General features: G+C 39.7%; 5 protein-coding genes across 14 annotated transcripts; 2 read left to right on the top strand and 3 right to left on the bottom strand.

The window, feature by feature from the left end:
* Window positions 1-38,441: 38,441 nt before the first annotated feature.
* BATF3 (basic leucine zipper ATF-like transcription factor 3) lies at window positions 38,442-51,279 on the bottom strand. 2 transcript variants are annotated; one of them, XM_037811642.1, is made up of 3 exons: window positions 51,066-51,279; window positions 48,324-48,428; window positions 38,442-38,912 (listed from the first exon to the last, which is right to left on the bottom strand). In XM_037811642.1, exons 1-3 carry the CDS (start codon window positions 51,144-51,146, stop codon window positions 38,727-38,729), a joined length of 372 nt encoding a protein of 123 aa, XP_037667570.1. In that variant the 5' UTR covers window positions 51,147-51,279; the 3' UTR covers window positions 38,442-38,726. The 2 variants fall into 2 exon arrangements, with proteins under 2 accessions (XP_037667570.1, XP_037667577.1); XM_037811649.1 differs by having other exon boundaries at window positions 51,069-51,279.
* Window positions 51,280-72,118: 20,839 nt separating this feature from the next.
* NSL1 (NSL1 component of MIS12 kinetochore complex) lies at window positions 72,119-123,928 on the bottom strand. Of its 2 annotated transcripts, none has more exons than XM_037824280.1 (6): window positions 123,673-123,928; window positions 121,083-121,161; window positions 117,048-117,178; window positions 115,358-115,412; window positions 73,748-73,823; window positions 72,119-73,307 (listed from the first exon to the last, which is right to left on the bottom strand). In XM_037824280.1, the coding sequence occupies exons 1-6, from the start codon at window positions 123,904-123,906 to the stop codon at window positions 73,259-73,261; spliced, it is 624 nt and encodes a 207-aa protein (XP_037680208.1). In that variant the 5' UTR covers window positions 123,907-123,928; the 3' UTR covers window positions 72,119-73,258. The 2 variants fall into 2 exon arrangements, with proteins under 2 accessions (XP_037680208.1, XP_037680204.1); XM_037824276.1 differs by lacking the exons at window positions 72,119-73,307; window positions 73,748-73,823 and adding exons at window positions 91,702-93,213; window positions 94,488-94,555.
* An 80-nt stretch (window positions 123,929-124,008) lies between these two features.
* On the top strand, window positions 124,009-147,738 carry TATDN3 (TatD DNase domain containing 3). Of its 7 annotated transcripts, none has more exons than XM_037824225.1 (11): window positions 124,009-124,118; window positions 125,913-125,945; window positions 127,258-127,356; window positions 127,588-127,661; window positions 130,848-130,932; window positions 136,933-136,995; window positions 137,848-137,957; window positions 138,123-138,178; window positions 140,048-140,160; window positions 144,246-144,323; window positions 146,371-147,738. In XM_037824225.1, exons 1-11 carry the CDS (start codon window positions 124,053-124,055, stop codon window positions 146,512-146,514), a joined length of 921 nt encoding a protein of 306 aa, XP_037680153.1. In that variant the 5' UTR covers window positions 124,009-124,052; the 3' UTR covers window positions 146,515-147,738. The 7 variants fall into 7 exon arrangements, with proteins under 7 accessions (XP_037680153.1, XP_037680143.1, XP_037680170.1 ...); XM_037824215.1 differs by having other exon boundaries at window positions 144,243-144,323; XM_037824242.1 differs by lacking the exon at window positions 127,258-127,356.
* Window positions 147,739-162,661: 14,923 nt separating this feature from the next.
* Window positions 162,662-207,359, bottom strand: SPATA45 (spermatogenesis associated 45). 2 transcript variants are annotated; one of them, XM_037811631.1, is made up of 4 exons: window positions 206,436-206,446; window positions 203,996-204,067; window positions 167,148-167,464; window positions 162,662-162,756 (listed from the first exon to the last, which is right to left on the bottom strand). In XM_037811631.1, the coding sequence occupies exons 3-4, from the start codon at window positions 167,419-167,421 to the stop codon at window positions 162,737-162,739; spliced, it is 294 nt and encodes a 97-aa protein (XP_037667559.1). In that variant the 5' UTR covers window positions 167,422-167,464; window positions 203,996-204,067; window positions 206,436-206,446; the 3' UTR covers window positions 162,662-162,736. The 2 variants fall into 2 exon arrangements, 1 of the variants encoding a protein (XP_037667559.1); XR_005213092.1 differs by lacking the exons at window positions 162,662-162,756; window positions 167,148-167,464; window positions 203,996-204,067 and adding exons at window positions 205,443-205,620; window positions 207,042-207,359 and having other exon boundaries at window positions 206,436-206,524.
* Window positions 207,360-207,690: 331 nt separating this feature from the next.
* FLVCR1 (FLVCR heme transporter 1) lies at window positions 207,691-268,838 on the top strand. The gene is made up of 10 exons (XM_037824202.1): window positions 207,691-208,619; window positions 213,471-213,615; window positions 221,489-221,629; window positions 223,029-223,096; window positions 226,401-226,504; window positions 255,767-255,877; window positions 256,368-256,473; window positions 256,700-256,811; window positions 267,765-267,832; window positions 267,982-268,838. The coding sequence occupies exons 1-10, from the start codon at window positions 207,882-207,884 to the stop codon at window positions 268,051-268,053; spliced, it is 1,665 nt and encodes a 554-aa protein (XP_037680130.1). The 5' UTR covers window positions 207,691-207,881; the 3' UTR covers window positions 268,054-268,838.
* The last annotated feature ends 19,520 nt before the right edge of the window (window positions 268,839-288,358 follow it).

Below are 288,358 nucleotides of genomic sequence, written 5' to 3'. Positions count from 1 at the left end.
AGGCACATGCTAAAGAACATTTCTTAGTACTCTTGCAGTTACTCGGGACTAGGTGGCATTCTGGGCAGTGAAATGTGGGCAGAAGTGATTGTTGCCACTTCCAGGCCCATGAAAACCTCCTGCAGGTGTCCTCCACTCCTCTTTCCCCACCACTATCTGGCTGATTCAGGGCAGCATGGAGCCCTGATGAAGATGGGAGGAGCTTGGGTTCCCGAATGATGATATGGAGCAGAGTGCCCGTCACCCTGCCCTTTGCCATCTGCATGAACTACAACTTGGGTGAAATAAACCTTCACTGTGTTAAGCCACTGAGAGTTGAGCCTATCCTGACTAACAGCATGGCGGAGGCAAGATTGGAAACCTAGTCTGTTAAACCCAAACACCATCCTCTCTCATTAAGCCATATTGCCACTCAGTATAGCAGAAATATAAAAGCTGAACTATGAAGGAGGAGTTAATCCAACATTTCACCTCCCCTCCTTCATGCCTCTCCCTCACCCAAGAACTAGATTCCTAAGGATCTTAAAGAGAAATGGGGTCAACAAAAATATAAAATTAAGCAGCAGCAAATATTTGTTGCCTGCATACCACCTGCTGAGCACCATGGTAGACAAAACTTTTGCTGCTACTGAATGTCTGGAAAAATCTTGTTAGCATTCCTACCCAGAAGGGACCACCCTCTCCACCTTGACCCAAGAGCCACCTTTGCGGGAGGCTTTATCCCGTGGGTCCCTTGTTGTGAATTTGGAAGATATGGCACCCAGCCAGGGTCATCACACAGGCCTGCTGAAGCCAGTATCAATGATTTGTAGCTCATCACTGCATCAGATCATTCCTGCCCCAAGCTAACGAGAAGGGGTAAATACCATATAAAGCCCACACTGTGACCATGCTGTAAGGAAACATACTTAACCAACCATCTTCTCTACCACAGGCTGTCACTATAATAAATATAAGCTAAGATACACCACTAGTTTCAGAGTGGCAGAATCAGCCCAAATAGATGTGTAAAAAGAAGGGGAGGCAAAGGTCATTGGCAATAAAGGGAGAAGGAAGGGATAAAGGATTTTAAAAATTTCTGTTGAATAGGAAATAACTGCAAGTATAATTTGCAGGGGTTAGGAAGAGCTCTTCAGTCCCTTCCAAAACAATTCCACCAAGGCTCCATGCTAGAGAATTAGTCCTTAGTTGATGCTGGCCCTTCCCGTTAAAATGATGATCTCTCTGGAGGAGGTAACCCACAGTGTCTTACTATCAATTACACCTTATTGTGGTGCAGGGCTTGATGGACGCTAATATTTTGTGAATCCCTATCATGTGCCCATTATGGCTCCAGGATTTTTAAATAAATTATTTTATTCAATTTTCATATTTTACAAATGGGAAAACTGAGACCCAGTGAAGTTATGTAAAGGCCCCCGGATACAGTGGCAGAAGTCAGGTTTGAGCTCAGTTTTGTTAGACTCCAAAGTCCCTGCTCATTCCACTGTGCCAGTGTTTGTCAAATGTGGCTGCTCTTCAGAATCACCAAGGACATAGTGAAAGTATAGACTCCTGGGCCTGGTCCAGCATTCTGGTCCCTCTTCAGGGGCAGGGGCCAGCAATTGGGGGTTTTCACACACACCCCAGGTGCCAGTGAAGATAAGCCAAGTTTGGGAAACACTACACTGTGCCATGCACTGGGAAGTAGGTAGAGGGCAAGTTGAGCAAGGCTGCTGAGGGACAAGGGGGAGAAGATAACAGAAAGGGGCTACCTACCTATGGGGTTGCCCAGGGCTGGCCCTGCTCAGAGAAACCCTGTCAACTCCTGGTGCCTGTCCCTCAGGAGTTGAGATCCTGATCATGGGTCAGTGGACTTGCCTTCTCCCATGGCACTACCTGTTGACTCCAGGCCTTGGAAGATAATGAATGAAATCAAGGAAAGGTCTTTCTAGTCAGCTGTTTTCCCTAAATCCCTGCCATGGAGACGGATAACACATATGTGGGACTCGGCCGCAAAGAGTCATCTCCAGATCAATATTTAAAGACACCAGAAATAAAGAAAAGCCCATTAAGGTTCAGAATGTGCTAGTCATTTTCCTGGTTCAGTAAAACTGCCTTGATTTAGCACTCATCAATTCCCAGCCTGTTATCACTTAGAGGCAGCCAGGCTAACGCTGGCTGCCACACCCTCTTGGAATCCAGTTCATGGAGAATATAGCCAAAAGGGGGACCTGGGTGTTGTTTAACCGTAAGGAACTGAAGAGTATATTTTCATACATAAATAGCTACAGGAGCTCGAACTTGGCAACAGTAATAACTGCCACCATTACTGAGAACTTGCTATGCACAGATACACAATTCCTTAACCAGAGGTTAGCCATATAATTTATCATCCAAACTGGGCAATTTTGAAAATGAAAGGTTTGAGGAGGTAGTAATACTTTCAATCATTTTCAGAAAATTTTGGAAAATTCTTTTTCAAATTGTAGCAAGTTCTCTGCTAAGCACTTTTTATATTGTGGCAGAGATGCTAGCTGTCCCATGGTGTATGTTCTCTCCTTTTCACTTGGTAGTAGAATTTTTTCACTTGGGCCCACAGCTGCCTGGAATAAAGACTACATTTTCCAGTAGTCTTTGCAGGTAGGTTTGACCATGTGATTAAGATCTGGTCAATGAGATTTGCTGAATTATAAACAGGTGATCAGGGCTGAAATTTAACCCACATGCACAGGTAGTGATTTACCAGTTGTTTACAGCTGGCTTCCATTCTCATTAATCAATGCCCATGTCATACTGGCCATTAAATATTCTGAGAATCACTTCTGGTGTGAAACTTCTAGGAAGTCTTTAAGGAATGGGGTGTGTTCTCCTAATACTCACCCCATCCTGCTGGATGGAATGTGGACATGATGGACGGACCCTGAGCATCCACTTTGGGCCATGAAAATGAAGGCCGCACCTTGGAGAGGATGAATCAGAAAGTTGGAAGGATCCTGGCTCTTGAAGACTCCCTTGGATGGCCTACTTCTTGACTTTTTATGTGAAAGCATATTACCTTTTCAATTTAAGTCACTGTTCATTGTATTTTCTGACACTCTCAATTGAACCAGTTTTTTAGCACTTGCTGTGATCATGCTGCTTAACAAACAGCCCTGAAATCTCAGATGATGATCACAGTTATTTCTCATTCCAAGGTCTGCAGGTCGACTGGGGCAGCTCCGCTCCTGGCTGTGGGTCTTGTTCAGATCTGCTCATGTGTCTCTTCATTCTGGGACAAGCAGAGAGATGCTCTCCTCCTGAGGGGTGGCAGAAGCTCAGGAGACCAAGTCAGACCACACAGCACATTTAATGCCTCTTCTAAGTGTAATCCTCACATTGTATTGGCCAAAGGAAGTCACAGGACAGCCTGACATCACGGAAAGGGGGGAGTACATTCATAATAAGTATAGGGAAAGTGGTGACCTGCAAAATTTATATGGGCACAACCTAGACCTAAGTGTTGCACGTGCACCAGGGGTTTCTGAGCATCGTGGGCTCATTCCATCATTTCCAGCTGGAGACAGCTACACCCCAACACTGCCTGAAACTCAAATGATGCTGCCCCTGGCCATGGGCACTAGCAAGTGGCTGGCAATTGGACCAGCTAATAGGGAGCTGGGTGTGAGGGAAGAACAGACCTGGCAGATGTTGTAGCAGACCATGTGAACTCTGGCAAATCAATTCCTTGTCTGGGCCTGGGTGTCTTTATTTGTTAAAAGGGGGGTGCCTTTGATGACATTTAAGGAGTCTTCCTGTACTGAGAGCCTGGGCTCCAAAGGCTATAATTCTATGCAAGATGGAGAAACAAGAAGGAAAAGGCCAGGTTGTGGGTGCCTAGAAGGACACCAAGGTGGGGGCTTAGACAGCTAGGGGGATCATGAGCATAAAGTTCAAGTTCTTTAGCCCAAAGGAAATTGTAAAGCCCACTAAGCTCAGCTCCAGCCTGCTTCTCAGCGCCATCAGGACCACAGAACTGTACACAAAAGTTATGTGCTTTAGGGGTCTTGTTTGCACAGAGTACAGTATGGATAAGAGGAGTTGTAGCAGCTCGGCCTCAGCCCTCACCGTTCCCTGCCTCACATTTAAGTCCAAGTAACTCCAAACTACCCTCAGTTCCCCCCCACACACCATGGTGACTTTTGTTGTCCAGGCGCTCACTCATGCAGTCCCCACCCCTTGGAATACCAGTGTCCCCAGATCTTCCTTCCCTCGCCCCAGCTTTCCCTGGCTAATGCCTTCTTGTCCTCTACCCGTCAGCCCAGGGGTTATCCTTCGCCTGGCTTCCTCCTCCAGGTTCCATGCTCCTCTGTGTGGCTCCTGTACAGCTTTACCACTGCTCTCACCACAGTGGATTGTAACTTTCTGCTGGTGAACTTCTAACTCCTATCCTAGACTCTGAGCTTCTTGGGGGCAAGGACTGTACCTTATCCATCTTCTTCTTGTTCTAGAAGGCTCTGCCCTTCAAATCTCCCAGTTTAGCTGGGGAAACATACTCCACCACACCCGGTTGGCTTCCTCCATGACCATTTCAGGTCCTCTGCTCAAGGAGCTGATGAGCAGAGGAGGCCTGGGGCTTGCCTCGATGGGAGGTGAGACACCCTGCAAAATCCTGAGGCCTATACTCACCGGGCCTCCCAAATCTGAGAGCAAACCACTCGGCCTTTGGAGGTGTTGAATTTCAGGCAACGTGATCCTGAGCTGGTTCGTCCCTCTTCCCTCAGCTCCTTTCCTAAAAACACAGAAATTCTGGATGCAGTACTTTTTAAATCCGTGTTTTACATGTAGCTGAGTCACATTTATATGGGAGACAGATTGGAGGAACTCTCAGGGTCAGAAACAAGAAGGTAAACCACAGCAATGAGTGGAAGTTGAAACCAGTGACCCTTTGAAGAAAAGTGTACTAGATGCTGTTTTCCATCTTCTTTTATGTCTAGTATCTTTTCCGGGACCTGACACATGATGAATGTGATTAATATAAATTTGAGGAACAAATGAATGAACAAACTTGGGAGGAAGAAAGTTGGAAGTAAATTTATATGTAGATAGTATAAGCCACTTTTATTTTCCGACCCGCTCTATTTGCCACACACATCACATCTGTAGTCCAGTGAAATCACCAAGGGAAAAAGCACACTGCTTGCTAGGGGTGGGGGGAAAGAAAAGCCCTGTCATAATGATAGTGGGGGAAAGAGTTTAGGGTATGAGGTCTAGCAGGAGCAGGATAGTCCGGGAAGGAATCTTGAGGTCAGGCTTTTGAGGGTGCATTGAGCAAGTGAGTTCTGTGGAGAGATGGACACCTGTGGCCCTACCTGGGCAAGGAGGAGCCTGCCGCCTGGCCAGGGCGGGGGACGGGATTTGAGTGGGAACCTGAGGGCCAGCGGGAGGATTTCAGCTGAAAGAGATGGAGACAGAGGGCTCCAAATGGGAGAACGGGGGTGGGCTCTCCTGCACCCCTTTTGGCACTCCCATCCAGGGCCCTGAATTAGGCCTTGGAGCCCTTAGTCCTGTCCAGGGTGTCCTGAGCTGAATCAGGCCTGGTGATCTAGGCACAAGTGGTCAATCCCCACCCTGGAGGTTCTGGCAAGGGACTCTGTGAAGTTTCTGAGGACTGGTTATTAAATTTGGAGCCTGAAGATCTGAAACAAAATGTGTTTTAAAGACTACTAAAATTAAAATTAAAGTGATCAGACTTCAATACTCAAGTCATGAATTTCATTAAGATAATGTTTCCTTTTAGATGATACAATGACCGCCATTGTTGAGCTTCTTTGCTAATTTTGAGAGTGTACCTAGAGGGAGGATGTAAGGGTTTGAAACGTCTGGACTGTAGTGGCTGTAGGAGAGGATGTTTGCTGTGTCCTAAGATGATGGCGTCGCGGGAGCCTCGTCGGGTACTAATGGAAAGGACGGACTCTTACCCTGCAGCCTCCATCAAACAGGTCACTTAGCCCCAACTGAAATGCAGGCAGTAACCTCAACGGGCCCTGCAGCTTTGCCCTTCCGGAGCCAGGAGCGTTCTGTTCAGGACTGTAGAAAGTGATCGACACTAGGACCTCAGTTCACTCCATTTCACGTCGCAGGCTGACAGGCCCTGGGAGGGGGAACTGTGTGCGCATGTGCGAGCATGTGCGCATGCGCAGCACCAGTGTTGTGGTGTCTGTTTCGACCCATTTTCCCCTCTACCTCTGGCCTGGGTCCCTGGGCTGAGAGGTGGTGGAAATGGCTCTGTGTGGACGTGTGTCTCATTCATTTTAATCGCAGGACAGGGAGACTATCAGAAATTTTGTCTTAGCCCCAGAAACAATAGAACCTGCAAACTCCAAGACCCCTGCTTCTCTCTGCCTGACTAATTCAACCCATCCTGGAATCACTGGAGAAGTAGCCAGGGACCCGGAGGAAACTTGGCTTCCATCAGTGTCCTTCTGGGGGCTGGAGCCAGGAGGCTCTGGCCTGGGCTTGCCTCAGAGAAGACCTGAGGGAGAAGCAGCTGCAGTTAGGGCCCTGAGTCCACACTCCAACCCAGGCTTGCTCCTCAGAGGCAAAGTCCCTTCTAGTGTCTTTTTCGTTTATAAAAAACTCTATTTCTTCTAATTCTTTGAAGTGTGGATAGAGAACCACCCTGCAAACTTGCTATCCCTAAACAGATGTTACTGATGTGATCAAATTAAGCTAACCCAACAGTTAATAAGATTTGCAAAATGATGTGACGCCTATAGTCTTTCCTTCGCTCCATAATGATTAATCATGCTGGTCATAAAGAAGCCCGACTGCTGCCCCTCCCACGTCCTGCTGTTCCCCAGCCAGGGTCTCCACACAGGTCCATCAGCTTCCTGGATATTAGGTGGTTTGATGGTGTGGCAACCGTGGCCTGAGCAAAACAGGCCTGCAGATCTTTGGTGCACAGCAATTTGCCTGACCTAGGCAGCTATATATTTAACCTATTGTCTTTCTAAGCCAGTAAAGAGAAAAAGGGTAAATTGACCTTAAAATGTAACTTCATGGGAAGCAAGCAGGAAGTGAGAGGCTCTTAGTCTCACAAAAAGAGCAAAATGTAATTGTTCAAGTGTTATTCTAGTCCTTCCTGCACCACCCCCCAGGTCAGAATGACCTATTCCTGCATCTATGCTCCCCCCACCCTTAGGAAGGCCTTTGTCTTCAACCTCATAAAAGGCTTTGTGTCTCTTTGCATCACTCGGTCGCCTTCCCTGTGAACAAGATGCCTGCCTGGCCTGAGAGAGCCCTCATGATCTCTCCACGACTTCTCAACCTATAAGTAAGCCCTGAATAAAAGTTCACGTATCAGAAAATGCTCGTTGTCTTCTTTGGCCTTTGGACTGGAATGGCCCTCTTGGGATGCAACAGATGGTTAGTTGTAATGTGTCAACTCAGTTATTTAATCAAACACTAATCTAGGTATTGCTGTGAAGGTCCTTTGTAGCGGGTTGTTAACAACTACAACTGGCTGATTTTAAGTAAAGGAGACAACCCTTGATAATTGGATGAAAACAGGTTTTCCCAGAGAAGAAGAAACTGCCTCAAAACTGCGGCCTCAAACCCTCGATGAGCCTCCAGCCTGCTGGTGGCTGTACACAATTTGGACTTGCCAGCACCCACAATCATGTGAGCCAGTGCCTTAAAAGAAATCCAAACAAACAAACAAAGAAATATTTATTTATTTTATAAATGTAAATAAATATATTGTTTCTCTGGAGAACACTGATGGACACAGATGGATTACTTGGCTTTGTTTTTCCCGTGCAGTTTCCTAGTGGAGTGGAAGTTCCCGTTGTACCAGGTCTTGGTGGGAGTCCCCCTTGGAGACCAACAGGGCCAAGTTCACCTTCTGTCTCCTCCCAGGCATCCAGGGTATAGGCTTGAATCCCAGCATGAGCCAATAGGACTCTTCTGTCAAGATTTCAACCTTGAATGGGCAATGCAAAGCCCAGAGATGCTAGAATTCTTCCCCAGTGAGGAGGGCTTTGTTGCAGCCGTTCCTGCTAAAAGGCATTCTTGGTGCTTCCTGCTTCTTTCCTGCCTTTTTTCTCCAAACTCACACCATACTTCCTCCCAATAATTCCCTTTCTCTTTGCAACAGCCAGACTCAGCCTCTGCTTCTTGCTTCTGAAAGCATTCCTCACGGTTGTGGCAGGCACGGTTGGTGAGCTGCTCCCATCTCTCTTGCTAGCCAAACCCCAACTTTTCATTTGTTCAAACATCTGCCTGGCCCAAGTAGATGGGTCTTGACTGGTCTGTCATATTCCCTTGTCCAGTGACTTGTATATAGGCTAGACCTGTGGCCCAGTTCTGGCCAGAGGGAAGCTGCTAGGAGCTTCTGGGAAAGATTTTCCTCACTGATTGAGCCCCTGCCCCCTTTCCTCCTGCTTAGGAAGCTGACAGATGGGAAGGGAAGGTTGGAGCCACCACTGCCATCCTGCTGCCCTGAAGAAGCAGAGAGAGGAGGAGGATCTCGGGTCCCTAGTGATCTCTCCGAGCCACCGTGCAACCCTGGGAAGAGCATGCTCTGACCTGTGGATTTCCCTGGATAAATAAGCCCCTATCATTTAGTTCTCTTATATCAAGTATTTTGTTATTGGCAGCTGAAAGCATCCAGAAATCCACTGTTTTCCAAAATAATTAACCACACATTGCTGGAGCTGGAAGGCATCTGGAATATCACTTAGCTTTGAATCACTTTGTAATGGAAGAATCAGAAAAGAGGCAGAGGCAGAACCAGAAGAAGGATCCAGTCCTCCCATGGATCCTGCCTCTGGGAGTGTGGGTAAAGGGGCATTTATATGAAGGGGCAGAGTGGGCCTCTGCTGAGCTCAAGTAGCACTGGGACCAGGGCCGCCTAAGACACCAGGGCAGAGCATGAGGAAGGGCAAGGCACGCCCCAGTACTTTCTGTCCCAGCTCCCAGGTGTGCCCATGAGTGCACACACACGCTTGCACCCAGGTGCACACATACCCACATGAATACACAGGCACACACATGCACCCACTCACGCACATGCGCACACACACATTTACACAGATATACACACAAACATGCATGCAGACATATACACACACGTACACACATAGGGGAATGCTTTCAGGAGTGAGAAACAGAGACTGAGTCTTGTAACCATGCACAGACACACACATTCACACACACTCATGCACATGCACACACATGCACACACTCGGGCCGCTGACCTGGTCCACTTCCAGCCTACCTCTGGGTCCCTGGGATGTACCTGCTTCCCCACTGGTCTGGCAGTGGGATCCTCTTACTCTCAAGGATGAATGTGTTCTTTTGTGGTTTCTGGTTAGTCTGTCGTTCCTCTCCCATCTCCCTGCTTGAATCAAAGGAAGTTGCAGTGTGAGAATGAGATTAAGTTTAGCTTTCACACAGGACAGGTGTGCCTAGCAGGGTGGGGCAGTTAAGAAATTGGTAGAAGGTTAAAAAGACAAACTGTAATCCACAGTCAGTCCCCCTGCTTATCCGCCCACTATCCACAGTCAGTCCCCCTGCTTATCCGCCCACTATCTACTATCCTTGCAGGGTGGAGCCTCAGAATAGAGGTTCTCAAAATAGCCTCATAACTTGTTAGCAAACTAGCCCAGACTGGCTGTAAAGAGGCCTGGGCATAACCATTATAGTCAAGGGTGGGGATTTGTTCCAACAGCTCCTAATGTTGTAAATTTGCCTAAGAAACATATTTCAAATGTTTCCAATTTGGGCTGCTGCATGTTTCAAATTTGCCTGGGCTAGTTAGGCTTGTCGAATAGAATGTAACCTCTGGAGCATCCAGCCAATGGAGAAACAGGGGAGGGACTTGAGGTTAGGTGTAGGGAATAAATACTGCTGAATCTATTGTTCTGCTCGCCAACCCCCACATTTGGTTGGGTGCCCCTTCTTGCAAGACCGTGAATAAATTCTTCTCTTCTCCACAATCAGGTGAGCGTTTGTTCCTTTTTAGGAATAGTGCTTGTTTCTCACAGCAGGAGAGGTGAGAAATTTACTTTTGTACTCTGCAAAGCTGTGAAAGACTGAACCAACCCAGCTGGAACACTGTTCATGGACAGCAGGCAGCTGGCAGAGGGGCAGGTGTGCCCGAAAGCCAGCTCCCCCACCCCAAATCACACATCCTGTACATTTCAGTGCCTGAAATTCCACCTTTAGAGAATCGTGTAAATATCCCTGGAAGACATAACTCTGCATAGGCTCCTCACCATAAATGGGATTTACAAACCTTTCGAGAGGGCAGACATCGTGGAGAGGAATCAGAGTGCAGAAAGGAGCAGGTGTGCTGGTGCGTTGAGGGTGGCACCAAGAGACTCTCCTTTTTGACCCTGGACTGGCTTCCAAGTCTGTCCTGCTTACAGAGCATGACAATGGTGGGGACGCACATGGGTGAGGGGCAGGGCAGGGGGGTGGGTGCACAGGTGTGCCAAGGTCACCCTGTGGCGGCTCTGAGCCATCAGAGGGGGGAGTGTATAGTTACTTTGGCAGTGGCTGCTAGGGAGCCACTAGTTCTTTTATATATACATATTTATATATGTGTTTTTATATTAGGTAATGTTCTAGTTTGCTAATGCTGCGGAATGCAAAACACCAGAGATGGATTGGCTTTTATAAAAAGGGGGGTTATTTGGCTACACAGTTACAGTCTTAAGGCCATAAAGTGTCCAAGCTAACACATCAGTAATCGGGTACCTTCACTGGAGGATGGCCAATGGTGTCCAGAAAACCTCTGTTAGCTGGGAAGGCTTGTGGCTGGCATCTGCTCCAAAGTTCCAGTTTCAAAATGGCTTTCTCCCAGGACTTTCCTCTCTAGCAAGCTTGCTCCTCTTCAAAACATCACTCACAGCTGCACTGAGTTCCTTCTCTTTGAGTCAGCTCATTTATATGGCTCCACTGATCAAGGCCCACCCCGAATGGGTGGGGCCATGCCTCCATGGGAGTATCTCATCAGAGTCATCACCCACAGCTGGGTGGGGCACATTCCAAGCAAATCTAATCAGCCCCAAATCATCTGCCCCACAAGACTACATAAAAGATAATGGTGTTTGGGGGACACAATACATTCAAACTGGCACAGGTAAGTTATAGCTTTACAGAAAAATCATGCAGAAAATATATAGTTCCCATATACTGCCTCCTTCCCCATTATTAACAACTTGCATTAGTGTGGTAACTTTCTCACAATTGATGAAAGAATTTTGTTGTAATTATACTATTAACTCTAGCTCATAGATTATATTTGGGTTCACTGTGTTGTTCAGTCATATTTTTTAAAAATGTTTACTCTAATAACCTATATACAGTCTAAAATTCCCCCATTAAGCCACATTGAAATATATAATTCAGTGCTGTTATGTTCGCAACCTTGTACTACCATCACCACCACCATTACCAATACTTTTTCATCACAGCGGACAGAAACTCTGTCCCCATTAAACATTAACTTCCCATCAGCTACTCCCACCCGACCCCTGGTAACCTATATTCTAGTTTCTGACTCTATGAGTTTGTTTATTCTAATTATTTCATATCAGTGTGATCACACAATATTTGTCCTTTTGTGTCTGGCTTATTTCACTCAACATGAGGCCTTCAAGTTTGATCCATGTTTTTGAATTCATCAGAACTTCATTCATATTTACAGCTGAATAATATTCCATTGCATGTATACACCACATTTTTTTTTATCCGTTCATTGGTTGACAGACACCTGGGTTGCTTACATCTGTTGGTAATTGTGAATGGTCCCATTATGAATATGGTTTGAAAATCTGGGTCTCTGCTTTCAGTTCTGTTGGGTATATCCCTAGAAGCAGGATGGCCAGGTCCTACGGTAATTCCACACTTAACTTTCTGAGGAACTGCCAAAGTGTCTTCCACAGCAGCTACACCGCTTTACATTCCCATCAGCATTGAAGGAGTTTCCTTGTTTCTCCACATCCTCTCTAAAACTTCTTTTCTTCGTTTTTAGTAATAGTCATTCTAGTGGGTAGGAGGTGGTATCTCATTTGATTTGGATTTCTCTAGTGGATAATGATGTTGAGCATCTGTTCCTGTGCCTTTTGGCCATTTTTACATCTACTTTGGAGAAATGTCTATTCAAGCCTCTCGCCCATTTTTAAATTGGGCTGTTTGTCTTTTTATTATTGCAAGGAATGTCATTTCTGCAGTACTTCAATACCATTTCTGAAGTATCTCTTCTCTTAAGGAGAGTGACATAATCCAGAAGTCAAGTGTGGTAGCCGCGTGTGTGGTGGGGGCGGCGATTGGATGGGGGGACTGATGTCGGGAGCCCAGGGAAGACCCAGTGAAGGCCTGAACATGGGCACGAGGGGCAGTGAAAAGGTCACGGGAAAGGAACAAAGGAGAACCCAGGGGGCCGGGTCCACAAGGAATGCTGCCTTGTTTAAGGGAACTAAAATTGAGGCGAGGGGAGCTGGTTTGGAGGGAGGAAATACTGAGTCTAACGTACTTATAGGTCAGCCAAGGGAAGACTTATTATTGAGATTACTACTGGCTGACAAGTTTTGAGAGCTTACTCTCTACTGGGCACTATGCAAAACCCTTCAGGAGCATCGTCTCATTTAACCCACACAGCATCCAAATGGGTGGGTATCATTATATCCCCATTTTACAGACAAGGAAATGGAGGCACTGAGAGGTTAAGCACTACCTAAGTTTCTACATCTAGTAAGTGGCAGCAGTGGAATGGGAACCTAGGACCCTGACTCCAAAGCTCGTAGCTCCTGGCACCTGGGAAAGAGGTCAGAAGCCTGGTGCATTCCACAGAAACGACAGGGGAAGTTTTAGGAATGGCTGAGACCCAGAAGGAAATGTGTATAGAGAGGAAGGGGAGAGGAGTACTAATCTTCACTGAGTGCCCTTGACCAACTCACTTGACTGTTACCATCTTCTAGTCAGAGCTCTGAGAGCAATTTCCCTGTTCTGCAGGATTTGCCTGGGGTTTGAATTGATGTTAAGGACCCACTGACAGCTCAAGCTGAGTGTGAAGGAGGGCCCTTCTGCCTTCTACCTTCTAACTCAAGTCCCAAACTTCTTTTTTTTGCATTCAGGACTGCTTTTCTGGTGACAAGTCATGGGGTTGAACTCAGAAGCAAATCCTGGACAGCAGATGCAGAGATGGGGCCCAGGGAGGGGGGCACTTTAGCGGGGGCATGGTTCTTTTCAGTGATTCTTTGGGAGCTTCAGAGATAGTCTGCAGGGTGGAGACATTGAAGGGCCAAGAGAGAGTGGAGGATGGCAGGGAGAGGGCGGGAGATGGCAGAAGACTGAAAAACAGGGAAGGAAGGGCATGGGGCCTGGAGAGCTGAGGCCACAGAGGCATCTGCTGGGATAGATACCAGTTAGTATCGATCTGTTGGTAGATACCAATCCCCACTCCTGCACTTTGTGACTCCCTTTACATTCCTAAAAGAAAAAAAACTCAAGAAAACACTTCAGCGAAAGCCAGATCTAGCATCTCACCTTCCAAGCCATCCCTGGGCCAGTCTCTGTCAGTAGCTCCCATCTCTGAGTATCCCAGGCCCTGCCCTCCATGCGTCCTCCTTCCTCATCTCACATCTCTTCAGGTGCCACCTGCCTCCCAATTAACCTCCCAGACTGCTTCCCATCAGGCCTTCGATGTGATGCCCCGACCCCAGGAGAAAGGCTGTGAGCCTTGGAGGAACCTGGAGGAAAGCTCCCTCCTTCCCTTAGGGCTGTGTGGGGAGAGATGGAGATGGGTGGGAGGGAATCCAGCTCCAGACCTTCCAACTTCAAATCCATCTTCCTCACCCCAGGCCTGTATTCCCAGGGCCCAGCACACTCTGGGCTCCTAACAAGTGTTTGATGAATGAATGAATGAACAAGTGAATGGATCTGGCCCAAATGCGCTAAGAGCAGAAGATGCTGGATGGAGGAGCCTCCTGTCTCCCTGGCTAGCACCACAATGAGTCACAAAGCTGTCCACACCTCCACGGCTTCACTGTGAAAACCGTTAGCAAGCCATTAGCTCCAACTCCAGCCCAGCTGGCATGGAGCAGGTTTTCCAGAACCTGGCTGCAGAGTTCACATACCAGGCACCCACCCATTGGACCGGCAGCCTCGCCTGCCGTTCCCCACTCTCCCAGCTAGATCCTGTCTCAGGCCTTCTGCCCTTGTCCAAGCAGAGCAAGGGTGTGGGGTGGAGACTCCCAGTAGCCACTGACTTTGGCTCACCCACCTATGTACCCCCAGGGATGGGCTTGCCAGAAGGCAGGTGGGAAATGTCAAAAGAAGGAAAGTGGAGTTACTAACTGCTCCTTAGATGACAGAATCCTAACAGACAAGGTGTCATTCAGTCTGCACAGCTCTGGGCATTGGGTCCTCCTCTGCCTATTTTTTCAGTTGAGGAAACTAACATAAAAAAGTTTGAAAGATGTCCAAAAAACCACAAGCTATTGGTAATAGAGACCTGGAGTTTAAATTAGGTTGTTTTACTCTAAAGGCCATGTTAACTATAAAAACAGAAATGGACTTGGGGCCTGGAGGAAGGAGTTGGTGCTCCTGATCTCTCCCCCTCAAGCCAGGGGGTGAAGTGGGGAAGAGACAGAGGGCAGCACTGAGTCGGGGAGGGAGCTCCTTGGTCAAGGGTGGGGGTGGGGGTGGGGGCTCAGTTCTGAGACTCTGCTCAGTCTGGGTCTCTGTAGCCTCTGAGACACCCAGGACAAGGAATCGCCTTCTGAGGCTGGAGGGCCTGGGAGGTCTGGTCCCTAAGGGTAGGCCTCCTGCTTTGCTGGAGTCTCAGGACCCAGAGCAAACAGCCAGAGGTCAGGACACAACCTGTGGTCTGGAAGGACCAAATGTGCCAGGGGTATGAAGAGAGGCAGAGCCAGGAGCCCAGCAAGGGCAGACCATTTGGCAGTTGTCTCCGAATTATTGTGAGCTGGTTAAGAGTGTACCTGGCAGGCAATTCAGTGAAGACCAAAGCCCTTGGAGGGCAGGGCCCAAGGCTGATTTACATCTGCCATCTGCTCTCCCAGCCCCGCAAAAATATGCTCAGGTGTCTGAGAGGCAGCTCGCTGAGATGGAAAGGGCCACAATCAGAGATGAGTCCAAATGAGTCTGTGCTGTGCTTTCATGAGCTCTGTGCCCTTGAGCAAGTCACTTGACCTTTCTTAGAACCCCTTCTTCATTTGTAAAATGGGAATGATCATTATATGCCTCACAGATGTCAAGAACATTGAATGAGATGGCGCATGTAAGTGAAGCATGACCCAACCAAGAGTATGGAAGGAATGGAGAGACCAACTTTAACTAAGATTCATGAATGTGAACCCTTCTCATTACGAGCTAACTATTGAGTTTGCTACTTCTACTTGGTTGGCTAATATTTTCCCATATCTTCCCCATTCTCCCTTTCCTCTCGTATTTTGATGCTGTTTGGAAGTGGACCAGCGTGTTCCAAGAAGCTTCCTCCAGGTACTTGTGGGAGGCAGGAGTAGCTGGCAAAGATGGTGCATTCTCCTGGGCTGATGAAAGGAATAGCTGGATAGTTTTATATGGTTTGCAAGACTGGGTGGACTGTTATCATTTGTGAAAATAGGCAAATGTTTAGCACTAGGACTGTTCTCCAGTTGAGCTGAAGCTAAGAAGACCTCACTACCAGTTTGCAACGTGCCCAGAGCAGCTGCCATCTGCCAAGTACGGGTTTCAGCCACCTTGAGACCTGTTGTGATGGTGGTGACAACACCAACAAGGACGAACTGAGTTCATACTAAGTAAAAGGCATTGTTCCAGCACCTTTGCAATATATTCTCCACCTGGAACCATTATGCCTTTTAACAGATGAGAAAACTGAGGCCTAGAGGCAAAAGCTCAAAAGCAAGGATGCATGGTTCTGGCCTGCCCAGCCCTATCAGTTTATTCCTTCCATTGTGCGACGCTTTGAGAAGCCAGGAAGGTGTGGGCTAGCACAGTTCTCAGAGCCTGGACAAATCTGGCTCTGCCTCAGAACCCGGCACCTATGCCCACTTCCCCTCTTGGCTCCCTGCCCTAGGCGAAGGCCAACTCGAACCCAGCGAGCAGGCAGGCGGGCTTTGGGAAGATCGCCAGGGGAGCCCCAGGTAGACCTACAGCGGCCACGAGATGGCGCTGCGATTCAGGAGACTCCTGCGTGCTGGGGGACACCCTCTCGGACCGAGGACCTGGGACCGCGACCCTTGAAGGACGGGATCCCCGAGGACAGAGCTGCCCCGCCAAGGACTCAAGAGCGCTCTCCCCTCCCCACCGGCACCCCCCGCGCTCCCTCTCCTCGCTCGCCCTGCGGCCCCGCGGAGGTGGAGGCTGCATCGGGGAGCGCTCGCCGGCCGCGGGCGGGAACTCCCCGCCACCCCTGGACTGCGCCCAAGGGAACGTCTTTGCCCCCCTCCCCCTCCCCTTCCGCGTTCCCCTCGGTCCCTCCCCAACCCAGTCAGCCATTCCCAGCCCACTGCTCTCCACGGTATGATTCAGCACGCTCACGACCTGAGGAGTTTAAATGTTGCAAAACTGGACGCCAGAAATGAACTCTTGGCGCTAAGGCATGCTCGCGCTTTAAAAATCCGTCTTCGCCGTGCCCTCCTTGTGTTAAAAATAAACTACACATTATGCTAAGTGGAATAATCCAGACCGGAAAGGACAAATATTGTATGATTCCACTTACATCTGTAATACGCAAAGTCAGAGAGACCGAAAGTAGATTACAGGATACTGCGGGATTGTGGGAATGGAGAGTTATTGCTTCATGGGTACAGTGCTTCTGTTCTGGGCGACGAAAAAGTTTTGGCAATGGACAGTAGTAATGGCAGCATAACATTGCAAATGCAACTAATGCCGCTGAATTGTATACTTAAAATGGTAAAAATAGCAAATTTTATGGTATATATGTTACTACAATTTTAAAAATGAATTTTTAAAAATGATACAAAAGGAGGTAGAGTCCCATTCCTACTTGTCACCTCTTCCTCGCATCAGTTAAAACAATGTGTGTGTGTGTGAAGAGGCATTATTTTTGGGTCAAATCCTGGATCTACCGCTTAAAAACTGTGTGAAACGGAGCAAGTTCTTTAACTTCCTTCGGCCTCACATTTCTCATCTACAAAATGGGAATAATAATAAGAGTACGTCCTTTGGGGGTTGGTGGAAAAATTAAATAACATATAAACCATTTAGAATAATGCCATGGCACATTATATGTGCTCAAGAAATGTTACCGTTATTATTTCTTTTCCTCTATGGAGTAACCTAACATTTAGTGTGTGCGCCAGCCATTTGGCATTTGACGAAGGCAGCCTGGTATTCTTGGCTGACTTCTCATAAAGGATGTCAGGCTGCCCAAGGACTGTGCCTTATATGAATCTATGCTCAGAAGCACCCAGCACAGGCCATCGCCAGGAGTAGAGTTAACTAGAATGAGCCACGATGGCCGCCCCAAACCACAGCCTCTGGCCACAATTCTGCCTCCATCTCATCTCTCAGGTGGTGGGTTCCTACATAGAATGGCTGGTGTAATTGCTGAGCGTCCCCTCTGTTCTCTGCTGGGGGTCAGGGCCTGCCAGCTTTGAGTGGTGAGACCTGTGGCCTTTTGAATCCTCTAGGCCACGGAACCCCTCTGTCTCCCAAAGAGGGTGAGGTCTAAGGATGGATGGGGCTGGCGCCAAAGCAGGTTTTATTTTCACTCGGGCCTGGCTAGACTGTGCTCTGTGTTAAGGCCTCCTTGGGCAAAGGGGAAGAACCTGACCCTAGAACTTTGGTCTGTGTGTGTGTGTAAGTGGTATTTAATTTTTTTGTTGTTGTGGTAAAATTCACATATCCCACATTCACTATGTTAACCATTTAAAAGTGTATAATTCAGTGGTATTAATTATATTCATAATGTAGTGCAATGGTCACTACTACCCAGTTTCAGAACATTTTCATCACCCAAGCAGAAAACCCCATACCCATTAAACAGTAACTCTCCAACTCCCTCATCCCCATCCCCTGGAAACCACCAATCAACTGTCTGTCTCTATAGATTTTCCTATTGTGAACATTTCACATAAAGGGAATCATACAATTTGGGACCCTTTAAAGTGTCTGGTGTCTTTCACTGAGTATATTGTGAGAATTAGATTAAGTTCAGTTTTCACACGGGGCGGGGGGCAGCTCAGGGGAATGGCAGAGGGTTAAGAAGCCAAGCTGTAATCGGTGGCCAGTCCTCCTGTTTATCTGCCCACTGTCCTTGTAAGATGGAGATTCCAGGGTGGAGGTTCCTAAAATAGCCTCATAACTTGTTACCAAACTAGCTTGTGCTTGTTTCTCACAATGTTTTCAAGGTTCATCCAAGTTTCCACATGTATCAGAACTTCATTGCTTTTTTATGGTTGAACAATTCCACTGTAGGAATATACTACATTTCGTTTTATCCATTCATCTGCTGATGGGCTGTTGGATTGTTTGCACCGTTCGGCTATTGTGGAAATTGCTGCTATAGACATGCACGCACATGTATCTGTTTGAGTCCCTGTTGTCAATTCCTTTGGGCATATAACTAGGAATGGGATTGTTGGGTCATGTGGTGACTCCCTGTTTAACTTAACTGAGGGGCAGTGGTCTCTTGTGAGTCAGGATTCTTTCCCTCAACACTAGGGGATGTTCACCCATCCTGTTGCAAGTGTGCAGATGGTTCATGTCCACGGCTGCAGCATTCTATGTTTTGAAAATATACAACTGATGTATCCATTCTTCAGTTGATGGGCATCGGGAGGTTCAGTTTGGGGCTCTCGTGATTAATGCTGCTCAGAACATTCTCCCTTGTCTTTGGTAACACAAATGTACACATTTCTGTTGGGAAAGTAGCTATCGATGGGCATGTGTCAGGTTTGCACACGTTCAGCCACCAGTTTTCCACAGTGCTTATGCCAATTTGCACAACCACATGACATCCCCGCCTTTCTCATGTGGCCAGTCTGGTGAGCCTGCAGTGGTAGCTCTTTGTAGATTTACTCTGCTTTGCCCTGGCGCCCTTTTGGGTGCATTGCAGCCATTCAGACACCCTCTTGTTTAATTCAGTTTTATTGAGATATATTCACATACCATACAATAATCCATGGTGTACAATCAGCTGTTCACAGTACCATCTTATAGTTGTGCACTCATCACCCCAATCTATTTTTGAACATTTTCCTTATACCAGAAAGAATCAGAATCAGAATAAAAAATAAAAATTAATAAAAAGAACACCCAAATCATTCCCCCCATCCCACCCTATTTTTCATTTAGTTTTTGTCCCCATTTATCTACTCATCCATCCATACACTGGATAAAGGGAGTGTGAGCCACAAGGTTTTCACAGTCACGCTGTCACCTCTTGTAAGCTACATTGTTATACAATTATCTTCAAGCGTCAAGGCTACTGGGTTGGAGTTTGATAGTTTCAGGCCTTTACTTCTAGCTATTCCAATATATTAAAACCTAAAAAGTGTTAACCTATATAGTGCGTAAGAATGTCCACTAGAGTGACCTCTCGACTCCATTTGAAATCTCTCAGCCACTGAAGCTTTATTTAGTTTCATTTCGCATCCCCTTTCGGTCAAGAAGATGTTCTCAGTCCCACAGTGCCGGGTCCAGATTCATCCCTGGGAGTCACATCCTGCGTTGCCAGGGAGATTTACACCCCTGGGAGTCGGGTCCCACGTAGGGGGGAGGGCAGCGAGATCACCCGCCAAGGAAGGCACTGTCCTTTGTAAAGAGTTTCACCCATGGTTGTACAGGACCATCTGTGTTTTTCCTAGAGATATGCAGAAACCCTCTGGACAGCTAAATGAACCCTGTTTTGGATACACATGTGGAAATATCCTTTCCTGGTCAGCTTGCCATTTCCCTTTCTTATTGTGGCTTCTTGTGTATAGAAGGGCTGAATTTTAATATAGCCTAATTTAACCTTTTCCTTCATTAGTATTTTTTTTTAGTTTTTATGTTAGTAACATATATACAATTTAAAATTCCCCCTTTTAATTGCATTCAGATTTATAATTCAGCGGTGTTAATTACATTCACAATCTACCACCATCCATTACCAAAATTTTTCCATCACCCCAAACAGAAACTGTGCCCATTAAGCATTAACTGCCCATTCCCTCACCCCAGCCTGGCCCCTGGTAACCTGTATTCTAGTTTCTGACTATGAATTTGCTTATTCTAATTACTTCATATCAGTGAGAACATACAATATTTGTCCTTTTGTGCCTGCCTTATTTCACTCAACATGAGGTCTTCAAAACCAAAACCTTGGTCTTGACCAGATGAAGACAGTGTGGAAAGCTGCTGCCCAGTCCCACAGGTCAACAAGGCAGTTTGTAGATGTCTGGGTTTGGAGTTCTCTGGGGTTTTATGTCTTCCCTGACTTTTCCAGCTCCACGGGTCAGGTTTTTCCTCGACATCTCTCCCTGTGTTGCACTACCCTGGCAAAAGACCTTGCTCACAGCACACGGTCCCTCCATGTGTGCTGGCCGACTGCCTAGCATGTTGGTTTGGGGGTTGTACCAGGTTAGACCTCAAACAGAGCTTTGAAGAAGCTGTGATCTAACTCATGAGATTCTATCAGATGGCCCCGCAAAAGCTGTTCACAGATCACTAGGATCTCATTAAAAAGCTAACCACATATGCAAATGAGAGCATTGGAGGTGGGAGGGTGGTGTGGGTGGAAAGTGCTTCTGGTTCATCTAACAAGGCTTCCTGGTTGGAGTTGGGTAGGGGGGCTGAAGCTGCCACTGAAACGGATGTAGTTTGAAAAACTGAGGGAAGGGTGTGGTTTAGGCTGTAACCCACCCTGTCCTGGGTCAGGTCAACATCTGAGTCATTCCAGAGTTCTACTGCCGGCCACCTGGAAGGTTCTAGTGTGCGCCGTCTCTCAGGAAGCTAGTTGAGTTCCTGGAAAACATCATCCACAGAGAGCAAATCTGCCGTCAGCTCTTTCTTAGAACTCCTGCTTGTCTGCAGCTGGGAATGGAATGGAGGTTGAAATTTTAGCAATAACTAGATATTTGGGTGTGTGTTGCCCTGGCTACTGTATGGTTTCCAGGCAGGGCCCCTTGATGGCATCTACACTCCAGGGAGGACAATTCAAATGAGAAAGGTGACTTGAGCCCAGGGGAAAGGGCCAGACAGGAGATGTCTGAGGGGCTCTTGCACATCCTAAACTCTTGCTCTGCTGACGGGTGGGACTGGCATAGCCGGCCACTCTCCAAAGTCCCTCCAGCCTTCCTCTCTCCTTTGGGACTTTAGAAGGGAAATCTAAGCCATATGTGTCTGATTCATTTACTATGAACTCATCAAGTTGGTGTTTGGCAGGAGTCCTTGGATGTCTCGGAAGAGACTTTGGTTTGGTTTTGTTTGTTTTATCTTTGAAGCAGGAAGTCCGTTTTGGGGTTTTTTGTTTTGTTTTGTTTTGGTTTGGTTTTTTGGATTTTGCCCAGAATAAAGCAAAAAAACTAGATTTGAGGTAGCATCAGAGCATAAACAGAAATTAAGATTGTATCCTTTGTGAATCTTTATTTTTGAATGAGCAACACAAGCAAGTAATAGTTAACATCTAATCCCGTGAGTTAGGCTCTATTTTCATCCCCATTTTACAAAGAGAAAACTAAACCCAGAGATGTTAAGTAACTTGCCCAAGTCCACTTGGCTAGTAAGTGGCAGCCTAATATACATGCACCATGCCCAGGATCCACAGTACTTATAGAGGCTCATGAAAATATTTTCACTTTTTTTAATATCAGAAAAATGAAATTTGAGGCTGAAAGAGAATTTTTAACATATCATAGTAATAAGTTTGTCTTTGTGTCAACACACTGATAAACTACACATTTTAATTTTCTAAATGCATAATGCAGCCATGCTTATATATGGGTGTGATGGGATCAATTCAACAATTTAATATGTTGGAGCATCTGCTGGAAGCAAGTTACCATGTTAAGCACTAGGGAGACTTGGGGAACAGCTTTAGCAGCTACTGGGCACCCACCACCCTGGGGTGGGCCTCCCAGTGTGTCCAAAGTGACTCACACGCTTTATTCCCTGCACTGAGGGAGCCACACACACATCCATGCAGACATGAGTTGGTAGTTGGTAGAGTGACACCGGGTTGGGACTGAGTAGACCACAAGGACTTCATGAAGAAGCTGGGATTTGAGGAGGTGCTTGGAAATTAGGTTGGAGAGAGAAAGCTAAACCTGAGAGGGGGGAGAGGGACATTTTGAGGAATGCCAAATTAGTGGTCTGAGGGGAGACATGGGTGAGGGACATAAAAGACTATGTTCTGATTACAGCACCCCTCCTCCCAGTTAAAACTCAGTTTCAAAACTACTTTTATTTTTTTTAATTCATTTTTATTGAGATATATTTGCATACCATGCAGTCATACAAAGCGTACATTCAATTGTTCACAGTACCATTATATAGTTGTGTGTTCATCACCAAAATTAATTTTTGAACATTTTCATTACCACACACACAAAAATAATAAGAATTAAACTTAAAGTGAAAAAGAACAATTAAAGCAAAAAAGAACACTGTGTGCCTTTTTTTTCTTTTGCCCCCATTTTTCTACTCATTCATCCATACACTGGACAAAGAGGAATGTGGTCCATATGGCTTTCCCAATTACATTTTCAAAACTACTTTTAAATTTTATTCTTTCATATTTCATAGTAAGGACCCACATTTAACTATTCCTTCTGTTTTCATTGCATTGATGGAAATTAAGGTCTAATTGTTACTTAAATTCACAGATGATTAGCTTAAATCATAGAAGGGTGAACAGGACTTTTGTTTTTGTTCATTGTTCTCTCCTGTTAGATATTAGCTAATGTTCATTCTTCAGCAGTTAATGTCCACCAATAATTAGCAAATTGTCTGAAAGGTCAAAAGAAATACCTCACTTCCTTATTTTTTCATCAAAATTATAGACTCAACACTGTAGTGTGGTTTTCATGCAGCAGACTGGTGGTTTACAAACAGGGCTTGGGAAAGATGCCTTGGGAGACAAGAGGAAGGTCAAGGGGTGGGAGCCTGGGATCCTTTTCCCTGCTTTAACAAAAGCAAAACTGTTTATATACATATATATAGGTATTCTATGAAAGAGTTTTGTTTTTTTTTTAAGGGCTCCTCTGAAAAATATGTATTTGAAATCACATCTGTAAAAACTTCAAGAAAGGTTAATAAGAACTCTAGGAACTCATTTCTTTCTTTATTCTCTGCCTATTCCAAGAAAGACCAAAGGTAGCTTACAGAAATACATACAATGCAACATATATATTTGTTTTCTTTTTTTTTTTAAGTAAAGGAGGAAATGGAAAGAGGAAAAAATAGAAGAAAAGTCAGGTGTCTCCAGGGTAAGGTTAGTGCACCAGTGCACCTGTGAGAAGCCGTCCGTGGGGTGGGAAGACGGGCTGCAGCTGGTGGCTACGGCCCACAGAGGGGTCTTGTGGACATGTCCATCCTCCATCTACAGAATGAGGGGATGGCATCCTGGGCAAAGGCCTGGCCTCCCCGTGTGTGCTCCTAGAAAATAAGTAAGAATCCTTTGGGGGAACTGTTTGACCTTGGGCCCTCATGTCCTCCTCCATCCTTGCCACTCTCTGGTGCCCTTTCCTTCCCTAGGAACTCATAGTCCAGGGCAAGCAGCAGGCTCTGCCTGTCCCACCTTGTCGTTCTCTGTCCTCTGACCACATCCCTCCGCCTCACACTGCCCTACGTGCTTCCAGTCACCCTCATCAAAAATTACCCAAGAAGAATGACCAAACCCAGAATTTCATACCCAAGGATTCTTACTAAATACGAATAGCTGACATTTGCATCATATTTTCTGTGTGCCGCCTTCCGTGTAATACCTCCTTTGATTCTCACTCACAGTAACCCTGTGAGGTAGGTAGTCTTGTTATCTCCATGTGACAGAGCATGAAACTGAGGCACAGGGAGGTTAAATAACATGCCCAAGGTCATACAACTGTTAAAGGACGGAGCTGGGATTTGAACCCAGGCAGGTTGGCTCACTGCTCTTAATCAGCCTGCCAGGGGGCCTTTCAGTCTCCCACATGTGACAGCTGCTGGCTGGGGGATGATAAGTTAGCTGTGTTGTTCCTGAGTATAAGTTCCAGGCTCTATTCTCGAGTGGACCACTCAACCCCATTTTGGTCCATCCTGTTGGGTGGCCTTGGGCAGCATCTCTGTCTAGTCATTTCATTGATATTGTAGATCCCTAAGAAAACCCAAGGTCTGAGGGAGTGGGGGAGATCAGCACAGGCCTTCTGCACTGTGGAAAATGCAGCTGGAACGCTCAATATGCAAGTCATCATCACGGTTGTTACATAGTTTCATCTTATGAACAATGATTAATACAATGGATTCCATTCAGAGCAGGCACTCCTCCAGGTATTTTACGTTCATTATCTCATTTAATCCTTGAAGCAGCTAAGCAAGGCAGGTATTATTAGCCTTACTACCCAGACAGGAAACTGAGGTCCAGAGAGGTTAATAACTCCCCAGAGGGCACATTTACCTAGTTCGTCTGCGGCTTTCTCCCAGGCAATAGCATCTCTGCTCTCTCTGCAGTTACCACCCTGTGCCCTTGTGCCCACTAAGCCCATTTGCACAGGAGTTCCTTCATGATGGTCCTCAGGATCTTTCTTTGCTCAGCCTCCTGCCTCAGACAGTCAGTTCCTCAAAAGCCAGGACTGTGTTTGCTGTTTTCTTTATGTCTTCCCCCCTCCAACTCCAAGGGCCCCACTGAAGTTCTTCATAAGGTGGCCCCTCGTTTGATCCACTGGCCTGCTCCAACTTCATGACCTTGGTGCCTTAGCAGCTGGCATCTCTGGTGCAAATGCAGAAGTGAGGAAAGAGGTAGAAATATAGTTCCCTGATCCTTCATCATTTGTCACAGATTCTCATTTGCATACTATACATAAAGCATGTATCTGCCTAAATGCCCCAGAAAAATGCCTACCCATGAGCGTCAAGGACCCAGCCATGTAAATTAGCATGCAAATGATGAGGCAGCTGTGGAGCTGGTTGCCAGAGCCACTCGCCTCCTTAAATACCCAGAGAGAACCCAGAGATTGCAGGAAAACCCCACTCCTCCAACCTCAACCCTGCTCTGATTACTCACACCACAACCACACAACAATATACCCAGCAACTTCCAGACGCAGCCTGTGAATTTCCCTGCCAACCCTCCTGTCCCCAGGCACAGGCTCAGTGCAGAGAGGTGGTGATAAACTGGCTGTTGCCTGTCGGCCTTCTCAGAGAAACACACTTACCCACCTTGGGTCATTTCTGGGTGGGCAGGGGCTGGAGCAGGAAACTGGGACTGGCCCTGGGAAAACACTATTAATTCGAATCCTACACAGATTTTGTGACAACTTAGTGAGTGATTGAGCTGAAGTTTACTTTCATATAACTTATGAGGAAACTCATTTCTAAGCAAATTAATTCAATTATGTGTTCATTTATTCAAGGCACATAAGAAAACCCACTAAATGGGAGCTAGGAATAAAAACTAAAAGTGGTCCATGCTGTCAAGAAAAAAATGGGTATCTTGTAAACACTGCTTTAACCTATGGAAGACAACTGAGCATTTTCAGTCTGTTTTGAGGTCCTCATGTTTAGCAGCAAAACAGACCTGTTGGTGTCAAATCAGGCTTATTTCTTCACTGAAGCACATGCACAGAGCCCTCTTCTTGTTACCCTCCAGCCACTCCATTCCTTCACGATGAATATCCTTGAAAAAAATAAAAACCATGGTGCTTTAAAATATTTAAACAATTTACCTTTTTCAAAAATTTAGACTGCCTTCCCTACCTGAATTATTATGAATTCATGAGCTGACCCAAAAGAATGACTTTTTAAAAATCACTTTAGCCTTGGAATGTATTGAGTCCTTGCATGAACCAGCAGCACCGGCATCACCCAGGAGCTTGTTAGAACCCCAGAATCATGGCCCTACCCCAGATCTCCTGGGTCACGATCTGCAGCTTAACAAGACCCCCAGGTGCTTCCAAAACAGGTTACAATTTGAAAAGTCTTGTCTGGGTATTCAGGGGCAGTGAGCTTCCTTTCAGAGTTTTGCTCTGCTCTCCATGATGCTCTGGGACGAAGGGAAGCAGAGAGGGAACAAGCCAGGGCCTGTGGGGACAGGTCATGTGTGCCCTGACCTTAGTGACTGGCCCCTAGAATGGGAGGAGCAGTGGGCAAGGAATGTGAGAATTAGATTGAGTTTAGCTTTCACACAGGGTGGGGGCAGTTTGGGGGTTGGCAGAGGGTTAAGAAGCCAAACTGTAATCAGTGGCCGGTCCTCCTGTTTATCCGCCCACTATCCTTGCCAGTTGGAGACTCCGGCGTAGCGGTTCCTAAAGTACCTTCATAACCTCTTACCAAACTAGCTCAGACTGGCTCCGCAGTTAATGAACAAAGGAAAGAGGCCTGGGCATAAAAATTATAGTCAGGGATGGAGACTTGTTTCAAACATTCCTTGCTTCAAATGTTTCAAGTTCACAGGAGACTTATTTTGTGGGTTTTTTTTTTTTTTTATCTTCATTTTATTGAGATATATTCACATACCACGCAGTCATACAAAACAAATAGTACATTCAATTGTTCACAGTACCATTACATAGTTGTACATTCATCACCTAAATCAATCCCTGACACCTTCATTAGCACACACACAAGAATATCAAGAATAATAATTAAAGTGAAAAAGAGCAATTGAAGTAAAAAAGAACACTGGGTACCTTTGTCTGTTTGTTTCCTTCCCCTATTTTTCTACACATCCATCCATAAACTAGACAAAGTGGAGTGTGGTCCTTATGGCATTCCCAATCCCACTGTCACCCCTCATAAGCTACATTTTTATACAATTGTCTTCGAGATTCATGGGTTCTGGGTTGTAGTTTGACAGTTTCAGGCATCCACCACCAGCTACCCCAATTCTCCAGAACCTAAAAAGGGTTGTCTAAAGTGTGCGCAAGAGTGCCCACCAGAGTGACCTCTCGGCTCCTCTGGAGACTTATTTTGAATGTTTCAAATTTGCATAGGCTAGTTAGGCCTGTTGAATAGAATGTAACCTCAGAAGTATCCAGCCACTGGAGAAACAGGGGAGGGACTTGCGAGTTAGGCATAGGGAATAAATAGTGCTGGGTCTATTGTTCGGCATGCCAACCACCAGGCTTTGGTTGTGTGCCCGTTCTTGCAAGATCATGAAAAAATTCTTTTCTTCTCCACAATCGGGTGAGCATTTATTCCTTTTTAGAAATAGTGCTTGTTTCTCACAGGAAGAAGCCCAGAAAGCAGGCTTTCCCAGAAGGCAGTAGGTGGTGGTGGTGGGGTCTAAATCCCATGAGGGGCAGCCTCTGTCTCCATGCTGTGGTAGGAAGGGGCAAGAGAAGCCCCTTCAGGAGTAGCACCATGACAGAAAATAAATAGGAGTCTAGATCCATGGGGTCTCTATTTCAGCCCAGCCCAGGAGCTGGGTGGGCTGGTGGCTGAGGGAGGGTGAAAGGCAAGGCACCAGGCTGAGGGCTGGGCCCGGGCCAGTCCAGAGGTCCTGACCTGCCTGTGCCTGATTGGTCCTGCAAATGTGAGAGAATGTCCTGTGCTCCACAGGCGGGCAGGCAGGGGCTGGGCTTCTGAGCCTCCAGCTGACAGGCCAGAGAAGGACAAGGGGGGACTGGGACTGGCACCGACATAAGACAACCCCCACACCATCTGCTGCACAGGAAAACTTGTGCAGGTTTCCCTGAACAAACCCTGAGCCTACAGGAGGCACACACTGCAGCAGCAAGCCCCCACCCCCCACCTCCAACTACAGCTGCATTCCAATATTTTTCTTGTCCTTGGACCTCCAGACTGCAGGGGCACATATGGAGGGAGCCCTTTGAGTTTCCTGTTGAATTCCTCTTTTTTGACTATAAGGGGAGGAGGTAGCCCTCACAAATCCCTTCACAATCTCCTCTCTCTCCATCCTTTTAAATCCTCAAGGTAACTGAAAGGTCTCAGTGGTCATGTAACCAGCTTTAAGCTACCTTTTTAGGGGGTAAGTCTTTGCATGCAGTCTAGTACTTCCTTTGGGGTGTAGCATCTATTGTAACTTGGTAGCTAAGTCAAAATTTCAATGTTATAAAAAAAAAACCCTACTAGAAATAATCAGTGAATTTAGCAAGGTTAAAGGACATTAGGTTGATATATAAAAAACCAATATAACAGCAGCAAGTAATTGGAAAATTAAGATCTTGTAATCCCATTTACAATAGTATCAAAAAACATAAAATACTTAGAAATTAACTTAAGGAAAGATGTGCAAGACCTCTACACTGAACACTACAAAGTATTACTGAGAAAAAGGAAACATTTAAATAAATGAGTAGATATATCACACTCATGGACTGAAGACTCAATATTACCAAGATGTCAGTTCTTCCCAAATTGAGCTATAGATTCAATGCAATCCCATTTGAAAACAACTAGCCTTTTTTTTTTTTGAGAAATTGACAAGCTGATGCTAAATTTATACAGAATATAAAAAAAAAATACAGTAAATCTAAAATAGAATAAGACCAATGCTGTAACAGAGACACGTACAAATTCTACAGCAGCCCAGAGGAAGGAAGACTGGCTCTGATTAGATGACTCAGGGGAAGCTCTTCAAAGGAGGTGACATTTGAACTGGGAGTCATAAGATGACTTAGCAGGGAGAGAAGTCCATGAAGGTTTACTTGGATGTCACTGGTCAAAAGGAACAGATGCTCATTCCATTTAGTTAAATAAGGGGGGGTTGTTACAAGAAAACGTGAAACTGTTCAGGAGATAAAGTCTCCTACAAATCCCTGGTGGGAGCTCACGGACCCTAGGCTTGGAGGACACCTCTGGGTCTAAGACTCCTCTCTCGGCCTCAGCACTCAGAGTCCCTAAATCTTGAATGTTGTCTGTTGTCTGTGCCTGTCCTCTTCTGCCTCCTCCCACCAGCTGCTGTGTTCTCATCATACTCCTCTTCATGAAGCTGGAAGGCTGGTACATACCAGATGGCAAAGAGCCTCGTTTGACCAGGGAGGCTGGTTTTGATCATTTTCTCATTTTAGCTACTGGAGACTTTTAAGCAGGAGAAAGAAATGATCTGATCTGGCTCCTGGACAGGTAATTCTGGTGTTGTGTGGAGACTATGGAGACTAGAGGCTGGCAGATCAGGGAAGAAGATATCCCAGTTAAGAGATAAGGAATGTCAAAACCAATGGTACCCAGTGAACGTGGGGCTTGTGGGTGATGGCAAAATGCATCCCAAACACCCACTACCCATCCCACACCTTGGCCGAAATGTTTATATTCCCTTAGAGGGCAAGGGGCAGGGGAGTTAAGGCATCTGCATTTTGACAAAAGTCTCCATTTGATCCTGGTTGAGAGCTACTGGTCTAAACAAGGTGATACTTGCGGGGATGGAGAAGAGAGAGCAGATGAAAAGGAAGATGTGGAAGGATTTGGACACCACCTGGACTCAGCAGGAGAAGTCCAGTTGAAGCTGTACCTTCTAGCTTGAGAATATGGGTGAACACTGGTTTCATTCTCCAGGATCTCGGAAATGCAAGGCAGAGAAGGTTTACTTGTGGCAATGGGGGTGAGGGAGGTTGGGAGGAGAATGAGGTCCACACGTCCCATAGAGAACTCAGGGATCCTGTCCCTCAAGAGTGCCCAGCAGAGCGGAGATGGCCGGCTCCCACCTGCCCTTCAGTTTTTGCCTCCATGGGTAGGAGCCTGCTGGTGAGGGAGGTGTTCTCTGGGCATTAGTTAGCTGGACAGATGCTGAGTTTTAGGGCTCTGAGCAAGTATAGACCAATCTCCATGGTTTCATTTTTGTTGTGGTTTTGTTTTTCTTTTTAGCTTCTAGCTAACTGCCCCTTGGTCTAGAATGCTGGAACGGCTTTGACCAGCGTGCCAGCTGGGGTTCCAGGGTTGCCCTGAGATGGATCAACTGAAGAGGTTTTAATGAAGAGACAATTTACAGGGATGTGGGCAGGGTTAAGGGAACCAATAAGAGATGTTGAGGCACCCAAGGACTATCAAGCGTGGGAAGCTGTTACCACATCAAGGCCTGAAGGAGCGAGGGGAGGGAACGGTATTGCAGGAACCTGGTGGTAGCTCCAGGAGAAGCAGTAATCACAGAGGGATGTCACTGGAATGTAGTCACTGCCAGAGCCACGGCAAGAGGGAACTGAGGGAGAGACAGGCAAGCAACACTGCAACCTGGCCTCCCTCTCCTTTTAGCCTCCAGTCTCCTCCTGGTGCCTCCCATTAACTGACACCGACTGGAAGCCAGCCATCAGGAGAACCCAGGGAGGGCGTAGGTGGGGGCCAGCCTCCTGGACAGACAGCAAGGCAGAGGACAAACGGATATGTGCACTTAGGGGGGCAAGTAGAGATAAACCAGCACAACTACATGCAGAGCACAGCCGGTGTCAGGCAGTGTCCTGGTAGCTCTGTGGAATGGCTGCGAAACCACAGCACAGGAAGGCAAGATCCTTGGACTCCTGGCAGGCCCGACTTGCTGCTCACCATTGTCTGAGAGGCACTTCTCTGGCACCTTGGGCTGCAAATGAGCCGGTGGGACCACGTGACTCTGAAGACTTCTGGCGTAGGGCCCCACGGCTCAGCTGTAAGTCAGCCTGCTCTCACCAGCACAGCCTGGGCTCGGCGCTGTGCCCCTGCAGGGTGCTCCCACCGCAGCCAGTGGGGAGAGCAGTGGGCTTTGCAAGCGCTGGACAAGGGGCAACACACGGACGTCCCACGACCACCAGCACTGGGGACAAAACCTGGCGCCTCTCTCTTCCAGCAAACACAAGGGACGTGCGGAGTTGATCAGGGGCTTTCTTGAACGTACTTTTCCCTGTGGTGAGGTACATTAAAAAAGAAAGAAAAGTGTATTCATCTCCAGAGAGCCGCTACTTCACAGACCTGAGTTGCTGCATCTCTAAGCCTGGTGCCCCCCGCTCAGTTCCTGATAACTGAAGATGAAACTTGAACAGCAAAAGGGAAGTCTCCCATCTCCTACAGAGTATCAAATCCTGTTTCTAGATGGTTTCAGTTCTTAAAGACACAGGATTCCATATTTTCTCACCCAATAAGCTGGAAGGCCAAGAAACTTCAGTGACCACCAACCACATTTGCACATCCCTGGGGTAAAATGGAAATGAACCACAGAGCCTTTCTGAAATCCGGGTTTGAAGGAGGGTCCAGATATTTCTGAAACATTTGCTATCAGTCTGATCTGGGCGCCAAAGCACCTCTCGTGCTTTTACTTTTCTAGCTTTCTATAGGGGTCAGATGAATCAGGGAAGTGCAAACCATCACTGTATTTTAGAGGATGATGCTTGCATGCTGTCTTCAGGGTCATGTCCTCTTCGGGGTGACCCCCAGGTTGACCTCGGGGAATTGCTTGCTCCTTCGTTGTGGCCTGGAACTGTCCATGGCTGTTGGGAGAACGGACTGAAGGGATACGTGTTGGATCTGGCTGCCTTCAAAGCCTTCAGGTGCTTATCCAGGTTCAAGTTATATATAATTAGTTTTGTGCGCTCTGTCATTTACTGAAGAGGATAGAGGAGGAAGAAAGACAAGGAGAAAGAGAAGGTGTAACAGGTGTTAGCAGCGATCTCCAAGCATGTGTAAATACATAGCAAAGAAAAAAAGGTAATGTGTCTACTGAAATAGAAGAAAGGGAAATGTTTCCACAAAGATTTCATTTAGGTGCAAGAAGTTTGCTCGCTGAAGTCAGACAGCAGAATAGATGAATAAAAGATGCTGTGGTGTCTTTCACATTAGGACCCATTCATTGGTTATTTGCTTATTTAAACAGGCAATAACAACAGAATGGGAGGCCTGACTCGGATACAGTCATGGGAAGTACATGGTCACTGCACGGAACCATGGAAGGCTTCTGGAAACAGTGACTTTTCCCCAGTGACCTAAAGGATGCCTAGGAGTCAGAGGAAAAATGAGGGAAAGAACAGCCAGTATCAGGGATAACACAGCCTGGATAGCAAAGCAGACTTGATAGCCCCAGAGAAACTGCTGCTTCTTGGAGATGTCACTCAGTGTCAGTAAGCTGCTTGGCTTTCTTGGTGGCTGTGTCCACATGGGGAAATGTCTTCCAACAACACTAAGATCATCTGACACTGTTTAAAAATAATTTCCAAAAAAAGGTCAAATCATGACTCTTATTCAGATATAAAATGAACAGGTGTTAAAAATTTTATTCATTAGAGATCATTAATCAATGAGGGAACCAAGCAGTTATAATCAGTTCAAAAGAGAATTCGAAGAACAGACATATTTATAGACTCAGAGTACTGAAATGAATGTGGAAATAGAGTCAAACTGTTTTCTCAGTGAGGGGTGGGGCAGGAAAGTAAATTGGCCAATCTGTGGACCGGACATAATTTGCATGTCTATAAATAAGAATTATTTCGCACTTTTATCAATCAGCTACAACTTACAGAGTTGTAAAATAGCTCAAAGACACCAAGGACTATAATGTGATGACCTGAGGCAAGTCCTCCAGACAATGCCCGGTTCTCCTGTTGAACTTCTCCCTACAGCACCAACCCTTTAAATTTTGTTCTCTAGGACAGAGTCACTAACGATTTGTGTATCCAACTCCTCTATGCACCTATTTGGGCACTAATTCATAAACACATGATAGATTCAACAATCCTAAGCAAATATTAAGGACTTACATAGCAATGATTGTAGAACAAATAAAAACATAACAATATTTACATTTAAATAAATTTGAAGACAATAACTGATGCAGCCTACTGTTAAAAGGCTTTCATTAAGCATTTGGTTGATGCTGCAACAAGATTTAGATTCACTGCTGATTTACGGGAATTCCTAATCTACAGGCATATGGACATAGATGAAGAATTACAGGAACAAAGGAAGTAGATTAGGTCCATGCTATTAAGCGGGGTAAACAATGAGAAACTCACATCACAAATAGAATAACATTAAGTGATTGGGGGTGGGGGTGGGAATGGGGGTGAGGGCTTAATTGTGATGAAGACAGGAGGAAGTAGCCATTCATTAAGTAGGTAATTCAAACAGATTCTTTTTAGTGCTCAAACTAGGTACTGGGTTAAACCACCAGGGATATATAGATGAAGAAAACTAGTTCCCTGCCGTCTAGCCGCTCACAATCGAGGTAGTGGTGTCCCCTGTTCCAATCAGATAGAGAAAATCATTAGATTTCCTCTGCTCAAAAGGAGTCAGGTCTGGAGGTGAAATCTCAGAAGTTGCACATCCTTTTAAGGTGTAAGGGGGTGTCTTTCCCTTGCTGGTTCTGCTCCCACACAATGGGTGTGTAACCACCAACGGTTTGAACAATATTTAACTAGTAAAACGAGTAGCTGTAGCAGTTAAAGAACTGCTGTGAGGTACCTTCATTTGTTCTTTCAATTCTTTAAAGGATGTTGGCCACTACCGCTGTTTCTCAAACTTTCTTTCTCAATTTTGAAAAGTTCTATCTGGTGAATTGAACCTTCTCTGGGTTTGTGACATTTTGGAAGGTACTTTTTCCCTTGCCACTGATCTAGGGGAGAAGTTGAGAAGAAGCACCACAGAAGCTGGGGGTGTTTGGAAAATGGCCCTGCTTTCCAGGTTTCCAGGCAATGGAGAGCCCGCTGTCCAAGAATATGTCATCCTCGAGATTCGGACGCTGCCAGAGGCAAGTTCAGAACAGAACAGGACTTTATACCCTGCAAAAAATGACTGAAAACCTGAACCAACTCAGGAAGAGTTTTGATTAATTGGCTATTAAGGGAAATCAGGGAAGTTCCAAGTACTTCTCTGGCCTTTCAGGATGGTGTTAATAGAATGCAAACACTGGACTCTCCCTTCACTTTCCTTCAGGGCTGTGGTCAGAATTCTGGGCCAGTGGCCTTTGGTCTTATCTGCGACATTTCTGATCTTCTTAAGAACATCTTACCAGAAAAGGTCATGCTAGAACACCCAAAAGAGAAGGAAAGCTGTCTCAAGGGGCAGCATCTGCCTTCAACACAGCCCCACACTTAAGGTGTAAGTTTTTTCAAGCACACCACACCAAGCGCACCAGCAGCTGTCAAACACAGACTTCTGGCGTTTTTGTGTTTGTGTGTGTTATGAGGTATTCCAAAGTAATATCTCTTTTTTATAACCATATAAATTTAGTCCCCTGACGCTACAGGGCTTGAATAGATTTACTTTAACAGTTATGCTAATGGTGACGATATCCTTGGAAGTGGTGGTGACTCTACTGATCTCTTTCATCAAGGTGGTCAATTTCCAAGTGGGCAGTCCAGGAAAGTTCCCTCGATTCCAACCATAAGGCAGTTTCCAGAGATCTGTCCGTGGCCAGTCCTACCGTCACCTCTCAAATAATGTGGCATTATCAGCTGGGCTTCCAATAGCATCCCTTCCTTGGGATTGAACACAACTTCCTTAGGCGCTGGGATGGTTTAGGTTCAGAGCTCAGGGATCTCCATCATGCTCTTCCTTTCCTCCTTCTGCTCCTTTCTTCCTTCTTTCTTATTGCTCCCTGGCTCTCTTAAAACCTTGTTGTGGCACAGTTGACCTTGCCAGGACTTCCTGGGTATCATGGGAAGGAAGAGGCATCAGTGAAAGTTGGGACAGCCCGTTTCTTTTAGCTCTTGCTGGGGTGGGACCCACAGCCCCATGCAGCCCCATGCCAGTAAGTACGCCCTGGTGGTAGAGACCCTGGTGTTGATGGGAAAGAGAGGGGCTTTTGGGTCTCTTGCTTTCCTGTCCGTTAGACTCATCATTCTTACCAAGGTTTGGGGCCAAAATTGGAGACTGATTCGCTGATGGAAACCCCAAGGCTTCAAGGCTGGGCTGGTGCAACACCGGGCGGGATTGCGGACAGGAAGTGGTGTGGTTGTGTGAGTGTGAAGCAGACTGCCTCTGTCTCAAACACTTTCTATGCTGAGGGGGCCTTCCTCAGCCCGCCTCCGTTCTCCCCAGCTGCTCTGAGACTTTTTTTAAAATTCTTTTTATTTTTTAAACTGTTTTATTCACACACCATACAATCCATCCTAAATGTACAGTCAATGGCTCTTGGTATAATCACGTAGTTATGCATTCATCACTTCAGTCAATATGAGAACATTCTCATTTCTTGCTCTGAGACTTTTAACTCAGATGCCTGCCAAGGTCTGGCACCTAACAGCAGTGTGAATATGCCCAAGCAAGTCCAACCCTTAGCAAATTTCTGCTTCCCATGTTTCTCCTGCAATAATAGATTCTAAAGTTTATACAGAATTTTCACTTTTTTTTCAGAGTAGAAGTTGGAGAGCTGAGACAGCTCTGGGAGCTGGTAAGGAGATTCTTAGCAGCCAAGCTCAGTGAATATTTGGTTTGCAAAACTCTCATGGAAAGTCACACCTCCAGTCATCTCGGAGGGGACTCAGCCCCCAGCCCCATGACCCTCCATCCTGGGCTATCCCAGTTTCGGCTCCCTGTCTCCAAATTTACTGCTTTGATATCAAAAGTGAAGGAAGTCCTGACCCTCTCTAAATTCCAGCTCAATCTCAATAAATATAGTTTAGGGAGGAAGCCAGGTCTCCAGGCCCCTGCAGTCAGCAGCTAATTTGAATAAAGTTCTGGATAGCTGATAAAGTAATTAGCATATCAGAGCCAAGTGTCTGGATATGGGAGATATTTAGGAGATACAATTGACAGGACTTGGTGGGTTAGCCTAGGGACTCGGAGGAATCAACTATGATACCCTAGGTTTCTGACAAGGTGGATGGTGGAGCCCATTATTAAACAGGTAAAGACAGAGAGAAGCAGGTGTGAAGGAGAGCTGATGAGCTCTTGAGCTCAGCTTTGAACATGTGAGCTGGCAGCACTTGTGAAACAACCTCTCAGAGACACCTAATGAGCAGCGGGTTATACAGGTCTGCCCGCAGTGGAGAGGGGGCGTGCCAGAGACAGATGTAGGAGTTAGCATGGAGTTAGATGGTAACTGAGACTTCAAGAAGATCCCTTTATCCCAAGAAGCAGTAGGTAAAGAGAGAGGAGGAGAAGGAAGAAATGCAGGAGCCAAGGCCATCTGCTGTTTGGAAGTAAGGAAGATAAAGCCTGAGCTGTGCTAATTAGATTTAGCAACTGGAGCTTTCTGATGACCTCCAAGTGGGCAGTTTCAGTGAGGTGGTGGGAGCAAAAGCTCGATCTTCATGTGGCACAGACTGACCACAATACTCACCAAACCCAGATCCTTCTCCCCCTGGGCACATGGCTAAACTTCATCTCCTGACCTCCCTGGCAGCGGGTGCAACCACGTGACTGACTTCTGGCCAGTGGAATGTGAGCAGAAAATGATACACTGTCACCTGCAGGACTGGCCATAATCCTCACCACCACCCATCTTCCACGGGCTCTCTCCTCCCTAGTCTCCCAGCCAAGGCAGACCTTGGGGACACAGAAGCTCTAAATGGAAAGAGCTTGGTCCCTGAATTGTTTATGTGGAACCCGAGGACTGTATGAAGTCAGGCTGGACAAAACTTAGAGGAATCAGGTCAATGGAACCAGCAGACATGGGTACCTTGGGGTCAGCAGTGGACTGGGGAAGCAGCCAGCAGAACCAGCAGGGGAAGTAGGGGTCAGGGCAGGTCAGCAGATAGGGTAGCTTGGATTTTAGAAACCAGGTCAGCTATAGGGGTCAGCAAGCCAGGAGAACATGGAAGTACTGCAGGATCAGGTTGAGACCCAGGCAGAGAGTAAAGTGCTTTCTGTAGGGATAGGAAGTGCTGGAGTTGAAAGATCTCAGCAGCAACATGCCTGTGTGTACAAGGCACACATTTTCACATGTTTACATTCAGGCCACACAATCCCCTGGGACCCTGGCTCTCCATCTGCCCTTCACAGACTTGCTGCTCACCTGCAGGAGGCAGTCCTGGCCAGCCTTGTGAGGTGCTGACAGAAGGTTTAGCCACATTTGAACACCAGCTGAGCAGGACCCTGCCCCAATCACCTCCTTGTAGTGTGGCTTCAGCTGATTCTATTAGTTCAACAGTGGATCTGGAGGGGATCAGACCAACCTGGGGTCTCATTCTGGTTCTGCCACTCACTCACGGGTGCCATGGAACAAGTCCTGTCCTCTCTCTGAACCCCCTCACCTGTAAAGTGAAGAGATCAGACTGGATGATTTTAAGATCTCTTGCACTAAAGCTGCCCTGAAACAGCTACATTCAGGAAGCTTTGATGTGGTACTCCCAGCAGCCATCAGCCATTATCTAACACCAGCCTCACAAAACCCTTATAAATGCCTCTAATTAAGGGGAAATTTGCAACCTTCAGCCTACACAGGTTAGAGATTGGGCAGACCTCCAATAGGAAGGAGGAGCCTTCCCCAGGAAAGGATGGATTGGGGGAGTAGCCCATAATAATATCTGTATGAAGTCAGCAAGTCCATCACCCCTGCGAGGGGCAACAATCTATTTTTTTCTTTCTCTTCCTTCCTTTCTCTTTCTTCCTTCTTTTTCCTTCCTTCTTTCATTTTGTTTTGTTTTGTTTTCTTTTCTTTTTCCTTTCTTTACCATCTACATTTGCAACAAAGAGCTTTCCTTTCTGTTCTCATTTCTTGTTCCCTTTACCATGGAATGACTCCACCCTCCACAACCCCCTCTGGTTCCAGGGAAGACAGTTGGAGGGGGTGGGAAGTGCTTTCCCAATTTGCTTTCCTCTCTGTGGCCAACTTCAATTTGGCCTGGTCCTGCTTTTCCCAAAAGAATATAGAGTTGGAGCGGTCTTTTGAAAGGAAATTGCTCGTCTCCTTATTTACCCAAATATCTGCTTGTTTAAATAAGGGGGCAGATTTCTCCCACTCAACTGTGATACAAGTTATTATAAAAAGAAGCCTGTCTTCTGATCCTATGCCTACTGATGGCTTGGGAAGGCAAGCGGGGAGTGTACAGTGCAGAAAAACGGCCTGGAGTAGAAAACGTCCTGGTGACAGTCCAGCGTGAATGTGAGAGCTGATGGAGACAGAGCCACACACAGCAGAAGACAAGCACGCTTCCTGCCTAGCACACCCCTCTGTGACCCGGCTGGGCCTGACTTCTCAACGCATAAGAGTAGCAGGGAAGTCCTACTGCCCTTTGCTCCACAGCCCCGAAAGGGGCCTCTCCATCCACCATGGATGTGGCTATTGGGGGAATGAACCGGGACGTGGAAGCAAGACCCACGAGCTACCAAACAACCTGAGGAGACAGAAGCAGACCTCTTTGGGAAGAGAAAGTGCATTGTGTCGCTTAATTCCAAGAACTTGGAGAAAGGACCAAAAAAAAAAAAAAAAACACAAAACTTTATTATCCAAATTCTAGAGGAAACGATTCTACATAACAGCGGAACCTACTAGCTGCCAAAGTGGACGAGAAGTGGCTCCCGAGGGTGCCTTCTTGCCTGGATTCACTGGAGGACTCCACGCCGGGCACCTGCGGGGGCTTCCTGCAGAGCCGCATGTGCGGGGGACCCGCGGGGAGCCGGGCGGCGGCGGCCCCGCAGCAGGTCGCCCTGTACACAGATGCGCAGGGACTGCCCCCGGCCCAGGGGTGGAAAAGAGCAAGGCTCCTCGCTCCGCAGAGGAGGAGGGTCCTTGGGCTTCACCGGGGCAGGCATCCGGCCACCGGGTCCGGCCGAGGCACAGACACGAAGTTCATGGGGCAGAGCAGCAGCGGGCACATCTTCTCGTGCTCCTTCAGTGCCTCACTCAGGTGCCGCAGCTCTTCCGTCAGCTTCCCGATCTCTCTCCGCAGCACCGTGTTTTCCTGCTCCAGGCACTCATATTCCTGGGAAGACGAACAGGCAAAATCGTTTCTGAAACCATAGTCCCTTCCTCTGCCCTCCTGATGGTTCTAACCCCATCCACTTCCCTTCCACAAAAGCTTTATCCTTCACCATTCTGCTCTCCACCATTCATATTTGTTTATTTGCTTAATGTTTCTCTCCTCCCACTGGAATGCAAGGTTCATGTTTATTGAGATATAATTTACATAAAAGATAATGCATCTGTTTTAAGAGTAGAATTCAATGAGTTTTGACAGATGCATACCTCCATGTTGATCAAGTCATGGAATATTTCCCTCGCCCCCAAAAGTTCCCTCCTGCCCCTCTGCAGTCAATCCCCACCCCCCAACTGCTGCTCTGCTTTCTGAAGAGCTATGTCGGGTTCCCTGCTATATCCCCAGCACCTGGAACAGTGACGGGAACATAATAAATGTTCATTGACTACATGAATAAAGTAATAAAACACTCCCTGCCTTGGCTTTGCTCCAGCACTCAACTGTGAACTGTCCACTATATCAGACATTACAAAGGCTTGGAACTGGAGGGGATCACAGAGACCCCTTAGTCTGACTCACACAGTGTAGAAACCTTTCTTACATAATTCTAGCTTGGACATCCAGCCAGCTTGTGTGGGCACTCCCTCCTTCAAAAGAAAGCCCTTGCCACTTCTGAACTGTTCTATTAGAAAGCTCTTTCTAATGATCCAGAATCTCTCCTTCAAACATATCTATTGAGCTTGGTTCTGCCTTATGGAACATGTTGGAAGACAGCCCCTCACCGCTTCCCCTAGGTAATCTCTTTCCTGAGCTCAGCCCTCTCAGGATCTCCAAGTTCTTTGGGTGACAAGACTTCCAGTCCCTCTGTGCTCTGCTGGAGGTCATCCCTGACACACACTCCGATTTGCCAGAATCTTGGAGGAAATGCTACTCCCAAAATGCAGTGCATGATTCTGGGGACAGCCTGACGATGCTGAGGACAGATGTGTGGGCGGTGCTCCTCTGTCCTAGGCCCAAGCCTGCAGCCACTCCTGGCTGGTGCGTTTCCCTGAGCTTGAAGCGCAAGCTTCATCTGCATCTGCTGCTTGGATGACTGATGTTTCAGAGCTCACGGGTAGGGCTTTACATCTGTCTCCACAGAATTTCACCTGGTTAGTTTGGGTATATTCCAGCCTAGCAAAATCCTTTTTTAATCTCAATTGTGTCATCCCATGGATTAGTGATAACCCACAGCTTTAAGCCATCTATGCACTTGATAAGCAGGTCTTCCTTTTCTTCATTCAAGTCATTAATAAATTCTGCAAAACAAGGCCACTCACTGAGCCCCGTGGCATGCCAAGAGAAACCTTCTCTAGGATGACAACCTTATTTAAATCTTGCTGAAATGCTGTTTTCATTCATTTCTAGGTTGTCTCATATGGTTAGGCAGTGTTGCCCAATGTACGCTATGCATTTCCTGGGTACACTACCCAACACTCCTTCTCTCTTATTACTAATCTTTCAGAAATATCACAAAAAGTCAGAAAAGGCCCTGAAGACACACATGCACATATAAATTCTCTACTCCCTCCCTTTGCTAACACTGTTCTCCTCAACTGCCTTCCTTCTTTATTCAAGCCCACCACCTCCAGGAAGGCTTCCCTGATCACAGCACCTAACTGAACCACATCTTTTATTATGTGTTCTATTCAGTCTTTTATCATACTCAGTCTCAAGTTAAAAATGTCTCTCCCTGGAGACCAGAAATGTATAGCACCTAGGTCCTCTGACACCATCTCCTGTACCCCTGCCCAATGGGCCACAGTGGCAGCATCTAAGTGCTCTGTGACTCCTCAGGCCTCATACTGTCTCTTCTTACCTCCTTCCCTCCCCCTCTAGGCACATTCCCCCCTTCCAGAAGGGAGATGCCCAGAGTGGCTGCATGCAGAGGCCATCCGAGCCATTCCTCTGCCTTTTGCTCTTCCCAGGCAGGCACTGACATGGCCTGGAACCCTCTCCAAGACAGCAAGCCTCACACCTTCTCCCCATAGGCTGTCCTGGGTCAGAGTCTGGCTGTCCTCACTAGTGCACTAGCCCGTCTGCCTTCAGACCTCCTCAGAGCCTACCACCCCCAGCCCCTCATGCTCTCCTCTAGCTTCTGACAAGCTCCAGTCCTGGAGTCAGAATTCAGTCTACAAACCCAGCAGCAAAGCCCTCCATGGGCAAGGGGAGAGTCCAGATGGGAGGGGGGATTGAGGCACTGTGGTAAGCCTGAGTGCAGGCTGCGGCTCTGAACACACACGCGCACACGCTCACACGCATTCACACACGCTCACTGTACCCTCCAATTGGAGATGCTCTTCACCTTCAAGGGAAATGGAGAGTAGATTTGAACGACACCAATGAGCTAACATTTCAGTTCGTTTCCAAAGAACAGGAAGTTTTCTTTGGGCAGAATATTTCAAACTGCCTTTCTGTATTTACTGAATTCTGTGGCAAGACGCTCTGAGCTGCTGAGCCTTGTGTGCGGAAAGCATGAGGAGAGCCGCTGCCTGATGCCTTCCTGAGCTACCATCACTCTCCCCACAGCCCAGCTCAAAAAGGCTCCAGAGCCACCATCACAGGCCACCTGCTGTCTCCTCAGGGGCTTTCTCTTCTGGGATTTAAGTTTTACTCATAGATCTACTGAGGGACTTCTATCAAACTGAGGAAACAGAAAAGTAGAGAAGTCAAACTCTTCTTCAGGTAAAACCAGTGCTTCAAAAATAAAAAGAGGAGCTCAGAGGGATTCAGAGAAGGCCATAAAACTACGACTGGGAACAAAGGAGAAAGAATAAAACCCACTTCACATTGAAAAGAAATGACCTGGGCTTAATATAAACTAAAAATATGCAAAAAAAACTAAACCCTTTGTTATTTCCAGAGAGATAATCAGTTTAGCTCAAATCCTGCTGAGATTCAAATCATTTGCCACAGGAGGGTTTGAGGTGACTGTGCTGCCTTCATCGGGTATTTGCCAGGAAACAGTTTCAGAGCAGAGATCTAAAATTTAAGGGAGGTGAAATCACTGCAAATCCTAGCCCTGCCTCAGACATTAAGCTGTGTAGAGCAATGGTTCTCAATCAGGGTAATGTGGGCCTCCCAGGAGACAATAGGCAATGTCTGGAGACAAATTTTGGTTGTCACAACTAGGGGAGCCAGATACTACTGCATGTAGTAGTATCACGTGGACAGAGGTCAGATATGCTGCTAAACATCCCACTGTACCCAAGGCAGCCTCCCACAACCAAGTCATCCAGTCCCAAATTTTAGTAGGCGCTGGCTGAAAAACCCTGGTCTGAGCATGTAGGAGGGCTTGACAGGAGAACAGGAGAGTATCTCAGGGTGTTCAGGGTCCTGGGTGCCCCTTAGGCAGAGGAAAAAATCAGGGACTAGTAAAGAAGCCAAAGGAGGTACCAGGGACCAGAGATGGTACATAAGATGGGAAGGAAAAGAAGGGAAGAGACGGCCATCAGAAAGACACAGAGCCACACGGACCCATTTCACAAGCAAGAAAACTGAAGCTCTGAGAGGTACAATGATTTCTGCAAGGTCACACACACTTGAGACCACATCCCTGATTTCAAGGTCAACTGCAACTCTCATGCAGTGACAGCAATTCCGCTTTCAATTCACAGTGCCCTGGCCCAAATTTCCTGTGCTGGTTACCAGCAGCAAGGGGCTGTAAGAGTTCAGGAAGTCTATTCCCAAGCCTTAAGCTGATAAACTTCCCAGCAGAGAAGTTGTGTCACTAGCAAGGGCTGTATCAATTAGTGTCATAATCAGTTTCTAAACCAAGTGGGTACTGGCATGAAGCACTCTCTTGGAACATGCAATACCTGAAAAAACCATGGCAACACATACCACAACCCTATTGCCCAAGTAACGTATCAGTTTGTGACATTTGGGGCTCTCTAGGATGGCATCGCTACCTTCTTTTTCTGACTCAGAGTTGTTTCTCAGTCTTACACCTCTGGGTGCCCGGTTTGAACTGGTCTGACCCACTTCTGGGCCACTTTTCAGCTTGTCTTGGGGACCCTCACTGTTTACCTTGGTTCCCGGGCAAGGGCTTAACATTCAGAGATGAGTAGGGACTTAAATCCCCATGTGAGGCCTAAGTGCATTGAAGGGATGGTTTGAAAGCCCACAGTGAACAATGGGTGCACAGATGCATGTCGGGAACTGCTTCTCATCACTACAGTCCAACTTTCAGCAACCACTACCCTGGAGGGAAAACTTTTAACACCAAGAGTGACCTCAACCCCTCTCCCCCTCTGGCTTGCTCAAGCTTTTCCCCTGTTCTGCCCTCCAAGGAGTTCCTGCCTCGATGGACCAATCCTGTGGCTTTGGTGATGGAGAACTGGGAGAGGGGAGAGCGGCCATGAAACTCACAGGAGCTGGAGCTGGAGGAGGGTTTTCAGGGAGGTGGAGGTGAGAGAGACACAAGAAGACTTGGGTATGTGAGCAAGGTGGGCAGGAGAGGAAAGAAGGCATGTTAATCAATTGTTGCTCTAAATGTTCCCCTTCACGGTATTCAAGAAAGGCAAGTATAGAACTTGGATTACTTTGAAATATTTAACAAGAAATATTTAAAGTAATATGTTAAATATTACATTATACTCGCCAGGGAGTAGCAGGCAATCATGGGCTGTCGATTTCGATGCCTCTCAATGAGTTTGTCTCATCCCACTTTGAGGAGGTGTCTATCATGCACTGTGTCCAACTCTCACTTTTCCTGTAATAGAGCTGGCTGGCAGCCCCAGGAGACCTGAGCTGTTTTCTGCCATGACCCACAGGGTGCTGGGTGCTCTGACTTAACTCATCAGAGCACTGTAAAATTATTCTTCACTACATTTGTAAACCAGATACTGCCACCCCAATGTAGATTTTTTTCAAAGTTTAAAAAATCATCAATCCCATACACAAAAATGAATTCAAATGGATCAACAACTTAATATAAGAGCTAATACTATAAAACTCTTATAACATAGGGAAATATCTTCAGTTCCTTGTAGTAGGCAATGGATTTTTAGGTTTTATGTGAAAAGCACAAGAAACAAAAGAAAAAATAGATAAAATGCATTTCATCAAAATAAAAACTTTTGCCAGAGGACAGTATCTAGAAAATGAAGACAAACTACAGAATGGGAGAAAACAGTTGGAAACCATACATCTGATAAGAGTTTAATATCCAGAATATATGAAGAAAACCTACAAATCAACAACAAAAGTACTAACATTTCAATAAAATGAGCGAAGAATTTGAATAGACATTTCTCCAAAGAAGATATTCAAATGGCCAATAAGTATATGAAAAGATGCTTGACATCATTAGCCAATAGAAAAATGTAAATTAAAACTACAATGAGATACCTCTTCACACCCATCAGGTTGGCTCTTATTAAAAAAAAACTGAAACTAACAAGTGTTGGTGAGGATGGGGAGAAATAGGACTCTCATACATTGTTGGCAGAATGTAAAATGATGCAGCTGCTGTGAAGGACAGTCTGGTAGTTCCTCAGAGAGTTAAACATAGAATTTCCATATGACCCAGCCATTCCACTCCTACTTATATACCTAAAGGAAGTGAAAGCAGGGACTTGGACAGATATTTGTATACCAGTGTTCATCACAAAAAAGTGGAGTATCCTAAGTGCCCGTCAATAGATGAATGGAGAAACAAAATGTTGTGTATCTGTATAACGGAATATTATTCAGCTATAAAAAGAAGTTAAGTCTATTCTCCCCTCTATGAGGAACATGACTCCCAGGGGTATAAGTCTCCCCAGCTACAAGGGACGGGGCTCCCAGGGATGAGCCTCCCCTGGCATCATGGGATTGAGGATGGCTTCTTGACCAAAAGAGGGAATAGAAATGAAACAAAATAAAGGTTCAGTGGCTAAGAGATTTCAAATAGAGTTTAAAGGTCATTCTGGAGGTTATTCTTAAGCATTACATAAATATTTCTTTTAGTTTTGAGTGTTTTAGAATAGATAGAAGGAAAATACTTGGATCTGTTGAACAGTAATCCAGAAGACTTGATTCTTGATGATAATTGTATAACTACATCGCTTTTATAGTGTGACTGTGTGATAATGAAAACCTGGTGACTGACATTCCGTTTAACCGGTGTATGGGCAGATGAGTAAGAAAATAATGACAAAAATATATAAATAATGGGGGGGAGTGTTAGGGGTATGGGATGGTTTGAGTGTTCTTTGTTATTTCTTTTTTTACTTTTTATATATTTTTTTCTTTGTTTTGAAGTAATGAAAATTTTTGAAAATTGATTGTGGCAGCAGGCATAACTGGCCATGTGATACAGCCTTTGGTCGTCTAGGCAAGAACCCCCTTCTCCACAGTTCTAAGAGCGACTGGCTGTGAGTAAATGTGGGGCCACCCCAAAGTTTCCCAAGCACCTGGGTCACTTGATTTTCAAACCCAACAATGACAGAAACTGAGGGAGACCCAATGCTTCATCCGGGCATCTTTTTTGACGCTGCGGCAAAGATTTATGTTACCTTCTGTGGTAGACAGAATAATGCCCCCCCCCCCCAAAGCTGTTCACATCCTAATCTCCGGAACCTGTGAACATGTTACCTTACATCCCAAAAGGGACTTTGCAGATGTGAGTAAATTAAGACCTTGAGATGGAGATATTATTCTGGATTATCTAGGTGAGCCCAATGTTATTACAAGGGTCCTTGTAAGAGGGAGGCAGGAGAATCAGAGGAAGAGATGTGATGCAGGAAGCGGTGTCAGGGTGATGCTGACTGAGAAAGACCAACCGGCCATTTCAGGCTTTGAAGATGGAAGGACACCAGGGGCCAGAGAATGAGGAAAGCCTCTGGAAGCTGGGGAAAGCAAGCAAACGGTTTCTTCCTTAGAGCCTCTAGAGGGAATGCAGCCCTGCCAACAACTTGATTTTAACCCAGGAAGACCCATTTCAGACTCTTGACCTTCAAAACTATAAGAAGATAAATTTGTGTTGTTTTAAGCCACCAAATTTGTGGCAATTCATTGTAGCAGCAATAGGAAATTAATATAGCTTCCTTAGGAAACTCCATGCTTCCTAAGGACAGGAATGAGATCTTACTCATCTCTTTATGACCCAGTGACAACACCTTGCCCACAGTAGTATTTAATAAATACTTGTGGAATGGATCTACTCAACCTTACTCCATGAAAGATCTTGTTTTAAGACAGTCACTCATAAACATAATCACTTGGGACTTACAACTGAGTGTCCTCCAGTGTTTTTCAATATTAGTGCACGTGGCTACAACAGGAAGCTTCCTGAGAGGAGGGGCCCTGGCTGTCCAGCTGGCACGTGAGGTCTGACTATGGGGTCTGCATGAACGGTGAGCCACAGGTTCTTCTGGGAGTTATTTGGTAACATGAAGCTAGAACTACAATTGCTCTGGGAGCAAGCAGGAAGAAAGAAGGGGCAAAGGGTACTACAGTTCTTCAGCAGGAATTTTGCAGTATAAATAAAGGCCAGGAAGAACCTTCTCCTAACCCTAGTCTGGAGAAAGTGCCCAACCATACCCTGGGAGTCTCTGTGCCACAGAAAGTCAGGGTAGATTTAAGCAGTCAGAAAGGATCAGCCCTTGGAATGACTGTGAAACAATAATTGCCATAACAATTGTCTCCTCTTTCTAGGGCCCAGCCTTCCCACTCCCAGGAGAGACTCTGACATTTATAACTTATGACACACTGAGAATTTTTATCAGTGGGTCAAATTCTGAATATGATCCCTGTTCATTGTTAAAAGAGTTTGCAGAAATTCTCCTCACCCACCCCAATAGCACCTCATCGTCTCCTGTGCAGTCAACCCCCCTTCCCACTTTACCCTCAGGGTTGCTGAGATAATCTCTGGCAAGAAAGCAAGGCAGGAGAGAGCGAAACTAAAATCTTTAATTATTCACACTGACCCAGTGCAAAGAGAAGAGCACAGAATTGTCATCAATCCTTGGATAACTCCTTGGATGCTTTCAAGGCCAATTCCTGATGTGGAACAGTTCCCATGTCCTGGCTGTGGGAGTATATGGGGCTATGCATGGGGTCAAGGAAAAGAGAAGAATGTAGGATAAATCCCAGGTTCCAGAGCTGGGTTATGAGAAAGATGATTCACTCCATTGTCTATAATTTGAAGACAACAGGAAGAGAAATTCCTGAAGTAAATAAACATTCTGTTCTGAACAGGTTGCATCTGAGGAGCCTGCAGCAGACCCATTTGGAGACATCTAAGCAGATACTGGAGATATGCAGTCTAGGGTCCTGGAAAGAGGGCCTGCCTAAAGATATACATCTAAGAGTCACCAGCAGCAGAATAGGTTAAATCTTCCAGGGTAAGAAGAAAAAAGGGCAGAGTCTGAAACCCTGGTCAACATCAACATTTAAGAAAACAGAAAGAGGTAGAACAGCTAACAGAGAGACTGAGGAAAAAGTGGTAAGAGGGATGGGGAACTACAAAAAGTGATATCTTAGAAGCTAAAGAGTGGCAAGTGTTGAGAAGGGGGTGTGGTCAGTGATGCAAAATGTCCCACTGAGGTCAAGGATGAGATCATAAAGAAGAGGCCCTGGATCTGGCAGTGGGGGCACTATGATTGCAGTGGACCAGCTTCTGTAGGTAATGTGTGCATATGTGTGAGTGTATGTGTGTGTGTGTGTGTGTGTGTGTAAGTGTAGGTATGTGTGAGTGTATTGTGAATGTGAGTGTGTGTGAGAGTGAATGTGTGTTTGTGCATGAGTGAGCATGTGAGTGTGCATGAGTGTGAGTGTGCACGAGTGAGCATGTCAGTGTGCATGAGTGTGAGTGCATGAGTGAGCGTGTGAGTGTGAGTGAGTGTGCGTGAGTGTGTGAATGAGTGAGCGTGTGTGTGCACGAGCAAACGTGAGTGTGCACGAGTGAGCGTGTTAGTGTGCACGAGAGCGTGTGAGTGTGCATGAGTGAGTGTGTGTGCATGAGTGAGCATGTGAGTGTGCATGAGTACGAGTGGGGGGACAGAAACTAAATCACAGACAGTGGGGGACTAAACAGGAACCCAGGACATGGAGACAGCATGTGTAAGCTACTCTATGTAAGAAGCAGGGAAGTGCGGGAAGGACAGAAATGGAGCAATAGCTTGAAAGAGAATTAGAATCAAGAGGAGGTTTTGTTTTGTTTTGTTTTATAATAAAAGAAATTGAATGTGAGAAGAACCAGTGGATAGGGAGAAAAGAAGATGCCAATAAGCAAAGACTCAGGACTCACGGCTGAGGGAACACTGGTGCAGCCGCACAGGCCCAGCAGAATTAGATGTGTGTTGCTGAATTGATGGTGACCAGGATGTGATCTATCACCACCACCACCACAGTGCAAGGGCCAAGGCGGCTACTCCCCAACCACAGTCTCACCTCATGGAGTTTGTCAGCCTTTTGAGTCTGCTTCTTCCGACTTCTCTGAGCAGCAACTCGGTTTTTCTCTCTCCTTCGGACCCTCCTGTCATCATCCTCGGGGCTCTAGGGGGGAAACCATTTGGTCAGGGGTGGTGTTGAGGGCCCTCACCTCACCCATCTTGGCCCTCTTTCTCTCCACTCTGCATTGCTCATCGCGTTTCACCATTTTATTTGCAGTAAACAGTAGCACTTGTGGTTACACTGATGGGATAACAATAGCCCCTTATAAGGAGCACTTACCATGTGCCACAACTGTACTTGGCCCTCCAGCTACCCTGAGGAATGTGAGGTGTGACCTTCAGTTAAAAGATGAGGAATAAGAAACTCAAAGAGGTTAAGGAGCTTGTTCCAGGTATCACAGCTAGTAAGTGGCTGAATTGGGAAGTGGAACTCAGGTCTGTTGGACTCCAAACCAATGTTCAAAAACTTCTTCCCTACAGGGTATGTGCCTGGAAGAGTTGTGGTGTCACTGCTTCTCATGTGAGACTGGAAAAGCCCAGAGGGCGTGTGCTTTCTGGAACTTGCTGTGTGCCAGGCCCATCATGATGACACATACTAATTGCAACCACATAACTCTACCAACACACCAAATGATCTCACACCACTGACAATGTGCTCATTTGAACTATGCTTGCTGCCATTTTGTTTCAGAGGTCAGAGTGAATCAGAAAGCAAATTAACGATAAATCCGGAAAACTTTTAACTATATGTGAGATTTAGTCAAATCCAGTCAAATCCTTCAAGAGTAATCATGAAACCAGCAGACAGAAAAATCCACCTACCGTGGTAAAAACACTTCATTTGGTTGTAGAAAACGTGGAGAAATAGAGTAGCATTTGCTTTCCAGAACCCCAAGAAAAGATACCAAGGGGGAAAAAAATACTAACCTTAAAGAGTTTTAAAACCAAGAGGTTACATGGGGTAAAAACACAGGAAAGCCACTCAATTATTAATATTAATGGAAAGTAAAATGTTGATAACACAAAAGAATGGATATTTTCAGTTATTCCAAATAAGGTCTTGTATTCCAAATAAGCAAAGCAAGCATCATTTCCCCAAGTTACTGCAGACAAAGAGGGTTTTGATGTATGCAAGAATATAAGAGAATAAAAGGAGAAGGATAAATAACATACATAACAAATAGGAGTGGCCTGGGGACAATGCTTAAAGGAACAGAGACAAGTTGTGAAAATGTAGTCTTCTAGCAGCAGAGAAGACTTGGTAAACATAATCAGGACACTACAGTGAGACCCTGAAGAAGTGTGAGCAACAAAATAAGGGGGAAAATGTGGTGTAGAAGATAGACTTTAGCTTTGAATCACATCGGTCCTGGTTTTGGCTCTTACTATCAATTTAACCATGGGAAAATGACTTCAATTATCTGCATTTTCATTTCCTTATATGTTATGTGATTCATTCATTCTTTCAGTAAATATTAACTGAGTACCTACCACTTGCCAGGCACTGGGGATACAACCCAAAAAATGGTTGGTAATCTCAAGGAGTTTTCTTTCTTACAGCCTAATATTTGGGGTTGTATTCAACCCTGTTGAGGTTGCTTATTATTTTTTTTTAATTGAAATCCCCCTAGTGCTTATCACCAAATCATGTCTATCCTCCATCATCATAAAAGTCATAGGGCTCTAGGCACTGTGCAATGAAGCAGCCTGCATCCCTACCCTCTGGGAGCTGAGACTCTAAACTGGACTTACACATTATAGGGTCACATCTAACAATCCAGCAGAAATATTTAATCAGGATAGAAAGGGGTGAGTAAAGTGTTGAGATATTCGTATTACTATTAGCCATATCTCATTTAGTCCTTACAAAAAAACCTGAGATGTTGATGTTACCATATTCATTTTACAGATGGGTTTAAGTGCCCAAAGCTCCTCAGTCAGCGTGTGGCGAAGCCGAGACCCAAACTCAGGTCTGCGAGACTCTCTAAGAATCACCCTATGACACTGTGTGCCAGACACCGTGTTGGGGCTGGGGGAGTGTAAAGATGAAAAGACCTAAAGCAGCACGTCCAAAGTTCCCAGATGGCTGTCCCTGTGGGCAGCCTTGTCTCAGACTCCTAAGTGTGCAGTTGTAAATATCGCCAGGGACAGCACAGAGGTCTGACTGAAGGGCGAGGGGTTTTCCTCCAGCGCTGGGGTGGAACCTGTGACCACAGGGGGGCCCCCACCCCGCACCCCTAGGCTGACGCGTCCGGCCCAGCCCGGAATAGATATGGGGAATGGCTGGGCATGAGCGTCCCCCTCGGGCAGAATTTCCCCTCTCCGCACCCTGGCTCCCATCCAGAGCGACCCGGAAGGGCCAAGCGCGCGGGGGGTGGGGTGGCGGCCACCGGCGGCTCCGGGATGGCGCGGCGCCCAGGGCAGCGCGGACCCCACGTGGGGGGAGCGCCGACGGTTCCTGGCCCAGCCAGGCGTGGGCGCCCTAGAGCCTCTCCTTCTCGCGGGGCGCAGGAGTCGGCCACCCCTCCAGGCGCCGCGGGCACTGTGCGCGCTGGGGGAGCCAGGGCAGAGGCGCACGCCCGGTCCCTGGACCACCCTCCCGTCCACCCCCTCCTCCGGCAGCGCCCTCCACGCCCGCACCTCGGCAGTCACCACCTCAGAACCCCAGCGCCCACCTCCTCCCGCCCCTGGGTGCCCCCAGCCCCGCATACCCGCGGGCTTCCCTGGGCCTCTGGCCCACTACCTGCGGCTGCGACTGGTTCCCGGGAGCCGCGACGCTCCCCTGCAGGACGCTGCCGGTGGCCGGGAGCCCTTGCGACATGCCGAGCGCTCCTCTGGCCTGGCCTGCCCGGCCGCGCAGCCTAGCGGAGGAGCGGCCGCCCCGCCCGCGGCGCCCTGCCCGCCGGGCGCTGCCTACCGGGTCGGCCCCGCAGCGGGCATCCTCGCAGCCCCGCACCTGCCGGCGCCCCGCCCCGCCCCTTCGGGCTTCCAGCTCTCCCCGCCGCGCGTCGGGCCCGGTCTCCCCACCCCCAAGCCCTCAGCCCTTCCCGTCCCCAAGGCCGCCCCGCCCCCTCCTCCCACCCCCGCCTCATTTCCTCTTCTCCCCGCCCTCTCGCCGCACCTCGGGGTCCCATATCCCACCTCTGTCGCGGCTTTCCGCTGGGGCCCCTCACTTCGTGGAAGTCACGTGGTGGCTCCGAAACCCGCACGGAACGCGAAGCCCACCCACAAGAGGAGACGCTGGGGTGGCTGGAGTCAGGGAAGCGCAGCTTTTGGGGTCCATCGGCTGCTCTCGGGGAACTCGGGTTGAGAAACACAAGTGGTTGGTGGTTTTTTTCCCCCGTTCCATCAGAGCATCTTTTTGCGCATCTGCCCCGGAGGTCACGGTCTCGGGGGATTTTCTGCGCTGAGATCAGCCATCCAGGCGTCGGAGGTGCTGCCCTCGCCTCTCTCCTTCCGCGACCCCAGGCTTCCCCTCCAGGGAAGTGCAGACCCGGTGGGGAGAGGACGGCCGGCTTTGCCTAGCCCATTGGGCACCCTAAGAGCCATGGCTAGCCGAGGGCCCTTTTGCTCGGAGCATTATTCTCCTTTCAGCCGGCTCCGCTCAGCTTGCGTGAGGGAGTGAAGTGGAGCGGCCCCGAGGATGAATTTCCTGAGTGGGGCGTAGGTGGGGCAGGTTATCCCGGGGAGACGAGTCCGCCACGTTGGACGTCACTATTGACAGGTTCGGGGATCTGGACTAGCCATGCCGAGGTTAAAAGGACTAGATCCAGTTTTTTTCCAAGATCAAAGTGGTAGGTAGTCTGCCTACAGGTCAGAATGCCTGGCTGCTGCCACGCTCATGCCAAAGTGGGGACAGGGTGGAGGCACAGTACTTTCCCCTCCACCTGCCTGCCATTTACAAGACGCGAAGTTGAGATAATATTGTTCATGGTCCCAGCAAAGAGAAAAGGAGCGGTTACCGGTTTGTGGTCAGGACGCTGTGAGCACCACAGAAGAAAGACAACCGCGAACCTGGGTGGGTGGATGGGAACCTGGAGTAGGACGTCAGGAGTGCCTTCTGAGTGTGGTCGCTTAAGCCTTCAGGCTTGTGGGCAGCATGGGGATGGCGGGCGTGCACATCTGACACGTGCACACACACACACACACACACACACACACACACACACACACACACACACCCCATTCAGTGCACTTGGCTCTCCGCCAGGATTTAAGACCCTTCCAAAAACTGAGACGCAGGCGGCTTCCGTGAATTTGGCTGCCTGGCCGAGGGCAGGACAGCGAGTGGAGTTGCCTTGTCTGTGTGAGCGATGCTTTGCCCGAAGAGAAGAACGAGGGGCAGAGGTGCAAGGCAGCAGGAGGGCAGAGGGTGGGCTGCAGCCCCTTTTAGTCACAGTGACACACACCATGCAATCCAGACGATCCAACCCATCTCGGATTTGCTGCCTGGATTTCTCTTCGCCCCTTCCTTTCTTTCCATCCTTCAACATAATCATGGTTCCCTGGGGGTCATTACTTTTGTATCCCACACACATATACACAATGTCCCTGACTAGTATGGTGTTCTATACACAACGGGTGCTCAGCATAGAAAAATAAAGCAGTATGTCAGCTGAGAACCCTCATTCTTGATAACTTAATAGGTGTTTAATAAAGCCTCTGGGTCCTATTAACTTTCAGAAGTGCTTTTGTTCCCCGAAATTGTTTATGAGTAGAAAGGGCAAGGTAAAAACCAGTGGACATTTAGGTGCACTCCCAGCTTCATTCCAGTAATTACCTTTCTGTTCTCACTGAGCCACATCAGATTCTCAGCGCTTTGAAGCTGTCCTTTTCTGTCTCTTCTCACAGAGCCCGGGACTGTGTCCCAGCACGCAAGAACTCTTCATATCGGCGTAGCATCTTCTGCCTTATATTACACAAGGGGTTCTTCAAATATATTTAAAGGAGGTGTCTTTGCTAACTAGTTAGCTTTTAAGGAAAAGACAATTTGACCTACAAATCATACAGCAAAATAAATGGAATAAATAGATATAGAAAAAATTCAGGGCAATAAAGCAGAACTAAATCCTTTTTAAAGCCCTGGAGATAAGACAGGGAGAGGATTTTCTAAGACTCCGCATGATAGGAGAAATCACAATGGAAAGAGCTTAACTGTATAACAATGTTAAAGTGTTCTAGAGACAGAATAACCAGAATTGAAGAACAAATAGATTGGGAAAAGTACTCACAATGAATATGATAAAGGGTTAAAATTTCTCATATCTACAGCCCATAAAAAGGAATAAGAAAAATATTGAGACAGGTCCCGCAAAGGTAAATTGCACTAGTGACTACAACTGGCATTTCCCACCAGAGGAAAATAGATGTAGGAAAAAAACATAATAAAACAAGAAACTTTTTGAAATGCTAAATTAGCAAAATAAAAAGTTATAATAGCAAATGCTGGAGAGAGTTTGGTGAAATTACTCTCATATATCACTGGCATCATTGTAAATCGGTACAAACCTCCTGGAAAGCAATTTCATTGTAACTTCCAAGAACCTTAAAGAGTCATCGCTTTTGACTCATTTTTCTCACTTCTGGAAATCATCCTAGGAAGATATTAAGGAGAAAATACTAAGGAGAAAAATACTATATGCACTAAAAATTCTTAATAACATTTTTAAGAGTGAAAAATTATAAGCAACATAAATGTCCAATTGTAGTTTAATGGCTAAATAATAGCCACTAGGTAGAAAATATATGCATCTTTAAAATTACAAGCATACAGAACATTTGCCACATGGAAGGTTTATCTGATGTGAGGAAAACTGAGAAAAAATCAGGATACAAAAGGCACATATATAGCATGTATGTAAAATATATGCTTATAAGAAAAGATTGGAAGAGAATGCACCAAGGCACTAGTAGCTTTTCTCTCATTAAAAATGAGATTGTAAATAATTATAATAATTATAAATTATAATAATTACAAATGATTAAAAATAATTTTCTTTTACCTGTTTTTAAAGAATTTTTTGAAGTTTTGTTTTATTATGTTAACATTTTAAACATTTTACATTTACAAGTAATAAATATTCCGTTCCCTGATACGAAGCTCATTTGTCACAGCAGATTGCCAACAATTTTCTGATCAAGTGGGATGTTCTGATAACAACCTGTTTTCTTTCTCTTCTGTGATGTTTTCTGGTTCATTTTATCTCCCTTAGGTCAAAAGGAGAAAAAAATGCAAAGATAAATGAGAACAAACATCTCAAATGTCTCATTTTCTTCTTCTGCCTTTTCTTTTTAATTGTTTTATTTTTCCTTGAACTGAGAAGAGAAATTACATTATATTATTTGGCAATTTCCTATCAATACCACAGTGACCCTGGATTATATCTTTGGGGACCAAGGGAAGAGGGACAGGAGGTTTATGGCTCAATGACCAAATCCTCTGGTGATTCACTTCACAAGAAGATAGTTCTTCATAAAAACCTGACTTGCTCAAATACTAGAAAATCCTGTCACTCTTTCACCTTTACTCTTCTCTTTTAGAGGAACTGGTCTTTCAGTAATTGTACTTTCTCAGCTCTTTCCCAGAGGATGCTGTTTTTTATCAGAAGTCAGCTATTGTGTGCCAGGCACTGTTCTAGGCACTGGGATACACATGCAGACACAGATTTGTCCTTTCATGGAGCACACATTCTAGAGGAGGGAGATGGAACAAATGAAACATAGCATGTTGGATGGTGGTGTGTTCTACGGAGAAGTATAAAGCACGGACAAGAAACAGAGAGTAGTGGGAATGGGTTTGCATTCTTAAGTAGGGAGGACAAGCAGGGCTTGAGGAGGTGAGAGGGAGCAGTAGAATATCTTGGGGGGAAAGCTTCCAGGAGGTGCAAACGGCAAATGCAGAAAGCCTACAGGAGTGTGCCTGGCTATTCCAGAAATTGCAGGAGGCTCTCATGGCTGGAGTAGAGTGAGGAAGAGGTGGATGCCAAGAGATGAGGTCACAGAGGAAATCTGGGCCAACCAGGTCAGGTGGAGCTTTCTAGTTTTTGGCATTTCCTGAAAGTGAGATGGGAAAATGTCAGAGGCTTTTGAGCAGAGGAGTGACATGACCTGACTTAAATTTTTGCTGTGACAAGAACAGACTGAAAGGCACAAGGAAGAAGGGGTCAGGATGCAATTGCAATAATCCAGGAGAGCAGGGATGAGGGCTTAGAAGATATTGGAAGCAGTGGTGGCTGAGGCAAATTTGCTTGGGGCCCCTCGCTTGCACAGGTCCCTTTCAAGACAGAAGAGCGTCCTAGCAATGTGTTCATGTGGTCATGTTTTAATAAAGTTTGCAAAAATGGCATATTTTGGCCATAATCGGTTAAGACGTCTCTTTCCACCCCATCTGTGACCTCATATATAGTGGTGTTGAAATAACGGTGGACATTTCAGGGACACTGCACAAGAGGGTTTATTTAGGGATATATTTATATATTGGGATATATGTATTTGGTTTACAGTTGCTTCTGTGTAGCGTTACATTATTGCTAGTTCTGTGGCTTCCAGGAATATTCCTACTGTGCTCACTCTCCCAACAACATGGGTTGTACTGAGACATGAACATGTCCTACACTACCCAGCACCAGTAGTGTGGTGGAGGAAAAACAAGGTTTGAAATGTACAGCCCTAGAAGCTTGTCTGTGACAGTTCTTCAAAGCATCAGACATGTAAAATTGCAAGCAAAGGATTCAGTTCCAGTTTATGTCTAATCAAACCAAGATTCTCTCTTGTTACAAATAAAATCAACAATGCAGTTTATACAATTATAAATGTACCATAGTTTAGTTTAGTTTTTTGTTGTTGTTAAAGGGAAGGACATATTAGATAAAGCTTGACTATGACATTCTAATTGCTATTTGGAAAGATGTTGTGGAACATTTCAATAAAACAAGTTAGAAATTACAGGCTCCTGATCTGTTTGTACATGAAAGGCATGATCCCTTATCATCTCTAAATTTATTTATCTATTAAAAAATTGAGAGGAAAATTATATAAAATTAATAAAATATAAAAAGAGATCAAGATAAGCAATCAAATCAATAGATCTTCTGATATCAATAAGCAAATTGTAACATAAAATTCAGATTATACTAGAAGCTGTAATTCACTAACAGGAAAAGATAAATGTCAAATGCAAATGATGACCAGGCCTTGGATCGTTTGATGATCCAATAATGCAGTAGGGCATATCATGTGAACACATTGGAAAAACATTTACATTTATTGCTGCTGTGAATTGAAATATTGACATTGGTGAGGATAATTCCAAACTCATAATACTCCACAATAAGAACACTGATGACAAATTGGTTAATGACTGTCATCGAATCTAAGAGTATTTCAGATGAATCACTGGAAAAGAAAACACGAACTGCCCTGAAATATTACAACTCATACATGAAAAAACTTGATAGAAGTTTTTCCATATTTGACAACAATTCTAAAAAAATTACACCACATTACAATAATGTGTTGTGAGGCCGAAACAAATTAACTGAACTATGCATATTTTTTAAAATAAAAATTCATCAACTATGCAGAAAGACTTAATTATCTCTAGTCACTCTACGGAAAATTATGAAATCACTGTCTTATGAACAGGCAAACAAAGACTATGCAGTCAAAAAACGTAAGAAAGAGATAATATTTATTATTAAGAAAATTAATAGTAAATATGTTATTTTTCTTGAGTTTCTGATGTTTTTGGTATTTGTCAGCCTTTAAAATTTGTAATCTGTGCTTTTTTTTAGAATGAGAAAATTACTCAATTTTCTATTCATAATACCCTTTTTTTTTAATTAAAAAAAAAGATGGCCTGCAATTACTATTCCCTTCAGTGGAAATAATAAGAGGCAATATTTTGAAAGATTTGCTTTTGGATTAGATATGGGGTTTGTACAAGAAAAAGATAGGAGTCAAGAACAACTCTGCAGGTTGAGACCGAGCACCTGGAAGGATGGAGTTGCCAAGGACTGAAGGGGGAGGAGCAGGACTTCTGTACTGGACATTAGGCATTTGAAATGCGTAGTAGACATCTGAGAGAAGATATTGGGCAGATGTTGGATAATGATGGCTCCAGGAGTCTAGGAAAGAGGCCTGAGCCAGCATATATATTAAGAAGTCACAGACTGGAGATGATACTTAAAGCCAAGGAGTCAACAAAGGAGTGAGTTAGAAAGAAAACAAAGTTTGGAAGATGAGCCCCAGGGCACTAGGCAGGAAGAATCAGAGATAAGGAGGAAGCACAGAGGACACTGGAGGAAAAGCTGGGAGGTGGGAGGAAAAGCTGGGAGGTGGGAGAAAAAGCAGGAGCCCAAGATGCCCTGGAAGCCAGGTGACGAGGGTGTCTCAAAGAGAAGGGGTGAGCAACAGTATCAAACACTCAGGAGATGATGCAAAGTGAGGACTGAGGATAGACCTTGGATATAGCAAAATATAGCTTAGTGGAAACCTCAACAAGAGCAATTTCATTGGAGGTTTGAGAATGGAAATCTGACTAGAGTGGGTTCAAGAAATAAAGGGAGGAGGAAAATTGGAGGGAATAAGATAGACAATCTTTCAGAAGTTTTGCTAGAAAGAGGAGAGAAATGGGATGGTTAAGGAAGAGGGAAATGGGATCGAGCAAGGATTTTTCTGTAAGATGGGTGGAAAAAAAAACAGCATGTTTATCTGTTGGATGGTAAAGATCCAGGAGAGAGGAGGAAATTGCTGATGCAGGAGTGGGGGAGAGTTCTTGGAGTGATGTCCTTGAGCTGGCAGCTCAGCCTGTGCTCGCCCACAGTCACAGAGGAGAAGGCAGAGCCAGTGCTGGCAGGTATGGGCAGGTGAGAGGTCGTGATAGAAATTTGTCTGTCCTGGGAGTCAGAAGGTTTTGTCGATACAAATACCAAATTTAAACCTAGCATCCACCAATAGGAGATGGGTCAAGTAGAATTACACTCCATCCATACTATGGAATCACCACTCTCAGCTGTTAAAAAAAATGAGGACCATACATTCTGATACAGTGTTGTGTGAAAGAAGTTGAGTCCACCCAAGGGGAAAGAATAGCCTCTTCAACAAATGGTGCTGGGAAAACTGGATGTCCACATGGAAAAGAATGAAATTGGATCCCTACCACATACTAGACACAAAAATTAACTCAAAATGGATCAATGACCTAAATAAAAGAGCCCAAACCATAAAACCTTTAGAAGAAAACATAGGGGAACATCTTCAGGACCTTATATTAGACAATGGATTCTTAGATACAACACCAGAATCACAAGCAATAAAAGAAAAAATGGATAAATCAGATGCCATGAAAATTAAAAACTTTTGTGTATCAAATGACATTATAAAATAAAAAGATAATCCACAGACTAAGAGAAAATACCAGGAAGTCATAGAAGTGGTAAGGGCTTAATAGCCACAATATACGAAGTTATTGCTTAATGGGTCCAGAGTTTCTGTTTGGGGTGATGAAAAAACTTTGGTGACAGATAGTGGTGATGGTAGCACAATATTATGACTGTAATTAACATGTTTGAATTGTACACATGAAAGTGGTTATAATGGGAAATTTTGTGATACATATAAAATCACAATTAAAAAAACACTTAAAAAAAAAATAAGCACACATGGCTGGAATATCTCCCAGATACCTCAGACTCGGCATGAACAGCACCAAGTTTATCACCGACCCAAACACACTTCTCTCCATACTCTCTCCCAGGGACCAGTGCTACCAGTCACTCGGCACCCATGCAGAGATCATGGGGCATTGTCCTTGCGTCCCACTCCCAGTCAATCTCTATGGCGAAAGCTCCTACACCAGGGCAGATCCAGGATTTGTGGGGCTGAAGCTGATACCACTTGTGGTGCCCTTTTAAAGACAAATAATTCAAATTTAGATATTAATGTTAAAAAGCCATTGGAGAGAGGCGGGGCAAGATGGCAGACTGGTGAGCTGTATGTTTTAGTTACTCCTCCAGGAAAGTAGGTAAAAAGCCAGGAACTGCGTGGACTGGACACCACAGAGCAATCTGTCTTTGGGCATACTTCATACAACACTCATGAAAACGTGGAACTGCTGAGATCAGCGAAATCTGTAAGTTTTTGCGGCCAGGGGACCCGCGCCCCTCCCTGCCAGGCTCAGTCCCGGGGGAGGAGGGGCTGTCAGCTCCAGGAAGGAGAAGGGAGAATTGCAGTGGCTGCTCTTACCGGAAACTCATTCTACTGATTCAAACTCCAACCATAGATAGACTGAGGCCAGACACCAGAGACTCTGAGAGCAGCCAGCCCAGCAGAGAGGAGACAGGCATAGAAAAAAAACAACACGAAAAACTCCAAAATAAAAGCAGAGGATTTTTGGAGTTCTGGTGAACACAGAAAGGGGAAGGGCGGAGATCAGGCCTTGAGGCGCATATGCAAATCCCGAAGCAAGGCTGATCTCTCTGCCCTGGGCACCTTTCCTTAATGGCCCTGGTTGCTTTGTCTATTAGCATTTCAATAACCCATTAGATCTCTGAGGAGGGCCGTTTTTTTTTTTGTTTTTTTTTAAATCCTTTTTGCTTTTTCTAAAACAATTACTCTAAGAAGCTCAATACACAAAGCTTCAAAGAATTGAAATTTGGGCACGTCAAGTCAAGAGCAGAACTAAGAGAGCTCTGAGACAAAAGGCAATAATCCAGTGGCTGAGAAAATTCACTAAACAACACAACTTCCCAAGAAAAGGGGGGTGTCCGCTCACAGCCACCATCCTGGTGGACAGGAAACACTCCTGCCCATCACCAGCCCCATAGCCCAGAGCTGCCCCAGACAACCCAGTGTGACGGAAGTGCTTCAAATAACAGGCACACACCACAAAACTGGGCGTGGACATTAGCCTTCCCTGCAACCTCAGCTGAATGTCCCAGAGCTGGGAAGGGGGAGCAGTGTGAATTAACAGAGCCCCATTCAGCCATCATTTGAGCAGACTGGGAGCCTCCCAACACAGCCCAGCAGCCCAGAACTGCCCTGGGGGGACGGCACTCACCTGTGACATAGCACAGTCATCCCTCAACAGAGGACCCGGGGTGCACAGCCTGGAAGAGGGGCCCACTTGCAAGTCTCAGGAGCCATACGCCAATACCAAAGACTTGTGGGTCAGTGGCAGAGACAAACTGTGGCAGGACTGAACTGAAGGATTAGACTATTGCAGTAGCTTTAAAACTCTAGGATCATCAGGGAGATTTGATTGTTAGGGCCACCCCCACTCCCCGACTGCCCAGAAACACGCCCCACATACAGGGCAGGCAACACCAACTACACACGCAAGCTTGGGACACCAATTGGGCCCCACAAGACTCACTCCCCCACTCACCAAAAAGGCTAAGCAGGGGAGATCTGGCTTGTGGAGAACAGGTGGCTCGTGGACGCCACCTGCTGGTTAGTTAGAGAAAGTGTACTCCACGAAGCTGTAGATCTGATAAATTAGAGATAAGGACTTCAACTGGTCTACAAACCCTAAAAGAACCCTATCAAGGTCAGCAAATGCCACGAGGCCAAAAACAACAGAAAATTATAAAGCATATGAAAAAACCAGACGATATGGATAACCCAAGCCCAAGCACCCAAATCAAAAGACCAGAAGAGACACACCTAGAGCAGCTACTCAAAGAACTAAAGATGAACAATGAGACCCTAGTACGGGATATGAAGGAAATCAAGAAGACCCTAGAAGAGCATAAAGAAGACATTGCAAGACTAAATAAAAAAATGGATGATCTTATGGAAATTAAACTGTTGACCAAATTAAAAAGATTCTGGACACTCATAGTACAAGACTAGAGGAAGTTGAACAACGAATCAGTGACCTGGAAGATGACAGAATGGAAAATGAAAACATAAAAGAAAGAATGGGGAAAAAAATTGAAAAACTCGAAATGGACCTCAGGGATATGATAGATAATATGAAACGTCCGAATATAAGACTCATTGGTGTCCCAGAAGGGGAAGAAAAGGGTAAAGGTCTAGGAAGAGTATTCAAAGAAATTGTTGGGGAAAACTTCCCAAATCTTCTAAACAACATAAATACACAAATCATAAATGCTCAGCGAACTCCAAATAGAATAAATCCAAAAAAACCCACTCCGAGACATATACTGATCACACTGTCAAACATAGAAGAGAAGGAGCAAGTTCTGAAAGCAGCAAGAGAAAAGCAATTCACCACATACAAAGGAAACAGCATAAGACTAAGTAGTGACTACTCAGCAGCCACCATGGAGGCGAGAAGGCAGTGGCACGATATATTTAAAATTCTGAGTGAGAGGAATTTCCAGCCAAGAATACTTTATCCAGCAAAGCTCTCCTTCAAATTTGAGGGAGAGCTTAAATTTTTCACAGACAAACAAATGCTCAGAGAATTTGCTAACAAGAGACCTGCCCTACTGGAGATACTAAAGGGAGCCCTACAGACAGAGAAACAAAGACAGGACAGAGAGACTTGGAGAAAGGTTCAGTACTAAAGAGATTCGGTATGGGTACAATAAAGGATATTAATAGAGAGAGGGAAAAATATGGCAAACATAATCCAAAGGATAAGATGGCCGATTCAAGAAATGCCTTCACGGTTTTAACGTTGAATGTAAATGGATTAAACTCCCCAATTAAAAGATATAGATTCGCAGAATGGATCAAAAAAAATGAACCATCAATATGTTGCATACAAGAGACTCATCTTAGACACAGGGACACAAAGAAACTGAAAGTGAAAGGATGGAAAAAAATATTTCATGCAAGCTACAGCCAAAAGAAAGCAGGTGTAGCAATATTAATCTCAGATAAAATAGACTTCAAATGCAGGGAGGTTTTGAGAGACAAAGAAGGCCACTACATACTAATAAAAGGGGCAATTCAGCAAGAAGAAATAACAATCATAAATGTCTATGCACCCAATCAAGGTGCCACAAAATACATGAGAGAAACATTGGCAAAACTAAAGGAAGCAATTGATGTTTCCACAATAATTGTGGGAGACTTCAACACATCACTCTCTCCTATAGATAGATCAACCAGACAGAAGACCAATAAGGAAATTGAAAACCTAAACAATCTGATAAATGAATTAGATTTAACAGACATCTACAGGACATTACATCCCAAATCACCAGGATACACATACTTTTCTAGTGCTCACGGAACTTTCTCCAGAATAGATCATATGCTGGGACATAAAACAAGCCTCAATAAATTTAAAAAGATTGAAATTATTCAAAGCACATTCTCTGACCACAATGGAATACAATTAGAAGTCAATAACCATCAGAGACTTAGAAAATTCACAAATACCTGGAGGTTAAACAACACACTCCTAAACAATCAGTGGGTTAAAGAAGAAATAGCAAGAGAAATTGCTAAATATATAGAGACGAATGAAAATGAGAACACAACATACCAAAACCTATGGGATGCAGCAAAAGCAGTGCTAAGGGGGAAATTTATAGCACTAAACACATATATTAAAAAGGAAGAAAGAGCCAAAATCAAAGAACTAATGGATCAACTGAAGAAGCTAGAAAATGAACAGCAAACCAATCCTAAACCAAGTACAAGAAAAGAAATAACAAGGATTAAAGCAGAAATAAATGACATAGAGAACAAAAAAACAATAGAAAGGATAAATATCACCAAAAGTTGGTTCTTTGAGAAGATCAACAAGATTGACAAGCCCCTAGCTAGACTGACAAAATCAAAAAGAGAGAAGACCCATATAAACAAAATAATGAATGAAAAAGGTGACATAACTGCAGATCCTGAAGAAATTAAAAAAATTATAAGAGGATATTATGAACAACTGTATGGCAACAAACTGGATAATGTAGAAGAAATGGACAATTTCCTGGAAACATATGAACAACCTAGACTGACCAGAGAAGAAATAGAAGACCTCAACCAACCCATCACAAGCAAAGAGATCCAATCAGTCATCAAAAATCTTCCCACAAATAAATGCCCAGGGCCAGATGGCTTCACAGGGGAATTCTACCAAACTTTCCAGAAAGAACTGACACCAATCTTACTCAAACTCTTTCAAAACATTGAAAAAAATGGAACACTACCTAACTCATTTTATGAAGCTAACATCAATCTAATACCAAAACCAGGCAAAGATGCTACAAAAAAGGAAAACTACCGGCCAATCTCCCTAATGAATATAGATGCAAAAATCCTCAACAAAATACTTGCAAATCGAATCCAAAGACACATTAAAAAAATCATACACCATGACCAAGTGGGGTTCATTCCAGGCATGCAAGGATGGTTCAACATAAGAAAAACAATCAATGTATTACAACACATTAAAAACTCGAAAGGGAAAAATCAATTGATCATCTCAATAGATGCTGAAAAAGCATTTGACAAAATCCAACATCCGTTTTTGATAAAAACACTTCAAAAGGTAGGAATTGAAGGAAACTTCCTCAACATGATAAAGAGCATATATGAAAAACCCACAGCCAGCATAGTACTCAATGGTGAGAGACTGAAAGCCTTCCCTCTAAGATCAGGAACAAGACAAGGATGCCCGCTGTCGCCACTGTTATTCAACATTGTGCTGGAAGTGCCAGCCAGGGCAATCCGGCAAGACAAAGAAATAAAAGGCATCCAAATTGGAAAAGAAGAAGTAAAACTGTCATTGTTTGCAGATGATATGATCTTATATCTAGAAAACCCGGAGAAATCAACGATACACCTACTAGAGCTAATAAACAAATTTAGCAAAGTAGCGGGATACAAGATTAATGCACATAAGTCAGTAATGTTTCTATATGCTAGAAATGAACAAACTGAAGAGACACTCAAGAAAAAGATACCATTTTCAATAGCAACTAAAAAAATCAAGTACCTAGGAATAAACTTAACCAAAGATGTAAAAGACCTATACAAAGAAAACTACATAACTCTACTAAAAGAAATAGAAGGGGACCTTAAAAGATGGAAAAATATTCCATGTTCATGGATAGGAAGGCTAAATGTCATTAAGATGTCAATTCTACCCAAACTCATCTACAGATTCAATGCAATCCCAATCAAAATTCCAACAACCTACTTTGCAGACTTGGAAAAGCTAGTTATCAAATTTATTTGGAAAGGGAAGATGCCTCGAATTGCTAAAGACACTTTAAAAAAGAAAAACGAAGTGGGAGGACTTACACTCCCTGACTTTGAAGCTTATTATAAAGCCACAGTTGCCAAAACAGCATGGTACTGGCACAAAGATAGACATATAGATCAATGGAATCGAATTGAGAATTCAGAGATAGACCCTCAGATCTATGGCCGACTGATCTTTGATAAGGCCCCCAAAGTCACCGAACTGAGCCATAATGGTCTTTTCAACAAATGGGGCTGGGAGAGTTGGATATCCATATCCAAAAGAATGAAAGAGGACCCCTACCTCACCCCCTACACAAAAATTAACTCAAAATGGACCAAAGACCTCAATATAAAAGAAAGTACCATTAAACTCCTAGAAGATAATGTAGGAAAACCTCTTCAAGACCTTGTATTAGGAGGCCACTTCCTAGACTTTACACCCAAAGCACAAGCAACAAAAGAGAAAATAGATAAATGGGAACTCCTCAAGCTTAGAAGTTTCTGCACCTCAAAGGAATTTCTCAAAAAGGTAAAGAGGCAGCCAACTCAATGGGAAAAAATTTTTGGAAACCATGTATCTGACAAAAGACTGATATCTTGCATATACAAAGAAATCCTACAACTCAATGACAATAGTACAGACAGCCCAATTATAAAATGGGCAAAAGATATGAAAAGACAGTTCTCTGAAGAGGAAATACAAATGGCCAAGAAACACATGAAAAAATGTTCAGCTTCACTAGCTATTAGAGAGATGCAAATTAAGACCACAATGAGATACCATCTAACACCGGTTAGAATGGCTGCCATTAAACAAACAGGAAACTACAAATGCTGGAGGGGATGTGGAGAAATTGGAACTCTTATTCATTGTTGGTGGGACTGTATAATGGTTCAGCCACTCTGGAAGTCAGTCTGGCAGTTCCTTAGAAAACTAGAGATAGAGCTACCATTCGATCCAGCGATTGCACTTCTCGGGATATACCCGGAAGATCGGAAAGCAGTGACACGAACAGATATCTGCACGCCAATGTTCATAGCAGCATTATTCACAATTGCCAAGAGATGGAAACAACCCAAATGTCCATCAACAGATGAGTGGATAAATAAAATGTGGTATATACACACGATGGAATACTACGCGGCAGTAAGAAGGAACGATCTGGTGAAACATATGACAACATGGATGAACCTTGAAGACATAATGCTGAGCGAAATAAGCCAGGCACAAAAAGAGAAATATTATATGCTACCACTAATGTGAACTTTGAAAAATGTAAAACAAATGGTTTATAATGTAGAATGTTGGGGAACTAGCAGTAGAGAGCAATTAAGGAAGGGGGAACAATAATCCAAGAAGAACAGATAAGCTATTTAACGTTCTGGGGATGCCCAGAAATGACTATGGTCTGTTAATTTCTGATGGATGTAGTAGGAACAAGTTCACTGAAATGTTGCTATAGTATGTAACTTTCTTGGGGTAAAGTAGGAACATGTTGGAAGTTAAGCAGTTATCTTAGGTTAGTTGTCTTTTTCTTACTCCCTTGCTATGGTCTCTTTGAAATGTTCTTTTATTGTATGTTTGTTTTCTTTTTAACTTTTTTTTTCATACAGTTGATTTGAAAAAAGAAGGGAAAGTTAAAAAAAAAAAAAAAAAGAAAAAAGACAAACAAGGAAAAAAAAAAAAAAAAAAGATGTAGTGCCCCCTTGAGGAGCCTGTGGAGAATGCAGGGGTATTCGCCTACCCCACCTCCATGGTTGCTAACATGACCACAGACATAGGGGACTGGTGGTTTGATGGGTTGAGCCCTCTACCATAAGTTTTACCCTTGGGAAGACGGTTGCTGCAAAGGAGAGGCTAGGCCTCCCTGTATTTGTGCCTAAGAGTCTCCTCCTGAATGCCTCTTTGTTGCTCAGATGTGGCCCTCTCTCTCTGGCTAAGCCAACTTGAAAGGTGAAATCACTGCCCTCCCCCCTACGTGGGATCAGACACCCAGGGAAGTGAATCTCCCTGGCAACGTGGAATATGACTCCCGGGGAGGAATGTAGACCCGGCATCGTGGGATGGAGAACATCTTCTTGACCAAAAGGGGGATGTGAAAGGAAATGAAATAAGCTTCAGTGGCAGAGAGATTCCAAAACGAGCCGAGAGATCACTCTGGTGGGCACTCTTACGCACACTTTAGACAACCTTTTTTAGGTTCTAAAGAATTGGGGTAGCTGGTGGTGGATACCTGAAACTATTAAACTACAACCCAGAACCCATGAATCTCGAAGACAGTTGTATAAAAATGTAGCTTATGAGGGGTGACAGTGGGATTGGGAATGCCATAAGGACCAAACTCCACTTTGTCTAGTTTATGGATCGATGTGTAGAAAAGTAGGGGAAGCAAACAAACAGACAAAGGTACCTAGTGTTCTTTTTTACTTCAATTGCTCTTTTTCACTCTAATTATTATTCTTGTTATTTTTGTGTGTGTGCTAATGAAGGTGTCAGGGATTGATTTAGGTGATGAATGTACAACTATGTAATGGTACTGTAAACAATCGAAAGTACAATTTGTTTTGTATGACTGCGTGGTATGTGAATATATCTCAATAAAATGATGATTAAAAAAAAAAAGCCATTGGAATGAGAAAATAAGTCTTCAAAAAATACCACAAACATGACAAAAATCCAGAATATTAGCATATTTTTTTTCATTAACTGACAAGCTCCATGATGTTTTTATTTTCTATATTTTTTTGGCTGTATGCTCTTTGACCACTTTCTTGTTTGCTTTGAAAATTGTTTGTGATAGAGAGAATGGAAGGATAATTCAATCTTGTGATTGAAATTTGTTTTTTTATTATTGATAGTTGAGATATATGAATCATGTGATTCTACTGAGAGATAGTCTTGCTGCTTGTGCCCTCAAAATATAGGAAATCTGATCAATTCTATTTCATATGTTTCCCATCAAAAAGCATGGTGTAGTTATAATTATATCAAGTATATTCCTGGTGAGTGAGAACTTCCTTTTTTGACTAGGCTTCCATGAGAACCAACTTCTTGGATTTTACAAAGGCTAATGGTTGGAAGAATCTGCCACCAAGTAGCTTTGACTATAAGTTTCAAACCTCCACTGCCCACATACTTCCGATTTCTGGCCCTGTAGGACACAGCCACATCACAATAAACTCTGTCCCACACGGTCACATCATAACGCCTGGTGAGTTGACACACTGAGGAGCATGTTAGGAATATCCTGCAGCAGTATCCCAGCTAGGGAGCAGAATCCCTAGCAATAACAACCCTACTTCCAAGTTAAACCCAAACTAACAAATACCAACTCCACTCCCCTTTGCTCTATCTCAAGAATGCCCAGGCCACTCAAGTGCCGCCTGGCATGAGAGGAAATATGTCAGAGGGAAAGTCAAAGTGGAAAGAGACTATAGTCTTAACTAATTGTAGTTGAACTACCTTTCTTTTGCAGTTTTCAAAAGCATTTGACCAGGTGAACACAGAGCCGTAAGTCTTCCCAAGAGCCTCGGACAGGGGTCTAAGTGACCTGTGGGAAGTAGCTTCAGAATAAACCCACCTTGGCTTCTCTTCATAATATCCCTGGGCTACCTCCCTCCTTCCATCCCTTCCCTATCCTCCCACTTGCATCCTCTTCACCTGGACGGAATCAACAGCCCTGTAATATGCCTGCCTTCCCCTGTTCTCACGGGCTTCTGTCCACCTAAAATGCAAAATTTCTCATGTGACTCCCTATTTAAAACCTTTCTGTGCTGCTCTCTGTTAGAATGAAGCACAGCAACTCCGCTTGGCCTCCAAGTCTCTTTCACTGCTCCGCCCTTTTCTCCCTCCTCACCCACTTCACTCCCTATGCTCAGGCAGTGGAAAACTGCTTGGGAGCCTCTACAGCATGCCAAGATGTCTCAACTCTGGCTGTGTCTTTCTGTTTCCCTCTTCTTTTCTCTGCACATATCCTCTTCCCACTCCCAATTCAGTCTGTTTGATGAACATCTACTCCTCTTTCAAGAAGCTTAAGGATCTCTCCCTCCAAAAAGGCTTTTGTCAACAAATCAGGTAAAATTAACTACACACCCTTTTTCCTACTAATTTACTTCTTTATAAAGTGAAAATATTTTTGTTTTTAATTACATAAGAAATACATAAACACATCCCATTGTAAAAAAGGATTCAACCATTAGTTTGGTGTGTATTTTTCTATATCTCATCTCAATTAGTGCCCTACTCCTCCTTCACGTTTCCCCCTGCTATTGTATAAATCACACAAGGGCAAAGGCAGTGTCCTCATCTCTGTCCCCAGCCCCAACCCTGTGCCTAGTATAGTAATTACCAGCATTACAAATGAGGACACTGAAGTACAGACGCTAAGGAAATTGCCCAGGGGTTCCGGTTTGCTAATGCTATTTTGCAAAATACCAGAAATGGATTGGCTTTTATAAAGGGGGTTTATTTGGTTACAAAGTTGCAGTCTTAAGGCCATAAAATATCCAAGGTAAGGCATCAACAATAGGGTACCTTCAGTGGAGAAAAGCCATTGGCATTTGGAAAACCTCTGTTAGCTCGGAAGGCATGTGGCTGGCGTCTGCTTGCTCTGGGGTTGCATTTCAAAATGGCGTTCTCCAAAATGAGAGCTTCAGCTTTCAAGGGCCGTCTTCAAAATGTCTCTCTTGGCTGAAGCACTGAGGTCCTTCTGTTTGTGAGTTTTATAGTGCTCCAGTTAACTGATCAAGACCCACCCTGAATGGGTGAGGCCACACCTCCATGGAAATAATCTAATCAAAGGTATTACCCATAGTTGAGTGGTCACGTCTCCATGGAAACAGCCTAATCCAAAGATTCCAACCTAATCAACACTAATACATCAGACCCCACAAGACTGCATTAAAGAACATGGCTTTTTCTGGGGGATATAATATATCCAAACTGGTACACCAGGTTACCCAGTAAAGTGGCAGTTAGGATTCAAACTCAGGCAGAGCATGCACTTAACAAGGGTTTAATTGATAATTAATGGATAGTCATGTTGCAAAAAGTGGCATTTGCACTGATAGGAGAGTTCCCACCCAAAGGAGGTTGAGCTCATGTGATCAAAGTAGATATGAGAATGTATAATGATTTATAAAAGCATCATGGTAGCACACTGCAAACAGTAATAAACTAAATTTTTTTTCTTAACTAGTTGCACAAAGTTAGTTTTTGTGCAACCCGAAATTATGGCATGCCATGGAAATTTTAATAGCCTAGTATCTGAGGAGATTGCTCATGAGTCTCTTTAAAACAATGAATAAGACATTTGTCACTTGTGACTTATTTTAAAAAAGAATTTCACTCACTTCCCGTAGAACCTACCAATACCTACAACTAATTTGTTATTTCCTTGGAAGCATCTCCAACTTCTTTTATTTATTCCTGTTGTGTCTAGCACCAAGCCGGGATTACAACATTGGTTACACATCCGCTGAATGAATAACCTGTAAATTACTTCCACTGGCAATGTGGTTGATTTCGTTAGAATGATGCTCATAGCTTTGGTAATCCCCACTCGAGGTGGGTGCCTGGGGCTATTTAAGGAACTCTCTGGTCTCTCTTGACAATGGTCCTCGCTCTTGGCTTGTTTAATGTAGGAAGAGCCTTAGGCCCAAAATCTTCTTCTCAATAGAAGCTGAGCAAGTTTGTTTTTCCCTCCAATAGGTCTCAGGTACACAAAATTGTTAACCTTTATGCTTGTTTCCTGGTACTTTGTCATCATTGATTCATGAAGGGCCCTCTTTTATTTGTTTATTATTCATTTACTTATTAAAAATATAGCAAACATCTGTAAACCCACCACCTAACCCAAGATTCAGGACAATCACTTTCCTTTACCTCTGTTTCCCCCCCTATTCCACCTCACTTCTCCTGGCTCCATTATCCTAAATTTTGCATTCTCTGGAGATGGATTTGGGTTGTTGCATGTGTCAACAGCTCGTTCCTTTCTATTGCTGAGTAGTATCCCAGGGTATGGATGTACCACACCCTGGTAATGGTAAATTGAACCATTTACTCACTGAAGGACATCTAGGTTGTTCCCAGTTTGGAGCTGTTACTAATACAGCTGCTGTAAACATTTGAATCTTGCTTTCCAATTATTTTATCACTTTGAGGCATCCGTTGAGCCTTCCGAAAGGCAGAGGCAAGACATAGTTCTTCTAAGAACTAGGTGACCTGATTATTTGATATTTGTCTCACTGAAAGCAAGGGGCTGGATCAGCTGGCCTTGGGGGCTTCCTTTCCATTCTGACCTCATGTGCCCCCTTGCGGGGCCTGGCTTAGGATTCTGCAGGTAGTAAATATTTAGTAAGCCTTACCAGCTATGTGACTCAAGAGTGTGGTTCCTAATAATAAGAACCACACACCATAAAGCAGTTCCAGGAATTTTTTGGTTACTCAGTGGTGGCAGCTTAAGCAGGGAAAAAAACTGCAGGCTTCCTGTCCATTTCACAGTCACTGCTCCCCACATGCATCTTGAACAGGACTGGATCACAATGAACAGTGTGAGGAAACCCTAGAGACCCCTCACAATTATGTTCTTCAAGGAGTTGGGGCTTCATAAGGGCTGCTTCTACTCAACTTGGGGCTCATCCAGGTTGTCTTCTTGTTTCTGTGTTTCTTTCCAAGGAAGCCAGTTTTAAACATGGTGGAGTTGAGGCCTGTGCACTGTTGCACTCAGTGCACGTGAACCAGAGAGATACAGATTGTCCTCCCTGTGCCTCGAATGGAACCCCTCTAGAAGTGACTGGGGGGCCAGATGGAGGGGGAGGCCTACACCAGTGGAGTGACAGTGCCAAAGTGACCTCATTCTGGAGTCTCAGACCCATTAAACACCCAGCATTGGCAGAGGCATGCAAAGGACTGCCCGGCTTTTGCTAGAAGTGCCCACACTATCCTATCAAATGCCTTCCCAAACTGGTCCTCCATTCTTCACAGTTAGTCCCCACCCCTTTCATCCATCTTGCTCATTCATCTTGGACTTTTTTTTTTAATGTCATATCACTTGCTTAGAATATCCCCAAGCAACCTCTACCTTTCCCCACCATTCAAGAGATTCTTGAAACCACCTCTTCCAAGAAGTCTTCCCTGACTAACTAGAACAATGAAACTTCCTGGCCTTCCTCCACACTACCTACTCTCTTCGCAGAATTTCCCCTTTGTTTTCACAGAATGTGAATGCTGCAATTTATTTATTAGTTTAATGTGTGTTTTGAATAGACTCTGGGGAAGGACATAGTAATAGGTGATGCCTTCTGAGATGTAGGGTACTGTCTAACTTGATGTGCAATGACCCCAACACATCAAAGCAGCAAACAAGGGCTGCTGCTCTAGGTGTGACTTTGCAGGTGGTTGCCCAGACTTTGCCTTTAGAACCTGAACTTCCACATTCCCAGTTGTGCTGTTTATATGGGCAGCATTGGCCAGATGCTTCAGTGTATTCATTCAACATATGTTCACTGAGCACCTACTATGAGCCATGTCCTGTGCTACACACTGGGGAAGTAGTGACCACTGGAAGTTTTTAAGATATTGTGGTAGACCACCAATTTGGCAGCCCACAACAAACCATGTTTCTTAGCACTCACGTCCTTGTGTAATTCTCCCCTGACTCCCACCCCTCTTGAATCTGGGCTGGCCTGTGACCTGCTTTAATTAACAGAATGTTGCAGAAGTGATGCTTGTGCCAGTTGCAAGCCTAAACCCAGGAAGGAATTTTCTGCTTTTGCCGTTTTGGGAACCCTGAGCTGCCATGTCAAAAGTCCAGCTACTCTGCTGGAGAAACCATGTGGAGGGGCCATTTGGAGAGGGAGAGGCCCCAAGACTACAGGGAAACAGTCCAGTTGAACCTGCCTCCAGCCAAGCCCATTGAATGCAGCCACATGAGTGACCAGAAGCAAGATCAGCAGGAGACCATCCAGCTGTGCCCAGTTCAGATTGCAGGATTGTGAGCAAATAACCATTTGGTTATTGTTACTAAGCCACTATTTCTGGGACGGTTTGTTATACAGCAATTGATAGCCAAAAAAAAAACTATCATTCCTGAAGACAGGAGAGGAATGCAAAGTGACTTCAAGATACTTTGATAGGCCGAAAACTTAGAAACTGAAAAATCAAACAGTCATGGTAGCAATACGGCTTTTAAAAAACCAGCTCTGTTCATCTTCCCTAAAATAAGCTATAAAATTAAAGCAATCCTAAATAATTACCAGCGGGATATTTTTGGTATCTTAGGTAAGCTGCTGCCAGAGTCCATGTGGGGAAATAGATAAGCAAAAGTAGCAAAGAACTTTCTGGAAAAATAATAATAACAGGGAGGGTGGAGAAACAGTCCCAATAGAAAATACACTGTATCAACATACCATAAAGCTTTAAAAATTAAAGCAATATGGTATGGACACATGAACAGAACAGAACAGAAACAGACCCAAACACATTAGATTTGATCAATGAAAAATGTGGCATCTCAAATCAGTGGTGGGAAAAGAATCATTCAATACAATGGTGGTGGTTTCCGTGGCAACGCTCCAGTCCACCTGGTCTCTTTTCAAATGCGATGATGAAGTCTGTGGCCCTCCCTGATGACCTGGCTCACTTCAGCTCTCAGGGGCACCACGTTACCCCTGAGGATGGCTGCGACTCCCCTTTGATGTTCAGACAGAGAGGCTCCTCTGAGGCCCTCAAGAGCAGGGGGCTTCCGCACTCGTCCTGGTGCCCCTCAGTCAGCTCCTCTGTGATCTCCACATGGCGTGGGGAGATCTCCAAATGCCTCTGTGCAACGATAGAGTTAAAGGAGAGTTGAGAGCTAAACACTGGCCCTCCCTGGGCTGAACAACACCACACCACTGATTTCACCCTCCTGTCCTCCCGTGGTGGGTGAGGGGCAAGGGGAGAGAGTGCTTCCAGGCTGTGTCCTCTCAGCCTCCCTAACAGAAGTCTCTGCTTGCTGCTCTCCCTGCAGTCGTTCTCTAGTCTCTGAGGTTACAGCCCAGCGAGGGGAGGGTAGGCTCTGCATTGACCAGCTTCAACCTCTTTGTCTTCCCAGTTCACCCGGGGCAGAAGGGTCAGGGTTCCCACTTCTCCTTTCTCTCCTAGACTTTGCTGACAGCCAGTCCATCAGGCCTGGCTCTGGCTGTGTTAAATAGGGGGCTAACGGAATTCAGAATTCTCTATAAACAAAATATGGTTTTCAAGATTTCCTTGAGACTTACGGCAGTTCCAACACACTTTGTTCCAGGCGGGGCCCATCCTTCCCTTCCCTGGTGAGGTAAGTCTCAGGACTCAGCCCTAGACATGAAAGGTCAGGAGGGGAATCAGGTTTAACTGGGAAAACAAATTCATTTAATGTTTTCAAAACATTGCCCTGTAAGAGACACTATATACATACATTTGGATAATGGACACAATTTCAAGCAGTGTTAGTTTCCTTTAAATAGGTTAATACCATAAATATACCACCAAAGAAAAAGAACAGTGGATTAAATGAATTAAACAGTGGATAAACACTGAAGGCACACAGTTCTATTTTTCCCCAAAAAACATCATGACAAATTGTCTTCAAGTTCCTTTGACACCTTATTAATACATATTTTACCAATTCAGAATTTCTTATAACTGTAAACCTGAACAGGCAGAACTGTTAGCATCCTATGATGAAGAAATGATTTGCTATGATGATTTATATTTCTGAAGCAATAACAGCAAAAGTACATATTTAACCTCTTTAAAGATAATCCATCGTTTTAAACAACTTTGGGTAATTTCTCAGATGCTATTAACCTGGTAATCTTAGCTATTCATTAACTCCTGAGAACTTTAGAAATGTTTGTGGTTCTCATATGTTGCTACATGTCATTGAAAAAATGAACCCATAGGTAGCTTTGGCCTAATGGTGAGGACATCTGAGATCTTGGACAAGAAGGGAGGCTGGAGGCAAGGCTTGGGGTCAGGCAGACTGGCTCTGCGCCTACAGTCTGCAGACCTCTGGGGACCACTGGCAGGTGGCAGGGGGCTCACCCTCTCTCATTAGAGTAGAGATGAGAATAGCCCTACCTTATGGGTTGTTTTGAGGATTAAATGAGACGATGCATGTGACATTCTTAGCATGTTCCTGGCACTTGGTAAGCCCTCGATACATGGTGACTACTAGTAATTTATTACTATTACCTTCAACTAATAAGTTGATCAGATTAAATTTAAACATTATGGCAAAGTATTTGGGGCATCAAGTAGAATCTTATCTGCTTGTTTAAAAATCTGTTGCTCTAGAGACATAAATAGACACTTGCACACTGGTGTTTATGGAGGCAGTATTCATGATTTGCAATGGGTGGAGGTGGCCTAAGGGTACACTGACTGAGGAACAGAATGGTGAACTGTGGTGTGTGCATACAGTGGAATACTGAGCAACTACGAGAAGGACTGAAGCTGAGAGACATGCAACAAGGTGAATGGATCCTGTAGACAGCATGTTGAGTGAAGTACCTCAGAAACCAAGGCAAACACTATAATGCCTCACCAATATGGACTGACTACAATGTGTAAACTCAGAATTGAATCTTAGAGCACAGCCTAACAGGGAAATGATTATTGTAATGGTCCCTCCCTCTTACAGCAGTCAAATCTATTCCTGAATTGTAATGGCTATCTCCAAACTCCGAGATGTTGATCCCTTAATGTATAACCTGATTGGTCTCTGGAACATTGGGTATCTGTGTTACACCTGAAACTCAAGAGCTAGAGCTCAGCAGATATGAATATGTGTATTAATGTATACAGCAACTGTTAAAAAAAAACAAACAAAAAGCTGAAATAGAGCCCAGACTTCAATTAGAGATATGAATAAAGCTGATCTGGTTAAGATTAGAGCAAATCGGGCCAAAGGGTAAAGGTCAAAACTGACTGTACTCAAACTTCAACTTCCATATGAGACCAAGGGAAGAGATGTTTATTTGGTGTAGGGTCCATATTTTCTAAACAATATAACTTCCACAGTCAGTTTGTTCAAACACTACAATTACATGGAACTTTGAATAGGAAGTGAGCTATGGTAGGTCTGTATAGATTAGAATGAAATAGCAACACATCCTAAAGTAATTTGCGTGGAGAATAAAAATATATATTCAGGGCCCCCCTGAAGAGATGTTGGAGAATTCAGAGGTGTTGGACTTCTTCACCTGGATTGTTGCTGATGTTTTCACAAACATTGGGGACTAATGGCTTGATGTGCTGAGCCCTCTGTCTTGGGGCTGGCCCCTATGAAGCTTGTTGCTGCAAAGAGAGGCTTAACCTGCTTATAATTGTGCCTAAGAGTCTCCCCTTGGGTGCCTCTTTGTTGCTCGGATGTGGCCCTCTCTCTCTAACTAAGCCAACTTGGCGGGTGATCTCGCCACCCTCCCCCCTACGTGGGCCCTGACTCCCAGGGGTGTAAATCTCCCTGGCAATGCAGGATAGGACTCCCGGGGATGAATCTGGACCCGACATCGTGGGATTGAGAACATCTTCTTGACCAAAAGGGGGATATGAAATGAAATGAAATAAAGCTTCATTGGCTGAGAGATTTCAAATGGAGTCAAGAGGTCACTCTGGTGGACATTCTTATGCACTATATAGATAACACTTTTTAGGTTTTAATATATTGGAATAGCCAGAAGTAAATACTTGAAACTACCAAACTCCAATCCAGTAGCCTTGACTCTTGAAGATGATTGTATAACAGTGTAGCCTACAAAGGGTAACAGAGTGACTGTGAAAACCCTGTGGATCGTACTCCCTTTATCCAGTGTATGGATGGATGAGTAGAAAAATGGGGATAAAACCTAATATGAAAAATACGGTGGGATGGGGGTGGTGATTTGGGTGTTCTTTTTTTTTATTTTTATTTTTTATTCTTATTCTGATTATTTCTGGTGTAAGGAAAATGTTCAAAAATAGATTGGGGTGATGAATGCACAGCTATTTGATGGTACTGTGAACAGTTGGTTGTACACCATGGATGATTATACGGTATGTCAATATATCTCAATAAAACTGAATTAAAAAAAATCTGCTGCTCTAAAGGATTCTATCACACTCTTTGTTAATGCCTTTCACCTTGTTTTGCTGTAATCTTACAGGTGGGGGTTTTACTTAACTTCTTCCTTTCTTTGGGCTTTTATCCTGAATTACCAAGAGAGGAATAAATTGTGACCTCATGTAGCTTGATCAAATCTGATGTGGTGGTTTTGTCTAAACAATTTTTAAAAATCCAGTAAATTACAGGAATTTCTTTGTGTTCCATCACAGTTTCTGAAACAAAACAACACAATTTCTTGCAAGCAGCTAATTCCACAGAAGTCTCAAAACCCCTGAGTCTCACTCTCATCCTCCCTCTGGGAGCCTGAGAACCCTGCAGAAGTGGGGGTTCCCTCCTGCTCCTGGGCCTGTCCCTCGGTTCCCTCTTTGCTACCCACTGGACTCCTGGCTGCCAATGATGTCTCCCACCTCCCCTGACAGATGGCAGTTTGCTTGTGGGCAGGGGCTGTGCCTTGATTTTTGTGTGTATTTCCACAACACCCCTTAGAACACTATTTGGATTCATTAAATATTTTTGAAATAAAAGAAGTGATTATGAATAGTGATTTTAAAGTATTGTTTGGAGGATGGTTGAGAAAGACTATGGGGTTCTGGGGCTGGGATGTGTGGGAGCCAGAGCAGAGGGGGGCCCACAAGTTGGCCAAGTTTTGTTATTCTGCCAGGGTCTTTCCCTGGTTTCCATGCCCTCACAGGATCAGAGTTGGGCAGATGTGGCATATGGAATAGGACAGAGAGGATTCAGACCTGCACTTATTTTAACAGTTTTTCCCACCAACTCTTTTATCAGGGAATGGAACAATGCAAAATACACAGGTCAGAGTCTCCCCTCTGCTCCTTTTTCCTATCTACTCTTCCAGTGTTACTGCTCAGCAGTAAAAGGGCTCAAAAGAAAAGGAGCCTCAAATATAGGAACAAAGGAAAAAGCAACGGATTCAGCTGTTGCTGCAAAGGGCCAGGATGGGAGATGTACAGGGGTTGTTAGGGGGACGCAGGCAGCAAGGACTTGGGATTGGGGAGGGTAAACTTAGGCTGCTTTGTGGAGGAACTAAGCCTCCAGAAGAGTTTTAAGGGAACAAAAAGAATGAAATGGTAAGGTCTCAGATACATAAGGACTGGTGATATGGTGTATGGAGGGCATTCCTATCAAGGTGACACCAGGGGCAGAGATGGGTGGAGAACCCCCACGCCACCAAGGCAGAAGATGTGGTCCACAGAGCCCCAGGGGAGCAGCAAGGGAGGTCTTAAAATCCGTGAACAGGTAGGAGCCCAAAGGCATTGGAGCTATTCTCTGAATGAGGCCAGTTATGGTGATGATCAGACTGCCTGATCCTTCACAGAGGCCAGAATCAGCAGGGGCAGGTGACAGTGAGGAGTCAGGTGTGTTCTTATCTGGCCATCCAGGTCACCCAGGAGTCAAGGGAATGCGGCTAAAGAAAATAGAGCCAAGAGCAAATACATCTAATAGTGTCAGAGGGCCAATCTGAGAGTAGTGAATGCCATTCTCTGCTCTGATGTCCTCAGGAATATGAGGACTAGACTTGAGTAGTGGGGAGACTCGGGAGCCCCAAATCAGGCTTGTCTCCCAGTGACTTGCCTTCACTCCTTTAATATTTGGGGGGTTGGGGAGTGGTGGGCAATAGTAAGCCCATCCTCTAAGCTCAATTGCTTACATTCAAATAATGAATATGAATGCCACAAGCTGTAGAGAGTCACTAATGCTTAAAATTGTCATCTACAGTGTGATTGTGAAGACCTTGTGGATCACACCCCCTTTATCTAGTGTATGGATGAGTAGAAAAATGGGGATAAAAACTAAAGGACAAATGGGGTGGGATGGGGGGATGATTTGGGTGTTCTTTTTTCACTTTTATTTTTTATTCTTGTTCTGGTTCTTTCTGATGTAAGGAAAATGTTCAGAGATAGACTGTGGTGATGAACGCATAACTATGTTATCATACTGTGGACAGTGGATTGTATACCATGGATGATTGTATGGTGTGTGAATGTATTTCAATAAAACTGAATTTAATAAAAAAAAAATTGTCATCTAGGGGAGCTGACAAGTTAGGAATCTGCAATATAAAATCATTCATTCAAGTAATGCTAGTGGAGGGCCCACAAGTTGTAAGCAATGTCAAGATACAGTGAATTACAGGAGGACTCCTCACCCCTGAGGTTTAAAATGTATGTGATGTTATTTTATATAATAATAAATTAATATAATATAAATATATATAATATTAATTTCCCCAAGTCCTTTCACAGAAAGTCCCCAAGAACCCTTCAATGTTCCTTAGAAAGACATTTTTCCTTTATTTTTAGACAAGGGCTTGATAATAGAGTCTCTTTGCAAAACAAATGGTCAAGGAGGAAAAAAACAAAAACAAAAACAAAGTAACCAAAACTAAAACTCTCAGCCAAAGGCAGAAATTAAAAGTCTTATCTGAAATATACTGAGATAGTGCAATTGAAACTATACTAAAGCCTCAGGGGTATAATTTGTTTCTTAATTCTCAGAAGAAAACTCATATTTACTTATATTTGTGTTACTGTTTTAAAATCATTTTAGGATCACATTTATTTTTTACCAAAGTATTATATGCACACAATTAAAAAGTCAAATTTCCAAGGCCTTTAACAAGAAAAAAAATAGCAGTTCCTTGGTCTACTTCCCCCACCTAACTCATTCCCAGAGTTAACCATTTTCAACTCTCTTAGCTGTTTTTTTCCTATATTTACTGAATAATATCCATAGTGTGTTATCTCTTGATTTAGCTATTTTAGAGATTATCCACTGACTTTCAATTATGGTAGATGACGATTTCTCTTTTTTATGTCCCCATTTCAGGGCTGATCTTCAAATGGGCACACTGTTACAACCATAGCAGTTGGTTAAATACTGAAACACAAACTCCTATACTGGTTGGTAAACAGCCGTGTCCTTAAGCCTCCTCAGTGTCCCCCGACCCCCTGCCACTCTGGCTGTGCCAGCCCCCAGGACACCTTCTACTTCCCCAGATCAAACAGCTAAAGGGGGCTTCCAGGCCCCCAGCCCAGTGCTGTGACCACTGTTCACTACCTACATGGTACTGAATGTTAATTCCCACTCTCCCCAGCCTCCCAATACAACTATCCCAATTTTTTATAGAATTCATCTTCTGGGTTTTCATTACTATGTCTAGATAAATATTCACTGTGGAGACAAGTTACCTATGATTACATTTCTTTTCTTGTACATCTGCTTTTTGTGAATAATTACCTGATTTTTTCAATAATTACCTTGATTGGTTTCTTTGAACCTCTGAATAAATAATACTATAAAATATCTCCTCTATACCACTTTCCAGATAGCTAAAACTGTCACTAGGATTGCCAGTTATATTTTCCCCTCCTGCAAATATCACATTTGGAGTCTGTACCAGTTTGTATATATTATGTCCCCCCCTGAAAAAGCCATGTTCTTTGATGCAGTCTTGTGGGGCAGACATATTAGTGGGGATTAAGTTGGAATGTTTGGATTAGGTTGTTTGCATGGAAATGCGCCCCACCCAACTGTGGGTGATAACTCTGATTAGATAATTTCCATGGAGGTGTGGCCCACCCACTCAACATGAGTCCTGATTAGTTTACTAGAGCACTATATAAGCTCAGACAGAAGGAGAGAGCTTGCTACAACCAAGAGGGACACTTGGAAGAATGCACTGGAACTGAGAGAGGAGCTTCAGTTCACTGAGACCTTTTGAAGATGGCCTTTGAAAGCAGACTTCTACTCCAGAGAAGCTAAGAGGACAAATGCCCCAAGAACAACTAAGAGTGACATTTTTGAGGAGCTGAAGCCTAGAGAGGAACATCCTGGGAGAAAGCCATTTTGAAACCAGAACTTTGGAGCAGACGCCAGCCACATGCCTTCCCAGCTAACAGAGGTTTTCCAGACACCATTGGCCATCCTCCAGTGAAGGTACCCGATTGTTGATGTGTTACCTTGGACACTCTATGGCCTTAAGACTGTCACTGTGTAACCAAATAAACCCCCTTTTATAAAAGCCAATCCATCTCTGGTGTTTTGTATTCTGGCAGCATTAGCAAACTAGAACAGAGTCCTACATCTTATTCCAGCCTAATATGATAGGACTGTTATCCAGAACTGCTACATAGTGTATTGTGGACTTGAGTTTGTGGCTCTCTATCTTGGGGCTTCTATTTCGTAGATCCCATGACTTCTTTCTGTCTTAGTTTACCATTTATCTCTTTGTAGTGGAGCACATCCTCTAGTAGTATCCAAATAGGGCGCTTTAGAGGTAAATTTTTTGAGACTTTGCATATGTGAGAATGGCTTTGTGCTACCACTATGCTTGAATGATAGCTTGGTTGGGTACAAAGTTCTAGGTTGCATATCATTTTTTGCTGAGAAGTTCAAAAATATTGCTCCAAAAATTTCTGGATACTAGGGTTGCTATTTAGTAGCTTGATGCCATTCCAATTCTCCTCCCTTTATTATCTTTTTCTTCCTCTGGAAGCTTTTAAAAACATCTCTTTATTACTGGTGTTCTAACTTTATCAATGATATGCCTTGATGTAGATATTTTGGGTTTTGGGGGTTTTGTCTCTTAAAAATTTCTTGTACTAGATACTCAGTGGGCCTTTTCCATCTGGAGATTTGGTATCCTTCACTTCTGGGGACAATTTAAATATTTCTTTCTCTCTCTTTTTCTTTTTCTTTCTTTTTTTTTTTTTTTTAATAATTGAGATATAACACCCATATAATACAATTCACTCATTTAAAACATGCAATTTAATGGTTCACAGAATTATGCAACCACCACCACTATCAATTTTACAGCATTTCATCACCCTACAAAGAAACTCAGTACCCATTAGCAGTCACTCCCCATTTCCTCCCACCATCACCCCCAGCCCCAGGCAACATGAATCTATTTTCTGTCTCTATAGATTTGCCTATTCTGGACATTTTATACAAATGGAATAATTCAAGTGACTACAGTCTTTTTTGACTGGCTTCTTTCACTTAGCCTAGTGTTTTCAAGGTCCATCCATGTTTTGGCATCTATCAGTAATTCAATCTCTTTTTTTCACCAAGTAATATTCCATTGTATGTATATACCACATTTACTTATCCATTTACCAGTTGATGAACATTTAGGTTGTTTCCACTTCTTGTCAATTTTAAATAATGCCACTACAAACATTCATGTACAAGTTATTATGTGGACATATGTTTTCAATTCTCTTGTGTATACCTAAGAGTGGAATAGCCAGGTCATATGATAATTCTATTATTTCTTTGATAATTTTGACTCTTCTGTTCTTCTGCTGTCTCTTTCTAGAATGAATATCAGTTTGATATTGGACCTTATGGATTTATTCTCTTTTATTTCTTATCTTTTCTCTTCAAACTTGCAATCATAATCTGTTTGGGGGGAAATTTGCCTGCCTAATTGAATATTTTATTTCAACTCTTATTTTTTAATCTCAATAACTCTTATTTGCTAAAAATTCTTCTTTAATAGAATTCTGTTCTTTTTTTTTTAATGTTGTACTATCTTTTCTCATCTCTTCAAAGTCAGTAATTATTCTGGGGTTTTGTTTTGTTTTATTCTGTGTCTTTTGAGCTCCTATTTTCTTTTTGGTTTGTTTGTTTGCTCCTGTTTTTACTCATTAATTTAACCAATATGCATTGTGCCAGGCACTAATCTACGTGGTTGGGATACATCAGAGAATAAAACAAAGATTCTTTCTTGTTCATATGGGAATCACATTCTTTTGGTTTCTGTCTTTGATGCTGGAGGCTTTACTCAAATGTCTGGTGGAGCCTGTTGTTTTAGATTCCTGGCTGCTAAAGCAAATATCATGCAATGGGTTGGCTTAAACAATGGGAATTTATTGGCTCATGGTTTTGAGGCTGAGAGAAGTACAAAATCAAGTCATCATCAAGGTGATGCTTTTTCCCAGTAGACTGTGGCATTCTAGGGCTGACTGCTGTGATGCTTGAGTCCTTGGCTTGTCTGCCAAATGGCAATGCACGTGGCTGCATCTTCCTTCTCTTCCGGGTTCCGCTGACTTCAGCTTCTGGCAGCTCTCCCTGTGTGTTTCTCTCTCTTTGTGTCCTTTCCTACAAGGCCTTCAGTAATAGGATTAAGACACATCCTGATTGAGTTTTGCTACACTTTAACTGAAGTAACCTCATCAAAGGATCCTATTTAAAATGGGTTTGCACCCACAGGAATGGATTAAGTTTAAGAATATGGTTTTCTGGAGTACACAGCTCCAAACCACCACACTTGTTTTGTGGGTTTTGTTTTGTTTTTTTTCGTGAAACTTTTAATTTGTTAAAATTACTGAAATGTAACATTCCAGATATGGGTGGGCTTTTAACAATGGGGATTTATTAACTTACAGACTTACAGTTCTGAGGCCATGAAAATGTCCAAATCAAGGCATCATCAAGACAATACCTGGACTCTGAAGACAGTTGCTGGCGCTCCTCAGCTCCTCTGCCACATGGCAAGGCACATGGTAGGTCTGCTGGTCTCTCCCTTCTCTCCTGAGTTTTGTTGCTTTCAGCTTCTGGCTTATCTATCTGGGGCTTTCTTTCTCAGCTTCTGTGTGTTTCTCTTTTAGCTTCTGTGTGTTCTGTCTGTCTTTTCTCTGGGATTGTTCAGTGTCTCCAGAGAAAGATCCTCCAAAGCATGTGAACCAAACTGCCAGAACTATGGAATGGGGAGTCTCATCATTGCAATACAGAATTTCGCTTTGCCCTTCTGTTTATAGGTCTGAATTTCATTCTTATCCACTAGGACATTTTCATTTCAGTTTGTCCAGCAAATAAACTCCTTTGGTGGAGGCAATCACTAACAGTGGGTGAAGGGGATGGGGCACAGTCCCTTGTTTCCAGGCACTTACCAACAACACATCTTGGCCTTTTGTTGCCATTCTTCAGGTGTCCAGAGATTTTGGAGGCACATTGGATTTCTCTTATCCATTTCTCTATCTGCAGGCATGTAGACTTAATCTGCTTCTGATCTGTTAATTTCTCTTGTCAACCTTCCTCCATGCACTTTCCTTGTTCTAGGTGACAGTTTGGGGCAATATACCTCCTGGTTTCATCAAAAGAGGAGCGTGTTTTTATCTTTCTTGTTCTTGTTATTGTGGAGTTATGTTTTGGAGATATACGGAGGAAAATGGCTCAACTGGAATTTCAATTTCAACTTCAATTTGTTGAAGTTAATGACATCTAACCATCAACTCTATGTACAATTCTTAAGAGCTGACCCTGCCTATCTCTTCAGGGTCACCTCAAGCAATTCACTTTTAGCCATGGCCCACATAGAGCTAGGTGATATTCCCCCAGAACACCTGCTCTGTCACTACTACCTGCTTCAATAAATTCTCTTCACACTGTTGGGCATGTTCTTCCATGATTGTTTGGCCAAAACATTCAAGACCACTCAAATGTCACCTCTTCTACATAGACTTCCATGATTTCTCCCCAAAGTTCCCCATATATACATTCTATTATGGCATTTGTTGCATTTCATTATTATGCTTATCTTCCTTACTATAATATGAGCTTTCTAAAAGCAATATCAGTCATATTAGTCTTTTCATTTCCTTTATCAAACCAAGTAATAATGATAGTAATAACAATAATATAATAGAGTGCTCACTATGTGTCAAGTACTAGTCTAAAGACTTTACATATATGAACTCATTTAATTATCAAATGACCCTATGAAGTAGCTATTATCATCATCTTTATTTTACGTATGAGAAAACGGCAGCACAGAGAGGTTAACTTGCCCAAGGCCACTTTAATAATGGTAGAAGAGAAATCTGAACTCAGATGACTTGCCTCAGAGACCATGCTCCTAACCTTTCTGCCTTTTGAACTGAGTAGGTATCCAATATGTATTTATTGAATGAATGAATAAATGAATAAATGAATGAAGGTGGATAGGAAAAGTTAGGACTTCAATAGAAAGTCAAATAAAAAGTCTCAGAGATAGCTACATTTTATAAGATGATGTCATACTCTTTGCAGCCCAAGTCATAAAGGCCCAGGGAAAGAGATCCAAGATAAGATTTCTGTGGACCACATAACTATCTTATACTTAACTACAGAACTAGAATTATACATCACTCATGCTTACACATATGTTCTGGCAGGAATACCAGAATGGGTATACGTTTTCTTCTAAACCAGGAATTGCGTTATCCCTGCAGTTAATTCTATTTTAAGTAGATCAGAACACAGTCCTGTGATATGAACTTGCGATCAAAAAATAAATGTATTTTATAATTTTGCGTATTGAAAACAGAGAAGTTACTGCATCATTATCATCAAATAATGACACCAGAACCATTTTACCAGGAGTTAAAATACTCCAAGTTCCAAAATAGGAAACTGTGGAGTTATGTTTTGGGGATTGTCTTCAACATAGTTGGCAAAGTTCCTTCAGCAGAGTTAATCCTGAAGAGCCAAATGCCAAATGTTTTTGCAGTTTGTCTCTCCAACACAAACCAGATAACAGCTGCGTTACCACTCACTGGTACCACAAAGTTCAAAAGATGTGTTTGTGGTTTCAATATTGGGCTCGGGTGACCATCCCCAGAGTTCTTTGGTAGTCACAAGTAGTATAAAGAGATGAGTCTTCTGCCATTGCCTTCCTGATAGCACACAGTATAAATAAGACTTGCCTCAACTCACTTTAAAGTTGATGAGCTTATGAAAACCATCCTTTCTCAGTTATTTTCCAATTGTGGACTCTAGTGAGCCATGCTACACCAAACAAACCCCAGAGAGTCTCCAGAGTCTCAGCTGTTGACCTCTGACCTGGTTCCAAACTATTCAGGCCAGCTCTGAGGAGTGAGGATGAAAACTTCAATGAGCACCGTACTTTACAAGGGAGGCATGGTCTAAGCAGTGGTTCTCAAACTTTAGTGTACATCAAAATCTTCTGGAGGATTTGTTAAAACAGGTTGCTGAAGCCCCCCTGAGGGACTGGGGAAAAATGTGGAATTATTAAACTTCCCCACTTGGGGAATTATTGATATTGTCACAAGCATTGGGGACTACCAGTTTAGAAGGCTGAGCCCTTAATCTTGGGACTTGATGCTTGATGCTGCTAAGCCTACTTATAATTGTGCCTAAGAGTCACCCCCAGAAAGCCTCTTTTGTTGCTCAGATGTGGCCCTCTCTCTCTCTCTCTAAGCCAACTCTGCAGGTAAAATCACTGCCTTCCCCCCATACATGGGACATGACTCCCAGGGGTGTAAATCAACCTGGCAACATGGGACATGACTCCTGGGGATAAGCCTGGACCTGGCATCATGAGATTGAGAAAATCTTGACCAAAAGGGGGAAGAGAAATAAAACAAAATAAAGTTTCAGTGATTGAGAGATTTCAAATGGAGTTGAGAGGTCATTCTGGAGATTATTCTTATGCATTATATAGATATCCCTTTGTAGTTTTCAGTGTATTGGAATAGCAAGAAGGAAAGACCTGAAACTGTTGAACTGTAACCCAGTAGCCTTGACTCTTGAAGACAATTGTATAACTATGTAGCTTACATGATGTGACTGTGTGATTGTGAAAACCTTGTGACTCACATTCCCTTTATCCAGTATATGGACAGATGAGTAGAAAAATGGGGACAAAAATCAAATGAATAATGGGGAGGGGGCGGTTTGGAGGAATGGGATGTTTTAGGTGTTCTTTTTTACTTTAATTTTAATTTTAATTTTATTTATTTATTTATTTTTTGGAGTAAAGAATATGTTCAAAAACTGATTATGGTGATGAATGCACAACTATGTGGTACTACTGTGAACAACTGATTGTTGGATGGCTGTATGTATGCGACTGTATTGCAATAAAATTGAATTAAAAAAAAACAAAAAACAAAAAAACACAGATTGCTGGCCCTATTCCCAGAATTTCTGATTCAGTAGTTCTAGAATGGGTTCCAAGACTTAGCATTTTTAACATGTTGCCAAGCAATACTGATGCTGCTGGTTTGGGGACTAAACTACAGAATCACTGTTCTAAGTTTCCAAAGACTAGTTTACTGTTGCTACACAATTTACTTGGTTTCTTATTCCTGCAGCATAACTAATGTCTCAATTCAGAAAGTCTATGGAATATTCTGGGCTTTAGAAAGAGAGAGAATTTTCTGTTAGTCAACATTCATATTCATCCTAAGAATCTATTAATCATTACCTAGTCAAGGATCCAATGAAAGGAATACAAAAATGGAGTAAGATGTGATCCTTGAAGTCAAGTCACTCATAACTTGCTCAGGTAGATAAAAACTTGAAGTGTAAATAACAGGGCAGAATGTGGTAGTGCCATAAAGGACGTTTACAGTACTATGGGGCTTCCTATGAGGTATAATAACACTCAATCAGTAAATATTTATTGAGCAACCCGTATGACTTAGCATTCAGACATATATTAAACCATGTAATTATAGAACCAATAAGAGGGACTTTAAAAGTCACTAGGTTCACTGCTTATAATTATGCCTGAGTCTCCCCATGAGTGCCTCTTTGTTGCTCAGATGTGGCCCTCTCTCTCTAACTAAGCCACCTTGGCAGGTGATCTTGCTGCCCTCCCCCCTACATGGGACCTGACTCCCAGGGGTGTAAATCTCCCTGGTGACGCAGGATATGACTCCCAGGGATGAATTTGGACCTGGCATCGTGGGATTGAGAACATCTTCTTGACGGAAAGGGGGATGTGAAATGAAACAAAATAAAGCTTCAGTGGCTGAGAGATTCCAAATGGAGTCGAGAGGTCACTCTGGTGGACATTCTTATGCACTATATAGATAACAATTTTTAGGTTTTAATATATTGGAATAGCTAGAAGTAAATACCTGAAACTACCAAACTCCAACCCAGTAGCCTTGACTCTTGAAGATGAATGTATAACACTGTAGCTTACAAGGGTGAGAGTGTGATTGTGAAAACCCTGTGGATCGCACTCCCTTTATCCAGTGTATAGATGGATGAGTAGAAAATGGGGACAAAAACGAAATGAAAAATAGTGTGTGGGGGGGATGATTTGGGTGTTCTTTTTTTATTTTTATTTTTTGTTCTGATTCTGATTCTTTGTGGTGTAAAGAAAATGTTCAAAAATAGACTGGGGTGATGAATGCACAACTATAAGATGGTACTGTGAACAGCTGATTGTACACCATGGATGAGTGTATGGTATGTGAATATATCTCAATAAAACTGAATTAAAAAAAAAAAGTTGCTAGGTTCATTCTCTTGACTCCAGGGAGGAAATTTCATAATCAACTGCATTCTAGAAATGCAAATTCTAAGTTTAAGACTCACTACTGTGTTTTTATATGCTTAAAGTTTTATATTCTTTACAATGTCTATTTCAGGTTCCTCTTGCTCATATGTGCTGTTCTTAGGGAAATGAAAACATCCTAACCAACAGGCTCAATTCTTTACCTGGTCATCCGTTAGCTTTTGTTTTGTTTTGTTTTCAGTCTAAAACACAGACACTCAATTTTTGGATTATCAGAATTATTAAGTAAACTTTTATTCATTCAGATTCGAGAGAGTTATGAAGAAGTCCTAATTCATATAGCCACCATAATAAGCACACAGATTAAAGACACTGAGAAGAAAATCTGGATGCCACATTGCTCCAAATACAGCTCCAACAAAAAAATATACTTGGCTGTCTGTTCCTCACTACCGTTTTCTGATTTCTAAGTCTTCCATTTTGAGAAACAGACTAATTCAAACTATGAGTGTTTTCCTGTTGAACATAAAAATGTACTGTTCAACATAAATTGAGTAATAATGTCTCTTCCATATTGCAAAGGCCATAGGGAACTAGATGGTGAGACTTCTGGAGTATTATTTAAGTGCTTACAGAGAGCCTTGTTTGGTGGTTGGGAGCTATGTACCCTAGAAAAACATGTTCTTAAACTTATATCCATTCCTGGGGGTGTGAAGCCCTTGTTAAGCAGGACCTTTTGATGAGGTTACTTCAGTTAAGATGTGGTTCAACTCAGTAAGGATGGGTCTTAATCCTATTACTGGAGACCTTTATGAGCAGAATGAAATTCAGATAGAAAGAAAGCCATAGAGGGAGTAGCCAGAAGCTGAAATTAATGGAACCTGGAAGAGAAGGGAGAAGTCAGAAGAGGCCACCATGTGCACTGTCATGTGATGAAGGAGTTAAGGACCTAGGATCTCTGACAGGCAGCCCCAGAACACCAAAGTCTTTAGGGATAAAGCATTGCCTTGATGATGCCTTGATTTGTTCTTTTCCTAACCTCAAAACCATGGGTCAAATTCCCATTGCGTAAGCCAACTCATTACATGGTATTTTCTTGAGCAGTCAAGGAAACTAAAATACCTTGCAAGAGTAGGAATTTCTTTAGAAATGAACTCTTAAGCAAGGAAAAGTTGATAAGAAATTGTGTCAATCAGGAAGGAAATCTAGCATCAACTTACATTTGGTTTTGTAGTGAGATTCCCTCCTAAAAGATGACCTTCATTGGCAGAACTTATTCATGTAGCACGCTTTCATGTCCCAAATTAAAACCCTCTGTGGGGGTTTGTATTTGTACTTATTTTTTTCCAATTTGGCTTCTACTATGTGGGTCACATTTGATACCACTTGGGCATCAAAGTCTCCATTTGGTTCTCTGGTACAATGCTTAGTCCTGCTGCATCAAAGGCCTACAGTAAAGATAAAATCATGCAATGCTATGGTCATAGGACATAACATTTATTGACTTTAGTAGCTATACATTGCTATCTACCTCTAAAAGAAAAGCACCACTTGTTAAAAAAAATCCGCAAATAAAAACACAGTTGTACTATCAGCTCAAACTTCATTTATTACTAAAATGAGAGGATAAAGGGCATTTTGACAAGTGATTAGTTGTCTTTGAAACACTGTTGGCTTCTACTTAATGTGTGAATTTAAAAAATCATGCTGTGATTACTTCAAGATATAACATTCAGACAAAACTTGAAGGTTAATTATAACTGATCTTCCGTATCAACAGAGGTTCTTGCTGTCTTCATTTGCTTCACCCAATTTTCACAAAGTATAATCAATTTTAGGTTATTTGAATTGTTTTATATTCCATCAAAGTAAATTAGACTGAAGACTGCTCTTCAGTTAAAACGATATAGCACTAACAATCAAAGGTATTAGTAAAAGGGGGGGGGGGGTATGAAAATAAAGACTAAACAGGTGATAAGCAATTCTATTTATATTCAGATTCAAACTCTCCATAGGGTCATATAACATTTACTGAGTTAAGTCCATTGCTTCCCAAGGTGTGGATGGGCCCCAATGGCAGTGTAGGAGATAATTTTAGATGTGATGCAAGGCATGGGATTAAATAACACTCACTCTCATGAGAAAAGTTTTCTTTCAATTTTCTTTTAATCTGATTACATGTGAGGAAAAACCTTTGGTACTAATCTTTAACACCTCTTTAACACTGCAGAACTGTTTAACAGAGAGCAGGTCTCAAACTCAGGAGCCCTTGTAGTCAACAATATCTACCTAAAATTTAATAACATTTCCTTGTTTTAATTGAATTTAATTTTATGATTACTATCTATTTATTGCAAGTGATACTAGTTCCATTTGTGGTAGTGATATAAAATTTTCTCTTAGAATAAACTCAGTAAAAAACTTTGTTTTAAAATTGAGAAGAACAAAGTTGATGGATTCACTTCCTGATTTCAAAACTTACTACAAAATTAGAGTAATCAAGATAGTGTGGTTGGTATTGGCATAAGGAAAGACACAAAGATCAATGGAATAGAATTAAGATGAACCTTGAAAACATCATGCCAAGCAAAAGAAGGCAGCCAAAAAGAACCACATATTGTATGATGTTATTTGTAGGAAATGTCCAGAATAGCAAATCCACAGAGACAGAAAGTAGATTAGAGGTTGCCAGGGTTTGAAGGGAGGGGTCAGTGGGGACTGACTGCTAATGGGTATGGGGCTTCTTTTTGGGATGATGAAAATATTCTGGAATTAGATGGTGGTGACGATTGCACAATCTTATAAAATACTAAAACCACTGGATTGTAGACTTTAAAAGGGTGAATTTTATGATATGTGAATTATATCTCAATTTTTTGAAACTATAAAAAAATTAAATGAATTTAAAGAATCTGGTAAAACTATGAAGGTAAGTTTCTAATGGCTAAAGTTTGGAAACCACAGATTTTCCTTCACCGATTTCAGAAACCAGCAGCTTTGATGGTGTTCCTTCTTCCTGAGGACTGGATTTAATCTTCCTGTGTTTTTTTTAGTTATTGTGTTTTTTTTTGTTGAAGGGAATTTTAAGACCCCATCCAAATCCAGCATTTTTTTTCACTGTAGGGAGGTCAAGATTTGATTTTCTATTTTTTCTTTCTCTGACATTTCTTACAATTATTAGACTTTCTAACTTTTTATTCTCTTAGCTAGCTTGTTCTTGGCTTATGTGGAAATACAATTTCTCCTCTTACAGTGTATACTTGTCCAATTTTTATCACAATTAGTTATGTTTATGTTAGTTTAATAATGCTAATAAATTGTCTTTCCCAATGATATTTCTATTTTAAACCATTAAAACTGTGGAGTGGAACTCTGGACTCTCAGAGGGATTTCAAGTCTCAGCTCTCTGTCCAGGGACTTTAAATTAAAACAACACACCTTTTAAAAATTATAAAAATTTCCAGACAAAAAAGTAGAAAGAATAGATCCACCCAGATTCAACATTATCAAGATTTTTGCCACATTTGTTTAAGTATTCCTTTTCCTTTTTCTTTGCTGAAGTATTTCAGAGCAAATCCTAGACATCATGTCATTAAACTCTACGTATCTCAGAATGCATTTCTCTCTTTTAAAAGAAGGGCATTTTCTTATACAATCACAATGCCATCATCTTATCTAATCTAATAAAGTTAACCACAGTTCTTCTGTTCAGGGCTTTTGAGGTGAAATAAATATTATAGAAATTTAATACTATAAAAAAGCTAGCACTGTGTTAGAATAGCAATATTCTGTAGTTTCAAAACAGTTTTGAAGTGAAATTTAGTATGTGCTGAAATGCAGGGTGCTGACCTAACATCTAACTAAGGCTGAGCTCAAGAATGCCTAAAGACAACTCTTAAAAATACATAATGTCAAGATTTCAGTCTTCATACATTATTTTAATAAAAAACGTTGTTGTGTACAAATATACAACTCTCAAATGTAACATAAAAACACAGAATGCAATAAAATAGACATAAGTTTTCTTCACTGAGACAGATCTGTCAAATGTAGATATTTATGATTATTAAGACATAATGAGCAAGAGAAGTACAGATTTTCCAACCTCATGATTAGTAAATTCCTTTGATAATGGATGAAGGCATTATATCATCAAGAGGAAAAACAATTGGCAAGTTAGATGGTCCCACCCATGTTGCACAATGTAAGTGACACAATAAGAGCTACTAAGAAACTGTAGTTAAATATTAGAGGCATAGCTTTCTTAGACTATTATCAATGATTATATACTTCACATATAAACTTCCTTAAATGTAAAATATTTCAGTATGATTACATGTATATTTATTCCACAATGACAATTTGCCCATGTATTAATCTGACATATATTTTTTGAACTGAAATTATCTATAAAAAAATGATAAATACTGAAAAGAAACTGTAAGTCCCAAGTCAAATTATGTTTAAAAGTTAAAAGGTCTGTGGAAAACAAAAACATGGGCAGGAAATATTGGACATGTCAGTTTTTATTTGTTAAAGTAACTCTCCCACAAACAGTATTATTCTTCTCTAAGTCTTACAAAAGAGAAATAAAAACAAAAAATCCTAAAATTAACCTACAAATCCAAATTAGCTGACCTTAGAGTAACAAAGTCAAGTCCAGTCTTATCATTTGAACATGAATTTGACAAATCAAAATGAACCTAAAAAGACAAAAAACAAACAAACAAAAACAATAAAACAAAAACAGCAGCTGTGCAGAACTGATGATTACTTTTCAGCGGTTAAATAAAGACAACTGTTACATGGCTTGCATTTTTTTTTTTTTTTAATAGAAAGATGTATATCAGGGAAATCTAACAGGACATACCATTTGTGAAATTCCATAAAAGCTGCAAGGCAGTCAAGAGTTGATGGCATTTAAAGCAAATGAATCACTAAAGAATTATTTGTTATTTTAAATGAAGTCCTTTCTAGGCATTAGACAGTAATCTAAATATTGATAGCAACTATTTTTAACTCCCAAGATAAATAAAAGGAGCTTATATATCAAGATTAACTCTCTTTGGCCGCAATGGATACCATTTTCTCTGGGGGCAATCTTTAGTTCTCTTTCCTTTCAATACTATGTCAGTGGTTTTCCTGGCAGCAGTCTCTGTTGGTGTGGTTTCTATTTGTGTTATAAAGTTCTCAGGTTTAACATCTGGTTTCTTGTAACAACTGGAAAAGACTTCTTGGTGGACCCTTTGGAGCTGGATAATAGGCTGCATCTTTAAAACTTGGGAAAATCCGTCTGCTTGTTCAATTAACACAGGCAAGGACTTTAAAAAAAATACTCAAAGTTAATCTCAGGTTAACACACAGAGATGGACACAACACTCTAGAAATTTCACTCTTCAGGTCTAGGCTTTTTCTGAGGCCTAATTTCTTGGGAACATGGATATTCAACTTTACCTTCAAAATACCAGCTTTAGCTGGAGGAACATTAACTGAAAGCTAAGACTAAAGAGTTATTTTCTGTTCCTATAATGCCTGGTTTTAAAATAAAACTTTGGCAGAGCAGGAGGTAATGGAAGTTCAGAACTAAGAGTTTAATGTTTGAAAGACCTTTTATATACCAATTTTTCAATAATGAGTACTTTAGAAATCTTACTCATCAGGAACAGTGATGAATAATTTTTTCCTGAAAAGGGCCAGATAGTAAATATTTTAGGCTATGGGGGCCTGACGATTGTCACAACTTCTCAACTCTGCCACCATACTGTGAAAGCAGCCACAGACATGGTAAATGAATGGATGTGACTGTGTTCCAATAAAGCCTTATTTACAAAAATGGTGACAAGCTGGATTTGGCCTGGCCCACCATAGGTAGCCCACCCCTGATCAAGAATGTGCTGTGAGAGAAGCAAGGCCCCCAGAAGATCATGCAACCAATACAAACCATAAAACAATGTTATAGAGATTTAACATCAGACGATGGGAGATTCTGAAGGAGTTTAAAAATAATTTTCATATAGTAGAAATCAAATGTTTTCCTATTTGGGGTAAAATAAATTGCAAGAATATATACAATTTTATTATAGTAATATAAAGATGCCCAAGTTGGATACATAGTATATATAATATAGTGGTTCTGGTTCTGGAGCCACACTTTGAGGCTCAGCCACTTATCTGAGCAATCTACTTATACTTAGCCTCTCTTTGCCTCAATTTCATCATCTGTAAAAATAGGGAAGTAGCAGTAACTATCTCACAGGGTTATTCCGAAGATAATATGACATAATATATGACACATACTAAGTGCTCAATAACCGTTAGCAGGTATTATTATATGAAGTTGTATGATAGACTGCTAACACCCAGAACCCCCAAATATAGCCAGTCTTTAAAGAAACCAAGCATAATGGCTGGTGCATAGAAGGTGCCTGATAAATGGTGGTTATTTTGAATGTCATTGTCATTTAATAAATTCATTAAAGACCTATTTAAAGACTACTGAGAACTCACATTAGAGTGGTCTAAAACATGACAGCTGACAAAAATACCTAGTCATACATTTTGTTCATTTTATAGTTTTTTAGCACGTAGCTTTTACCTTCATGGCTTCACTGATCTCCTTAGCTATTGTTTCCCCTCTGCATTTCAAATTTTCCATATGAGAGGCTGCAAAGAAACCACCACACAGCATTTTAGACTTTTTTCCCTTAATACCAAATCATAAAAGATAATGCAGGTGAATAATCTGCTAGGATTATTCACTTTAGCTTAATCTTTCTTGGACTGCTTGGTAATCTAGTAAAATAAGTGTCCTATTAAATTTCTCTAGGTATATTAATTATTAAAACAGTAGAGAAAAACTAAAAGTTATAAGCATAAGATGGTAGAAAACAAGAATCCTTTTATGAGTGATACTAAGACTGCACCCCTAAAGGAGAGGCTAATGTCCATTCTATATGTTATCTACCACTGTGTTTAACATCTTCAAACACTATCATCACATTTAAAAAGAAATATTGACTAATATTTAATTTTTTATTGCTCTGAAGCAATAAAAGTAAAATATATTTCATCTTTGAATATGTAATCACATATTGCATAGAGGTCTTATAAAGATGGAATTTCTGAAAAAATAATCTGGAATAGCTTATTAGTATTATTACCTTCTCTTTCCTTACTTCCTTGATGCTTTTCTGATTCCTAATACATTTCATTTTCTCCCAATCTTTGTTATAAATGTTCAGAGTTACTCCATAATAAAACTGTATATATGTATTGGGTATCAGAAAAGCAGCAGCATAGAAAATCAGCAGAAAGCAAAGGTACGGAAAATCTTACTAAAACTCCAGTAAAACTGGAGACAGGAAAAGTAATTTCATTATGGATCATTTACAGACTTGGTTTTAAAAGAGTAATCTTATTAGAAACTTCTAAAGTCTCAAGCAAGTGGCTAGTTAGTTACATTAGGAGGGACACGGCTTTACTGGGCTCAAGAGACTGGCAAATAAGCCAAGCAAATAATTTCTTTTATAGCTACAGTTTTCTTTTCTGACTTTTCCTTAGGTTGCTCATCTCAAAAAAAGGGAGACCACATTTAGAGGAAAAGGAAATGAACAGTAAAGGCAACTTACACAGAGAAAGAGGGCACTGAAAAGAGGAGAGAAAGACAACATGATTGCCTAAGAAAAAGGACTCAGCTTTTTTTTGGTACCAGAGATTTCTTTGGCAATTTGGTGAAGCCTATGGACCAATTTTCAGAATACTTTTTAATGTATTTATTTTTAATTGGGTAAACTTTACATGGAGTAAAATGTATAGATCTGAAATTGAGCATTCAATCACTGATCAAAAATGCATACCAAGACACAGGACATTTCTATCACCCCAGAAAGTTACCTTGTGCCCCTTTCCCAATCTTCCCTACCAAAAGCAACCACTTATCTGATTTTTATCACTATATATTACTTTTACTTTTTCCAGAATTTCAGAATAATTTTTTAAAATAAGTAAAATACACAGGATTACAAAGAACTGAATATATTTGAAAATACAATCATTCAAAAAATATGAGAGATAATGTACGTGCTTCTTTTTTAATGATTTAAATAAGATCTAGTGGCAGGTCTAATAATTAACTTGTATATTAAAATGAAAATGAATATAAATAATGATTCGCGGTATCTGCAATAACTAATGTAGTGAAGCTTTGCTACTAGAAGCCACATTGCAGTTACAGGTACTGCTAATACTACAGTCATAACAGAAGGACACGATAAATTTCAGTTTGGGATTAGTGAAAATAACAATGTAATATTTTTCCTATCCAAGTTCATAGGACCCCTATATTCTAAGGACCCCCAGCTTAGAATAATATGCTAATTTAATTTCTATTCTTTTAAGATTTACAGCAATCACCCTAAAGTAGTTAGGGTTATGGCGATTATTAAATTTTCTCCTGGGTGTAGTAAGTAAATAGCCTGTCTTTTGGTCCTCTCACGGCAATCTGGCTTCCAGTCAGGCCCCCACTTATTCTTTCCTGTTCAAGTTTAGACACCTGTGTGGGAGCCATCCATTCAGTCAACAAGCATTTATTACATATTCCAGGGACTAGGACTAAGCATAGGTATTCAGAGTAAGGAAAAATGGTCTCTGCCCCTCCAGGAGCTTTCAGTTTAGAAGAGAGAAAGACACAGAAACAGGAACAAGTATTTTTTCACAATCAGCTCAAACTTTTCCCACGCGGTCTCACATATCCTCAATCCCTGACACATATTCCTCCCCTGCTTAACCTGAACAGTTCTATTACAATACTCATAAGACTTTACTGAATTAATATATTTAGAATAGTATTTCTCAATGCTTTTGGACCCAATCCCCTCTCTTTAGAATATATTTTATAAATCCCCCTTTACTATTCTAAAATAGTATTCATAGATAATATATCTATACATATAAAAAGAAATACAAAGGATGAAGATATTTATTATAATAAAATATGTATTCTAATATGTAAGTGCTCAGATCCAACTATACAGGAAGACATAATGAAGTACTCAGATGGCCTACTTATAATAAGTAAGTTTGGATTTAAGAAAAGTTAGATTAGAAGCCATTCTATATAGAAAACAAAAGATCAGGGATATGGATAGAACTAGAACAAAAACTAGTGCTATATAAGGAGTAACAGACCAGACTTATTTGAAAATGATAAGAGGAGGCAGGAAATAATCTTAACTGAAGTAGAGATAACATGCCAAGATAAATTATAGGCTATTAAAATAGTGAAAATTAGGAAGTACAATATTTCTGAAAATGAGACAAGCCTTATTAAAAGTGTAGTGTCAAAATAATTCCCTACCTTATAACACAAGAAGGGGTAACATTAAAGTCCAGCAAAAAACATATCTTCTACTTTGAAATTCCACCATAATTGAGACTACATTCAATAAATAATCACTTAAAAAAACAATAGCAATAACTCCAACAAAAGGTGACGGAGGAGCTGGTTGACCAAGATGGCACAGTAAGATGCTCCAGTGTACTCTCCCCCACAACAGAATCTTTGAACAACTAGGAAAACCTGGCTGAGTCATCTTCTTCAAAACTCCAGGAAAAAGTTAAAGGGTTATAGCAATAGGCAAGAAGTGAATCAAGAAAAAGCAGCCTGAAAAATGGTAGGCGAAGCTCGTGGTACCCTTCCTAGCCCCTCCTCCACCCCTCCCTAGTGCAATATGGAGCCAGCCTGCTCTCCCATTGTGGGTCACTGGCCTTGTTCCAAAGGGAGCAAAATAACCCCTATGTGCATACTTGGGATGCCTTATGTCTGCGCCATTTTACCAGGTAGAAGCCTGAAAGATTAAACCAGGAAACTTATCTCAGGCTTGCCCACCCAGAGTCTGTCCTAAAAGCAGAGAAGTAGCTTGCAGACAGATAACTCAGCCTAAGAGATAATCAAGGCAAAGGAGCCTGGGGCAAATAACTACCTGCAATAAGTCATATAACAGAGAAAGAAGGAGGGGGTGAAAGTCTAATTCAAAGGGAGTAGAGGGGTAATTTGAATTCCTGTAACTGGGAATTCCTAAGGCCAGTAGCAAGAACAAGTCTAGGTAAGGGAAGAGATGTCTATTTGGTGTAGGATCTATATTTTCTAAACAGTATAACTCTACAGTTGGTTTGTTCAAACACCACAATTACAAGGAACTTTGAACAGGAAGTGAGATACGGTAGGTTAGTATAGGTTAGAGTGAAATAGTGACACATCCCAAAGTAATTTGGGCAGAGTATAAAAAATATATTTACAGCCTCCCCACCCCACCCCCCCACCCCGAGGAGCTGGGGAAAGGTGCAGAAGTGTTGGACTTCCTCACCTGGACTGGTGTTGATGCTGTCACAAACATTGGGACTGGAGGTTTGATGTGCCAAGCCCTCGATCATGGGACTTGCCCTCATGAGGCTCGTTACTGCAAAGGAGAGGCTAAACTTGCATAAAATTGTGCCTAAGAGTCTCCCCCTGGGTACCTCTTTGTTGCTCAGATGTGGCCCTCTCTCTGTCTAACTGAGCCACCTCGGCAGGTGAACCCACTGCCCTCCCCCTACGTGGAACCCAACTCCCAGGGGTGTAAATCTCCCTGGCAACGCAGGATATGACTTCCGGGGATGAATCTGGACCCGGCATCGTGGGATTGAGAATATCTTCTTGACCAAAAGAGGGATGCAAAATGAGATGAAATAGTTTCAGTGGCTGAGAGATTTCAAATGGAGTTGAGAGTTCACTCTGGTGGACATTCTTATGCACTATATAGATAACACCTCTTAGGTTTTAATGTATTGGAATAGCTAGAAGTAAATACCTGAAACTACCAAACTCCAACCCAGGAGTCTGGACTCCTGAAGACGATTATATAATAATGTAGATTACAAAGGGGTGACAGTGTGATTGTGAAAACCTTGTGGATCACACTCCCTTTATCTAGTGTATGGATGGATGAGTAGAAAAATGGGGATAAAAACTAAATGACAAATAGGGTGGGATGGGGGGGATGGTTTGGGTGTTCTTTTTTTACTTTTATTTTTTATTCTTATTAGGATTCTTTCTGATGTAAAGAAAATGTTCAGAAATAGATTGTGGTGATGAATGCATAACTATATGATCGTACTGGGAACAGTTGATTGTATACCATAGATGATTGTATGGTATGTGAATATATTTCAATAAAACTGAATTAAAAAAAAAATACATCCTAAGATGGGGGTGATGGTAGCACAAAACTGTGAATGTAATTAACACCACTGAATTACATACTTGAAAGTGGTTAAAATGGGAAATGTTATGTTGTATATATTACCACAATGAAATTTAAACATATATATTTATAAATATAAATTTATATATATATATATTTAAAAAAGAACAAGTCTAGGACAAGAAGCAGGCTCAACTCAGGCTCAGATAAGACAGAGAGGACCCTGTACCTCACATTTGCCTTGGGCTGATCTTCTTGATAGGAGGGCTAAGTTCTGAAGGAGACCACCAGTCAAAACAGAGCCAATTGGTAAAGACTGTGAAAGGTACTTTTTGCTTTGGTTTGATTGTTTTTATTAGCTCCCAGCACTCAAGGCAATCTCTCTCATATCATTAGCTGGACACAAACTTAAGGAACAGACAGCTCAGAGATTAAATCCCAGAGTTAACAATTTAAAGTATTAAAATATGCAGTGTGTAACAAAAGTCTAAGACAAACAAAAGGAAATGATGGCCCATCCAAAACAAGATATAAACCCAGAAACCATCAATGAACAAGACTAGACTTTGTATATACCAAATGAAGGCTTAAAAAGAAAAAAAAAGATCCTCAATATGCTCAAGGAGATGGAGGAAAGCACAAAGAAATAATGAAAGGATATCAGTAAAACAATGAATGCACAATATGAGAACCTCAATAAAGAGACAAAAACTTTAAAAAGGAAGTTGAAGAGCACAATAACTGAAATGAAAAATTTCCCAGAGAGTTTCAACAGCAGATTGAAGCTGGTAGATGAAAATAAGTGAGCTCAAAGACAAGATAGTTGCTATGATTCAGGCTAAGGAGAAGAAAAAATAATTTTAAAAAAGTGAACAGAGCCTAAGAGATCTATGGGACACTACCAAGCATACCAATGTATGCATTATGGGAGTCCCAGAAGGAAAAGAGAAAGGAACAGAAGGAATATTCAAAGAAATAATGGCAGAAAACTTTCCAAATTCAATGAAAGACATGAATATGAATATTCAAGGAGTCCAAAAATTCCTAACAATATAAACTTAAAGATAAGCACATCCAGATGCATAACAAGCAAACTGTCAAATGCTAAGGACAAGGAGAGAATTCTGAAAGCTGCAAAAGAAAAGCAACGAGTTATGTACAAGAGAATCCCAATAAGGATTGATTTCTCATCAGAAGCCACAGAGACAAGAAGCAAGTGGAACAAAATATTTAAAGTGGTCAAAGAAACAACTGCCAACAGAGAATTTTATATCCAGTGATACTTTTCTTCAAAACTGAGGGAGAGATTAAGACAGTCCCAGATAAACAAAAGCTGAAAGAGTTCATCACTACTAGACCTGCCCTATAAGCAGTGCTAAAGGGAGTTCTTCAGACTGAAAAAAAAAGGACACTGGATAGTGAATCAATGGCATAAAGAAAAAAAGACCTCTGCTAAAGGTAACCTTATGGGTAATTATAAATGTCAGCACTATTATATTGTATTTTTTTGGTATATAACTGCACTTTTTACTTCCTACAGACTCTAAAATGCAAATTCATTAAAATAATGATAAATCTATGATTTTGAACATACAATGTATTAAGATATAGTTTGTAACAAGTATAAGAAAACGGGGGGGGGACAGGGGGATACAGGAAAAGTGTGTATGTATTCTATTAACATTAAGTTGCTATGAAAACAAATGTGATTGTTATAGATTTAGGATGGTAACTGCGAAGAAAGTACATGAAAAATATATACAGAAATAAATAAGAAAGGACTCAAAAATCAAATTGATATGAAAGTAGGCATTAGAAGAACTGAGGGACAAAAAAGGCATAAAACTTAAAGACTTAATAGCAAAATGGTAGAAGAAAGTCCTGCATTATCAGTAGTAACTTTAAATGTAAATGGATTAAACCCTCTAGTCAAAAGGTGGACATCGGCAGAACGGATTTAAAAAAATAGCATGACCTAACTATATGTTCTTTATAAGAGACTCACCTTAAATTCAAAGACACAAGTAGGTTTTCAAATAAAGGATGGAAAAAATAACCACACAAATAATAACCAAAAGAGAGCTAGGGTAGCTATACTAACATCAGATAAAATAGATTTTAAGTCAAAAACTGTTATGAAGGAAAAAGACAGTTCCTATATACTGCTAATGAGGTCAATTCAACAAAAAGATATAATGATTAGAAATATATATATGCATCTTTTGGCATATATATGAAGCAAAAACTAACAGAACTGAAGGAGAAACAGACTTCAAAAGCCCACTTTCAATAATGAATAGAACTAGAAAGAAGAGCAATAATGAATCTGTGATGATACAGGTCTGACCTATAGGGTTTCCTTTGGTGGAAAGGAACACCGAGCAGAAAGACGTATAAGGAAACCTTTTTGGGTACTCGAAATGTTATACAGGGTGTCTATATAGTGTGGAAGCAAAACAACCTTGTGTTAGCTATATTTTCAAATAATATGCTCACTATATTTTCTCAGCCTTAATATACCTCTTCAGGTAAAACACTTCTTAGTTTAAAGCAATGGGTCCAACAGTTAATCCAAAAAAAAAAAAAGACAATTTTCCCTGTGTTTCCAGATTTCTTTGACACTCTGGATTGTATTTATTGTGTGTATGAAAACATATTGGGTATATTATTTTAAAATGTAACATACTGTTTAAAAATGTGCTTATGTTTCCCAACTTTGCAGTAGATCAAGGTGGTGAGCTGGTAAATTAAGGTGGCAGTTACATGGTGTGCTGGTTTGGATGTATTATGTCCCCCCAAAACGCCATGTTCTTTGATGCAAACTTGTGGGGGCCATGTACTAGTGTTGATTGGGTAGATGAAAATCAGTGAGCTCAAAGACAAGACAGTTGCAATGATTCAGGCTAAGGAGAAGAAAAAATAATTTTAAAAAAGCAAACAGAGCCTAAGAGATCTATGGGACCCTACCAAGCATAACATCCATCGAGACATGACCCCACCCATTCAGGGTGGGTCTGAATTAAATCACTGGAGCATATAAAGGGTTCACAGACAGAAGGCACTGAGAGCAACTGAGAGTGCCATTTTGAAGAAGAGCTGCAGCTAAGAGAGGACAAAACGCCCCAAGGGCAACATTTTGGAGAACGCCATTTTGAAACATAACCTGGGAGCAAGCGGATGCCAGCCACGTGCCTTCCATGCCAACAGAGGTTTTCCGGACACAAACGGCCATCGTTCAGTGAAGGTACCCTGTTGTTGAAGCCTTACCTTGGACACTTTATGGCCTTAAGACTGTAACTTTGTAACCAAATAAACCCCCTCTATAAAAGCCAATCCATTTCCTGCTATTTTGCAAATGCCAACACTGGCAAACCAGAACACACGAGTATGGGTGTGTGTTTAAGTTTGTATAAATTCATTGTGCCGTGTAGTATGTTATCCCTCAATGAGAGCGTGCACACGCACACACACACAAATTTTTTTTTTAACATTTACCCTAGAAAATTATCTTACTTTTATGTATAGGGTAAGGCAATACTATTCTTCTTCACTGTTACTGCATGGTTTACAAAATAATCTATCATCCATGGGATATTTTATTAATAGTACTGACAATTAAATTCACTGATTTGTGGAGCATCTTGCTAGGATTCTTAGAGAGTAATGCTGTCAATGACTAATGCAAAAAATTCCTAAAATACCCCATGCTACTTCAGAAAAATGTCTATAAACTCACTTTGTTGACCAACAACAGCCATTCTTCATCTGTTGCACAAGCAATGACAATGTAAAAAGTGCCAGAAATACTTGCACTCATGCGTAAAATAGTTACGTCCCAGTCTTGGATAATTATAAATAGATTTTCATACATGAATACCTTGTGAGATATTCTAAAGTTGGACTAAACATAGAAGACATTTAGCAACCCTGGCCCCTGACTAGAAAACACCAGCTGTACTCTCCCATTACTGTAATAACCAAAAATGTTCCCAATTTTTCCAAAAGGGCTGCTAGGGGGCAGTACTGCCCCCAGGGAAAACTATGTTGTTTTTATCTATCTTCTTGAAGTTCTCTTAATCTTAGAATCCCTAGTGTTAAATACAGTGCCTGTGACTCCCAGGCATGAGCCTGGCCCTGGCATTGAGGGACTGAGAATGCCTTTTTGACCAAAAGGGGGAGAAGAAAGGTAACAAAATAAGGTTTCAGTGGCTAAGAGATTTCAAATAGAGTCAAGAGACTATCCTGTGGAGAACATCTTCTTGACCAAAAGGGGGATGTGAAAGGAAATGAAATAAGCTTCAGTGACAGAGAGATTTCAAAAGGAGCCAAGAGGTCACTCTGGTGGGCACTCTTACACACAATTTAGACAACCCTTTTTAGGTTCTAAAGAATTGGGGTAGCTGGTGGTAGATACCTGAAACTATCAAACTACAACCCAGAACCCATGAATCTCAAAGACAATTGTATAAAAATGTAGTTTATGAGGGGTGACAATGGGATTGGGAAAGCCATAAGGACCACACTCCCCTTTGTCTAGTTTATGGATGGATGAGTAGAAAAATAGGGGTAGGAAACAAACAAACAAACAGACAAAGGTACCCAGTGTTCTTTTTTACTTTAATTGCTCTTTTTCACTTTAATTATTGTTCTTGTTATTTTTGTGTGTGTGCTAATGAAGGTGTCAAGGATTGATTTAGGTGATGAATGTACAACTATGTAATGGTACTGTGAACAATCGAATGTACGATTTGTTTTGTATGACTGCGTGGTATATGAATATATCTCAATAAAATGAAGATTTAAAAAAAAAAAAAAAAAAAAAAGAGACTATCCTGGAGGTTACTCTTATGAAAGCTCCAGCTAGATATTCCAAATGCCCACAGTATGCCAAGCCCTAATCAACAGTAGTCTCGAAAGTACTAAAGAATACCTAGGCCCCTATCTGAGACTCCATAAAAGTTTTCCTCACTAAGTTTACTTTTCAGAAACAAATCCCCAGAGTGTTCCTATGCAAGATAAGTCCCAAAATTCTCAGGCAACAGCCTCTTCAAGAACGTCAACCAAATGCATCCTTTTCCCTGTAATGCTGATGCCCTTTTCAACATGAACAAGTTAGGGTGGTCACTGTCCAGATATCCCTGAAGATTGAGAAAGTGACCAAATGAGAGATAGGGGTAGCAACTGACAAGATAGGATTTAACAAAGGATTATGAATACTGAATCTTATGTCCTTTTTTTTTTAGTTTCTAGGGTACTTGTTCTAGTTTGCTAATGCTGCTGGAATGCAAAACACCAGAAATGGACTGGCTTTTATAAAGGGGGTTTATTTGGTTACACAGTTACAGTGTTAAGGCCATAAAGTGCCCAAGGTAACAAATCAGCAATCGGGTACCTTCACTGAAGGATGGCCAATGGTGTCCAGAAAACCTCTGTTAGCTGGGAAGGCACGTAGCTGGTGTCTGCTCCAAAGTTCTGGTTTCAAAATGGCTTTCTCCTAGGACATTCCTCTCTAGGCCGCAGTTCCTCAAAAATGTCACTCTTAGTTGCTCCTGGGATATCTGTCCTCTCTTAGCTTCTCTGGAGCAAGAGTCTGCTTTCAATGGCCGTCTTCAAAATGTCTCTCATCTGCAGCTCTTGTGCTTTCTTCAAAGTGTCCCTCTTGGCTGTAGCTCCTCTTCAAAATGTCACTCTCAGCTGCACTGAGTTCTCCCTGCCTGTCAGCTCATTTATATAACTCCACTGATCAAGGCCCACCCTGAATGGGTGGGGCCACACCTCCATGGAAATATCTCATCGGAGTTATCACCTACAGTTGGGTGGGGTGCAATTCCATGCAAACAACCTAATCCAAACATTCCAACTTAATCCCCACTAATATGTCTGCCCCACAAGATTGCATCAAAGAATATGGCTTTTTCTGGGGAACATAATACATTCAAACCAGCACAGTACTAGAATAGCTAGAAGTAAATAACTGACATGGAGGAATTGTAACATATAACATGCTTGGAAATTTGTTCTATAGCTCACAATAAGGAAATAACTGAAATTGTGGAACTGTAAACAAAAACATTCTTTGAAATTTGCTCTCTAACTACTTGTTAAAATGTACTTTGAATGTTATCACTTTTCTGTATATATGTTATAATTCACAATAAAAAAATGTAAAAAAAAATCAACTAGAAAAAAAAATACAGTGTCTGACATGTGAAGTAGCTGCTCAATGATTACGATGGACCAGGAGTATGGCAGAGGGTGCAGTGGAGGCACAAAGGAGGATGAAGTCAATCCAACAGGGGGATTTCAGGGAGAAGAAAAGCTTCACAGGTGTTATAAAAGAGTTGCCTTGAAAGAGGCAACTGTTGTTGCTGGATGGGCTGGGGGTGAATAGGGGTAAGAGATGGATGGCAGAAGATGTGTTCTTCCAAAACAAGAGAATAAAGGAAGAAAGAGGAAAACCAGGAGCCAGGAAATGTGATCCAGCACAAGAGAGAAATAAAGCAAATTCCCGGGATGATGAAAGGAACAGACAGGATGAAAGCTTTGCAGCAGGGCTGGAGAACAAACAATCTAGATTATAATAGGAAGAAAGAAGTCTCCCAGGGTGATATCTCCAAGAAAAGAAATTTTTTAAATGGACTTGATCATTTTCAGTCCATAAAAATGAACGGAACATTTACTACACTGAGAGCAATTTTATAGTTCTGTTGAAGTGTTTGGAAATTAGTAACAGACACGAAGAAAACAAAGCCACCAAAAATAAAGCAATTATCATTCTGAAAGAGATGGGAAGCTGTTTAAGAAAAAAAGTATACTCACACTAATAATCATCTTACTCAAGACTGAAGAACATTTACATATTTATAACAATGTAAATACTAAACACTACTGATTTTTGACAAGAAATCCTATAACATCAATAAAAGACTAGGAGAAAATGTAGAAAAATATAATACTGGGTAATACTTTGTCTTTTTTTCCTATATTCTTCATATTTCTCAAAATGATTTTTTAAGTAACATCATCAATACCTTACTCAGACTGAAGATCATTTATATAGTCATAACAATATAAATATTAAATACTACTGATTTTTTACAAAACTGAAAGTGGGGCTGGTGAGTGTAAATTATTCTTTTGAATAACCTACAAGTTTTGAGAAAGTTGGCTATGAAGGGAAAGAGGAAGGTCAAGAATGAGAAATACAATGGCATATAAACTTTTCCTACATATGTCTCCGACAGTCAATTCCTATAGTTATATGGACTGACAAATATTCCCAATTAATTTTATCTACTACCTATAGCAACCCTATGAGGCAGGCATGTTTCACCAGCCTCCTCTGTTGGACAAGGAAACAGGCTGAGAGAACTAAGAAATACATCTAGAGTTAGAGCTGGAATTAGAACCCACATCTCCTTCAATCCAAAGTACATAGTCTTCTACATTGTATATGTAACTTTCCAATATAACGTTGGTGGGAATTATACAATCCTCATAAGAATACATGTTAACAAATCATCAAAAATTGGTTTAACTCCAAGGTGATGAAAAGCTACAGAAATAAAAATAAATTATGCCTAGTAAAGAACCCAAAATAAAGAAATTTTGGAGTAAAATCTGTTTTAGTATGTTTTAATTATTATTACAGTTTTTTTTTTAAGTTAAGTGAATCAAATTTCTTTCATTTAAAACTCAATAGCTTCAACAATGTTAGGAATAAAACCAAATACAACCTTTAAAAAAAAGACAAAGGGAAGGGAGAAAATATGCAGTTAAAAAGATCACTAAATACATGAATGTGCTGTTTGTGTATGCACCAAAAAACATTTTCTAACACTAGTATCTGCTTAGGAAATTTCAAAATATTTAAACTTTTCACTGCCTCACTCATGATTACTCTAAATGACTTTTTCATATTTTGTAACTAGTAAGAAGATATAGGTACTCCTGATATACATACATCTTACTCAAGAATGTCTCACATGCAGATGGCTGGTCCATGCCATGTAGAAGATGGGGATGGGCTTCCTCTAGAACACTTCTGATGCCAAAGCTTCCTTTCTTTCTATAGTATTTATCACATTGACTATATGATGACTATATATAATGCAAATATATTGCAATATAAATTCATGAAAAAAATGCTTTCAGTTTTGTGAGAGACTATAAACAGGAAATAAACACAAACTAATAATTGTAATAGGTGCTATTAAGGAAATCAATAGGTGTCATGATAAAAAATAGGGAAGATCTCTCTGAGGAGGTAGCATTTAAATAAGAAAGAAAATCTGAGAAAATGCCGATCTTGGAAGCACTGGGAAAAGGCCTGAATGAAAGTGAAGCACTTTTGAAGAGCTGGAAGATGGGCAATGGGGTTAGTGTTGGTGGGAACATCTTAATGGCACAGTTATTTACCCTTATCATGACAAACCATGATGGTTAGGAATCCAGACAATTCTCCAGAAAATCCTATTTAGATACCTTATGGTAGAACTAATGTACACTTGAAACAGTATTTTTTCCTAATATTTTCCATAATAAAAGTATAGTATTTCAGCTACACTGTAGATTAAATAGGTCTTTAAAGATTAGCTTAGGTTTCTTTTCAGGGGGGAAATGCATTTAAAATTCCAAAGCCCAGATTTGTATATGAATTTCTGAAACATAACCATTTGAAGTGGGTGGCTATCTACACATATTCTGGCAGTGACTTAAGAGAGACTGCATCATTAGGAAAAAAGAGGAACTGTCTCTAAGTCCTCTGTTTGTAGGGTCAGCAAAAGAACTGGAAGCATCATTAAATTCTACTGTAGAGAAGCTTAAAATAGCTCCCTGCCACACTACATGCTTAGCAAAAGACAGGAAAGAAAGGGAGTCTCTTCAATTAATTTCAAAGGATGTTTTACAAAAGATGCCAATATAGATGCAATTATTAGTTCTACCGACAGGATTATAGAAGGCTGTAACGGACAAATGAGAACCACATCTAATTGGTAGACAGCTAATCAGTAGCTTGCTGCAAGGATTTTTTTTTTTTTTTAAGCTTGCTCTTAAAAATGTGGAAGTTAGGCATCCTGGAGAACACGGACTTCTGTAGTCACTTGCTTTCTAAAACATAAGGAAATGAAAAAGTGGAAATGAAAGATTGAGTAATCAACCTAGTTTTGCTTTCAGGTCACTGACTAAACTAGGAAACACTAACTCCCAGAAGCCTCCACAAATTCAGAAATCCGGCAAAGAAGCATTACTTGAGCACATCCTTTCTATTTCCAATTTATTTATGAGTATGAACAAGGAAGCAGGTACAATATAGGATGCTTAGTATTTGGTTTGCTACTTTCCAATTTATGGTTCTAATTGTTGGCTTTAGTTATCTCTTTAGACACTAGTACAAGCCAGACATTCTATATCCTATATATCTAGCTGTTTCCTCTGCTTGGAAAGCTCTTTTTCTCAATCTTCACAAGATAAATTCCTTCTTGACATTCACATCTTAGCTTAAATGTCATTTTCTCAGAAAAGTGTTTACTATCATATAAATGCATCACCCTAGAACTCATGTTGTTTAATTTTATATTTCTCTATCATTTTTTTTCTTCTTCCACTAGAATGTAAGCTCCAAAGAGCAACGACCTTGTCTATATTGTTCAGCATTACATCCTCCACATCTAGAACAGTTCTAGCATATAGCATATTCAATAACTATGGCTGCATGTATGGATGAGTAATAGTAACTTGTTAGTATTTATGACATTGACTATATGATGACTATATATAATGCAAATATATTGCAATATAAGTTCATGAAAAAAATGCTTCCAGTTTGTGAAAGACTATAAACAGGAAATAAACACAAACACTAATAATTGTAATAGGTGCTATTAAGGAAATCAATAGGTGTCATGATAAAAAATAGGGAAGATCTCTCTGAGGAGGTAGCATTTAAATAAGAAAGAAAATCTGAGAAAATGCCGATCTTGGAAGCACTGGGAAAAGGCCTGAATGAAAGTGAAGCACTTTTAAAGAGTTGGAAGATGGGCAATGGGGTTAAGTAAGAAGGAAAGTAGTGAAATGAAATTTGGAGAGGTCAATAGAGGCCAGATCACATAAGGGAATGCTCAGAAGTCTGAGGTTCATTAAAAAAAAAAAAAAAAAAAGCCATTGGAAGTTTTTAGGATTTTAAACAGAGAAATGACTAATCTGATTTGAGTTTTTAGAAGCACATCCTAAGACTTCTGGTCAAATTGGTCTTGCAAGTTCACAAAACTTCCCACCTTGGTTCAAAAACATAATTGGATAAATATAGAAAATTAAAGATACAGTTATCCCTTCCACATCGTGACTTTCCCTATCATGGTTTTGATATATCATGAGTAGGCATAAGAAATTGAATGGGAATTTTGGGGGACTTTTGTGGAAGTCCCAGATGATACATGAAGGCTATCAGACAACACAGAAAAAGTTTAGAAACTCAGAAATGCATACTAAAATTAAGCATAGTGATCCTAGCAGTTCGAACAGTGCTCCCAAGAAACAGAGGGAAGTGATGAACCTGAAGGAAAAAGTAGAATTGTTAGATATGCTTTGTTCAGGCAAAATGGCTGCTGCGGTCGGCTGCCATCATGCCGTTAATGAGTCGACCATAAGGCATATTGAGAAAAAAAAGAAGGAAATCCTCAAAGCCATTGCTGGAGCTAAACCAATAACTACAAAGCATTTGCATAAACCACGAGATCCGCATCTCTCTCTCATACAAAGTGCAACATTCTTTTGGATGCAGGATTGTTATAAAAAAGGCATTCTGGTAGACTCTGGCATCATACGAGAAAAGGCTAAGTCCTTACATCATTCCCTAAAGGAAAATAAAAGTGAAGGTTCTACCCCTACAGATTTTCAGGCCAGCAAAGGCTGACTGAAAATATTTTAAAAAGGTTTAGCCTACACAATATGAAAGTACAGTGGTACTGCGGTACTCGGCTGCTTTGAAACTCGTTGAATTTGGTACTCGACACATTTTGATGAGAAAATTTTGTCCTGGTACTCATTGTTTGTTTGCTACTTGGTGTGCAAGCATTGGCTGCCTCATAACTCGCTACCCTTTCCAGCCAAAACAAATGGTCACGCATTAGTAATGCAGTAGCTCTTGCCCTGTGCACATCCCCTTGTGGTCTGATCTTAGCTTCTGTGGTCATTTTGTGTATTTTTGTGCTTTTTTTTCTCATCACAGGTCCTAAGAAAATGAGCAGTGAGAGAGCCGAGCAGCAAAGAAAATTACTTTGCACCACGATCAAGCAAAAAAAAGAAAAAAATAGGCAAACATGAAAGCAGTATTTGCATTATTGATCTTGCTGGGGAATACGGTTATGCCTAGAACAACGGTCTCCACCATCATTAAGAATAAAGAGAGACTTCCGGGAAGACGGTGGAGTAGGTGAGGCAGAACAGGCTTCTCCTCCCAACCAGAAAGGGGCCAGACAACACCAGGGACTACGGGTTCAGGGTATAGTCACCCATAGAGTGACCCCACAGTACATGGAGGGGACGACAAAAAATGGAGGAGTGATAGTGGCTGGAGGGACATGGTGAGTTTGTTCCATCTCCAGGCTGCCCTCCCACCAGGCCAGCAGCAGCAAAACCACTGCTGGGCAAGGGAGTGAGCAGCAGCTCTCCATTCCCGTGCACCTACCCTGACAGTTTGCTGGAGGGTGATCCGCCGTGGTTGGATAGCTGGGAGCTCCCGTGAGGGAACCCGGTGGGCAGCATTTGCTCTCCCCTCCACAGAAGTCTGGGGTGGGGATGCAATGGTGAGAAGCAGGGAAAAGAGAGGTGTCATACCAGCGATAAGGAGCCCCTCTCACACTCCAGAGACTCGCAGGTGCAAGGCAGGCAGAGAACCAGCAGGAAGGGCACATGCTCCATCTGTGGGGTGCCCTTGCTCAGAATCCTGCCTACCTGCTCAGGGCCCACATGACAGCCCCGGGAGAGGCAGCCCCCAGTGCACAAGAGATATGGTGCACTGATTGGTTCCCCACCTGTGTGGACTCTGCACTGCACAGGAAAAGTTTGGGGAAGACCTACTTGAGAGCGCCCCCTGCTGGTAGGTTGGGGAAACTGCACCCCAGCAAGCTATACCTCAACAGTGCCACCTGCTGGTAGGTTAGGGAAACCACACTGCAGCTAGCTATGCCTTAAGAGTGCCACCTGCTGGTAAGATTGGGAAACTGCACCCCAGCAAACCAAGTTATATATAAATGCTCAATTAATTCTGCATTTCCCCAAATAACCTTTTCAAGACAAGCAAATGCCCCAAAGCCAGCAGCAAATTACAAAGCATTTGAAGGATATAGAAGATATGGACAAGTCGAACAAATTAAAGAGCCAGAAGAGACACAAAATTTGGAGCAATTAATCAAAGAAGTATACACAAATATCATTATTACGGCTCAGGATATAAAGGACATGAAGAAGACCCTAGAAGAGCATAAAGAAGAATTTGCAAGACTAAATAAAAAAATAGCAGATCTTGTGGAAATAAAAGATACTGCTGACCAAATTAAGATATTCTTGAGACACATAACACCAGATTTAAAGAAGTAGAGGAATGAATCAGCAACCTTGAAGACAGAGTGATTGAAAGTGAAAGCACAAAAGAACTAATGGTGAAAAAAATTAAAAAAATTTGAAATGGCTCTCAGGGACATGAAACACACAAATATAGGCATCATTGGTGTTCCAGGAGGGGAAGAGAAGAGTAAAGGGCTAGGAAGAATATTTGAAGAAATTGTCGGGAAAAACGTCCCAACTCTTCGAAATGACATAAATATGCAAATCAAAGATGCCCAATTAACTCCAAAAAGAATAAATCCAAATAAACCTACTCCAAGACATGTACTGATTAGATTATCAAATGCTGAAGAGAAGGAGAGACTTCTGAAAACAGCAAGAGAGAAGTGATTAATCACATACAAGGAAAACAACATAAGACTAAGTACTGACTACTCAGTGGGCACCATGGAGGAGAGAAGGCAGTGGTATGACATATTTCAGATTCTGAAAGAGAAGAATTGCCAACCAAGAATTCTTTAACCAGCAATGCTCTCCTTCAAAATTGAAGGAGAGCTTAAAATTTTCACAAACAAACACTGAGAGAATTTGTTAACAAGAGCCCTTCCCTGCAAGAAATACTAAAGGGAGCTCTACCAGCTGAGAAAAAAGAACGGAGAGAAAGGTCTGGTGAAGAGCATAAACATGAAGAGTTATTAGTAAGGGTAACTTAAAGGAAAAAAAAGAGAGGGAAAAAAATAGATCTAACAACTAAAAATGAAAGAATAAGATGGCTGGTTCAAGAACTCCCTTCACAGCAATAACTTTGAATGTGAATGGATTAAACTCTCCAATTAAAAGATACAGACTGATGGAATGGATTAAAGAATATGACCCAGCGATATGCTGTTTACAAGAGACTCATCTTAGACCCTGTGACACAAAGAGACCGAAAGTGAAAGGATGGGAAAAAATATTCCATGCAAACTGCAATCAAAAGAAAGCTGGGGTAGCTATATTAATATCTGACAAAATAGACTTTAAATACAAAATGTCATAAGAGATAAAAAAGGACACTATATTTTAATAAAAGGGATAATTCACCAAGAAGAAATGAAAGGGATTATGTACCCAATCAAGGAGCTCCAAAATACATGAGACAAACACTGGCTAAACTGAAGGGAGCAATAGACAGGTCTACAATAATAGTGAGAGACTTCAATACACCACTCTCTTCTATAGATAGAACAACTAGACAGAGGACCAATAAGGAAATTGAGAACCCAAACAATATGATATATGAATTAGACTTAATAGTCATATAGAGATCATTACATCCCAAAGTACCAGGATATACATGCTTCTCTAGTGCCCATGGAATATTTTCCAAGATAGATCATACGCTGGGGTGCAAAACAAGCCTTAATAAATTTAAAAAGATTGAAATTATTCAAAGCACATTCTCTGACCACAATCGAATACAACTAGAAATCAACAACCACCAAAGAACCAGATCTTTCACAAACATATGGAGGTTACACAACACACTCCTAAACAACCAGTAGGTCAAAGAAGAAATTGCAAGAGAAATTGGTAAATATCTAGAGACAAATGGAAATGAGAACACAACATATCAAAACCTGTGGGATGCAGCGAAGGCAGTGCTGAGAGGGAAATCTATAGCTCTGAATGCATGTATCAAAAAGCAAGACAGAGCTAAAACGAAATACCTGACTGAACTGAAGGGGGTAGAGAATGATCAGCAAAGTAACCCCAAAGCAAGTAGACAAAAAGAAATAACAAAGATTAAAGTAGAAGTAAATGAGGTGGAGAACAAAAAGACAATAGAGAGAATAAATAAAACCAAAAGTTGGTTCTTTGAGAAGAGCAATGAGATTGACAGACCCTTAGCTAGACTGACAAAGTCAAGAAGGGAGAAGACCCAAATAAACAGAAATGAGAAGAGGATAATTACTACAGATCCCAAAGAAATAATAATAATAAAAAAATTATAAGAGGAAAAACTGTATGCCAACAAGATAGACAATTTAGAGGAAACAGACAATTTCCTGGAAACTCGTGAACAACCTAGACTGACTGAAAAAGAAACAGAAGACCTCAACAAACCAATCACAAGCAAAGAAATCCAATCAGTCATCAAAAATATGCCTACAAATAAAAGCCCAGGGCCAGATGGCTTCAAGGGATATTTTACCAAACTTTTCAAAAAGACTTGATACCATTCGTGCTCAAACTCTTTCAAAAAACTGAAGAAAAAGGAACACTACCTAACTCATTTTATGAAGCTAATATCACTCTAATACAAAACCCAGAAAAAGGGACTACAAGAAAAGGAAAACTATAGGTCAATCTCCCTAATGAATATAGATGCAAAAATCCTAAACAAAATACTTGCAAATCAAAACCCAAAGGCACATTAAAAGAATTATACATCATGACCAAGTGGGGTTCATTCCTGGCATGCAACGGTGGTTCAACATAAGAAAATCAATTAATGTAATTCAACACATTAACAAATCAAAAGTGAAAAATCAAATGATCATCTCAATAGATGCTGAAAAAGCATTTGACAGAATTCAACATCCCTTTTTGATAAAAACACTTCAAAAGGTAGGAATTGAAGGAAACTTCCTCAATATGATAAAGGGCATGTATGAAAAATCCACAGCCAGCATAGTACTACTTATAATCAAAAGATTAGTATCCAGAATGTATGTGTGTGCTTGTATGACTATATGTGTCTGACATTTACAAATGAATAAGAAAATTCAAACAACCCAATCAAAAAATGGGCAAAGAACATAAATAGGTGATTCACAGATGAAGAACCTGTAGGATCAAAACTTATAAGAAAAGATGATCGATCTTCAAATACGACCACATACCCATCAGATTGGCAAAAGGAAAGAAAGCCTGACAGTTACAATTGCTGGCAAAATGTGGGGAAACAGGAACTTTCATACCCTGCTGGTGGGAATGTAAACCCATATGACTACTTTGGAGGGGCAGTAAAGTGTAAAAGCAATGAAGCTGAAGAACACACCCAATGAAATTCTGCTTCTAGGAATCTATACTAGAGAACTGTTGCATATTTACAGTATACAAGGAGATAGGTATATGAATGTTCATTTAACAATGCTTATAACAACAAAGAGAAACATCTTAAGCATCCCTCAGTAGAAGAATGGCTAAGTAGTAGTGAATTTACATACCAGAATACTGTACAGGAGCTAAATATATAGAGAGCTGTGTGCATCACAAAACAGACAAACGATTAACGAGGTTCAGGGGAAATAAAGTTGCACAATGATATGATCAGTATGATACAATTTACATACAAAATTTAAAAACAAGAAGGGAAAAGACAGAGGAGTAGGAAGCGCCAAGAATCAGTCCCTCCACTAGAACAACTATTAAACAGGCAGGAACTGTCTGAATCAACTGTTCTGAAACTCCAGAGTCCAGTAGAACATTGTACAGCATCCAGGGAAGAGCAGGAGGAAGAGGCTAGTAAATTACAGTAAGTACCAGGAAATTGCTCTCTCGGAGTAGTAGTTACCAGCACCCATCTCCCACCCTTACAGTAGGCAGCAGTGGGGTCTATAGTAAAAATTACAATCTGATGCTTCATGCTTACCAAAATTGAACAATGACTCACCTGGATCAGGGTCAAATTTTAGGTCCAATGGATGTACAACAGGTTGGTACTGCTTCTAACATAAATTAAACAGATAACAACAACTTAATCACTTAATACCACATGTAAACATTTCTTTCAGCTAATGTAAGCAAATACACTATAGTAGCCTTCTTTGGGAGGAAAAATTAGATCCTGAAATATGTAGAAAAGGGGTGGAAAAGAAGACAAGTTAAACAAAGTCTGAACTCTTACCTATTATACTATTGCCTCCTACTGCATACAATAAGAAATAGCACCATAAAAAATTATAATCCAAAAAAGCAATCAAAAGGCACAGAGGCTGAATTTTGTGTTTTAAAGTACAGAGTGTTTCAAAAGTTCATTTTAAGACAAATGTTTGGAACTCTGAACTCATATTCCCAAAACTCAGTAATAAAAAGTGATTAGGCTACCACGTCAACACACTAAAGACTACATATCCTGTGATATAACAGAATGACAGTAACAGAACTATAAGAAAAGTATCCACACTCAGAGAAGAAGAGGAAACTATTCCTCCTTACTCTTCTCCAAAGTCAACAGGAGCCAAAAGGGTAAACAACAAACAAACAAAAAAAAACCCAAAAAGTAAAAGCTGTCTTTAGTATCCTTACCTACCCTATCCATTCTGCATCATTTTTTAAGCTTCCACAGCAGCACCTCACCAATTTTCTTACTTTAATGCAATACTGATTACCAGATTTTCAGTGGGATAGGGCATGGGGTAGTGAATAGGGAGGGTGATACTAGCAAATAAATATATTGGATGTCTTTTCTGAAGGAACTTTTAAAAAAGGGGAGGAGGTAGAGTAGGGTATCCCTGAGGACATTAGTTATGGCAGTTATGCCAAGGAGGAAAAAATTGAAAAATTCTGATCATGACTGTTTTCTTCTCATAGAATATTAACCAAAACGTTTTAGATAGTGTTAAGCCTGGCCTTTACTACCCTAAAACAATTCATGAAAGGAAGGCAAGTGGATGATTTAAACGTGAAAGTATTTCTTACTTTTTGAGCAATGCCATCCCTGCCCCTCCCCATTTCCAAAGGGAAGATTTAGGCCTAATTTGCTGGTAGACTTCTTGCTTATTCTTTATTTTTATTTATTCCAGCCCTAGTAACTCTGAAAAGATGGGGGTATAGTAAGGATGGTCATTGATATCTACAGTAATTATAAATAAGAAGCAAGCCTGTTGCTTGCTTGTCTGAAACTCAAGCTGAAGGAGCTAATCAGTTCTTCTTGGCTTTGTGATCCAAATGGCCACAATTTTTGGAGCAAAACAAATTACACACAATTTATAAAGCAAATTTCAATCTTATGGACAGACACTCAAATAATGTTCACAATCAAATTAACTAAAGGATTCTCTAAAATATATAAACATATACAAATAATATACCAAACACATATGACAAATAGAAAGAAAAAGGTTAAAAGAGGATTTTTTTTCCCTTTCCTGATCTCAGAATTATAAAGTTCTTGTCAGAATTCCATCTTCAATTTCTATTTTAATATCAACTGTGTTCAAAACCTAGTGTGATTCAGAAGAGGAAAAAAAGTCTTATAAAAATCAAACAGTAGTAATTGAGGCAAGAAAGACAAAGACAAAAAAATGTCATTTATCGCCACATGGACTTTACATTTTAATTTTAAATGTAAATCATCTTACCAGAATTTCTTGTTTTGCCTTTATGGTTTTGATGACACATTCAAGGATCTTTCTGGGATACTGCTTACGTTTCATGGCTACATCTACTATGATTTCATCAAACTGATCTTCAAGTACTTTGATGTCAGAATCTATTTTAAAACAAAAAGTAATGTCTAAATAGACCTTAAAATGGATTGTTTATATTCTATATGGAAATGTGATACAATAAATGAAATTTAGAAGACATATGACCAATCTTATTTTGAAAAGTCATTTTAAAGACTAGCAAATGTCAGTTAGTTACACATACTAAATAGCTAGATCTTCAGCTTAACAGGTCTATATCATATCTGTTCTGCTATGTTAAAGTCTTTGCAAGAAATGCATCAATTTTTTCATTGAGTAGTAACTTTATCAGGGGGAAGTCTGAAACATCATATATATATATTTGAAACCTTCTGAGACATTACTGATATATATCAGAACATATGCATATATCAGATAGAGATTAGTGAGACCCATCAATCAAGTCTGGTTTTTCATTTGTGTAACAAATATTTACTGACTCCAACTATACTACTTTTTTTGAGGGCATTATGAGAAGCACACTTATTTCTTGCTTTGGCTACTCTTTAAATGAGCAGCCCTCTCTAAATGTTACATTATCCATTAAAAAAGTTAACACGCAATCACTAGACTGAAAGAAATAAGGTACTATTTCACACTCAGTTAAAAAAAAATCAACTAGCTAAAGCTTCTATGGGGGAAGGAAAATAGTTTCTAAGCGCCACCTATTGATAAATCTACAAAACTGAAATTTATAAGCAAATCTGAGCAGGAAAGAATTTTTCATTTAACAGATATTTAGTGAGTGATTACTATGTACCAAGCTAAGTGCTAAGAACATAGTGATGAGAAAAACAGATATAGTCCCTGCTCTAGAGTAACTTACATTTTAAATCTTAAATGTGACTGGCCAAACCTCCTGGAATCAAGCCCTTTAAGGGTAGTTACAGGAGCAGAGAGAAACAGGTTGGTTTGACTTGTATATTCATTCATTTTTTAATTCGTTCATTTGTTTATATACTGACTTTATGTGCCAGAAACTTGGAAATCTCAGTGGACAAAAAGCTCTGCCCTTGTAACACTAAGTTATTGCTTCTATGTATTAGATCAGATGCCAAGTCCCAGTAATTCTATCTTCTGAATATCTCTTGAACTTGTCTTTTCCTCTCCTTTTCCACTGTTCTAGTCCAGATCTTTACCATTTTTTTGCTGGACTCTTCTAAAAACCTCCCTAAGGTCTGCCTTCCTTAAATGTCTCCCTTTTCCATTCTATCCTCCCTGCCACACACACACAGTCAGCAGTTAGCTTTTTAAAATACAGACCTTCACTGGTGCCCATTGCCTACAGGATCAAGTGCAAATTCCTTTGCACATCCTATCAGGCTCTTTATGATCTGGGCTCAACTTATCTTTCTGGCCACATCTGCCATTCATTTTCCCATTTCACTTCTGACATTTCCCAACTACATCACTCCTTTGTATCTTTGCACATTCTGTTTTCTTTGCTTCAAATGTCCTTGCTACCTCCTTTCTGCCTAGCGTATTTTCATTTATTAAATGCCTTTGATTTAACAATAACCTATCTGTTAAGTCTTCTCTTTCTTCCCAAAGAACTCTTAGTAATTCATTGTGCATTTCTTTCCATGAATGACAAGCTCCTAAAGGATAAGGATGATGTCCTTTCATCTATTTCCCATCATTTGGCATAGTGCCTTGCATTTAACAGGTGCTCATAAAAAAAGATGAAAGTGCAGTACTCTCAACCATCTCCCTTTACAGTTATGGAGGGGAAAATAGACAAAGGATAACCACACTTCCCCCAGACTGCCAACCTGTTGGAAAATACATTTCTTAATCTATGAATTGATGAATCATGTTGCAAAAGTAGCCTGGGACCAAACAATAAGGCAATTCCAGAGTGACTTCACAGAGTAAGATCAAGACAGTGAAAAACTATGTAGTTTGAAAATACTCCTCAGTGATTCTGACACAATCCCTCTCCCCTACTAACTGGCAATCATGCTTATATTTGGTAAACACAGTGTTATTGTTTTTACTGTTTTAAAATGTAAATGAAAGGAATTTTGGTGACTTTGAAGAGAAAGCTATAATAATCCCAAGGAGTGAACAGTGAAGTCTTCTGGGCAAAACATTATCTTAATATTGAGAAGACAAATTCTAACTAAAGGGGTGGCTTGGTGGGTCTGGCATCAGCTCAAGGGTAACTGGGCAATCTGAAAAGCTGGCAGTGGCATCAAGCTATGTTAGTCAGATCTATGTAACATCACCATTGAGACAGACAAGATATTCTGGCCCTCATGAGAGGGTGGCCCTTCTCCTGGACACTGCTGGATGGATACCGAGGAATTCTGCTTCTCTTTCCACACTGCCCATTCCTTTCTACTTAATTTTTTCCTTCTATGCTGATCATTCTCTACTAAAACTTTGGTTTCTTTAGATTATGTCAGCATCACTAGTTAGAGTACAATCAAGTCTGCTTTAGACTAAGAAAATATTCCTTTTAAGGAGCCTTCTACAAATACTTGGCCTCATTCTTTATGTGGTACTTTTATAGTTTAACTTCACACTTCTAAGGGTACTTCACTATCTAAGGGTCATTTGTAAAAATACAACTTAATGTATAAGGTATTAATCATAGGAATTCTCTGGGTCTGTTTTTTCATCTTGGGATATTTTTATAGTATTTCCCAATAAACTACTGAGGAGGCTATTTTTGAAGATTAATCAGATATATACGGGAGATCAAAGGACCTACTCAGATAATGATTTCAATTGTCTCCTAGATTAGTTTACTTTTTTTCTCCTAGTAAAGGATTTTTTAAAGAAGTGGCACTGAATAGGGGATTAAAAAAAACAGCATTCAAAATAAAATTAGCTACAAAAAATAATTTGAATGTTTAAAATGGCAAATATATATTTTTTACCATAATAAAATTTCTAAATTAAAATAAAAGTAAGTAGAGGCGGGGCAAGATGGAGACATAGGAAGGTGTGGAATTTAGTTAGTCCTCTAGAGCAACTAGTAAATTGCCAGAAAAAACTAGTAAATATTCTGGAACAACTGTTCGGGGGACATCCGTGACTGGACAAACATTGCATACCAGTCTAGAATGGGTGGAATGGCCAAGATCTCAGCATAAGAACTAGAAATCCTCACTCTGCAACCCCAGTGATTATTCCCAGGCAGGGTCTTGGAATTGTCACGGAAACACATCAAGGGTGGCATGTGAAGTACTGGGAAATGCTCCCAGTGTTTTCTTTGGGGAGGATGCAAAGACTTGCCCCTAGGGTAAATATGACACAGTGGTGCTTGTGGCAATAACCAGAGCCATGCTAGACAACCCAGGGCCAATCATGGGCTAGTCAGAAAATTGTTCCCAAGTAAGAAAGTATCCAAACAGGATAAATCTTTAGGATTGGTGACTTTCCTTATACTTCCTCATCACCTAAGATTACTGTACTGTTTTTACAGAAAACAAATGATTATAAAATCTATGGGAAATTTAGTTTTTGAGTGGGAGGCAGAATGTGTTTGTAATAATTTTTCTTGTAAATGCATGTATATGCATACATAAATTTATTATAAATTTTACCAGTATAAAAGATGGGTAGCACAGAATTTATAAATAATAATAATAAAAATGTAGTACTGTACTCTTTCCTATAAATTCCACAGAACCAACTGATTCTCACAGAAGGCTTTTGTTAATTTTTGTTTTTGATGAACCCTCATATTTCTGTAGCCAAACTACACTGCCACAGACGAATCAGTATAGTTCCAACATGCATGTCTATATTTTTCTTTATGTTAATGAGGAAGACAAAAGTAAAACAACAAATGTGATGTCAGAACTTCATTTGTCAATAAATGAATGACTTATTTGCTTAGTTGGAAAAAAAATAAAAGTAAGTAAAATGTTAAAACACTAAAAAATTAACAACAGAAGGGAAAATTAAATCACATACCCATAAATCCATTATCTGAAGCTTCCTGCCATGCTTGCCCATTAATGCTGATATTCTCATGCATAGCTGATTCAAAAGTCTGCAATTCACAATAGTCAAATCACTAAAAATAACCTTAAAAACTGAATTCAACCATTTTGGCAAAATAACAACTTCACACTTGTGACAGAGAATATAAAGAAAAGTAGCAGACCAGTCTATTAGAATATTTATTATTTTCAATGAAGTGAGATTCTATTTCAGTCATTGATTCTCCCTGCATTTTGTCTCTGGGAGTCATTATGCAACTCATAAGAATATTTCATGCAAAATTTAAGAATTTTCTTGTAAACAATAACAAAAAAATGTACTTCTTAAATGAAAGGAGGGGGAAAAAAGCTAACAAATTTGGACTCAGGTAAACCTCAGTTGAACCTATATATGCTGTTGAATTAGTGTCATATTAACAAGAGGGAAAATATGCATGCTTAAAGTTAAGTGAAATTAATTTCCACTTTATAAAGGACTATATTTTTTAGAGATGAACACTGGAGTACATAGGGATGAAATGGCATGCTTTTTGGAATTTGCTTTAAAATACTTCAGTAACAACCAAAAAAGGAAGGGATAGGTAAAGCTCTGATAACTGTTGAGTTTGGTGATGGATATATGGTGCCCACTGTATTAATCTATTTTTTTTGTAAGGCTGAAAATGCTCATGGCACATTTTTTAAAAAGACTAAAGGTATTTGGCAACACTATTAAAATTTCAATTTAAAAAAAATTTAATTCCTTATTACTCAATAATTTCACTTCTTGCAATGTATCCTAAAGGGCTATTCTCATAAAAATACCAACATAGGCAAGAACTAAGAATGTTCATTTCAGCATTATTTGAAATAAAAAAAAAACTGAGGGAAAAAATCTAAATTAAAAATTAAGAGAACAGTTAAATAAACTACAATATAATATATCCATACCATGCAGCATTAAAAAGAATAAAGACTATTTCTCCATAATACTGACAAGTTAACAGTCGAAGACATATTTGGTGAAAAATAGCTGGTTGCTAACAAAACATCATCATGATAACATAAGTGTTTTTTAAAAAAAAGGATATTTAAAGCCATTAAAAACGTATTAAAAGGATATAAAAGATTATTCCCCTCAGTACTCCCCAAAACAAGTTATCTCCAAGAAGAAATAGGAAGGGGAAAGGGGAATTAAAAAATGACTTTGGCTTTGTGCTTTTGTTTGAATTTTTTACAAGGAGGATGCACAGTGTACCATTTATATAAATTTTAAAAAAGCATAAATCAAATAATGACAATTATCATGAGTTAAAGTACATGTTCCACATTTCTAAATATTTTATAAAGTAAAATCTTTATGTATGGACTTCCAAGGATTATCTGAAAATACAAATATTCATACAAATAATATTCATTGTACAATACTATTTTTTAGACTATATGCTACTATATTATGCAGTTTTTAGATAAAGAAATACATCAACATAATTAAATCTCTTTTATCTGCTCTCTTAGAGCACCAGTGAATTTCCTTGGTAGTCTTAAGTTTTCAAACTTTTATCTTCTAATTTACTTCATTGCCCCATTAAGTAGGGTTTGAATTCATGATGTTAGACCCAGTTTCTTTTTCTGTAAGGTAATTAAATGTTTTAAGTACTTTAGTGTCTCTTGGAAGGGGCGATTTCTAGATCATTATGGGACAAGTCTTTTTCCTTTAAAACTACTAAAATTGTCTGATGTGTGTCTCTACTCTTGCCTTGCCTATAAGGGGGGAATAAATATAAGAGCTACTCTAAACAAAACTGGTAGCAGAATCACAACCCAGAGAGTGTTTCTCCATTCTTCTTCCATTAACCTTTATTTTTAACTGTTTGCAGGGTGACAGTTCACACTCAAAAGTGTGCTTCCTTACGAAAGGCCCCAATCTCGCAATATGTTCTTTTCCCCAAAAAAACTATCTTCTTCAGGCTTTGCAAAACTGCGGGGGGAATGGGTACAAGGGTGTGGTCTTAGATAGTGATCCTTATAACTAACACAGCTGTCTTATCTATTTTACTCTGACAGGGAAAATGTTTTTGCTCTCTTTACAAAATATTCTAGGACAGGCAAAAGGAAAAACCAAGAGCTAGCCGGGTGACTGACTGACTTCCAGGACTACCCTTTCCTGGAAAATTCTTCATACAGTGTACGTTTGGGCTGTCCAATAGGATAGCCAGTAGCTACTCCTAATTGAGAACATGGTGCTATAAATGTAAGACACCGGATTTTAAAAACCAGGTCAAGAATGTAAAATATCTCAATTTTTATATTATTACATGTTGAAATAATATTCTGGATATATTCGATTAAATAAAACATGTTAAAATTAATCTCTCTACTTGACACCACTAGTTGAAGTAATTAATCACACTCAGCTGACATTAGCCGATTTCTTCCTCCCTCGCGTTTCTCAGACTGCCTCTACAGCACCCTGGAGCGCTGGCGAGGCCTTAATGCGGCGCGGGGTCTTTCGAATCTCTGACACCCGGGTGATGGGGCAAGGGGCAGGATAAGAAAAGAGGTGGTAACTGGGTCCGTACCCACTGCGCATCTCGCAGCGCAGGTTCCCGAATCTCCTCTGGTAACGCGTCCCCGAGCCCTTGCACGAAGCGGCCGCACAGCTCTAGCATTTCCGTCACAGCCCGTTTAGAGGTGCAGCGCACCCTGAAGTCCTCTCCGGGCACACCTGGGACCGAAACCAGGTCTTCCCTACCAGTCACTAACTCCTCGGTCAGCGGAGGGACGATGACCACCGGTTCAGAATCCCCCGCCATTTTCCCAGTTTGAACTATAGGCGGGGAGTCCGGGAGCGGAAGAGCGAATTCCCATTGGTGTAGAAAGCATAAGTCCGGCCGGAAACAAGCGCAGGTAGCGACTGCGTTCCGGCTCTGGAAACGCCGCAAGGGGTTCCGCGGCCACTATGGGAGCGGTGGGCGCGGGGCTGGTGGACTGCCACTGCCATGTCTCCGACCCGGACTTTGACCACGTATGTGAGGGCGTAGCTTGGGGTAACAGGGAGGCCCTGTCCTTTCCCCTCTGATGAATTTTGCTCTCCTTCTTTAGGACAAAGCCCCAAATCCTCCTCAGGCCCCGTGCGATCTGCTCCTGATTCCCTATTTAACCTTAGCTCTTCCGATTTTTTTTTTTGTTTCTGTAGAGCGGTAAATTCTTTAACCTCAGAAGGCTTTTGATTGCCGTTCCCAGTTCCAGGTATTCTCCAACACCCTACTTTTCTGTGGCCTGTTTTCCCCATCGGCTTCTCAGCTCCTGGTTAAGAGGCCACTTTCCCTGGAAAGCCATCCGCGAAACACCGGCTGGCTCCCCACACACCGCGGGCCTCCGCCTCGTGCCCAGTTCTAATGGGAGAGAGGAGCAAACAAAAAGAGCATAATACACATAGAATCAGAATTACGAAGTGTTTTACCCGCTACTTTGGAAAATAGAGGAGGAAGGCGCGGTCTATTTTGGTGAGCAAGTCTCTTAGGAGGTAGGTGTAGCTCAAGTTGAGGCTGGAAACACAAGGAGCCGCCAAGCCAAGGGGTTGGTAGTATGATGGTGAGGAGAACAGGCAGGTTGCACATCCCAGACAGGATAGAATTTGGCACTTTCGAGCTACCAAAAGGCTGGAGCCTGATGAAGTAGAAAGGTGGAGTGGGGCATGAAACAAAACTGGAGAGGTTTGCAGGGTATAAGAGTGGTAAGTAAGGAGTTTGGTTTTCACCAGAAGCACCGTGCCATATCCATTAAAGGGTTTTTGTTTTTTGTTTGTTTGTTTAAAGGAGAGTGACACGATCTGATTTCTGTTTAAGGCCGTTTTTTTCTGCTGAGTGGCAAATGGTTGGAGGAGAGCAAGTGCAGAAGCTACAAGACCAGTTAGGAGGCGTTTGCAGAATATAGACAGATTATGGTAGTTGTTACGATGATGGTAACAGAGGAGTTTGAGAGAAGCAGATTTAGTCAAGATATATTTTATATATAGAATTAATAGTTTCTGCGATGGTAAAGGAAAAATCAAGAATAGCTCCGACTTTTTTGTTTGTAGCTGCAGAGAAGATGATGGTGCTGTTAATTGTTGAGATAAGGGAGAACTGAAGCTGAGGGGAGGCAGCCAGAAGAAATAGGTTTGTGGGGAGAAATAAGGAGTTATGTTTAAAACATGTTGGGCAGCCTGACACACATCCAAAAGGAGATATCATATAGTCATTTTAAAATGTGAATCCTGAGTTTAGGAAAGAATTATAGGCCAGAAAAAAAAATTTTTAGGGTGGCTTATGAGCATAATGATGATAATGTAAACCCGTGGAAATGGATGAGATCACTTTAGGTGAGTACAGAGAGGAGCAGAGAGTTCTGAAGTCAGACAGAAGAGGGAGAGCCAGACAAGGAGACTAGAAAGGAGCTGCCAGTGAGAGAGTGGTGTTTGCAAAAGGGGAGTGATGTTGCAAGAATCCAAGAGTGGAAAATACCTTAAGAATGAAAGATTGGGCAAGTAAGGGGTTCCAAACACTGCTTAGAGATGGAGTAAGAGGAGGACAGGAAAGTGTCCTTTATATTTAACAATAGCAGGTTCTGTTTCAGTGGAGTGAAAACAGACGCCTAATTTTACTGAGATAAAGAGTAAACTGGAGATGGGTCAGTGTAGGCTTTCCACTTTTGGATACTGACTATTCCTTATTATTACTGTCACTCTTTATGGTGCCTCAACTGCGTCAATAAATACAGCCAAAGAGTAGTTAACTTATTCATCTAAAATAATTGTGATTACTTATACTTATTTTAGGATCTGGATGATGTGTTGGAGAGAGCCAAGAAGGTAAGTCAGTATCTATAATTAGTTCTGTTTTTTTGTTTTGTTTTACTAATTTCAAGTGAAATTTAGATATATTATGTTGATGATTCTTCAGTGGTTAATAATAAGTAGCGCTTATTGAATATTTACTATGTACTAGGTCATCTATGTGTTTTATCTCATTAAATGTTTTAAAACAACCCTCTGAGGAAGTTACTATTTTATAGCCACCCATCCCCCATTATAGATGAAGAAACCAAGGCCTGAGATTAATCACTAGTCCAAAGACATACCACTAGTAAAGAGATAGAGACTAGATAGTATGAATATAAAATCTGTGCTCTCAGCCACTGTGTTTCCCAGCAATATGGAACAGATTGTTCCATCTGTCAGTTCTTAAAGTCACATCGTTCTGGAGATCTTGGATAAATTACAAATTTTCTGTAATTTTTTGATTTGTTTGAAGAAAAAAATATATAAATTTTGGAAATGGTTATGAAATTCACTGTAACTAGCATTCTGTGGTTTCCCCAGAAAGTGATAGAAATAGAAGTGGTTGCCCGTACATTTTTTTTTTATCTTCATTTTATTGAGATATATTCACATACCACGCAGTCATACAAAACAAATCGTACTTTCGATTGTTTACAGTACCATTACATAGTTGTACATTCATCACCTAAATCAATCCCTGACACCTTCATTAGCACACACACAAAAATAACAAGAATAATAATTAGAGTGAAAAAGAACAATTGAACTAAAAAAGAACACTGGGTACCTTTGTCTGTTTGTTTCCTTACCCTATTTTTCTACTCATCCATCCATAAACTAGACAAAGTGGAGTGTGGTCCTTATGGCTTTCCCAATCCCATTGTCACCCCTCATAAGCTACATTTTTATACAACTGTCTTCGAGGTTCATGGGTTCTGGGTTGTAGTTTGATAGTTTCAGGTATCCACCACCAGCTACCCCAATTCTTTGGAACCTAAAAAGGGTTGTCTAAAGTGTGCATAAGAGTGCCCACCAGAGTGACCTCTCGGCTCCTTTTGGAATCTCTCTGCCACTGAAGCTTATTTCATTTCCTTTCACATCGCCCTTTTGGTCAAGAAGATGTTCTCCGTCCCACAATGCCGGGTCTACATTCCTCCCCGGGAGTCATATTCCACGTTGCCAGGGAGATTCACTCCCCTGGGTGTCTGATCCCATGTAGGGGGGAGGGCAGTGATTTCACCTTTCAAGTTGGCTTAGCCAGAGAGAGAGGGCTACATCTGAGCAACAAAGATGCCCGTACATTTTTACATACAACCAGCTTTCCCTGTGATATTTTCCTTAGGAACAAGGGCTTTGGATTTACAGAGGCCTAAAGACCTTGGGCAAGTTATTTGATCCCATCCAAAACTCTGTCTCCTTATCTATAAAGTGGATTATAGCAGTGAGTACTTGATAGAATTGTCGTGTAGATTAAAAGGGGTAATGTTTATATTCACTGGACATAGTGCCTAAAGTACTAACTACCAAATACTCAGTGGTAGCCGATATTATTATATTGCTGGAGCATGGGTGAGCAAGAATAACTAAAATTAACAGAACTTTTTAAATTTAATTTAATTATATTGGATATCTGTGTTGACTGGGACTCTAACTATTCTATTTTTTGTTTTAGGCCAATGTTATGGCCCTTGTAGCAGTTGCAGAACATTCAGGAGAATTTGAAAAGATTATGCAACTTTCAGAAAGGTGCTATTTCTAATAAAGATTTTAAAGAGTTGCTTAAAAGGAGTGGTTATAAGGTCATATTTATATTATTAAAGAATATCTGGGGTTTTTTTTCTTTTTTACTTTTTATTTTGAAATACTTTCAAACATACAAGACAGTTGCAAAAATAATACAAACCCCATACAGAGAACTCCATCATAACCCCCACCAGATACCCGGATCTACCAGTTTTAATATTTTGCCACATTTGCCATATCATTTTATCTATCTGTCCATCTATCAGTCCGTCTACATCTGTCTAGCTATTTATTTATCAATCCATTTTCTGAACACTTAAGTGTAGGTTGTATGCCTCATGCTCCTTGAACACTTGATACTGCCATGTGCATTTCCTAATAACAAAGATATTCACTTATGACTATCTTATGAGTATCTTACCCAGTTAGTTCAAGCAATTTAACATTGATATAAAGCTTACTGTCTATATTCCAGTTTTTCCATATGTCCCAATAATGTCTTTTTGAGCCTTTTCTCTTCCTTGTTAGATCCCATCCAGGATCATTTATTGCATTTAATTGTCCTTGTCTCCTTAATGCTCTTTCTTTTCATTTTTTATTGTGGGAACATACATGCAACATAAACTTTCCCATTTGAATCACTCCAAGCACACCATTCAGCAGGATTAATCACATTCACAATGTTGCAGTACCCTCACCACCTTCCATTACTAAACTTTTCCATCTCCCCAAACGAATCCCTACACCTGTTTTTGTTTGTTTGTTTTGTTTGTTTTTTTCCTATACCCATTTTGCATTAACTCTTATTCCCATTGCTGCCCACCCCTGGCAAACATGTACTCTACTTTCTGTCTCTATGAGCTTGCATATTCTCCATTATTTTCTTTGTAGTTACCATGGGGCTTAAATTTAGCATCCTAAGTCTATTACAGTTACATTTGCTTTAATACCAACTTAACTTCAATAGTATACACAAACTATTTTCTTATACCCCCCTTATGTAGTTCTTGTCACAAATTATGTGTTTATACATTATAAGTCCAAAACCAATAATTTCTTATTACATTATATGCATTTGCCTTTTTGATCCAGTAGGAAGTAAAAAGTGGAGTTACACTGTACAAACAATAGTACTAGCATTTAGATTTACCCCATTATTATCCTTACCAGAGATCCTTATTTCTTCATGTCACTTCAATCTATTATCTATTGTCCTTTCCTTTCAACCTGCCAAACTCCCTTTAGCATCTCTTATAGGACCTATCCAGTGGTGACAAACTACCTCAGCTTTTGTTTATCTTGGAATGTCTTAATCTCCCCCCCCCCCCCATTTTTTAAAGATGTTTTTGCCGGATATAGAATTCTTGGGTGGCAATTTTTTGCTTTCTGCACTTTAAATATGTCAACCCATTGTCTTCTTGCCTGCATATTTTCCAATGAGAAATAGGAACTTAACTGTATTAAGGCTCCCTTATATGTGACCTGTTACTTCTCTCAGCTTTCAGAATTTTCTCTTTGTTTTGGCATTCAACAGTTTGATTAAAGTGTCTCAGTGTGGGTCTATTTGGGTTTATCCTATTTGAATTTCATCGAACTTCTTGGATATATATTCAATATATATTTTTTGTTAAATTTAGGAAGTTTCAGCCATTATTTCTTTGAATATTTTCTCTGCCCCTTTCTTTTCCTTCTGGGACTCCCTTAATCTGTATGTTGGTACCCTTGATGATATCCCACAAGTTCCTCAGGCTTGTTTTTCTTCATCCTTCTTTCTGCTCCTCAGACTGGCTGATTTCAATTGTCCTATCTACAAATTCACTGTTTCTTTCTTCTGCCAGCTCTAATCTGCTTTTGAACCCTTCTAGGAATTTAAAATTTCCGAAAATATAGTCTTTGGCTTTGTTTGATTCCTTTTTTTAATTTTTATTTCTATATTAATAATTCTCTTTGTCTTCAAGCACAAAATCTGTCATTTTTCCCGATTTCCTTTGGTTCTTTGTCTATGTTTTTCTTTAGTTCTTTGAGCATATTTAGGACCTTTTAAAAAAAGTCTTTGGACTATCCCGCATTTGGTTCTTGTCATTGGTGGTTTCTAATGTTTTAGTCTTTTCCTTTGCATGGGCCTTCACTTCCTGCTTATTTGTATATTTTGTAATCTTTTTTTGAAACCTGGACATTTTGATATTTTAATGTATTATTTCTGAAATTTAGATTCTGAGGTGTCTATCCCTTAAGCTTGTATCCAGCCAGCATTGTGACACAGTTTTCTTGAATGCCAGCAGCTAACAAAAAAATTAAAAAAGCAGAGGAAGGGAAAAAAGAAAACACTTTTCCTAGTTTTTGTAGATTGACCTATGTGAGTGCTTTCCTTCAGGTCTTGTCCATACAATGTTTAGAGAATAGCTCCAGGCCAGGGCATACAGCCCTCCCTGGTCTTTTCTGCACATGTATCTTGCCTTGGAAATGTGTATGTAGCCCTAGGAATTCCCCCATTTATACAGATACAAATGTCCCTTCTTCCCTAAGAAACAATTCCCTCACAATCCTGGCACTGCATTGTGTGTCTTGCAGCCAGCAATCTCTTGTCCTAGGAAGCCGCTACCTTGTCTCCTCTACTACAGCATTCTCTAGGAGAGTTCTGTGAACCGCTTTTCCTGGCAGGGCAAGTTCTGGGATGACGAGCCTGCAACAGGTATCCTGGTTCAGTCCCTTGGGCTGCCACCAGTCAGACTGTATCCGACATACACGCTTCCAGTATGTCCATAAGGGTCTTTCTGCTCCCTCTGGAATTGGGACCAGGGACCCATGTGTGGGCCAGCTCCATGCCAAGCTAGTGAGGATAGGGGATGGGCCACCCAGGGCCTCACAAGAGCCTACCACTTTTAAGTAGCTTTTTTCTAGATTCAGCACTTGCTCTGTTTCTTCAAACTTTTAACTGTTTTCTGGAGCATTGAGAAAGATGTTTCTGCCAGTTCTTGCTGGTTGTTCAAATCTTCTGTGGGGGGGAAGAGCCCTAAAGCTTCTCACTCTGCCATCTTGAATGGAGTGGGGCCTAAAGGTCATCTGTTTTTTAAAAAGAATGAGAAGAAAAAGCACATTAACATAGTCCTAAAAAGTATTTTCTACTTGTTCTTCAGAATTGTAGTCTACTAATCTACTATTCCTGCTCAATTTCTTCCACATTTGTAGGTACAATGGGTTTATCTTGCCATGCTTGGGTGTTCATCCAGTTCAGGGACTCTCACCAGAAGACCAAAGAAGTGTCACATTAAAGGTAACAGACTTATGTAAGAAGAATCATATAAAATGGTAATACCTTTTGACTCCATAATTCTTCTTTTTCTAATTTTTTCCTAAGTAAATAATCCAAAAGTCAAAAAACACTACCTTCTTTCATAAAGATGTTTATTGCAGTATTATTGAGAGGAAAAGTGGAAACAGTGTAGAGATTAAGAAATAAAATAATCATTAGTTTATTTATCTAGTATTTATTAATCTAATATTAATATTATTACTTAATAATGATTAATCATTAGTTGACTTGTAGTGTGTTAAATGTAATGCATTTTTTAAAAATGAGGATTATAAGGTTTGTGTAGCAACATGGAAAATGTCTACAGTATAATACAGGAAGAAAAGTAGGATGCCAAATGGTCTATTTACTATGAATGATAACTATGTAAAAATATATTCTATAAGGAAAAGACTGAAGAGAAAAATACAAAAATGATAGTAGCTATGATGATCTGGTGGAATTATGTATGACTTTTCACATTTTTGTCATGTTGCGTATTTGACCAAAAAAAAAAAAAAATAGTGATAGACTATCTAGAAAAAGAGAAAATCGCATTCTTAGGTACAGCACCATAAGGGAACAGATGCATTCCAGTAAATAGTATCTTTGACCATAGAACCATTGTGGCATCTATGCTCTCAATCTATTAAACTGCATTGATTTTACACCTTCCTTAAAAAATAAAGGTTGCCCATAAGGTTTTGCTGATCACAGTAGTCAACATGTCTTATATTTCCAAATTTCTCCTGACTCAGCATAGGAGGATGCACAAATTCTTGAGTGCTGTATTACATTTTCAAAGGTTGATACCCCATTTTGAAGAAGTGATGGCTCTTTGTTACCTATAAATAAATTAAGGTATGGGGGCTGTCATTTTTTATAATAATGAATCTCTGTTCCTACATTACCAAACCCCATGTGGCTGTGCTTATTTTAAATAAAAAATTAGTTTTAATTTCCATCAGGTAAAACTAAGCACTTATCCTGTAGCTCTCCTTAGTTGTTGAGTATGGTAAAATTAGCTAAATTGCCAAAGAGATAGAATTCCCTAAATGTTGGAGATCACAGCAACACAGCACTTCTTTCACTTATGTAGAGATATACACTAATAAGCATTCATTTAATCACTCAATCAAGAAGTATTTACTGACCACCTGCTGCATGCCCAGTACTGCTCTAAGCACTATAAATCCTACAGTGAATAAGATTTCTCTCATGGAAGCTAAGTTCTAGATGGGGGAAACAGACAATTAACAGTTAGATACATGAACAGGAAAACTTTAGCTAGCACTAGGTGCTTTGAAGACAATAAAACAAGATTATGTGAGAGAGATTGTGGGTGTTGGTTTTTAGATTGTGTAGTCAGGCACTAACATTAGAGCTACTACCTGGACACTACAATAGAGCTGGCCACACAAAGACAAGGGTCAGAGTGTTGTAGACAAAGGAAACAACAAACCACCAAAGTTCCTAAGGTAGGAACAAACTTGAAGAGGTCAACAAACAGAAATGAGGTTGGTGTGGCTAGAGGAGGCTGGGGAGATAGTGATGAGGTCAGAGGGATTGGGCAGGTATCACCTCATAAAAGGTCTTGTTAGATTTTAGTTTACAGGCAGTGAAGGATTTAAAGTAGGGAATGACAGGATGTGATTTGTGTTTCAAAAAGATTCCCTTGGCAAATGGATAAGGGTGATGCTAGTACATTACCTTGAGTGTGTGAATGTGGATGAGAGGGGTAGATTTAGGTTGTGCATCACTAGAAGGAAAGCTAGAGGATAAAACGGGACTGTCTAACATAGTGAACCCTTTGTGGATGATGACCATGGTTAATAGTACAAATATAAGAATGTTCTTTCGTGAACTATAACAAATGTACGTCTCTAGTACAAGGTGTTAATAATAGGGTGGTATATGGGAAAAAATACACCTAATGCAAACTATGGACTATAGTTAACAGTGATATTTTGGTATTCTCTAATATAAATAAATCTATAGAGATAGAATTAGATTAGTGGTTATGTAGGGCTGAGGAAGGATACAGGGATTGAGAGGTGACTGTTAAAGGATATGGGATTTTTATTTTTGTAGTAATGAAAATGTTCTAAACTTGATTGGGGTGATGAATGCACAACTTTGTTAGTATACTAAAAGCCATTGACTGTACACCTTGGATGAATTGCAGGGAATGTAAATATATCTCAGTAAACTGCTTTAAAAAAAATTCCCTTGGCTGTAGTGTGAAGAATGAATTTTGAGGAGGGCAAAAAGGGAAGAAGGGAGAATAGGTAAGCTATTGTGATAGTCCATGTGAGAACCAATGTAGGATTGGACCAGAGTAACAGCAGTGGAGGTGACGAGAAGTGGATGGATACGTGGCATATATTTTGAATGTAGAACTGATAGGACTGTATAACTTACAAAAATAATTAAAGTACCAACAATTTATAGCAGACTGAACTTGCCAAATATCACAATATCCCTTTGGAGTAGGCTAGTGATAAGCTGAGTTATTTCTGTTCTATTGTTATTGCATTTGTAGTCCAAACCACGGTTTCTTTTCCATACTTACTAGATTATAAATGCCTTTAAAGCAGGAACTATTTACCTTATTGCAACCTTAGGACCCTCCATAATATGTGATACAAAGTTGGGTATGTAGTAAGCATTCATTAAATTGACTTGGTTTTTAAAATGAAGAATTACCTAGCATCATACAACTCTTTAAGCATATTTAAGAATTAATTTATTTACTATATATCATTACCAGACAAGGTTTAGGCACTGGAGATACTACTGTGAACCACAATTCACTGACCACAATCTGCTGACCCCATGCCCTCTCCAGTTTGCTACTCTCCCACTTCACTCATTTTTGTTACTTACCCGACTCTTATTCTAAAGGTTCTGAAAACTAAACATTTTCTTTAATTTAAAATCTATTGTAATTATTTAAAATCATTCAGAATAAATCTCTCCTTCTTTCTCCCTCCCTCCCTTTTTCTGTCCCTACCTCCTTTTTTCTGTCCCTACCTCCTTTCAAAAACATGGTGGAAATAGCATGGGCTTTGAAGTCAGAGAGACTTGGTCTACTGCTTCTCTGATCTGTGGCAAGTTACTTAAATTCACCAAGTCTCAATTTCCTAATTTGTAAATCAAGAATAATAATATAGTAGTATTACCTCTAATCGTAGAGTGTAGGATCTTGAAAATCCCCCTAATAAGACTATTAGCTTTTAGGGAACTTGAAACCTTATAGGGGAAGTGTGAATAGGATAACCAAGGTCAGAAATAAACCTATGAAGTTCCTTATAAATATTTTTACATATTCTAAAATAAAATGATAAAATACATAGATAAATACATTTACACATATTAAATTATTGATAGGAATTATATTCTGTTAATTTCTAATTACCATCCTTGACTTTCCAGAAATTTTCAGATCCATTTCATTAGTAGTTTGAATAATCTCTGTGTAAATTTGTTTTGTTTTTTTCATAGATAATACATATTTTAAGAGGCATTTTTTTTCCTCTGTCTGGTTTTCACCCAAATGCGCAGTTTCTTTCTATGACTTTTTTTTTTTAATCTTCATTTTACTGAGATATATTCACATACCACGCAGTCATACAAAACAAATTGTACTTTCGATTGTTCACAGTACCATTACATAGTTGTACATTCATCACCTAAATCAATCCCTGACACCTTCATTAGCACACACACAAAAATAACAAGAATAATAATTAAAGTGAAAAAGAGCAATTGAAGTAAAAAAGAACACTGGGTACCTTTGTCTGTTTGTTTCCTTCCCCTATTTTTCTACTCATCCATCCATAAACTAGACAAAGTGGAGTGTGGTCTATGACTTTTTAAATGTCAAGCATCTGGGTGCTGCCTCCCACTTCCCCAGTCCCTCTGTGGTCCCAGAGACCCAGAATAGTTTGGATGTTTGATGTGGAAAAAGCTTTGCCTGATCCTATTTAACCTACTCAGCTTGCTGTCAGACAGCTTCTCTGATATCCAAGGTTTTGTACTCTTAGCTTCTCATGATAATATTAATTCCTTTTAATAGAATCCAGGAGAATATATTACTAAGGCCTTTATTTACTCTCGCTCATCTTCTTTTCTCTGTCTTAAGACATAGTTATAAAATCTTCTTTTCCTCTGCCATCTGCTTTACTTCCTTTTCTTAAGTCTCTCTTGTTCTGATTATCCCCAGGAGAAGTACCTTGCAGTCTACATATCGTGAAACTAAAATCCTCAAAGTAGATTAAGATTATTTATTTATTTATCTTTAAATGGTAGTAATATGTACAACATAAAATTTCCCATTTAACCATAGAATTTAATGGCATTAATTAATTCACAATGTTGTGCTACCATCAGCACCATCCATTACCAAAACTTCTCCATCATTCCAAACGGAAACTCTGCACCCACTAAGCATTGACTCACCATTCCTCCCCACACCAACACCTGGTAACTTGTAATCCACATTCTGTCTCTATAAATTTTTGTATTATAGTTATTTCGTGTAAGTGAAATAATACAATATTTATCCTTTTGTGTCTGAATTATGTCACTCAACATGTCAAGATTCATCCATGTTGTTGCATGTATCAGAATTTCATTCTTTTTTACAACTGAGGAAGATTCCATTGTGTGTATTTGCCACATTTTGTTTATCCATTCATCTGTTGATGGACACTTGAGTTGCTTCCACTTTTTGGCTACTGTGAATATTGCTGCTATGAACATTGGTATATAAATATCTGTTCAAGTCCCTGTTTTTAATTCATTTGAGTATTTACCTAAAAAGGGATTACTGAGTCACATGGTAATCCTAAATTTAACTTTTTGAGGAATTGCCAAACTGTTTTCCACAGCAGCTTTACCATTTTACATTCCCACCAACAATGAACAAGGGTTCCTGTTTCTCTGCATCCTTACCAGCTTTTGTTTTCTTTCTGTTTTTGAATAGTAGCCATTCTATTGGATGTGAGGTAGTATCACATTGTGGGTTTGACTTGCATTTTCCTAATGGCTAATGATATTGAGCATCTTTTTATGTGCTTATTGGCCATGAAATAATAGTCTTCTTTGGAGAAATGTCTATTGACGCCCTTTTCCCATTTTAAAGTTAAGTTTTTTTCTTTTTGTTGTTGGGTTGTAGGACTGTAGGACTTCTTTATACATTCCATGTATTAAACCCTTATCAGATATAGGGTTTCCAAATATGTTCTCCCATTCTGTAATTTGTTCATTTTCTTGATCAAGTCCTTAGAAGCACAGAGGTTTTTAATTTTGATGAAGTTCAATTTATCTAGTTTTTCTTTTTTTGTTCATGGTTAGAAGGTATCTTGTAGCAATTTTCCATATGTTTGTCTTTCCCCTGCCTTGAAATTAATGGTACCTCTTACTTCAATAGTTAAAAAGCATATATATGATATTCATTTTTTGTCTTGTTGAACTTTTATGTCAAAAATAGGTCAAGCAGGACTATAAAGACAAAAGAAATCAATGAAACAATGCATTATCAGTGTTTTGAACTCACAAACCATTAGTACCCTAAGAAGAACCCAACAGTGCGCTCTCAAACACTCACTTGCAAAGGTTACTACTTGGTGGCTGTCTTCTCTCTTTCTTGTTCAGCTATTCTAGGAAATCCAAATTGATCCTCCTAAATGCCAGAAAAAGCATTTTCAACAGAAGGAGGTATTTAAGCAAATCTTCATTAGAAAGTCATTTTCTTGTAGCCTGAATAGGCATATCTTAGGATATGTCTCTCCTTGAATTTCCAGATAGAGATACAAACTGTTATAGAAGTATTACTATTCCTAGTTCTCAAATGATTAACAGGATTAAATGTAAGTAAAGCACCCAGGATAGCCTAGGCCTGGCAAATAATAGGTGCTCGTGAAGTATTAGTTCCCTTCTCCTCCCATTTTAAAAAATTTACTTTTTTTAATCTTCCAGGATTTGGATCAAGCTTTGCCTATTATCGAGCGTTATAAGGATCAGTTGTTGGCAATTGGAGAGGTAAACACCTGTTACCTGATCAAATGACTTCCAGTCGAGATCTTTATATGATGTATGAAAATAATCCTTTGTTCAGTATTGGTGATTATAATTGACATAGGATAATTATATTTATCCTGTTTGGCTGAATAATAATTTATTGGTACTTCCTCAGTAAGCAAAAGAGCTTGAGGATGAAACAATAGAAAGTCTCACCATAGGCTTATCTTAATGGGAGTAAACTACTTTAATAGAATTTCTGTATACTATGCTTTTTTTTTTTCCTCATTTAAATCTGGGTCATTTCTGGTTAATTAAAATAGTGTGTAGAATGCTTCTTAATTTAGAAACAAACTTTGAATAGGCTAGAGTTTAATTAAAGAATACTTATTTAAATTACAATTGTGAAATATTTTTATCACTTTATAATAAATTCATTTCTAATTAAAGTTATAAGATAAGAATAACACATACACTGAGAATATAGATAAGGTAATGCATGCCAAAAGTGCTGTTAAGCACTTGAAATGTGATTGGTCCGAGTTGAAATGTGCTGTAAGTGTATAAAACAGCATGAATTTCAAAGACTTAGTACCAAAAAAAATAATGAAAATAACTCAATAATTTTATATATATTGGTTACATGTTGAAATAATAATTTATATATATTGGGTTAAATAAGATATATTAGTAATATTAATTTCATCTATTTCTGGTTAATATTTTTAATGTCACTGCTAGAAAATGTAAAGTTATATATGTGATGCATTTGTGGCTCACATTAAATTTCTGTTGGGCAGCATTAATCTGTAGCATCTCTTTTGGGATTCATTAAACTATCTCACGTAATTCTCTTTTATTTCTCTGTTATAGGTTGGGCTAGATTTCTCCCCCAGATTTGCCAGGACTGATGAACAGAAGGAAGAGCAGCGACAAGTGCTAATCAGACAGGTCCAATTAGCCAAAAGACTAAATTTGCCTTTGTAGGTTAATCATCTTTCTATGTTAATAACTATAGAACAAATTAATGATCAAAGAGGTCCTCCTAAAATGGAGCTCCACATTTCTTTGTCTCTGAATTATTTCCATAGAACACAAATAATATGTTCAGATATAAGTACTAAAAGGAATTTTTTGTTTTTAAATAGAAATGTTCACTCACGCTCAGCTGGAAGACCCACCATCAGTCTCCTCCATGAGCAAGGTAATCAGGTTCCTGAGAGAAATATGCCTTATGTTTAAGTGTGACAGTTCCAGTCTATAGCCTTATAGAGCAAGCAGTGCTTTAATTTGATTTCTTAAAGGAAAGGGAATGGAACAGAAATGGAGGTGGCAATCAACTAAGGTGATTTTGCAAGTCAGATTGTTATATACAAGATTATCTGTGTAATTATATTCATTAGGCTAGGATAGAACAAATGAAAAATTGGTTCAAATAATTTATATTCTCTAATTAAAAATTTAGCATCTCTGATTTTTTAATCATCTTAGCTAGCTGATTAATAAGGGGGAGTTAAAAATAGGGCAAAGAATGACAGAAATCACATTGGGTAATTCTTTTGCATGTTTTCTGACTGCTGCTTTGCAAAATGGTATTATATAGATTGTGTCCATCATACATTAAATGCAATGTTGTTTTTACCAGATTCCTAAAGTAAAAATTTATCTTATAGCATTATTTTTCAAAATTTTTAAGGTACCACCCTCAGTAAGATATGCTTTGTGTTGAGACTCAGTATACACATACAGAAAACCGACAAAACTTTAACAAGCACTACATGTGTGCATGTGTGTACTTACCTTTTGGAAAAAACACTGTCAAATGAAGTAAGTGCAATTGCTTGCAAATAGAAAGCATTGTACTTCTCAGTATTGAACCCTTCTGCAATCACTGAAAACATGATTTTTATGCAGTCTGAGCAGGTATCCTTTAAGGACTGGAGGTAGTTTTGTGAAGCCAACTGTGATTATTGAATTTGTGAGTCATTTAGCTCTCCTCTTACTTCTTCCATTAGAATTCCTGTTAGGAAAATCAATTTGACTGCGTAAAAGCCTCTAGTAATGAACAGTAATTTGACAGCTCAAACTTCTGGAAAAGGTGTCATGGTACAGGAAGTTTAAATAATTGTTTAAAAGTTTGTGTTTCAATGTTCTTTTAACAATTTTATTCTGTAGATTAAGAATTTTTATGATAGAATGGTTATATAGTTGTACTATAATCCATCATTTATAATAAGATTCACTGGTGTATACAGTCCTATGTTTTTTCTTTTGATTTTTTTTCTAGTAAAATATAGTCTAAAATTTCCCCTTTTAACTACATTCACATATATAGTTCAGTACTGTTAATTACATTCATAATATTGTGCTACCATCACCCCCATTCATTTCCAAAATTTTGTAATCAACCGCAATAGAAATACTATACAATTTAAGCATTAACTCTCCATTCCCTACCCCCAACCCAGTCCCTAGTAACCTGTATTCTAAATGCTGACTGTATGAGTTTGCTTATTCTAATTATTTCCCATCAGTGAGATCATACTAGATTTGTCCTTTTGTGTCTGGCTTATTTCACTCAACATGATGTCTTCAAGGTTCATCCATGTTGTCACATGAATCAGAACTTCATTCCTTTTTACTGCTGAATAATATTCCATTGTATGTATATACAACATTTTGTTTATCCATTCATTGGCTGATGGACACATGGATTGTTTCCATCTTTTGGCAATTATGAATAATGCCACTATGAACATCAGTGTGCAAATATCTGTTTAAGTCCCTGCTTTCATTTCATTTCTTTAACAGACCTGGGATTGCCGGGTCATTTGGTAATTCTATACTTAGCTTTCTGAGGAACTGCCAGACTGTTGAAGATTAAGAATTTACTGTATTTTTGTACTACTGTTTGGACACTGTACCTTTATCTAAATTTTAGGAGTCATAGAACCTTATTTTTATGTTATAATGACCAACATTCGCTTGAAATCTCCACTTGATTAGTGGAAAAGCCTCTTGTTAAGGAAATAAAATGGAACTTAAACTCTTATTTATTTTTAATTTTTGAGAGGTGCTGACAAGGTGCTGCTGCATGCATTTGACGGTCGGCCATCTGTAGCTATGGAAGGAGTAAGAGCTGGGTACTTCTTCTCAATTCCTCCTTCTGTCATAAGAAGTGGACAGGTAAATTTTTTCATTAAACCCCATCTGACACTTTGTGAAATATACTTGAAAGTAAGCACTTTTATTATATACTTGCTATACCATTCTAGTTGCATTACAAAAATTAGTCTTAGTCCCTGCCTCACACCACATATAAAATTAGCTCAAAACAGATCAAAGACATAAATGTAAGAGCCAAAACTATAAAATTCTTAGAAGAAAATAGGTATAAATCTTCATAACCTCAGATTAGGCAATAGTTTCTTAGATATGACACCAAAAGCACAATCAAAGGAAAAATAGGTAAATTGACATCATCAAAATTACGAGCATTTGTACTTCAAAGGGCACCATCAAGAAGGTAAAAAGTCAGCCAAGAGAATGGGAGAAAATATTTGCAGAATATGTGTCTGGTAAAGATCTAGTATCCAGAATATAAAGAACCATTATAACTCAACAAAAAAAGACAAATAACTCAATTTAAAAACGGGCAAAGGATTTGAATAGACGTTTCTCTGAAGAAAATGTATAAATGACCAATAAGCATATGAAAAGATGCTCAGTATCACTGATCATTAGGGAAATACAAACCAAAACCACAATAGACACCACTTTACACTAGAATGGTTATAACCAGAAATACAGGCAATAACAAGAGTTGATGAGGACATGGAGTAATTGGAACCCTCATTCATTGCTGAAGGGAATGTAAATATTGCAGCAGCTTTGGAAAACAATTTGGCAGTTCCTCAAAAAATTAAGCATAAAATTACCACATGACCAAACAATGCCACTCCTAGGTATACAACCAAGAGAACTGAAAATATATGTCCACACAAAAACTTGTTAACAAATGTTTATAGCAGCATTATTCATAATAGCCAGAAAGTGGATATGACCCCCAAGTCCATCAAAATGTGGCATAACTATACAATGGAACTCTTCAGCCATAAAGAGAAATTAAGTACTGATTCATGCTACAACATGGATGAACCTTGAAAACATGCTAAGTAAAAGACACCAGACACAAAAGGCCACATATTGTATGATTCCATTCATATGAGATGTGTAAAAGAGGTAAATCTGTAGAGAGAGAAAGCCGATTGGTGGTTACTAGGAGGTGGGGACAGTGTGGAATGAATTCTGATGGGTATGGAGTTTCTTTTTGAGATGATGAAAATATCCTGGGATTAGATAGTGGTAATGGCTTCACAGTCTTGAGAAGATACTAAAAACTATCGAATTATACACCTTAAAAGGGAAAATATTTTGGTATATGAATTACAGCTGACTAAAAATGCAAAAATCAATTCTTCTTAGTTAATGTACCATATTTGGCCAATTTTTAAATACTGATTTTTTAAATATTTTATCATTTCTGTAATTGGGATACACGTCACTGAAATACAGTAAATTTTGTACCAGAATTCAAAAACTAATATGAGTAAAGAAAGTATAGAATTGAATTATAAAAAAATCTCTCCATTAGCAATCATTTATCTGTTTTATGGGTTTTTTTTTTTTAATTGTAGTTTTTTACGTCTGGTTTTTTAAGGAATTTACATGTAATGATTTCACCCTTTTTTAGGTATACAATTCTGTGAATTTTAACAAATGTGTACTGTCGTGTTACCATCACCACATTCAAGATAATAGAATATTTCCATCATCCCTAAAAGTTGCTTTGTGCACTTTTCTGGTCAGTCCTCTCCCTCCATCTGCAGCCCCTGGCAACCTGATCTGATTCCTGTCCCTATAGTTTTGCCTTTTCCGGAATGTCTTATAAATGGAATCATGTAACATGTAGGCCTTTGAATCTGGCTTCTTTTACTTAGCTTAATGCTTTTGGATTCATTCATGTTGTTTCCTGTATAAGTAGTTCATTAGTTTTGATTGCTGAGTAATATTCATTGTGTGGATACGCTACTGCTTTATCTCTTTACCAGGTGATGAACATTTGGGTTGTTTTTCATTTGGGGCTATTATAAATAGAGCTGCCATAAACATGAGTGTACAGGTGTTTGGACATACGTTTTCATTTCTCAGGCATTAATACCTAGGTATTGCTGCATCATATGGCAAGTGTATGTTTACCTCTATAAGAAGCTGTACCATTTTGAGTTCCCACCAGCAATGTGTAAAAGTTCTGAATCCTTTCTATCACTTGGTGTGATACTGTTTTTAAAATTTTAGCCATTCTAATATCTATATAGTCATCATACATTGTGGCTTTCATTTGTTTTTCCTAAGTAACTAATGATGTTAAACATCTTTTCATGTGCTTACTTACCATCCAAACATCTATACCGTTTCTTGAGTGAAGTTCCATTCAAATCTGCCCCCCCCTTTTAATTGGGACATTTTCTTATTATTGAGTTAGCATTATTCTTGATATATTCTGGATATAAGTCCTTTTTCTGCTATGTGTTTTGCAGATATTTTCTCCCAATCTTTAATTTTCTTAACAGTGTCTTTCAAAGAGAGGTTTTTAATTTTGGTGAACTTTGATCTATCAGTTTTTTTCTTTAGTGGTTCTTGCTTTTGGTGTCATGTCTATGAAATCTGCTTAACCAAGTTCACAAAGATTTTCTTTTGTTTTTTTCCCTAGAAGTTTATAGATTTAGTTTTTACCTTTATGTCTGTAATCCATTTTGTATATGATGCAAGGTATGAGTCAAGATTCATTTTTTGACCTATAGATGTGCACTATCCGTACCATTTTAAAAAATACTATCCTTTCTTGAATTACTTTGGCACTTTTTTCTAAAATAAATTGCCTTGAATCTATGGATCAGTTTGGTGAGAATTGTCATTAATGTGGTATATCTCTCTGTTTTTTTTTACTTCTTTGATTTCTCTCATTGTTTTGTGGTTTTCAGCATACTACAAATCTTATATATTTGGTTAAATTTATCACTATGTATTTTTTATTTTTGATGCTGTAAATGATATTGGCTTTTAAACTTGTTACCATTTATTCATTGCTAGTAATATAGAAATACAGTTGATTTTTCAAGTAACCTTGCTAAATTCATTTTTAGTTCTAGTAGGGTTTTACAGAGTCCTTAGCATTTTTTACATGGTTGATCATGTCATCTATGAGTAAAGACAGTTTTACTTTTGCCTTTCCAATATGTGTACTCTTTATTTCTTTTTCTTGCTTTATTGAATTGGGTACAATCACTGGTACAGAGTTGAATATAAATAGTGAAACTGGGCATCTTTGCCTTTTTCCTGATCTTAGGGAGAAAGCATTCATTCTTTCACCATAAAGTATGATACTAGCTGTAGGTTTCTATAGATATGTTTTATTAGGTTAAGGAAGTTCCTTCTATATCTAGTTTGCTGAGCGTTTTTATCAGAAATAGTTAGATGTTGGATTTTGTCAAATGCTTTTTCTGCGCTGAGGTGATTGATCATGTGGTTTTTCTTTGTATGACCTGATGTTATCAGGTTAATTACATTGATTGATAATTTAGTGTTGAACCAACCCTGCATTCCTGCATTCCTGGGATGAATTCTACTTTGTCATGATGTATTACTCTCTATATATTGCTGGATTCAGTTTGCTAATATTTGTTAAGGATTTTTATGTCTATGCTCATGAGGAATATTGGTCTGTAGTTTTCTTCTTTTTTTTTTTACAATTTTTTTTGTCTTGTTTTGGTATCAGGATAATGATGGCCATAAAATATAAGATAAAAAGAGTTCACTCCTCCTTTTTTTTTTTTCTAGAAGAGTTTATGTAGAATTAGTATTATTTCGCCCTCAAGTATTTGGTAGTATTCATCAGTAAAGCCAGCTGGACCTAAAGTTTTCTTTGATGTAAGATGTTTAATTTTCAATTAAATTTCTTTAAAAGATACAGAATGATATCTGATTTGTGTCTTCTCTTTTTTGTTTATTAGTCTGACTAGAGGTTTATCAGTGGTCTTTTCAAAGAACTTTTGGTTTCTGTGATTCTATAATTTTTTCTCTTTTCAATTTCATTGATTTCATCTCTTTATTATTTCGTTCCTTCTTCTTGCTTTGGATTTAATTTGCTTTTATAATTTTATCTTTATTTCTTGTGTTTAAATATATTAATCTTTTTTTTCTCCAAGAAGCAGAAACTTGTGAAACAGTTACCTTTAACTTCTATATGCTTAGAAACAGACTCACCTGCACTAGGACCAGAAAAACAGGTAAATGAATTCCCAATTCTACATTATAAATTTAGATTGTATCTTCTGCTTTAAGCTATTCTAATTTCACTGTGTTTCCCATTATAATATAAATGCAATGGAATCCTATTATAATGCTAGATTGAGGGGTTATAATAACTTGATTTCAGTTTTTTTCTAAGTATAGCTATTAAGCTCCAAAGAGTGTAATTTGATGTGGGACATGTCCTAATATTCGTATTAATGAAAGCCAGAGCAATATAGTAAAAAGCATCGTGTCTGGAGTCAGAAAGACCTGGGTTTAAACCCTGTCTCCACTACCCACTAGCTATTAATGAATAGCTTAATAAGTGCCTCTGACTGCCCATTAGATCTGTGTCTCCGTGCTTGCCACATTCAGAGAACAGGTACTCAAGATTAAGAGGTTTTTGTTGCAATGTGAATTTTTCTAATTAATGCCTAATTAATTACATCTTGTCATTAATCAGAATGATTGTAAAGAACAGAGGAATGAGAAAGTAGAAGATCACATCTCCAGTAATTTTTTTTTGGGTATAGGACAAAATGTTACAAAATTGCTTTCTTAATTAGTGTCAAATGAAAGGAAAATGACCTAGCATTTTTCTCCCTAAACAGGATTGAATTTTTAGTGCTGTCATATTTATATTTAATTGATTTGACAAAAATTATGTTTCTGGCGTAGTGCCTTGCACATAGTAGATTCTCAATAAATATTTATTGACTGAATGAATTTTTTAGCCAGTTATGCTTTTTTATTAAACAAGTAAAATATTTTTGTTCTAGAAAATTAGAAAACACAAAAAATCATAAACAAGGAAATAAAACCATCTACCTCCCACAGTTTACCACTATAGTACAGTGGTTAAGAACATAAACTCTGAAGTCAGGTTGCTCAAGTTTAAACCTCAGCCAGTCTCCTTACTAGCTGTTTAGGATCCCTTCTCATCTATAAAAGGGATGTTAATAATAATAGTACCTATCTCATAGAGCTATTTTGAGAATTAAATGAAAAATTCCCTGAAAAGCTTAGATTAAAGATGGCCTACAGTCAGCACTAAATGAATGCAAACTTACATCCTTCTAGACATTTTTATATTCATATATGTATATACATACGTATTTTATAGAATTAGGATTAGCCTGAACATATTTCATGATTTGCTTTTATGTGATAAACACTTGTTTATATCAGTAAATATATTTTTTCATCATGTTTAATAACTGTATAAGATTGTAGAATGTGAATATACCATAATGTAGTTAACTTGATATTGGTCATTTAGGTTGTTTCCAGTATTTCCCACAGTATTAAAAAAAAATTTGAATATAAATGTTTTTGCATATTCTTCATTGTTTTCTTAGGCTATATTACCAAGGTTATTTTTTTACCATATCAGTAATTTTATTCCTTTGAATATTATCATCCTGAGTTAGATACTTATTAATAACAAAAATGACAATACATTTCATCAAATCTCAATGTCACTGTATATGTACTATTGTTCTATGACCTTTAAAAAAGAGAAAAAACACTGCTGGTTATACTATGCCATATATCAATTTCAGAGATATTAAAATAGCAAAATAACTGTGCCTTTGAATTGGTGAAATACCAGTACAAAGTCTGTTTAGTTTTTCAAATGCATGATAGCATTTTTTGAATTAAACCATAATGTAGCTTGTTAGGTGAAGAGGCCAAGGAGCAGAGCAGCAACCTTTACAAGCACTTATTTAAGCTTCAAAACGAAGGACAGTTAATGCATTAGGCAGGTCACTGATTGTTCATTATGTGCAGACTGCTTCATGTGCTAATATTCTGGGGTTCTTTCCAGGAGTAGCATGCACTTACAATCAGCAATGCAGCCACAGCTTTTAGCTGATGTTTAGGGGCCTCACTTCCCCTTGCCCCCCATTTAATAAAAATAAAAATAAAAAAGCTCATCAGTTGTTTTTCCAACTGATTTTCTTCTTTTTTATCTGCAAACTCCGAGGATTTGCTTCCCTTGGGTGTCAAGTTTGTTTTAGCATCTGCTTTGCTCTGTTTCAGGTCCGAAATGAGCCACAGAACATTTCCATTTCAGCAGAATATATTGCCCAGGAGAAAGGGATCTCAGTGGAAGAAGTTGTAGAAGTTACAACACAGAATGCTTTGAAACTTTTTCCAAAACTTCGGTACCTGCTCCAAAAATAGCTTCAAAATCATCAATTGCAAAACCAAATCTACTGCAGGGGGCAGCATTTGAGAAAAAGAGATATTCTGATTAAGAATCTGAATTGAAGAGGCTGTTTTATAGAGATATAGAAGATTATAATTTTAGAGAAATATTTTCTTTTAGCTTGCATGCTGGAACCCTGGGTTCTAATTCTAGCCTTGTGCTGCTTTTCAATTAGCGGAGTCCTAGAAGGAGATTGGGAGAACCCTGCTGCTTCTAACCTTGCCCCATTAAGTAAAGCTACCATATGAGCTGAAACTGTTTCTTCAGGGAAGGGTGGCTCCCACACCTATGGGATAAGGAGGGAATAGGCCAAAGTTTGATCCTTTACCACCTGTTTTTCTTCCCATAGGATTTATACAGTGAAGGATGGATGTCTAGTTTCTTAAACCATCAGAAATCTCATTTCTGGGTTTGTAAAATTGAACTTTTAGTACTTTGATTTCTTTCTTTTAAAGAGAAAAATGTACAAAGTTTTCGTATTGATCTTAGATTTTGATTTATGAGACCAGTGGTTTAGAGAGTCATCATTAAATTCCAAGCCCAGAATTCTAGCTAATAAACTGATTTTAAGTTCCAGTCTGAATTTTGTCAAATTGATGTTTATTTAGTGTAAATGGCTTTATTTAAAATGCACCTGAGTTTTTGTTTCGCAGTTACAGTTTTAAGTTTTAAAAATATTATGTATAGTTAACCAGGGTATTTAATTTTGTTAAATTGTATAAACATATAAAAATTCTGGAAGAAGTATCTGTAATAGAAAAGGATCCCAACTTCCTATATTTTACATAGTAGATCTTCAATAAATATTTTTAAGTGAATTCATTTATAGAAGAATCAAAACATGCTAGGGCAGATTATCTAAACCAAACTAGACTAACTGAGAAATGGAATAGGGTGCTTTATGAGGTATTTAACCACCCATCAGCATTGTTATAGATGAAATTCCTACATTAAATGGAAGGTTATATTAAAACTAGACTTCTGATCTTTCTTTCAACTCTGTATTTCTTTTATTTCCTTTTGCTATTTCCTACTCCCTTCTGCTGAAGGGAAGCCATTCCTGTACATGTAAACCTATTGTTAGTAGGACCTTTTGATGAGGTTACTTCACTTAAGGCATGGCCCAGGGTAGGTCTTAATCCTTTTACTGGAATCCTTTATATACAGGATGAATAGAGAGAGAAGCTGAAATCAATGAAACCCAGAAGAGTAGAGAGACCTTCCATGTCTTCTTCAGCCAGCCAGCTTCTCCTGAGGAATTCATCAAAAACTTTCATTGGAATTCCCAGCTTGCAGCCTGCCCTATGGAATCTGGACTTGTGCATCCCCACAGTCACATGAGACAATTCTTATAAAAATCTCATACTATTTACAGATATCTTCTGTTGGTGCTTTTTCCCTAGAGAACCCTAATACATTGCCCCTTTGTGCTTTTTGACTGAATACTTCAAAGCAGCATTTGTAAATATGTAAAATGACATTTCATTTGCAGGATTTGAGAAATTTAGAGTTTCCAGTGGCAGTTCTGTGCTTTTAGAGTTTAGCTTGTAATGCATAAACATATTTCACTATCCTTTTAAAATTATGCTAATGATTACAAAGTCAATCAAGAAGATAGAAAGGAAAGAGGTTAGGTAATTCAGGGGTTACTAGTGTTACAAGTTTCAACATAGGACTCCAAGCAAAAACATCCTAATAGAACCCCCTTATCTTTGGCTAGTTCCAAGACAAGCATAAGTCTAAAGAAGATGACTTCTTTGGTGAGCATCCCTGTAATTCATAAACAAGCTGAGCACTTTTTATGCCTTGGGTATTAAAAATGATGCAAATAATTTTTCATTGCCCAATTCAGTAGTTGAATGTAAAGAGAACCATGCATAGCCTATAAGAACTGAAGGTGTTACAAAAGAAGTCAAATGTCTTCTGTACAGGACCTTTATATGGATTATTTCTGAGGCCCAAGAAATTTGAATAAGTTATATAAATTCTCACAGCTAATGTGTGATACATTTAGAATTATAACCCCCTGACTTCCATTCCATTGCTCTTTTCCAAATATTACCATGTCTCACATGCTGATATCTATGTTAGCTTAAGTGACATCTTTCAAAAGCCATCCTTAGGGTACTGCAAATCAAGAACTCCGAATTGGGGCGGTGGGGGTGGCTAGCTTCCGAATGGATAGTAAGTAACTGAGAGAAGCAGTAAGTGAAAGAGGATGTCTGGAGGGTTATTCTAGTTTGCTAATGCTGCCCTTGTGCAAAATACCAGAAATGGAGTGGCTTTTGTAAATGGGGTTTATTTGGTTACAAAGTTATAATACTAAGGCCATAAAAGGGTCCAAACAAAGGCATCAACAATAGGATACCTTCACTGAAGAACACTAATTGGTGCCTGAAAAACCTCTGTCAGCTGGGAAGGCACAGGGCTGGTGTCTACTCCAGGGTTCTGGTTTCAAAATGGCTTTCTCCCAGGACATTGCTCTCTAAGCATCTGGGGGTGTTCTCTTAGTTTCTCCCAGGTAACTCTGGGCTAGCAAAAGTCTGCTTTCAATAGCCATCTCCAAAATATCTCTCTCAGCTGTAGCACAGAGCTCCTGTCTGATCTCTTATAGGGCTCCAGTAAACTAATCAAGACCAATGCTAAATGGGTGGGGCCACACCTCCATGGAAATAGTCTAATCAAAATTATCACCTACAGATGGCTGAGTCATATCTCCACAAAACAACCTAATCCACATATCCCACAAGATCGGATTAAAGAATATGGTTTTTTTTGGGAGGACATAATATATACAAACTGACACATTCCACCCCCTGGACCCCAAAAAGACATATTCTTTCCAAATACAAAATATATTCATCCCATCACAATATCACAAAAATTTAAATCATTTCAGGAACAATAGGTAAGTACAAGATCTTATCAAAATCAGTTACAGGCGTGGTCTGTCCTAAGGCAAAATTCCCCTCTATCTGTGGACTTGTGAAACTTAAAACAAGTTATCTGCTGTCAATATACAAAGGAGTGATAAACTTTCCAGTTGCCTTAGTGAGAAATTGAAAGGATAACAGAGTTCACTGGACCAAAACAGTTCCAAAAAACTGCAGGGCAAACTCCATTCAATTTCAAAGTCTGAGAGTCATTTATTGAATGATGTTTTATCCTTGGGGCCTGAGAGAGCAGGAGTCCAACCCTATCCAGCAGCCCTTTTCTCTCCAAATGCTGGGGTGAGTGCTCCAACATATCCACGCATTGGGGAGACCACTTCTTGGCCCCACCCTCCTCAAACATTGGGGTGCCACCTGAACTCTGCCTTTCCAGGGCAAAGGCTCTCCAGTATCCGAACAGTGGGGTGACAGCCAGGCTCTCCCCAATCCCCAGGGAATGTGCTCCACCCTCTCTGAGACCCGAGGTGGCAGCATTCTTCCTGAGCATCAAGGCAGAAGGCCTGTACTCTGCCTCTGGGGCAAACTCATCCTTCCCATGTGCATGGGTTGTTCCACTCTGCCTGCCCAAGATTTCTTGACTTCAGACCTCAGTTTTCATGGTTCTGTCTGAAGAAATTTTTCCTTCACTTTGTTCCTTCTCCATCCCCTCAGTCCAGACTGGCAGTGGTTCCATTTATACAGATCTCACAGAAAAATTTGTTGGCTTGCCATGAAGTATACAGGGGTCAAAAACATCAGATAATAAGATTTTCCACAAATCCTTTCTGGATAACTCCATCTCCAAACCTGGCTTGTACTGAAATGGTGGTCAGATTCCATGTTCTGTTAAATTCTCACATGGGGCACTCTCCTCTGTGGTCTCATTTTCTGGAAGCCCAGAGTTTTCCAAACGTCATTTTCTGGTTTCTTTGTACCCAAGAGTTCAATTCTCAGCTTTATCCTTCTCCTCTCGCATTTTACTATAAGCTACAAGGAGAAGCCAGGCCACACTTCTGATGTTTAGTTTTGAAATTTCTTAAGCTAAGTATCCCAGCTCATCATTTTCAAATTCTGCCTTCCATCCAACACCAGGACTCAATTTTGCCAAATTCTCTGCCACTTTAAAACAAGGATCACCTTCCTTCAAGTTTGCAATGACACATTCAATATTTCTGTTCAAGGGCTCATCAGAGCTATCTTTAGAGTCCATATTTCTACCAACAATCTCTTCAAAGCAATCTGGGCCTTTTCCATCAAGTTCCTCACAGTTCTTCCAGAATCTTCCCCTTATCCATTTAAAAAGCCGTTCCAACATGTTTGGTATTCGCAAACTCGGCAGCACCCCACTCCTGGTACCAAGCTGTATTAGTTAGGGTTCTCTAGGGAAACAGAACCAACAAGAAATATCTGTGAATATAAGATTTTATAAAAGTGTCTCACACTACTGTGGGGATGCATGAGTCCAAACTCCATAGGGCAGGATGCACGAGTCTGAATTCTGTAGGGCAGGCAGTGAACTGGCAACTCCATTGAAAATGTCTGATGAAATCCTCAGGAGACAATGGCTACCTGAAGAAGTGAAGGTTCTCTCTTTTCCTTAAAAGTCTTCAACTGATTGGATTAAATCCAGCTGATTGAATTCTCTCATTGCGGAAGACACTCCCTTTGTTGATGTTTTCAGCCACAGATGCAGTCAGCTGACTGATGATTTAATAAACCAGCCTTCTGGTTTATTAACCAGTGCAAATATCCTTGCAGTAATGGTTAGGTTAGTGCTTGCTTGACCAGACACCTGGACACCATTACCTGGCCAAGTTGACACATGAACCTAACCATCCCAAGGATCATATGGATATGAATGGACATTTGACAATCTTTGTTGGCTGTCCAGCATTTGAGTTTCCTTCTTCATTTGGAGAATCTCTCACCTTATGAAACAATCAGCTTCCCACTATATAAGTTGAAAATGTCAGGCAATCATTTTCCAGCCTCCCTTGCAACTAGGGCACAGATAATAGAACCCATTCCCGGATTTTGAAAGAAGCTAGTGACATGAAGAATCCAGGACTGATCTGATTCTGTGCTGGTGAGGGTGAGCAATGTGGCAGTGATTTTAGTGGCAGCATTCAGAATCCAGCTTGGTGGGGTTGCAGGGTCAGATGCAGGGTCTGTACCCAGTGGCAATGTCAGTGGCATCTTTATACCTCATAACTTCTGGGAAATGAAAGAAAGAGGAAGGAAGAGAGGGAAATTTGGGACTGGTTAGGTTTCCAGGAATCAAAATTCCAGTTAATAGTAAAGGAAGAGATACTGACAGTCTGTAAGAGATGCTGATCAGACTTATGAAAGTGTTTTTAACAGACATGCTTATGGCAAGAAGGGCATTTTAGTTCCTAAGCTGCTTATGCAAATACCATGAAATGGGATGGGTTAAACAATGGGAATTTGTTCATTCACAGTTTTGAGGCTGGGAAAATGTCCACATCAAGGCATCAACAAGGGGATGCTTTCTCCCTGAAGACTGTGGCATTCTGGGACTGGCTGATGGTTATCCTTGGTCCTTTGGTCACATGGCAAGGCACACGGAGGCTTCTCCTGGTCTCTTCCTTTTCTTCCAGGTTCCATTTAAGCTTGTCCTATGACTTTGTCTGAATTTCATTCTCTTTCATAGGACTCCAGTTATAGGATTAAAACCCATTCTGGAGGGAGAACCTAAGATGGTGGCTAGGTGAGACAGAGCAAAAAAACACCTCCATGAAAAATACTAGATAAAAGCCAGAAAGTGACCCAGAACACTAGTTCCCAGTGATGCACCAGCCGGACAAGTTCTGCTAAATCCACAGGGACAATGCACTTGGTGAAACCGGGAGTCTGCATTCTGAAACGAGTGAGTGAGCTGGCTGAAAGTCCAGTGGCTGCGCTGCAATGTGGGGAAACTGTGGGTTGGTGTTTGGAGATGGACTAGTTCCTTTAAAAAAAAAAAAAAACGGGGAGCAGCTGCAATTAAGACAGTGAGAACTGCGCAGTGAAGCATGGCAGGAGCAGGCTGTGCCAACCTCTCAGTGTCTGGCATGGAGGATAGCCCACTGCTGACTGCCTCAGGGCCAGTGGGGCAGAGGGGAGCCAAAAGGAGAAAGAAACCGTGCCTCTTGCAGCCATCTCCCTGGTAGGTGGGGGATGCTCCTGACCAGGCCTGACCCACAGTCCAGAGCTGCACCAAGAAACCTAGTGTGATGGGGAGTTTTTCCCACAGCACTGCACACACACCAGAATATTGGCTATGGACAGTGACCTTTGGTGCACCTGCAGCTGGTTGTCCCGGAGCTGGGAAGGCGGAGCTGTGCGAAGAGAGGGAGATTAACACACCCTATTCAGCCATCTTTGCAGCAGACTGGGAGTGCCCCTGCATGGCCCGGCAGCCCAGGTCTTCCCTGGCAGGCCAGCGTGCACTTGTGACATGGCACAGCCTTCCCTTGGCAGAGGTCCTGGAAGAGCACAGCTGAGAGGGGGGACCTGCTTGGAAATCCCAGGGACCCTAAGCAAATGCCGGGGACTTGTGGGTCAGCAGCAGAGACAATCTGAGGCAAGACTGAAATGAAGGCTTAGACTCTTGCAATAGCCTTAAACCTCCGGGAACACCTGGGAGGTTTGATTATTAAAGCTCCCCTGCCTCCCTAACCACCCAGACACATGCCCCACATTCAGGGCGGACAGCACCAACAACACACCCAAACTTAGTGCACCAGTTGAACCCCACAAGAATCAGATCCCCACACACCACAAAGACAAAATTGGGGAGAACTGACTTGAGGGGAATAGGTGACTTGCGGATGCCATCTGCTGGTTAGTTAGAGAAAGTGTACGCCACCAAGCTGTAGATCTGATAAATTAGAGATTGGTATTTTTTATATCCGGAAAGAACCCTATCAAGTAAAGCAAATGCCAAGAGGCCAAAAACAACAGAAAATCTTAAAGCATATGATAAAACCAGATGAAATGGAGAACCCAAACCCAAACACCCAAATCAAAAGATCAGAAGAGACACAGTACTTGGCGCAAATAATCAAAGAATTAAGGACAAACAATGAGAGCATGGCACAGGATATAAAGGACATGAAGAAGAGCATGGCACAGGATATAAAGGACATAAAGAAGACCCTAGAAGAGCATAAAGAAGAAATGGCAAGAGTAAATAAAAAAATAGAAGATCTTATGGAAATAAAAGAAACTGTTGACCAAATTAAAAAGACTCTGGATGCTCATAATAAAAGATTAGAGGAAGCTGAACAATGACTCAGCATCCTTGAGGACCACAGAACGGAAAATGAAAGAACAAAAGAAAGAATGGGGGAAAAATTGAAAAAATTGAAACGGATCTCAGGGATATGATAGATAAAATAAAACATCCAAATTTAAGACTCATTGGTGTCCCAGAAGGGGAAGAGAAGGGTAAAGGTCTAGAAAGATATTCAAAGAAATTGTTGGGGAAAACTTCCCAAACCTTCTACACAATATAAATACACAGAGCATAAATGCCCAGCGAACTCCAAATAGAATAAATCCAAATAAACCCATTCCAAGACATATTCTGATCAGACTGTCAAATGCTGAAGAGAAGAAGCAAGTTCTGAAAGCAGGAGGAGAAAAGCAATTCACCACATACAAAGGAAACAACATTAGACTAAGTAGTAACTACTCAGCGGCCACTATGGAGTTGAGAAGGTAGTGGCATGACATGTTTAAAATTCTGAGAGAGAAAAATTTCCAACCAAGAATACTTTATCCAGCAAAACTCTCCCTCAAATTTGAGGGAGAGCTTAAATTTTGTACAGACAAACAAATGCTGAGAGATTCTGCTAATAAAAGACCTTCCCTACTTCATATACAAAGGGAGCCCTACTGACAGAGAACAAAGAAAGGAGAGAAATATAGAGAAATTTAACAGACATATATAGAACATTACATCCCAAATCACCAGGACACACATTCTTCTATAGTGATCACGGATCTTTCTCCAGAATAGACCATATGCTGGGACATAAAACAAGCCTCACTAAATTTTTTTAAAAATTGAATTTATTCAAAGCACATTCTCTGACCACAATGGAATACAAATAGAAGTCAATAACCATCAGAGACTTAGAAAATTCACAAACAACTGAAGAGTAAAAATGAGGGGGAGATGAAAACATTCCCGGATAATCAAAAGCTGAGGGACTTCATCACCAGTAGATCAGTCCTATAAGAAATGCTAAAGGAATTGAGCAGGTGGAAAGGAAGGGACATTAAACAAGTGACTGAAACCACATGAAGAAATAAAGATTTCCAGTAAAGATCACCTGGTAAATGAAGAAAAAAAAAACATTCTGGTTGACATAGGACACACCTTAACTGAAGCAGCCTCATCAAAAGGTCCTACTTAAAATTGTTTCACACCACAGGAATGGATTAAATTTAAGAACTTGGATTTCTGGAGTATTTACAGCTATCAGACAACCTCAAAGGGTAAGTATAGATTTGGGGGCAGCCCAAAGGGTACACTGCAATGAACATTTTTCATTTTTTGTTCACTTTTCCTATTTTTGAGGAATCCCCCACCTTAAGATGCAGAGACCATTATCCACTATAGAAACTAAAAATGCCCAATTCTTGCTTTCCCAGCTTTTGTTACAACTATGACTCATATGTGACCTAAGTTCCACAAATCGGACACACTAACCCCTGACTTCAATCAGAAGCCAGGGATGTAAAAAAATTAACCAGACTATGTGAACTCCATGCTGATGCAGGTGGGAGCAGTGCAGAGAGCTTCAGAGGCAATGGTGGGTGTTCCAGTTTGCTCATACTGCAATTTTGCAAAACACCCGAAATGGGTTGGCTTTTATAAAGGGGGGTTATTTGGTTACAAAGTTATAGTCTTAAGGCCATAAGTGTCCAAAGAAAGACATCAACAGTAGGGTACCTTCATTGAAGAACACTGATGGTGTCTGGAAAACCTCTGTTAGCTGGGAAGGCACAGGCACGTGGCTGGTGACTGCTTGCTCTCAGGTTGCATTTCAAAATGGCGTTCTCCAAAATGTCTGTCAGCTTCTCGGTGCAAACTCTGGGTTAGTACCTCCAAAGCATCAGCAAAACTCTGCTTTCAACAGCCGTCTCCAAAATGTCTATCTCAGCTGCAGCACCAAGCTCCTACTGTCTGAGCTCTTATAGACCTCTAGTAAACTAATCAAGGCCCATGCTGAATGGGTGGGGCCACACACCATGGAAATAATCAGAGCTATTACCCACAGTTGGGTGGGTCACATCTCCATGGAAACAGCCAAATTCGAAGTTCTAAACTAATCAAGACTAAATACATCTGCCCCTACAAGATTGTATCAAAGAATATGGCTTTTTCTGGGGGACATAATATATACAAACCAGCAGAGTGGTGTTGGTTCTACTAGCAGTATCCAGTATCCAGACAGTCTTTATGACCTGCCTCGTGGCCTGATTTGGGGAATCGTTCCTAGTTCTGTAGTCTCCAAACTTGGTTCTGGTCCTCTTTGAGATTCTGTAAGCTACCAATAAATTCCTTTTCTGCTTAAATAAGTTGGTTTCTTATGTTTCTAAATGTTTTCTCAACTGATTCTGACTGCTACAGGATCTACCATTTCCAAGTCCAGAACTTCCCTTCCTCTTTCTCTCTCTCCTTGTTTATTCTGTGACTTCTTTCCCTTTTTATTGTCCATCTTGGAGTTCATTTTTGCAGTAATTCCTTGGTTTTAAAATGCCAGGATGGGGAAGAAGCACATTGAATCTTTTGGGACTCCCATAACCACACTCAACTTCAGAAATGGCTTGAGCCATTAGTCCCAAGGGATGGTTATGCCTTGCAATTCATCAGTGGCCACAATTCATTGCCTACTTAATAGTTCTTTTATTATTAAAGGCCTCTTGTTGGGGGCTCAGAAGGAAAGTCAAGAATTAATTTGGCCAGAAAGAATACCTCCTTTGGAATCAGACAAAGGGACAAGCCTGTGAAATTGTATTCAAAAACCCACACATACAAGTCCTAGGGAAATTCTCACCTATCCCCAAGTTCACAAGAGATTCAGCCCTATTTCCCAAGGTTCCTTTCTAGACTTTTCATCTGACATCACTATCCTCACCACAATGAAAAGATTGTCAGTGCAGTGCCATCACCAAATGAAAACTTAATGGACTGATGAACATATGTTATCAAGGAAAGTCCATTTTTAATAGTTTTATTGAGCTATATTCACATATCCTACAGTAACCCACAGTGTACAATCGACTATTCACAGTACCATCATATAGTTGTGCATTCATCACCAGAATCAACTTCTGAACGTTTTCCTTACTACAAAAAAAAAAAAAAAGTAAAAAACACCCAAAAATTCCACCACCACCCCCAATCCCACCCAATTTTTCTTTTAGTTTTTGTCCTATTTTTCTACTCATCTGCCCATATATTGGACAAAGGGAATGTGAGCCATGAGGTTTTCACAATCACACAGTCACACCATGTAAGCTACATAGTTATACAATCATCTTCAAGAATGAAGGCTACTGGGTTCCAGTTCGACAGTTTTAGGTATTTCCTTCTAACTATTCCAATACACTAAAAACTAAAAAGGGATATCTGTATAACACATAAGAATGTCCTCCAGAGTGACCTCTCAACTCCATTTGAAATCTCTCAGCCAGTGAAACTTTATTTTGTTTCATTTCGCTTTCTCATTTTGGTCAAGAAGATTTTCTCAATCCCCCGATGCCGGGTCTAGACTCATCCCCGGGAATCATGTCCAATGTTGCCAGAGAGTTATACACCTGGAAGTCATGTCCCATGTAGGGAGAAAGGCAGTGAGTTCACCTGCCACGTGGGCTTAGAGAGAGAAAGAGAGAGGGCCGCATCTGAGCAACAAAGAGGTTCTCTCTGGGGGAGACTCTTAGGCTTGATTATAAGTAGGCTCAGCTTCTCCTTTGCAGCAACAAGCTTCACAACGGCATGCCCCAAGATCGAAGGCTCATCCTGCCAAATTGTTAGTCCTCAATGTTTGTGAGAATATCATTAACAACCCAGGTGGGAAAGTCCAACATTTCCACATTTAGGGAAAGTACATTTTAACAGGGGCCTTATGAAAACAGTAGCTTCCTGTATAGGAGCCCCTACATGCAAACACCACTTTCATCTGCTTCCTCTAACTTTCTTATCTTGAACCCAACTGTAATCATATATTATTAATAGAAATTAGGGAGTCTAAAGTCTAAAATTCATCATTGAATATATGAAATTCTTAATTCTTAACAGCAAATGTCTTAAAATTCCTCCAGAGATTGAGGCAACCTTGCTCTTTATTAAGTTGCCCCAAGAGCTGCTGAGATGCCCCTGTGGATTTCTGAAGCTACCCTGCTAGAGATAAGAGTGGTAATGGGCTTTGTCTGGGGCCCCCTCTCCTTCTCTCTGATTCTCGAGTACATGAGTGAGGCAGAATCTACAAGATCCACTCCTGTAGCATTCAGAGAGCAGGAAACTTGAAATTATGGGCATTGTCCTGGGTCTCCCAGATGCCAGAGAATTCTAGTATGTGAAAGGTTTATTTTGGAGGACAGTTTCTACTTAGAGAAATTCTTGATTGTGATATATTTACCACTAATCCAGAAGCTGTAGAAATTATTGCTGTTTCAATGAAGTGTTGACCCTTTCACAAATTCTGATGCCTCTATATTAGCTCATTTGAGGGATGATAGAATGTTATGTGGTGGACGGGTGGAGGCAGAGTAGAATCTGAGGTTACAAGTAAAACCAAGGATATGTAGAGGATGGAGAAGTGTTTTACACTTGTGCCCAAGATGCACAATAGAGATTTTGGGGTTACAAATCAGGAATGTTTGTGTAAAGTTCACCCAGTCTCTCCCAGTGCCTCTAGGAAAATAAAATCAAAATTATCTGCTTAATCTGTTCTCACCTAAAAAATCTTCACAGAATAATGTTCTCAGTGACTTCCATAACAAATAAGCAATGTTATAAAGCCAATCAATGTATTTTGTTACCTGTATCATTCATATCATGAATTACATCTTCCTGAAACTAGGAAAGAACAGGTTTTTTTAGGGAATTTCAGAAATTGGTAGGGAAGACTTATTTTATCCCAAGGAAAATTCTTGGTTATCTATAAATTTGAAGGGTGATTATGCCGTAAAGATTCCTATTTACATTTCCACATCATGATTGATAAGTGATGATCCTATCTTTGCTGCTGTAACTAAAAGAGATTAAATATATGCATAGGGTGGGGTGGGGGCTCCTTCTAATCCTAAAAGTAATGACAAAAATAAGTAGAGTAGGGAAGCAAATGAAATTTTTTAATGATCTGCAGAATTTAATGAGCTAAAAGATTTCATTTTTCATCAAGAAACAAAGTTCTGATAAGAAAAGGTCAATCTCTAATGTTCTGGGGAAACAAGGGAGAAAAATTACTTATTTCTCCCTGGAACTCCTGGAGGGAGCCCCTCCTGCCGAGGCTCGGAATCAGGATGTGCTTGAGGGCACCTAAAGTTCCTGCTCAAGCCCAGGGAGGGCTCCGTGTGTGATCTGTCATTCTTCTAAGCACTTAGCAGTGGTCCTCTTTGTGAATATAGTGCTCAAGGCACAGAATTTCAATCCTAGAAGAGTGGGCTTGGATGGGGTGATTGAACAGTCTCAGAGACACTTGAATTAGTAAGAGGAGCCTACAATAAAAGAATGGAATAATTTAAAAGAACTTTTTCATGAAAATCTTCAAGGGTAATTTCCACAAATAACCTGCTCTCTACTCCTCCTCTGGCCCTTTAAGTGGATCCAGTTCACCCACAGAAAAGCACAGAGTTGGGCAACTATTTTACAACTTAGTGCTCTGGAACAGGGTCATCACATCCCTTTATTCCCAGGTTTCATTTTCCAGTCCTAGTATTGCCTCAGGCCCTTCTTCTTTGGAGGGCTTTATTTAGATCTTAGTGTCTTGACCAGTCAGTGCTTCTTGGCTTCTGGCTCTGCCTGTCCTCTCCTTTTACATACACCTGCAATGCCAGGAAAGGGCTCTAGCTCCCCACCGTGGACTGCAGGACCCTCGCCAGGGAAGAGGCATTGGATATTGATAGCTTCAGGGCCACACTGAAGTCTTTCCCAGAGTACCAGGGGAGCCCAGAAAACTTCCCTGCATATGTGTGAGTGGCCTTGACTAGGGAGCTAGCCTGCAGACATCTGCAGACAGGGGCAGAAAAGGGGGGAAATGTCTGCCACCAAGTGTTTACTGAGAGGAATGTGTGCATCAACAGATATGAAGCACCCCTAGGAGGGGTTTGAGGGCCCAAAACATAGTTTCGTGACTTTTGAGTTTCTGGTTTCAACCTGACGCTGTTGTAGGGTGTATAGAGGAGGACAAAGAAGAAACAGTTAACTAAGGGAGGGTCTGTGGGTGAGGGAAGGCTTCCAGAAGGAGGTGGTACTTATACTAATCTTGCAAGAATTGACAAAATCCCAGTTAAGGGAAGATAATAGAATATGACAAGTTCAGAGAATCACAAGAAGTTCCATAACCAAAGGTACATGGGAGAGGAGGTGGGATGGGTTATAGAGAATGAGACTAGGAAGGTTGTTAATTATATCGTGCATAACATGACACTCATTTACTATGTGTTTATCACCCATGATTCATCTTAGATTGACACAAATAATGCTGTATTTGTAGTCTTTATTTGGCTGCTAAGGGCTAGGAAATAATTCTCCAGAGGTCTCTCCTATTTCTGCCCTTTTTGGGAATGGACACACTGACAGCTTTTGTTCCAGACTATACCTTCAAGGATGTTTGTCTGGCTGATGGCCTTGGGAGATAGAGTGTCTCTCTCTGGATCAGAGGGCAGGATTGTTAACTGTCCAGTATAATAAATGTTGGTCAGAAGAGAGGCACCCATTACCACCTCCAAGGAAGTGATCTCACTGCCTGGACGGAGTAAAGAGCATAACAATGCTTGCCACCAGGAAGAGCAGTCCCAGGGTCCCAACTCACTCCATGGTTTGCAGGTGTCAGGTCACCAACAAAATCACAATTCACAGAAGCACTGGATAGACAATATTTACTCACATAGAAAAGGGACAAGGCAAGATCACCTCCAGTAGTGAGTACCAGTTCCCCAGGGCCAGTGGGTCTCAATCTGCTGGTCCCCACAGGAAGGATCCCCTCCCCTCCCTGCCAGGAAGAAATATACCAGTGCCAGTGAGCCGTACATACTTTAGCCAGTCTCCAGTGAATGTTCACATATGCTTAAGGCTAAAGGGGAGGGAATGTGCTGGCAGGCCACTATCTGTTATGCAATGAGCTTTACCTCAGGGCACTCCTGAAAAGGGAGTCAGCCTGCATTTATCATCCCCTCCTAGGAGTAAGGCTAACACATTTATTTGTGGGTTACAGGGAAAGACAGCAGGCTGTACTCATACTGTCCCCTACACAATGAAGATAATTAATGTCTCTTTCTGGGCAAAGGCTGGGTTTCCTAGGCTCAGGTTTCCTCAACTGTAAGGCAAACCTGCTGTGTGTGAGCTGTCCACATCACACACATGTACTTGATGTTTGTACTGCTTCCTGTGCCATGAATAATAAAGCCCTCTGCCTCTGGCCCATGACTTCTGGCAGGTTACCCTTCACAGTTCTTGACACTAAATAGTTGCCTTTTGGGAAGTAAAGAATTAACTCTAGAAATAGCTTTCTTTTTTTTTTTTTTTTCCTCTACATGTGCTCATAGTTGAGGGATCTTTTCTACCCTGTGTTCTCCAGTACAGTCCTAGCTGAGGCTGAATTTTAGTCCTGTTAACTTACCCATATCCCTTCTGTGCTGGTTTGACTCTGTTATGTACCCCATAAAAGACTATGTTCTCTAATTCAATCTTGTGGGGTCAGACTTTTGATTAGGTTGTTTCCATGGAGATGTGCCCCAGTTGTGGGTGGGACCTTTTGATTAGATTATTTCCACGGAGATGTGACCTTGCCCATTCAAGGTGGGTCTTAGTTAGTTTACTGACATCCTTTATGAGAGGATAAAAGGAAGAGACATTTTGAAGAGAGCAGAGAGACTCTAGAAAGAAAATGCCCAGAGACATTTTGGAGACAGCTGTTGAAACCAGAACCAAGAGAGGAGCTAAGAGTTGAAATCCAGAGAGGACCCCCAGAAGCTTAGAGAGAAACACCCTGGGAGAAACAAGCAAGGATGCACAGGAGCTGAGAGAGAAAAGTTAAGATGGAAGCCTAGAGACATTTTGGAGAAAGCAACAGAAACCAGAAGCTAACCCCCGGAGAGGTCCAACAGACTCTGGCCATGTGCCGTCCCATGTGACAGAGGAACTCCAGATGCCATCAGCCTTTCTTCAGAGAAGGTATCGTCTTATTGATGCCTTAATTGGGACATTTTCTTGTCTTTAGAACTGCAAATTTATGAACTAATAAACCCACATTGTAAAAGCCCATCCATTTCTGTTATTTTGCATTTTGGCAGTTTTAGCAAACCAGAACACCTTCCAATATCACAATGCTTTGGTTTATGAATCTGAGCTTTCTATGGAGACAGAGCACAACCAAATAAAAGGCAAGCATTTTATTGATGTAAAGACAAATGCCAAGAAGAGTCTGGGTTCCAGGCCAGACAGTGCTCAACTTGCTATAAAATCAAACTACAAAAAGGAACACAGCCAAGTCACAACTTCAAAAAATTGTTATCCAAGAAGTGAGAGTAGCCAAATAAGATTTGGCTAGAGGTGATTCTAGCAATGCTTACTTTGGCAATGGACAATAAACTATAACAAAAATCTCCTTCTATAAACAACTTATTTTACCCTTTCAAGTATGTACTTATTCAAAATATCAAAATCATAGATCTCACTGAGTAAGGTAATATAACTAAGCATTTGGAAGCAAGTGTGCAAGTGTTAACTTTGAGCAACTTTAGTCTTCAGCCTGATCCCTGGGGTTGGTCAACCTTCCACTGATTTAAAGATTTTAGGTCATTCATCTTTGCAAGTATGTTTAAAAATGGAAATCCTCTCTTCATAGCATCTAAGTCTAAATGATGGAGTGGAATGAAGAGGATGTGTGTTTTATGTGACAATGTTTTTTAGTGACTTAGTGAATAATTTTATTAGTGTCTATTATAATTAATATTTTGTTAATAACTTAGACAGACATTGAAAAAGGATCAAGGAGAATGTATTTCTGTGTATCTTTGGAGATACACTTTATCCAAATATGGCATTATCTGAAAAATAAAAAATAAAACCATTTGTTACATAACTTATAGTACATTTCATTGTTTTCAAAATAACTCTGAAGGACAGAGAGGATGAATAATATTTCATAGATAAAGAAACTAGGGCTTGGAAATGCTAAGTGACTGAAAGCATGAGACTGGTTAATGTCAAAAGCAAAACTTGGATGCAAGTCTTCTGTTCTTAAGGTTGATGTGTTTAAGTAAGACTATCCCTCTTTTGGTCTCCACATTTCCCTAGTGGAAGATTAAGGTGAGAGCTTGGAGCTCTCTGGTTAAGAAAACCCCTTCCCTGGTCTTCATATTACTACTGGCAGGAGCAAAGAGTTGTCCTCAGAAGCCTGAGGGCTCCTAGCAAAATCTCCAACCTCCCTCCCTACCAACACAGATGGCCTCACCACTATTCAAGACCGTCTGGACAAACCTCATTCTGGCCCTTATCCCTGTTTACACTGGCTTCCTCAAGAAGCCTAGGAGTCCCAGGGCATCCCTCATGACCTGGATGCTTGTCCCCACTAGCTCTATGAGCAGAGTGTGCATCCCCACCCAACACTTCCTGGCCCCTCACCCTGCTTTGCTTCCCAGTGGCACTTATCACCATCTGACACACATATTATATATATATTTTATTTATTTATCTGCCTCAACCCAGTAAAATTTAAGCTATAAAGCAGGGGCAGGGGTTTTTGTCTGTTTTGTTCACTGCTGCATTGCCAGCACATAGAAAACTCCTGTTTATGGAGGGCCTGTAACCACTGGGTATGGACCGTAGATTTTATCCACATAAAGTGGGCATTTGATAAATATTTAATGAATAAATGAACAAATTAAATGAATGAATGTATTTCTTCCTCTTGCACAGGTACAGCCAAAGGAAAAGAGAAGAGTACCTTCTAATTTTTATTGTGTCTGTCCTGCAAAAGGTATTTTATTATTACTCTCTTCCATTTCTAAAGATTATTTTATAGCAAGAAACAAAGGTGCAATGGGAAACTAGGTTTATGAGGCATTGCCCAAGGGCTTGGCTATTAATCCCAAGACGAATGAGATAAGACCCACCACTGCTTCTGGAGAAATATATTCCATGTCCCAATATTTATTCAGTCAGTCAACAAATATTTCCTGAGTGCCTACTTTGTGCCAGCTTAGCATTAGGGAGTAGTAACACTGTGGAGAAAAATAAAGCCAAATAAGGGATGGTAGTATGTTGGGAACTGCTATTTAAGATAGGGTAGATTCTGATTAAGTAACTTTTAAACAAAGACCTGAATAAATAGAGAGAATGTGTACCAGGAAGAGGGAACAGAGCATATGCTAAATCCCTGAGGTGGGAACTAGCCTGTAAGTTCTAAGAACAGGAAGAAAGCCATTATGGCTAAGTGGAATGACGTGGGGAAAGTGGAGGGAAGGAGATTGGAAAGATAAGCAGGAACCTGTTTATGGAGGGCCTGTAACCACTGGGTATGGACCGTAGATTTTATCCACATGTGGTATGAAACCATAGGAGAGGTTTGAGCAATAAGTGATATATCTGATACATGTTTTTAAAATATCACCCAGGCTATTATGTGAAGAAATAAATTTGGGGGCAGCAAGAGTGGAAGCTGAGGGATCCTTGGGAGGCCCTGTTTTACTATGAGAGAGAGAGGATCACAGATTGGATCAGGGTGGTAGGCAGTGTTCAGATTCAGGACTGATTTTGAAAGAGGAATTGGCAGGACTTGCTGACAGATTGAATGTGGGATGCCAGGAAAAGAAAGTTGTAGATGACTTGTAGACCTTTGGCCACTGAACCACTGGTGAATGGTAGGGCCATTTCCTGAGATGAGGAAGACTGGGGGAGGTGGGTATGTTTATATGGGGATGGGAGAAAGGGATTCTGTTTGAGCTATGGTCAACTTGAGATAATGTCAGGGAGTGATGTCAAGTATGCAATCTGATATACATGTCTGGAACTGTGGTCAAGGCCAGAGAAAGAAACATGATTTATCAGACAAGAGATGCTATTTTAAATCCTGTAACTGATTAAGATCACTTAGAAAGTGTAGATGATGATAAGAGGGCCAAATATTGAGTTTTGTTGTTTTTCAACATTCACACGACAGAATGTTGTAATAGAATGAGGATGTTAAAATTAATGATGTTTATTATTTGACTCATTACACATTTGTTGAGAGCCTACGAGACTAATATGTTCGTAAAATTTTTGAGGTAATACCCCATCTTCTCATTTTACAAACACGGATTCTGTCTTTGCATCTGCCAGCCTACCTTGGAGAAACTCTCTCATCTCTCTCAGCCTAAAGTTTTGGTTTGGGATGGGGTCAAGCTCTCTTCAGGGGTGGGACTGCCGTTGGCTTTTAAGCCAATTCCTCCAATATAGATTTGTTTTCCAATAATGAAGCTATTGTTTTTTTTTTAACCTCCATCTATCTCTCAGTTGATCTAAACTCAGATTAGAAATGGAAGGGTTTTTTGTTTTTTTTTTTTAACTTTTTCAAACTTTAACAGTATTCAGAATAAAGTAAGCACTTAAAAAAATGTCAGTGCCCTTCTCTAAACCCAGGTACTTTCTACTTGCAGAAATAAAAAGAAAATAAGCCCCAAATATATTTTTTTCAGCCTTGATTAGAATTAAAGTTGAAACCCAAGACCTTAAGTTTCAAGTAGAAATTAATGAGAAAATCATGGGAAAAAGTTCAAGAAGCTTTTGAGAATACACAGCACTGGGTCAATAATTACCTACCATTTGTTTAGACCAATGGTTCTTAAACAGTTTTGGTCTCAGGACCCATTACACTCTTAAAACTGATAGAGGACTCTAATGCGCTTTTGTTCATGTGTATTATATCTCTCAATATTTACCACATTAGAAATCAAAATGAGACAAGTTTACAACTCAAGAATATAAGCCCAGACACCATTAACAAGCAGAGCAGTGACATCAACACACATCATAAAGCTTTTGGGAAACTCCATTGCACTCTCATGACAGCATGAGAACAACAAAGGCAAATAATGTCTCAGTATTATTAGGAAAATAGTTTTGTCCTCATGGACCTCCTGAGAAGGACTTGAACACCCTCAGAGATCCTCAGACCACATTTTGAGAACCATGAATTTTGACTAGCTACGAAAGGAAATTATTTACATACCAATTACCATAACATTTAAATTGGGTCTATACTTATTCTCTATATTGTCAGCATAAAGTTGAGTTTCTGTTTAAGTCTGTTTACTTAAAATAAGTAAAGAGCTGTTCTACAGTTTTGAAAGACTTTGGTTTAAAGCTCTAAGACTGTGGGCTTATAACCTTGAGACCATGAATGTTGATTATGGAAATTACATTTTCAGTCTCTATTGTAGAAAACTATGCATATTCATGTAAACTTGTAAACTATGTTTGTCATAAGAGGTTGAGTTTGTCCTCCCCCAACAGACTGGTAAAAATTAACTTACTGACTGTGACTTTACTCATGTAGTTCTCAGTAATTCAATGAGAATAAAAGATTATGCAGATTTTCTTAGAATTAGGAACACAAGTAAAGGCATTCCTCCTTATAAAAGAGTTTTTTTTTTTTTCCAAGTAAATACATCACTGCTACAGATTAACTTTAAAACACAATGGAGAATCTCAGTTTTCCATGCCACATGGGCATTTGGCAAATGTCATGTCACTACTCCTTCATCAAAGAAGTTGCATCTCCACCATGACAATTTCTTTGACATAAATTAATAATTTGTTGGTCGGATATAATAAAATTCCACAGGCCATTTTTTTCAAACAAATGATAAAGTATTATCAGTTCCTTCCCTTGACTCAGAAACAGGTATTCATAGTCAGAGGTACACAAGTTACTTTCTCCCCCCCCCGCCGCAAAATAATACTTCGACCCTGCCCCCTTCCACATTTTATTAGTGTTTCTCAGGGCTTTTTGTTTTGATGTTCCTCATCAAAATCATGCTCGTTGTACCTCAATTTTGCACATGAAACTTTTGCAGAGGCAATATAAATTGGTGAGAAAGGAGGTCTCTGGACCTTTTCCAGTTTATTGTAATTATCTGTAACAACTCTCAGACCAGCCACATAACAGTCACATGAGCCTGCTTAGAATGCAGATTCCAGGGCCCAAACTAGCATCTACTGAACGAACCTGCATGGAGGTGGGGTCTGGGATTCCATATGCACAAGAAAATGAGAATCTCTGGTCTACAATAGATCTTGTATCAACTAACCTAATTCACTGACATTTATAACTTCAGAGAAATGGCCTTTAAACTATTCCAGGGCAATAACTTTGAACCCCCAAAATTCTTCCAATATTTACTTGTATATCCCTGCTATTTATCAATTGGGTGGGCCTCCTACTATAACATCTTACTTTTGGGTGGAAAGTGCTTTTTCTCTGTGTGAACAAGGAGACTCAGTTTGATCCAGGAGCTCCTGTCACTGTCAGGAACCAGTTCTTTGATTTTGGTATTACCAAGAGATTTATGGGCACCATTGAAATGCCTCTTTTGAACTCTATATATGCTGACTTGATTGCTTCTTTCCACGAAACAGTTGGATTCACGCTTTTCATTTATCTCTTCCAAGAGCCGTTCATTTACTTTAAGGTTTTGAATTATTTCTCTGGTTTGGCTTATAGATGTCATTATGCTTTAAAAACAAACCAATCAGCAAGTGATTCTTGCTGTCCTGCAAATAAATGAAAAAGTACAATCAGTTGCCTACTTGATTTAGAAACAAGTATTCAGTCACAGGTATTTACCAGTTCCTCTTTCTCCTCTAGCAAAATAGAAGCACTGCCCCAACCCCCACCACCCCTGCACCTCCCTCCACTTTTCATTATTGTTTCCTAAGGTCTTTTTGTTTTGTTCTGCTTTTCTTCAGGGAGAAAAAAAAGACCAAAAATAAAAAAGAGAGAGAATATAGTAAGATAATACATGTTTTTATTTCTGAAAGTAATACTACGCATTGTTTTCTGCTTTTAGGAACATTTATTGTTTTTGTTGTGATTATAAATATAATATACATTCATTGTAGAAAATTAAGAAAATACAGAGTAGAAAAGTTAAAAATCACCCTTAATCCAGAGACAAGCAACCTTAACATTTGGGTGTTTAAGAAGTATCCAAAGGGATTTCATGATTAAAAACCACAGAAAAAGACTTTAAATTGGCTCTGATATAACATGAAAAGAAGACTTCAATTAGGCAGTGTAGATTCATTGACTTATACTGGGTTGGTGTTGAGTGTGTCCATGCGTGTGTGTGTGCATGCCCCCGCTCACACGCCTGTTACTGCACGGGTGAGGGGAAGGATGTTTTGCATGATCTCATCTATCCAAGTCAGGTGTTTAATAGTGGTTTGCTGAGGTAGAGGTTCTTGGACTCCCCTTTTGTCAAAACAACTATAAATAATGGTTCAACATCTCCATTTTTGGATTGGTTACAATCATATTGGAAGCTCACAACCTTCAGTACTACAGGTCTTGTAACATCACTTTGTCTAAGATTGTAAATCTGCTTCCATTGTTTGGGCAAGTGACTTTCCAATTCCAGAAAGATAAAAAATTAAGTATAGAGACAATGAAATAAATCAAACCCATAATATCAACATTTTTGTGTTAAGTTCAGAATAATTTGTGTGAGCTTATTGTTAATGCAATTTTATTGAGATATAATCACATAATATACAGTCATTCAAAGTGTACAATCAGTTGTTCACTGTATCGTCATATAGTTGTGCATTCATCATCACAATCAAACTTTGAAGATTTCCATTACTCCAAAAAATAAAATAAAGATTAAAATAAAAAAGAACATCCAGAACATCCCATTCTCCACCTCCCCCAATGTTCATTTAGTTTTTTAATACAGTTTAATTGAGATATATATTCACACACCCTACAGTCATCCACAGTGTACAATCAGTTATTCACAGCACCATCATACATTTGTGTGTTCATCACCAGAATCAATTTTTGAACCTTTTTCTTCCTCCAAAATAAAAATAAAAGCAAAAAAGAACACCTAAATCTTTCCATCCCCTGCATCTCACCCTATTCTTCATCTAATTTTTGTCCCCATTTTTTCCACTCATCTGTCTATACACTGGCTAAAGGGAGTGTGAGCCACAAGGTTTTCACAATCACACAGTCACACTGTGCAAGCTACATAGTTATACAGTTGGCTTCAAGAATCAAGGTCACTGGATTGCAGTTCAACAGCTTCAGGTGTTTCCCTTTAGCCATTCCAATACACTAAAAACTAAAAAGTGGTATCTACATAGCGCGTAAGAATACCCTCCAGAGTGACCTCTCAACTCCATTTGAAATCTCTCAGTCACTGGAACCTTATTTTGTTTCATCTCTCTTCCCCCTTTTGGTCAAAAAGATCCTCTCAATCCCACAGGGCTGGGTCCAGGCTCATCCCCTGGAGTTATTTCCTGCACTGCCATGGAGATTTTTTTTTTTTTTTTTTCAGACAATTTTTTTTTTTTTATTTTTATTTTTTAATCATCATTTTATTGAGATATATTCACATACCACGCAGTCATACAAAACAAATTGTACTTTCGATTGTTTACAGTACCATTACATAGTTGTACATTCATCACCTAAATCAATCCCTGACACCTTCATCAGCACACACACAAAAATAACAATAATAATAATTAGAGTGAAAAAGAGCAATTGAAGTAAAAAAGAACACTGGGTACCTTTGTCTGTTTGTTTCCTTCCCCTACTTTTCTACACATCCATCCATAAACTAGACAAAGTGGAGTTTGGTCCTTATGGCATTCCGAATCCCATTGTCACCCCTCATAAGCTACATTTTTATACAACTGTCTTCGAGATTCATGGGTTCTGGGTTGTAGTTTGATAGTTTCAGGTATCCACCACCAGCTACCCCAATTCTTTAGAACCTAAAAAGGGTTGTCTAAAGTGTGCGTAAGAGTGCCCACCAGAGTGACCACTCGGCTCCTTTTGGAATCTCTCTGCCACTGAAGCTTATTTCATTTCCTTTCACATCCCCCTTTTGGTCAAGAAGATGTTCTCCGTCCCACGATGCCGGGTCTACATTCCTCCCCTGGAGTCATATTCCACGTTGCCAGGGAGATTCACTCCCCTGGGTGTCTGATCCCACGTAGGGGGGAGGGCAGTGATTTCACCTTTCAAGTTGGCTTAGCCAGAGAGAGAGGGCCACATCTGAGCAACAAAGAGGCATTCAGGAGGAGACTCCTAGGCACAAATATAGGGAGGCCTAGCCTCTCCTTTGCAGCAACCGTCTTCCCAAGAGTAAAACTTATGGTAGAGGGCTCAACCCATCAAACCACCAGTCCCCTATGTCTGTGGTCATGTTAGCAACCATGGAGGTGGGGTAGGCGAATACCCCTGCATTCTCCACAGGCTCCTCAAGGGGGCACTACATCTTTTTTTTTTTCCTTGTTTTTCTTTTTTCTTTTTTTTTTTTTTAACTTTCCCTTCTTTTTTAAATCAACTGTATGAAAAAAAGTTAAAAAGAAAACAAACATACAATAAAAGAACATTTCAAAGAGACCATAACAAGGGAGTAAAAAAAAGACAACTAACCTAAGATAACTGCTTAACTTCCAACATGTTCCTACTTTACCCCAAGAAAGTTACATAATATAGCAACATTTCTGTGAACTTGTTCCTACTATATCCATCAGAAATTAACAGACCATAGTCATTTCTGGGCATCCCCAGAACGTTAAATAGCTTATCTGTTCTTCTTGGATTATTGTTCCCCCTTCCTTAATTGCTCTCTACTGCTAGTTCCCCTACATTCTACATTATAAACCATTTGTTTTACATTTTTCAAAGTTCACATTAGTGGTAGCATATAATATTTCTCTTTTTGTGCCTGGCTTATTTCGCTCAGCATTATGTCTTCAAGGTTCATCCATGTTGTCATATGTTTCACCAGATCGTTCCTTCTTACTGCCGCGTAGTATTCCATCGTGTGTATATACCACATTTTATTTATCCACTCATCTGTTGAAGGACATTTGGGTTGTTTCCATCTCTTGGCAATTGTGAATAATGCTGCTATGAACATTGGCGTGCAGATATCTGTTCGTGTCACTGCTTTCCGATCTTCCGGGTATATACCGAGAAGTGCAATCGCTGAATCAAATGGTAGCTCTATATCTAGTTTTCTAAGGAACTGCCAGACTGACTTCCAGAGTGGCTGAACCATTATACAGTCCCACCAACAATGAATAAGAGATCCAATTTCTCCACATCCCCTCCAGCATTTGTAGTTTCCTGTTTGTTTAATGGCAGCCATTCTAACCGGTGTTAGATGGTATCTCATTGTGGTCTTAATTTGCATCTAATAGCTAGTGAAGCTGAACATTTTTTCATGTGTTTCTTGGCCATTTGTATTTCCTCTTCAGAGAACTGTCTTTTCATATCTTTTGCCCATTTTATAATTGGGCTGTCTGTACTATTGTCATTGAGTTGTAGGATTTCTTTGTATATGCAAGATAACAGTCTTTTGTCAGATACATGGTTTCCAAAAATTTTTTCCCATTGAGTTGGCTGCCTCTTTACCTTTTTGAGAAATTCCTTTGAGGTGCAGAAACTTCTAAGCTTGAGGAGTTCCCATTTATCTATTTTCTCTTTTGTTGCTTGTGCTTTGGGTGTAAAGTCTAGGAAGTGGCCTCCTAATACAAGGTCTTGAAGAGGTTTTCCTACATTATCTTCTAGGAGTTTTATGGTACTTTCTTTTATATTGAGGTCTTTGGTCCATTTTGAGTTAATTTTTGTGTAGGGGGTGAGGTAGGGGTCCTCTTTCATTCTTTTGGATATGGATATCCAACTCTCCCAGCCCCATTTGTTGAAAAGACCATTATGGCTCAGTTCGGTGACTTTGGGGGCCTTATCAAAGATCAGTCGGCCATAGATCTGAGGGTCTATCTCTGAATTCTCAGTTCGATTCCATTGATCTATATGTCTATCTTTGTGCCAGTACCATGCTGTTTTGGCAACTGTGGCTTTATAATAAGCTTCAAAGTCAGGGAGTGTAAGTCCTCCCACTTCGTTTTTCTTTTTTAGAGTGTCTTTAGCAATTCGAGGCATCTTCCCTTTCCAAATAAATTTGATAACTAGCTTTTCCAAGTCTGCAAAGTAGGTTGTTGGAATTTTGATTGGGATTGCATTGAATCTGTAGATGAGTTTGGGTAGAATTGACATCTTAATGACATTTAGCCTTCCTATCCATGAACATGGAATATTTTTCCATCTTTTAAGGTCCCCTTCTATTTCTTTTAGTAGAGTTATGTAGTTTTCTTTGTATAGGTCTTTTACATCTTTGGTTAAGTTTATTCCTAGGTACTTGATTTTTTTAGTTGCTATTGAAAATGGTATCTTTTTCTTGAGTGTCTCTTCAGTTTGTTCATTTCTAGCATATAGAAACATTACTGACTTATGTGCATTAATCTTGTATCCCGCTACTTTGCTAAATTTGTTTATTAGCTCTAGTAGGTGTATCGTCGATTTCTCAGGGTTTTCTAGATATAAGATCATATCATCTGCAAACAATGACAGTTTTACTTCTTCTTTTCCAATTTGGATGCCTTTTATTTCTTTGTCTTGCCGGATTGCCCTGGCTAGCACTTCCAGCACAATGTTGAATAACAGTGGTGACAGCGGGCATCCTTGTCTTGTTCCTGATCTTAGAGGGAAGGCTTTCAGTCTCTCACCATTGAGTACTATGCTGGCTGTGGGTTTTTCATATATGCTCTTTATCATGTTGAGGAAGTTTCCTTCAATTCCTACCTTTTGAAGTGTTTTTATCAAAAAGGGATGTTGGATTTTGTCAAATGCTTTTTCAGCATCTATTGAGATGATCAATTGATTTTTCACTTTTGACTTGTTAATGTGTTGTAATACATTGATTGTTTTTCTTATGTTGAACCATCCTTGCATGCCTGGAATGAACCCCACTTGGTCATGGTGTATGATTTTTTTAATGTGTCTTTGGATTCGATTTGCAAGTATTTTGTTGAGGATTTTTGCATCTATATTCATTAGGGAGATTGGCCGGTAGTTTTCCTTTTTTGTAGCATCTTTGCCTGGTTTTGGTATTAGATTGATGTTAGCTTCATAAAATGAGTTAGGTAGTGTTCCATTTTTTTCAATGTTTTGAAAGAGTTTGAGTAAGATTGGTGTCAGTTCTTTCTGGAAAGTTTGGTAGAATTCCCCTGTGAAGCCATCTGGCCCTGGGCATTTATTTGTGGGAAGATTTTTGATGACTGATTGGATCTCTTTGCTTGTGATGGGTTGGTTGAGGTCTTCTATTTCTTCTCTGGTCAGTCTGGGTTGATCATATGTTTCCAGGAAATTGTCCATTTCTTCTACATTATCCAGTTTGTTGCCATACAGTTGTTCATAATATCCTCTTATAATTTTTTTAATTTCTTCAGGATCTGCAGTTATGTCACCTTTTTCATTCATTATTTTGTTTATATGTGTCTTCTCTCTTTTTGATTTTGTCAGTCTAGCTAGGGGCTTGTCAATCTTGTTGATCTTCTCAAAGAACCAACTTTTGGTGATATTTATCCTCTCTATTGTTTTTTTGTTCTCGTTGTCATTTATTTCTGCTTTAATCCTTGTTATTTCTTTTCTTGTATTTGGTTTAGGATTGGTTTGCTGTTCATTTTCTAGCTTCTTCAGTTGATCCATTAGTTCTTTGATTTTGGCTCTTTCTTCCTTTTTAATATATGCGTTTAGTGCTATAAATTTCCCCCTTAGCACTGCTTTTGCTGCATCCCATAGGTTTTGGTATGTTGTGTTCTCGTTTTCATTTGTCTCTATATATTTAGCAATTTCTCTTGCTATTTCTTCTTTAACCCACTGATTGTTTAGGAGTGTGTTGTTTAACCTCCAGGTATTTGTGAATTTTCTAAGTCTCTGATGGTTATTGACTTCTAATTGTATTCCATTGTGGTCAGAGAATGTGCTTTGAATAATTTCAATCTTTTTAAATTTATTGAGGCTTGTTTTATGTCCCAGCATATGATCTATTCTGGAGAAAGTTCCGTGAGCACTAGAAAAGTATGTGTATCCTGGTGATTTGGGATGTAATGTCCTGTATATGTCTGTTAAATCTAATTCATTTATCAGATTGTTTAGGTTTTCAATTTCCTTATTGGTCTTCTGTCTGGTTGATCTATCTATAGGAGAGAGTGATGTGTTGAAGTCTCCCACAATTATTGTGGAAGCATCAATTGCTTCCTTTAGTTTTGCCAGTGTTTCTCTCATGTATTTTGTGGCACCTTGGTTGGGTGCATAGACATTTACGATTGTTATTTCTTCTTGCTGAATTGCCCCTTTTATTAGTATGTAGTGGCCTTCTTTGTCTCTCAAAACATCCCTGCATTTGAAGTCTATTTTATCTGAGATTAATATTGCTACACCTGCTTTCTTTTGGCTGTAGCTTGCATGAAATATTTTTTTCCATCCTTTCACTTTCAGTTTCTTTGTGTCCCTGTGTCTAAGATGAGTCTCTTGTATGCAACATATTGATGGTTCATTTTTTTTGATCCATTCTGCGAATCTATATCTTTTAATTGGGGAGTTTAATCCATTTACATTCAACGTTAAAACCGTGAAGGCATTTCTTGAATCGGCCATCTTATCCTTTGGTTTATGTTTGCCATATTTTTCCCTCTCTCTATTAATATCCTTTATTGTACCCATACCGAATCTCTTTAGTACTGAACCTTTCTCCAAGTCTCTCTGTCCTGTCTTTGTTTCTCTGTCTGTAGGGCTCCCTTTAGTATCTCCAGTAGGGCAGGTCTCTTGTTAGCAAATTCTCTCAGCATTTCTTTGTCTGTGAAAAATTTAAGCTCTCCCTCAAATTTGAAGGAGAGCTTTGCTGGATAAAGTATTCTTGGCTGGAAATTCCTCTCACTCAGAATTTTAAATATATCGTGCCACTGCCTTCTCGCCTCCATGGTGGCTGCTGAGTAGTCACTACTTAGTCTTATGCTGTTTCCTTTGTATGTGGTGAATTGCTTTTCTCTTGCTGCTTTCAGAACTTGCTCCTTCTCTTCTATGTTTGACAGTGTGATCAGTATATGTCTCGGAGTGGGTTTATTTGGATTTATTCTATTTGGAGTTCGCTGAGCATTTATGATTTGTGTATTTATGTTGTTTAGAAGATTTGGGAAGTTTTCCCCAACAATTTCTTTGAATACTCTTCCTAGACCTTTACCCTTTTCTTCCCCTTCTGGGACACCAATGAGTCTTATATTTGGACGTTTCATATTATCTATCATATCCCTGAGGTCCATTTCGATTTTTTCAATTTTTTTCCCCATTCTTTCTTTTATGCTTTCATTTTCCATTCTGTCATCTTCCAGGTCACTGATTCGTTGTTCAACTTCCTCTAGTCTTGTACTATGAGTGTCCAGAATCTTTTTAATTTGGTCAACAGTTTCTTTAATTTCCATAAGATCATCCATTTTTTTATTTAGTCTTGCAATGTCTTCTTTATGCTCTTCTAGAGTCTTCTTGATTTCCTTCATATCCCGTACTATGGTCTCATTGTTCATCTTTAGTTCTTTGAGTAGCTGCTCTAGGTGCTGTGTCTCTTCTGGTCTTTTGATTTGGGTGCTTGGGCTTGGGTTATCCATATCGTCTGGTTTTTTCATGTGCTTTATAATTTTCTGTTGTTTTTGGCCTTGTGGCATTTGCTGAACTTGATAGGGTTCTTTTAGGGTTTGTAGACCAGTTGAAGTCCTTATCTCTAATTTATCAGATCTACAGCTTCGTGGAGTACACTTTCTCTAACTAACCAGCAGGTGGCGTCCACGAGCCACCTGTTCTCCACAAGCCAGTTCTCCCCTGCTTAGCCTTTTTGGTGAGTGGGGGAGTGAGTCTTGTGGAGCCCAATTGGTGTACCAAGCTTGCGTGTGTAGTTGGTGTTGCCTGCCCTGTATGTGGGGCGTGTTTCTGGGCAGTCGGGGAGGGGGGGTGGCCCTAACAATCAAATCTCCCTGATGATCCTAGAGTTTTAAAGCTGCTGCAATAGTCTAATCCTTCAGTTCAATCCTGTCACAGTTTGTCTCTGCCACTGACCCACAAGTCTTTGGTATTGGCGTATGGCTCCTGAGACTTGCAAGTGGGCCCCTCTTCCAGGCTGTGCACCCCGGGTCCTCTGTTGAGGGATGACTGTGCTATGTCACAGGTGAGTGCCGTCCCCCCAGGGCAGTTCTGGGCTGCTGGGCTGTGTAGGGAGGCTCCCAGTCTGCTCAAATGATGGCTGAATGGGGCTTTGTTAATTCACACTGCTCCAGCTTCCCAGCTCTGGGACATTCAGCTGAGGTTGCAGGGAAGGCTAATGTCCACGCCCAGTTTTGTGGTGTGTGCCTGTTATTTGAAGCACTTCCGTCACACTGGGTTGTCTGGGGCAGCTCTGGGCTATGGGGCTGGTGATGGGCAGGAGTGTTTCCTGTCCACCAGGATGGTGGCTGTGAGCGGACACCCCCCTTTTCTTGGGAAGTTGTGTTGTTTAGTGAATTTTCTCAGCCACTGGATTATTGCCTTTTGTCTCAGAGCTCTCTTAGTTCTGCTCTTGACTTGACGTGCCCAAATTGCAATTCTTTGAAGCTTTCTGTATTGGGCTTCTTAGAGTAATTGTTTTAGAAAAAGAAAAAAGGATTTAAAAAAAAAAAAAAATGGGCCCTCCTCAGAGATCTAATGGGTTATTGAAATGCTAATAGACAAAGCAACCAGGGCCATTAAGGAAAGGTCCACAGGGCAGAGAGATCAGCTTTTCTTCAGGATTTGCATATGCGCCTCAAGGCCTGAGCTCCGCCCTTCCCCTTTCTGTGTTCACCAGAACTCCAAAAATCCTCTGCTTTTATTTTGGAGTTTTTCGTGTTGTTTTTTTTCTATGCCTGTCTCCTCTCTGCTGGGCTGGCTGCTCTCAGATTCTCTGGTGTCTGGTCTCAGTCTATCTATGGTTGGAGTCTGAATCAGTAGAATGAGTTTCCGATAAGGGCTACCACTGCAGTTCTCCCTTCTCCTTACCGGAGCTGACAGCCCCTCCTCCCACGGGACTGAGCCTGGCAGGGAGGGGCGCGGGTCCCCTGGCCGCAAAAACTTACAGATTTCGCTGATCTCAGCAGTTCGACATTTTCATGAGTGTTGTATGAAGTATGCCCAAAGACAGATTGCTCTGTGGTGTCCAGTCCACGCAGTTCCTGGCTTTTTACCTACTGTCCTGGAGGAGTAACTAAAACTTACAGCTCACCAGTCTGCCATCTTGCCCCGCCTCCCACTGCCATGGAGATTTACACCCCTGGGTGTCATGTCCCCCGAAGGGTGTAGGGTAGTGAGTTCACCTGCCAGTGGGCTTAGAGAGAGAGGGGGCCACATCTGAGCAAGAAAGAGGCTCTCTGCGGGGACACCTAGGCACAATTATAAGTGGGTTTAGCCTCTCCCTTGCAGCAACCAGCTTCATAAGGGAAAGCCCCCAGATCGGGGGCTCAGCCCTGTGTGAGCTTATTTTTAAATGTTGGTATATTTTTAATTATTTATTATTTCATTAGTTTCATGATTTTAAGCTGGAAATTGTAAGATCATTTGATTAAATTTATAAATATTCTGGGAATATTTAAGCAACTCAGCACATTTATCAATGCAATTTTAAAATGTATAAGTATTGTTAAATACTTAAGAAGATTTTGCTTGTGAGGACTGTGAATTCATCCTTTCAGGCATTTAAAGTGCTTAAAAGGAGAAATCTTAATTTACAAAGGAAGTTTAAAATATTTAAAAGGCTAGTATTAACTAAATTTGTACAATGACAGATTACTTAAAAGTGTTTTAGCCTTTCTAACTTGAGTTTGTTGAACATTAATTACAGGAAAAATAAGGGTGATTTTTATTTTATACAAAAATAACTCGATTTAGAAATAGAACAACAATATTTATAAGTTGAAATCAAAGGTTGGCAGAAAAGTTTTTACTTTTTTAGTTTTGGAAAATCAATGTTAATTTGAAATCTAAGTAACTGCAAATAGTCCTTTCTACACACACAAAAGGCTTCCTAAGAATCAGTCACATTAATATTTTAAATAGATGAACAGAACTTCTATTTAAGTGACTATGGTGGACTATATTATTCAGACAAATCTCCCAGTGAAAACTACTAAAAATGCTGGGGAAAAAAAGTATTTTTTAAATATGTCAATAATGAATTGACAAGAGAGTAAGGAATAATCAGGCCCCAAAGTAAGAGAAAGCAAAAACCATAAAAAGATAGAAAAGAAGCCAAGTTTACCCTGAGGACATTTCTGGTCCCGGAGTCCTAGAGAATTAGAAAAGTAGTTTTGCCAGCCTTGTAGGACAAGGGACACAAAAATCCAAGCCCAAGACCTTTGCACAGTGGAGAATCTAAAGACTTTCATGTTAAAATTGAAACCCAAAGTTTACCCCCTCAGGCTAAGGGTGAACCAGAAATAAACTCACACAACATCCCCGTCTCTCAGAAAGAGTATTACCTTAGCACTAAGCACAACTCTAAGGGAAGAAATACCTCCAAGAGATATTATAAGCACACTAGCTGAACCTTGCATGAATTTTCAGGCCAAATTCACAAGCAGCGTTGTATAAGAAATGTAAAGCTGAGAATATAGCTTAAGGGGTTCCAAATTAGGAATGCATCCACGTAACTGACAGAAGCAAACTCAAATCTTTTCTGGAATAACTTCATCCTGGACCTCTGGGAATCCCCAACAATACTTTTTCAATGATAACAAATAGGACACAGTCAAGGATAACCAACCAAACAAGCAAATAAGCCATCTTGAAGTGAGAACAGCAGAAACAGACCCACAAAGTTGACATACAATAGAAAAGTACCAGACAGATTGTAGAACAAGCATGCTTACTATACTTACAGAAAAAAAAAGTTTGCAATTATCTTTCGGAAATAAGAAACCAAAAAGAATTCCTGGAGATGGAAAAAAAAATGTAGTTAAATAAATTTAAAACTCAGTGTATAGATTCAGCAGAAGAGAATTAGAGGACAGGAATAGAGATCAGAAGTAATTACCTGGACACAACAAAGATAGACAAAAGGATGGAAAATGTGGAAAAGTTAAAATATGTGGAGGATACAGTGAGAAGGTCAAACGTACATGGAGGGAAGTCCAGAAGACAAGAATGAGACAAGGCAAGATTTGGGAAGATGACAGAAATAACCAGAACTGATGAATAATACCAATCCACAGATTCAAGAAGCTCAAAGAACACCAGTCAGGATTTTTAAAACTCCATACATAGAATTCAGTGATATTTGAGAAAAATTAAAAGCAAATCTTAAGCAATCAGACAGCCAGGGAGATCTAACATAGCGGCATAGAGAGGAGTGGAAGCTAGTTAGTCCCCTTGGAACAACTAACAGACAACCAGGAACAACTAGTAAATAATCTGGAATAACTGTAGGGGGACAGACATGACTGTCCACTCATCATACACCAACCTGAATTGGGAGAAATGCCCAAGATCGCAGCATAAAATCTGTACGTAAAAACTGCAGAGCCAGCCAGGAGCCCCCTCCCCCAACACCCCAAGCTGCAAAGCCCCATGGTGCTAGAGAGAAGCTCTCTCCCAGCAAGCGAATATAGCTCAGCTGAGCTCCAACTGGGATTTTAATTAACAAACGTGGACTGCTTGCTACAAGCTACGACTCCCCAACAAGCAGATGGAGGCTTTGGGTGACAACTGACATTGGAGAGCTGGAGGGTGGCCAAGGACTGGCCCTGAAGGGGCTTTCTTTCTCCGTTTTGGCTCAGTAGAGAAAGCCTCAGCCATTTTCAGTTCCCAGCACTCTGACCCAGACAAGGGTGGAGATAGCACAGGCAGAGAGAGACCATTCAAATGCTAATGACCTCTCCCTAGGGGGTCTATCTACCCAAAGAGGAAAGAGGTGGGGCCCAGCTCTACTACCCGCCTTCCATTCAGAACCAGACCCCAGAGCTTGAGAGAAAACAGCCATGGGCCACACCTCCTTACACCAGTCTGGAGTTACAGGCAGATCGGCAACACCTGCTGAGCAGAAAAACACAGTCATCTGAGGCATCACAGGGTGTACCAATTTTCTAAGACACCATCAGGGAAACCGGATACTGAATTTTTCTTCCTTCTGGGGCCTGAGCCCATTCTGCTCTGGGAAAACCTGATTGAGGTAACCAATGAAACCATGCCTAGACAACAGAAAACTACAACCTACACTAAGATAAACAAAATTATGGCCCAGTCAAAGGAACAAACTTGCACTTCAACTGAGATACAGGAAATGAAACAACTAATAATAAATCACTTCAAAAAGTTTAGGGAAGATATGGTGAAAGAGATGAACCGTATAATGGAAACATTGGGCGTAAATTAGGTAGAAATCGAAAGTTCGAAAAAACAACTGGGAGAATCTATGGAAATGAAAGGCACAACACAAGAGATGAAAGACACAGTGGAAACATACAACAGCAGATCTCAAGAGGCAGAAGAAAACACTCAGGGACTGGAGAATAAAAGGCACCTGAAAGCCTACACACAAAAGAAGAAAAAGGAGAAAAGAATGGAAAAATATGAGCAACATCTCTGGGAACTTAAGGACAAAATGAAAAACAAGAATGTGCATGTCATAAGTGTCCCAGAAGGAGAATAGAAGAGAAAAGGGGCAGAAGCAATAGAGGAAATAATCAATGAAAATTTCCCATCTCTTATGAAAGACATAAAATTATGGATCCAAGAAGTGCAGCATACCCCAAACAGAACAGATCTGAACAGGCCTATACCAAGACATTTAATAATGAGATTATCAAATGTCAAAGATAAAGAGAGAATCCTGAAAGCAGCAAGAAAAAGCAATCCATCACATACAAAGGAAGCTTGATAAGACTACATGCGGATTTCTCAATAGAAACCATGGAGGCAAGAAGGAAGTGGTGTGATATATTTAAGATACTGAAAGAGAAAAAACACCAACCAAGAATCCTATATCCAGCAAAACTGTCCTTCAAATATGAGGGAGAGCTTAAAATATTCTCTGACAAACAGACAATGAGAGAGTTTGTGAACAAGACACCTGCTCTACAGGAAACATTAAAGGAAGCACTGCAGACAGAAAGGAAAAGACAGGACTGAGAGGTTTGGAACACAATTTTGGGAGACAGCAGCACAGCAATGTAAGTGCACTGAACAAAGATGACTATGAGTATGGTTGAAAGAGGAAGGTTGGGACCATGTGGGACACCAGAACAAAAGACAAAGGATAAAGACTGAGACTGTGTAACTCAGGGAAACCTAGGGTGCTCAATGATTGTAATAAAAAAAAAATTTGTTTTTTACATGAAGTAGAACAAATGAATGTCAACATTGCAAGGTGTTAAAAATAGGGTGGGACTGGGGGGAAAATACAATCAGTGCAAACTAGAGACTATAATTTACAGAAACATTGTATTATGCTTCCTTTACTATAACAAAGGCAATATACAAAGCTAAATGCATACGGGGGGGTGGGGAATAGGGGAAGGGTGTGGTACTCCTGGTATTGGTGTGTTGTCTGACTCTTTATTGTACTTTACGTTAATGCTATGTTTCCTTTTGTTGCTGTCAGGCTGTCAAGTTTTTGTTGTTGCTTTGTTTTTCTCTCTCTCTTTTTCTTTTGTCTCGCTGCCTTCTTTGACTCTTCCTTATTTGTGGAAGAAATGGAGATGTCCTTATATAGACAGTGGCGATGGTGCTGAATACACAAATACGTGACTATACAGGGAACCGATTGTTTACTTAGGATGGAATGTATGGTGTGTGAACAAAACCATCTTAAAAGAAATGGGTTGATGAAGAAACCTTGGGGGCACTATTGGTTGAAATGGGACAGACACATAAAGGCAAATATTGCAGGGTCTCTCTGATATGAACTAATTATAATATGTAAACTCATAGACATGAAATATAAGTTACCAGGATATAGAATGAGGCTAAAGAATGGGGAGCAATTGCTTAGTATGAACAGAATGTTTAAGTAGGGTGAACTTAAACGTTTGGAAATGGACAGGGGTGATGGTAGCATGTTGTGAGAATAACTAACAGTGCAGAAATGTGTGTGAAGGTGGTGGAAAGGGTAAGCTCAGAGTCACGTATGTCACCAGAAGAAAAGTTGGAGGTTAAAAGATGGGAATGTATAAAACAGTTAATCTTGTGGTGGACAATGTCCGTGATTAACTATACAAATATTAGAAATCTCTCTCACGAACTAGAACAAATGTATGACACTATAACTAGAAGTTAATAATAGAGGGGCATTTAGGAAAAAATATATACCTATTGCAAACTATATACTATAGTTAGTAGTATTTTAGCATTCTTTCATCAACAGTAACTAATGTACTATACCAAAACTATGATTCAGTAATGGAAGGGGGGTAGTTAGGGGTATGGGAGGATTTGAGTTTCCTTTTTTTCTCCTTATTTCTTTTCTGGAGTAATGAAGATGTTCTAAAAATTGGAAAAAAAAATTAATTGTAGTGATGGATGCACAGCTGTATGATGGTACCATGGGCAACTGATTGTGCACTTTGGATCTTTGGATAGTTGTATGGTATGTGAACAATGTCAATTAAAATATTTATATATATATATAGCAATCAGAGAATAAAAAGAAGAAGTTGGACTAACAGGTGACTTCTCAACAAGCAACAACAGAGGCCAGAATTATATTTTCAATAGGCTAAAGTTATACAGATAGTAAATCAAATCATAAAAAGATGCTCAGCATCATTAATCACTAGGTAAATGTAATTCAATCCTATGAGATACTACTACTAATCAGTATAAGAGCTAAAATTAAAAAGACTGACTATATCAAGTGTTGGTGAGGTTGTGGGGGAACTGAAACTCCCATAAACTACTGGTGAGAATGTAAAGTGGTACAACCACTTTGGAAAACAGTTTGACAGTTTCTAAAAAAGTTAAATATATACCTTGTGCCGGTTTGAATGTATTATGTCCCCCAGAAAAAGCCATATTCTTTGATGCAATCTTGTGGGGCAGACATAATAGTGGGGATTAAGTTGGAACGTCTGGATTAGGTTGTTTGCATGGAGATGCACCCCACCCAACTGAGGATGATAACTGATGAGATATTTCCATGGAAGCATGGCCCCACCCATTCAGGGTGGGCCTTGATCAGTGGAGCCATATAAATGAGCTGGCTCAAGGAGAGGAAACTCAGTGCAGCTGTGAGTGGCGTTTTGAAGAGGTGCAAGCTTGCTAGAGAGGAACGTCCTGGGAGAAAGCCATTTTGAAACCAGAACTTTGGAGCAGACGCCAGCCACATGCCTTCCCAGCTAACAGAGGTTTTCTGGACGCCACTGGCCATCCTCCAGTGAAGGTACCTGATTACTGATGTGTTACCTTGGACACTTTATGGCCTTAAGACTGTAACTGTGTAGCCAAATAAACCCCCTTTTTATAAAAGCCAATCCATCTGTGGTGTTTTGCATTCTGCAGCATTAGCAAACTAGAACATACCTACTGTGCCAGTTTGGATGTATTGTGTCCCCCAAATGCCATTATCTTTGACATAGTCTTGTGGGGCAGACATTTTGGTGCTGATTAGATTTGCTTGGAATGTGACCCACCCAGCTGTGGGTGATGACTCTGATGAGATACTCCCATGGAGGCATAGCCCCACCCATTCAGGGTAGGCCTTGATCAGTGGAGCCATATAAATGAGCTGACTCAAAGAGAAGGAACTCAGTGCAGCTGTGAGTGATGTTTTGAAGAGGAGCAAGCGTGCTAGAGAGGAACGTCCTGAGAGATAGCCATTTTGAAACCAGAACTTTGGAGAAGACGCCAGCCATGTGCCTTCCCAGCTAACAGAGGTTTTCTGGACGCCATTGGCCATCCTCCAGTGAAGGTACCAGATTACTGATGTGTTACCTTGGACATTTTATGGCCTTAAGACTGTAACTGTGTAGCCAAATAAACCCCCTTTTTATAAAAGCCAATCCATCTCTGGTGTTTTGCATTCCACAGCATTAGCAAACTAGAACATCTACCATGTGATCCTCTTATGGGTATTTGCCCAAAAGAAGTGAAATTCTCCATAAAGGTATATGGGGGAACATATTTGTACAGACAGAGACATGTAGGTGAATGTTCATCACAGCTTTACTTTTATGAGCCCCAAACTTCTGACAATCCAAACATTCATCAACAGCAAGTGGATAAACAAATTGTGGTGTATCCACACAATGGATTCTACTTAGTAATAAAAAGGAACCATTGATACACACAACAACATGAATGAATCCTAAAATAATAATGGTGAGTGAAAAAAGACAAAAAGAATATAAACTGTGTGATTCACTCAAATAAAATTCTAGGAAATGCAAGCTATTCTACAGTGACAGTAAGCAGATCAGTGGTTGTCTGAAAATGGGGACTAGTTGAGGGCAAGAACAGGAGGAAGGGAATCCAGAGGGACCTGAAAACTTTTGGGGGTGATGGATATGCTTGTTATCTTGACTGTGGCGATGGTTTCATGGATGTATGCATTTATCAAAACATATCTAATTGTACATTTTAAACATATGCAGTTTATTATATGTCAATTATACCTCAATAAAACTGTTAAAAAACAAAATTGGGAACAGCACTTCTGGTTTGCTAATGCTGCAGTTATGAAAAATACCAGAAATGGATTGACTTTTGTAAAGGGGGTTTATCTGGTTACAAATTTACAGTCTGAAGGCCATAAAAATGTCCAAATGAAGGCATCAGTACAAGTGTACCTTCACTGAAGGGAGGCCAATGGTGTCTGGAAAACCTCTATTAGTTGGGAAGGCATGTGGCTGGGATCTGCTGATCCCAGGTTGTGTTTCAGCTCCACTCTCACCTCCTGTACATTCCTCAAAGTGTCTCTCTTGCCTGCAGCTGCACTGAGTTCCTTCTGTTTGTCAGTTCTTTTATATGGATCCAGTGATTTAATCAAGACCCACTCTGAATGGGTGGGGTAACACCTCCATGGAAATTTTCCAGAGGTCTTGCCCACAGTTGACTGAGTCACATGACCCTCGAAACACGCAATCAATAGGTTCCAACCTAATCAACACTAATACATCTGCCCCCACAAGATTGCATCAAAGAACATGGCATTCCAGGGGACATAATACATCCAAAACGGCACAAGCATCTAGCACATTGGCTAATACATTATCAGGTGGTTAATAAATACTTATTGAATGAATGAATAGTATTTTACCTCGGAGTCTTGATTTTTCTTCCCTTAATGTTAACATTGTGAGAATTTTCTATGCCATTAAATATGTGTCATAGCAATTAAAAATATTGATGATAATGTAGTAGTCTATCATTTATAATAATTTATTCAATTATTCCCTTTAATGTTAGATTTTTAGGTTGTTTCCACTTTTTTGTTTTAAAAATAATGTTTCGAAATATAGTGAAGTGACAAAAATCACACAAATATACATTATCTTGAGAAACCAAGATGGCGGCTAGGTGAGACAGGGCTAAGGAACACCTCCGTGGAAAACACTAGATAAGGACCAGAGAGTGACCCAGAATACCAGTTACAGCGATACTGGCCAGCTGGACGAGCTCTGCCAGTTTCCAGGGGCTGTATACTTGGTGAAACTGGGAGTCTGCATTCTGAAACGAGTGAGTAAGCTGGCTGGAAGTCCCGCAGCTGTGCGGCGATCTGGGGAAGCCAGGGTTTGGCATCTGGAGACCAACGGGCTCTTTTAATTAAAAAAATAAATAAAAGGGAAAAACCCAGGAGCGGCTGTAGGTGCGATCATGGGAACCATGCAGTAAAACACAGCAAGAGGGGGCTGGGCCAGCCTCTTGGTGTCTGGCCTGGAAGATAGCCCACTGCAGATATCCCTGGGGCTGGGGGAATGGAAGGAAGAGCCAGAAGCTGAATGAAACCCCACGGCTAGCAGCTCGCTCCCGGGAGGGCTGGACAGACTCCTGCCTGGGGCCGTGCCCACAGCCCAGGGCCCCGCCAGTTGTCCTGGAGCTGGGAAGGAGGAACTGTGCGAGGAGGGGGGTGTGGAGACACCCCATTCAGCCATTTTTGCATCAGGCTGAAAGCAAGCCGGCTCGGGACGGCGCACACTGGTGACGTAGCACGGCATTCCCTCAGCAGAGGTCCTGGAGGATCGTGGCTGGGCGGGGGGACCCGCTCAGAGATCCCAGGGACACTACGCCAAGTCCGGTGGTTTGTGGGACAGTGAGAGAGAGGGGCTGGGGCTGAAATGAAATGAAGGCTTGGACTCTTGCGGCGGCCTTGAATCTCTGGGAACTGGGGGGATTTGAATACTGAGGCTGTCCTCCCTCCCTGACCACCCATACAAGCGCCCCGCATTCAGGGCAGACAGCTCCAGCAACACACCCAGGCTGAGTTCTTCGGCTGGACCCCACAAGAATCATTTCCCCACACACCGCAGGGACAAGGTGGAGAACTGACTTGACAGGTATAGGTGACACACAGACGCCATCTGCTGGTTAGTTAGAGAAAGTGTATGTCACCAAACAGTGTTTCTGAAAAATTAGAAAGGTTTTTTTTTTTTTTTACAAATTAAAAGAACCCTGTTGAGCAGAGCAAATGCCAAGAGGCCGAAAACAACAGAAAATCTCAATGCATATGATAAAACCAGACGATATGGAGAATCCAACTCCAAACACACAAATCAAGTTATCAGAAGAAACAAAGTTCCTCGCAGAATTAATCAAAGAAATACAATCGAGGAACGAAAACATGGCAAAGGATTTAAAGGACATCAAGAAGACCATGGTCCAGGATATAAGCGACATAAAGAAGATCCTAGAAGAGCATAAAGAAGACATTGCAAGAGTAAATAAAAAATAGAAGATCTTATGGAAATAAAAGAAACTGTTGGCCAAATTAAAAAGACTCTGGATATTCACAATACAAGACTAGAGGAAGCTGAACAACATCTCAGTGTCCTAGAAGTCCACAGAACAGAAAATGAAAGAACAAAAGAAAGAATGGAGAAAAAAATCGAAAAAATCAAAATGGATCTCAGGGAAACGATAGATAAAATAAAACGTCCAAACTTAAGACTCATTGGTGTCCCAGAAGGGGAAGAGAAGGGTAAAGGTCTAGAAAGAGTATTCAAAGAAATTGTTGGGGAAAACTTCCCAAACCTTCTACACAATATAAATACACAAAGCATAGATGCCCAGCGAACTCCAAATAGAATAAATCCAAATAAACCCACTCCGAGACATATTCTGATCAGACTGTCAAATACTGAAGAGAAGGAGCAAGTTCTGAAAGCAGCAAGAGAAAAGCAATTCACCACAGACAAAGGAAACAACATAAGACTAAGTAGTGACTACTCAGCAGCCACCATGGAGGCGAGATGGCAGTGGCATGACATATTTAAAATTCTGAGAGAGAAAAATTTCCAACCAAGAATTCTTTATCCAGCAAAACTCTCCTTCAAATTTGAGGGAGAGCTTAAATTTTTCACAGACAAATGCTGAGAGACTTTGCCAATAAAAGACCTGCCCTACTTCAGATTCTAAAAGGAGCCCTACCAACAGAGAAACAACAGAAAGGAAAAAGAGATATAGAGAATTTTAACAGAAATATATAGTACCTTACATCCCAAATCACCAGGACACTTATTTTTCTCTAGTGATCATGGATCTTTCTCCAGAAGGGACCATATGCTGGGACATAAAACAAGCCTCAAGAAATTAAAAAAAAAAAAAATTGAATATACTCAAAGCACATTCTCCAACCACAATGGAATACAAATAAAAGTCAATAATTTTTGAATTGTAACTCCACTATTTACTTCCTACATGATATAAAATACACAAACTCTAATGACAAATCAGCAGTTTTGAACTCAATGTAAAATATGTAATTTTAGACAACTATATAAAGGTGGGGGAATGGAGGAGTATAGGAACATAGTTTATGTGTCCTATCGAAGTGAAGGTGGTATCAAAGAAAAACTAGATTGATATGGATTTAAGAGGTTAATTTTAACCCCCACAGCAAACACAAAGAAATTATCAGAGAATATAACCATAGAGATGAAACGTAGAGTTTGGGTTAAGAGAAATGGGGGAAGGGGCAATGGGGAGTTAAGAAATGAGGGCGGAGTTGCTGTTTGAGGTGAAAGGAAATTTCTAGTAATGGATGGTGGGAAAGAGCATTACAACATTCTAAAGGTGACTAATCCCACTAATGGAAGGCTAGGGAGGGGGTGGAATGGGAAGATTTAGGCTGTATATATGTTTCCACAACTGAAAAAAAAAAAAAGACAGTCTAAATAGATGATGATTGAATGCCAAGGATGAACTTGGATGGAATTGGAGGATGGAGGACAGGTGGCTCAAAGGGACACAGCTGAGACATAAGGTAAAGGAAATATAGAATGTAAGCGTTGCATCATTGTTGAATCTCTTGTACTTCTTAGCTGCACTTAATGGGTTCGCACAAAAGAATGTTCTTGTTCATGGGAAGTGTATATGTGAATTATAGTGTATGTTCAAGAATGTGTGCAGCTAGCTCTCATATGTTCAGAAGACAGAGCAATAGATGATGGATGATAGGGAGGGAAAGAAATAGCGATGTGACAGCATGTTAAGGTTGGTGGATTGAGCTATCGGGGGAGGGGGGTCAGGGTATGATGGAATTCTTTGTATAGGGTTAGTATTGTTTTGGCAACTGTTCCTATAACTCTGAATTTATTTCAAAATAAAATAAGATAAAATAAAAAAGTAAAAAAATGTATACATACATTATCTTAAGAAAGCCATCAGAGTCATCAGTTTTTCATTCCTAAATGCACAAAAGGAGAAGAGGTAAATTTTCAAAGCTCTTTGGCTAACAAAAAAATCTTACTAGTACTTATGCTTCCAGAACACAGTTGTCCTTGAACAGAAGGAAATGCTTTAGTGTACAATGGAATTCTGGACTTGTCTCCCTTCTCCTTCCCAGAACCACATGGAAGACTAGGATTTTCTGAAAGGTGGTAAAAATTGTTTCAATCAGCTATTACCAAAGTCATTCTGCAAAACTCAATTGGATACAATGATAAGCATTTATTTTCAGACTCAGTCATGGATTGGCCCTCTACGCTCGACTAACATGGAGCCCTGCTTCACGCAGAGGGTCTTGCTGGGCCTGGCTCCTGGTTAAGGACTGAAATTAGGTCTGATCCCCAAATGTCAGGGCTAGGAGAAACAGAAAAGGCTGTTTTTCTCTAATCCAGTGATTCAGGCAAGACTCACTGTCCTATATACATTTTGTTTCATGGAATTTTAATAGAGTAAGAAAAAAAATTAAGGTAAAATATATAAGAAAACAATTTTTTATAGACCTATAGTTTAATTTTACCCTCTACGGCTTGTGCAGTTTTCCCATTTAACGTTTCTGTTTCCTGTCTCCCTTACAATAACTTTTGGATTTTGAACTCAGTGTAATGTAGGAGCCCAATAAGCAGCAGATGACAAACTGACCTTCTTAAAGGTATTAACCCAGTGATGTCTGCTTACAAATAAAAAATATAACATACATATTTCATATAAAAACCCACTCTGAAATTTATCTCTTGGTATTCATGTGAGTTAAATATACAGTTCTTTAGGAAAGATGTCAATTGCAGAAAGAAAAGGGAAAATACCTTTCCAACATTGTATCTAGCAAATTTGGATTGAAAGAAGACAAAATATTTTACACACTCAATTAATGTTAAACAATTAGACAAGCCTCGATAGGGCTAACTCTATTCCAATTACCAATTAGTTATCCAGTGTAACGCAAATCAAGAATACGGATGAAATGAATCTACAAAGAATTCAAATATCTCATTTTTGGCACTAATTTCAACTTCCTTTTACTAGAGATACTTAGTCATCAAAAACTAAACTTAAAAAATTCTATCTCCTTTAATACTGTCACCGATGATCTTCTCTGGGGGATGTACAGACGAAAAACAAATGGGGATGTGAGTAAAGGAGAGGAATAAGAAACAAGGTAATTATCTCTTATGTTCTTTTGAGTTAATTTACATTTTGTTAAATGCCCATTATTTAGGTTTATTGAAAATGAAATTTAGATGTCTGTTAAAAGTTCACTGAGAAGATCGTGAAATTCAAAGTCTTATTACAAATCACCTGAAAACTGGAGGCAAGTAGTTACTCATAGTAAGAGTATAATGGTAAGAGCATGGATTTTGGAATTAAAAAGATTTGTTCATCTCCTAGCTATGCAACCTACTGGCAGTATAACCTTGGTTAAGTTATTTACCTTCTCTGGGCCTCAGTTTCCTTATTTGTCAAATACCCAACTCACAGTGTCATAAGGATTAAATAAACAAGTATATAGCAAAAGCTTAATACAGCCTACCCCCAATGAACAGCAGCATTAATATATTAATTAGGCACTTGGAAATAAATAATTTGTTCAATTTTATAAGTAAATAGTAGTTTTTTGTCCCTCTATTTACCAAACTTTATTTTCTTTGTGACCAAGGTTGGCTACATAATTTGTGGGGCCCAGTGCAAAATGAAGTTGCGGGGCCCCTTATTAAAAGATTAGTAAGAATTTCAGGATAGTGACAGCAGAGCATTAAATCAAAGAGCAATACCCTTTTGAGTGCAGGACTGTGATTGCACAGGTTCCATGCCCATAAAGTGGACCCTCTGTGTAGCACGGGAACAGGTTAATTTCCATGGTTAATTTGCCCAATTTTATAATCTCTTATGGAGACAATAATGTACATAACCCATGATTTAAAAAGGGCTTTGACCCTTTCTTTCCTCCCTCCCTGGTTAGCCAGGACAGGTCAGGAGGCAGTGTGTTTTTGGGGACCAGGGGGATCACCACACTCAGCATTTCTAGCCTAAATTTGGGGATGGGAGGGTGGGGGTAGGGGGCATACTGGTTTTCTTAAGGACCTCAGACATTCAAGCATTTAAGTGACCACCCAAAATCTCAGGCTATGAAAGGGGTTTCAAGACCATCCAGTCAAATATGACACTTGCAGGCAGAAACTGAGGCTTTCCATGACTTGCCTACAATCTCACAACTAGTTTGAGGAACTGGACTCCCATTCTGGTACCCTCTTTATTTTACATATTTTGCTTCCTTTATAATGTCCTGAAAGAACAGAACTCACACCAGAATTGAATATGTCTCAGTATAGAATCTTCCACAGCAGACAGATTCCTCAGTCAGGAGGGTCTTGGGCAGCCAACCGCTGTGGTTCTGATCTAACGGGAACAGCCCAGACTACTTGCCTCACTTTTAGAGCATTAACTCCCTGGCTGCCAATAAATAAAGAGGCAGAGCCACATTGTGAGACTTCTCTGGCTGTCGATGGTGTGACTAAACACCTCACAGGCAACCTCACATCACAGAAACTGAGGTTTAGAGTATTTGATTTTAGACCTATCACTATACCTATTCAACACAGTGAAGCAGGTAGCATCATGGAACTTAAAAATGATTCATTAACTGTACTGGCACAAATAAAGGCAGGACTATCCAAAAAAGGGGGGGGGAGGGATTTGAAAGTATTAAGCATGTATATATATATATAGAGAGAGAGAAAGATATTACTATTTCTACAGGAATGTTATGATAAATTACCTTTAACATACAGCAACCCAAAGCCTGCCTGAAGTACACTGGTATCCATCAGCCCACTTGTGATGTTACCCTGGCGATGGAATGCCTTAACCCAGCCCATTCCAGCCTTGCTCCATTCACATGCCCATGGTTAGGAGAAGTTCTAACGGAAAAGAAACCATTTACTCACCAGCCACGTGCCCTTGAATAAATCACTCAACCTCTCTAAATATCAGTTTCTTATATTGGTAAAATGGAAATAAAGATACCGATTTCCTTAAATTGTGGTGGTGGTGGTGGTGGGAAGGGAGTTGGGATTCAATGAGAGATGCACGTAAAGCTCTTCGCATTGTGCCTGGTGTTAATTTCTTAAATGCACAGATACTTCTTGATGACCTACTCTATGCCTGGTGCTGTTCTAGAAACTGGGGACAAATGGTTTGCTGCCTCCCTGGTGTGTATAATCTAAGCATTCATTGCAGGTACTCAGTAAATAGTAACTATTTTTATTCATTTCATTAAAACGTCATATTTTACATAGGGAATTATTTATACATGCTTCTTCTCAGAAAGGAAGTCTCCAGATTAAAAAAAAAAATCTTCAGAGATAAATTTCAGAAATATAAAAGACCTAAGTCCTTTATCCCTTTACTGGAGTTAGTGATGGAGGAAAGAAGATTGGTATTGAAAAAAGCAGTTCACAATGCCAGAGAAAGTAACTCCCTAAAGAACCACATGAAGGGTCAGTAAAAACAAACCAGACAACCAACTCTGATGAGACTGGGTGCAGAAAATATTAAGCCCAATGCAGGACAGTTGCTAAGCATAAGAGGGTATTTTTTCATTGTTGTTGTTCTTGTTTTTAACAAAAATCCCCAGATAATGCAAAGGCTTATCAGGAGATCTGAGCAGTTAGGCACTGGCCCTGGCAGCTGACAGGCTCTATCTCAATCCCTCCCTCTTAGAATATAACCTAGAGGAAGGTTTCTAAATCTGTGAGCTTTCATTTCCTTTAGGTGTAAAATGGAGCTAGTATCAGCACAGGGCTCTTGTGGATTTTTAAACAAGACAATAAATGAAAAAATGTCAGCTATAAAGTACAATACAAGCATTATGAATTTTTTCTAAAATTTTGATATTCTAAAATCTAGTATTTTACAAATACTAGATTGGATTATTAATTCAAAAAGTTATGTGTGCTATGCCCAAGAGCAACATATGTCATTATTTACAATGCAGTAACTTGTCATAAAAGAAACCGATTTTGGATAATTTTTTTCAGCAATTTTTCCTTGATCGGAAATTACTCTCCTGATAACGATTTCAGGCTAAATTATAAGTTTCCTGCAATCCCCATTTTCCTGTACTTCTCTAGTTTGCCAGGCACTTCAAACTTTATCAAGGTCTCACTTCATTCCCACTCTAAAGTTATAGGACATGGTACTAGACATGTTCTATGGTGGCCAACTAGGTAAAATTGAATTTAAACTAGTGAAAACTGAATTTAAAATAGAATTTAATGTGTTTAGTTACATGGTGGTGGTGGGGCACTAAAGTTCTATCAAGGTCAGAAGAGGAAGAGGTCTCTAGGAGCTCTAGCAAGAGAGAGAAGCAGATGCTGCCATGACCTTAGCTATGGCACTGAGGAGCCAAGGATTGCTGGCAGCTGGTCTTCAGGAAGAAAGCATTGCCTTGATGATGTGGTGGAGATTGAAAGACGCAGGGCCTACACAGGGTTGCAGGGAAGAATTAGCTGAAGGGCTGCATTTGCTGGGCAGATCTGGAAAGCAAAGCCTTGGGGAGCCTTCAAAGAGGCTTCTGGCTTCCTTCCTGATCCCCTGCCCTGGGCATGTTGGAACCAGTCTGCACCCTCTTTGTGTGTCCATAGCACTGTTTTGACTGGGAAATACTGACCTGGGAAAGCATCCCTCCTCCCAGAATCTGTCCTCTAGGCAAAAGGAGCTAGAGACAGTGAATGGAGTGTAAAAAGAAAAAAAAAAAAAAAAACTATAGAAGCTAAACAAAAATAAACAGAACAAAATTCCTAGGTAAGGGATAGAGGAAAGGGAGCTTTCTCTTAGAGGTGAAACAACTGCAAAAAAACTACAATCTTAAAATTGTACCACAAACACAGGGCAAGATTCAGATGAAGAAGAGTTGAAAAAATCTGATTCGTTTAAACACAGGCTATTCTAAAGGTCTATGATAAATTAAACCAAGTGTCAAAGAAGAGCCTTAACACAAAGCCAATCAACAATAAAATCCTAAGCAAGAGGAAGACACTGATGTTCAGAGTAAACACATCAAGATGACTGATGGCCAGACATTGGCAAAAAGTACAAGCCATATTAAGAAGCAGGAAAATATGACCCAAAGGAATAAAGGAATAAATTAAAACTTCAGAGAAGAAACAAAATTGGAACAACTATTCAAAGATGTTCAAGCAAGTCTCCTAAAATCAATTCAAGGAAATTAAGGAAAATATGGCTAAAGAGATAAAGGATATTAAGAAAACACTGTGTGACCATAACAAGAATTTTTTTAATTCAGTTTTATTGAGATATATTCACATACCATACAATCATCCATGGTGTACAATTAACTGTTCACAGTACCATCATATAGTTGTGCATTCATCACCCCAATCTATTTTTGAGCATTTTCCTTACACCAAAAAGAATAAAAATAAGAATAAAAAATAAAAGGAACACTCAAATCATCCCCCCCATCCCACTCTATTTTTCATTTAGTTTGTCCCCATTTTTCTACTCTCCATCCATACACTGAATAAATGGAATCTGAGCCACAAGTTTTTCACAATCACACTGTCACCCCTTGTAAGCTACATAGATATAGAATCATCTTCAAGAGTCAAGGCCACTGGGTTGCAGTTTGATAGTTTCAGGTATATCCTTCTAGCGATTCCAATACAGTAGAACCTAGAAAGGGATATCTATGTAGTGCCTAAGAATGCCCACCAGAGTGACAGCTCGACTCCATTTGCAATCTCTCAGCCACTGAAACTTATTTTGTTTCATTTCACATTCCCCTTTTGGTCAAGATGTTCTCAATCCCATGATGCTGGGTCCAGGCTCATCCCTGGGAGTCATATCCTGTGCATAACAAGAATTTGAAAATAAAAAAAGAAGCATAACAGAAATTGTAGGGACAAAAAGAACAAGACAAGAGGTTAAAAATACACTACAGGCAAATAATAGCAGATTTGAATACGGAGAAGACAGAATCAGAGAATTAGAAGACAGGAAAATTGAAACCTTACACAGAGAAGAAAAGACAGAGAAAAGAATGGAAAAAATGGAGCAAGGTCTCAGGGATTTACTGACAACATGAAGCACACAGACATAGATGTCATGGATGTCCCTGAAGGAAGAAGATAAGGGAAAAGGGGCAGAAGAAGGAATATTGAGAAAATAGTGGCTGAAAATTTCCAAACTTCTATGAAAGACAAATATATTTATCCAAGAAGTGCAATGTCCCCAAACAGAATAAATCCTAGTAGACCTACTGTGAGACACATACTAATCAGAAAGTCAATGCCATAGATAGAGAATTCTGAAAGCAGAAGAGAAAAGTGATTTGTCAAATACAAGGGATCCCACAATAAGTCTAAGTTTCAATTTCTCAGCAGAAAACCATGGATGTAAGAAGGCACTGGTATTATATATTTAGGTACTTAATGAGAAAGTCTACCAGGCAAAAATTCTTTATCTGGCAAAAAATGTCCTTCAAAATGAGGGAGAGTTAAAATTCCCAGATAAAGAGAAACTGAGAGAGGCTGTCAATCAGAGATCTGCTCTACAAGAAATTCCAAAGAGAGTTCTGCAGGCTGAAAGGAAAAAAAAAAACAGGAAAGAGTGGCTTGGAGTAGTGTGAAGAAATGAAAATTATCAGTAAGGGTAACTAAAAGGGTAAAAAGAGAGACAAACAATATATGACATATAAAAACAAAGGATAAAATGGCTGATAAAAGTACTGCCTTTACAGTAATAATGTTGAATGTTAATTAAACTCCCCAATCAAAAGATTCAGATCAGCAGAGAGGATAAAAAAGCATGATCCAGCTATATGCTGCTTACAAGAGACTTACCTTAGACCCAAAGACACAAATAGGTTGAAAGTGAAAGGCTGAAAAAAGATATTCCCTGCAAATAGTAACTGAAAAAGAGCTGAGGTAGCTATACTAATATCAGTCAAAATAGACTTTAATGCAAAACTCTTACAAGAGTCAAAGAATGACTATATATTAATTAAAGGGGGATTTCACCAAGAAGAAATAGTCATAAATGTTTGTTCAGTGAAACATGGTGCCCCAAAATACAGGAGGCAGACACTGGCAAAACTGAAGGGAGAAATAGTCAACTCTACAATTATAATTGGAAACTTCAATATACTACTCATATCAGTAGATAGAACATCTAGACAGAAGATCAAAAAGGAACCAGAGAACTTAATAATATGATAAATGAATGTGGCTTAAAGGACATATTTAGAATATTATTCCCAAACAGCATGATATAAATTTTTCTCAAGTGTGCATGGCTCATGCTCCAGAATACACCATGTGCTGGGTCACAAAACAAGTGTCAATAAATTTTAAAAGATTGGAATTATACAAAGCACTTCCTTGAATATAATGGAATGAAGGTGGAAATCAATAATAGGCAGGGAAATGGAAAATTCACAAACATATGGAAGGAAATTAAACAACACACTATTAAACAATCAGTAGGTCAAAGAAGAAATTGCAAGGAAAATTATTAAGTATCTCGAGATGAATGAAAATGAGAACACAACATATCAAAGCTTATGGGATGCAGCAAAGGCAGTGCTGAGAGGGAAATTTATACCCCAAATATTTACATTAAAAAAGAAGAAGGAGCTAAAATCAAAGACCCAATTGCACACCTTGAGGAACTAGAAAAATAACAGCAAACTAATCCCAAAGCAATCAGAAACAAAGAAGTAACAAAGATCAGAGCAGAAATAAATGAAATTGAGAATTAAAAAAATAAAAAAAGAACAGAGAGAATAAACAAAACCAAAAGTTGGTGCTTCAAGAAGATCAATAAAATTGACAAACATTTAGGTAGACTGAAAAAGAAAAAAAGAGACACATGCAAATAACTAAAATAAAAAATGAGATGGGGAACATTACTACTGACCCCACAGAAATAAAAAAGGATCATAAGAAGATATTATGAACAACTTAGACGAAAAGGACAAATTCCTAGTAACACACAAACAACTGACTCTAGAAGAAACAGAAGACCTTAACAGACCAGTTACAAATAAAGAGATTGAATCAGTCATCAAAAACCTCCCAACAGATTCTTGGTAGTGGTGTTGTTTTCTGTCCTTACCATTATATTGTATTATATGACATTCTTATTTTTATTTTTATTATATTTTTTATTACACACCAAAAAATATGTTTTCATAATAATCAATATGTTCAAGAGCTGACTCTTGTGATAAATGTGCAATTATGTGATGATGTTGTGAACAACTGATTGTACACTGTGGATGTTTGTATGTGAATATATCTCTATAAGATTGTAGGAAAAATATAAATAGATGCAAAAGTACTGCTGAAAACATCAAGACAGGGATGTACCTATGTACTGTTGATGAGGAGGCAGGATGGTGTAGCCTTTCTGGAGGTCACTGTGGTGGCTACAAAAGAAGCTAAGTATGTGAGGCCATAAGGTCCTACAACCTCATTATGGGGTATGCATTTGGAAGATCTGAGAGCAGAGACATAAATGGACACTCGCACACTGGTGTTTATGGAGGCAGTATTCATGATTTGCAACGGATGGAGGCGGCCTAAGGGTACAATGAGGAACAGAATGGTGAACTGTGGTGTATGCATACAATGGAATATTGTGCAGCTACGAGAAGGACTGAAGCTGTGAGACATGCAACGAGGTGAATGGATCCTGCAGACAGCATGTTGAGTGAAGTACGCCAGAAACCAAGGCAAACGCTATAATGCCTCACCATACGGACTAATTATAATGTGTAAATTCAGAATTGAATCTTAGAGCACAGCCTAACAGGGAAATGATTATTGTAATGGCCCCTAGATTGTAAGCTCTTACAGCAGTCAAATCTATTCCTGAATTTTAATGGCTATCTCTAAACTCTGAGATGTTGATTCCTTAATGTATAATCTGATTGGTCTCTGGAACATTGGGTATCTGTGTTACACCTGAAACTCAGAACTAGAGCTCGGCAGACAGAATATCAGTATTAGTGCATACAGCAACTGTTAAAAAAAAAAGCTGAAATAGAGCCCAGACTTCAATCAGAGATATGAATAAAGCAGATCTGGTTAAGACTAGAGCAAATCAGGCCAAAGGGTAAAGTTTTAAGCTGACTGTGTTCAAACTTCAACTTCCATTGGAGACCAACGGAAGAGATGTTTATTTGGTGTAGGATCCATATTTTCTAAACAATATAACTTCTACAGTTAGTTTGTTCAAACAGTATAATTACTTGGAACTTTGAATAAGAAGTGAGCTATGGTAGGTCTGTATAGATTAGAATGAAATAGCAACACATCCTAAAGTAATTTGGTTGGAGAATAAAAATGTATATTCGGGGCCCCCCGAAGAGCTGGGGGAGAATGCAGAGGTGTTGGACTTCTTCACCTGGATTGTTGCTGATGTTCTCACAAACGTTCGGGACTGATGGCTTGATGTGCTGAACCCCGCTGTCTTGGGGCTGGCCCCTATGAAGCTTGTTGCCGCAAGGAGAGGCTAAACCTGCTTATAACTGTGCCTAACAGTCTCCCCCTGACTGTCTCTTTGTTGCTCAGATGCGGCCTCTCTCTCTAACTAAGCCACCTTGGTGGGTGATCTCGCTGCCTTCCCTCCTATGTGGGAACTGACTCCCAAGGGTATAAATCTCCCTGGCAATGCAGGATATGACTCCCAGGGATGAATCTGTCCTGACAGCATGAGATTGAGAACATTTTCTTGACCAAAGGGGGGTTGCAAAATGAAACAAAATAAAGTTTCAGTGGCTTAGAGATTTCAAATGGAGTCAAGAGGTCACTCTGGTGGACATTCCTATGCACTATATAGATAACACTTTATAGGTTTTAATGTATTGGAATAGCTAGTAGCAAGTACCTGAAACTACCAAACTCCAACCCAGTAGCCTGGGCCCTTGAATATGATTGTATAACAATGTAGTTTACAAGTGGTGACAGTGATTGTGAAAACTCTGTGAATCACACTCCCTTTATCCAGTGTATGGATGGATAAGTAGAAAAATGGGGACAAAAACTAAATGAAAAATAAGGTGGGATGGGGGGGATTTGCATGTTTTTTATTTTTATTTTTTATTCTGATTCTGATTCTTTCTGATGCAGGGAAAATGTTCAAGAATAGATTGGGGTGATGAATGCACAACCAGAGGATGGTACTGTGAACAGCTGATTGTACACCATGGATGACTGTATGGTATGTGAATATATCTCAATAAAACTGAATTTTAAAAATAAAAAAAAAAATTAAAAACCTCCCAACAAAGATAAGTCAGCACCAGATGGCTTCACAGCTGAATTCTACCAATCATTCCAAGAAGAATACCAATCCTGCTCAAACTCTTCTAAAAAACTGAAGAATAGGGAACACTATCTAACTCATTCTGTGAGGCCAAAATCACCCTAATACCAAAGCCGGATAAAGATACTACAAGAAAAGAATATTACAGACCAATCTCCATTATGAACATAGATGCAAAAATCTGCAACAAAAAAATACTTGCAAATTGAATCCAATAGGACATTAAAAGAATTATACACCACGATCAAGTGGGTTTTATCCTAGGTAGGCAAGGATGGTTCAAAACAAGAACATCAAGTAATGTAATACACCACATTAACAAAATGAAAGGGAAAACCACGATTATCTCGAGGCAAAAAAGGCATCTGAAAAAATCCAGCACCTTCTTGATAAAAATACTTTGAAAAATAGGAATAGACAGAAACTTCTGCAACATGATAAAGGGCATGTATGAAAACCAACAGCTAACATCATACTCATTGGTGAAAGACTGAAAGCTTTCCCTCTAAGATCAGGAACAAAACAAGGATGCCCACTGCCACCACTGTTATTCAACAATGAGTTAGAGGTTCTAGCCAGAGCAGTTAGGCAAGAAAAAGAAATAAAAGGCATCCAAATTGGAAAGGAAGAAGCAAAATTTTCCCTATTTGCATATGACATGACTTTACATATAGAAAGTCCTGGAATCCTACAACAAAGCTACTAGAGACAATAAACGAGTTCAGCAAAGTGGTGGGATAAAAGATCAATGTGCAAAATTCAGTAGTGTTTCTATACACTAGTAGTGAGCACTCTGAAGAGGAAATCAAAAAAATTTCTATTTACAATAGCAACTGAAAGAATCAAATATCTAGCAAAAAATTTAGCCAAGCATGTAAAGGACTTGTCCACAGAAAACTAAAAAACACTGCTAAAAGAAATCAAAGACCAAATAAATGGAAGGGCATTCCGAGTTCATGGATCAGAAGACTAAATATCATTAAAATGTCAATCTAACAAAAATAAATTTACAGATTCAGTGCAATCCCAATCAAAATTCCAACAGCCTAATTTGAAGAAATGGAAAAGCTAATTACCAAACTTATTTGGAAGGGTAAGGGGCCCTGAATAGCCATAAACATTCTGAAAAAGAAGAATGAAGTTGGAGGACTCATACATCCTGACTTTAAAGCATACTACAAAGCTACAGTTGTCAAAATAGCATGGTACTGGTATAAGGATAGAGACATTGATAATGCAATCGAATTGAGAGTTCAGAAATAGATCCACACCTCTAGCCAATTGATGTTTGACAAGACTGCCAAGTCCACTCAATTGCGAAATAATAGCCTCTTCAAACAAATGGTGCTGGGAGAACTGGATGTCCTTATGCAAAAGAATGAAAGAAGACCCCACACCATATACAAAAATTAACTCAAAATAGATCAAAGATTAAATATAAGAACCAGGACTATAAAACTCATAGAAGAAAATGAAAATGTAGGGAAACATCTTCAATATCTTGTGGCAGACAATGGTTTCTTAGACTTTACACCCATGACACAAACAACAAAAGAAAAAATAGATAAATGAGATCTCCTCAAAATTAAAAGCTTTTGTGTATCAGAGAACTTTGTCATGAAAAGTGAAAAGAAAACCTACTCAATGGGAGAAAATATTTGGAAACCACATATCCAATAAGGGTTTAATATCCAGAATATATTCTGAATTTCTGTAGGAAGGAAATCCTACAACTCAACAATAAAAAGACAAAAAAAAAAAAAAAAAAAAAAACAATTTAAAAATGGGCAAAAGGCTTGAATAGACATTTCTACAAAGAGGAAATACAAATGCCTAAAAAGGACATGAAAAAATGTGCAACATCACTAGTTATTAGGGAAATACAAATCAAAACTACAATGAGATATCATTTCATACCCACTAGAATGGCTACTATTAAAAAAACAGAAAACTACAAGTGTTGAAGGGGATGTGTAGAAATAGGAACACTCAATTCATTGCTGGTGGGAAGGTACACTGTGGAAGACAGTTTGGCAGTTTCTCAGGAAGCTAAATACAGAGTTACTATATGACCCAGCAACCCCACTACAGGTATATAACTAGAAGAATTCAAAGCAGGTACTCAAAATGATATTTCACACTGATGTTCATAGCAGCATTATTCACAACTGCCAAAGATGGAAGCAACACAAGTGTCCATAAGCTGATGAACAGATAAACAAAATGTGGTACATAAATACAATGGAATATTATTCAGCTGTAAAAAAGGAATGAAGTCCTGATGCATTTGAAAACATGGATGAATCTTGAGGACATTATGCTATACAAAATAAACCAGACAGAAAAGGACAAATATTATATGTTCTTTCAGATACAAATTAATTATAATAAGTAAACTCATAGAGTTAGAATCTTGAATATAGGTTACCAGGGGATAGAATGGGAAGCTAATGCTTAATTTGCACAGAATTTCTATTAAGGTTGATTGTAAAGGTTTGTAAATGGATGGGGGTGACAGTAATGTGCACAATTAACAGTGTTGAATTATAAATGTGAATGTGGTTGAAAGGGGAAGTTTTGGGTCATGTATGTTAGAGAATGAAAGTTAGAAGATAAAACATGGGATGTATAACACTGTGAATCCTGTTGTGGATGATGGACTGGCGTTAAGGGTACAAGTATAAGAATGTTCCTTCATGAACAATAATAAATGTATGGCACTAATACAAGGTGTTATTAATAGGGTGGTATATGGGAAACAAATACACCTAATGCAAACTATGGACTATAGTTAATAGTACTATTTCAATATTCTTTCATCAACTGTAACATAGGTACCACATTAATGCAAAATGAACAATGGGGATGTATATGAGAATGCTGTATTTATTAAAGAACTTCTCTGTAAACCTACAACTTCTCTAATTAAAATAATAATTTAAAGAAACACAAAAACATTATGCTAAGTGAAAGAAACCAGACCCCAAATACTATATATTATATGATCCCATTTATGTAAAATATAAATATAAATAAATCTATAGAGACAGAAATAGATTAGTGGTTAGGTAGGGTCAGAGGGATTGACAGGTGAATCCTAAGGGGTTTAGGGTTTTTCTTTTTGGAGTAATGAAAATGTCTAAAATTGTGGTGAGGTATGCACAATTTTGTACATACACTAAAAGTCATTGGTTGTACTCAAATAAACTGCTTTAAGAAAAAATATGTTTTAATCTAAAAGCTTTGACTTACTAAGTAGTAAGTAGTGGTTTAAGCGCTTTACATGATTTATTTTGTTAGATTTGTAGCAGTGATATACTGGTAAATACAGCATTTGCCGATTTCCATGGTGTAAATACTCCCACCATGGCTAATTCCATGTTATCAATGAATGTCACTGAAGGTGAAGTTGGGAAGAGATGCACTCAATCTGTTCTCCCATAATCGCACAAATCTGAGCAGGCTGCCTCCAGCATACCACCGTTTGTAAGCATGTCTTATTAGGTGTCAGGAGAGCTTCAGAAAATCAGATGCTATATTTCAGAATGACCAAAGGAATATAAATGTAGGTATGTTAAAATGTTTAGAGGGATTTGAAATTAGTGAGATTTGTAAGTTAATTTAATATTAATCAAGTATTTACTTACTTAATTTATAAATAACAAAATCTGTATATTAAATTAAAGAGCTTGTTAAAATAAAAGATTTAAATTTAACAATGTTAATAATTCAAAGTGATTTAAACACAGGTACCACTCCCCACCCTACCCACCTCCCAGCGTAAAAGCCTCTCTTGATATTAACAAACAAAACAAAGTTCATATGACAGTGGCTGGGGTTGGGGAGCATCGGGAGTGAATATATGAACCAGAAAAGCTGGCTATCTTGCTTCCTCTTCTCTAAATCTGGCATTCTGAATCTCACCACCTTTAAGGCTAAGATGTCAACTAGCTAATCTGATGAATTAATTCATGTCAAAAGGAGTAGAAACAAGATATTATGTATCTTGTTATATTAGTTATATATAACTAACAATCCAGTTGTGATTTGACATTGCTTATACCTAAATCACTCAGTAGGTGAATTTTAAGGCAGACAGGAAAGGTAGGACCTGCCTTGGCAAATTCTTGTATATGTTTTAGGACAGGAGGCTCTGCCTGCTGCTGTATAGCACGTTTATACAAAAAAAAACACACATGGGAGGATTCTGATTTACAGCTTGCTCCACCCCTCCATCCCAACTTAATCTTTTCAAATCGTAGAACAGCACAGCCTCAGCATCTCAGGTGGACTGAGTGTGGTAATGTGGGTATGAAATGAAGGCAAGATTGATGGAAACTTCCTTTCTCCCCATGAAACACCATGGATTGTACATCTGGTAGCACTGTTCTGGTTTGCATCTTACCCTCTGAAGCTTTTAGACTGTGGGAAACCTTTGCTCCGGAACAGCCACATCACTCCTAATAGCATCTTGGACCTTGGCTCCTGGATGCCGTTCAGCTCTCATATTGCTGAACTGTTCCTTTTTCAAATTTCTTCCACACTTGGCATTCTACAGCGATAATGTGGCTTACGCTTATCTTGATTCCCAGCCAAGTGATGCTCCCAGTAGTGTCCTCTTTGACAGAGATTAAGGTTCATGTTATATTATACATCCATCAAATGATATAAACCATGACTCATACCTAAACTGGTTAATAAGTGTCTACTACTGAGCCTCATGAGAGCAGGAGGCAAAGTTAAGAGATTAGAATCATACTGCAAAGAAATACTGCTATGTTTCCCCCTTTTTGTACTCCATCCTTTTACTTTATTGAGCTTTGTTAAAATAGGCATATGAATGTTGTATAATCCCTTCATTGGAAATAACTTATTTATTTATTTTACTTAACACTGAAAAGGATCTTACATGAAATTCAGGAATCCCAGCCACAACATACCTGGTCTGACAAAGATGTCATCTAACTGTTGTCTATGTATGTCACACAGTGGTGCATTCAACTGTTGAACACCTGTAATGACAAGAAATCTGCCTCTTGTTAGGCCAAGAGTAGTTAGGGTATACCACTCTGTGCTGCCCCTTTAGGGGCAACCTGAGAGTGTCCCAGCTCCAGGGTCTACAATCATAAATTCAGTCCAAAAGAGCTTGGAATAACTCCAGGACAATTCAAGCTGGCTTAAAAATATAAGATGGGGCCAAACCTAAGATAACACAAAGAATGGCTTTGAGAATACAAAAATAGGAGTTGATGAAAATAACTATAGGTAATTTTTACTAAGTATATTACTATAGGTTAGGCACTGTTTAAGTGCTTTACATTTGTTAACCAGTTACTTCTCACAACAATAACATGAAGAATATTGTCCTCATTTCACAGTTGAGAAACCAAAGCACAGAGTCACTAGTCTAAGGTCATGCAGCTAGCAAGTGTTTTTTAGTTTGCTAAAGCTGATGAAATGCAATATACCAGAAATGGGTTGGCTTTTATAATGGGGATTTATTAATTTACAAGTTTACAACTCCGAAGCTGTGAAAATGTCCAAATCAAGGCATCATAAGGATGATACCTTCTACCTGAAGAAAGGCTGCTGGTGATCTGGGACTCCTCTGTCATATGGGAAGGCACACGGCAGTATCTGCTAGTCCTTCTCTTCCGGATTTCATTATTTCCGGCTTCCGGTTCAGTGGCTTCCTCTCCAAGCTTCTCCCTGTTTCTCTCTTTTATCTTCTGTCTGTCTTAGCTTCTGTGTGTCCTTCTCTCTAAGCTTCTCTCCTGGGCTTTTTTCTGTCTCTTCTCTCTGTCTTTTATCCTCTTATAAAGGACTCCAGTCATAGGATTAAGACCCACCCTGAATGAGGTGGGTCACATCTCAAGTTAAGATCCTACTAACTGGGGGTGGGGTGGGGGTGGGAGTGGGGTGGCCTGCATGATTTGGGTGTTCCTTTTTCACTATTATTTTTTCATTCTTGTTATCACCTTTTCTGGTACAAGGAAAATGTTAAAAAAATAGATCGGGGTAATGAATGAACAACTATATGATGGTAATGTGATCAATTGATGGTATATTTTGGATGATTGTATGGTGTGTGAATAAATGTTAATAAATTAAAACAAAAAAAAGATCCTACTAACCAAAAGATCCTACTTATAATGGGTCCACACCCACAGGAATGGATTAGCTTTAAGGACATGATCTTTTCTGGGGTACAGAATAGCTTCAAACCATCAAAACATGAAAGAACTAGCATTTGAACCCAGGCCATCTGGTTCCAGGACCTATATACCCTTAACCATTACTGCCTTATTACTGCCATAACTAAAGAATGCCTACCATGTACCAGGCATTGTTCACTTATTTAATCCTCATTCAACCCCTTGAAGTATGTACTTACCCAAGCTTACACAGCTAGTGACTACTGAAGCTGGGATTCAATCCCAGGCAGCCTGACTCTAGATCTGATGCTCTTCCCCACTCCTCTGGACCCCCTTCGGTGGACACTCCATGTAGATGGTGGTGATGTCAGATGTAGAGCTTTGTCATGTGCAGGGAAGGCCTATGATAGCTGGATGAGAGAAGGACAGGCACCAGCTGGTAAAAATGTGGAGGGAAATTAGAAGCTGACTGGCTCTCCAGGAAGTTCAGGGGACTCCTACTCAAGTTTTCTTGCTAAGGACACATAGGAAATGCAAATTATCTCTAAACAGAGGTAGAGCCTAAACTGCCAGAAAGAATGTGGTCTCTAAAGGAGTAGATTCTCAGGAAGCTGTCATTCAGAGAGGAAAGTTATCTTTCAGATCTGGCAGATTATCTCCAAACCTCTCTAGAACAATGGGGAAGTCAGATCTAATGTATTTTCCCAGTTTCAAATTTCAAGAAGTGCGTGGGAAGTCTGCAGGTACCTAAATGTTTACTGTGAACATCTGGAAAGGACCTAGCACCAGGACAAGCACAAATTGGTCCCTTTAAAATTCTACCCATTGGATTCCCCTCTGAACAGCTATTTGTGTACTATATTGAAGGCTCCATAGTACATGCAGGCACTCAAAAATTCCTCTAGATATTGACTAATAAGAAGCTGTACTGAATATTAAGCAATTTGATTCATTCATTTTTCAGATATCAATAAAATAAACTTCTTAAGACGGACATCCTTTAGTTTCCACATTTAATCATTTCTTGGTTCATTTAAAGAACATCTCTCAGCAATCTAAAATAATGTCCAAATCAATATTAGAAAATCACCTTTGTGGGGGAAGTTTACAAGATTCTTAAAAACAAGAAAATAAATTTATAAAGCATGTCATTATTTAAAATATTCATTAGTAATCCAACACTCATTAGCTTCATTTATTCATTAAATGTTTATTAAACACCTACCTTGTTCCAGGTATGGTTCTTGGTGCTGTGAATAAGGGAGTAGCGAAAAGCAACAAAACACTCAGCCTTGCCTTCATGGAATTTACAATCTAGTGGGGAGGGTGAAAATAACCAGAAAAAAATAAGAAAAATATAACACATTTTAGATGGTGATACGTGCTAAGAAGGAAAAGCAGAGAATAGGGATATTTAGGGAAAGGGGTGCATGTGGCAATTTACAGAGGATGGCCAAGGAAGACAGTATCATAATATACTTATTCCTTGAAATTTAGGACTATGCAGCTTTTCATCTGAGAGGTGGCTGATATATCTTATACATGACCAAAATAATACTAAAATAAACAATAAAAGGAAGGGGTACTGGGATTTAGGGCACTAAATAGCAGGGCTTTTTAAGATTAATTCCATAGTGAAAATTCCTATCTATACCCCTAGTCCCACTTTCACTTTAATAATAAATATTTGGGTCTCTTTTTCAAATTGTTTCCCAAGAGCAGTGAGGCTGACTTTTTATTCAGTCCAGGAAGACCGGCAAGGAGGTACGTGTACAGTTCCCTACAGCCCGCGACTGTGTATGGCACGTAACGTGCAAAGCGAATTTCCTACCTGGAACCCACTGAACCCAATGTATAGGCGTATCCAGTAAACATTAACTACAGTTGTTGGATGAAAGGAGAATGTAGAGCGACCTGGCCTCACTCAAGGCAGCGGTGTGGGGGTAGGGGAATTTCAACTTCACAAGGGCAGATTTCTCACGAAATCCCTTTCTGTATTTGCATTGGAAGACTTTCTGGCGTTATTTCCTCTGCGAAGACAGCACGAACTTATAAAACGTGGTTTTGTCTGCTCTGAAGGAAGGGTCCGACTTGCCGGGCAGCTACTTTCCGGGCGAAAGGCCTAATTCATCCTTCGCCTGCGTCTAAGACGGATGGGTCCTTTGGTAGCACCCCCTGGTAGTGATGGTGATGCCTGCCTCTTTGTCTGCCCTCTCACCCGCACTCCCGCATTTCCCCGCCGCCAGCCGCCCCACGTGCGGGAGACGCGCACACCCCAACTTCGGCGAGAAGGCTACTGCCGCTATCCTCGGGGCCATCCGGGGAACGCGCGCCCACCCAGTCCCTCACGAAAGCTCCCCGGATTGGCTGCCGTGCCGGTCGAGGGCGCCCGCTGATTGGCGGGCGAGCCGCCCGGGATCTGCGCTCTCTGGGCGGGGCCTGGAGTGGGTGGCCCGCGCCGATCTTGGGGAGGAAGGCTTTGCGCGCGGACTCGGATTCGTCTACTTCGCTTCGCGCCGTACACCGGCTTCACCGGGACTGGGAAGGAGGCGCAGGAACGGGTTAGGGGTGAGGCTCAGGGAGGGCCTCGAGGCCTGGGCTTGCGCCAGTCGGGAGGTGCAGGGCTGGGAAGGAGAGTGGGGACGCGGGGTGTCTCCGGAGGCCCAGGGACATGGCGCGGCCGGAAGATGAGGAAGGGGCAGCGGCGGCGCCCGGGCTTCTGCACGCGAACGGATACCTGCCGGTGCTAGGGGACGCGCCCATCGGGAGAGTGAGCTCACAGCCGCAGGACGGGTCCAAAGCCGGCTGCCTGGCTCTGAAAGGGGCCCCCCGGGAAAGCTCCGTGACCTCCTCGGGAGCCGTGAGCGGGCCGCAGACTCTGCTGGCCCCGGAGGAGGAGACCCAGGCCCGGCTGCTGCCCTCAGATCCCGGGGAGGAGACCCCTGAGGCCGAGCGTCCCGCAGTTCCCCGGACGGCGCTGTCCCCGCGGCGCTTTTTGGTGCTCCTGATCTTCAGCCTGTACTCGCTGGTGAACGCCTTTCAGTGGATCCAGTACAGCATCATCAGCAACGTCTTCGAGGACTTCTACGGCGTCTCCTCCTTGAACATCGACTGGCTGTCCATGGTGTACATGCTGGCCTACGTGCCCCTCATCTTCCCGGCCACCTGGCTGCTGGACACCAGAGGCCTGCGGCTCACCGCCTTGCTGGGCTCCGGCCTCAACTGCCTGGGCGCCTGGGTCAAGTGCGGCAGCGTGCAGCAGCATCTCTTCTGGGTCACCATGCTGGGCCAGTGTCTGTGCTCCGTGGCCCAGGTTTTCATCCTGGGGTTACCCTCCCGCATCGCCTCAGTTTGGTTCGGGCCCAAGGAGGTGTCCACAGCTTGTGCCACCGCCGTGTTAGGCAATCAGGTAAAGACTGAGGTTATAGGTGAAAATCGGGTCCTTAAAGGACAAGAAAACGTCCTAGGCCGTGTGAGCTAGGAATACGGATGGACGCCCAGGAGGCATTTGGTGAACAAATGAGGTAGAGGAAATGAGTAGTCATAAGGTATGTGGCAGTCTTGGATTAAAAAGGGTTTTAAACTTCTTTCTGAGGACAGTACTTTCAAAACCAGTTTAGAGTAAGTGCCGTGTATTCTTTTTTGAAAATTATCTGTAAAATAAGTAACTGTGTTGGGCCTTAGATGCCAAATATTATAGAAAAGTTGACAATGACGAATGAGACCGGTAGGTTTTATTTTGTCACTGGCATATTTGCAAAAGGCAGTTATTGGATTCTGGGAGATTTGTTTCCATTTTGACTGAAGTCATTGTGGACAGCCAGCCCTGTTTAATTTTATGTATTAGCCGTCAACACAGTGACTTGTAAGTAAGGGACACTTATAAATGGCTGCTGAATAAATGTTCTGGTAATAAAAATTTCATAGCACTACTGAGTCCCTTTACCAATTTTTAACCGAAACACAGTACAAAACAAATCATGGCTTATGAGATCCATTATAAAAGGATGGCTTAATTTACTAAGTCTCTTTTATGGAGTCTTTCCTCAAACCATAAGTTCAAATTCCACTAGCATTCCTTTAGCATTACTAGGTAGAATTTTTTTTTAACTGCAGGCATTATTTTATTGTAATTTAAATTATGCATATGGGGTCCTGTGACATTATTTACATTATATTGAATGCTCATTCTTATTAAGGGAAATCTAGTTAAAACTTCACCAGCTTATTATTATTACATGTAGCAATGTAACAAAAGAATGTTACTCCTACTTCAAGCCTAATATTTGTTTCAAGATCACAGTAAGATTTATTTAAAATAAATAAAATGTCTAACTCCACATGCTTATTACTTTATTTCTTTTCTCTAAAAGTAAATAGGATAGCTTGAACTATAGATATTATGTATCTAAAATAATTTATGGCTGATATATTAGTTGGTTGCTTCTACTGTATGTTTGGATATGAGCTGTTTTCTTAAAGTATATTACATGTACAAAATTATAGTCAAGATTAATTCTTCGTGGAGCATGACTGAAATACTGTCAACTCCATGTCTGTGGATTATCTATTTTATGGATAATGAATGGAACCATTTTCTCAAACACTCAGAACACCTCTGGGCCTCTTCCTACCTTCTCTGTAGCCCTTCCTTGACTCCAGTAGCTCTGCACTTGTTCATGACTCCAAAGTATGCCTCTTCATCCTAGATTATGAAATGATCATTAACAATAATATTCAACATTATTAAGCAGCCATTAAGAGTTAGGCTAAGTGCTTTACATGCATTATGTCATTTGATTTAACATTGTAAGCTAGGAACTATTAATCTCCCCATTTTATAGGTGAGGAAACTGATACTTGGAGGGATGAAATTATTTTCCCAAGGTCAGACAGCTATTTAGTGTCAGCACTGACACTCAAGTCTGTCTGATTCCTGAGTCCTAGCTTTTAATACAAATCTGTACTGCCAGATTTTCTTGAGATAAAACACAGATCAGATCATGCCATTGCCCTGCTTTGAACTTGCCAAGGATTTTCCATAGTATTTAAAATAAAATCTTAACTTTTTACTCTGGTTTAAGAAATCTTATTAATATAAGTCATCTCTGGTTCTTTGAACAACACTAAGTTTGTACTTGCTTAAGGGCCTTTGCAGAAACATTCCCTGTTTCTGGAATGTTCTCTGTCTAGGATCACTTGACTACATCCATATTGTCTCTGCTCTCAGCTTAAATTCCTTTTAAATGGCATTCAATGGTATTTCCTCATGATTCCATTTAGAATTGCCTGAGCACTCTTTTATTATATCTTTCTACTTTAATTCCCCGTATAGTGCTTATCACTGTCCAGTATGTTTATTGTTTATATATTTAAATGTTTTATATGTTTATGTGTTTACTGTTATTTATTACTCATCTCCTGTCTCCACCATTAGATTGTAAGTTTTATGAAAATATACATGACTGTACCTTCAGCATTTATAATGGTGCCTGGCACACTGTAGCCTCTCCATAAAAATTTGTTGAAAAATGATGCAAAAATATTTTCCACAGTGGTTATACCATCTTACATTCCCACCAGTAGTGTTTGAGGATTCTGATTTCTGTACATCCTCAACATTTATTATTTTCTGGGTTTGTATGTATGTGTGTTTAACTGTAGCCATCTTAGTGGGTGTATAAAGTGGTTTATTGTGGTTTTGATTTGCATTTCCCTAATGACTAATGACGTTGAACATGTTTTCATAGGCTTGTTGGCCATTTATATATGTCTTCTTTGAAGAAATGTCTATTCAAATACTTTGCCCATTTTTAAATTGGGTTGTTTGCCCTTTTTTTTTAAACATATTTGTACCTTTTATTACAATCGCTGAGCACTCTAGGTTTCACTGAGTTATACAATCCCAGTCTTTATCTTTTGTCTTTCGTTCTGGTGTCCCACATGGTCCTGATCTTCCTCTTTCAACCATGCTCACAGTCATCTTTGTTCAATGTACTTACATTGCTGTGCTACTGTCTCCCAAGACTGTTTTCCAAACCTCTCACTCCTATCTTTTCCTTTCTGTCTGCAGTGCTTCCTTTAGTGTTTCCTGTAGACCAAGTATCTTGTTCACAAACTCTGTCATTGTCTGTTTGTCAGAGAATATTTTAATCTCTCCCTCATATTTGAAGGACAGTTTTGCTGAATATAGGATTCTTGGTTGGTGGTATTTCTCTTTCAGTATCTTAAATATATCACACCACTTCCTTCTTGCCTCCATGGTTTCTGTTGAGAAATCCGCACATAGTCTTATCAAGCTTCCTTTGTATGTGATGGATCACTTTCTCTTGCTGCTTTCAGGATTCTGTTTTTATCTTTGACATTGATAATCTGTTTGTTAAGTGTCTTGGTGTAGGCCTATTCAGATCTATTCTGTTTGAGTATGCTGCACTTCTTGGATCTGTAATTTTATGTCTTTCATAAGAGATAGGTAATTTTCATTGATTATTTTCTCTGTTATTGCTTCTTCCCCTTTTCCCTTCTCTTCTCCTTCTGGGACATCAATGACACATACATTTCCTGCTTTTTGTTTTGTCCTTAAGTTCCTGGAGATATTGCTCGTATTTTTCCATTCTTTTCTCTATCTGTTCTTTTGTGTGTAGGCTTTCAGGTGCCTTGTTCTCCAGTTCCTGAGTGTTTTCTTATGCTTCTTGAGATCTGCTGTTGTATGTTTCCATTGTGTCTTTCATCTCTTGTGTTGTGCCTTTCATTTCGATAGATTCTGCCAGTTGCTTTTTCAAACTTTCTATTTCTACTTTATGTATGCCCAGTGTTTTCATTATATACTTGATCTCTTTTGCCATATCTTCCCTAAACTTTTTGAATTGATTTAGTATTAGTTGTTTCAATTCCTGTATCTCAGTTGAAGTGTAAGTTTGTTCCTTTGACTGGGCCATAACTTTGTTTTTCTTAGTGTAGGTTGTAGTTTTCTGTTGTCTAGGCCTCTGGTTTCCTTGGTTACCCCAATCAGGTTTTCCCAGACCAGAACGGGCCCAGTTCTTCGAAGGAAGGAATATTATCCAGTTTCCCTGAGGGTGTCTTAGAAGATTGGTACACCCTGTGAGGCCTCATGGCACTGTGCTTTTCTGCCCGGCAGGTGGTGCCTGTCAGCCTGTAGTTCCAGACTGGTGTAAGGAAGTGTGGCCCATAGCTGTTTCCCTCCAGGCTCTAGGGTCTGGTTCTGAATGGCAGGTGGGTAGTAGAGCTGGCTCCCACCCCTTTCCTCTTAGGGAAGATAAGCCCCCTAGGGAGAGGTTGTTAGCATTTGAATAGACTCTGCCTGTGCTGTCTCCACCCTTGTCTGGGTCAGAGCACTGGGAACTGAAAATGGCTGAGGCTTTCTCCTCTGAGTGGAAAAAAGGACAGAAAGCCTCCTTCAGGGCCATTCCATGGCCACCGTCTGGCTCTCCAAGGTCAGTCATCACCAAAAGCTTCTGTCTGCTTGTTGGGGATTCATATCTTGTATTGAGCAATTCCCGTTTGTTAATTAAAACACTAGTTGGAGCTCAGCTGAGCTATATTCACTTGTTCGGAGGGCTGCTCTCTAGCACCATGAGGCTTTGCAGTTAGGGCTGTGATTGAGAGGTCTCCTGGCTTGGATCCACAATTTTTACTTATAGATTTTATGCTGCTATCTCAGGCATTTCTCCCAATTCACATTGGTGTATGATGAGTGGACGGTCACGTTTGTCCCCCTGCAGTTATTCCATATTATTTACTAGTTCCCAGTTGTTTATTAGTTGTTCCAGGGGGACAAACTAGCTTCCACTCCTCTCTATGCCCCCATCTTCCTCCATCTCTGGGTTGTTTGCCTTTTTGTTGTTGAATTGTAAGAATTCTTTATATATTCTGGATACTAGACCATTATCAGATATATGATTTGTATATATTTTCTCCCATTGTGTAGGTTGTGTTTCTCTTTCTTATTTTGCATATGCTTATTCCCCTTTTTGATTGTAAGCATCTAAAAGTCAAAGACTGTATCTTACACATCTTTATAGCAACATCTTTTTGATAGTAGGAGCTCAGTAAATGTTTAATAAGTAGGAGTTTTGTCAGCGATTTGTCTTTAAAAGTACAATAGTAACAAAGACATTGGCACATAATGCTAGCACAGAGCACCTTTATGTACTTTAGCTGTCCCTTTATGTTCAATTACTTGTCAATTTTTTTTTTTTACTCTTAATTGCTCTTCTTAACAAGACTGTTTATTTTACAGTTTGGAACTGCGATTGGCTTTTTGCTACCACCAGTTTTAGTGCCCAACATACAGAATAACACAGATCTCATGGCTTCCAATATCAGTACTATGTTTTATGGAACAGCAGCTCTCTCCACGCTTTTATTTATTTTAACAGCAATTGGTAAGTGAATTATTTTCCCTAGAGCTTAAATAGATAAATGCATGACGAAAATATGAAAATAAGCAATCTGAAATCTTTAATGATGCTATGTCAAATGCTGTTTGCTTGTTTCATTCTTGCTGCACACTGTCTTGCTCATGTAATGAATGCTATAACCATAGGAATATGTTATGGTCCACTGTTGTGGTTCTTTGTAAAGAGTTTGAAGACAAATTTATCTCATTTATCTCCCTACTAACTTTTCTTCCTGCTAACTGTTAGTTTCATACATATTACCAGCCTCCTCTTTTCCATGTTCCTCTAAGCATTCTGCATCTTATGCTAACTTATCCAGGGACAAGTTCTTGTCATGGTTTGAAGTGCTGCAAATAGGCTACAACCTTCCTTTTAATGATACATCCTTCCACGGATCCCCAATTTAGTATTAACTAGAACTGAAAATGTTGACCGGTGAATGCTCTTGGGCAGCAGCAAGGTGTTCAGCAGAATTTCAAACTGTGGCAACTATCTGCTTGTTAGGCCACTCCAGCAAAGTGCTGCTGCCACCATTCGTCATGAGTCCTCTCATCTGGTCCTGTCTCTTGAAGCAGTCAGTCAAAATCAACTGCAAGCAGCCATCAATCAATTTGGAAGAAGCTTTGGGAAGGTCTGCTTTTTAAGTTTATTTTTAATGGGAACCATTTTGATTTCAGGGTAAAAAATAGATAAGGTTTATTTAAGTAACATAGCTGGTAATATAACTTCAGTATTGTCCTTTAGGCACTCTGATAAATCTTAAATCGATTTGAAGAGCAAAGGAACTGTAAAGTAGAAAAAGCTGTTTTTTAAAAGTAAAATTTACATTTTAAACTGCATTATAGCTGGAGTTTTTTTTAATTTACATATTAATTTTCACAGTGGCTATAATTATGAAAGATTAAAGTTTCATGATCTGCACGTATGAATTCCTCAATTTTCAAAGAAATGTATATATAAAATCTTTCAGTAGAGAGTGCCTTTGTAGATGAACTGGAGGATCCAGGTGTAAGAAGCATAACCGAAATACTTAAGTTTCCCTTAATATAATGAACAACATTTTCTCTCAGTAGCATATACAGTATTCCGACATGTTCATTCTACTTGTGGTTGGTATTCATGTTTTCAGTCAGTCAGAGAGTAGCATATTTGTGGTATACAGACTACTGAAAAAAGGCATATTATCCCTGACGATTTTAGAGTTTAAGAAAAAATTTAAAGGAATTTATATATTTTTAAAAGTCCATAATCTCCCTTTCTGGAAGGCACATTTAATTTCTAGATGCAATATGAAATTTTGCATAAAATGTACCTTCCATTGGCAGAAGAATTTCTGAAGTATAAAATGCCCTTTGCTTTGAGTGCTTATATGCTTATATATCTTCACATAAATTCTGGTTTTCCTTTTTTTTTTTGGAAGAAATGAGAGAGTAATAGATTCTCTATATGAAATATATATGTACTATATATTTATATGTATATATAGTATATATGTATATATAAATATATATGTTTAAACTGCTATAAATATTAAGATTTTCATTCTTCAAAGGAAGAGGACAAAGAGTGATAATGATAGGTGTGGCCATTGGCATATCACCTTGTGATATTTGGGAAATTAAAAGTAAGAGAGCTGTGTATGTACTTGTGTATTTATTTATGTACTTAGGTGGCTTGTGGGTATAGAATGAAAATGGAAAAATAAAGATGGAAAAAAATGGAATGGAATTTTTAAGAATGGTCAAGTTTTGCTTTTTGGCCTTTGTTATTTTTTTTAAATATTTTTATAATTCAATTTTATTGAGATGTATGCACATACCATATAGTCATCCAAAATATACAATCAGTTGTTCACAGTACCATCTTGTAGTTGTGCATTCATCACCACAATCCATTTTTGAACATTTTCATTACACAAAAAAAATAAGAATGAAAATAAAAGTAAAAAAGAACAATCAAAACATCCTCTTCTGATTTGCTAATGCTGCCCATTATGCAAAATACCAGAAATGGATTAGCTTTTATACAGGGGGTTTATTTGGTTACAAAGTTACAGTCTTAAGGCCATAAAGTGTCCAACAACAACAGGCTACCTTTACTGAAGGATGGCCACTGGCATCCGGAAAACCTCTGATAGCTTGGAAGGCATATGGCTGGTGTCTGCTTGCTCCCAGGTTGCATTGCTATATGGTGTTCTCCAAAGTGTTGCTCTGGGGCATCTTGTTCTCATCTGCAGCTGCTCTTCAAAATGTCATTGTCAGTTGCTCTCCAAAATGTCACTCTTAGCTGCTCTGAGCTCCCTCCCTCTGTCTGTGAATTCCTTTATACTACTCCAGTGATCCAATTAATACCCACCCTGAATGGGCAGGGTAATACCTCCATGGAAATTATGCAATCAAACATTTCACTCACAGTTGATTGAGTCACATCTCCATGGAAACACTCAAAGAATTCCAATCTAATCAACACTAATACATCTGTCCCCACAAGATTGCATCAAAGAACATGGCGTTTTCTGAGGGACATAAGTTATATATAAACCAGTACATGTCCCATTCCCGCATCCCCCAATTACTCACTTAATTTTTATTCCTATTTTCTTCTCATCTGCCCGTACACTGGACAACCAGAGTGTGAGCTACAAGGTTTTCACAATCACAGGGTCATACTATGTAAGCTATATAGTTATATAATCATCTTCAAGAATCAGTGCTACTGGGTTGCAGTTCAACAGTTTCAGGTATTTCCTTCTAGCTATACCAATAAATTAAAAACTAAAAAGGGATATCTGTATAATGCATAAGAATAACCTCCAGAATGACCTCGACTACATTTGAAATCTCTCAGCCACTGAAAATTTATTTTGTCTCTTTTCTCTTTCCCCTTTTGGTCAAGAAAGCTTTCTCAATCCCTCAGTGCCAGGTCCAGGCTCATCCCCGGGAGTCATATCCCAGATTGCCAGGGAGAGTTATATCCCTGGGTGTCACATCTCATGTAGGGGAGAGGGCAATGAGTTTACCTTCTGAGTTAGCTTAGAGAGAGAGAGGCCACATCTGAGCAACAAATGAGGTTGTCTAGGGGTGACTCTTAGGCACAATTATAAATAGGTTTAGCCTCTTTTTTGCAGTAACAAGCTTCATAAGGGCAAGCCACAAGATCAAAGGCTTATCCTTCTAAATTAGTATTCCCCAATGCTTGTGTGAGTATCAGTAATTCCCCAGGTAAGGAAGTTTAATATTTCCATATTTTTCCTCAGTGCCTCAAGGGGGCTTTGCAAATACATTTTTATTCTCTGTGTGGCCTTTAATTTTAATCTTGTGATACCAAGTAAAATATAAAAGCAAGATAATATACAGTTGTTATATGAAGGTCTTCATTTGAAAATTATGACATTTAATAGGGAATTTACTTGTTTTCCTCAACCAAATATTTGCTGATGAGGAAACTATGGATTACTTTAAAAATCTTTAATTACTTAAAGTTCCTTAATTTCTGAAAGTCTTAAAAGACAATCCTAATTCCCTGTAAATTCTACCCATGAATACTTCGGAAATCCAACCAAATTCTAATAAAATAATTTAGGTTTGCTGATGTTTTTTTCAACACGACAGGTACTACATTGGTACTCACTATTCTTCCTAAAATACTTTTTTGGGTTCCTGCCATGTATCCCTATTCCAAATTAAATAATGCTTATGTTCATCCAACAAATGAATGAACTGTCACATGCCAGGTACTATTGTAGGCCCAGAAGAAACAACACTGAACAAGAGAGAAAAATCCTCTCCCTCATGGAGCGTACATGCAAGTGTAATTCTTCTAGTGTTTCTAGGGATTAACCCAAGCTTTCCACTAATTTCACTCCAATGCCCCATTTTTATTGTGAGGAGTATATATAATGTCCCTTAACATTTGATTGTTCATTATGTGCCAAGTATATTTAAAGGCACATGACATGGTTTATCTCATTTAATCTTCACAAACCTATGAGGTAAATATTGTTATTATCATCCCAATTTCAATGAGAAGGAAACTGAGGTACAGAATTTAAGTGAATTTCAGTAATTTGCCTAAATTAGTAAATACTGAAAGTAAGATTTGAGCCTAGGCAGTCTCACTCCATGTACAAAATGTTGTATATAAAAATACGTAATTTTACTTTTTACTTAGGTTTAAATGTTCCAATTCAAATTCCTTTTGAATACATGGTATCACCATTGGATTTGAAAGCTGTTCTTGTGCAGCAGAGTAGCAAACTATATCACTTAACTCAAGCCTGTCAATTAAAATCCTTACCATCCTAATTCATTAAAGTGAGCAGATGACAGAAACCAAAAGCATAAGCAGTAATGGCAATCAGAATGTTTAATATTAATGCTCTTAAACACATAAGTATATAATATGTATGCATAATTTTACTTTTGCTTCTTATATAACAAGATATCTATATATAGACTGCTATTATAAACTTTTAACAGGAATATATTTTACTTAGTTCACCAGCAGTTCAAGCCCCTGAGGCAAAATCTCTGATTTTTAGAAGTAAATATTCTTTAAAAAGAGAAGTATATTTTGCATAACAGTCAATAATTAGAAAATTCTGTTACGTATTTTGTCATATAATCCTCATAAAAGCTTGATATTGTTTTTTCCATTTTATGGATGAGAAGGATAAAGTCTAGAGATGGGTGTTGATTTCCTCAAAGTCATAGATGGGACAGAGCCAGAATTCAAACTATATTTGTCTTATAAAAAGTTAATATGTATAGTATCTGTCTTATTCACACAGGGACAAATAATGAAATTGAAAGATGATGTTACTTTAATCTGGTATAAGTCCATTGAAAAGGTCCAAAACAGCAATTGATTTGTGACCTATGGCAGAAAAAGTTCATGGTGCCTGTTTCGGTTTGCTATAGCTGCCGGAATGTGATATACTAGATATGGATTGGCTTTTAAAATGGGGGTTTATTAGTTCACAGATTTACAGTTCTAAGGCCCTGGAAATGTCCAAATTAAAGCATCAAAGGTTGAACAAAGGCCGATGGCATCCAGAGCTCCTGTCTCACAGGAAGGCACGTGGTGACATATAATGGTCCTTCTCCTGGGTTCTGGTTTCAAAATGGCTCTCACTCCAAAATACCTCTGAACTTCTGTCTCAGCTCCTGTGGGTCCTTGCTTGTTTCTCCCAGGGTGTTTGTGTCTCTCTTAGCTTTTCCAGGGGGCAAATTTTGGATTACAACTCTCTGCTTGTTTCTCCTAGGGCATTTCTGTCTAAGCCTCTCTGAGTCCTTTCTTAGCTTCTCCAGGGCAAACTCTGGGCTTCATCCCTTAGCTTAGCATCTCCAAATGTCTTTCTGTCTTTATCTCCAAGCATCTGGCTGGGTCTTTGTCTGGTCTGAGCTCTCACTCCCTGAGCTCTCTTAAGGATGCCAGTAAACTAAGACCCATATTGAAAGGGTGAGGTCACATCTCCATGGAAATAATCTAATCAAAAGGTCCCACCCACAATAGGTTGCCCCCCTACAAGAGTGGATTCAAAGAACATAGCTTTTTCTGGGGTGCATAACAGATTCAACACAGCATGTGCCCATGAATCCTTTTACTGCTTTAGATGCCTAATGCCAGGGGTAGAGAATAACTGCTTCAGTAGTTGATTATTTTACTGGGAAGAGAGAGTGAAAAGGAGCCGTTGTTTTTCAGCTTTGAAGGAGAAAGAAAAGGCCATATTTTTTCCCCTTTAGAGTAGCACAGAAACTTAATGTGACAGACCAATGACTTTTTGTTCAACTCTTCTTTTTTTTGTATCGACTTAAGCTTGATTTTATTACAGCCTATAACTGGTAGGTACAGGCCTGATTTTGCCAAAGAACAAGTCTAGTGAAGTTGAAGATTAATAAGAATTTTTTTCATTTTGAATTTGAGTTTGGATCTGGGCCATTTAGCCTTTTATTGTTGCATTGTAAGTAAAAACCTAAGAGATTTAAATCTCACTAAATATGCATGACTGCCTTGTAAGTATAGTTTCTATATTCCAAATCTTTGTTTTACCGATATGTGAGTTTTGTATTACCAATGTAAATAAAAAGAAGTATCTCCCATCTAACTAGGATACAAGAGATTTTCAGGAAAGGACAACAGACCTCCTCAACAGTGCAAAGGAGCTGATAGGGCTAAAGGAAGAGGAGGAGTTGCAACAACTTAAACATTTTATGTCTACCAGTACTCCAATGTAAGGATATTAACAAGTAAATATTTATGAGTTATGTCTCCTCTTGAATTATTTATGAGATCTGTAAAAATAGAAATATGTTACAGTTTGATAAGTTTTAGTTTTATATACTAAAACATATATAAGTATATATAATATATACTATTATATTAGTATATAATAATTAACCAATGTTTTGGTCAGCAAAGAGCTTTAAATTTTTAATTTTTAGCAGTAATCATGAAAATTAGAGAATTATTATTACATGGAAGATTTAAGAGTCATTTCTTCCTTATCTAGTAATTCTCAAACCTGGCTGGGTATTGATAGCATAAGGAGACTTTTGTGTTTAAATACAGATTCTCGAGTTCCCTCCTGGAGATTCTGATTCACTGAGCCTTGGGTGGAATTGCAAAATATATATTAATTTTAAACTTCCACATGATTCCAATGGCAGCCAGAACTGTCAGATGAAGTCCATCAGCTTCAATCTCCAGACTAGGCCTGCATTTAATTCTTGTTGGGAGGGAAAAAAAATACTATTTTTTTAAAAAAAGGAAAAAAAAGTGAAATTCTAATATTCCAAAAACTATTACTTTTTTTCTGAATCATTAACCTTATTTTTTGCTTTTTGAATTTGCTCTATTTAATCAATTCTAAGGTATACATTTTTTTCCATGCAATCAAAAGGCCTTTAATAATAAATGGCATCTAACACTTTTGGCAATTGAGACACAGTTAGGTGAAAACCTTCTGTTGATGGCTTGTAAGATCATTGAGTGCTCATATCAGAACATCTTAAATTCAGTGAAATACAGTATTTTTATTCTATTTTAGTTAAAAATTTTGAGTCAATACTAAAACTACAATTTAATTTCTAACTTACCAAATTTTAGCTGTGTTTAGCTCTTCTATCAGTCAGTCTAGATTTCTGGCTACTTTACTCTACAGAAATCTCTCCCTAACCGTCTGTTGCAGGAAATTAGTAGATTCTTCCCTGCTCAGCAACAGGTGGTCTCTAAATGGGTAAGAAGGCTTTGAACTCTAAATCCATAGAAGTGGACAGGACTAAAATAGAGTTTTGGAAAACATATACTACACTTTTAGCTCTATCCCTACCTTTTCCGTTATGCATCCAGAGTGAAATAGCAAGAAAGACCCAGGTCTGTTCTCATGAATCCACCCCAATTTTGTTTATTTCTAGAGGTGTGTAATTGGGTCAGATGATAAACTTGATATATTTCAGAAGACAATAGTTGGTAACTGAAGACAATTCTGTAAAAGTTTAGTAGTTTGCTCATATTTGATGCTATTTCTAATTACAATTTGAACTGAATTATAAATATAATTGTTTGAATATATAATAAAATTAATCTTGCTTAACTATAAATGGCATAATTACTTAGCAGGTTCATGGCATATTGTTGGTGGTTTTGCAGTTCATTGATGTAAGTTGGCACAATCCCTGAGTTTTAGTCAGTTTCAGAGGATAAGGTAATAATTCCAAACTATTCTTCATTTAGAAATTGGTGAAAATGAAAAGCCTTATCAGAAAGACTTTGACTACTTTATTCGACTTAAACTGAATTCAGTCAACTCACTAAGAAAGACAAATATATTTAATTACCTTTTCATGTATGTTCCTAGCATTCAAAGAAAAACCTCAGTATCCTCCAAGTCAGGCTCAAGCAGTTCTCCAAGACAGTCCCCCTGAAGAGTACTCCTATAAGAAATCAATAAAGAATATGCTGAAAAACATTCCTTTTGTTCTTCTGTTGATCACTTATGGTAAGTAAAAGGTCTTTTTTTTTTCTTTGATGAGATTATCTGTATAAGCCTTTGAATATTGTAGATTCTTTTCATTTAACCTAGTAGTTTGAATTTTAATTAATGAGATGGGTTTGTTAATGCTATAAAAATAATTACAGGATAGTTTATAAGCCTAAAGTTTGACGTAAAAGCAAAATTTCAGGATGGCTTTTCTTATATATTCTTTAAAAAAAAGACTTTAAATAGAGAAACATTGTCTTTTATGAGTTCTCGCAGAATATTCTGGGCCCTTTATGGACCATGATTATGACTGTCAAACACATGTGGGAAATGTCTGTGGTACTCTTGCTCCTCATCAATTTCTTTCTTTGACCTCTGCAAACTGGCATCTATTTTGACTACTCAATCAAAACTGCACATTAAGGACGTCACCTTAACTAATTCTAACTTAAAAAAAATTCTCACCCTAATAGATCCTTTGGGATAGCTAATAGATACCCTTCCTAACACTGTAGCTTTGACCACAGGCACCAATTCATTTGGTTCTCTTTAGAGTTTTTTGACACTTTATTCTTTGTTTCTTATGTTAACACTGTTTTCATTGACCATTAACACCCCTATTTCTGTCTTGCCTTTAGTCATAGACTCAAGGCTGTTCTCTTTACATTTTTTTTATGAGTGCATACTCTGGTACATAATTGTTTTACAAGTTCTACCAGATTATGCTCTGACTTAAACTCTGATGGTTTTACCAGGATTATTGTGTTATGTTTTTGTTTTTGTTTTTCACAGAAATTATTGAACACAAAAGTAGAATATTCAGTATAACAAACTCTTATGTACCCAGTATCACTCAGCTTCAACGGTTAACAACATTTGGTCATTCTTGTTTCATCTGTTCTCCCACTGTTGTTTTTTGTTTGTTGTTGTTGTTGTTTTTGGTTTGTTTTATTTAATTAGAGAAGTGGTAGGTTTCTGATAACCAACTATTTGTAATTATTCTTTAATTAATAGTCTTAACTAATTTCCTTGTAAAATTTTTGAGGCAGGGTTAAGATCTCTGAGGCAGGGTTTCTATCTTATGCTTTTAACATTCATCAGCTAGAGCACATTATAGGTGCTCAATAAACTATCCACTCCTTGACTGGTTGTTATATGTGGGGATATGATTTGTGGTAGCCGTATCTGAATCTAAATAATAATGAATGGTGTTATGACAGAATTCTGCTGTCATAATCTCTAATAAATTTAGGGTTAAATGATAGCCCACATTTTGAAAAGAAATGGCAACAGTTCTTAATTTTCTTTGTCAACTGTCTGAGGAATATATTTTATTTTTACAGGTGTCACATAGTATTCCATATAACTTTTTGAACTGGTAAAGGGTACATTTATATTTTTCTATTTATTATTGTAGGTATCATGACTGGAGCATTTTATTCAGTTTCAACATTATTAAATCAAATAATATTGACCTATTATAAGGTGAGCTTCTGCCTATATTTTATTGCATGCTTGGCCAATAATTTTTCCTTAATGATATAATTCCTTTTAGCATGATCATTAGCATGATCATAAGATTAAGGGTTCTGACCATGTTACTGTAAAAGATTTACATTTATTTTAATTGAGAAACATTTCATCCAAATTATAAAACATAAGTTATTTTTGCTTTGATGGTAATCAAGTCTCTTTTTTTTTCCTTTTTCACCAAACAGTATGACTGGCTGAATGGAAAGGGACAAAGGAAAAAATTTTAAGGAAACCAAAACAAATGTAAAAAAGTATATATCAAGCTATGAATCACCTCCTATGCTTTTTTTTCCAGTCTCTTTTTAAAAATTTATTTCTTCAATTTTAATGAGATATATACACATACCATACAGTCATCCCCAGGGTGCAATCAGTTGTTCACATTACCATTATATCGTTGGGCATTCATCACCACAATCAGTTTTTGAGCATTTTACCACACACAGAAAAGAATAAGAATAAAAGTTAAAGTAAAAAAGAACACCCAAAACATCGCATACCCTCATCTCTCCCTATTTTTCGTTTACTTTTTGTCTTCATTTTTCTATTCATCTGTCCATACACTGTATAAAGGGATTGGGAGCCACAAAGTTTTCACAATCACATGGTCACACAGTGTAAGCTATATAGTTATACAGTTGTCTTCAAGAATCAAGGCTACTGGGTTGCAGTTCAGCAGTTTCAGGTATTTCCTTCTAGCTTTTACAATACACTAAAAACTAAAAAGGAATATCTGTATAATGCATAAGAATAACCTCCAGAATGACCTCTCAACTCTGAGCTCTCAGCCACTGAAACTTTGTTTCATTTCTCTTCCCCCTTTTGGTCCAATAAGGCTATCTCAATCCCATGATGCCAGGGCCAAGCTCATCCCTGCCAGTCATGTCCCACGTTGCCAGCGAGATTCACACCCCCAGAAGTCATGTCCCACGTGGTGGGGAGGGCAGTAAGTTTACCTGCAGAGTTGACTTAGAGAGGCCACATCTGACGCAACAAAAGAGGTTCTCTGGGGTTGAGTGTTAGGCACAATTTTAAGTAGGCTTTGTAGCCTCTCCTTTGCAGTAACAAACTTCATAAGGGCAAGCCCCAAGATCAAGGTGTCAGCCTTCTAAATTGATAGCCCCCAATGCTTGTGAAAATATCATTAATTCCCCAGGTGGAGAAATTTAATATTTCCACATTTCCCCCAGTCCCTCATGAGGGATTTGCAAATACATCTTTATTCCCTGCCCAAATTACTCTGGGATGTATCAGGGTTTCACACTAACTTGTACAAACCAACCAAATTTCACTCCCTATTCAACGTTCCATGTAATTATGTTAACTGACCATACAGGTTAAATTATATAGTGTGTTACAAAAAATATAGATTTTGTGCCTAATAAACATCTTTTCCTTTGGTCTCACACAGAAGTTGAAGTTTTAAAAACACCATCAATATCGTCCTTTACTCTTTAGTCTAATTTACCTTAGTCCTAACCAAGTCTATTTTGTTCATATCTCTAATTGAAGTTTGATCTCTTTTTTCATTCCTTAACATTTGCTGTATGGGGTAATGCTGACATTCATAGCTGCTAGACTCTGGCTATGAATCTCAGGTGTCACACAGATACCCAAAGTTCCAGGGACTGACCAGATTATACACAAAGAGCTCAGCATCTCAGAATTTAGAAATACCCATTACAACTCAGAAATAAATGTAACTGCTGTAAGAGCTTACAGTCTAGAAACCTTTACAATAAGCCTTCCCCTGATAACCTGTGTTCTCAGACTCAATTCTCAGAGCTTGCACATTATAGTTAGTTCATATTAATGAGACATTATAATGTTTTTCTTTTCATTTCTGGTTTACTTCACTCAACATACTGTCCTCAATGTCCATTCACCTCACAACTTCACTCTTTCTTGTAGCAGCTCAATATTCCATTGTATGTATACACCACAGTTTGATCTCATACATTTTTTTTAATTTTTTAAAATTCATTTTTATTGAGATACGTTCACATACCATGCAGTCATACAAAGCGTACAATCAGTTGTTCACAGTACCATTATATAGTTGTGTGTTCATCACCAAAATTAATTTTTGAACATTTTCATTACCCACACACAAAAATAATAAGAATAAAAATTAAAGTGAAAAAGAACAATTAAAGTAAAAAAAGAACGCTGGGTGCTTATTTTTTTTTGCCCCTGTTTTTCTACTCATCCATCCATACACTGGACAAAGGGAAGTGTGGCTTTCCCAATCACATTGTTACCCATCATAAGCTACATTTTTATACAATTGTCTTCAAGATTCATGGGTTCTGGGTTGTAGTTTGATAGTTTCAGGTATTTACTGCTAGCTATTCCAATTCATTAGAACCTAAAAAGGGTTGTCTATATGTGCGTAAGAGTGCCCACCAGAGTGACTTCTCGGCTCCTTTTGGAATCTCTCTGCCACTGAAGCTTATTTCATTTCCTTTCACATCCCCCTTTTGGTCAAGAAGATGTTCTCCATCCCAAGATGCCATGTCTAGACTCCTCCCCAGGAGTCATATTCCATGTTGCTAGGGAGATTCACTCCCCTGGGTATCAGATCCCACATAGGAGGGAGGGCAGTGATTTCACCTTTCAAGTTGGCTTAGCTAGAGAGGGCCACATCTGAGCAACAAAGAGGCATTCGGGAGGAGGCTCTTAGGCACAATTATAGGCAGTCCTAGCCTCTCCTTCGCAGCAACAGTCTTGCCAAGGGCAAGTCCCGTGGTAGAGGGCTCAGCCCATCAAACCACCAGTCCCCTATGTTTGTGAGCACATCAGCATCCATTGAGGTGGGGAAGCCCAACACCCCTGCGTTCTCCTTAAATTAACTCTTTTTTTAAAAAATTAACTATATCAAAAAAAAATTAAAAATAAACAGACAATAAAAAAGCATTTCAAACAAACTATAACAAGGGAGTAAGAAAAAGACAACTAACCTAAAATAACTACTTTATTTCCAAAAAAATCCTAACAAAAATCATTGTATTTCTTAACCAAGGAAGACCAAGGATAATTTTCCTGTTTGGGTTCTCCCATATTTTTAGGTTTTTTTGAATTTAAAATAAAATGTCTTTGTATATTATTTACTTACCCCCCAAACATACCTTAAATGTGTACTGAATCTCCTATTATAACGTGTACTTAATATTACCCAAAAAAGCATGGGGAACATGAAGAATCTGTTTGAATTAGAGGAAATATCTGATTAACTTATTATGAACATTGTTTTAAGGGAGAAGAAGTGAATGCCGGAAGGATTGGGCTAACACTGGTAGTAGCTGGAATGGTGGGCTCTATTCTTTGTGGCTTTTGGCTGGATTATACCAAAACATACAAGTAAGTGAAAGTACATAAAGGTTTGGTATATAACCAAAGATATTTCCATTTAAAGGCAACTGTGTTTTTATTTTAAGAAATTTTAAAAGTGTTTTCATTATTTAAAGATGTTATTCTAGACATTCCTAAGTTCCCTTCACATACTCTTTCAATAGTCCACGTATCTTAATTTTTTTTTTTTTTTAGGCAGCTTTGTTTATTAGGACATTAGTCTGGGGGATAAGAGAGGGGCTTTTTATTATTGTTATTATTATTTTTTAAATTAGTGAAGTTGTAGGTTTACAAAAAAGTCCTGTAAAAAAATACAGCATTCACATATACCCCGCTATTGTTGACACTTTGCGTTAGTGTGGTAACATTTATTTTAGTTCATATCAATGAGAACATACAATATTTGTCCTTTGTGTCTGACATATTTCACTCAGCATAATGTCCTCAAGATTCATCTACGTTGTTGCATGCATCAGACTTCATTCCATCTTACAGCTGAATAATATTGCATTTTATGTATATACCACGTTTTGTTTATCCATTCATCATTTGATGAACACTTGGGTTGCTTCCATCTTTTGGCAACTGTGAATAATACCACTGTGATGTTAATGTGCAGCAATCTGTTCAGGTCCCTGCTTTCAGTTCTTTTGGGTATATAGCTGGTAGTGGGATTGCCAGGTCATTTGTTACTCTATTTTTAACTTCCTGAGCAACTGGCAAACTATCTTTCATAGTGGCTGCACCATTTCACATTCCCACCAGCAGTGAATGAGTGTTCCTATTTCTACACATCCTCTTCAACACTTGTAATTTTCTATATGTATCATTTAGTAGTAGACATTATAGTGGGTGTGAAATGATATCTCATAGTGGTTTTGATTTGCATTTTCCTGACAGCTAACGCTGTTGAACATCTTTCATGTGCTTTTTAGCCATATGTATATCATCTTTGGAGAGATATCTCATCAAGTCTTTTGCCCATTTTTTAATTGGGTTGTTAGCCTTTTTATTTTGAGTTTTAGGATTTCTTTATGTATTCTGGATATTAAACCCTTATTGGATATGTGGTTTCCAAATATTTTCTCCCATTAAGTAGGTTATCTTTTCACTTTCATGACAAAGTCCTTTGATGCACAAAAATTTTTAATTTTGAGGAGGTTCCATTTATCTGTTTTTTCTCTTGTTGCTTGTGCTTTGGGTGTAAAATCTAAGAAACCATTCCCTACAACAAGATCTTGAAGATATTTTCCTACATTTCTTTTAGAAGTTTTATATACCTGGTTCTTGCTTATAGGTTTTTGATCCATTTTGAGTTAATTTTTATATGTGGTGTGAGATAGGGGTCCTCTTTCATTCTTCTGCATGAGGGTATCCAGTTTTCCGAGCACCGTTTCTTAAAGAGACTTATTGTTTCCTAATTGAGTGGGTGTGGCAGCCTTGTCAAAAATCAGTTAGTCATAGAGGTGGGGGTCCATTTCTGAACTCTTAATTTGATTCCATTGGTCAATATATCTATCCTTATGCCAGTACCATGCTGTTTTGATCACTGTAACTTTGTAATATGCTTTAAAGTCAGGAAGTATGAGACCTCCAACTTTGTCTTCCTTTTTCAAGATGTTTTTTGGCTATGTGGGGCCCCTTACCCTTCCAAATAAATTTGATATTGGCTTTTCCATTTCTGCAAAGTAAGCTATTAGAATTTTGATTGGTATTGCATTAAATCTGTAAATTAATTTGGGTAGAACTGACATCTTAACGATATTTAGTCTTCCGATTCATGAACTCAGGATGTCCTTCCATTTATTTATGTCTTCTTTGATTTCTTTTAGCAATGTTTTGTAGTTTTCTATGCACAGGTCCTTTACATGCTTGGCTAAATTTATTGCTAGATATTTGATTCTTTTACTTGCTGTTGTAAATGGAAATTTTCTTGATTTCCTCTTCAGAGTGCTCATTACTAGTGTATAGAAACACTGCTGATTTTTCCCTGTTGATCTTGTATCCCGCCAGTTTGCTGAACTCCTTTATTAGCTCTGGTAGCTTTGTTGTAGTATTTCAGGACTTTCTATATATAGGATCATGTCATCTACAAAAAGTGAAAGTTTTGTTTCTTCCTTTCCAATTGGATGCCTTTTCTTTTCTTTTTCTTTTTCTTTTTTCTTTTTTCTTTTTTTCTTTTTTTCTTTTTTTTTTTTTTTGCCTTACTGCTTTGACTAGACCTTCTAGCACATTGTTGAATGCAGTTGTGATGGTGGGCATTCTTGTTTTGTTTCTGATTGTAGAGGAAAGCGTTCACACTTTCACCATGGAGTATGATATTAGCTTTGGATTTTTCATATATGCCCTTTATCATATTATGTTTCTTTCTATTCCTGTATTTCAAAGTGTTTTTATCAAGAAAGGATGCTGAGGATTTTGTCAGATGCCTTTTCTGTGTCAAGTGATATGATTATATGATTTTTCCCCTTCGTTTTGTTAATGTGGTCCATTACATTAATTGATTTTCTTGTGCTGACCATCCTTTCATACCTGGGAAAAAAACCCACTGGATCATGCCATATAATTCTTTCAGTGTGCTGTTGGATTTGATTTACAGGTATTTTGTTAGGGAATTTAACATCTATATTCAAAAGAGAAATTGGTTTGTAATTTTCTTTTCTTGTGTCTTTATCTGGCTGTGGTATTAGGATAATTTTGGCCTCATAGATTTAGTTAGGTAGTGTTCCCTCCTCTTCAGATTTTTGAAAGAGATTGAGCAGGATTGGTATCAATTCTTCTTGGAAGGCTTGATAGAATTCTCCTGTGAAGCCATCTGTCCTATGCATGTCTTTGCTGGGAAGTTTTTGATGACTGATTCAATCTCTTTATTTATAACTGGTCTGTTGAGGTCTGCTTCTTCTAGAGTCAGTGTAGGTTGTTCATGTGTTTCTAGGATTTTGTACCTTTCATCTAAGTTGTCTAATTTGTTGGCAAACAGATGTTCACAGTATCCTCTTATGATCCTTTCTATTTCTGTGGAGTCAGTAGTAATGGTCCCCCTCTCAGTTCAGAGTTTATTTCCATCTTCTCCCTTTTCTCTTTGTCAGTCTAGCTAACAATTTGTTAATGTAATGATCTTCTTAAAGGACCAACTTTTGGTTTTGTTAATTCTCTCCTTAGTTTTCTTAATTTTCAATTTCATTTATTTCTCCTCTAATCTCTGTTATTTCTTTCCTTGTGCTTGTTTTGGGTTAGTTTGCTGCTATTTTTCTAGTTTCTGTAGGTGTGCAGTTGGGTCTTTGATTTTAGCTCTTCTTTTTTTCTTTTTAATTCAATTTTATTGAGATATATTCACATACCATGTAGTCATACAAAGCGTACAATCAGTTGTTCACAGTACCATTATATAGTTGTGCATTGATCACCAAAATTAATTTTTGAACATTTTCATTACCACACACACAAAAGTAATATCTTTCTTCTTTTTTAATGTAAACATTTGGGGTATAAATTTCCTTCTCAGCACTGCCTTTGCTGCATCCCATATGTTTTGACATGTTGTTTTCTCATTTTCATTTGTCTTGTGATATTTACTGATTTCCCTTGCAAGTTCTTCTTTGACCCACTGATTGTTTAAGAATGTGCTGTTTTACTTTCTTATATTTTTGAATTTTCTAGTTTTCCACCTATCATTGATTTCTAGTTTCATTCCATTATAGTCTAATATGTGTGCTTTGTGTATTTTCAATCTTTTTACATTTATTGAGACTTGTTTTAACCCATGGTCCCTGGAGAATGATCCATGTGCACTTGTGAGGATATATATCCTGCTGTTTTGGGTTGTAATGTTGTGTATATGTCTGTTTGCTGTCATTCATTTATCATATTATTCAAGTTCTCTATTTCCTATTGATCCTCTGTCTATCTGTTCTCTCTGTTGATGAGTGTGTTGTATTGAAGTCTCCATCTATTATTGTAGAGATGTCTGTTTCTCCCTTCAGTTTTGCCAGTGTTTGCCTCATGTGTTTTGGGGCACCGTGGGTTAGTGCATAAATGTTTATGATTGTTATTTCTTCTTGGTAGATTGTCCATTTTATTAACATGTAGTGTCCTTCTTCATCTTGTATAAGAGTTTTGCATTTAAAGTCTGTTTTTCTCTTTTGACTGATAATAGTATAGCCAGCCACCCCAGCTTTTTTTTTTTTTTTTTTAATTATTATTATTTGCACAGAATATATTTTTTCTATCCTTTCATTTTCAACCTGTTTGTGTCTTTGGGTCTAAGATGAGTCTCTTGTAAGCAGCATATAATTGGATCATGCCTTTTTATCCATTCTGCCAATCTGTGTTTTTTGATTGGGGAGTTTAATCCATTAACGTTCAATGTTAATATTTTGTCCTTTGGTTTTTATATATCATATCTTGTGTGTGTGTATGTCTTTTTATCCCTTTAGTTACCCTTACTGATAGTCTTCATTTCTTCATACAACTCCAAGCCACTCTCTCCTGTCTTTTCTTATCAGCATGCAGAACTTCCTTTAATATTTCCAGGATAGGTTTCTTGTTGACAAACTCTGTCGATTTCTGTTTATCTGTGAATATTTTAAACTCTCCCTCCTTTCTGAAGGACATTTTTGCCAGATAAAGAATTCTTGGCTGGCAGTTTTTCTCTTTTGTTACCTTAGATATATCATACACTGTCTTCTTGTCTCCATAGTTTCTGAAAAGAAATCAGAACTTAGTCTTATTGCAGATCCCTTGTATGTGACAAATCACTTTTCTTTTGCTGCTTTCAGAATTCTCTTTATCTTTGGCATTTGACGTCTTGATTAGTATGTGTTTTGGGGTAGGTCTGTTATGATTTATTCTGTTTGGAGTACGTTGCACTTCTTAGACAAATGTATTTATGTGTTTCATAAGAGTTGAGAAATTTTTAGCCATTATTTCCTCAGATATTCTTTCTGCCCCTTTTCCCTTTTCTTCTCCTGGGGCACGAGTTACTCACATGTCTGTGTGCTGCATGTTGTCATTTAAATCCCTGAGACCTGCTCAGTTTTTTCCATTTGATTCTCTATCTTTTCTTCTGTCTGTAAGGTTTCAATTGTCCTTTCTTCTAGTTCATTCATTCTTTCTGGCTGTTCAAATCTGCTATTGTATACTGGCTAGTTTGGATATATTATGTCCTGCCAAAAGCCATAATCTTTAATGAAATCTTGTGGGGGCAGATGTATTAGTGTTGATGAGTTTGGAATCCATTGATTGAGTGTTTCCATGGAGATGTGACTCAGTCAATTGTGTATGAACCGTTTGATTAAATTATTTCCATGGAGATGTGGACCCTGCCCATTCAGGGTGGGTCTTGATTAGTTTACTGGAGCCCTGTAAGAGTTCAGACAAGAGGAGCTCAGTGCTGCGCTGAGAGAGACATTTTGGAGACGGCCATTGGAGCAGACTTTTGCTAGCCCAGAGTTTGCCTGGAAGAAATTAAGAGAACACCCCCAGACACTTAGAGAGAAACATCCTGGGAAAAAGCCATTTTGAAACCAGGACACTGGTGCAGACTCCAGCCACGTGACTTCCCAGCTAACAGAGGTTTTCTGGACACCATTGGCCATTCTTCAGTGGAGGTATATCCATGTTGATGCCTTAATTTGGACATTTTCATGACCTTTGGACTGTAAATTTGTAACCAAATAACCCACTTTTATAAAAACCAATCCATTTCTTATATTTTGCATGATGGCAGCATTAGCAAACCGGAACATATGTGTTTAGTTTATTTTTTTATATGCAACTGTATTGAAATATATTCACACACCATACAGTCATCCAAAGTATACAGCAGATGTTCACAGCACCATCACATAGTTGTTCACCCACCACCACAATCAATTTTTGAACATTTTCATTACTTCAAAAAATAAAAATAAGAATAAAAATAAAAGTAAAAAAAGAACACTCGAAACATCCCACACCCCACTTCCTCCCCTACCATTCATCTACTCCCTGTCCCCATTTTCCACTCATTTGTCCATGACACTGGGTAAAGGGAGTGTGGGCCACAAGGCCCTCACAATCACATGGTCATACTATATAAGCTATACGGTCACACAGTCATATTCAAGAATCTGGGATACTGGATTGCAATTCAACAGTTTCAGATACTATCTTCTAGCTATTCTAATAAACTTAAAAATTAAAAAAGGGTATCTGTATAATGCTTAAGAATTACCTCCAGAATGACCTCTCGATCCATTTGAAATCTCTCAGCCACTGAAACTTTGTTTTTATTCACTTCCCCCTTTTGGTCCAGTAAGGCTTTCTCAATCCCACAAAGCCAGATCCAGGCTCATTCCTGGGAGACACATCCCACATTGCCAGGGAGATTTCCACCCCTGTGAGTCATGTCCCACATAGTGGGGAGAGCAGTGAGTTTACCTGCCAAGTGGGCTTGGAGAGAGAGCCCACATCTGAGCAACAAAAGAGGTTCTCTGGGGATGACTCTCAGGCACAATTATAAGTAGGCTTAGCCTCTCCTTTGCATAACCTGTTTCATAAGGGCAAGCCCTAAGATTGAGGGCTCGGCCTACTAATCTGGTAGACCCCAATCCTTACTGGACTATCAGGAATTCCCCAGGTGGGGAAGTTTAATATTTACCCATTTCCTGCCAGTCCCTCAAGGGATCTTTGCAAATACTTTTTATTCTCTGCCCAGATTACTCTGGGATGTATTGGGGCTTCACGCTAACCTATGCAAGCCAACCAGATTTCACTCCCTATAATTATGTTGTGCTGGTTTGGATGTATTATGTCCCCCAAAATGCCTTTATCTTTGATGCAGTCTTGTGTGGGCAGGAAACGTATTGGTGTTGATTGGGTTGGAGACTTTTGGTTGGATGTTTCCGTGGAGATGTGATCACTCAACTGTGGGTGAGATCTTTCATTGGATAATTTCTGTGGAGGTGTGGCCCTGCCCATTCAGCATGGGCCTTGATTAGTTTACTGGAGCACTATATAAGCTCAGCCAGAAGGAGCGAGCTTGCTACAGCCAGGAGGTACACTTTGAAAATTGCACAGGAGCTGAGAGAGGAGTTGAAGATGAGAGACAGTTTTAAGACAGCTGTTGAAAGCAGACTTGTGCTCCAAAGAAGCTAAGAGAGGAAAACCGCCCCAAGAGCAACTAAGAGTGACATTTTTGAGGAACTGCAGCCTAGAGAAGAACGTCCTGGGAGAAAACCATTTTGAAACCAGAACTCTGGAGCAGATGCCAGCCACGTGCCTTCCCAGCTAACAGAGGTTTTCCGGACACCATGGGCCATCCACCAGTGAAGGTACCCAATTGTTGATGACTTACCTTGGGCACTTTATGGCCTGAAGACTGTAACTCTGTAACCAAATGAATCTCCTCTGTAAAAGCTGGTCCATTTCTGATGTTTTGCATTCCGGGAGCATTAGCAAACTGGAACATATGTGTTTGACTAAACTGACCATACAAGTTAAATTATATAGTATGCTACAGAAAATATCGATTTTGCACCAAATAAACATCTCTTCCTTTGGTCCCACACAGAAGCCAAAGTTTTAAAACACAGTTAATGTCATCCTCTACCCTAGTCTGATCTACCCCAGTTGCAGCCAGTTCCATTTTGTTCACATCTCAAGTCAAAGTCTGATCTCCTTTTCAGCCTCTTTAACAGTTGCTGCATGGGGCAACTCACAGCTGCTGAACTCTGATTCCGAATCCCAGGCACCACATAGACACCTGAAGCTCCAGGGACCAACAATGTCATGCACAAACAGCTCAGCATCTCATAATTTAGAAATAACTGTTACAACTCATGAATAATGTGACTGCTGTAAGAGCTTACGATCTAGGAACCTTTACATAAACCTTCCCCTGATAACCCATGCTCCCAGATTCAATTCTCAGAGTTTGCACTTGATTGTTAATCCATATTAGAGGGGCACTGTAAGGTTTGTTTTTTCATTTCTGGCTTATTTCACTCAACCTACTGTCCTCAAGGTCCATTCACCTAATTCCATAGCTCACAACTTCATTCCTTCTTGCCATCGCTGAATATTCCATTGTATACATGCACCACAGTTCACCATTCGATTTATCACTTGATGCACCCTTAGGCCATCTCCACCTCCATTGCAAATCATGAATACTGCCGCCACAATTTAGTGTATTTTTAATCTCTTCTATTGTGCCTTTCCTCCCTGTAATTTCTTTTATGTTTCTTTTTAAACTTTCAAATTTCTACCTTATGCTTACATAATATCTTCTTAATATTCTTTATCTCTTTAGCTATATTTTCCTTCATCTCCTTGAATTTATTTAGGAGATTTATGTGAAATCTTTGATTAGTTGTTCCAAAGTCTGTGTCCCTCTGAGGTTTAAATTAATTCCTTTGACTGGGCCATATCTTCCTGCCTCTTAATATGGCCTGTATTTTTTGCTGATGTGTTTACTCTGAAGGTCAGTTTTTCTCTCTTCTTTGATGCTTGATTCAACTTGTTATAGACCTTCTGAGTAGCTGTGTTTTATCAGATTTTTTCAGCTCTTCATCTGAATCTTGCCCTGTGTATTTGGTACAGTTTTTAAGATTGTGCTTTTTGTGCAATGTTTCACCTCCAAGAGAAAGCTTCCTTTCCTCTGTTCCTTCTCTGGAATATTGTTCTGTTCTGTTTTTGTTTTGTCTCTATAGTTTTTTTATACTCCTTTCATTGTCTCTAGCTGCTGTTGTCTGGAGGGCAGATTCTGTGAAGAAGGTCACCCCTGAGAGGTCTTTCTCAGGTCATTATTTCCAAGTCAAAGCATGGTCAGAGACCCAGGAAGTGGGAACAGACCAGCTCCAATGTGCCTGGGGAAGGGATCAGAAGGGACACCAAAAGCCTCTTGGACAACTCCCCAAGGCTGTGCTTTCCTGACCTGCCCAGCAAATGTAGTCCTTCAGCTAACTGTTCCCCACAACCCTGTGGGATCACTGTGTCCTTAAATCACCACTTCTGCCCCTGCCCAGAGCAGAGTTAAAACAATGACTGCCGCCACTTTTTTCCAGGGCAGGTTGAAACAGTAGTTCAGAGCCCAGACCCAGGGATCCAAATTCACTAATCTAGAACTGTGATCAGTGATCAGCCACGCCCACCCATGTTCTTGGGGAAGAGGATTTTTACTTCTTTTCTGCCACCAGCAAACTAGTCAGGGACTGGACCCCAAGGCGGCCAGCAGTGGGGGTTGGGCGGGGAGGGGGTTGGGTGCTGGCAGTCACTGCGGGAGAGCAACTCACTGTTCTTTACTGTACTTCATCAGCCTCTTTGCCACTCTCCTCTGGATTCTGTACAGTATTCTGCCTACAGAGCCCTAGAACAGTTGTTTCAGATAGTTTCTGTCTATTCCATAGCTGTTTTGTTTTGTTGAAAGGACTGGGTCCTGGAGCTCTCTGCTCTGCCACCTTCCCCAGAAGTCCCTTAATTTATTTTATTGGTCATATTTATTTCAACTTTGAAAATTTGGATACCTCAGAATACCTTGGAGAATAATATTCAGATATGCCACTTCAGAAGAGTTCCTTTCTATATTGAAGAGAACTTTTTGAGAAACAGTTGACTTTTGGCAGAGGCATTATCTTGTTTTTTACTTATGTTGTTGGCTTAAAAAAACAAAACAATTTTTTAAAAAAGCTGTTTTCTTTTATTAAAGAATTATTGCTGAGCATATAGCTTTGTTTAGTAAAATTTTTTTTTGCTAAATTGTCCCAAATACAGTACCACTTAATTATAATAGAATGCGTAGTGTGAAAATACTATCTAAATTGTGCATCTTTCTGGAACCAGCCTAATGCTAATGGGGCACAAAAGAATAAATCAGTAGTACCAGCTGGGAGACTGAGAGGGATTTTTGGGGCAACATCTTTTGATTTCTGCCTTAAAACAACAGGTGGGTTTTTTTTTAAAGAACAGTTGCAGGTTTACAGAAGCAGTACATAGTTTGCATACACTCCCCTCTCATGCATGGTTTTCCCTATTATTAATATTTTGCATCAGTTTATAACCTTTGTTACAGTTCGTGAAACAATATTGTTATAATCATGCTGTTAACTTTAGCACACCGTTTACATTGGTTGTATAGTTCTGTGGCAGTTTGTATGTGTGTGTGGTAACATATATAACCTAAAATTTCCTTTTCCCCCTTTAACAACAAGTCAGTGTTGTTAATTACATAAGCAAAGTTGTGCCTCCATCCCCATTATCCATTGCCAAAACTTTTTCAACCCCCCAATAGAAACTCCATACCAACTAACCCTAACTCCCTATTCCCCTCCCCAACTCGGCCCCTGGTAATCTGTATTCTAGTTTCTGGCTTCATGAATCTGCTTATTCTGATTATTTTGCATATGTGAGATCATACAATATATGCCCCTTTCTGTCTGCCTTATTTCACTCAACATGATGTCTTCATGGTTCATCCATGTTGTCGGCATGTATTTATGGCTGAATAAATATCGATTTTATGTATATAGCACTTTTTGTTTATCCAGTCATCTGTGGATGAGCACTTGGGTTGCTTCCACCTTTTGGCAATTATGAGTATTGCCACGTCAGTGTGCAAACGTCTGAGTCCCTGCTTTCAATTATTTGGCTATATATCTAGTAATGGGATTGCTAGGTCATACATAGTTCTATACTTAGCTTTCTGAGGAAACCACAAAACTGTCTTCCACAGCAGCTGTACCATTTTACATCCCCACCAGCAATGAGTGATTGTTCCTGTTTTTCTGCATCCTCTCCAACACGTGTTATTTTTATTATTTTTTTAATAGCCATTCCTAGTGAGTATGCGATGGCATCTCATTGTGGTTTTGATTTGCATTTACCTGATGGCTGGTGACTTCGAGCTTCTTTTCATATACTTATTGTTCATTTGTATATCTTCTTGGGAGAAATGTCTATTCAAATCTTCTTCCATTGTTTAATTGGGGCATGTGTCTTTCTGTTGTTTACTCATAGAAGTTCTTTAAATTCTGGATATTAAACCCTTATCACATACATGGTTTCAATTTTTTGGAAGATTGTAGCAGGATTGGTGTTACTTCTTCTTGGAATATTTGCAAAAATTCACAGTGACGCCATCTTGTCCTGGGCTTTTCTTTGTTGGGAGATTTTTGATTACTGATTGAATCTCTTTAGTTGTTATTGGTCTGTTGAAATCCCGTTTCTTTTAGAATCAGTGTACGTTGTTTGTGAGTTTCTAAGAATTTGTCCATTTCATCTAGGTTGTCTAATTTGCTGGCATACAGTTGTTCATTGTATCCTTGTATGACCCTTTTTATTTCTGTGTGTTCAGTAGTACTGGCTTCCCTTTTATTTCTGATTTAATTATTTACATCTTTCTCTTTTTTGCCTTGTCAGTCTAGCTAAAGCTTTGTCTATTTTGTTGATCTTTTCAAAGAGCCATCTTTTGTTTTGCTAATTCATTCTATTTTTTAATTTTCTATTTCATTTATTTCTGCTCTAATCTTTGTTATTTCCTTCTTTTTGATCTCTTTGGATTTAGTTTGCTATTCTTTTCTAGTTCTTCCTGGTATGTGATTAGGTCTCTAATCTGAGCTGTATTTTCTTTATTAATGTAAGCTTTTAGGGCTATAAATTTCCCTATGAGCACTGCCTTCACTTCATCCTGAAGTTTTGATATGTTGTGTTTTCATTTTCATGCCTCTCAAGATATTTCCAGGTTTCCCTTATAATTTCTTCTTTGACCCACTGATCTTTTAAGAGTGTGTTAACTTCCATGTATTTGTGGATTTTCCAGTTCTCCCTCTATTACTGATTTGTAGCTTCATTCTATTGTGGCGAAAGATGATGCTTTGAATAATTTCAGTCTTTTTAAATGTATTGAGACTTGTTTGTGACTTAATGTGTGGTCTATCCTGAAGAATGATCCATGTGCCCTTGAGAAGAATGTGTATTTTGCTGTTTTGGTTTGCAGTGTTCTTTCTATATATGACTGTTATGTCTAGTTCATTTATTATATTGATCCACTTCTCCATTTCCTTATTGATCTGTCTAGATGTTCACTTCATTGATGAAAGCAGTATATTGAAGTTACCAACTATTAGTGTAGAGGTGTCTGTTTCTCCCCTCAGTTTTGTCCACATTTGTCTCATGTATTTTTGGGCTGCTGTGGTTAGGTGCATAAATGTTTATAATTGTTATTTCTTCTCAGTGTAATGACCCTTTTATTAATGTATAGTGTCTTTCATTGTCTTTTACAGCAACTTTTGGCTTAAAGTCTATTTTGTCTGTTACTATACTGCTACTCCCAGCTCTCTTTTGATTACTGTTTGCATGGAATATCTTTTTCCAACCTTTTACCTTTGACCTATTTGTGTCTTTGGGTCTAAGGTAAGTCTCTTGCAAGCAACATATAGTTGGGTCATGCTTTTTTTTTCATCTTCTCCATCACTTGTACTTTTCTGCTTTTTTTTTTTCTTTTTTTTTTTTAAATCTTCATTTTATTGAGATATATTCACATACCACGCAGTCATACAAAACAAATCGTACATTCGATTGTTCACAGTGCCATTACATAGTTGTACATTCATCACCTAAATCAATCCCTGACATCTTCATTAGCACACACACACAAATAACAAGAATAATAATTAAGTGAAAAAGAGCAATTAAAGTAAAAAAGAACACTGGGTACCTTTGTCTGTTTGTTTGTTTGTTTCCTACCCCTATTTTTCTACTCATCCATCCATAAACTAGACAAAGGGGAGTGTTGTCCATATGGCTTTCCCAATCCCATTGTCACCCCTCATGAGCTACATTTTTATACAATTGTCTTCGAGATTCATGGGTTCTGGGTTGTAGTTTGATAGTTTCAGGTATCTACCACCAGTTACCCCAATTCTTTAGAACCTAAAAAGGGTTGTCTAAATTGTGCGTAAGAGTGCCCACCAGAGCGACCTCTCGGCTCCTTTTGGAATCTGTCTGCCACTGAAGCTTATTTCATTTCCTTTCACATCCCCCTTTTGGTCAAGAGGATGTTCTCCATCCCACGATGCCAGGTCTGTATTCCTCCCCGGGAGTCATATTCCACGTTGCCAGGGAGATTCACTCCCTTGGGTGTCTGATCCCACGTAGCGGGGAGGGCAGTGATTTCACCTTTCAAGTTGGTTTAGGTAGAGAGAGAGGGCCACATCTGAGCAACAAAGAGGCATTCGGGAGGAGGCTCTTAGGCACAATTATAGGGAGGCCTAGCCTCTCCTTTGGGGTCATGCTTTTTTATCCATTCTGCAAATCTGTGTCTTTTTTGTTTGTTTTACTGATTTTTTATTTTATGAATTACAAAATTTTCAAAACAACAAATATTGATGTTAATAAACATTTCAATATTAAACAAAATAAAGACCCCAAACTATCATTTTTACTCTGGTTATTTACTTGCATTTTCTTATTAAACCTCAGCTGAGAAATTACATTCAGAGGTCAGAGCTAGGTAGCACTTTCAATCTCATGTATTTCAACAAAAAGAGAACTATATAACTGTTTGCACTGGCCAATAAAAATTCACAGTTAGAGCTTTTCTTATTTGGGAATTCTTGCAAAACTGTTTAACTTTTATTGTCCTTTGCTACTTGGCTGTTTGTCTTTTATGAGTGTTATTGTTATACCTCTATATTTATTCGAAACTAACTCACATCACTTTTAGAGGGAAGTCAGATATGAAGAAGTAGTCTTGATATGCATAGCAATCCCGTGGGAGTAGTTGGGGTGAATGTTCCCAAGTCTATAAATGATGGAGCTGAGGCCACTGAAAGTGATGAACTTATCAGTGGCAAAACTGATAGTAGAACACACATGTTAGAGAGTCTTCCATTTCACTTCTTCAGATGACTCCAGTGACATTTGATCGCTCTGCTTAAGACAGACCTATTCTGACTTCTGCCAAGTGTTCCAGAGTAGCTCCTTCTGACTGCTCACTTAACAAGACAGATCTCAGCAATAAGATATTCAACCTCTGTGCTAACCCACTAATGGGGTGACTGTTCTTTGCTTCAGTTCACAGAGTAATTTAGTTAATTTGATAGAAATTTTGTGATGATTCTATGATAATCATTATTATTACTGGTATTTAAATTACCAACTTTCTGTTCTTGTTAAGAAGGATGGCGAGAGAAAAAAAATCTAATACTTCTAAATAATAAGGGTCATGGAACCTGATATCTATAGTCATCTTAATTAAGAACAGGGGAAAATATTTTCAGTGAGCTCAAACGTAGAATACTGAATACTTTACAAGATATTATTTTGTATTTCTCTGTATTAAATTTTAAAGTCACATAAAAAGATTGCTGTTTGGCTATATGAACTTGATGCATTCTTCGTTAAAGAAAGTGATCATCTATAGAAGTAAGCTATAGAAATACATTTAGTTTTCATTACCGAAAACTAACAAATAAATAGTAAACTATTACTGAATACAATTTAGGTTTTAGTACCAGGTATAAGATGACAATATCACTGGCCAAAAACAAGGCTTACCTCTGGGTAATTTCTGAAAATTTAAAGATTAATAATAACTTTACTTGTCAGAATGGGCAAGGACATTATATGTAAGTTTCAAACCTAGATGATGGTTTCAAAAACAGTCTAAACATGACTAGAACTCAATAATTTTTAAATGCCTTGAAAGAACCTTTTTTGCTATCTCTAGTCTACCCACTCCCCTGAGAGCTGAGTACTGTGGACACTTGGAAAGTTTGGTCCAAAGAACTAGGCCATCACTATGAATTAATGAACATCATGAAATGCCTTAAATCACCATCTGCTAAGGCCAGGATCTTGTTGTTGAATGATTCTTGACTCCTAGTAAACTTAGACGTTGGATACTTTGCCTCAGTTATTTAAAGGTGTGAAAACAGAGATGAGGTGAAGGGATTTTCCTGAAATCTCAGTTCTTGGCAGAGTAGGGACTATAACCACAATGATCCCCAATTCAAAATTGTTTCCACTGTGCCATGATATTTCAAAACCAATATTTTAAAGTGCACTTGATTTGCAGTTTATTTAAACCTGTGTTTTAAAAGCTGAACATACTATAGCTCAAAATAACAAAAATAGCCTAAAATAACTCATAGTTTTAAGCAACAGCCAACTAGAAGCCAAATGTAATAGCAATGTTACTACAAGAGCAGATCATGGGTATGCTATTAAATGCATGTGTAATGAGGCCAGCCTTCCTGTTTCCTACTATATGTAAAAAATCATGAGTCTTCCTATCAGATATTTTAGTCATGTGAAAAAATTACTTTCATGCAGAAAAAGGAACAAAGTTTGGTAACTCTTTCTTACCTATTTGATTCCCCCCAAAATGTGTTGAGCATTGACTTTACAAGTTGAATATTAGAGATGAAAAAAGAAAAATTAGAAATCCACCCAGTTCTGAAATCATGGAATGAGTTTGGAAGATGGTTTGTTCTTATAATCTTTTTCACTGGTTCTTTCTTGATATTCATTGTCTTTTCATTAACCAGATTATATCTTCCTCCCCAAAATATGGAAAAATTCGGATGGTTTCACAGGTGAATGTTTCCAACCTTCAAGGAACAGTTAATTCCATTTGTATGCATACCTTTCCAGGGCATGTGACATCAGCATAATATCAATATTAAAACTGTTTGAGAGCTATGATCCACTTTGTATCCATCGCGGTCGCCTTGGGCACCCTGGCTGCTTCTCCCTCTGGGTTCTCAAAACAGGAACTGCCCAATCTGTGTCTTTTGATTGGGGAGCTTAGTACATTTACATTCAGTGTTGTTACTGATAAGGCAGGACTTACTTTTTTCCTTTGCTTTTTATATGTCTTATATCTTTTTTCTCTCTCTTTTCCTTTACTGCAGCCTTCTTTTGTGTATAGGTGATCTTTTGTGAGTAAATGATCCCTTTCTCATTTCTATTTCTTTATATTTTTAAAATAATTTATTTGTGGTTATCCTGGGATTTTTATTAAGCAAACTAAGTCTAGGTTTTTCCAGTGTCTGTGTTTCCTCTGAAGTTTCCATTTGTTCCCTTTAATGAGCCATATTTTCCTGTTTCTTTGTCTGGCTTGTGATTTTTTGCTTATGTCTGGGTATTTGATTATTTTGATGTGATAACTCTGGAAGTCAGTTCTCCCCCTTGCCTAGGTTTTATTGTAGATCGACTGTGTGTTAAGAATCTTCTTCAACACTTAGTCCAGCTTATACTGAACCTTTAGAGTAACCTGCATTTAACAGCTCCGATTTTCTCAAGTCTTTTGCACCTATCTCTTGCCCTGGACATGTGCTGTACCTTTTAAAATTACCCTATTGTATACAATCTCTTAGCCTCCAGGAGAAGATTTTCTTTCCTCTGTACCTTCCCTGGGAGTCCTGGATTGTTCTATTTGTTTTTATGCAAGTATTCCTCCTCACTGGCTATGATTTCCTCAATTGTTCTCCCACACTCAGGGCTACCTTTTTAATACAGCTTTCAGTCCTTGTCCATCCTGCTTACAGTGATTCAGTATTCCCCTTTTCCTTGGGCCTTCTCCGCCTCCGGTAACTTCCACATTAGGGTATCCTGCCACAGGAAGTCTGATGGGGTCAGAGTTCAAAAACACCTGTTTTTTTTTTTCCATTTTGGTGCCCCAACAATTAGGTAGTGGGCTGGGAGTGTGCACTGCTTGCGACAGTTCTGCTGCACCAGGCCACTCTTGTTTCATGGAGGCCATTTCATATGAGCATACTTGCCCACCACTGGGGCCCGCCTTGGGTCTCTGTGGCCTTGAGTTCCAATCCTGAATGTGCATGGGCTCTCAGTGCTCTGTGCTCTGTGGTCAAGAACCATGGCAGTAGTTGCTTGGGCCAGAGTGCTGCTGCTGTGTGACTCAAACCACATGGAACTGAGTGTGAGGAGGGGGCCAGACTGGCAGGTCTCAGTTGCAGATTTCCTACTGTCTTTTTTGGTGTGTTTTTTTTTCCCCATTCGATTCATTATTTCTGGAGTTTTTCTCCAGTCTGTCATCCTCCAAAGTTCCAAGTGAGTGGAATTCCCTTTTATTTATTTGTGTCTTGAGAGGAAACTTGCCAAGGAATCTCTTATGCTGCCATCTTGATTAGAAAAGGCACATTTAAAAATAGGTGGAAACTTTTCCATTGGCTTTCTCCATGGTGAAATATGGAACTGTGTTCTATGCACCTTTCAGGGCCCAAAGTATTTTCGATACCATTATTCCAAATCCTACAAAAGTAGCTCTGAGATGCAAAGGCAAGATGGCAGACTGGTGAGCTGTATGTTTTAGTTACTCCTCCAGGAAAGTAGGTAAAAAGCCAGGAACTGCGTGGACTGGACACCACAGAGCAATCTGTCTTTGGGCATACTTCATACAACACTCATGAAAACGTGGAACTGCTGAGATCAGCGAGATCTGTAAGTTTTTGTGGCCAGGGGACCCGCGCCCCTCCCTGCCAGGCTCAGTCCCGGGGGAGGAGGAGCTGTCAGCTCCGGGAAGGAGAAGGGAGAATTGCAGTGGCTGCTCTTATCGGAAACTCATTCTACTGATTCAAACTCCAACCATAGATAGACTGAGACCAGACACCAGAGACTCTGAGAGCAGCCAGCCCAGCAGAGAGGAGACAGGCATAGAAAAAAAACAACACGAAAAACTCCAAAATAAAAGCAGAGGATTTTTGGAGTTCTGGTGAACACAGAAAGGGGAAGGGCGGAGATCAGGCCTTGAGGCGCATATGCAAATCCCGAAGCAAAGCTGATCTCTCAGCCCTGTGCACCTTTCCTTAATGGCCCTGGTTGCTTTGTCTATTTGTCTATTAGGATTTCAATAACCCATTAGATCTCTGACGAGGGCCGTTTTTTTTTTTTTTTTTTTTTTTTTTTTAAATCCTTTTTGCTTTTTCTAAAACAATTACTCTAAGAAGCTCAATACAGAAAGCTTCAAAGAATTGAAATTTGGGCACGTCAAGTCAAGAGCAGAACTAAGAGAGCTCTGAGACAAAAGGCAATAATCCAGTGGCTGAGAAAATTCAATAAACAACACAACTTCCCAAGAAAAGGGGGGTGTCCGCTCACAGCCACCATCCTGGTGGACAGGAAACACTCCTGCCCATCGCCAGCCCCATAGCCCAGAGCTGCCCCAGACAACCCAGTGTGACGGAAGTGCTTCAAATAACAGGCACACACCACAAAACTGGGCGTGGACATTAGCCTTCCCTGCAACCTCAGCTGAATGTCCCAGAGCTGGGAAGGGGGAGCAGTGTGAATTAACAGAGCCCCATTCAGCCATCATTTGAGCAGACTGGGAGCCTCCCAACACAGCCCAGCAGCCCAGAACTGCCCTGGGGGGACGGCACTCACCTGTGACATAGCACAGTCATCCCTCAACAGAGGACCCGGGGTGCACAGTCTGGAAGAGGGGCCCACTTGCAAGTCTCAGGAGCCATACGCCAATACCAAAGACTTGTGGGTCAGTGGCAGAGACAAACTGTGGCAGGACTGAACTGAAGGATTAGACTATTGCAGCAGCTTTAAAACTCTAGGATCATCAGGGAGATTTGATTGTTAGGGCCACCCCCCCTCCCCGACTGCCCAACAACATGCCCCACATACAGGGCAGGCAACACCAACTACACACGCAAGCTTGGTACACCAATTGGGCCCCACAAGACTCACTCCCCCACTCACCAAAAAGGCTAGGCAGGGGAGATCTGGCTTGTGGAGAACAGGTGGCTCGTGGACGCCACCTGCTGGTTAGTTAGAGAAAGTGTACTCCACGAAGCTGTAGATCTGATAAATTAGAGATAAGGACTTCAACTGGTCTACAAACCCTAAAAGAACCCTATCAAGTTCAGCAAATGCCACGAGGCCAAAAACAACAGAAAATTATAAAGCATATGAAAAAACCAGACGATATGGATAACCCAAGCCCAAGCACCCAAATCAAAAGACCAGAAGACACACAGCACCTAGAGCAGCTACTCAAAGAACTAAAGATGAACATTGAGACCATAGTACGGGATATGAAGGAAATCAAGAAGACCCTAGAAGAGCATAAAGAAGACATTGCAAGACTAAATAAAAAAATGGATGATCTTATGGAAATTAAAGAAACTGTTGACCAAATTAAAAAGATTCTGGACACTCATAGTACAAGACTAGAGGAAGTTGAACAACGAATCAGTGACCTCGAAGATGACAGAATGGAAAATGAAAGCATAAAAGAAAGAATGGGGAAAAAAATTGAAAAACTCGAAATGGACCTCAGGGATATGATAGATAATATGAAACGTCCGAATATAAGACTCATTGGTGTCCCAGAAGGGGAAGAAAAGGGTAAAGGTCTAGGAAGAGTATTCAAAGAAATTGTTGGGGAAAACTTCCCAAATCTTCTAAACAACATAAATACACAAATCGTAAATGCTCAGCGAATTCCAAATAGAATAAATCCAAAAAAACCCACTCCGAGACATATACTGATCACACTGTCAAACATAGAAGAGAAGGAGCAAGTTCTGAAAGCAGCAAGAGAAAAGCAATTCACCACATACAAAGGAAACAGCATAAGACTAAGTAGTGACTACTCAGCAGCCACCATGGAGGCGAGAAGGCAGTGGCACGATATATTTAAAATTCTGAGTGAGAGGAATTTCCAGCCAAGAATACTTTATCCAGCAAAGCTCTCCTTCAAATTTGAGGGAGAGCTTAAATTTTTCACAGACAAAGAAATGCTGAGAGAATTTGCTAACAAGAGACCTGCCCTACTGGAGATACTAAAGGGAGCCCTACAGACAGAGAAACAAAGACAGGACAGAGAGACTTGGAGAAAGGTTCAGTACTAAAGAGATTCGGTATGGGTACAATAAAGGATATTAATAGAGAGAGGGAAAAATATGGCAAACATAATCCAAAGGATAAGATGGCCGATTCAAGAAATGCCTTCACGGTTTTAACGTTGAATGTAAATGGATTAAACTCCCCAATTAAAAGATATAGATTCGCAGAATGGATCAAAAAAAATGAACCATCAATATGTTGCATACAAGAGACTCATCTTAGACACAGGGACACAAAGAAACTGAAAGTGAAAGGATGGAAAAAAATATTTCATGCAAGCTACAGCCAAAAGAAAGCAGGTGTAGCAATATTAATCTCAGATAAAATAGACTTCAAATGCAGGGATGTTTTGAGAGACAAAGAAGGCCACTACATACTAATAAAAGGGGCAATTCAGCAAGAAGAAATAACAATCGTAAATGTCTATGCACCCAATCAAGGTGCCACACAATACATGAGAGAAACATTGGCAAAACTAAAGGAAGCAATTGATGTTTCCACAATAATTGTGGGAGACTTCAACACATCACTCTCTCCTGTAGATAGATCAACCAGACAGAAAACCAATAAGAAAATTGAAAACCTAAACAATCTGATAAATGAATTAGATTTAACAGACATCTACAGGACATTACATCCCAAATCACCAGGATACACATACTTTTCTAGTGCTCACGGAACTTTCTCCAGAATAGATCATATGCTGGGACATAAAACAAGCCTCAATAAATTTAAAAAGATTGAAATTATTCAAAGCACATTCTCTGACCACAATGGAATACAATTAGAAGTCAATAACCATCAGAGACTTAGAAAATTCACAAATACCTGGAGGTTAAACAACACACTCCTAAACAATCAGTGGGTTAAAGAAGAAATAGCAAGAGAAATTGCTAAATATATAGAGACGAATGAAAATGAGAACACAACATACCAAAACCTATGGGATGCAGCAAAAGCAGTGCTAAGGGGGAAATTTATAGCACTAAACGCATATATTAAAAAGGAAGAAAGAGCCAAAATCAAAGAACTAATGGATCAACTGAAGAAGCTAGAAAATGAACAGCAAACCAATCCTAAACCATGTACAAGAAAAGAAATAACAAGGATTAAAGCAGAAATAAATGACATAGAGAACAAAAAAAACAATAGAAAGGATAAATATCACCAAAAGTTGGTTCTTTGAGAAGATCAACAAGATTGACAAGCCCCTAGCCAGACTGACAAAATCAAAAAGAGAGAAGACCCATATAAACAAAATAATGAATGAAAAAGGTGACATAACTGCAGATCCTGAAGAAATTAAAAAAATTATAAGAGGATATTATGAACAACTGTATGGCAACAAACTGGATAATGTAGAAGAAATGGACAATTTCCTGGAAACATATGAACAACCTAGACTGACCAGAGAAGAAATAGAAGACCTCAACCAACCCATCACAAGCAAAGAGATCCAATCAGTCATCAAAAATCTTCCCACAAGTAAATGCCCAGGGCCAGATGGCTTCACAGGGGAATTCTACCAAACTTTCCAGAAAGAACTGACACCAATCTTACTCAAACTCTTTCAAAACATTGAAAAAAATGGAACACTACCTAACTCATTTTATGAAGCTAACATCAATCTAATACCAAAACCAGGCAAAGATGCTACAAAAAAGGAAAACTACCGGCCAATCTCCCTAATGAATATAGATGCAAAAATCCTCAACAAAATACTTGCAAATCGAATCCAAAGACACATTAAAAAAATTATACACCATGACCAAGTGGGGTTCATTCCAGGCATGCAAGGATGGTTCAACATAAGAAAAACAATCAATGTATTACAACACATTAACAAGTCAAAAGGGAAAAATCAATTGATCATCTCAATAGATGCTGAAAAAGCATTTGACAAAATCCAACATCCCTTTTTGATAAAAACACTTCAAAAGGTAGGAATTGAAGGAAACTTCCTCAACATGATAAAGAGCATATATGAAAAACCCACAGCCAGCATAGTACTCAATGGTGAGAGACTGAAAGCCTTCCCTCTAAGATCAGGAACAAGACAAGGATGCCCGCTGTCACCACTGTTATTCAACATTGTGCTGGAAGTGCTAGCCAGGGCAATCCGGCAAGACAAAGAAATAAAAGGCATCCAAATTGGAAAAGAAGAAGTAAAACTGTCATTGTTTGCAGATGATATGATCTTATATCTAGAAAACCCTGAGAAATCGACGATACAGCTACTAGAGCTAATAAACAAATTTAGCAAAGTAGCGGGATACAAGATTAATGCACATAAGTCATTAATGTTTCTATATGCTAGAAATGAACAAACTGAAGAGACACTCAAGAAAAAGATACCATTTTCAATAGCAACTAAAAAATCAAGTACCTAGGAATAAACTTAACCAAAGATGTAAAAGACCTATACAAAGAAAACTACGTAACTCTACTAAAAGAAATAGAAGGGGACCTTAAAAGATGGAAAAATATTCCATGTTCATGGATAGGAAGACTAAATGTCATTAAGATGTCAATTCTACCCAAACTCATCTACAGATTCAATGCAATCCCAATCAAAATTCCAACAGCCTACTTTGCAGACTTGGAAAAGCTAGTTATCAAATTTATTTGGAAAGGGAAGATGCCTCGAATTGCTAAAGACACTCTAAAAAAGAAAAACGAAGTGGGAGGACTTACACTCCCTGACTTTGAAGCTTATTATAAAGCCACAGTTGCCAAAACAGCATGGTACTGGCACAAAGATAGACATATAGATCAATGGAATCGAATTGAGAATTCAGAGATAGACCCTCAGATCTATGGCCGACTGATCTTTGATAAGGCCCCCAAAGTCACCGAACTGAGCCATAATGGTCTTTTCAACAAATGGGGCTGGGAGAGTTGGATATCCATATCCAAAAGAATGAAAGAGGACCCCTACCTCACCCCCTACACAAAAATTAACTCAAAATGGACCAAAGACCTCAATATAAAAGAAAGTACCATAAAACTCCTAGAAGATAATGTAGGAAAACCTCTTCAAGACCTTGTATTAGGAGGCCACTTCCTAGACTTTACACCCAAAGCACAAGCAACAAAAGAGAAAATAGATAAATGGGAACTCCTCAAGCTTAGAAGTTTCTGCACCTCAAAGGAATTTCTCAAAAAGGTAAAGAGGCAGCCAACTGAATGGGAAAAAATTTTTGGAAACCATGTATCTGACAAAAGACTGATATCTTGCATATACAAAGAAATCCTACAACTCAATGACAATAGTACAGACAGCCCAATTATAAAATGGGCAAAAGATATGAAAAGACAGTTCTCTGAAGAGGAAATACAAATGGCCAAGAAACACATGAAAAAATGTTCAGCTTCACTAGCTATTAGAGAGATGCAAATTAAGACCACAATGAGATACCATCTAACACCGGTTAGAATGGCTGCCATTAAACAAACAGGAAACTACAAATGCTGGAGGGGATGTGGAGAAATTGGAACTCTTATTCACTGTTAGTGGGACTGTATAATGGTTCAGCCACTCTGGAAGTCAGTCTGGCAGTTCCTTAGAAAACTAGATATAGAGCTACCATTCGATCCGGCGATTGCACTTCTCGGTATATACCCGGAAGATAGGAAAGCAGTGACACGAACAGATATCTGCACGCCAATGTTCATAGCAGCATTATTCACAATCGCCAAGAGATGGAAACAACCCAAATGTCCTTCAACAGATGAGTGGATAAATAAAATGTGGTATATACACACGATGGAATACTACGCGTCAGTAAGAAGGAACGATCTGGTGAAACATATGACAACATGGATGAACCTTGAAGACATAATGCTGAGCGAAATAAGCCAGGCACAAAAAGAGAAATATTATATGCTACCACTAATGTGAACTTTGAAAAATGTAAAACAAATGGTTTATAATGTAGAATGTAGGGGAACTAGCAGTAGAGAGCAATTAAGGAAGGGGGAACAATAATCCAAGAAGAACAGATAAGCTATTTAACGTTCTGGGGATGCCCAGAAATGACTATGGTCTGTTAATTTCTGATGGATGTAGTAGGAACAAGTTCACTGAAATGTTGCTATATTATGTAACTTTCTTGGGGTAAAGTAGGAACATGTTGGAAGTTAAGCAGTTATCTTAGGTTAGTTGTCTTTTTCTTACTCCCTTGTTATGGTCTCTTTGAAATGTTCTTTTATTGTATGTTTGTTTTCTTTTTAACTTTTTTTTGCATACAGTTGATTTAAAAAAGAAGGGAAAGTTAAAAAAAAAAAAAAGAAAAAAGACAAACAAGGAAAAAAAAAAAAAAGATGTAGTGCCCCCTTGAGGAGCCTGTGGAGAATGCAGGGGTATTCGCCTACCCCACCTCCATGGTTGCTAACATGACCACAGACATAGGGGACTGGTGGTTTGATGGGTTGAGCCCTCTACCATAAGTTTTACTCTTGGGAAGACGGTTGCTGCAAAGGAGAGGCTAGGCCTCCCTATATTTGTGCCTAAGAGTCTCCTCCTGAATGCCTCTTTGTTGCTCAGATGTGGCCCTCTCTCTCTGGCTAAGCCAACTTGAAAGGTGAAATCACTGCCCTCCCCCCTACGTGGGATCAGACACCCAGGGAAGTGAATCTCCCTGGCAACGTGGAATACGACTCCCGGGGAGGAATATAGACCCGGCATCGTGGGATGGAGAACATCTTCTTGACCAAAAGGGGGATGTGAAAGGAAATGAAATAAGCTTCAGTGGCAGAGAGATTCCAAAACGAGCCGAGAGATCACTCTGGTGGGCACTCTTACGCACACTTTAGACAACCCTTTTTAGGTTCTAAAGAATTGGGGTAGCTGGTGGTGGATACCTGAAACTATTAAACTACAACCCAGAACCCATGAATCTCGAAGACAGTTGTATAAAAATGTAGCTTATGAGGGGTGACAGTGGGATTGGGAATGCCATAAGGACCAAACTCCACTTTGTCTAGTTTATGGATGGATGTGTAGAAAAGTAGGGGAAGCAAACAAACAGACAAAGGTACCTAGTGTTCTTTTTTACTTCAATTGCTCTTTTTCACTCTAATTATTATTCTTGTTATTTTTGTGTGTGTGCTAATGAAGGTGTCAGGGATTGATTTAGGTGATGAATGTACAACTATGTAATGGTACTGTAAACAATCGAAAGTACAATTTGTTTTGTAAAAAAAAAAAAAAAAGATAAGTATGGAGGGGGGATCAGTTTATAAGGTTATAGACAAAATAATCCAAATTTGGGGGTATATAGAGACTAGAGACAGAGAAGTGCTTGGAATAAATGCTTTGAAATATTAAAAAATAAAAAAAAAATAAAATGCAAAGAACTGAATCCTGCTGAATAACAAAAGGATCACAGATTTTTAAATCATTTCAACTCATCTAAGAAATACTAGATGGTAAACAACAGTGGGCAATATCAAGTTCATAAATAGGATGTGGAAAATCAGGTAAGAAATACTAATTGGAAATCTAATATTTCCAAAAGCCATTAAATTTTATAATGAAAGTCACAAAAACAAAAAGCTGACAGTAGGCCATCTTCTTTTTTTTTTTTTTTATCATCATTTTATTGAGATATATTCACATACCACGCAGTCATACAAAACAAATTGTACTTTCGATTGTTTACAGTACCATTACATAGTTGTACATTCATCACCTAAATCAATCCCTGACACCTTCATTAGCACACACACAAAAATAACAAGAATAATAATTAGAGTGAAAAAGAGCAATTGAAGTAAAAAAGAACACTAGGTACCTTTGTCTGTTTGTTTGCTTCCCCTACTTTTCTACACATCGATCCATAAACTAGACAAAGTGGATTTGGTCCTTATGGCATTCCCAATCCCACTGTCACCCCTCATAAGCTACATTTTTATACAACTGTCTTCGAGATTCATGGGTTCTGGGTTGTAGTTTAATAGTTTCAGGTATCCACCACCAGCTACCCCAATTCTTTAGAACCTAAAAAAGGTTGTCTAAAGTGTGCGTAAGAGTGCCCACCAGAGTGATCTCTCGGCTCGTTTTGGAATCTCTCTGCCACTGAAGCTTATTTCATTTCCTTTCACATCCCCCTTTTGGTCAAGAAGATGTTCTCCATCCCACGATGCCGGGTCTACATTCCTCCCCGGGAGTCATATTCCACGTTGCCAGGGAGATTCACTTCCCTGGGTGTCTGATCCCACGTAGGGGGGAGGGCAGTGATTTCACCTTTCAAGTTGGCTTAGCTAGAGAGAGAGGGCCACATCTGAGCAACAAAGAGGCATTCAGGAGGAGACTCTTAGGCACAAATACAGGGAGGCCTAGCCTCTCCTTTGCAGCAACCGTCTTCCCAAGGGTAAAACTTATGGTAGAGGGCTCAACCCATCAAACCACCAGTCCCCTATGTCTGTGGTCATGTTTGATGGGTTGAGCCATCTTCTTTTAATCATTAAATTCCCTTAGTACCTTTTACCTAATTCCTAATCCTTAGCAGCACCATTTCTTGCTCTTAATGTCTTAGATGTAAAACTTATATTGTCTCCTCTTACACAATCACTATGGCCTACAGCCTAATTCTGGCACTGTCTTTTAGACCTGTCCCTTTCAATGGTATGTTTAGGTTCTAACCAAGGCCAACCTCTCAACATTTTGTATCTTGATAACCCCATCAGCCTCTCAGTCCCTTTAATTTGAAGTCTCCATTACATAATAAAATAGCAAATTAATTTTTCTCAAACTAGACTTTCATCATGTCATTCCCATACTAAAGAATCTATAGTCATTTCTTTTGCAGTAATAGTATTAACAACACTATCATTTAATAAAGTGAAGGCTGAGTCCCTGGCATTGCGCTAAATGCTTTACATATTTTCTCTGAATTAAATTTTTTAAAAACACACTAAATATAACTATTTCCAATTTATAGACAAGGAAACTGAGACTCAGAGGGCTGCTGACTAACTTACCCAAGCCACAGAGTTATTTAGTGACAAAGCCAGAATTCAAGCTGAATTCTGTGTTAGTCCAAAGCTCTTAATCAGCACCTAGAACAGTGCCTGGAGCAGAGTAGTCACTCAGTAAATATTTGTAGAATGAATAAATGATATACTAAGTTATACTATCATGGTATATTGTTAATGCTGAAATAACAACTTCATTTTCTAATTCAAGGCTCATATGTTGCATTAAGCAAAATAGGTGGTATAGATTACCTGCTTAATAAACATTTGTTGAACCAAATTAAAGGAATTGCATTGGTATGGGCCCAATTAACAAGAGCATGATACAGAAGTCTTACCATTTAATATAATCCATGCTAATATTTATTTATAAGTCTCTTTATATTAGCTAAAATTATGTTTATTTACTCTTTTGAATCAGATAAACCATAAGTGTTTAACTAAGTTAATTTTATTAGCATTCAATTTAGTTGAAAAACACAAAAAAGGTTCCACTGATGTAAAATAATATGGTTGGAACATTAAATATTGCGTGTGAACATGTTGGAGATGCACACCAAATTGCTTAGGGTGTACAGATTCCTAAACAGTGTGAACATAATTCCTTGGAGATAATGCTTTAAAATTTTAATATAGAACAAATGTCACTGTCTAGCAATTTAAAGATATAAGGGACTTCAGAGTTCAATAACAAATACAGAGTTGTTATTTGAAACAAAAATGTAGCTCTTGAGAACAATCAGTTCAGTTTTCTAACAGCAGTTATAGTATGTGGTCATAACCATTTTTCCCCCTTTTACAGAGGTCTCTAGGTGCACATTTTTAATGTACCCTCACAGTTTCCAGTTAATGTTTTATGTTTCTGTAGCTATTATTTTCTGTTGAAAGAAAACTAGTAAAGGCTGAGTCTAGAAAGGGAAAACAAAGGAAGAAGATCAATATTAAGACTCTACAAATATTGACTTAGCAAAGTGACTTTGCTGTCTTTCTCTCATAGGAATTGATATTGAATGAATGATTTATAAGAAATACCTATAGAAAGTACTTGTTAAACAAAATAAAAGGAATTTCTGGTAAAAGTATATAATTACATAATCTAATCATTAATGTCAAAAATTTAAGAGTCATTATTTACAAGCTGAAGACTGTATAATAACATGGTTATTTTTACTTTAAAAGTATTACAACTGGTTCACATGTATAAATGTGGCAATCCACAGAAAAATCTTAATGAATTACTTCACAAACTTTACTGGTTCTCTGTAGACAATGAACACTTATTAATAAACTTAATGTCAATTTTTTTTCAGAAAAAAGTCATATCTATTAATTTAAAATACTTTACCTTTATAGAATTTGGCTCAGTTAATTTCGAGTTTTGGTTACTATTAGCACCCATGGTAATTGTGAAGGAAACAGATGTTTTGAACTTTCTGGTTGTTGACAGTAAAGGACTCCTGGTGTCACCTGTAACAAGTAATAGTTATTTGTCTCACATTATAAAAGGCTGTCAATAGGGAGTTTATTTCTAAACACAGTGTAGTATAAAAGTTCTATGTATTAATTCGTTCTCTTTGTTCTTCCTATTGAAATAAAGTCAGTTTTATATTTAAAAAAAAAAAAAAAAAAAAAAAAAAGTAGCTCTGAACTTGCAATTTCTCCAGGTAGGTCTCCCATAATTTCAGACAGCAGTCACTGCAGCTTCATTATTATGAAATGGTGGCTTAGGGTGAAACCCACTAAATTTGTTGATGAAAGGAGCACATGGAAAGGATCAAACTTCTGAACAGTTCTTAGTCTATTATATTGTTAGAAAACTATTATTGATAGGCATAAAAATGTCTATTTTGTTCCCCTGGCTTTCTTCTCAGTTCACTAACTTCTGTTGTATGCATAGCTCTTAGCTTGGAATTGTGGCAAGAAATATATGATCCTCGTACTTAAGATAATTCCAGTCTAAATGGGGTAAAATAAGACCTTCACAAATGAAACATTAAATAATAATAGTATAACCAATTAAAATAGGTGTCAAGAGTCCAATAGCTGTCCAGTTGCAATTATGGAGATAAGTGATAAGGGACTTTGAAAGAAGGGGAGACATGTGAAAGTTAGAGTGGTAAGAAAGGTGTTTTGGAAGAGGTAGAATTTGATCTGAATCTTGAAACATGGTTAGGAACTATCATATGATTTTAGCTACCTTCGTGTTCCTTTGCAGCTGAGCATTGGATATGATATGGATTTTGTTGTCTGCTCCTCTTGAATCTTACATTATATTTTGAAGTCCATGTTTTGTTGGATACATTTTCCATTGACAAGAAGGGATGAATCTTGAAAATCAAAGATTATATTATTATATGGGGAGAGCAATTGTTAGCCACATGTACCTAGAAGAATCAGACAAAATACTAACAATTTTGTTCGTTTTGTTTTTAGACAGACTACTCTGACAGTTTACATTTTGTCTTTTATTGGAATGGTTTTATTTACTTTCACATTGGACCTTGGATACCTTATCATCGTGTTTATTACTGGAGGGGTGCTTGGGTAAGTACCAAATGTATTTAAGAGAATTGACAGCATGGTGTAATTCTCAAGTGTTATTTCTGTGATTTTTAATTTTTTAAGTTCACCTAAAGGTTTCTTAATATTTTAAACTTTGAAGGATCTGTTCTGTGTATATAAATGTGTAGATCTTTAGAACTATACAAAATAGTTTAAAAATGCTTTTTGCTATAGTGTGAGTGAAAAATATGGATAAGATCTGCTTCATCTAAGAATCTTTATTTGGTTAGAATGATAGTTGACTTAGAGAACTAGAGATACATTTTTCTCGGAAAAAAGTTAGGAATCGCTCTGCTTCCCAGTTCTTATGACCTTGGTCTGATTGGTCAATAATAATACTGCCTTACTTTCACATAGCAATGTTAAAATATTCACTTATTTGATCTTTAGAATAGTCCTGAGAGGTAGAACAATTATATGAATTTGAGATACTGTGTTTTTTTGGTCTGTAATTCTGGATTTAATTTTCTAGTTTCTTCATGACTGGTTACATCCCCTTGGGTTTTGAATTTGCTGTTGAAATTACTTACCCTGAATCTGAAGGTACTTCGTCTGGCCTTCTTAATGCTGCTGCACAGGTAAGCCCCTTGTTTCTCTTGAACCTGAGCTGATTAGTTTACCCAGTATTCTAGTGGACAGTGAGTTTGACTGTAGTTTTTCCCTGTAACAGCTTCACATTTCAGTGAATGTTTCTAGGGGCTAAATTATATAAAGAAAATTAGTTAAGAAAAGTTCTCGGAAAATCTGAATTCTTGTTTCAAAGAAGCAAACCTAATAAAACTTATTTCTCTTATTTTACTTTAGATATTTGGAATTCTTTTCACATTGGCTCAAGGAAAACTCACAACAGGCTATGGTCCTTGGGCAGGAAACATTTTCCTCTGTGTTTGGATGCTTGTAGGCATCATTTTAACAGGTAAATTAGGGTATTTCCCCAGCAAAAGTACTTGTATCATATTGTCTGTATATTAAATTTTCATGTATATTGCTTCTCAATACCTTGGTAGAACTCAGAGAAAATGAAGTAAAAAGCAGAATATTTATTTTCTTCTAAGGATATGAAACCTTCATTTTGCAGGTTTCAAATTCAATAGAATTATTATTCATAGAATATAAAACCATTGTAACAAAAGTCAGTAAAGTCCTGGAGTTGGGTAGACCTGGCCTCAGATTCTGATTTTGCCACTTATTAGATGTGTGACGTCAGACAAGTTGCTTAACTTCTCAAATCTTCGTTTCCTCAATTATATAATGGGGCATTAAAAATTTGCCTTGTAGGATTGCTATGAGAATAACTGAGGGGGTCCCTATAAAGCTCCTAGGATAGTGTCTGGTGTGTAGGAAGTACCTAATATATGTTAGCTGTTATTAAATGTGGTGGTGGTGGTGGTGATATGACATCAAATGGTAGTGGAGGAAATAGCATGTGAAATAGTTGGCCACTTCTTACATGTATTAGGTATAATCAGAATAAACATGGGCAGGGGTGTGCCTAGTTTCCAGAAAAAGAGAATATAAAAGAACTTTTATCCACAGTTTGTCCGTGTACATGGGCGTAAAAATAGATTTCGACTCATGAGAAATGTACAACAGTGCTCCCAGGCCCATGTTGGCTTCTACTATAATTTCACTTTGTTAAATTCTTTCTGCATTCCTTTACCAACATGAGAACCAAAACCATGATTACTTGAGGAGAAATTATTTTCTTTGATCTGGTCATAAGTTAATACAAAGACAGAAGCTGTGAGAAAGAAGTGAATCAAGTCTTAACTTTTTATGTTTGTTGAATTCCTGGTCATTCTTTTTTTTTTTTTTTTTGATCTTCATTTTATTGAGATATATTCACATACCACGCAGTCATACAAAACAAATCGTACTTTTGATTGTTCACAGTACCATTACATAGTTGTACATTCATCACCTAAATCAATCCCTGACACCTTCATTAGCACACACACAAAAATAACAAGAATAATAATTAGAGTGAAAAAGAGCAATTGAAGTAAAAAAGAACACTGCGTACCTTTGTCTGTTTCCTTCCCCTATTTTTCTACTCATCCATCCATAAACTAGACAAAGTGGAGTGTGGTCCTTATGGCTTTCCCAATCCCCTTGTCACCCCTCATAAGCTACATTTTTATACAACTGTCTTCGAGATTCATGGGTTCTGGGTTGTAGTTTGATAGTTTCAGGTATCCACCACCAGCTACCCCAATTCTTTAGAACCTAAAAAGGGTTGTCTAAAGTGTGCGTAAGAGTGCCCACCAGAGTGACCTCTCGGCTCCTTCTGGAATCTCTCTGCTAGTGAAGCTTATTTCATTTCCTTTCACATCCCCCTTTTGGTCAAGAAGATGTTCTCCGTCCCACGATGCCGGGTCTACATTCCTCCCCGGGAATCATATTCCACGTTGCCAGGGAGATTCACTCCCCTGGGTGTCTGATCCCACGTAGGGGGGAGGGCAGTGATTTCACCTTTCAAGTTGGCTTAGCCAGAGAGAGAGGGCCACATCTGAGCAACTAAGAGGCATTCGGGAGGAGGCTCTTAGGCACAATTATAGGGAGGCCTAGCCTGTCCTTTGCAGCAACCGTCTTCCCAAGGGTAAAACCTATGGTAGAGGGCTCAACCCATCAAACCACCAGTCCCCTATGTTTGTGGTCATGTTAGCAACCATCGAGGTGGGGTAGGCCAATACCCCTGCATTCTCCACAGGCTCCTCAAGGGGGCACTACATCTTTTTTTCCTTGTTTTTCTTTTTTTTTTTTTAACCTTCCCTTCTTTTTTAAATCAACTGTATGAAAAAAAAGTTAAAAAGAAAACAAACATACAATAAAAGAACATTTCAAAGAGACCATAACAAGGGAGTAAGAAAAAGACAACTAACCTAAGATAACTGCTTAACTTCCAACATGTTCCTGCTTAACCCCAAGAAAGTTACCTAATATAGCAACATTTCTGTGAACTTGTTCCTACTATATCCATCAGAAATTAACAGAGCATACTCATTCCTGGGCATCCCCAGAACGTTAAATAGCTTATCTGTTCTTCTTGGATTTTTGTTCCCCCTTCCTTAATTGCTCTCTATTGCTAGTTCCCCTACATTCTACATTATAAACCATTTGTTTTACATTTTTCAAAGTTCACATTAGTGGTAGCATATATTTCTCTTTTTGTGCCTGGCTTATTTTGCTCAGCATTATGTCTTCAAGGTTCATCCATGTTGTCATATGTTTCACGAGATCGTTCCTTCTGACTGCCGCGTAGTATTCCATCGTGTGTATATACCACATTTTATTTATCCACTCATCTGTTGAAGGACATTTGGGTTGTTTCCATCTCTTGGCAATTGTGAATAATGCTGCTATGAACATTGGCGTGCAGATATCTGTTCGTGTTACTGCTTTCCGATCTTCCGGGTATATACCGAGAAGTGCAATCGCTGGATCGAATGGTAACTCTATATCTAGTTTTCTAAGGAACTGCCAGACTGACTTCCAGAGTGGCTGAACCATTATACAGTCCCACCAACAATGAATAAGAGTTCCAATTTCTCCACATCCCCTCCAGCATTTGTAGTTTCCTGTTTGTTTAATGGCAGCCATTCTAATCGGTGTGAGATGGTATCTCATTGTGGTCTTAATTTGCATCTCTCTAGTAGCTAGTGAAGCTGAACATTTTTTCATGTGTTTCTTGGCCATTTGTATTTCCTCTTCAGAGAACTGTCTTTTCATATCTTTTGCCCATTTTATAATTGGGCTGTCTGTACTATTGTCATTGAGTTGTAGGATTTCTTTATATATGCAAGATATCAGTCTTTTGTCAGATACATGGTTTCCAAAAATTTTTTCCTATTGAGTTGGCTGCCTCTTTACCTTTTTGAGAAATTCCTTTGAGGTGCAGAAACTTCTAAGCTTGAGGAGTTCCCATTTATCTATTTTTTCTTTTGTTGCTTGTGCTTTTGGGTAAAGTCTAGGAAGTGGCCGCCTAATACAAGGTCTTGAAGATGTTTTCCTACATTATTTTCTAGGAGTTTTATGGTACTTTCTTTTATATTGAGATCTTTCTTCCATTTTGAGTTAATTTTTGTGTAGGGGGTGAGGTAGGGGTCCTCTTTCATTCTTTTGGATATGGATATCCAACTCTCCCAGCCCCATTTGTTGAAAAGACCATTATGACTCAGTTCCGTGACTTTGGGGGCCTTATCAAAGATCAGTCGGCCATAGATCTGAGGGTCTATCTCTGAATTCTCAATTCGATTCCATTAATCTATATGTCTATCTTTGTGCCAGTACCATGCTGTTTTGGCAACTGTGGCTTTATAATAAGCTTCAAAGTCAGGGAGTGTAAGTCCTCCCACTTCGTTTTTCTTTTTTAGAGTGTCTTTAGCAATTCGAGGCATCTTCCCTTTCCAAATAAATTTGATAACTAGCTTTTCCAAGTCTGCAAAGTAGGCTGTTGGAATTTTGATTGGGATTGCATTGAATCTGTAGATGAGTTTGGGTAGAATTGACATCTTAATGACATTTAGTCTTCCTATCCATGAACATGGAATATTTTTCCATCTTTTAAGGTCCCCTTCTATTTCTTTTAGTAGAGTTACGTAGTTTTCTTTGTATAGGTCTTTTACATCTTTGGTTAAGTTTATTCCTAGGTACTTGATTTTTTTAGTTGCTATTGAAAATGGTATCTTTTTCTTGAGTGTCTCTTCAGTTTGTTCATTTCTAGCATATAGAAACATTAATGACTTATGTGCATTAACCTTGTATCCCGCTACTTTGCTAAATTTGTTTATTAGCTCTAGTAGCTGTATCGTCGATTTCTCAGGGTTTTCTAGATATAAGATCATATCATCTGCAAACAATGACAGTTTTACTTCTTCTTTTCCAATTTGGATGCCTTTTATTTCTTTGTCTTGCCGGATTGCCCTGGCTAGCACTTCCAGCACAATGTTGAATAACAGTGGTGACAGCGGGCATCCTTGTCTTGTTCCTGATCTTAGAGGGAAGGCTTTCAGTCTCTCACCATTGAGTACTATGCTGGCTGTGGGTTTTTCATATATGCTCTTTATCATGTTGAGGAAGTTTCCTTCAATTCCTACCTTTTGAAGTGTTTTTATCAAAAAGGGATGTTGGATTTTGTCAAATGCTTTTTCAGCATCTATTGAGATGATCAGTTGATTTTTTCCTTTTGACTTGTTAATGTGTTGTAATACATTGATTGATTTTCTTATGTTGAACCATCCTTGCATGCCTGGAATGAACCCCACTTGGTCATGGTGTATGATTTTTTTAATGTGTCTTTGGATTCGATTTGCAAGTATTTTGTTGAGGATTTTTGCATCTATATTCATTAGGGAGATTGGCCGGTAGTTTTCCTTTTTTGTAGCATCTTTGCCTGGTTTTGGTATTAGATTGATGTTAGCTTCATAAAATGAGTTAGGTAGTGTTCCATTTTCTTCAATGTTTTGAAAGAGTTTGAGTAAGATTGGTGTCAGTTCTTTCTGGAAAGTTTGGTAGAATTCCCCTTTGAAGCCATCTGGCCCTGGGCATTTATTTGTGGGAAGATTTTTGATGACTGATTGGATCTCTTTGCTTGTGATGGGTTGGTTGAGGTTTTCTATTTCTTCTCTGGTCAGTCTAGGTTGCTCATATGTTTCCAGGAAATTGTCCATTTCTTCTGCATTATCCAGTTTGTTGCCATACAGTTGTTCATAATATCTTCTTACAATTTTTTTAATTTCTTCAGGATCTGCAGTTATGTCACCTTTTTCATTCATTATTTTGTTTATATGGGTCTTCTCTCTTTTTGATTTTGTCAGTCTAGCTAGGGGCTTGTCAATCTTGTTGATCTTCTCAAAGAACCAACTTTTGGTGATATTTATCCTCTCTATTGTTTTTTTGTTCTCTATGTCATTTATTTCTGCTTTAATCCTTGTTATTTCTTTTCTTCTACTTGGTTTAGGATTGGTTTGCTGTTCATTTTCTAGCTTCTTGAGTTGATCCGTTAGTTCTTTGATTTTGGCTCTTTCTTCCTTTTTAATATATGCGTTTAGTGCTATAAATTTCCCCCTTAGCACTGCTTTTGCTGCATCCCATAGGATTTCGTGTGTTGTGTTCTCATTTTCATTCGTCTCTATATATTTAGCAATTTCTCTTGCTGTTTCTTGTTTAACCCACTGATTGTTTAGGAGTGTGTTGTTTAACCTCCAGGTATTTGTGAATTTTCTAAGTCTCTGATGATTATTGACTTCTAATTGTATTCCATTGTTGTCAGAGAATGTGCTTTGAATAATTTCAATCTTTTTAAATTTATTGAGGCTTGTTTTATGTCCCAGCATATGATCTATTCTGGAGAAAGTTCCGTGAGCACTAGAAAAGTATGTGTATCCTGGTGATTTGGGATGTAATGTCCTGTATATGTCTGTTAAATCTAATTCATTTATCAGATTGTTTAGGTTTTCAATTTTCTTATTGGTCTTCTGTCTGGTTGATCTATCTACAGGAGAGAGTGATGTGTTGAAGTCTCCCACAATTATTGTGGAAACATCAATTGCTTCCTTTAGTTTTGCCAATGTTTCTCTCATGTATTGTGTGGCACCTTGATTGGGTGCATAGACATTTACGATTGTTATTTCTTCTTGCTGAATTGCCCCTTTTATTAGTATGTAGTGGCCTTCTTTGTCTCTCAAAACATCCCTGCATTTGAAGTCTATTTTATCTGAGATTAATATTGCTACACCTGCTTTCTTTTGGCTGTAGCTTGCATGAAATATTTTTTTCCATCCTTTCACTTTCAGTTTCTTTGTGTCCCTGTGTCTAAGATGAGTCTCTTGTATGCAACATATTGATGGTTCATTTTTTTTGATCCATTCTGCGAATCTATATCTTTTAATTGGGGAGTTTAATCCATTTACATTCAATGTTATAACCATGAAGGCATTTCTTGAATCAGCCATCTTATCCTTTGGTTTATGTTTGTCATATTTTTCCCCTCTCTCTATTAATATCCTTTATTGTACCCATACCGAATCTCTTTAGTACTGAACCTTTCTCCAAGTCTCTCTGTCCTTTCTTTGTTTCTCTGTCTGTAGGGCTCCCTTTAGTATCTCCAGTAGGGCAGGTCTCTTGTTAGCAAATTCTCTCAGCATTTGTTTGTCTGTGAAAAATTTAAGCTCTCCCTCAATTTGAAGGAGAGCTTTGCTGGATAAAGTATTCTTGGCTGGAAATTTTTCTCACTCAGAATTTTAAATATATCGTGCCACTGCCTTCTTGCCTCCATGGTGGCTGCTGAGTAGTCACTACTTAGTCTTATGCTGTTTCCTTTGTATGTGGTGAATTGCTTTTCTCTTGCTGCTTTCAGAACTTGCTCCTTCTCTTCTGTGTTTGACAGTGTGATCAGAATATGTCTCGGAGTGGGTTTATTTGGATTTATTCTGTTTGGAGTTCGCTGAGCATTTATGATTTGTGTATTTATGTTGTTTAGAAGATTTGGGAAGTTTTCCCCAACAATTTCTTTGAATACTCTTCCTAGACCTTTACCCTTTTCTTCCCCTTCTGGAACACCAATGAGTCTTATATTCAGATGTTTCATATTATCTATCATATCCCTGAGGTCCATTTCGATTTTTTCAATTTTTTTCCCCATTCTTTCTTTTATGCTTTCATTTTCCATTCTGTCAACTTCCAGGTCACTGATTCATTGTTCAACTTCCTCTAGTCTTGTACTATGAGTGTCCAGAATCTTTTTAATTTGGTCAACAGTTTCTTTAATTTCCATAAGGTCATCCATTTTTTTATTTAGTCTTGCAATGTCTTCTTTATGCTCTTCTAGGGTCTTCTTGATTTCCTTTGTATCCCGTACTATGGTCTCATTGTTCATCTTTAGTTCTTTGAGTAGCTGCTCTAGGTGCTGTGTCTCCTCTGATCTTTTGATTTGGGTGCTTGGGCTTGGGTTATCCATATCGTCTGGTTTTTTCATATGCTTTATAATTTTCTGTTGTTTTTGGCCTCGTGGCATTTGCTGAACTTGATAGGGTTCTTTTAGGATGTGTAGACCAATTGAAGTCCTTATCTCTAATTTGTCAGATCTACAGCTTCGTGGAGTACACTTTCTCTAACTAACCAGCAGGTGGCGTCCACGAGCCACCTGTTCTCCACAAGCCAGTTCTCCCCTGCTTAGCCTTTTTGGTGAGTGGGGGAGTGAGTCTTGTGGGGTCCAATTGGTGTACCAAGCTTGCGTGTGTAGTTGGTGTTGCCTGCCCTGTATATGGGGCGTGTTTCTGGGCAGTCAGGGAGGGGGGGTGGCTCTAACAATCAAATCTCCCTGGTGATCCTAGAGTTTTAAAGCTGCTGCAATAGTCTAATCCTTCAGTTCAGTCCTGCCACAGTTTGTCTCTGCCACTGACGCACAAGTCCTTGGTATTGGCGTGTGGCTCCTGAGACTTGCACGTGGGTCCCTCTTCCAGGCCGTGCACCCCCTGGCCCTCTGTTGAGGGATGACTGTGCTATGTCACAGGTGAGTGCCGTCCCCCCAGGGCAGTTCTGGGTTGCTGGGCTGTGTAGGGAGGCTCCCAGTCTGCTGAAATGATGGCTGAATGGGGCTTTGTTAATTCACACTGCTCCACCTTCCCAACTCTGGGACAGTCAGCTGAGGTTGCAGGGAAGGCTACTGTCCACGCCCAGTTTTGTGGTGTGTGCCTGTTATTTGAAGCACTTCCGTCACACTGGGTTGTCTGGGGCAGCTCTGGGCTATGGGGCTGGCAATGAGCAGGAGTGTTTCCTGTCCACCAGGATGATGGCTGTGAGCGGACACCCCCCTTTTCTTGGGAAGTTGTGTTGTTTAGTGAATTTTCTCAGCCACTGGATTATTGCCTTTTGTCTCAGAGCTCTCTTAGTTCTGCTCTTGACTTGACGTGCCCAAATTGCAATTCTTTGAAGCTTTCTGTATTGGGCTTCTTAGAGTAATTTTTTTAGAAAAAGAAAAAAGGATTAAAAAAAAGGGCCCTCCTCAGAGATCTAATGGGTTATTGAAATGTTAAGAGACAAAGCAATTAGGGCTATTAAGGACAGGTCCACAGGGCAGAGAGATCAGCTTTTCTTCGGGATTTGCATATGAGCCTCAGGGCCTGAGCTCTGCCCTTCCCCTTTCTATGTTCACCAGAACTCCAAAAATCCTCCGCTTTTATTTTGGAGTTTTTTGTGTTGTTTTTTTTCTATGCCTGTCTCCTCTCTGGTGGGCTGGCTGCTCTCAGATTCTCTGGTGTCTGGTCTCAGTCTATCTATGGTTGGAGTCTGGATCAGTAGAATGAGTTTCTGATAAGGGCTACCACTGCAGTTCTCCCTTCTCCTTCCCGGAGCTGACAGCCCCTCCTCCCACGGGACTGAGCCTGGCAGGGAGGGTTGCGGGTCCCCTGGCCACAAAAACTTACAGATTTCGCTGATCTCAGCAGTTCCACGTGTTCATGAGTGTTGTATGAAGTATGCCCAAAGTCAGATTGCTCTGTGGTGTCCAGTCCATGCAGTTCCTGGCTTTCTACCTACTTTCCTGGAGGAATAACTAACACATACAGCTCACCAGTCCGCCATCTTGCCCCGCCTCCCCTGGTCATTCTTTTTGAAATCCTTAATATGAAATCTTACCAGTGATAAACATTTATTTGAGATATACACTACCACATAAGGTCACTAGCATTCATATATTATGCTCAAAGAAAGTCAACATACCCTATTTCCTCAAAGAAAAAATCTTAACCAATACAGAGCTTTTCTCCCCCTTTTTATCTTCAGTTAGTAAAATAAACAAACAAAACTGTAATGTGTGATACTAACCACCTTAACTACTGACCTGTCATAATTCCATGTTGATTCTTAATTTTCAGACTAGTATCTATTTGGTTGTTATTTTTGCACCAAAAAAGAAAGCAGTTTGGACTTCCTTTTCACAATATTTTTATAATCATAGTCATAAATGTTATTAACATAAATCCAATCTAGAAAATTAATTAAGAAGCAAACAAAAATCTTTAAAATCAGTTTCAGATTGATGCCTTTACCATGTAACAATGCTAATTTCTCTCATATTTTGAGTGTTTTACTGGAGAGAACTTCATAGATTTTATATTCAGCATTCATTTTTACAGAGGAAAAGGGCTGGAAAATTCAGAGGTACCATAAAGGAGGTACCTTTCCTTATTTTTTTTCCCTAGAATTTCTGTGAGTTCTTTTTTTTGATATAGGAATTACCATTTCAAATAATAGCTCTCTGTGAAGGATTTTGATTTGTCCTTAGCTCATTGTGTCCATAGAAACAAGTAGTTGATAATGCCATTCATGCTGTTTCTAATATTCCATAACTAGTATTAATGGCAAAGAAATATACATTTTTCCCCCTATTAAAAAAAAAATCAGTGGATGGTGCTGATGTGGCACAATGGTGAAGAAAAAAAGTCAGAGCCGTGACAGATTCTTTGGCATTGTAGAGCTGATCTGTCAATGCCAATCATTGCTGGAATTTAAACAGTGTTTTAATATCTAAACTTCTTTTAAATCTGATTCCATTACACAACATCACAAATTTCTTTAAAGTCATTTTAGCATATTCATAAAGGCCATATTAGCCCAGCATAAATATCTTTTTTTCCAAAATACTGGTGTCAGTAATGGAGCAGAATTATAGGGAGCAGTATGGATTTCAAAGGAATCATTAGACCAGCTTTCATCTTTTATTTCAACTTTGCTTTATGACTAATTAGATTACTTAACTGCCCACAAATTTTGTCTTCTTTTTGTATTTTATGCTCTTCTTAAGCACTCTTCTTTAGACTTTAATTACCACTTTACACTAGTAATTTACAAATTTGTATCTCTAGACCCTGACCTCTTTGACATTTCAGACCCATGTATCTAATCATATATTTGTCTCCCATTTGGATGTTCCTTGCACATCTCATACTCAGCAAATCCAGAACTGAATTTACCATCCTCCCACCACTACTATTCTCCCTCTTATGTTCTCAGTTTTAATAATTGGGACCACCATACATTCAGTTGCCCATGCAAGCAAACTCTAAGTCACCCAGTTTTTTCTTTCTCTCTTTTCCCTTCCCTATTTCTCATATCTGATCAATCATCAAATCTTATTGGTTCTATTCTTGAATATCTCTGAAATCTGTCCCTGTATCACCATTCTTCCCATGTTCTGGCACTTGCCAGCTCCCGCCAGGACTGAAGCCTCTTGACTGGCCTTCCTGCCTTTAGTCTTGCTGCCTGTACTCAGCCTCCACATGGCTGCAGGAGTGAACTCCTAATACATAGTCTGCTGGTGTCACTCCCTACTCAGATACAATATGATCTTTTTTGTGTACATGATTGTGTACATGATTCCTGCTGATGCGGCTTCAGGTCCTGACACCTCCTTCTTGTATCCCAACTGAGCATGACAAGTTGCTGCTCAGTTTTCAAGTCTCAATTCAAATGCTTCTCCTCTGGGAAGCCTTCTGTGATTTCTTTTGGCTGGCAGAAGCATTATTTCCTTCATGCTTCCTCTATACCTTGTACATATTTACATTTTTGCAGTTATCATACGGTATTATAATTGTTTGCATGTCAATATTCCTGCTTTAGGGAAAAGATTATGCTTTTCATCTTTGTGTCTTTGGTTTGTAGCATTCCATGTTTGCTCAGTGAATGGCTTGCTAATTAAGTTAATGGCTTAGAGAAGTACTGTTATTTTTTTGGGCTCCAAAGACACTGCTGAATATTACAATACTATAGAGTGCTAAATTTGATAATATCTAAAAGAGTTTGTATTCCTTAGAGAAAAGTGTATTTATACATACTTTATGGTAACTGTATTGATGCTTCTTTGTTTCAGCATTGATCAAGTCTGATCTAAGAAGACATAATATAAATACAGGAATTACAAATGTTGATGTTAAAGCTGTAAGTAATGACTTTTTATGATTACATTATTAAAAAAATTGCATCTCAAATGCAAATGAAATCTATCTAATCAGTGAGCTTTTTTTTTTCTGACTTAACTGTTGTTCTGCCAGATGTTCAAAATTTTTTATTTTCTGATTCTTTTACAGGTGCTGGTTGACAGTCCCACAGATCAAGAACCAAAAGCTATTTTGTCCAAGCAGTCAGAATCAGCAATTTGAGGTGAAAGGAAAAGTTGATGCCCAAATATCATGTGATAATTGAGATACAGTGTAATGATCCTTGAAGAAATATATGAGCAGTAAGGCTTGATTTATAGATTATGGAGAAGGGACACTTACTTGAAATTACTGTTATGAACTCTAAATGCACAATTACTTTTGCTTAAAATATATCATTTAAACACTACCATTTATCTACTGTGTCCCATTTTAAATCTTATATTCTGTCTGAAAGTAAGCTTTTTGACATGTATTTTTCAAAAGTAGATGTTTTTCTTTTTTGTAGAAAATGGAAGCTTAGAAGGCTTCTTAAAATGATAATAAGGGGGTCCAATCCCCTTAAGTCACATAGGAGTATATACATTTTTATAAAAATATTCAGTGGAGCTAATATATATTCCTAATTGGCTACTTTTCCACTGTGCTGACCAACTGTCCAAGCCCCCTCAGTATGAATACAGTACACCAACACAATGCTACTAACTCACCTAAGGACAATATTGGGGCCGGACTTCCAGGTGACCTCTAATTTGTTTTCCGTTTCTTATATTCTTTGTAATAGGTACTGTCTATGGCCACGAAACAGGTTTTTTTCTGTTACAGAGAAAAAGATAACTTTTCTGTATTAATTGAACCCATGACTTTGATCTTCGAATTGTGTCCTAATTAAGCTCAGGAGCCCAGACACAGGCTTATTTGTCTTGAGAGCTCTATGGTACTGTCCTGTCATGGTGTAAATGGTAACAACGTATTTTTTCACTCCAACTTGAAATAGAGCAGGATTTTACTTTTTTTTTTTTTTTTTTTTTTTTAACTTTCTTCTTTTATTATTTTCTCTTTCAATATATATTTTTCTGGCAGATTATTTCATCATAAATGTTACTGTTTTTTTTTTCATGATTTCCTGTATCACATCCTATACTTTTGCCTTGAAACTTCCTGAGATAAGGAAATCTGTAAAAATTTTAGATAGCCTAAGTGTTCCCATTTAGTGAAGACATCTTGAAATGCTATTGTAATTCCGCAGTATCATTTTTAATGACCATTCTCCTTTAAGGAATAGTATGTATGCCCAGGTACGTCCCATTGGAGCATGGAGTCTTTTCTTCCCCCAGAGTGTGCGTAATAGTCATCGTACTGTTGGAACAGCCTGCTCCTTTACATGCTCAGGGTAGGGAGATTAGGACCAATTCTGTGTCCACAGTGCCTACCATTGCATTTTGCATACAGTGGGAATTTAAATGTTGGTGTCTTGACTCTCTAAGCTGATAGGGAATATCTTTAGAGTAATGACATTTGACAGTCATGATATTTATAGTATGTTCACACACACACAAAAGACCGATCAGGTAATGAATACATTTGAAATGAATTAGTAATTCTGATTTTGGCAGAGTATTTTGCATTGATTTATATTGAAGTTATAATGTTCTGTGTAATCCAGTGACAATAAGTTATATAGAATCTGTTACCAGAAGAACTTATTTGGGAATCAGGAACTCTGGGTCTATGTTCTGGATCTGTTTCTTGCTATCTGGACAAGTCATTTATTCTCTCTGGATGGCATTTTCCATATCCATTTAATAAGTGTGTTCAATTTGATCTCAAAGGTCTTTTTTTAATCTTAAGTGCTGTTTATCATGGAATAAACCCAATCATTGTATCACAGCAACTTAAATCTAGCTAGAGAAGAATCCCCTGGGTATTTGGATGAACAACTGTGATTGTTTCTTTGTGGATACCACAGACTTTCATATCTCTTTTTAGCCTTTTTATTCAGTCGGTGATAACTTAGGCAAAATATGCCTTTGATATTTACACCAGAGGTTTTATGGCCAGAAATATATTGTAAGGTCCTCCTCCAAATAATTGTATTTTTATTTTTAAGCTGTCAGTGTTATTTAAAATAATCATGTGCTTGTTGAGTTTCTGAGGTTTTGCACAAATTACAGATAAAAGCTGGAATACTGTCTTTCTGAAAAACATATATGTCATGTGTATTTTTCCTTGTTGATTAGAAAAGATGTGAAAAATGCTGTGACAAATGCAAAGTTAATTGATAATTTTTGTGTATTTCAAGTTAAAATAGTCTATAATATGTCAAGAAAGAATGTCATAATTTTACTTTATATCTTTGAAAAATGGACTGGGTTATCATCACTTATGTAAATTTTCACCAAATGATTTTGGGAAAGAAACTGAGCAGTTTCAAAAGCTGTTGGCATTCAACATGGCAGATGAAATCACTGCCTTCCCCCCTACGTGGGATCTGACACCCAGGGGAGTGAATCTCCCTGGCAACATGGGACATGACTCCCGGGGAGGAATGTAGACCGGCATAATGGGATGGAGAGCATCTTCTTGACCAAAAAGGGGAAGTGAAAGGAAATGAAATAAGCTTCAGTGGCAGAGAGATTCCAAAAGGAGCTGAGAGGTCACTCTGGTGGGCACTCTTACGTACAATATAGACAACCCTTTTTAGGTTCTAATGAATTGGGGTAGCTGGTGGTAGATACCTGAAACCATCAAACTACAACCCAGAACCCATGAATCTTGAAGACAATTGTATAAAAATGTAGCTTATGAGGGGTGACAATGGGATTGGGAAAGCCATATGGACCATACTCCCCTTTGTCTAGTTTACGGATGGATGAGTAGAAAAATTGGGGAAAGAAAAAAACAAACAAATAAAGGCACCCAGTGTTCTTTTTTACTTTAATTGCTCTTTTTCACTTTAATTATTATTCTTGTTATTTTTGTGTGTGTGGTAGTGAAGGTGTCAGGGATTGATTTAGGTGATGAATGTACAACTATGCAATGGTACTGTGGACAATCGAATGTACAATTTGTTTTGTATGACTGCATGGTATGTGAATATATCTCAATAAAATGAATTTAAAAAAAAGCTGTTGGCATTAATATTTTGCTTTTTTGAGAAAAGTGGAGAAATGCCTTTTTTAAGATATGTTTGTGTGTAAACTCAGATTATTGCTGGCAGAATGCCTTTCTGTCTTATTTTTCATGTTTTAATTTTTGCTCTTTGTACTGATTCTCTGTATCCTTGTTCTTCAGAATTTCAAAGTTGAAATAAATTTATTTTTTTAATGTTAATTTTGTCTGGGTTTGTCTTTTTTTTTTTTAAGTTCTGATACTTAGGTACACATGGGGTATGGAAAGGGATTATAAGGTTTCAAAATGGTCCAAGGAGGGAGAGGGACTGGCTCTCTGAAACACAAGGAAACAAAGGCCACCAGGGTTAGGGCTAAGTAGGGAGAGCTGAATCACATCTCCTTCCCTGTTGCCTGCCTCCTCCTCGGTAAATGTGCCACCCAGAATTAGCTGCCATGGGACATACACACTAGGTTTCAGACGTCTATCTTTTTCTCCTGGTAGAATGGGCCATATTGTACCTTATGTTATATATATATGTCACTTTCCCTTAGAGCCTTGTTGAATAAAGTTAATATAATAAAGCCAATGTAAGTTTCTTCATTGAAAAGTAGAATGATAAAAGTTCATTCTTCATGGCATAAAGCTTGAAACATTAGTCAATACTCAAAAGGTAGCTACTATTTTAATGCATGGATGGCTGATAATTACTATATTTCCATTTATATGTATTTAGATTTGAGGAGAAGTCCAGGTGACTTATATCTAAAGAATAGCAATGAGGTCCTATGGCAGGTGAATAGATACTGGGGATGAGGGGAAAGGTTTCCCTTACTACTCTTCAGATCAGGCCACATCCCTCCAAAGCTAGTTCTTTCTGTACACCAATAAATTAGATGCTGACTATTAAAGAAATTGTAATTGAGACTGGAGCTTGGATGAAAGATTATTTCTTTCATAGTAGGAAGAGCTCCCAAATTTCAGTCTCAGAATTCTTATACATTCTTAAAAATCATTGAGTACCCCAAAAAGCTTTTGTTTTTGTGAGTTATATCATCTTTTTTTTTACCATATTAGCAACTAAAATTAAAAATTTTATTCATTTAAAAATGACTTAATTGCATCTTAAATTATATTTTATGAAAAATAACTTCCCCCCAAAAGTTAGAAGAGTTATACTTTTTAATGTTTAAAGAGTGCAAATATCTTTAATGTCTGGCTTTAAAGAAGACCACAGCTTCTGCATTCAATCTGTTGTGATATGCTGTTTGAAGTATATGAAGAAAATCCAGCCTCACAGGGATATGTAGTTGGAAAAAGGAGGGGTATTTTAATAACCTTTCCAGATAATTGTGGATATTCTTCTTTGATACTATATCCAAATTCAAACTAATTGTTTCTTTTTTGTTTTTTGTTTTTTTTTTTAATGGCTAAATCCATTTATTCCACAAATATTCACTGGGTACTTACAATGTGCCAGGCACTGTTCTGGGTTGTGTGGTACATTGGTAAACAAAACAGACAAAGATTCCTGCCTTCTTGGAATTTACAGTCTAGAGTGGAGAGACAGAAAATGCACATTAAACATAAGTAATCTTGTATGTTAGGAGATTATTGCTATGAAAAAAAGAAGTTGTCAAGCAGAGTAAGAAGCAGAAAGGAGAAGAGAGCTTACAGTACCAAATAGGTGGTCAGAATAGGCACTAATGAGCAGGTGAGATTTGAGCAAAGAAAAGGAGGTGTGGGAATTGGCTCTGTGAGTGTCTGGGAAAGAGTGTTCCAGGCAGAGGGAGTGGATAATGCAGACCCTAAGGCCCAGCATGCCTGACATATGGGAGCTACAGAAAGCAGGCTCCAGTGGTGTGAGCCAGAGGGTGCTGGGGACAGAGCAGGGCTGAGGGAGAGAGCAGACTATGTAGGACCTCGTGAGCCATGGTAAAACTGGCTTATATATATTTTTAATTAAGTTTTATTGAGATTGTTCATATACCATATAATCATCCAAAATGCACAATCAATTGCCCATGGTACCATCATACAGCTATGCATCCATCACCACAATTTTTTTTTTTTAATTTTTAGAACATTTTCATTATTCCAGAAAAGAAATAAAAACAAGAAAACTCAAATCCTCCCTTACCCCTAACCATCCCCCCTCCATTATTGACTCAGTATTGGTATAGTATATTCATTGCTATTGAAAGAATGTTGAAATACTACTAACTGTAGTACATAGTTTGCAATAGGTATATTTTTTCCCTATATACCCTAGGAAGATCTGAGAGCAGGGACATGAATGGACAATTGCACACTGGTATTTATGGAGACAGTATGCATGATCTGCAGTGGGTAGAGGTGGCCTAAGGTACGTCCACTGAGGAACTGAATGGTGAACTGTGGTGCGTGCATACAATGGAATATTGAGCAACTGTGAGAAGGAGTGAAGCTGTGAGACATACAACAAGGTGAATGGATCCTGTAGCAGCATTTTGAGTGAAGTACTCCAGAAACAAAGGCAAACACTGTAATGCCTCACCAATATGGACTAATTACAATGTGTAAACTCAGAATGAATCTTAGAGCACAGCTGATTGGGGGAACACTTATTGTAATGGTCCCCAGATTGTAAGCTCTTATAGCAGTCATATCTATTACTGAATTGTAATGGCTGTCTCCAAACTCTGAGATGCTGATCCCTTTGTGTATAACCTGATCAATCCCTGGAACTTTGGGTATCTATGTGACACCTGAAACTCAGAGCTAGAGCTCGGCAGATAGGAATGTCAGTATTAGCACATACAGGAACTGTTAAAAAAGCTGAAAGAGTCCAGACTTCAGTAAGAGATATGAATGAAGCAGATCCGGTTAGGACTAGGGCAAATCAGGCCAAAGGGTAAAGGCAATTCTGACTGTGTTTTAAAACTTCAACTTCTGCGTGAGACCAATGGAAGAGATGTTTAGTTGGTGCAAGATCTATATTTCCTAAACAATTTAACTAATATAGTTTGTTCAAATACCATAATTACATGGAACTTTGAATAGGAAGAGAGACCTGCTAGGTTTGTATAGGTTAGTGTGAAATAGTGACACATCCCCAAGTAATCTGGGCAGAGAATAAAAATATATATGCAGGGCCCCCCTGAGGAGTTGGGGGAAAATGCGGATGTGTTGGGCTTCCTCACCTGGATTGTTGCTGATGTTCTCACAAGCATTGGGGACTGGTAGTTTGGTGTGCTGAACCCTCTATCTTGGATTTGCCCTTATGAAGCTCATTACTGCAAAAGAGAGGCTAAACCTGCTTATAATTCTGCCCAAGATTCTCCCCCTGAGTACCTCTTTGTTGCTCAGATGTGGCCCTCTCTCTCTAGCTGTACTACCCTGGCAGGTGAACTCACTGCCCTCCCCCCTATGTGGGATCTGACTCCCAGGGGTATAAATCTCCCTGGCAACGCAGGATATGACTCCCAGGGATGAATCTGGACCCAACATCGTGGTATTGAGAACATCTTCTTGACCAAAAGGGTGATGCGAAGTGAAACAAAATAAAGTTTCAGTGGCTGAGAGATTCCAAATGGAGTCAAGAGGTCACTCTGGTGGGCATTCTTACGCATTATATAGATAACCCTTTTTATGTTTTAATACATTGGAATAGCTACAAGTAAATACCTGAAACTAGCAAACTGCAACCCAGTAGCCTTGACTCTTGAAGACAATTGTATAACAATGTAGCTTACAGGGGGTGACAGTGTGATTGTGAAAGCCTTGGGGATTGCACTACCTTTATCCAGTATATGGTTGGATAAGTAGAAAAATGGGGACAAAAACTAAATGAAAAATAAGGTGGGAAGGAGGGGATGATTTGGGTGCTCTTTTTTTTACTTTTATTTTTTATTCTTATTCTTTCTGGTTTAAGAAAAATGTTAAAAAATAGATTGGGGTGATGAATGCACAATTATATGATAGTACTGTGAACGATTATACACCGCAGATGACTGTATAATATGTGAATATATCTCAATAAAACTGAATTTAAAAAAATAGGTATCTAGTTCTTGCCATGCAATTGCATAGGTGCTTCTACAAACAACCCTCATACTTTGGGTGCATCAGAAGTGTTATATGTATACTTTCCATTTCATCATATGTTATTAAAAAGATGTGTACAGAAGGATTGAGATTTAATAGATTTTACTCCATCAAAGATATTTTTAGGTGAAACTTTTTTTTTTTTTTTTTTTTAACTGCAAATGCATGGTAGTGAAGAATCCAATGACTATACAGTTTGGTACCACAGCCTTGATTTGTGCTAAGGTATCAGCAGTTTTACCCACCATTGGTTTTGCACTATCGGAGCAAATGTCAACACAGTGAAAAGGTTAAATAACTCTTTGTATTATTATGAAAAGAGTTTTGACAACAGGGACTCTCTGAAAAGGTTCTTAGGGATTCTCATGGGCCCACTGACCACACTTTGAGAATCACTTTTCTAGATAAGAGAGAAATTGATTGTCACCTGCATTGATCAATGATAGGGAGTAAGAGGGGAAAAGGAAGAATAAAGAGAGGGTCAAGGATCAGAGACCTCCCAGTTGGGAGATGGATGGAATAAGAGGCATTGGAAATAGAGAAGGAGCCTCTAGAGAAAATAAGGCAGAAGAATTAGGGTATTTTTATTAATGAAGCCAAAGAGAAAAAAAAAATGGAAAGGGAGAGAAATAGATATGATCTCTTATGTAACAGAAAGCAGCTAAAAACATGTATATAAACATCACAAGAACGTGATCCTCTTGCCATGCCATTTTAACTATGATTAGTATGTCATTTCAAGATGAAGTTTCCAACTTTATTTAGTTTTACAGATCACTAAATTTTGAGGTGAAAGTCACGAAAAAAAATGTTTGAAATGTTAATATATAGCATTTTTTCTATTACTGATGACCATATAATAAATAGAAACTCTAAAATCTAAGACCTTTCCCAAATCCCACTGAGGATCCATAAAATTATATTTAAATTTTCAATGGCAAAAAAAAAACAATTTCTATCCAGAAAAAAAAAAAAAATCAGCATTCTGTTTTCCTCAGCAGTCAAAGAAAATTAGGTGGGTATCATCACATTTCTGAAGCAAAACTTTCTCTTGCATACTGGGAAATTGAAACTTCCTCTACTATCAACATTTCTGTTTATCTATTGCTGCCCTTTGTACATGAGAATAAGTATCACAAACCAATCAGTGAATCATATCATTAGTACTACTATACATTTCTTTGAAAGGGCTGCTGATTTTATAATAAACTTTATTTATATAAGTTTTTTTAAAAAAACTATTTTTAAGATTAGTTTTATGTTTACAGAAAAAAATGAGAATTTAATACAGAGAGCTCCCATATATTCTGCATCCAGTTTTCCCTATTATTACGTTAGTTTGGTACATTTATTACACTTAATGAATCAATATTGATACATTATTATTAACAAAAATCCATACTTTATTCACATTTCCTTAGTTTTTTTCTAATGTCCTTTTTTTGTTGTTGCAGGATCCCAACCAGGATGCCATGTTACCATTAGTTGTCATGTCTCCTTGGACTCCTGTTGGCTGAGACATGTTCTCAGACTTTCCTTGTTTTTGATGACCTTGACAGTTTTGAGGAGCAATGGTCAGGTATTTTGTACCAGGCTTCTCTATTGGAATTTGTCTGATGTTTTTAACATCATTAGACATTAGCCTGGAGTTATGGGTTTGGGGGTAAAGACCACAGGAGTCAAGTGCCATTTTCATCACATCATCTCAAGGGGACACACTAGCAACATGACTCATCACTGTTGATGTTGACCTTGATAACCTGATGGAGGACACACTAGTCAGGTTTCTCCCCACCCTCCTTTCCTTACTGTACTGGAAGGAAGTCATTAAGAGCAACCCACCCCTAAAAAGTGGGGAGTTATGCTTGACCTCCTTGAAGGGGGAGTATCCATAAAAATTACTTGGAGTTCTTCTGCATGGGAGGGTTGTCTCTTCTCCCCCATTTATTTATTTAGTCAGCCATTTATTTATATCAGAAAGGACATCAGGATATTTATTTTATATTTTGGTTTATAATCCAACACTATTTTTTAAATCTCAACTTGTTCCAGTTGTGGCCATTGGGAACTCTTTCAATTTGGCTCCTGTGTCCCTCTGACATATTCCCATGTTTTGCTTTGTTTTTGAGTATTTCCTTGCTTTCTGTCACTATGAGATGCTCCAGGCTCATCTTGTAAATTTCCTCCCCCAGTCCTAGAATCAGGCATTTCTCCAAGGACCCCTGGTTCCCTTTATTGGCGATTGATATTAGAAATCAAGATCTGGGTACTAGGTGAGCTTGCTGTTACTGGAGTATTGATAGTTGCTTCTAGACCCTTTCAGCTGACAGAGTAAAGAAATGTATGTATGTATACTAAGCCTTGTACATACACCTATCTATGAATATTTCTTTATGGAACCAACTGTATCTATAGTAAGCTAGACATGAGTTCAGACTGATGTCTCCAACTCTGATCATTACCACATGGATCATTCTCGCCTCCTCCCCTAGCTTATCTGTAAACTCCCCCTCAACAGTGAGGAAACTGGGTCCCACCATCTGCCTTCCTTAATCGTTCCTTCCTTAGTTGTTCAATTCCATTATACAGGTACAGCAGCATCAGAATTGTTAACCCACATCTCCATGAGAAACAACTTCATCAACTAGAGTACAGGCTTATGTACAGTTTCTTTTGTCTTTGGCCTTACAGACTCCACTCCAAAGTTACTCCTCCACCCTCTTCAAGAAAGGTTGCTTCAAGTATTTATAATACAATTAGATTATTTTGTTACATTCTCCATTTCATTCTGGAGCCCCTGACATCCCAATGTGTTTTTTAAATTTGCGTGTATTAAGGCTTTCTCTTTGTGCTGTAAAGTTCTATAGATTTTGACAAATGCAGTGTCATATGCAATGACAGTGTAATGAAGAAGGGTTTCGCTGCCCTAAAAAATCCCCCGTGCTTCACCTATTCAGCCTTCCCCCATTCCACTCCCCACTGACAACCAATGATCTTTCCACCATCGCTACAGTTTTGTGTTTTCAGAATGTCATATGACGGGAATCATACAGTAAGTAGCCTTTTCAGACTGGCTTCTTTCACTTAGCAATATGCATTCTAGCTTCATCATGTCTTTTCATGGCTTGTAGCTAATTTTTTTATAATTATTATTTTATTTTGGTAACATAACATAAAATTTCCCATCCTAACCATTTTTAAATGTACAATTCAGTGGCATTAATTATGTTTACAGTGTTTTTCCATCACCATCATCTATTATCAAAATTTTTCATCACCCAAAACAGAACCTCTGTACCTATCAAGCAATGGCTCCCAATTATCCCTCCTGCTAGCTCTCAGTAACTTCTAATCTACTTTGTATCTCTAATAATTTGCTTGTTCTACATACTTCATACAAGTGGAATCATATAACATTTGTCCTTTTGTGTATGGCTTATTTCAGTTAGCCTAATGTTTTCAAGGTCCATCCATGTTGTATCAGAATTTAATTCCTTTTTTATGGCCAAATAATATTCCATTGTATTGATGTACCACCATTTGTTTATCTATTCACTTATTGAAAAACATCTTGACTGCTTCCAGTTTTGGCAACTATGAATAAAGCTGCTGTAAACCTACTATACATTTTAGAAGAAATTTTTTTTGTAGAGTCACATATGAGTAAATATGGTACAAACATCTATGCTATTCTAAAAAATGTTAATGTCATGAAAGACAGAGAAAGACTGAAGACTTGTTTCAGATTAAAGGAGACTAAAGAGACATGACATTAAATGTAATCTGTGATTCTGGTCTGGATCGTATACTGGTGTTATAAAGGACATTTTGGGGACAATTGACAAAATTAGAACATGGACTCTATGTAGGTTTGATAAAAGAATCAAATCAATGTTAAATTTCCTGAATTTGACAGGTGCTTGTGTGAGAGAGTATCTTTGTTTTTAGGAAATATACACTGAAATTTATAGAGGTAAATGTGCATGCATGATATATACTACCTATTTTTAAATCACTCAGAATAAATAAATAATAATAATACATATGTTCTCTGTATTATTCTTGCAACTTTTCTGTAAGTTTAAAATTATTTCAAAATAGAAAATTTTAAAATAAAATTAGATACTTACAAAAAAAGAAAGAATTTTTCTATACTTTTGTCCAGTCTGATAATCTGTGGATAAACACTGGTTTGCACCAGTACAGCTGCACTGGTAGTTCAGGTATTTAAAACCTGATTGGCATACTGGTTGGCAAATCACAGCAGCTTTGAGGTCCTCCCTCTGGAAAGCCCTGCTGCCCAGGCACTGCCACCCCTCCTCCTGGACCCCCAGACCTGAGATCCAGATACCAGAGGGTAGCATCGCCCGGCCATTCAGTACTGGCGGATGGGTGCTGGACCATTTGTTAAATAATTTGAATACTATCTCTGACTGTTGTGCATAAAATATTCCACTCTGATTATAAGACAGCTCTTCAGAAGGTGTTAAGAACATGAAATTACCTCTGAACTTCGGCCCTGCAGTGGTTGGCAGCATATGTGGTACAGATTTCACCTCAGTTGTCATTACCTTTTGAAACTAGTTGCAGTTTGGTTTTCTGACTTTTCCTAGATCTTTTCTTTGGACTTTTTCCTAGGCCAGAATTGTTTAAATTCCTCTATCTTTATTGAAGAGGTAGGAGAAAGTGCCAGAACTTCATTTCTGTGAGTTGTTGCAACCCCACCACTGGTCTGTATTCTCAAACACAGCCAGAGTCATGACAAGGTATTGAAATGTTCATTTGTCTGTTTGTTCATTTATTCATCCATTCAATTACTGAGCACCTTCTGTGTATGTATGGCAGTGTGTGTATGGGGTGTTTTGCCCAGAAACACTTTTTTTTTTTTTTTAATCATCATTTTATTGAGATATATTCACATACCACGCAGTCATACAAAACAAATTGTACTTTCGATTGTTTACAGTACCATTACATAGTTGTACATTCATCACCTAAATCAATCCCTGACACCTTCATTAGCACACACACAAAAATAACAAGAATAATAATTAGAGTGAAAAAGAGCAATTGAAGTAAAAAAGAACACTGCGTACCTTTGTCTGTTTCTTTGCTTCCCCTACTTTTCTACACATCCATCCATAAACTAGACAAAGTGGAGTTTGGTCCTTATGGCTTTCCCAATCCCATTGTCACCCCTCATAAGCTACATTTTTATACAATTGTCTTCGAGATTCATGGGTTCTGGGTTGTAGTTTGATAGTTTCAGGTATCCACCACCAGCTACCCCAATTCTTTAGAACCTAAAAAGGGTTGTCTAAAGTGTGCGTAAGAGTGCCCACCAGAGTGATCTCTCGGCTCGTTTAGGAATCTCTCTGCCACTGAAGCTTATTTCATTTCCTTTCACATCCCCCTTTTGGTCAAGAAGATGTTCTCCGTCCCACGATGCCGGGTCTACATTCTTCCCCGGGAGTCATATTCCACGTTGCCAGGGAGATTCACTCCCCTGGGTGTCTGATCCCACGTAGGGGGGAGGGCAGTGATTTCACCTTTCAAGTTGGCTTAGCCAGAGAGAGAGGGCCACATCTGAGCAACAAAGAGGCATTCAGGAGGAGACTCTTAGGCACAAATATAGGGAGGCCTAGCCTCTCCTTTGCAGCAACCGTCTTCCCAAGGGTAAAACTTATGGTAGAGGGCTCAACCCATCAAATCACCAGTCCCCTATGTCTGTGGTCATGTTAGCAACCATGGAGGTGGGGTAGGCCAATACCCCTGCATTCTCCACAGGCTCCTCAAGGGGGCACTACATCTTTTTTTTTTTCCTTGTTTTTCTTTTTTTTTTTTTTTTTTTAACTTTCCTTTCTTTTTTAAATCAACTGTATGAAAAAAAAAGCAGAAACACTTTTTAAAGGACTTAAAAGGACTTAATGAACTCTTTAGTTTATTATATCAATATCACTTGTCTTCATTGGTGTGGCAGGCACAAAGAACACAAAGAATTCAGAGCTTGGTGAGAAGACAGATATGTCAGCAAATCAGCTATAATAAAATAATAAATTTTATAGTAGGTGTGTGAGCAAAGTGCCCCTAGAAGGAACACACAGGAGCAGGGAATTAACTCAGCCTGGGGAGTCAAGGAAGGCTTCTTGGAGGAGGAAACCTTTGGGCTGGGTCACGAAGGAAGAGTAAGAGAGATTTGTGTTCTAGGATGGGGTTCAAGGTATTGAACTGGCTGCTGCTAACCCACTATAGCCATGATAATTTTAAATCTAGGACAGAGCAGTTAGGTTCTCTGTGAGAATAAAGAGTGTAAAGCTCACTGACCTGAGCCAACTTCCTGCCCTTCCTTGTCCCATCATCCCTGCCCAACTCACAGAAGCCCAATTCTCTGTGATTAGGGCAAAGGTCAGAGAGAGCTGCCTTGACTGCTCAGAATTCTGCTCAGAATGCTTGGCCCAGACAGCAGAAGAGGAAGCCTTTGCCCTACCAGCTCAGGGTTGCTGATATCTGGGCTTTCCTTTCAAGCAGCGGCACTGAAATAGACCAGAGCAGTGACACAGAGTTATCCCTGAACACCAGCTGAGAACAAAGTCAGCAGGAGAAGCAACATGTCAACAGAGCCTGGAAGCTCTTACATGAACACAGGCTGTATTTTCTCGTTGTTACATCATTCTTGTCTGCAATACAGACTTTCCTAAACCCCTTCCTTCATTTTCTCCCCAAACTTTCCACCAAGGTGGTGCTAACTAGAGCACCCCTATTACTATTTACTTCATTTGCATGTGGATTTCCCATCGTAAGTGGAAAATTTGCATAGTGCAGAATATCTCTATTTGATCCCTTTTTGTTGTTGTTGTTATTTTTGGCTGCTACCCTAACTATTGAATTAATGCAAACTATTTCACAGTTAAGTTTCTTCTTGCTTGCTTGCTCTCTCTCTCCTTCTCTTTAAATCTGATTCTCTCTTTCAGGTCAAACAGACCTGTATAGTTTTTCCTGAATTTCCAACCTCATTCCTTCCATTTCTCCTAGGCAATGCTGATGGCTTTCACTCCTTTCCTACAGTAGTTGTCCCCTCCCATTGCTACTGCCTCTCGCAGCTCCGCTGTGTGTGAGTAGGGTGAACTCAGCTGTCATTCCATCGCGGAGCTTCACTTCCAGCAGCTGTAAAATGAGGACAATAGTAGCCACCTTTGCATGGGTTGTTGGGCTACTTAAATGAGGCAAAGTATACAACATACTTGGAAATTAGTAGATAATGCAACAAATTTTTATTCCTTTGACTTCCTTTTCACTCTCCCTTATCAAAATGTAGCAAGCCCTAGGAAAATATGTATATTGTTTTCCGGCCTCTAGAAGTGTGTGTTATAATCGAACATGTATTTCAAAAAAGGCAAGGGTGGTTGTCTATCCACTTGCAGATGATATGACCAAAATGAGAGCAGGGTTAGAAAGGTGTGTGTATGAATCAACAGAATAATGACCCCCAAAGACGCCTATATCCTAATCACTGGAAACCTTGAATATGTTATATTATATGGTGTTGGGGACTGAATCATGTACCCTACAAAAGTCATGTTCAGGTACCAATTCCTGATCCTGGGGTGTGAACCCATTTGTAAATAGGGACTTAGAAGATGTTATTAGTTAGGATGTGCCCAAACTGAATGAGGGTGGACCTTCATTTAATACAGCTGAAAGCTTTATAAGCAAAGGAAATTTGACATGGAAGAGAAAGCCATGAGGAGAGAAAGAAGCTCGAAGTCAACAGAACCTAAAGAAAAAGAAGACACCACCATGTGCATTGCAATGTGACGGAAAAGCCAAAGACAAAGGATGACCGTGGCCAGTCCCAGAATGCCACAATCTTCAGGAAGAAAGCATTGCCTTGCTGATGCCTCGATTTTGGATGTCTAGCCTCAAAACTATGAGCCAACAAATTCCCACTGTTGAAGCCAACCCACTGTCTGGTACTAGTTTTAGCAACTGGGAAATTAGTACAAATGGAAAGGGAGACTTAAGGTCACAGACCAAATTGAGGTTGCTAACAGCTGAACTTAAGATAAAGGTAATTACAAGGGTCCATACATAAATGGGGAACAGAGAGGCGGAAAAGTCAGAACCAGAGGGATGGCACCCTGAGAAAGACTCCACTCGTCACTTTTGGCTTTGAAGATAAAAAAAGACCAAGAAATACAGGTGGCCTCTAAAAGCTTGTAAAGAAAGAAAATGGATTCTCCCCTGGCCTCTCCAGAAAAAAATGTAGCCCTTTGAAGATAGCCTATTGAGACCCATTTCAGATTTCCAACCTCCAAAACTGTAAGATAATAAATTGTGCTGTTTTTAAGCCCCTAAGTTTGTGGTAATCATTACAGCAGCAATAGAAAAGTAGTACAGAGATAAGGCTACATGGAAGAGGAGGCTGATGAGAACCACCAATGGGACAGACGAGGAAATGGAAAAGGACAGGGAGGCAGAACCTTGCTGAGAATGACTCTGCACCCATACCTCCACTTCTTCACCTCCAGCTTGACATCCGGCCACTCTACATGCAGGCAACAAGTGGAAAAAATAAGGGTGTCCAGTTATCTGAGTGAGTCTATACCAGGGGTTGGCAAACTATAGTCTATGGCCTGCTTTTGTACAGCTCTTGAGCTAAAAATACTTTTTACATTTTTAAAGAGTTACAAAAACTAAAACTTAATATGTGACAGAGACTGTAAATGGTACACTAAATTTAAAAAACTGAGCCCTGGTCTATACTCTTAATGAAACTCATATATTTGTAAACTAATCTGCTGGGTTGGTTATTACCTGTTTTGACTCTCACCTCTGAACCTTTGATGAGTCCCGTGCAATAGCAGCAATCTGGAAGATGAATGGCCTGGAGGGGCGGAGACCCGAGGTAGGGTCACACGTCAGAAAGAGATGATGAGACCCAAGACCAAGCGTGGGGTGAAGGGGAAGGAGACGGAGAAAGACTTTCTGAACTAGGATTGAGAGAGAGAAACTTGGGCATCACCCTCACCGACTCTGTCCCTTGAACCCCCACGCTGTCACCCCAACTCCACTCCTTGTATTTCTAGTTGGATTCTCAGCAAAGTCACTCAATCACAAGGAGACCTCGGTCAAGTGAATGGATGTACAGGCTGACCGCTTAAGGAGGATGGCATCCCCACTTCCTATGGAGACACAGTGTTAAGGGGAAATAGTTAAATACAAAAGAGCTGATGTAAACTAATGTTGGTCCTAAAATAAAAAAGTTTTCCTGAGGAGATTTTTCTGACTCCTTTATGGAATTTAGATTGAGGTAAGTTTGCCAGATAAAATACAAGATGCCCAGTTAAATTTGAATTTCAAATAATCAATGAATAATTTTTTTCGTGTAAGTAGATCCCAAACATGAGCGTAATTTACCATTCAGACCAATAACATGTTGGGCCTCTGCCTAATCTTGTTATATGTACCCACTTGCACTTTTCTCTTCATTTCTATTAGTAAGCCCGTGGTGACATGGTAAGTGTAAAGAGAACAAACTTGACACTAGTAGAAACCAGTAGAAATTTGATTTCTCACTGGAGCCTCTAGGTTTTGGTTGTTAAATGCTGCTTGAGCATACCTCACATTCTTAAGAAAATACTGGATTCCTCCAGGGCCCGAAATGATCCCAAACTCCTTGAGATCAACTGATATGTTGAATTTTCATAAAGCTTCATGATGCATAAACGTGAGACTGGAATAAGAATGATAGTGATTACTTTTTCAGTGAAAGGCTTGAATCCTTCAAAACATATTTTGACCCCAAACCAAGACAAGTAAGAGCTGAATCATGCAGGCTAAGGTAGAATTCCTCAGTGGGAAGAGACTCCCATTGCACAATCAGGAGTTTAACATTAAAAAAGATGTCTCTGGAGATGTTACACATGAACATGCATCCCTATGCAATACTCAAACCCTAGCCATAAGGCAGTTTCTTGGTGTGGTCTTAGGTTATAGTATTTGTGTGTCTTATCTTATGGCTCCTATTACACTGGGAGCCCTTTGAAAGTACCATAATGGTATGTTGGATAAAACTATTGTTGGCGGTTGTGTGTGTGTGTGTGTGTATAAAGTCTAACATTCAAAACCTGACTCATTGGTCTTGGGAAAATAATTTAAATTCTCGGAATTTCCATTTCTCTGTTTATAAATAGGATAATATTACCTACCTTGTAGGTTTGTGTGAGTTAAATTTAAGCAGAAGGCACACAGTAGGTCCTCAACAAATCAGATCCATTATGAGTCTCACTGTGAGAAACAGTGTAAATATGGACTTTCTGCTGATCACTGAGAGGCAGGTGACTGATAATGGGAGAACACAGAGCTTAAGTGGTGGAACTTGGAGAAATTTATAGCAGTTACCATTAAAATCATCACTATCTAAAGTATTTAACCACTTTCATGTGCGTTTGGGTGCAGTGCTGGGCTTTATAAAAGAAAATGAAAAGTGACTTCAAGAGATGGTGAGATCTGGGCAAAGAGCCTTGGGAAGGGAATCAAGGGACTTAGGCACAAAAAGTAGTAGAAAAAAAAATGGGTTCTATGTTTACCGCACAACTCACAACAAAAGAGATTAAAGAACCAGCTAGAAAGGAAGCTACCCATGGTTTCCCTACTCTTACACAACTCTTCATTTTCCCATGTTCTCTTTTGGTTCACATGCATGAATAATTTTACATGGGTATAAAACAATTCATGTTGCTATCTGATCTTCATAACCATCATTTAAAATAACCACATAATATCCCAATAAGGCTTATATGCCATAATTTACTTAATCATTCTCTACTTGTGGATGTTCGTTCAGTTACTTATTTGACATTTATTGAGCATTTATGACTTTGTTAGGGTCTGTACTAGGAGCTGGAAATACAAATCAGTGTCCTTCTCTCAAAATGCTCAAAGACAAGAACACAAATAATTACAGTCCACAGCACGGCATCAGAGATTGTATTTTTGTAGATGAAATGGAAGCCCCAGGGAGGCAGTGTCCCATCCTGCCTGACACGTTTTCATTGTTGGAATCAGGCAAGACTTTTCCCTCCTTTTGAAAGAGGAGAATTGTGATGCTTGGGAGGCCCCTCTTTCATAGTTTTATGCACCTTATGCCTCTCTGCCCACTCAAAACTCAACCTCATCTTTTAGTTTGTCAAAACTTTTTCTCCACTCCTTCTACCCCATTAAGATTTGAAGGGCAGGTAACTGCTGAAGTGTAATGCTAACTGTATTCGCATTTTAAATTGGTCCAGGCTAAATGAATAAAATGCAAGCAGACTCAGTTTTCCAGAAAGACAAGCATGGGGGAGGCTTTGGACCTCCTTGTGCCCCCAAAATCACTCTGGTTTATGCCATTGCCTCTTTGGGCCACAAGTAAATAGGGTTTTTCTTCAGCACTGAAAACCTGGCTATGTTAAACCCACACCTGGCACAACCTGGAGAAGACCTAGTTAGCACCAATTTCACTACAAAAACAGGGAAAGCACCCCCTCTACTGGTCATTTCCTGAGCTTTCTCATACTCATTGCTGAAACATCGCTGGATGGCTCTGAGGGTGTGTGTGTGTGTGTGTGTGTGTGTGTGTGTGTGTGTTTTGTGAGGATGGGGGATAAGGATGTGCAATTAATTGCAGCCGTATTTCCAAATCAGGAGTTTGCTTGCCTCAAACACACACACATATACACACAAATATTTGTTGAATGAATGGCCTCCCACTTCCACCCTCTGGGCAGCATAGACTGGGGAGTGGGAAACATTAGCCGTCAACAGAATTCTCATGACACTTCCAAGTCCACTAATGGAATGTCCAGTGTGGGAAACAGTCCAGTGAACGTGCTGCCTCAGCTTAAATGGAGGTGGAAGTTGTGTGCTGTCTGTGAAATGGAAAAGACCAAGGTGTTTCTTCATTGGAGACAGCTCCTTTGTGGGAATCCCTTCTCCGCCCCTCTGACCCTCTGGGTCCCAAACGGATGATGCTACTCTGTGTGGAGACCCCTTGTTGTGACCCCCAGGCCCCAGGCCCTGCCTCCCACCCCAGGGGTGGTGCCTTGCTATCGTGGCATATCTTAACCCAAAGGTTCCTGAACTTGAGCGTGCCTTGGAATCAGCCAAAGAACTTATTAAAACACACATTTCCCCTCCTTGTTGATACCCACAGAATTGAATTATGTTCCATAGTTTAAAGTTGAAATTTTCATAAAGGCAGAAGGACTGGTTTGCACTTGTTATAAACTATTTCATGTAAACCCCTAAAAGTACATCTTGCCAAATAGTTTGGAACACAAAGGGGAACCAAATCTGTGTGTGTATTTTTTTAAAACACATGTAATTTTGCTTTTAATTGGGAAATACAATATTCAAAGATAAAAGGAATAATTTAATACATGACTGTAACACAAACATCTGTGTGACCACCACCCAGAGCCAAGAAATGAAACGCTGCCAGGTTATGAGATGCTTCCCCCACCCTCAGTCTTTCCTGCCCATTGTGTTAACCCTTTCTTTGCTTTCCTTTGTAGTTTCACTACTTTATATACATATTACTAAACAACCTAGTGAAGTTTTGCCTCACTTTGAACTTATTTAAATGATTCCTATTGCATCTTTTTTTTTTTTTTTTTTGCCTTCCCCCATAATCTGTTGCCAACCTTCATCCATTTTGTTGCTCAAGTTTGGTCATTCTCATTGCTGGGTGATATTTCATTGTATTAATGTACACCAATTTATCCATTTGTATTGTTGATGGATATTTAGTTTGTATGCAGTTTGCGGGTATTATAAATAATACTGCCATGAAAACACACACACACACACACTCTGCTGGGCCCCACCCCCAGAGCGCCTGGTTCTGTAGGTCTGACTGGCATTCCTAATCCAAGTGACGCTGACGCTGCTGGCTCGGGGACCCCGCCCTACCCAGCTGCCACCCGGTCGGGCTTCCCCAGGCCAGCCGGGCGCACGCGGCCTCTCGGAAGTGGGTCTCTCCGTGCTCAGCGTCTCCTGCCCGCGGCTGCTCCCCATGGCTCCCCCAGACACGCTGGCCGTGCTTTCCCCGGCCTGATCAGAAACATGATCTGGCTGTGCTTTTCATTTTCCAAATGGGCGGCTTCCACACTGCCCCTGTGAAGGGGAGCAACGTACCAGTTGGTTTCTCAGACGCCCCAACGCGACAGGCCCTGCGGGCGCATCCGCAACGGCGGCGGGGGAAGAGCGCAGACGGCGCGGCCCGAACGTCTCCAGCCTGTGAGGCGCCACCCGCCCCCGGGCATCTGCTTCTGTGGCGAAACAAACCTCA

Source organism: Choloepus didactylus, chromosome 2, assembly GCF_015220235.1.
Source record: "Choloepus didactylus isolate mChoDid1 chromosome 2, mChoDid1.pri, whole genome shotgun sequence".
Classification (NCBI taxonomy): domain Eukaryota; kingdom Metazoa; phylum Chordata; class Mammalia; order Pilosa; family Megalonychidae; genus Choloepus; species Choloepus didactylus.
Note: the sequence above shows the minus strand (reverse complement) of the source record. Positions and strands in the feature narration are given on the sequence as shown.

Coding starts and splice junctions, on each gene's coding strand:
- FLVCR1 (XM_037824202.1), top strand. CDS start 207,882: ATGGCGCGGCCGGAAGATGAGGAAGGGGCAGCGGCGGCGCCCGGGCTT. Junction 208,620..213,470: donor CCGCCGTGTTAGGCAATCAG/GTAAAGACTGAG, acceptor TTTATTTTACAG/TTTGGAACTGCGATTGGCTT. Junction 256,812..267,764: donor TGTAGGCATCATTTTAACAG/GTAAATTAGGGT, acceptor TCTTTGTTTCAG/CATTGATCAAGTCTGATCTA.
- NSL1 (XM_037824276.1), bottom strand. CDS start 123,906: ATGGCGGGGGATTCTGAACCGGTGGTCATCGTCCCTCCGCTGACCGAG. Junction 121,162..123,672: donor CGCTGCGAGATGCGCAGTGG/GTACGGACCCAG, acceptor TGTGAATTGCAG/ACTTTTGAATCAGCTATGCA. Junction 115,413..117,047: donor AGGCAAAACAAGAAATTCTG/GTAAGATGATTT, acceptor AATTTATGTTAG/AAGCAGTACCAACCTGTTGT.
- BATF3 (XM_037811642.1), bottom strand. CDS start 51,146: ATGTCGCAAGGGCTCCCGGCCACCGGCAGCGTCCTGCAGGGGAGCGTC. Junction 48,429..51,065: donor ACCAGTCGCAGCCGCAGGTA/GTGGGCCAGAGG, acceptor TTTCCCCCCTAG/AGCCCCGAGGATGATGACAG. Junction 38,913..48,323: donor AGGCTGACAAACTCCATGAG/GTGAGACTGTGG, acceptor TCGTCTTCCCAG/GAATATGAGTGCCTGGAGCA.
- SPATA45 (XM_037811631.1), bottom strand. CDS start 167,421: ATGACATCTATAAGCCAAACCAGAGAAATAATTCAAAACCTTAAAGTA. Junction 162,757..167,147: donor AAAGCACTTTCCACCCAAAA/GTAAGATGTTAT, acceptor TTTATTTTTCAG/ATAATGCCATATTTGGATAA.
- TATDN3 (XM_037824215.1), top strand. CDS start 124,053: ATGGGAGCGGTGGGCGCGGGGCTGGTGGACTGCCACTGCCATGTCTCC. Junction 127,357..127,587: donor CTATAAAGTGGATTATAGCA/GTGAGTACTTGA, acceptor TTTTTGTTTTAG/GCCAATGTTATGGCCCTTGT. Junction 130,933..136,932: donor AAAGAAGTGTCACATTAAAG/GTAACAGACTTA, acceptor TTAATCTTCCAG/GATTTGGATCAAGCTTTGCC.